Below are 252052 nucleotides of genomic sequence, written 5' to 3' on the forward strand. Positions count from 1 at the left end.
AATAGCTTTGGGAGAGCATGTTACAACTTCCCAGGCCTCTATATAGCTGGGCCCCCGGGGGTGGGAACTGACAGCTTAACGTGCTCCCCGTTCCTGAGAGCTTGCCATCCCAGCCGCCACACTGGAAACCAAAACTGTCCTGAGAACCGAAGGAATTAGCCCAGCCGGGGCACTGCAGGCAGCGTGGCAGGCGGTTCAGCAGATACCAGGGCCTTTGTGGGGGAAGCTCTGTGCATAAGGCTGTCTGCCCACTGATCAGCCCTGACTCTGAATAAACTGAATTCCTTGTGAGAGCAGAGGCGGGTGATGTGACGCCCACCCGCTAGGATGCTTGCAGTTGAACAGAGCTTGGACCAAGTCACCTGAACTCTCTGTGCCTCACTTTCCTCATCTGTCAAATGGGGGTGATGAAAATGGTCCCCAGGTCACACTGTTGCTGTGAGAATTCAATGAATAGGTACCTGCCGGGCACTGGGCTGGTTCGCACTTCACCTCACCCATCACGTCACTAGTCCTCTCGGCTGTTTTAGGAAGAACATAAGAGAAGTAGGCTGGGGAGTTTGTTGCAAGGATGATATGACCTAAGGCATGGAAGTCTCTAAGCTCATTTAAATGGCCACAAGCGCACTCACATTGTGTGTGTGTGTGTGTGTGTGTGTCCACGCCTGAGCATTCACCCTCCCTGCCCCACGGTGATCCCACCTCCCCAGGATTCAGAGTTTAAACTTTTGTTTCTTTGCTGCTGACTCCCACATCATTCATAATCTTCAGTTTAGGTCTCTCTCCTCAGCTCCAGACTTGTATTTCCAGATGCCTCTTGACAACTCCTCTGACTCAATCTGTTTAAACCGAGTTCCTAATTTCCTCCCAAATCTGTCTTCCTCCATCCTTCCAGTTGCTCAGGCTACCCCCTGGATCCTCCCCAACTGCTCTCTTTCTCTCACACTGCACATCTAATCTGTCAGCAAATCCGGTCAGCTCTCCCCCTGGAAAAACAAAGTATTTCCAGAATTTGACCTGTTCTCACCTCCTCCACTGCTACTATCCTGGTCTGACCCACAATCCTCTCTCACCCGGACTTCTGCTGGAACCTCCTCACTGGCCTTCCTGCTTCAGCCCTTGCCCCCCATGGTCCAGTTTCAACAAAGCAACCAGAGAGGTGCTGTTAGATCACAAATCAGATGATGTCGAAGACTTCCAGTGGTTCTATATACTCCTCGCAGCAAAGAAAGGAGTCCTTACACTGTCCCACCAGCCTGGACACCTACCTCTCTGATCTCCTCTCCTCCCAATCTCCCTAGATTTTTGTCTTTTTTGAAAAAAATGAGTGAAATTTTAATTTTAATGGAGGTCAATATCTGATAGGAGCAGCCAAATCACACCGCCACCTGGTGGCAGCATACTAAAGTCACAGGTTTGTTTTATTTTGTTTTGAGATGAACAAAACACTGCAAGCTCAATTTTTGGATATGACCAGAGATATCAAAGCCATTCCCCCCATTCCTCTTCTCCCCACCCCTTTACTAAAACCCAACTTCTATAGTTGATGCTCCCAATTTCCCAGCTTTTTGCCTGAGCCACACCTACTCAGCAGATAAGCAACCAGCTCCTTCTCCCTGTCTCTTGCCCTTCACCAGGCCTGGAGAGCCTCAGGCCCATTTTCTCTCCAGCTCTGCATTTGTGCTAACACATCCCCAAGCCCTTAGCCCAGCCTGAAAAGGGAATGTGAGAATATGGAGAGAACCTAGTCCAAGTGTAAGGGTTGAGTGCAGATGGTACACTTGGACTGATGTGGGTTCAAATCCCTGCTGACCACTTACTGGATGTGGGTCTCGGGACCTAAGGCTTCTCTGAGCCTCAGATTCCCCATCTGAAAAATGGGATGGAGTCTGGATTCAACAAGAGACTTCTTGTTCTTTCTACTATATGTCTTTCTACTTCTCTTTCTGCAAGAGCTGGAGCGGGTGGAGACCAAGCAATGATGGGGAGGAGTGGGATGGAAGGGGAGCACTTCCGCCTCTTGGGGCACCTATCCAGAAATGGCTAAGGCCCAGCCTTGCCTGGAGCTCTTTCACAGTCTCCCTCCCAGGCTCTCCCCATCCTAGTCTACCCAGTCTTCTCTAACAGATTTCTTCAGAGCCTGGCCCTAGCACCTCGCACCCTCTTATAATCAACCTACTTAGCACCCAAGGGGCAATGAATGAGCACAGGTCCATCAGCCCCTCCTTGGGGCCCAGAGAGGGCAACGCTTAACCCTCTAAAATGGCTCACAAAAGGTAGTATTGCAGGCACTTAAGAAGTGGAGAAGTTTTGGAGCTGGGCTTCCCCAACCGTGGCAACTACCAGAGCCCTGTCCTGAAGCACAGGAAACCAGCCTTCTGGCTCGATGCTGAAGCTGCCTGGATCTTGTTGTGTGGCCTTGGTTAAGGCTTAGCTCTGTGGAGCCTCATATTCCCCATCTGTAAAACGGAGCTCCCCAGTCTACTTCAGCCCCAGCAACATGGCTGCTGGGACTGCTGAAGGGGTGGGCAGGGTCGGGGCATCCTCTCCCTTCCCCTGCCTCCCTGGGGAACCGCAGGACCCTGCTCAGAGGAGGAGGCACCGCTTCCCCTGGGGAAGTAGGTCCCAGGGGACTCTGTGATCCTCTCCCACCCTCGCTGTGGGCAGCCAGCGCTAAGTGCTGTATTAATTGTTACCAACTCTCCCTTGGGAAGCAAATTCAAAATGAGGTCACCATGGTAACCCAGACGGCTGCAATGTGACCAAATTTTTAAAGTGCTCAACGTGTTCCAGGCACCTTACCTCTCAGTGGAAAAGAAAAGACTGGGGCCTCAGTCCCACACTTCAGTGGCCTGGGGAGCCCTGGAGCTCTCCTGCACCAAGAAAGGGTGAGGAGGGGGCAGGGCAGAGGAGAGGCCAGAGCAGAGCTGGGAATGACATCCCGGGTCCCGAAAGAGGCCTGACCGGAGAGCCAGAGGCCCTGGGTTTAGTCTCGGCTCTGGCACTATCTTGTCTGCAGCCCCAGGCTGGTGCCTTGTCTTCTCTGGGCCTCCAGTAACGCTTCACCCAGCAGTATCTCTTCAAAGATCAAATAAATGAGCCAGTGGGTTGTTAACCTCACATATGGGGTGGAGGGTGATGGAGAAGGCCAGGGAGTTTTTTGCTAATCAGGCCTCCAAGGCAGAGAGACCACCTGGATTCAAATGCTACCTCTGCTGCCAGCAGCTGTGTGACCTTGGGCCCGGGACTTCACCCCTCTGAGCTTTGGCTTCCGTACCTATAAGAGAGGGGCTAACAGCAGTCCCTTCCCTTTGGGGCGGTTGTGAAGTTTAAGTAAGATAACCCACGGACAGTGCTTAGTGTGGCGCCTGCACACAGTAGGTGCTAACGTCATCCTTGCTGCTGTGCCCGATGTGCCAGGCCCTGAGTTCAGCAAGCCACACATGATCTAGCAGTGAATCCTCACCACGTTCCTCCCATGAGATGCTTGTTATTATCAAGCCCATTTTACAGATGTGGAAACTAAGGTTAGCAAGGTGAGACAACTCACTGAGGTGCACAAACACCCATGGAGTGGGGCCTGGATTCTGACCCAGGTCTGTCTTGAGTCTGAACTCAAACCCCTAATCACTCCCTACACAGCCTGAGGATGAAATGAGACGTGTGTTGAGTACCCAACAGTTGGTGCTTATTAAATAGGGTGTGGCATACAGTTGGTGCTCATTAAATAGTGGGCAGTCACAGGCACATGCAGGTTTCGTGTCATAGCCACTGTATTGCTCCAACCGCTGTCTTCTGGAGCTTGGGTACCGGATCTGGTGGGTTCAGAACTTCCATGGCTCAGGCAGTGATGGGGGAATGGGCAGGCCCCTCTTTAGGCCACTGCATCACAATGGCCCTGCCTGTCCCTGGGGCCCTGGCTGCCCTCACACTGTGGGGACACAGACGGCCAGAAGCTGCCTCTGACCTCATCCCACCCTAGCTACTCTCTGGCCTTCACCGCCCCCACCTAACCCCTTCCTGCTGGGTCAGCCCCCCACCCCACCCTCCCCTCCCAGCCACCCCCAGGCAAAGCTGGCTTTCCCAGGACAGAATGGGGTCAGGCCTGCTGAGTGATAGATGAATTTAAAAACCAGCCATTCCTACTACCAGCCCATTTGCCCTCCACTGTCTCAGGCCCACAAAGAGGCCAGAGTCAGCCTTATCCGTCAGGGGAGAGAAGTCAGAGGGGAGGAAACCATCCTCCCAGCCAGCTCAGGGCACTCCAGGAGCCCAGAGCAGCTCAAAGCTGAAAACTTGGGATATGGATACCCCGGTTTTAGCCCTTCTCCCCGATGGTGGTATGACCTTGAGCAAATCATTGCTATTCTCTAAGCCTCAGCTTCTCCATCCACAAAATGGAGTGGATAATCCCCACTGCCTGCCTCCTGGGGTTGCTGTAGGGCCTGAGCCAGTAGCAGACGTGTTCTCCCTTTGTAAATCCCCGTGCCCACATAAGACATGATTCTGGTTATTGATAATCTTGGCTGCTATCTGGGTTGGGTCCCCCCAGAAGCAGACCCTGAGACAAGGATGAGAGAGGTGCCCTTGGAACTTCTTGGGCAGTATTGCCCTGGTGGGGAAGTGGGGAAGTGAGGCAGAGAAGGAAGAATCCAATTCAGGGATTCTGCAGGCTACAGAGAACAGGCTACAGAGGATCGGCCCGTCTAGAGACTTCTGTGAGATAGGGTAGCATGGGCCTCAGATTTGTCCTACTCAAGAGATGAGAAGCTGGGCTATTATCCACCAGCTCTCATCACCTTTGGTTGAGGACTGCTCCCTAAGACACTTTGCTGCTTCCCAGCGCTCCCAGATGCCCTGTGAGGGGGCCAAGCATGCCCTCTGGGCAGAGGAGGCCTTCAGATAGGTTGCAGGTACTTACATAGGAGGCCGTCATGTGCACAGGAATGGTGATGCTGAGGGGATGCAGACAGGGTTCCACATGCATAATTTCATTTATTGTTATCCTCACATCAGCCTTATGAGGGAGGTACGATTCTTAGCCCCATTTTGCAGATGAGGAATGTGAGGCTCAGAGAGGTAACGTTCACTTGCCCAAGGCCACACAGCTCAGAAGGGGTGAGGCGAAGATTAGAATTGGCTGCAGGGTCTTTGGTCTTTCCACTGCCTCCCAAGTTGGCAGGACTCACTTGCATGTGGGTTGCAGCCAGTAGCGTGCTGATAAATGTTTAGCCACGGGAGAAAAAAAGCCCTGGCTTATAGTGTTTACTGGTTGCCATGGTATAAATACTCCCACCATGGCCAATTTCAAGCTACCAAAGCTATGTCTGTCACTGAACACAGAGCTGGGAAAAGATGCTAACAATTGGCTCTCATGAGCTGGTATGAGCTGGCTCCAGCACACCACTTTTGGAACATTTTTGGTCTCATCTCCTACCAGTGTAGCTCTCAGTACTGAGCAGACTGAATTTCTCTCTAGGGTGAAAACACATCACACCTGTTCTAGCTCCCACCCCTTTGCCCCTACTATTCCTTCCCTCTGGGATGCCCTTTTCTTCTTCTCCACGTTTTCAAATCTTATTTACCTTTTAAGAGCCTGCTCTGGTCCCACTTCCTCTAGGTTGTATTAGTCAGGATAAGTACCACTAGCTGCTATAACAAACAACCCCATAATCTCAGTAATTTAACACAATCTAAATTGATTGCCCCTTCATCCTGTAGTCCAGGGGAGGTTCTTTTCACCCTGGAACCCAGATTCCTTCCATTTTTTTCCTTCCATTTTTAAATGCTACCATCATCAACACTTCACATCCAAATTCACCACAGAATGAGCAGAGATCAGAAAGGATCCCACAAGAGTTATATGGCCAGCCCTGGAACTGACGCCCATCACTTCTACCTATTTTGTTGGCCAGAACTGCCCTTCCTGACTGCAAGGGGGTCAAGAAATATGGCTTAACTGGAAATGTGATTTTCTTACAAGGAGAAAATGAAACCACGAAAATGAAACAAAGCCAGCTTCTGCTTCTACTTCCCCAACTTCCACAGTCCAACCAACTTCTTTCTCTTCCAGATTTTTCCAGAACATACTGTCCAGAAACTGTTTTCTTTGGTCTTTGACTCAGACTGCCAGGCATGGTTACTGGGTTGGTCTTCTCTGCCTCCGTAGACTCACAGAGGCTGAGCTATGGAAAGTCCCAAAAGCAGGGTTCCCAATTCTTGTTTCAGGTGTGAATCACCTGTGGATTCAGGGTTCCTGATAATGCAGGTCTGGGAAAGAGCCCAGCAATCAGTATTTTTAACCAGATCGTTAGGTAGTTGAGATGTGCAGCAAACACTGGAACCAGTGATCTAGTCCAAAGGTCCCATTTCATGGATGTGGACACTGAGGCCCAGAGAGGGGCAGGAGTTTGCCCTAAGCCATGGAGTAAGTTAAAGGTGGATCTGAAACTCAAACCCAGGGCTCCTGACTTTTAACCCTGGGCTCTGTTTATACGCCATGGTGTGTCTCCCCAAGGAGACCTGACCGTAAACTCTAACACAAGACACTGGTCAATGCTGAGTCGGCCATGAGTTATCAAGATGACTTTTGAGTTGAATGTGAGCTCTAGAGGTAAGCAGACCTGGGTTCAAATTCTACCTCTTCCACCTGCTTGTTTTGGGATCTTGGACAAGTCTCTCTACCCCTCTGAGCCTTGGTTTCCTCAGCTGGAAAAGGGGGATGTGAAAAGCACCTATTCCATAGGTTAGGAGGAGAAAATGTATGAAAAGTGCTCAGCACAGCATCTGGTAAATTCTCAATAAATACTTACTGTTGGCTCTGGTTATCTGCCGAGGTGAGCTGTTGCTCTCAAGGAGCACGAGGAGCATCTGGAAACAACCTCTAGGATAAGGCTAATCCAGAAGAGAGCCTCCTCCTCCTCTGGGTAAAGTTTCAGTCACTGCGCAGATCTTTCATGAAAATCAGCTCTCAAAATGTACATGCAGAGCCCTTGGAAACTCAAGCAGCACAGCTTGATCTTGGTTTTTATCCAATTGGGCGCATAGCTAATTGCTTCAAAAATATACCCAAGCTGTGTGTGTGCCTGTGCAAGCCTGGGCCTTGCTTCCGAGCACAGAGACTGTATGGGTCCCAGCCCACAGGAGGGCCATGTCAGTCAGGGCAGGCCAGGCTCTGCTGTAGTAACAAATACGCCCACAGCTTAGAACTACAAAGCTTGCTTTCAGGCACTCTGTGTGTTCCTGATGGCTCGGCTGAGACTCAGCTCCTGGTAGGCACTCAGGCATGGGGGCTGAAGGAGCAGCCGCCAGCTCAACTGTTGCTCTTCCCTGTGGCCAAGAGAAAGAGGGCTCTTCGGGGTTTTCCTCAGGCAATAAAGTGTTCTGCCCTGGAAGGCAGTCACATTACTGTTTGAGTCCAGATGCAGACACCACCTCACTGAGGCAAGTCCCTGAGCCCATCCCCTTCCCAGTCTGCATAAAGGGGATGACAACAGTACCTACCTCATTGGTGTGAGGGGCTACCTGACATGACACTGTGGAATTCTTAGAACAGGATGGAGAAAGAACTTGATAAATGATGGGTTTTAATAGCCAAACAGTGGAAACAACCCACATGTTCATCAACAGATGAATGGATAAGCAAACGTGGTCTATCCACACAATGGAATGCTATTCAGCCATAAACAGGAATGAAGTACTGATGCATGTTACAACATGGATGAACCTTAAAAACACTTAGGCTAAGTGAAAAAGACAGTCGTGAAAGTCTTACAGTATACGATTCTATTTATGTGAAGTATCCAGAATAGGCAAATTCATAGAGACAGAAAGTAGACTAGTGGTTGCCAGGGACTGCGGGTAGGAAGGAATTAGGAGCTAAGGGATACAAGGTTTCATTTTGGGCTGATGGAAGTGTTCTGGAATCAGATAGTGGGGATGGTTGTACGACATTGTGACTGTACTACAACCCACTTGAAAATGGTGAAGTTTATGTCATGTGAATTATATCTCAAAAATATAAAAAAGTAAAATAAATAACTAATGATAATAATTAATAAGGGAAGGATAAGAAATACTCCCCTCCCCCTACAGAGTTGTTTGCACCCACCCCAAACTGTGAGCCTTGCCTTTAAGTTGTCATTTCTGTGGACTGGCCTGTCTCCCCTGGCCCAAGAGCCCTTCAAAGCCATGGTGGAGCCTGGCTATTTCTGTTCTTCTTTGTGGTCCCTGATCCCGGCAGGCAGGGTCAGGTGTGTAAACTGTGCACTCTCACTCACAAAGCTGTGCCCACGCCCTGTGTGTGTGTGCGCTCCTCTGTGTGTGCGCGCGCTGCTGTGTGTGTGTGTGTGTGTGTACGCACGGGCACGCAGCATGGTCGTGGAGCCTGCAGGGAGCTGGTCATACACTGGCACCCGTGGCAGGCGCTGCCTCCCCTCTCTGGTCTCCTCGGGCGCTTCTCCTGCTGCCCCCAGGATCCTGGGGGATGCCTGCCTGGGAGGGAAGAGCCATCAGCGATCCAGCCCCTTCCATTCGGTCATAGGGAAGACGGGCCCAGGGAGGGAGGGCTTGTCCAGTGTCACACAGTGAGGTGAGCAGAGCTGGACAAAGCCCCCAGGTGCCCCACAGCCAGCCCAGTGCCCCTCCTGCAGTGGTGGCGTGTCAGAGGGTAGGCAGCGGGGCTGGGCGAGTGCTGAGAGATTCCTGGGCCTTCTCAGAGCTCCTCCCGCCAGTCAGGTGACCAGCGGTGCGTGAGGATATGGAGGGGACAGAGGGCTGCTGGGGTCAGGGAAAGCTGAAGTCAGGCAGGGAAGGTCCCAGCCGCTCAGTACTTCCTGTTTTTATCATTGCTCTAGTCGTGGGAGACAGTTGTCACCACAAAACCACAGCAGCAAACCCTCTGGCTTCCCTTCGTATGTGCCCCTCCCTCCCAACAGTCTCTCTCTGGGATTATGTCCCTCTCTGTCCCCCTCCAGGACCACAGAAGTGGGCCCCCCATGGCAGGGATAAGGCTGGACCCTGAGACGAACCAGCCCACTGGGAGCCATTGCTGCAGTCACGCCCACAGGCTCACTGAGGTTGGACCCATCTCCTCTTCCAAGGGCTCTATATTCATGCATTTATTGAGCACCTTTTGTGTGCCAGCTCCTCTACCACATGCTGAGGTTAAAGGGCATCAACACCGGCCTGTTCAAGACTCACCTGAGACAGGCTTAACCAGGCTGAGGCTGGGGGTACAGCGCGGGGCCCAGCCCATACCCAGAGCCAGGGGCCCCAGCTCCACCCCGCCCAACTACGAGAGGTCACTCTTGCTGTCTTATGTTCAGGACTCCATGGGACAGTCTTTCACAAGGAGGGGACACATTCATGAGATGGGCTAAGTGGGCACACAGGATACGGACTCACCGAGGGAGAAAGTGATTCCATTTCTGATGAGAGAGGAGAGTCTCGGGTGGGTCCTCTCCGTGTTTAACACCTTTCTGACCTCCGTTGACCTCCCTTCGAACACAGAGACTGGCCCTCAAATCCAGAACCCTGGGGGCACCAGGGTCCAGCTAGAATTTAAGAACACTGCTTGATGAACATCGTACTCATGCCATTGCTTAGCTTCTGTTTATGGCAATCATGCAGTTTTCCATTTACATAGTTTCCTTTGAAAATAAACTATTTAAGTGAAGATGAGTTGATTTTTCAAAAAGCACCAGATAGCTATCAGTACAGGCAAAAATGAAAGTGGTTTTGAATGTTTGCATGGTTTGAGAAACATAGTCCAAGGTTTCAGGATCAGGGAGGTGGGGTGATTTAATCCCGGTGTCCTCCTGCTGGAAGGACCTGGACTGAACGTGTCATAACTGACTCCTGATGGCCTGAATCCTTATCTTCAGAGCATCTGGGTGTCAGGCTCCCTGTCTCCAGAGCAGCTCTGGGGAGGGTGCTGGTGGCCCTGAAGGCGAGCTCCTGGGTGATGGCCACCCTCCCTCAGGTGCTGCATCCTCCCTCCTCGGGTGTGAGCTCAGCCAGCCTGGCCCCGGGCTGCCAGGTCACCTATGGCTCAGGACCTGGAACCGCCGTCCTCCTCTCTTCCCACCCCTTCCCCATAGCTCTTCCTACAACGCCCTCAGATGACAAACGAGGGGTCTGACTACCTGGCCCTCCCGCTCCCTCCCTATCTTCTCAGGTGAATTTGAGGTTCCCAGCACAGAGCCTCTCCCGGCACCTGGCCCTCTGGACCGTGGTCCTCCTGCCCTGTGCCTCTTCTTCCAGGTTCACCCCCTCCGTGACTCCTGGGTGTCGCTCTCTGCTGCTGAGGGAAGCTGCCCTCAAACGGTTTTCTGGCACCTTCCTTTAAAACACCACCACCTATATCTGTGGGAATCCTGTAGGGCAGAGTCAGGACTAAGGTGAGGCTGGTGAGGTACCCAGGGCACAGCATTTACGGAGGCATGCATTCTCAGTGGTCACCCTGGAAGTGAGTGCTTCCTTAACCTATGTGCCCCAGATACCTCACTCGCCCTATACTAGTGCTAGAGAACATGAGGGAAAGAACACCTGCTGGTTAGAAGGATTTCCTGGGGGTCACTGGGGTTCTGAGTCCTTCTCACAGCAGTTGCCCGCCTTGGGATCATACCATATCTCAGGGAGGCTGGTTGGCAAGGCGGCTGCCTAAACACAGTTGTGTGTGGTGTGCACTTCACAAGGGTGTGAAGTCAAGAGGTAAGTGTGGCTGAAATCCAGCCTGTCCCCACTCTGTGTGTCACCCTGTGTGTCGCAGGGCCTGCATCAGCCTGCGGGAGGCGGCAACCTTCTGTATTTTGTCCACTGGTGAGGGTGCCTTTCAGTACTTCCTACGAGGATATCAGATGCGCTTGCAGTGGCCTTGCAGGCAGCCGGAGAGAAGGGGGTTAGAGAGGGGCGGGTACTTGCCCTAGGACACAGAGCAGCAGGGCTAGGACTCAAGTTTCTTGATTCTTTACTTAATCTTCTTCCCTTTCCTTTTTATCACTCTAGTAAAATGCGTTAGAGAGCTATTTCCCACAGGCAGAGGTAAGCCTAGAATATGGGGTCCCTGTTATGCCCTTTCTTGTCTGCCCCTCCCCCACCAGCGGTAATTCCCTCCTTGATGTCTTTTCAGCAGCTTGGATTCGCCTCTCATCCCGCGTCTGTCTGCCCCACTGGCCCGTGAATTCCTGGAGCGCAGAGAACGGATCTCTCTCGTCGCCCAGCCCAGTCTTGGCACAGTGCGCCGCCGAGCATGGTAACCCACGTGTCCTGGGACCCCAGGAGGCCCCGTCTTGGCTCCAGGAGGGCAGAGCACTTCAGAAGACACAGACCATTAACCAAAAGTCATTTAAAAATAACTCCAGCTGTGACTTGCGTCTAATACTCTTCAAAGCTGCTTCCCTCCACGTCCCTGTCCCTTTCCTCTCACTTTCCCCTTGAGGCTCTCTCCACCCATTTTCTTGGTCCTGTGGCACAAAACCTAGAAACCAATTTGTCCCAAACCCAGACTCTCTTTATAGAGAGAAGGTAGGTGTTGTAAATCAGCTGGTCGTCTTCCCAAACCGTCCTCTTCTTCCTCCACGGCAGGTGGCCATGCTGCTGGACAACATTTCCCAGCCTCCCTTGCAGCAGTGGCCATTAGAACGTGAATGGCAGTGATGGAGGCCACGTTCAGGCCTTGGCCTTCGGTCACTGGGTGCCCTCTCTTTCTTCCCTGTTGGCTGAGACCAGACGTGGTGACAGTAAAGCCTGACAAGATGGAAGAGCCATGCCGTGGAAGGAACCTGGGTCTCTGCATGCTTGTGTGCCTTCCAGGCCTGGAACATTCACCGAAGAGGTTTGTGAGAGAGAAATACACTTCTGTGCTCTTTAAGCTGCTTTGTTTGGGGGTTTCTTTGCCTCAGGAAAGAGGAGTTGAGCCTTATCCCTCAACAACAGAGAAGGAAGGGGGAGAAATGGCTGATTATCAAAACCAGAATTCTCTTTAGGAGAAGGGGGAGCAGAGTCTGGACTACTCCCACCCGACGAGCTGTGTCCCATCCGATGGGTGAGGAGTGGCTGAGTGGCCAGGGGGTGGTGGCAGCTGCAGGCTGTTTCTGTGTAACTAAAGAGGGAGGGGAGAGAGTGGGGGCACGCAGCACCGGGTTGCAGGACAGACGGCGACTCAAATGTGAAAGACGTAACCTTCATTGTATCAGCATTGTTCTTCCAAAGGACCCAGGCCTCTGCTGCCCTTCCCTGGGAGGAGGGCAAAGGCAGCCCCCCTCAATTCACAAGGGTCTCCCCAGAAGAAAGTGGCGGGCTTGCCCGAGGTCACCTTGGCCATTAGAGGCAGAAGGGGCCAAGGAAACCCCAAGAGAGGATTTGGAGCCAAAAAGGATTTGAACCTGGCAGCAGATGGGGAAACCAGCAAGGGAACCTTCCCGAGGTGGAAAGACCAACTCAAGAAGCTGCTGCCAAAGACAATGGATGGAAATGACCTAAGGAATTCCAGGAAGGAGAGAAACCTGTGGTCCAGGCATCTGGGGAGCTCTTACTGCGGCTTTCAGGGCAGCTGCCATTCACACCAACAATGCTGGGACTGGCAGGAGGCAGAAAGGCTGAAGCACTGAGGTCTGAGAAGGAAATGCCGGCACCACAAGGTTCTGATGTGAGTTGTCTGAGCCAAAATGGGCAAGGGGAGGGCCTGGAGCCCAGATGGCCAGGGAGTGGAAAGACTGATGTGGGCCCCAGCCTTCCCAAGTCACATCCATTCATTCAACATTTCCCAAACGTTTACTGAGCACCTGCAATGTACTCGGCACCTCTGTACCCGGGGGATACAGCTGCGAACCAAACAGACAAAAGCTCCATCTTCCAGGAGTCCACATTCTAGTGGGAAGAGCAGACCATAAGAGACAACCATAAGAAATAAGTCAATCATGCAGCATCAAGACGCAATGAGAGCTATTTAAAACAACAAGACCAGGAATGATGGAGGCAAGGCCGACTATGTAATTTGCAGTGCAAAATGCAAACGTAGGCTGCTGTTCAAAAAAAAGAGAAAAGGTAAGGTACACAGGAAACTTCCTTCATCAATCTCTCTCTCTCATCACTGTGTTTCTGTTTGCTATTTAATGTCTCTCTGAGTAAAGAAAAATTTAAAATTTAAATTATTAGCATGAGTTTTACTATCCATCTTTATATTGTGCAATGCCAGTTTTAAATGCAAATATCAGAGCATTTCACTCATATGTGGAATCATGGAAATCACACAATTTGTATTTCATGGCTCGTCCCCAAGGGTGCCCCAAGCCCGCCAGACGAGGCCAACAGGAAGACTGGAAGGAGGAAGTAACCATTGACCCAGTCACAGAGCGAGGGCGCGCTGCTGGCCACAGGAATACCCTCAGGGTGAAGATTCTCACAGACACTGAGGGGCCCTGCCCCACCAACGAGGACACACCCTCTCTCTGGAGCCTGACAGCTGCCCAGTTCCCCCTCCCAAATCCTCCCTCCTGCCAGATGCTGGCCTGAGGCAGACACCCCAGATGGGGGTGGGGTGTGGGGAAATCAACCCAGGCATCTCCTTCCCACGGGTCCACGGCTCCAACCCCTGGCAGATGGGAGATGTCCTGGGGTCTTTAAATTTCCATCCCAGGATGTGCTTAGTACCTGGATTGGGTTCTTGAAATTTCCATCCCAGGATGTGCTTAGTACCTGGATTGGGGTCTTGCCCCCACTGAGATGTGGCCTCTGGCCAGTCACCCACAAGGTGTGCAGTGGTGCTGCCAGCCCAGGTTGGGGATGGCTGATGCCATGCCCTGTCCCAAGACTCTGTGGGGCACAGGGTCCTGCCAGGCACCAAAGACAGCTGCAGGGAGCAGAGGGGAGCCTGAGGTACTAACACACGGGGGAGCAGGCAGTGAGAGCTGGGACACATGTGAGCGGAGGCCAAGGCTCTGGTGCTCCGTTGTCCCATCAGACTTCTCCTACCAAACACAAATTCAAAGATAAAATTATTAAGAATTTCAAAACAGCAGTGGTGGAGCATAAAATGCCAAGTGTAGAGCCCTTCTGAGCACCTGGCCTGGTGTGCTCCCAGAAGCCAGCCCTGGAGGGAGGAAAGGTTATCATTTTAAATGGATGTTCAGAGAAAGTTTTGTTCAGAAGGTGATATTTGAGCAAAGACTTGAAGAATGAAAGGGAATGAGGCTCTCAGATTTCAGAGGGAAGAATGTTTACGGCAGAGGGAACAGCAAGTGCAAAGGTCCGGGATTGGGTACATGCCTGGTGTGACCAAGGGACAGCAAGCAGGTCCATAAGACTGGAGTTGCAAGGAGGAGGGGCTGGTTGTGCAAGGCCCTGGGGGACAGTTTAAGGACTTGGGCTTTTAGTCTGAGAGAAGCGGGGAGCCAAGGAAGGGTTTTCAGTAGAGGAGTGACACGATCAGACTTAGGTTTTCCAAGGACTCCTGTTGGGTTGAGAGTAGACTATAGGAGTCAGGAGGGTAAGCAGAGGGCTACTGTCATAATCCAGGAGATGGATGATGGTGACTCGGACCAGCCTGGAGGATGAGTAGTCAGATTCTGGATATTTAATAAGAACAATCTAACGAATATTTATTGGGCCCCCGGTATGTTGCCTATGGTCCAAGCAGGAAAGACAAGGTTCCTGCTATTATGGAGATGACATTCTGGTGACGTACAGGCAGATGATAAGCAAAGAAAGGAAGAACAAGAAAAATATTGGACATGTTAGTGCTCTACATAGAATTAAAATCAGGTGACTGGAATACTTCCTCAGATGGGTGGCCAAGGAGGGCCTCTCTGACATGACATTTAGACCGAAATCTGAGAGACAAAAAGGAGCCACTGGGGCTTCCCTGGTGGCACAGTGGTTGAGAGTCTGCCTGCCAATGCAGGGGACACGGGTTCGAGCCCTGGTCTGGGAGGATCCCACATGCCACGGAGCTACTAGGCCCGTGAGCCACAATTACTGAGCCTGCACGTCTGGAGCCTGTGCTCCGCAATAAGAGAGGCCGCGATAATGAGAGGCCCGCACACCGCGATGAAGAGTGGCCCCCACTTGCCGCAACTAGAGAAAGCCCTCGCACAGAAACGAAGACCCAACACAGCCAAAAATAAATAAATAAATAAACCCAAAGTTAAAAAAAAAAAAAAGTTGTGCCATTTAAAAAAAAAAAAAAAAAAAAAGGAGCCACTGTGAGATCAGGGGAAAATTATTCCAAGCAGAGGGCACAGCATGTGCAAAGGCCCTGTGTATTAGTCGGCTCAGGCTGCCATAACAAAATACTGTAGACTGGGTGGCTTCAACAACAGAAGTTTATTTTTCTCACAGTTTGGGAGGCTGGGAAGTCCAAGATCAAGGTGCCCACCAATTCAGTTCCTGGTGAGAGCTCCATTCCTGGCTTACAGACCTTTTTTGCTACGCCCTCCATAGGCTTTCCCAAGTGTGTGCACACAAAGAGAGAGAGAAATTCCTCTTTCCCATTTTACAAGGCTACCAAACCTATCAGATTAGGACCGCACACTCATGACCTCATTTAACTTTCATTTCCTCCTGAAAGTCCTGTCTCCAAATACAATCACATTGGGGGTTAGGGCTTCAACGTGTGAATTTGAGGGGGACATAATTCAGTCCATAGCACCCTGAGCTGGGAAACAAGCTCAGTCAATCCAAGGCAAGACAAAGAGAAGGCCAGGGGCAGGGGGAGAGTGCTTCAGGCTGAGGTGGGAGAGGCAGGCAGCCTTTGCAAGCCAGGCATTGGGATTCTCCTCTAAGTGCTGACCATTTCTGAGCACCTCCTATGTGTCAAGCATGGTGCTAACAGCCCTGTGGGCATGATCTCATTTAATCATCACAGTGAACCCAGGAGGTAGATATTATCTCTGCCCATTTTACAGGTAAGGAGACTGAAGCTGGAGCAGCAGTGTTCAGAGAATGGAGACGCCTTCCACTTACCTGTCGGTGCTCAGGCCCCCAGGAGGTGAGGACAGAAGGGCCCTTAGCTGAGCCAGGAAGATGGGTCCTCCAGACACGGTGGCCTCAGTAACGGACACTGGATTCAATACAACCGAGGCCTACTGAGCCCTTGGTCCTGATGAGGGTCACTATGAGGCCTCAGTGTAAATCAGGCACAGTCCCAGCAAGTGAGGACAGGGCTTTTCAAGCTCAGGTTCTCAAGTCCTCTAAATCCAAATTTCCTGGGGCACAGATTCTTGGGCCTCACCTGTGGATACAGAAACTCTGAATGTGTTGCCTAGGAATTTGCATTTTTAACAAGCACCCCAGGGGAACCACAGCTGTAGGGGGAGGGAGCAAGGCCTGTGGGCAAGCAGCCGGTAAAGGGGCCCCCAGGGAGACACGCATCCACCACATCCGCTGGCCTGGGAAGTATAGCTCAATGGCTTGGGCTGGGCACTGAATGGGGAGGGCTCTCCCAGGGTGGAGCTGGGGGAGGGAAGGAGAAGGCATTGCAAGAGGAGGGAGCTGCCTGGGCACAGGCTGGCATGACTAAAGGAGAGAAGGGCAGGAGGTGAGAGGAGCTTGTACACAAGCTTTCTTGGATCCCACTGTGACCAAGGGACACTGGGACCGGGCTTGGCTTCATTAGCCTGCAACAGCTGGGGGGACAGGACTATAGTAAATTGGCCCCTGTTGGCTTCAGAGGTAGCCCCCCACCTCACTTAGGTCCCCAAGAGCCACTGATGGATAGGTCAGCTGGGCCCACTACCCCAGCTTCTCTTCTTCCTTCTGAGGGAGGTCGCAGGCTTTTATCCCAGAGAACAAAGGGTCTGGAGGCTTGGGGGAGGGGGATGAGTAAGGACCTCTGTGTGGGGCATGACTGACCTTACAGCCCGTCCCCGGGTGGCCCTCGATGTGCTGGCCTGGCGCAGGCGGCCGGCAGGGGAGGCCACCTGTGATGGCTGCTCTTCTGCTCAGAGCAGTCACACTGGGAGGGGCGCTGGAGCTGGGTGGCTCACAAGAGCAGACTGTTAAATATTCAGGAATTTGGCAATCTGGCTGTTAAACTTTTGGTAACTTGAAGTTGGCCACGGTGGCCGTATTTACACCATGGACATTGGCAGAGCCGATTGATCAGCACTCCACCGACAAGGGAGCCACGGCCATGGGCACCTCAGGGCAGGGAGCCTGTCCCACACACAGCCTCTGCGCAAGCCCTGCGCTGGGCCCGGGAAACATCCAGGTACATCAGACGCGCTCAAGGAGCCCTGCTCTCAGGGAGCAAGCAGTCTAGCAGGGAGACAGAAAAGACAACCTGGGGACTTCTAGACCAGAGGGATGACACTAACAACGGTCTCTCCCATGTGTCATGAGGCTGGGAACTTTTCACACATCACCTCTACTCCTCATCGTACGTCCCACTGTACAGATGGGAAATATGAAGCCCAATAGTATGAAATCATCTGCCCAGGATCACACAGCTGGCAAGGTCAGGTCTAAAATCCTCATTGTTTTGACCCCTGAGCCTGTCAGTAGCCTTAACTGCTGCAACGTCCTGCCTCCACGTTTCACGTTGCACTTGGGGCACAGAGCAGGGAGCATCTAACCCTGCCTAGGGCAGGTGCAGGGGTGGCATGGGAAAAGGTTTCCCAGGAGTGGACATTTGGTCTGGGTCTTGAAGGATGAATAGGAGTTTGCCAGTTTTAGGGCAAAGTAGAGAAAGGCATGCCAGGTGGAAGGAAAAGGCATGGAGTTGTAAGTGGGCATAGGAAGTTTGAGGGAAGAGAGAACAGGGTGCTTTGATGAGAGTGTGTGATGGGGAAGGAAGGTTGGAATTTTAGTGAGAAGGGCCTTGAAAGCCAGGCAAAGAGATTGGGTCTTTATCCTGCAGGCTTTGGGAGCCACAGAATTTGAAAGTTCCTAGAACTATGGAAATATTATGGCGGGGTTGCTATGATGTCTCTTTTTACAAAATCCCCTGAAGCAGTGCTTCTCAAACCATCTGTGGAGAAGGACTGTTCTTTAAAATTTTCTAATCTGTCACAGACCAATACTTTTGTTAAATACAAGGAAAATGAATTACTAGAAAAATAAAATTTAAAAAATACAAGCCTATTTTTCTCATTATGAGATTCAAGACAAAATTACTCTATCAAATTGCTCTACAAGTTCTCAACCTTTAATTTCTGCACCCACTTTGATAGAGATGAGCTTGGCCAGGGATCTTTGTTACAGGCACAGGTTGAGGACAACACAGGCTCTCCCAGTAAGAGTTAAGTACTCTCAAACAAATCCCACTCTGGAGATGAGGAATCTGCTGCTCAGAAAAGGCAAGTGGGTGGCCCAGGATCACACAGCTGGTGAGGGACGGGGCTGGGATTCAAACCTGGGGCTTTCTGCCTTGCTGCACTCGACCCACGTGGCAGGTGCAGCCCAGCCCCTCGGCAGAGCCTTGTCCCAGTCCCTTAGCCTTATCCCTCCCCTTAACACGAGGTCAAGAGCCCTGCAGATGGGGGAATGGAGTCAAGGTAAGAAGGGAACTTCCTTGCCCAGGGTCCACCGTAAGAGGGTGGCAGAGGCGGCCAGCCTCCAGGTCTCCTGACACCAGCCTGTGCTCAGTTTCGCCACTCTGCCTACCTTCGTGTCTGTGCAATGACCTCCAGGCCGGACAGTGCCAAGGAGGGCAGGGGTAGGAGAGGCACGAAGAGGCAGGGAACTCATCAGTTGCTGGCAATTACACGGTGCTTTGTTATTCTTAATTAGCTCAGCAGCTCCATAGCCAGAGGCATCCCTATGGATGCCCAGGCTGAGAAGGAGACAGCTGCTGGTCCCACCCAGCAAGGCGGTCTGGGCCAGTAGGGACCCCTCAGGAGCACCTCCCCCAGCCCCTTTAGGTGCTGCTGCTTCTCCAACTGCAGAGGGTCACCCACTTGCTGGGTGCACTCTAAGAACCAGAGGACAGAACTTAAGTCAAGCCCTTGGATGTGTATTGAGCACCTCCCTTGTGCCAGGCACTGGTCAGCTGCTCTCAAGTACCCTGGGGAGAAGGACGGTTTCCAGCCCCCGTGCTTGAGGCATGCTCAGCTGCTGGGGAAAGCAGTTTCACCAAAAACCATAAAAAATGAATGATAACCAGTGTTACCATTTACTGAGCACTTGTCACATGCCAGGCATGGGGCTAAGCATTTCCCATATATTATCTCACCGCAGCCTTGCAAAGCCCTCTAAAGCAGGTAATATCCTCATTGTCCAGAGGAGGAAACCGAGCCCCAGTTAGCTAAAGTTGCGTGTATATGGATGGAGGCTCTGATTTTAGAGCCCAGGTGTATAGAACTCCAAGGTCAAACAGTTGTCTAGGAGTGTGTGTGTGTGTGTGTGCACGCGCGCGCCTACTGGGGAGGGAAGACAGGTGTGTGGGTAGCTGTGACTGTAGGTGTTGGGGAGGAAGCCAACCAGATGTTCTGGGCAGAGGTGAGGAGGCGACCTGGACCTGGCTGGATGTTTCTGCACGCGGAAGGAGCATGGAAAAGGTCTGAGGAGGGAAGCGTTCCAAGGCAACTGGTTGGGGCTGCTGGGACGGTGGGACACAGCAGGCAGGAGAGGAGGCCCTGTGGGCTGGGTGAAAGGTCAGAGCCAAGTCTAATCAGAAATCCCAGGGCAGTAACCCAGGTTCCCTCAGATTCCCTGGGAAAGGGCTGTCTCCCACCTGGGTCTGAGGGGAGTGGGGGTGGGGGGAGCAATGAGGAGAGGTTGAACTACCCACAGCTCAGACTGGGCCAGGCTGGTTCCAATCCCAAGAGAGCTCCCATCCCTGGGAGCCAGTCGGGAATTATGGTAATAATAACCACTCCATCTTCACTGTTCACCCAGTGAGGAAAGTGATTTTAGTTTTATTAAAATATGTGACATAAATAGCACTTATTATATGCCAAGCATAATTCTAAAGATGTCCCAAATGTTAACTCTTTTAATCCTTACAGCCACCCATTTTTACAGATAAGGAAACTGAGGACTGTGGAATTTAAATGACTTGCCTAAGGTTATAAAGTAGGGAAATGGGGGAGATGGGATCCCAGACTCCAGTGTCCATGGGTTTCACCACTGTGCTTTGCTGGTGGGGGGAGTGGGGGCGGCGGAACACACACTCTGCTGTAAAAACTCCCATTTTACAGATGGAAAAACTGAGACCTAGTCAGGTGAAGAGACTAGCTCAGGAAAACAGATTATTTGAGGAAATCAGGGCTCCTGACCCCAGTCTAAGGCTTTGGTCTTGGTCCCACCACAAGCCCAAGTGATAGCTGGAGAGAAGCTGAGAGCCCTCCCAGCTCCCTGGCACCCACTATCTCACTGGGGTCCCATGAGGGCCCAGTAGGGGAGAAAACAGTAAGATCACAATTCTGATACCATTTTCCTAAAGACAAAAGCCAGTTACTCCCATAGGTAGCTTTTCCCTCACTTTTATTTTTTTTTCCTTTCTGATTATTAAAGAACATATGATCACTGTAAAAATTTTTACAAAGTTAGATCAGATAAACAAAAAAGAAAACAAAAAAGAAAAGCAACCTTAAAACTCTTTCTTGAATACTGGTGTACTGTCAAGATTTCTTTGCTCCCTCTGTTTTCATAAGCATCCAAGCTAGGAGGCAAGAGACTTGGCTTCTGGTCCAGGCTTGCTGTGTGACCCTGGGCAAGTCTCTGCCCTTTTCTGGGCCTCAGGCTCCTCACTTGTGAAATGAGGGTTTGGACATGGTGACCTCAGAGGAGGCCCCTCACAGCTCTGACCTTCTGTTTCTGCTTCTGTTTCTGGGACTGGCAGACGGGGCACAAGCAGGCTGCCCCTCTGTGGGGGATGCATGGCTGACAGCTCCCAGCAGGTCACCTCCGGGAGGATGCGATGGCCCTGGAAACAGCCTTCACTGCAGCACAGAGTGCCCAGGCTTGCCTGCTTACCGGGCCCATATGGTACCCCCTGCCAGCCGGACACCACCAGCTGCCCTTCACCAGCCAGCCCTGGGTGATTACTTTTCCTTCAGGCTCCAGAATGTTCTCTCTGCCCCAGGGCCTAGCTGGCTCAGGGCTGGGGGACTCTGCCCTGCGGACCTCCCTACACATCACCATAGCCCTTTGCAGGAGAAGTTAGCCTGATGTGGTGAAAAGCTCGAGAGAGGATGGAAGGGAGGGAAGAAGGGAGGAAGGAAAGAAACACTGACTGTATTCCAACTCCATTTGGACCCCTTGCTAGGCATTTGGGATTCAGAAATAAATCAGAAAAACTTATTGCCCTTGAAGGACACAAAGTCTGGTGGAAGCAAATAGAGTAGAAACGGGCAGCTGCAACACTGCTGAAAGCTCAGGCCTGTGGCATCCCACAAGGAGAAGCCTGACTGATGGTAGTCGGGAAAGCTTCCTGGAGGAGGCAAGTTTATAGGTGAATTCTTCTTAAGGAGAAGACTCAGACTTTCCAACTCATGTTATTTATTACAGACAGCCCTGTGGAATAGGTATTGTTGCCCCTTATACAGATGAGGCTCAGAAAGGTGAATTCACAACCACCAAAAGGAGGAAAGCTGAGTTCAGACTCCTGGCATTCTACTGTAGCCTAAGGCACTGGGTTTGAGTTCGATCCTGGCCTCTGACTTGCAGAGACCTGCAGTGAGTGCTTCTCTCCCAGGCCTTGGGCTCTTATCTGTAAAGTGGGTCTACTGCTGGCTGCAGTGTTGCTGAAGCAAAGGACATAATGGCCGAAAAAGCACTTAGCTTATAGAGGAATGCCAGCCTCCCTGTCCCGCTGGTGACAGCACAGTCCTGTTTTTCCCCCAACATGGGAACAGGACTCCTGCCTTCTGAGCCAGAAGCAATCCCAGAGACGGAAGTTCACCTTACTGATGCAACATGCCCACCCCCCAGAAGCCAGGCTGTGGCCTGGATATATGTGCTCTCCTTTTGACTCCCTTTGGTAAAGCCTGACAGGAAGGTACAGGATTCTAGAGAGAATTCGAAATCCTGGACTTAGAACATCTGTGCTTGAGGAATTCTAGAATCCAGACTCCTCTTGAAGTGCCTCCTATCAAGCAGGGCAGGCTCTGGGTCAAGGTCTGGTAGATTGGAAGGATCACTAGAGACAGGATCTCATCTCACTTTACAGATAAAGATTAAGACCCAGAGAGGGGAAGGATTTGCCTGAGGTCAGTCACACTGAAAGTCAGTGCTAGAACTAAGACTCCTTTCCCCACACCTCAGAGCATAACACCAAGGCCACACCACCTCTGAGGCTACTTGGGGAGTAGGGTGGGCAGGGGGCAGCCCAGAGTGCCCAGGTGGTTCCAGGGAGCAGGCTGAGTCTGTTGGGTGAGTAAAGTGCCCAACGGGTCTTGCTAAGGCAAACTTTATACTCCGGCCCTGTTCCCAGCAAAGTGCTACCACTGTCAGCTCTCTTTCCAAGCCTCCCACTGCAGTGGGCATCACCTTCCTCTTGGACAAGCCCATTCTCTCCCGTCCTCAGTCTCCCCATCTGTAAAATGGTCTCCAAGTAACTTTCAGCTGTCTAGAAATCCTAGCCCAGCGTCTCCCGCGGCGGGAGCAGCGGCTCTCGGACCCTCAGCCTCCTACCTGGTGGGAAATAAGGGGTTTGGGGAGAGAGAGGAAAAGAGGGGGCGTCTAGGGCTTTCGGCTTGCTGCCTCAGGGGCGCCCTTTGTCTGGACAGCCTTGGGGAAATGGGGCAGAGACCGGGCGGGGCGGGGCCGGGGGCGGGGCCTGGCCGGCCCTCGCCCCGCCCCGGCGGACGTCGGCGCGGAGCTCGCGCCGGGGAGGGGAGGAGCGCGGAGCCCGTGAGACGCCTGGCCCCGGCGGAAAGTTTTCCCTGACGGAGTTTTGGCGGCGGCGGCGGCGGCGGCGGCGGCGGCGGCGGCGGCGGCGGCGGCGGCCCGAGCTGCCATGGACGCGCTCAAGTCCGCCGGGCGGGCGCTGATCAGGAGCCCCAGCCTCGCCAAGCAGAGCTGGGGGGGCGGCGGCCGGCACCGGAGTGAGTGCGTGCGCGACCACCGGGGCCCGGCGGGGGCCGGGCGGGGGTCGGGGCGCACGGACCCTCCTCCTCAGAGCCCCGGGGGGGAGAGGCAGGGCCTGACTCGCGCCCCGTGGCCGGGAGCGACCTTACCCGGCCCTGCGGGATTCGGGGTCGCCGAGGGTCAAGCTGTGTTCCTACTCCCGTCCCCATTCTATGCGGCTGGGGAGGAAGGGCAGAAGCTGGGGGAAGAAACCGGACCTCGGGGTCCCAAGGTGCGAGCTGCAGTCGGAGGGAGGTTGCAGGTCAGAGGAAGAGACCTGCGCGACCCCAGCACGTACCCTCTTTGGACAGCCAGGGGAGGCAGGAGCTCAGCGTCGGTACCCGGGGGAGGGGGCATGGGGCAGGGGCTTGGGAAGATACCCCCATCCCGCACCCCAGCACTCTGGCCCCGAGGTCAGCGGCCGGCGGGAGCCCCCTTGCCCCCTTCCCCTAGTCCAATCCACGAGGTCACCTTTTGACTCCCGGGCGCCCAGAAACCGACTCAGTGTGAGCCCGGGTTTGCAGGTACCTACTTGAAGTTGGGGGCGAGGCTCAACCTGGGGTCTCGGGAGGTACCTGCCACACACCGGCCCATCTAGACCCCGTTGTCCCCTCCTCTGGCTGGATCCAGGTGGTGCCAAGGCCGGCCTCCTGGCTATTTTTGAAACCTGTTTGTTTCTCGCACCTCCCCGCTTGAACTTCCGATGTCCCTGGGCGCCTGGGCGAATGGCAGACTCTGCCGCCACCTCTCCCAGGGGCGTCTGGGAGCCTGGGAGGAACCCCACCCGGCCCCCCCTCCTCTCCCTGTCTCCAGTTACTCTCAGGGAACCCGTCACCTGGCACCCTCCCCTGAGGCCTGAGAAACCCGGCCCTTTCCACGAGGAGAAACGGAGGGGCTTGTCTGGGGTCACTCAAGCCTTCCTGGTAGATATGGAGCCAAAGCCAGGACTCCTGCACACTGCCCCCCATGCCCCAACCGCCTGGGACCCTGGCCTTTCCAGGCACCAGGAAGCCGCTGTCAGTACAGTCACACCCCACCCCCTTCCCTCTTGGCCTTCCAGGGCTCCGCCAGGGGAGCCCTAGTTCGCTAGGCCCAGGAGAGGCCCAGGAGTGCCAGCGTGTCTGGGCCTAGGGAGCCTGCCCTGCCCCGCCTCTTGCCTGGCTCTGTGGTTCCAGCTGTGCCTGCCTCCTAAACCAAGACAAGACTGGCATTGGGAACGTGGGCTGGTGTCTACTGGTAGGGGTGGGGTCAGAGACCATTAGGACTGGACTAGGCCAGGGATGCACCCATCTCCCACATTTATTGACTCCCAAAATAGCTCCTTTAAATATTTGTGGGATTTGATCAGGACTGAGAATGACGGCCTGTTGCAGTGGGGGAACCGTGCAGTTTTCTCTAGGGATGAGGGAGGGGGGCGGGGCTCTGGGCAAGGGAAGGAAACGTAGGAGCCCCCCTTCCCTTGGTATCCCTCACTCAATATGGGGAAGGGTGAGAGTTAGCCACCTTGGATGGTGGAAAAGAGTTTCTCCTGCCTGCTCTGATGTTGGACAAGTCACTTGTCCTTTCTGAACCTCAGTTTCCTCATCCGCAAAATGGGCATAACAATTCTAACCCAGTAGGGATGTTGAGAAGGTTGTTGACAATAACGCTTCCTTCTGGCACCTAACTGGTGGTTTCCTTCTTCCCCATTCCCCTTCTCGCTGCCTGTCATGTGGACCTTCAACCTGATACTTAATGTGGTGGAAAGAGTTTTGGGGGCTCAGAGCCTGTCTACGTCTGTGGAGGAAAGAAAAGGAGAGCCCCCTTCCTATTAGGCAGACCCCAGTAAGCCCAGAGTGCCATCCTGGAGCCTTCTGGACCCAGAATAAGCAAGGGCGAATCCCCACCTGTCCCTGGTTATTAAGTCAGTTTTCTGATCTGTAAATTGTTAATAACAGGAGTACCCACCACAGATTTTTTTTTGGGGGGTGCAGGTTAACTGAAATCATGTTTTGCCTGGCATAGAGAAAAAGTTCAATAAATGGTAACTACTGCTTTTGTCCCTCTACCTTTTACATAGTGTTTTTGCTTCCATTATTGCATTTGCTCCTCTGAGGTGACAGAGCAGGGCTTCTTATTAGATTCATTTCTCAGATAAAGGAGCCTGAGGCTCAGGGAAGTGGAGTCACTGGCCCCGACAGAGTGCTTCCAAGAGCCAGCTGCAAATCTGTAGCCCAGGGGTCTTACCAGTGTGGCCTCATGGACTCTGGCCACGGGAGTGACTGGGGCAGGGCTGGCAGCCCCTGAGGACAGTGGTGGCCACAAGTAGAGAGCGATGCCATGGGGTGTGTCTGGGGTGGAAGTGCTGGGGCAGCCTGGCCTGTGGTGGTGTCCCAGCCAGGCCTTGGAGCCAACCCTCAAGAAGCTCTGAGCCCTGTGCTTGAGTTTTGGGGCCAGACTGAAGCCACTGGAGTTAAGGTTAGAGTTTTTTTTTTTTTATGTTTATTTTTTATTTATTTATTTTTTCTTATCAGTCATCCATTTTATACACATCGGTGTATACAAGGTTAGATTTGATACCCGCTATCGGCTGTGACTCGCTCCTCACCCCTCAAGGTCCTCAGCTGGGATTAGCATGATCATTGTTTAATTTGCAGAGAAACTGAAGCCCAGAGAAGGACTTGCCTGAGGTCCCAGAGCAAAGCCAGCAGCAGACAGCCTTCTTTGCCCTGAACCTCACGGCCCCCTGTCTCCCAGTTAGTGCTGACTTTGAAGGAGGGCTCTCTCCTTCTCCCACACATGGCTTTTCCCCCATCTCTTTGGGAACCATAAATATTCTGTCTCAGTCCTTGGCCTGGGTTTTCCTTTCTTCCAGCTGCCTGGAAGGATGGTTCACCCTGGCCCCTCAGTACCCTTATTTCCAAGAGGAGTCCCTCTGACCCTCGGGCTCCTCCACGGGTAGTCAGAGAACTCCATGAGAATGGGTAAAAAATCTGAGGTGCAGGTTTCAACAAAGCTGGTTCATGGTGGTAGGCGGGGGACAGAAGATCTATTCGTCCTTATTTATAATGTTTATAATGAAAAATATAGATAAACCCCAAACCATAATATGTATTGAGCACTGACTGTGTGTCGGGCACTGATAGAGGTGTTGGGGAGTCTGGGGAATGCGTCCATCTCTCTTCGGATAGCGCCAGCCCTCTGGGGGAGGAGGTAGACAGCATGACCAGGGTGCAGATGAGTGGGGTGCTTGTGGGTGGTGGTGACGCCAAGAGGAGAAAGATAAAGCGGGTGAGGAAATGATGGGTGGTGTCTTTGGGTTCTTCTAGAAGCAGATGCTGAGATAGGGATCTGAGTAAAGTCACTTATTTGGGAAGAGATCCCAGGATATGTTCTTAGGAGAAGCGAGAAGGGAAAGGAGTCCAAAGAGTGGACAACATGAAGCCAGTTTCCACTGTGGGCGGCTGGGACGCCACCTGTGGGGAGCTCTGGAGCAGTTACTCCATTTGCGGGGCAGTTCCCGTCAGTGGTGGGAGTGGGGCTGCTGGGAACAGGAGCTCTTTCTGCCCCAGCCCGCGTGGGCCTCTGAGTCTCCGGCAGCCAGAGAGTGGCGTGTCAGGTGGCGTGTGTGGAAATGGTACCCACCGAGGAGATAAAGGTGGGGCACTGAGAGTGTCAGTGCAGGGGGTCAGGGAAGGCCTCTCGGAGGAGGTGTGAACACACATATGAATACAGTACAAGGAGGGAGGAATCTGGGAACAGCATTCCAGCCAGAGGGAACAGCAAGTGCAAGGGACATTTAACTGGAGGCTGGGACGCTGCTTCTCACAGGTCTGGCGGCTGAGGGAGGGGCGTGTGGCTTGAAGGAGTCAGGTCACCCACTGCCCACTGAAAGTGAGCCAGACGCTCCTTTCAGGCAGCCTCCAGGGCAGGATACCCATTCTTCCTGGGTGATCCCGAGCCTGGCCCTGCTCATGGGAAGGGGCTTGGTGGGCTGCAGGAGAGGGCAACGAGCACAGCTATGGGACTCAAGGCCCAGCACTGTGGATTATGAGTCGTGGCCAGACACCTCTGAGCGTCTTCATCTGTGAAATGGGAGTCCTAATATATCCTTGACTCTTTTCATAAAGTACTGCAAATGGCTATGTACACATTAAAGCTCTTTGCACTTGACCCTTGGTAATGACACAACACTCACACTCGGTATCTACCAGGCACCGTTCTAAGCCCACCTCATGTGTATGCTAGTTTCATCCTCACAACAACCCCATAGGGTGGGTACAGTTGTTGTCCCCATTTTTAAATGAGGAAACCAAGGACCAGGGAGGTAGAGTGACTATGAACCCCACAGCCCGTCTCCAGACCTCATCATTTTAACCCTGACAGCATATTTTTCTCTTACAGTATAAGTAAGTACTTAGGAATGGTAGCTGCTGCTATTATCTTTTTTTTTTTTTTTTGGCCGTGCCCCAGGGCTTGCAGGATCTTACTTCCCCGACCAGGGATTGAACCCGGGCCCCCGCAGTGAAAGTGCAGAGTCCTAAACACTGGACCGCAGGGAATTACCTTTTTTAAATTATCATTTTCTTTTGATAGTCTTAACAACTTCTCAAATTTGCCTAGCACTTCTCACATGCTGAACCTTTTTCTGATGACACTCCTGCAGGCCTGAGCCCATTTGTCAGGTAAGGAGACTGTGGCCTAGAGAAGCAGCCACACTCCAGGTCACAGCAGAGCTTGGGTCCTCTTTTGAGATGTCACTCTGTGGCTCCTGAGGCCATCTCCCCACCAGGCTGGAGGAGGCTGGAGGCCAGGACCCCTGCTGGAGGTTCCCCCCTGGCCCATGGGTTTGGCTGCAGCTCTGATGTTCCAGGCACCAGCCAGGCTGGGTCTCCCAGGGCAGCAGAAGGGGCACAAGGGCACAAGAGCTCTGACTCCTGGGCAGGGGCCCGCTTAATAAGAAAAGAGTACGTGTTTGCAGCTACAAGTTAGACTGGGCATATTGTCCATCCATCCCCAGCTAATTCTGACAGCAGGTCATCTGTAAAATCGTAAAGTTAAAATAGTGCAGTCATTACCCACTACAGGGCCAAAAATAACCAGGACCGGAACAGCACTGTGGACTCAGGCCTGTATTTGCCTGGGGGCCTCCGGGAGCTCTTCCTGAAACCCTGGGCTCCTCCTGGGAAGGAGCATGTGGCCTGCAGCCTATCTGAGGTGGCTGGATGGTGACCGGGCCAGTGTGGCAGTGAACCCTACCTCTGTCTTTATTGAGTGCTATTTGGTTCTGGTTTCTTCAGGGAGGGTGGGGAGTGTGAGAGAACTTACACCTCACTGAAGAGATGAATCATGCCCAGAAGTATAGGCGCGGAGGCAGGGTTCCCTGGAGAGGCAGGAGGATCTCTGCGGGGCCTGGGAGGGGCAGGGAGAAGTAGAATGAGACAGAGCAGCAGCACTGAGAAGGAATGCCCCTTCTCCATACTAGCTCCTGGGGGAGGCAGACGTGCTCAGCTGTCCTTCAAGAGGAAAACACACAGCAGGCAGCTGCTTGGTGGTGGTGATATGGCTGTGGGAGGAAGAGAAGGAGATCCATACTCAGGAGGGGCGGAGAAACCCCTGACAGGAGGAACAGGCCCCAGGAGGCAAAACCATGGGTGGGGCCCTGGGCTAAGCACATTACATTTTATTGTCTCATTATCCTGTGTTACTATCTCATCAAAGGGTCACCACAGCCCTGTGAGCTGGAGACTTTTGCTTCTCCCACTTTATAGAAGAGACAGCTGAGGCTCAGGGAAAGTAATTAACTTGCTCAGGCTCACTCAGTGGATTCTAGGATTCAGGCCCTTGCTCTTAACCACTAGGCTATACTGCCTCAAAGAAGGCTTCCTGGAGGAGGCTGGATGCGAGGGGTTTCAATCAAGCAAAGGGAAGGGCATTTCTGGTAGAGGGAGCTCCTTGAGCAAAGGCACAGAAGTGGGAAAGTAAATGTTACGTCATGGGAAGAAGCTGTGTCTGATTGGAACCTCTGCTGTGTGTGCGCGCCTGCATGTGTGTGCGTGTGCATGTGTGTGCGTGTGCTTGCGTGCAGGGATATTGTGGGGGAGATGAGGCTGGGCAACCTATCACTTCGCAACAGTCCTTGTGGGAGTTGCCAGTAGTGGTTTGGGAGCTGGGGTCCCTTTGATTGCTGTGTGACCTTGCACAAGTCCCATCCTTCTCTGGGCCTCAGTTTTATCATCTGTCAAGTGAGGAGGTTGGGCAGAGGGCCTCTGAGGCTGATGAGTGGCAACCAGTCTACCAGGGCTCTCTTCCAGGAGGCCATAGAAGAGGGGAAGGGTCAGGCCAGGGAAGGAGGATTGCAGAAAAATGCCGAGCATTTCAGAGGTCAGGGGGGGACTGGGGAACGTTTTGACAGCAAAGAGGTCGTCTGTGACCTTGGCAAGCTTTGGCTCTTTCGGAATGGAGGGAGCGGAAGTGGTTTTGGAGAGGGGCCAGGAAAGGGCTGAGCTGGCGGAAATGGGAGAGAGAAGACATGAAAATGGGGAGAGGAAGGATGTTTGCCGTGGGGCAGGGATGGTTAATGAGATGAACAAGGCCACCCCTGATGGATTGGTATTGCCAGCCAGGAGCCTTTTTTTGAGAAACAGTTCAAAGCCTTTAAATCAGAGGGAATAGGGCTGCAGTTGATTAGCAATGTCTGCCAAGGACACAGGCGACAGGCATGGCAGCACATAGTCTGCCATCCTTGCTTAGATGAATATCGGGTTGAAAGTGGTGGTCTAGGCATCTACCTACAGAGAGGAAGCCTCAGGAATTAAGAATTACAGGGGGGAAATACTTCTGCCTCTAGGAACTTGTCCATGACCTTTTGCTAAACTGAGGGTAGTTTGCCTCATGGCAAGATAGCGTTTGCCTAATGGTTAGGAACTTGGGCTTTAAGTGTCAAATAGACAACTAATTTGGCAAATTACTTGTCCTTTGAGCCTCAGTTTCCTCCTCTGTGAAATGGGAATGAAAGAATGCCAGCTTGCAAGGTAGCCGTGAGTGTTAGAGGTAATGGTAAGAGCTGCTGCTTTGTTGTTACTGTAGCTCTGTTTTGCCCTGATGGTGGCAACATTCTTGGTTTCTTTGAGAGCAAGGCCCACGTCTGAGTTGCTCCAGGGTTCCCATCACCAAACCCAGGACTGGGACACCTCGGGGACTTTCTGATTCTCTTTGGAGGATCAAATGAAATAGACTCATGGTTGATGGGACAGAGGATGGGGTCACTTTGGGGTCTTCTCAGTGGGGGCTGGCTTCATGTGGGGTGGAGGCCTAAGGGCAGAGGCTGGAGGGCAGTGGTCCAGGGTCCAGAGCTGAGGATGGGGTTGGAGGCATTGCAGGCCTGAAAGCCTTGGGGTTGTCTGGGTTCCTTCACTCAGGAATGCCAGCTGCATGCCAGGCTCTGGATGACAGGTTAACAAATTCCTGCTCACCTGGGTCTCAATTTGGGGGACGAGGCACTCCTGTGAATTCTTGTGTGACCCCTCCCACGGTGAAGACCACACTTCCCCTCCTGTCCCTCTGCCTGCTCAGGGCCCTCTCTCACGTGGGTGGGGGTGAAATGGAGGCCTCTTTCCAACTCTCCCTGCTGGTCTGTTTCACCACCCAGTAAGCCAGGCTCATCGCCTCATTTCCCAACCTTCCTGACCTCAGTCGTGATCCGAGCTTTCAGAGGATCCTTCCCGTGTGTCCTGCTGTGTGCCATTGCTGTAGCCCAGGCATTAGTCTCAAAGAGGAGAGGGGCCTTCCCTGACCATGCAGGTGGGGGGAAGCAGAGCTGGGATTTGAACCCAGGTCTTCGAGATTCAGTGGCCTTCATATGATGTTTTTTGAGCAGTCACCTCCCCCTTTCCCCACTAAGCCTTACCCCACGCCCACCCTCCTTGGGCTGCTGTCTCTTTCCTGGTCCCACTCCTCCCTACCTTTTGGTCTCTGTGGCTGTGCAGATGGAGGAAAGCAGGCCAGGCTGGGGCCATGGGAACCACCCAGTTTTGAATTCTGACTCCAACCCTTTACTCATTGTATGTGGCCTTTGTCTGACGACTTCACCTCTCTGAGCCTCAGTTTCCTAATCCGTAAAGTGGGAATAATACCCATCTCCCCGGGCTGCGTTGAAGATTCAATAAGAAAATGGCATGGTTTGCCCTCAGCAAGTGTTAACGTTGAAGTTAAGAGTTTGGGCTTTGGACTTGAAAATAAGAGTTTGATCCTTGGCTATTGCACTTGCTGGCTCTGTGGACTTGGTCATGTGATTTCGCCTCCCTGGGCCTCAGTGTCTTTGTCTGTAAATGGGTATGATAAAAGTGTCTGCCTCATAGGTTCTCATGAGGGTCAATGAGAAGATTTTATGTAACGCTTCCTACCGTGGTGCCTGGTACGTACTAGAAAATGTTAGTCCTTTATTAAAGATAAAAGTCATGATAGATGGGGGGACCCCAGTGTCCCTGTTGGGTCTTCCTAGGAGACGGGGGCTGCAGGCGCTGTCGCTGTGGTGGGTCCTGCCCGGCGGGGTCTGAGCGCCTATCCTCCTCTGCCCAGAGCTGCCTGAGAACTGGACAGACACCCGGGAGACACTGCTCGAGGGCATGCTCTTCAGCCTCAAGTACCTGGGCATGACGCTGGTGGAGCAGCCCAAGGGCGAGGAGCTGTCGGCCGCCGCTGTCAAGAGGATCGTGGCCACGGTGAGCCCAGTCAGCGGGGGCCGTGGGGGCACGAGGAGGGGGTAGCTCCTTCTGGGGGTCGGGGGACAGCACTCATCCCCTGCGTATCACCCTGACTGAATGTGTTGCAGCTGCCCTGCCCCTGCGCCCCCCTGCGTCCAGCTTAGAGACTCCAGAGGGCAGCCGTTGGGCTGACAGGGTCCGGTCAGTGCCCTCCTCTCCAGCTGCTGTGGCCATGGCCTCTCTAAGCCTCCCCTCCCTCAGCTCAGGCCACCGGCCTGGGGTGGGTAACTTAGTGCCAGGGAGGGATAGCGGGAGGGTTGCTGGCACCCAGCCACTTGCCCTGTGGCCTGAGGGACTGGATTTCCTCCCCAGCTCTGAGTGAGCGTGTGCCCTATGAGTCCACCTCTCTTGGTGGTCTCGGCCCCCTCTGCTCAGGCCCTGGCAGGTACGGTGGGTGGAGCGTGGAGTCCCCATCCTGCTGGGCTGTGATAGCGCATTCAGCCCTCAAAGTCTGAGGTCCCTCCTAGCTGTGTGTCCTTGGGCAACTCCCTTAACCCCTCTGAGCCCGTTTTCTCCTGAGGCAAAGCCCTGCCGCCTGTGAGGATGACTCGAGGTCCCATGCTTGGCAGACAGCAGGTACTCAGTGAGTGACACTTGTCCCTGTGTTTATTAGAAGAAGGTGTTGGCTGAATTGTCTTCCCCATCATGTCTGCCAGTCACCTAAGGTGAGGCCTCCCGTGGGCCTCGCGTCTGGGGCTTAGAGCAGCTGGGTGTAGCCCACGAGGGTGGGTCCCAAGTGAGGCAGGTAGGCTCCTCTGACCCACGTCTGCCCCAAGGCCAAGGCCAGTGGGAAGAAGCTGCAGAAGGTGACTCTCAAGGTGTCGCCACGGGGGATCATCCTGACCGACAGCATCAGCAGCCAGCTCATTGAGAACGTGTCCATTTACAGGTACGCTCAGCGTTGCGCACATTCACTCTGCTGCTCGGGGCAGTGGATGGAGTGCTTTGTCTGAATCCAGACTCTACCACTTCCTATCTGGGTGACCTTGGGGCCTTAGTTTCCTCCTCTGTGTGTGGGGTTGGAAACAGATCCCGCCCGGTGTGCGGTTATGAAGCCCTGGATGCCCAGCGCCTGGCTCACAGTGAGCATGTGGCTAAATGGCAGTTGCTGCTGCCATTATCACTAGTTGCAGCCGGCCTGGGACACCCCTGCCCCCCACCCCAGCCCTCAAGTGTGCTGCTGAGTCAGGTTTGGAGCAGAGAGCTGCGCAGTCACTGCTTTTTTCGCTGGGAATGCAGCAGCTCAGCTCTGGACATCTGGCCAGGCGGAAATGGGAGAGAGAGGCCAGGGAGGCCTCAGGCAGAGTCTGAGGCCAGAGTGTAGATGATCTCTGTAGGGGGTGGGCGCTGTTCACAGGGCCACAGGCCTGGCCCTTGGAGCCTCGGGCTGTCCCCGCCTCTCTCTTAGCTGGTCAGTTGTAAGATTTCAGAGCTGGAAGAGACAGGCAGCTCAGGTCCATTTTCCAGGTGGGGTAGCTGAGACCCAGAAAGTGAATTGCTCAAGGCCACGTGGTGAGAAGTGGCCAAGCTACGCCCAGGACGCCGAGGCCAGAGTTCTGTCAGGCCTCTCGTCCCTGCACTCTCTTGCCTTGTCTCCAAGCAGGTGGCTCAGCTGGCTGGAGCAAAGCCAGTACTGGGGTTTGTGGTGGGGGGGGGGGGGTGGATGTGTGTTGAGGGGGTGGTTTTAGAGTTTCTAGCTGGTGTCCAAGTACCTGCTCTGATGAGGTCTGTGCCAGGTGAGGAATCAGACCCAGCCCCTGCCTTCAAGGAGCTTCCAGTCTAGGAGGGGATGGAGCAGAGGACATGGGAGATAGAGTATAAGTGTGTCCCAAGAGGGCAGAGAAGGAGAGGCCTGCCTGGGGAAACTTGGGAGGACCTCTCACGGAAGGTGGCGCCTTGCTGGGGCTTGAAAAATAGCAGGATCTAGTTGATTGATACCGAAGACCCAGGGCATTTAGGACAGGAGGCTGGATCCCCTGGGTTGGAGAAGAGGCAGTTGGGAACCTGGCACCCCCGCCCTCTGCCCACCTGGAGGTTTTAAGTGGTGCTGATCCCTTTGTCAATGCCTGTGAGTGAAACTGGGGCCGCATGAGGTGAGGGAGTCTGCTGAGCTCCTGTCCCACCTCTGGGCTGCCAGCTCCTCTCCCGATTGGGATTCCCAGGATGACTGGAGGCAGCGGGGAGGGATCAGACAAGGGGGGAGAGGGTGTTTCAAGAGGAGGGAGCTGCTGTGTCTCCCTCCTAGGCCCCCGCCCTACTCCCAGCTCCTTTTCCCCTGGCCCCAGCTCCAAGAGAAGCTGTCAGTAGTCTCAGTCACCCTGGGAGAGATGGGCCTGTAACCCATCTGACCTGTGCGCAGGGGTGTGATCAAAGGGAGGGCAGGTGGGCGACACTCAGGTGAAGGGCACTGTGGGCAGGGTAGTGTCCTGCCCCCCTTTCCAGCTGGTTAGCACAAACTCTTAAGAGGCAGCATGGCAGTGGTTACGGCCTCCGGAAACTAGCCTGGTGGTCTGAGACTCCTAGCCTTAGTTTTCTCACCTGAAAAGTGGGGATAGTACTAGAACCCATCTCAGAGGGCAGTTGTGAAGATTCAGTGAGGTGATATCTAGAACGTTGCCTGGTGTACAGTGAGGGCTCACCTACTACTATTTTGGGATGTGGCTCAGTACAGGGGGATGTGCCCTTCCTCCAGTCTTTTTTTTTTTTTTATTTTTGGCTGCGTTGGGTCTTCATTGCTGCACGCGGGCCTTCTCTAGTTGCAGTGAGCGGGGGCTACTCTTCGTTGTGGTGCGCGGGTTTCCCATTGCGGTGGCTTCTCTTGTTGCGGAGCACGGGCTCTAGGCACGCGGGCTCAGGAGTTGTGGCTCACGGGCTCTAGAGCGCAGGCTCAGTAGTTGTGGCGCACGGGCTTAGTTGCTCCGCGGCATGTGGGATCTTCCCGGACCAGGGCTCGAACCCTTGTCCCCTGCATTGGCAGGCGGATTCTTAACCACTGTGCCACCAGGGAAGCCCTTCCTCCAGTCTTTACCACCACTCCTTCTTGCCTAGCCTGGGTTTCCCCACTCTCCCGCACCCCATGGATGGCCCAGGATGCTAGGCCCAGAGTCCCACCCTGGTGGAGTGGGATGGCAGGCTTTCTGGAACTCAGGGGAGATGCTCTAAGGGGCTCTCGGGATGTGGTCAGGCCCCTGTGCCGGAGTCTGGTGACACTTGCCACTTGCCTTTCAGAATCTCCTACTGCACAGCAGACAAGATGCATGACAAAGTGTTTGCGTACATCGCACAGAGCCAGCACAACGAGAATCTTGAGTGCCACGCTTTCCTCTGCACCAAGCGGAAGATGGTCAGTGGGGAGAGGCTGGGCTTGGGCAGGCTCTAGCCTCGCCTTGGCAGCCCTGCCTTGTGGGCCCTGACTGGGGGGAAGGCAGGACCCAAAGGTGACATCAGTTAAAGAAAGTATGAAATCCCTGGCAACCTCAAGTGGGTGCTGAGGGCTGAGGGCACCGTGTAGGGCTACAGTCAGGTGGGCCACCTGTCAGGATGGGCTGTCCTCGGCTGGCCTGTGGGCAGCGACAAGCCCTCGTTCCCAGTGAGTGCCCTGAGCCGCTTCCTCTCTATAATGTGATTTGATGGATTTGAGATCTGCGGCGGGGGGTCTCCTGTCACTGTAAGGTGCAGGGCCTTATAGGGATTAGTCTATAGAGACTGGTGATCAGAGGTGCCCAGCGTGAAAGGCAAAGGCGAGGGCCCTCAGAGGACCTGGCTTGCTGTGGCCAGAGAAGGGAGGGAAATGGCCATATTTTGGTACCTACTCTGCGCCTGTTTCAGTGGTCATCTTGAAGGTATCGTCTCATTTACTTCTCGGAACAACTCTGCAAGGTGGGCGCTGTAACTACGTTCATTGTTTTTATTTTTATTTTTAATGAGGAAACAGCCTCACAGAGGTCAGCTCTCTTGCTGAAGATGATGTGGCTAGCTGTCATCTAGCAGAGGGTGCCGTTAGCTAGCAGAGGGTCTAAACCCACGTTTCTCCTCTCCCTGCATGACTGTGAGGAGCCAGGAGTCCCTTACCCCATTTCCAGGCCACCCTGACACATCTAGCTGGGACGAGCTGGACCTCAGTGGTCTCTGGGCTTTTGTCTTGAACTTCGTGGCAAGCAGCTGGAGTGAGTCAGCCTTTGGCATTGAAGTTTTTGTTTCTGAGGCCCCCAAGGTCTGAGCATCCGCCCTGTAAGGAGGTTCCTGACATTTATTGATTTAGTATTGGCCTCTGTTAACCTCTGTGTACGAAGCCCAGAGCCCCAGTTCCTGTGCCCTATGGTCCTTATAGCCAAGGAGGTAGAATCCGTTCCCCTCCCCATGTCATCAAGGACATATCCAGGACATCACAGTCTTAAAGTGACCCCCGCCCCGCCCAGGCTTTCTGCTACCCCTCAGGGCCCTGTTCTCCAACTTCAGAGCCAGTAGTGGAGCATCTTCCAGTCTCCCTCTCTGCTTTGTCATCACATTGCTATTTCTGACTCTCACCCTCCTGCCTCCCTCTCATAAGGCCCTTTGTGATTGGGCCCGCTGGGTAATCCAGGATAATCCCCCATCCCTAAGTCCTTAACTTAATCACATCTGCAAAGTTCCTTTTGACATGTAACATTCACAGGTTCTAGGGATCAGAATGTGGACATCTTACCGGGGGTGGGGTGGGGTGGGGTGGAGGGAGCACGATTCAGCCTACCACAGGTCTTGTGGAAGGAGCACTGTAGGAGGAGACAGACCAGGGGCCTGATCCTCTGTGACCGTGGATAAGACCCTGACCTTCTTTGGGCTGCATGCCATCAACAGAATGAGGAGGTCACCTCAGTGACCTCCAGGATTGTTCTGAAAGGTCTCAGTTTCTTTTTTGCACCTTGTTTCTTTCCTGCAGACTTGGTGTCGCCAGCCACTCACCCGGGGCCTCATGATGCCCTAGGTCCCTGAGCTGCGGTGGCTTCTCCCGTGACAGCCTTGTTCCCACAGAACAAGCTCATTATGTCCCCATTGTTTGTCTCTTCCTCCCCACTGACCAGAGCAGCACTGGGCAGGGGCAGCTGGCCCTCAGCCATTGCTGCAGTGCAGGGGCTCCCAACATGTAGAGACTTCCTCTGGGATGGGGAGGTCGGGGGTAAAAGAAAGTGGATGCTGGCCCAGCGGCTAAGGGAGTCTGGCCTTGGGCCAGAGGACTTTAGACAGGCTTGAACAAAACCAGTCTGCCCCAGGCCAAGAGGTCAGGTACTGGGGAAAACAGCCAGCCACTGCTTGGTGCTGACAGCAGAGCCATTGGGCAGAGGGACGGGCTCCTGCTGGACACCCAGGGCCCAGACTCTTCGCTTTTCTTCGCCCATTCTCATCTGTATCAGGAGCGGCTGGATATTGGCTTGTCCATCTCCAGCCTTTCCCGCCTGGCCTCCCATTTCAGGGAGCCCTGGGGAGGCCCCTTGGAGAGACAGCCCAGCCCAGGGCGATGTCAGTAGACCACCTGATGCGTGTAGTGTCCTTGTGGCTCCCAAGGCCTCAGCTGAGCCCAAGCTGCCAGTGTGTTATGGCCTCGTGGTCTGGCCACGTTGGAGACCCTGAGACTCTCAGGGCGGAGTGGACGTTTCTGAGGAGGAGGCAGGAGGTGAAATGGGCGCCTCAGTCCGCATCCTGCCTGCTGGCAGGTCCCTCCACATGCTTGCTGCTGCCTGTCCCAGGCTGAGCTCTGTGTCGGGCACTGGGGACCCAGGGTGGCCGTGAAGATGCGAACGAGGCAATGGGAGAGAAGAGCCGGGATTCAGTAACAGGCATACAGGGAGCTTGGTTCTCAGGCGGAGGTTATTAAGTCACTCTGGAGGTGGCACATGAAGAGTTCTCAGAGAAGGAGACATTTTGAGGTGGGCTTTGAAGGATGAGTAGTAAGTAGGAGTTTGCCAGGCCAAGAAAAATGGGGCAGGGTGGTGAGGGGGTGGGTGCACTCTAGCACAGGAATCAGCACGTGCAAAGGCACAGAGGTGCAAAATGAAGTGGTATGATTGGGGGTTGGGGATTCAGATGTCACCAGAGCCTGGGTGGATGGCTAGGTAGAGTCAACCTCAGGGGAGCCTTGAATTTGGATGCTGACGTAGCCCTCAGTCGTTTTGGCCAAGGGCCCAGAGTCTCCACATCACCACCCTTCCTTGCTGGGCTGCCTGAATGAGCACGAAGCCTAGGACCCACCCAGATTGAGGGGCAAATGGGTCCCTTTCTGGGTCACCCACCAGTTCAGCTCAGCTCAGGCAGCCCAACCACCTGGCTTCTCTTTCCCTGTGGCTTCTATTGGGCATGGCCAGGATAAGGTTCTGTACAAAGAAATGTTTCCATCTGCCCACCTGGGAGGCCTCAGCCAGCACTTCAGCCAGCACTGACATGGCTCTGAAGTTAAGGTGCCATTGCTGGCATCGGTGGGGAGCCCAGGGTTGCAGTACAGGTGGACTCCCTGATTCTACCTGGGGTCGGGTGCAGCAGGGCCATTCTCCCTCCCAGGCCACTGGCATTCCTCAGGTCATCCTCTTGTGCAGTGATTTATGCTTCTGGGCAGCAGGGCTGTACAGGGCACCTGGCCCGACTTGGTTTGAGAACCTGGCTGGGGTCCTGGATTCCGGGGTCCTGGCCCAGGTCTGCAGCCCTAAGCTAAACCTGGTCTCCGTGAGAAGCTGACAGCCTGGTTACCCAGAACAACACAGGGACGTGAAAAACTGGGCAAGGCAGTACCTGGTCAGGGTAATAAGACAGACCCACAGGCCAGAGGCACTCAGGAGGGGCAGAATCCTGGCCTGTGGAGTCAAGGAGGGCTTTTCGGTGGGCAGGCCTGAGCAGTCCTTCCATCGCTAGTGCCCAGATTCCTGCAGTCGCCCAGGAAAACGGGGCCCACCCCCTCCCAGTCTCTGCCCAGCCTAGGCTTTCAGTCACCTGCATGCATCTGCATCTTGAGTTATATTTGGTTTAACTTGCAGCTCGGGACTTCAGGGTGAAAGGGTGGGGATGTACGCAAATGAACAAGCAGATTTATGCAAAAACAGTGTCAGGCTTGTGCCCTCAGATTTCCTGGAGGCAAAAATAATGGCGTTCCCATCTCCCTGGGTGATGGGCCACACTGGGTGACCAGCCCTTGCTTGGGCGTATAGTGATCTGACTCTGGCTGGTAATTAGCCCATACTTTTATTTCATGGGCAATTCTCAATGGTAACTGGGTCTATTAAACTTGATCCAGACGTGACAGCTTAAATTGTAAACAGCTGTGAAGAGTTTCATACTTAATTACCATATTTAAGTTTTGCCATAAAGCTCCCGTACTTCCATCAAAAATGTAAATGACAGAGACATTCAAATGAGATTTTATACTTCGTGAAATTTAATTGGCATGGCTCAGTCAGCTTGTTTAGGGATTTTAAATTTAAAAAAATTTTTAAAGGCAGTAGCCACAGATTCATTTCTCAATTAAATTGAGTTGTCTGGCGGAGGCGAAGGGAGTGGGGCTGAGGCTGGTTAGGCCTGAACTTGTACACTTGAAAGAGTCTGGCGCTTTCTTCCCCAGGCCGAGCTTGCAGAGGAGGCTACATGTTGCTTCCGGCTACAGTTTCGAGCTCTGGGACTTCCACTCCCAGAAGCTGAGCTGATTAACCCTGAACTGGAATCAGAGAGGAAAGGGCTGAGTTGAAGGTGGGCTAAGGGTAGGTCCTGGCTGGAGTGTAAGGCCTCAGGAGACCTGCCCCCGGGTACATGCAGTTCAGCCACCATCCTAGACACCCCTGGAGGGCTCTGGGAATCAGGGGTGTTCAGAGTCGATGCTTGCCTTCAGGGAGCACCCAGGTGGGGTGACACAGGCATGTGAGCTGGTGACACTTTCATATGCGTGACACCAGAGAGAAGTAGGCAGGGCTGTGGGAGCCCAGTGCCTGCGACGTGACGTGACGTGAGAGAGGTGGTGACATTTGAGTTGGGTTTGAAGGAGTAGATGGGAGTCCCCCAGGGGTTGAGGGACAAGGTGTGGCCCTTCTTTACAGGTGGGTTATGGCACTGGATGGTTTTAGTCTTCTGTCCTGGGCCCTCATGGACATATTGCTCCTGCCAGGAAATGTAGAAGCCTCCTACTACCTTTCTGGCATTCAGTTATAAGCCCCTCTGACCCAGCATAGTAGTAACCAGAGTCTAAGCTTTGCCTCTCCAGCTGTGGCTCATTCAGGCAGTGGCGGGGTCCTTTCCAACTCTGGCTTTTCTGTTCTCTCATTTTAAGGACTAAGTTACTGTGTGCAGTCCTCAGGTAATTAGGGAGGACTTCTCGGAGGAAATAAGCCTCACAGTTAATTGCATTTAGGGGAACTCAAAGGCTAAGGAAAAAAGTAGAGGTGAATAGCCATTGCCAAGGTGGGGATTGGAGTACCCGTGGGAATCTTGGCTGGGCTCCAGGTAGTGAAGATGGGGCCCAGCTGCCTGGGGAAGGTGTGGCCTCATTACATCTGCTTTGGTGATGTGGGAGGGGCCAGGACTCTGCCTCCACCCATCAGGCATTCCAGAGCCTGGGACAGCCAGGGTGGGCCTGGCCTGGAGTCCCTGGGCCTCCAGTTGAGACTTGCTTTTACCTGCCTAACACTGTACCCCTCCCCCGACCCCACTTCCTGTTTTTCAGGCCCAGGCTGTCACCCTCACAGTAGCCCAGGCCTTCAAAGTCGCCTTTGAGTTTTGGCAGGTATCCAAGGAAGGTGAGTCTTGTTTGTGGACATGGTGGGTGGGGTGTACAGGGGCGTTGAAGAAGACCAGCAGAGCAGTAGGGGTGGGGAGGATGGTAAAGGCTCTGGAGTCAGGCCTGGACTGATCGTCAGCTTCATCACCTATCTGGTTTGTGGTTTTGCACAGGCCCCTTCACCTCCGAGTCTCAGTTTCCCCATCTGAAGAATTGGGAACAGTTGTCTCCCTCCCCCAGGGTCCTTGTGAGGATTAAATGAAATATGCAAAGTTTCTTTTCTCCATTCTGGAGACCTAACACCTGCCCCCCGAGATTGGCCACAGCCTACCCCCTGCCCAGTGATGGCTAGGAATGGAGTGCTGGGGTCGGGGGCTCCAACGCGCTCTGCCTTGGTCCCACAGAGAAGGAGAAGAGGGAGAAAACCAGCCAAGACGGAGGGGACATCCTGGGTGGGGGCTGCCGAGACAGCACCCCTTCGCTGAAGAGCCGTGAGTCTTGGACGGGGGAGGGGCTGCATGGCACGGGGCCCTTTATCCAGAGGGTCCCCCTCCCTCCTGGGTTGGGGTAAACTCCTGGGTTTTTATCTTTGTTTTGTTGTTAAATAAATAATGCTTGTTTATTATAGAGAAATTAGCAAATGCAGGTAAAGGGGAAAAATTACTTGTTTTGGTGCATGTTCCTCCAGATATGTCTCTATACAGGTATATAAATCTGTGTATACATCTCTCCCTATACACTTTACATCTTCTTGTGTGATCTCTTAAAAAACTTAATACCTGTTGTGATTATGGGTTTCAGCCTAAACCATGAGTGGGAGAGAGCTTCCCACCCTGTGGGCAGCTGTCCAGCTGCTTCAGGAGGTGCAAGGGTGGGGCTCTGGGTGATAGGCCTGGAAAGGCCATGCCCAAGGAGGGAGTGAGGACCAGGGTAGCCCAGGAGGCTCCAGGATGGGGCCAAGAGATGGGGCTGGGAGACAGGGACCTCCTCTCCTACTGACACACCTGACCCCTCATAGTGGTCGCCACTGGGAACCTGCTGGACTTGGAAGAGACAGCCAAGGCCCCACTGTCCGCGGTCAGCGCTAACACCACTCACGTGGACGAGGCACTGCGACCTCAAGACTTAAACAGCAGCAGCGTTGTCTGGGTGAGTGGTCGTGTGGCCTGAGGACCCCCCAAGGATCCAGTGAGCCTCGGCCTGATCCCTGGATGAGGCCTAAGGCAGCTCCAGGGTGCAGGCCCTGGCACCTGTGACTTGCAGGCCTCTAGGAGGGCCTGACCCAGCCTAGCAACAGCCACACCCAGGGTAGGGGATGAACAATGTCCCCTTTGAACCTAGGGCTGCGTCCCCAACAGGCTTGGCTCCCAGCACAGCTGTCTCCTCACAATGCCTGGCCTCTTGGCCTGTGCATCCATGGCTCTGCCCACTGCAGGACCAGCCAAAGGCCCCCTTGTTCTCGGCATGGGCACTTGGCTCCTGAAGCCTCTCCCCTTCGGCCCTCTGAACGAGGAGCCTGAGACTCAGGCAGGCAGCCTGGCCCTTGACTCACTCTGTGACCCGGGGCAAGCACTCTGACCTCTCTCTGTCTCAGCTTTTTCACTTCTTCATTGATGATGATGACTTCTGCCTGCAGAATCTCCCAGAGGAACATAATTTTTTTATTTAAAAAATTAGAAATTTTTTTCATTTGGAAATAATTTCAGACTTATAAAAAAAATTACAGAAATGGTACAAAGAATTCCTGTTCCTCTTCATACAGATTCCCCAATTGTTAACATCTTACATAACCATGTTACAAAGATCAAAATTGTTAACATTTATGCAACACTTATATAATCTACAGACCTGATTCACATTTCTCCATTTGTTCCTCCGATATCCTTTTTCTAGTCCAGGATCTATTGCAGAATGACATGTTACTTTACTTGTCATGTCTCTTTTTTTTTTACGTTTTTGCAAAATCTTTTTTTTTATCTTTATTGGAGTATAATTGCTTTACACTGTTGTGTTAGTTTCTGCTGTACAACAAAGTGAATCAACCACATGTATACATATATCCCCATATCCCCTCCCTCTTGAGCCTCCCTCCCACCCTCCCTATCCCACCCCTCTAGGTTGTCACAAAGCATCAAGCTGATCTCCCTGTGCTATGCACGTCTCTTTAATTTTAAAAATCTGGAACATTGATGGATTTGAAAACCTATCAAATCCCATTGCCTGTTGGGGGCCACCCAGTGTCCCCCAGGCAGGCACTGTGAGCCTGTTCTCCAGTCTGGGAGCCAGCCTTGCCACCTGCCCGCCCTCCCGGAGGCTGTGGAGGGAGCCTTGCCCATTGTGTTCCCACCTCGGCTGTGGCATTCCTGCCATCAGCTATCCCTTGTGAGCTTGCAATTTGGGCTCAGCTTCTGAAAGTGGATGAAAGCAAGGAAACCTTCCTCCCATCCTCCCTCTTGGAACTTGAAAGCTGTAGAGATCGTCCGGTCCAACCCTCTCATTTTGTGGAAGGAAAAGCTGAGTCTCAAAGAGGAGCAGTGACTTGCCTAAGGTGTTGCTGAGTCGTGGCAGAGCTGGGAATTGAACCCCCAGGTCTTTAGGCACCTAGGTGCCCTTTCTCCTGTCCCACATCCCAGGTTTGGGTCCCTGTGCTGAGATGCTGGTGGCAGTAGCCAGGTGGAAGGCCTGCCTGTGCCTGTTCCTCTAGGCGCCCACCAGACTCCTACGCTTGTGTGCCACGTCCCTATAGCTTACCCAGGGCTGGGACAAGCCCCGGCTCTGAGCACGGGCTCCCCCTCTGAGGGTTCTTATCTCCTGCTTTGTTTTCCCCAAGGAGCTGGATGATGGCCTGGATGAAGCATTTTCAAGGTAACGTTAGCTGGGCTCCTGGTGCTGGGGGAGGAGGCCTGGCACTTGGGGGTTGGTCTCCAGGGCCCTTTGCCATGTCTTAGAATGTGAACTCTGACCTTCCCCAGAGCAAAAATCTCAACTCAGATACCTCCAGGGCTGGGGAGCTCACTATCTGGCTTGGTCTGCCAGAAAGTTCTTGCTGTTGAATCAAAAGCTATTCCTTGTGGCCGCTCTACCACAGGCTGAGCTGAACTGAGCACACCACAGCTCAGGTTGGCTTCCTCTTCCTACACCTGGTGTAGCCTTCAAAAATGGGCTTTTTTGCAGGCTTTGTTCCTTCTAGAGGTTTTGCATTTATGGAAAGGGGCAGGGAGAAGGCAGTGTTTAATTAAACCCATGGAGCATTACGTAGAGGAGGGATGTGAGGCCCATTAGGAGATATTTGGTCTAACCAGAGGCTGGTGGCATTTCCCCTTTTCCCAGGGGCCATCTCTGTCCATGGCTACCTTCAGCTTGGGGACACGCCACCGAGAAGGCTGGCTGAGGAGAGGCCCGGGCAGCTCAGGCTTCCGAGCACTGGGCCCTGGTCAGCCAGGCCTTCCTTTCTCCCTTGGGACCCTCAGCAGCCCCCTACAGCCCTCCCCCGCTTCCCCATCCCCTTCCTGCCAGAGCCACTGGAAACCTCTCGACCCAGCCCAGGTCGGGGGAGCGGCGTGTGTGGCCCCTTCATGATTCTTTTTACCATCTTCCCGGCTTCTCTGGCTGACTACAACCCCCTTGTTTGAAGGAAATCTTTCATTCGCTTTTTCCAGATTACTAAAGTGTCTTGTGCCCTTAATGAACAACTTGGAAAATCAGCAAAGCGTTAAACAGGAAATAACACCATCCCATAATCCCACAGCCCTGACTTTGGGGCTTAATTCACGCTAATCCTATCCATATATATTTTTTTGCATTGATCAGCTCGTCATATTTGCATTTGGGGATCCTGATTTTCACTTACTCCTGGTGTATCAGGAGCATTTCTCCAGGCTGTTAAAATCTCCTTGTAAACACCTCATTCACTGACTGCCTCATGTTCTTTTAAGGACATGGGCCGTAATTTATTTAACTCTCCCTATTCTTGGTACGTGCAGTTGTGCCCCTTTTTGAATTTACTTTGTGAACAGCACTGTGTTGAACGTAGTTAAAGCCAGTGGTCTTCCATGGTTGCCCCAGGCTCTCTCCTACGCATGCCCCTCTCTGCCCTGGCAGCGCTGCCCTTTCTCCTCTTTCCTGGCATTTCCTGATGGAGCTGTGGATGGTGTGGGTGCCCCAGCCTCTCCGTGGTGGGAACGCCACTGCCTGCCCCACAGTTTTCTGAGCCGCTTGACCCTCAAGGGTAGGCTCTCTGGTTAGAGGCGCCACCTCTCCTGACATCCCGGGTCTTGCTTCTTTGGCCATGTGTCCTGCCGTTTTCCCACCCACGTCCTCTCACTTCTGAGCCTGGTGCTGGCTAGGCTGGACCGGCTCCTCGGGGCCCCGACAGCCCCTTGCCTGGGCCCCCGGCTCACACAGCTCTGCCTTCCAGGCTTGCCCAATCTCGGACGAACCCTCAGGTCCTGGACACTGGACTGACAGCACAGGACATTCATTACGCCCAGTGCCTCTCGCCTGTCGACTGGGACAAGCCTGACAGCAGTGGCGCCGAGCCGGACGACCTCTTCAACTTCTGAGGCCTGGGGCTGGCAGGACACGTGACAAACCAAAGCCACCCACGTCGGGGGCGGGGGCCAGCTCCAGGACCCCCAGCCACTGTCCTTCAGTCGGCAGCGCTGTCAGTCTGCAGATCAGAGCTGCAGCCAGTCAAGCAGAGGGAAGTAGAGATTCTTTTTTAACCCCGTTCTTTCTCTAAGAACTGAAAGATGCCTTGAATATTTATTCAGTGACTCCTGGTTCAACTCAGAAGCTGGTTTTGCATCAGGCACCAGCGCAGTGTTATAACCAGCTTTCTGCCCTCTCTTGAGCGAGCTCTGCTCCACCGTGGGTGTCAGGATGGTGACCAAAGCATTTCTCGTCCCTTCTCTTCAAGGGCCCAGATTTCCCTGGAGGTGCCCTTGCTCCTTACTGAAAGTAGTCGGATCGTTCATTTCTGTCATCCTTTGAGCACAGGAGGGCAACACAGCCTCGGGAGAAGACCGTGACATCCAGCCCGCCTTCCGTGGGGGGCCCAGCGGGCCGGGGCTTGGGCTCCTGGCCCTGGGGGCTCTCAGAGACAGAGGGGCAGCCCCTGACCAAAGACAACACGTGGCAGGCACTTTAAAGCACGCACAGCAGGTGTGGCCCCCAGCTCCTCGATGGTACTTTGTTGCGTAGAGCTTTCTTTCTGCCCTTCTTCCGAGAGACGAGGCCCAGAGTCCCCATCAGTGCTTGGAACCGGTGTAACTGGCTGCCCTGGACTCCCAGAGTCTGCCTGTGACCGTGGGGTCATCCGTGTGACCGCCTCCTGCAGAGCTCCCACCCTGCCCTTCCCCCTCCACGGGGATGAAGGTTTTCCCGCGCTGCTGTTCGGTCTGAGCCCCACCTCCCCATACTTCCTGAGATAGTGCGTGAAACCTAACACCTAGATTTGTTTGCGAATGGTTGGTTGCCAGTTTCTAGATGAGGAAACTGAGACCACACGCGTGGAAGGGGTAGAGTCAAGAGTAGAACCCAGATCTGGTGCCAAAGCTGCCTTCTCACCCACACCTGTCACAACTCACACCTCCTTTTTTCTAGCTTTGTTGCCCTCCCAGGAACCAAAAAGCCCCAGCTATTTTCTGACCAAAATGTGTTTCATAACAAACCATCTGGTGCCTTTACTCATATAACTGGCATGAGCCTGTGTGCCCTGCTGGCTATCTCGCTGTTGATTTCTGTGAAAATGGAAGTGTTTGAAGTCTGCTAATTCAGAGGGTGAAACAAAACCAAACTTCATAAGCATCACGCTGTTCCTTCCTGATGCTCCGACCCCAGGTCGGGGACATACCAGCGGCAGCCTGTCTTCAGAGTCTCCCTTCCTCCCCTTTCACCCCCATGGGGCTCCCAGCAAAGCCGCCAGCACATTCTTCATCCTCAGGTGCCTCCCAGGCCTGGCTTTACCAAGCTTAAGTCTCTGGTGATAGTTGGAGCAGGTTTCACCAGCCCAGGAAACACACCGTTTCTTAGAATCTACGTATCTAAGCATCTGAATCAAAACACAGAGACAGGAGTGCCTGGGTGAGAGGTGGGGTGGGATTGCCTTTATCACAATGTGAGGATAATTTCCTTTCCCTGGCCCAGCTCCTGCACCCCCGCTGCCCACCCCAGATCTCCTTGGTATCAGCCCCTGTATTTGTCGTGAGGCAGCAGGGCTTGGGCCTGACACGGGCCACCCTTGGCACAAGGGTCCAGGAGCCCTGAGAAAGGCTGTGCTGTGTTTGTGTGAGTCTCCATGGGACCTTCATCTGATCTCTGGCCAACAGTGGTCAGTGTGCTCCCCTTGTGTCTACAGATAAGTTTTGTTGTGCTTTACTTTGTGTTGCTGTAAAGGAAGTTCTAATGAGGAAAAAAATAAGTAATAAATGTTCTCTTTTTGAAATACAAAGAGCACTTGCATGGAGTGTCCTGGTGGCCACGTAGGAGCGTGGCCTTGGGCAGCCCCTGCCCTGGGTGGTTGGAGCAGTGGTGGCCACAGACCCAGACATGGGGGATAATGGTCTGTGATCCCCTAGATGAAGCCAGAGGGCCCCCTTTCCACCAGGCAGATGGGTTGTGTGATGAGGTCATCTCTGGATAGCTTAGTGAACTCAGCACTGGAGAGGCCTCTGAAAACCTAGGTCAAGGCCTCCTAACCAGGGTCTGTGACCCCTTGAAATGTACATTATGCGTGTGGCCACACGTACATTTTTCTTGGGGATGGTGTCTCTCATTTCCATCACATTCTCAAATGAGTCCATGACATTTATTCATTTGACAGACTTTGTGCTAAACACAAACCAGGCCTGGGATTCAGTGCTGGGGACAGCAGTCCAGACACCCTCCCTGTCCATGTGGACTCAGAACGTGTGGCTTGGGTGTGATTGGGGACTAGGGTGGGGGGGTGGAGGAAAGTGTGTTTTCGTGACTTGGGAGACCCGAGGTCTAGCTCTGGCTCTGCCACCTGGGGCTGTGACACTGGATCAGTCACTTCTTTCCTTGAGCCTCAGTTTCCCCATCTGGGAAAAGGGTACAACAATCACCACCCTTTCTGCCTCCCTGGGTTTTGTGAGATTCGGGTGACAGTTATCATATTGTTGGTGATGTACTTAGATGGCTCAAAGCTTATCTCAAAGCAAACGGCAATTTGGACCAAATACATTTAAGGAAGTCAAAGTAAAATTGATAATAACGCGGGCTTCCGTTAACTGAGCTCTTCGTCTGTGCCCAAGGCCGTGCCAGGCTCTCAACTCTAGCTCATCGCGGCGCTCCTGTTGAGCCCCGTGGTACTGGCTCCCTTTCCTGCTGCAGGAACTGAGGCTGCAGGCACTGCTGCCAGTGCCTGACAGACCACAGCCCAGACTCGGATCTCTGTGGCCCTTGACTCTGCCACGTCCTGATCCCCCGGGAGCCACATCTGCAGTCATGCTGCCTGTGGCCTCCTGTAGAGCCGCACAGAAAGGCCGCTCTCGTCAAGCTCCAGTGGGGGTCTCCTCGGGCATTTATCTCTTTGTCCCTTTCACACAGTGATCATAAAAATATCCGGAACCCAGGGGCGGAGACCTCTGATATCAGCCCTCATCGGGCAGACTGGCTGTGAATTCTGAGTGGATGGTAGATGACTAAGAAATTCTCTCCTTTCTTCTTCTCCCATAATCTGAGAAGACACCCAACAAGTCCGTCTTTCGGTTTAAATTTGGCCAATGCCTTTAGTCTCCGGATGTCTCAAATTATGAATCCTGAGCACTCGCCATCTGCTCTTTCATGCATAACGGATGAAGCTGCAGAGAACAAAGTCGCCTTTCAGATTTGATGTGACCTTCAGCTTCACTGGGTGGATGTTGGGCTCTCCTCTCCCAGGGGGAGAGCCCATCCCAATTAAATCTCTCCAAGGACTTTCTGACAAGCCCGGAGAGGGAATCTGGTCGAATTCTGGGCCCTCGGTGCTTGTCTGGGGTCTGTTCTTCACCTGGCCTTCTTGCCTCTGCCACTCCCTGTGCACGGAGTACAGAGGTGGCCTCTTTGTTATCAAGGAGTGAGCTTTTCCCCAGGGCGTACATGCCAGGCCCCGTTAGTCCTTTATACCTAACATCAGAGATACTAGTCTAACAACCATGCCAGGACGTGGGTGGTCCTAGCACCATTTTCAAGATGGGACAACTGAGGTTCAGGGAGGATAAGTGAATTGACCAGAGTCTCACAGCCAGTAAGGAATGGACCTTGGATTTGAACCCCAGTCTGCCTGACGCCAGAGCTTGTATATTTCCACGGCACTACCTACCCTGTAGAGTGAAGGGCAAACCCAAGCCGAGCTGCCCATGTCCTGTTCTGGGGAGCCTCTACCATGGCACAGATGGGAGCAGCAGGGCCCAGGCCAGGCTAGGTACCTGGGGCAGGGGCCGTCTTCACAGACTGGTGGAAACAGATCTTTCCCACTGCTAGGGGGTGCCCTTGGGGCTGCTTCTCTGGACATGACCAGTTGAGGACTCGGCAGGGCGTGTCTCATCACATCAGGGCCCTGTCTTGCCCCCAGCCAGCATTGCCCAGCCTATGTTTGTGTGGGGTGGGCGGAGGCCCAGAGTGAGCTTTGGTGTCCCTCCGAGGGGGAAGGTGTCCTCTGGGAGCAGACTCAGTGTGTTGGGGTGGTGAATGCCAGCCTCAGAGGGCCCGGGAAGGAGAAGAACACATCTCTGGAACACTGGCAGCATCTGAACCCGTTAACTAGTTTAAGCTGCTGCACAGTGACTGTGCTAGGAGGCATTATTAGCCCATTTTAGAGACGATGACACTGAGGCCCACAGAGTTTATGTGACCTGCCAGCCTCACACAGCTGGGAAGAGGCGGGCCTGGGATGCAGAGCCCCTGTGTTCTCCACTGTCGCAAGGTGACCCTGCCCCTCTGCAGATTACTTGGAACATTTGGACAACACAATGTCCTTGCTTACTTAGGAGCTTCTGAGCCCAACACATGGGTGCTGGGTCAAATTGGTGCCTTTGCTTCCAGCCAGGACAGATGTGGGCTGTGTCATAAGTCCTTGTTGCCAAGCGACAATTCTGACCACAACTCCTGAGCCCCAGCACGGGGTAGGGCTGCCGGGACCTGTCTTGACCTCTTCACAGTCCAGGGTTTGTGGGTCCTGGTGCCCTGGAAAGCTCCTGGGTGTGGGCTAGGTTTGTACCACACCAGGGGGACATTAGAAGTCAGAGCTGGAAGCCAGGGAGAATTCCTGGAAGAGGGGTGTTCCAGCTGGGCCTTGAAGGAGGGGAGAAAGGTTGGGAGCTCTGAGACGCCAGGGCCTGGGTCTGATTCACCTGAACCTCAGTGCCCAGCGTAGCACCTGGCACAGAGTGGCCGTCAGTGACTCGAGTCAGCTCATCAAAAGGGGGACAACCAGCCCAGCTTCCTGTGAGACCCTGCTGAGAGCAGGGGCAGCCTCAGATCGGCAGGCAAGGCTGGAGTCTCTGCAGCCCAAAGATCCACTTTGCAGGTTATCTGTTCTGAAGGCAAAGCCACCCGATGGTCAACTTCCCCATGCACACTGGGCTTTGGCTCTCTGGGTCTCCATCACACAGCCAGCAGCCAAGCACGCCCAGCCCAGCCTGGTTTAGTAAAACGTGTGGTCCACTCCTCTGACCTGACCAAAGATCTTGATTTTCAAAATGTCTTCAAAGCAGGAGTCTAGAATTTTCAGAGCTAGAAGAGCCATAATGGTCCTCCAGCCCACCCTCTTTGCTTACAGTTGGGGACTGGGGCCCACGGAGGGACGGGCCATGTGGGCAGTTGAGAAGCAGAGCTGAGATGGGAGTGTTATTCTTTTCCAGGGACCCCACGCCCTGTCCCCCATCCACCCCATAGAGAAGAGAGAGAGGTCCCTTCCCCACATGTGCTGGGAGGGCCGATGTGCTCAAGGTCTGTGGGGCTTGTGGGGAAGTGGAAATGATTATGATAAGAAGAGGCAGGAGAAAGGGCCTTGGTGAATTCTCAAGCACGTAATAAGCATCAGCTTATCACCCGTCTCTTCACTGCGCCTCCTCGAGGGCCCCAAGGTCTCATCTGCTGCTCGAGCTGCTGGCACAGATGCCTGGAAGAGAGAGCAGAGAGCTGTGATTAGGAGCATGGCCCCTAGAGCCAGACTGGGTTTGAACCGCAGGTTTGCCACTTATTAGGCATGTAAATGACTGAAGAGCAATTGACTTCATAGTCTGGGTCTCAGTTTACTCGTGTATAAAATAGGATGATAACAGCACCATCCACACGGGGACGTTTTGAGGAGCTAATGAATGAATTGGTACTTGCGAGGTGCTGAGAACTCCGCCCACTGTGGCTGTCAATTGCTGTGAGGGCTTCTGGGGGAGGGGGGACATGCAGGACCAGTCTCACCGCAGGGCTGTGGCCCCACCCAAGATGGCAAAGGCGGGCACTTCTCTGGCGGTCCAGTGGTTAAGACTCCACGCTTCCACTGCAGGGGGCACGGGTTCGATCCCTGGCCGGGGAACTAAGATTCCCTCATGCTGCGCGACACAGCCCGAAAAATAAAAAAGATGGCAAAGGGGGAGGAGACATGTCCCACCAGCTTCCACCCTGATGCCACCCAAGTGCACGCCCTGGCCCTTCCCTACCATCAAAGTGTGCCCCAGGAAAAACTCCAGAAACTTCGATATCCAGTCAGGATTCAGGCAAGAATACCTTCCACTCTAGCTGTTTCAAGTAGGAAATAAATCTCTTAATAGATTCGGCTCACAAAACCACTGGGAGGGCTTCCCTGGTGGCGCAGTGGTTGAGAATCTGCCTGCCAATGCAGGGGACACGGGTTCAAGCCCTGGTCTGGGAAGATCCCACGTGCCGCGGAGCAGCTGGGCCCACGAGCCACAATTACTGAGCCTGCACGTCTGGAGCCTGTGCTCCGCGACAAGAGAGGCCGCGATAGTGAGAAGCCCGCGCACCGCGATGAAGAGTGGCCCCCACTTGCCACAACTAGAGAAAGCCCTCGCACAGAAACGAAGACCCAACACAGCCATAAATAAATTAAAAAAAAAAAAAAAAAAAACTTCGGCAGGATGTCACTCCATTTCTGACCTCCTCCGATGTCATTTAAAAAAAAAACAAAAACCACTGGGAGGGTTGGGGGTGTGAAGGAGGCCCCACAAGGGTTCAGGGAATCAGAAAAGGCTGGAGCCAAGGGAGCTGCAGCCAGTGGCCCGGCAGCTCTCTGCTCCTAGGGTTGGTTCTGTGCAATCCGATCTCACTGGCAGAAGCCGATGTGAAGCCTGCTGGCCAAGGGAGGTGTGAAAAGTGGTTCACAGGCGTCCAGCCCCCGAGAGGGCACGTAGAAAGGAAGGAAGAAGGCGCTGAGACCACCGGGCACCCCGTCCTCCCCTGACACTCCTGTGGGAGATGGGGGACAGGGAAACCGGGGTGGCTGGGCCAGAGGAAACCTCACCACCGTGTGGACTGTCAGATGCTGTGTTGAGAGCTGACACGTGTTATCTTCGATCCTCACGACAGCCGTGTGAGAGACAAGACTGTGCAGCGAAGTGACAGGACCAGGGCTGGACCCCAGGTCTGTCTGCACATCAGCTTGGGCCCTGCCTCTGGATGCTCCCTGAGCCAGGCTGGCGGTCAGGGGTGATTCATTCAGCACCCATTGATTGAGCACCAAGCATACACACCAGGCTGGGTGCCGGGTGCTTGGAGCGTGGCAACAAACAAAACAACGAAGATCCCATCCCACGGAGTTGCGTTCCACTGGGGGAGGGGGATACTGACCCTCCCCGCTCCCCAAATATGTAAAAGTAATCTGTGTGGTGCTCAGTACTAGGAAGAAAAAAGAAAGCCAGGGCTGGGGATAGAGGGGGAGGCGGGTGGTGCCGCTTTATACAGGGGTGGGAGGTCAGGGAGGGTTGAGCAAAGGGCCTAACGGAAGTGGGAGGAAAGAGCACTTGAGACAGAAGACACAGCAAGTGTGCCCCCTCCTCGGCCCCGCCGCAGGCAGGTGGGAGAGTGAAATGTGGGAGAACAGAAGGGGCGAGGAGCTCAGTGTGGCCGGAAGGAGAGAGCTGGGAGATGAGGTCAGACAGCAGGTGGGCGCCGTGGACCTGGGGCAGGGGCGGGGGCTTCTGACTTGCTTGAGATGGAGTGGGTGGTCTGTGCAGAGAGAGACAAGATCACAGAGGCTGCAGAGACCCCCGGGGGCCGGGGCAGTCGTCCAGGGTCAGGCCCAAGAGAAAGCGGGCTCAGGGCTAGAAAAGGGGCGGGTGGGAGCTTGACAACAGGACGCACTTCCTCCTCTGTTTCCAACAGAGGCCCGGGTTTGAGGCGTCCCCGAGTCTGGGGGTCTGGGTCCCGGGCTTGTGCCTCCTTGTGTGATATGGAGGGCTGGTGTCTCCAGGTCCCTGCCGGCGTCAGGCTGCAGTGCGAGCGTCCCCAGGCACGTGTGTCATTCCTCTGGGAGTGTGGAGTGAGCATGTGTCAGCTCTGCGGTCTGTGTTGTGCTGCAGGCGTGCGTATCTGAACGTGAGCATGTGGACGTCTGGTCTGGTGGGGAGCAGGCCTGTGTATTTCTTTGCGCATGTGTGGGTGCCTGCTTGTCTGTAGGGGGCAGCAATGGGGAATGTCTTTGATTTGGGCCCCTTCACTACTATCTAGTTCCCCTGCTTTCTTGACGTTCTGCAGAGCTCAGATCTAATTTTTACAGCAAATCAGAACAGATGCCCCTGGCACCCAGGGGGTTTGGCATATGCTTCTTGGGGACTTGGGTTGAAGGTCTGTCCCGTGGGGTTATCTGACAGCTGAAGTAGGGAGGACGCCCAGCCCCTGGTTCCCGCGTCGGCAGTGTTTTAAACCCAGAGGCCCCCCTCCCTCCACAGGGACCGAGTTGGACCAGAGCTTTCACCACCTGGTTAGGAAGACTGTCTGAAGTTTGGGCCCCGCCAGCCCTCAGTAAGAGTCAGATTCCTAAGCCTGGAGGCCTTCAGGAAAAGCCAGGACTTCAGCACTGTGGAAAGAGCACAGAATTAGGAGTCAGAGGGACCTGGGTTCAAATCCCACTTTTGTCACTTACTAGACATAGTAACTAGTTCATAACTGGTCAAATGATGGCTTGGTTTCCTCTCTGTAGAGTGTGATGCCACCTCATGATGTCATTATGAGCATTAAATGAGAACTTACTATGTGCCAGGCCCTGTGCTAAGGGCTTTGTATGAATCACCTCATTAAATCCTCACCATGACCCTCTAGAGTGGATGCTGTCCCCATTTTACTGAAGAAGAAACTGAGGCCCAGAGAGGTGAAGTTACTGGCCTAGTGTCACTCAGCGGGAATGGGAGAGCCTGGGTTTGAAATAGGCAGTGTGACTTCAAAAGTAGCAGCGTGACAACAGTGAATATAAAGCCGAGTGCCTGACTTCTGGTAGGAGTTTGGTCAGTGGTGGTTGTTATTACTGATGCCACACGGCTATCAAATTCTTGACCCCAAAGGATAGCTCTGGACCCTCTTTTCTCCTTTTAAATTTTAAAGAGGGCAGTGGAAAAGCACCAGACTCGGGGGACTGAAGTTCAGACCCTGACTCTGTGACTCATTCACTGTGTGACCTTGTACTAGTCACCTCCCCTCCCTGAGCTCCATTTTTCCTCATCTGTACAGTGAGGACACTCATTTCTGGCCTGCCTATAAGGATCAGGTGTGTGCAAAAGAGCTTGCAGCCTAAGTTGACTGTGTCCTCCCCAAAAGACTTGTCCAAACCCCCAGTACGTCAGAATGTGACCTTATTTGGAAACAGGGTCTTTACAGAGGTGATCAATTAAAACAAGGTTATCAGGGTGGTGTCCTTATAAAAAGGGGAAATTTGGACACAGGGCCAGCCAGGTGCAGAGCGAAGGCTGTGTGAAGAGACACAGGGAGAAGGCCATGTGAAGGCCAGGGTTATGCTGCCACAAGCCAAGGAATATCCGGGGCAATCAGAAGCTGGAAGAGGCGAAGCAGGATCTTCCCCTACAGGTGAAGGGGGGGACACGGCCCTGCTGGCACTTTGATTTTGGTCTTCTGGCCTCCAGAACTGTGAGACAATACATTTCTGTTGTTCTAAGCCACCCACTTTGCGGTATAGGTTTCCCCGTTATCCCAAAGTTCCTATGAAACCTTTTGTAAGCTGAAATGGTGTAAAGCGAAGAAGCAGTTACTTAGGACACATCTTGCTAACAGATGCAGAAAATAAATCCAGTTAAAGCACAGATGCTCTCAGACACAGTTCAAAGCTAAAGTGGCTTGAGATGCTTTGATGCTGAGATGCTGAGGGTAGTTTCCCGGGAAGGAGCTTGGCGGTGCCACTCTCACCCCTCAAGGTGCACGCTGCTTCTATGACGGCTGCTGTAAAACAAACGCTGAACGCTATTCTTGCTTTTTCGTAAATGGTAAAATCCTCTTTATTTATTTTATTCATCTATTTTGGCTGCGTCAGGACTTAGTTGCGGCACACAGGGTCTTCGTTGAGGCATGTGGGATCTTTCGTTGCGGCGCAGGCTCTTTGCTGTGGCACAGGGGCTTCTCTCTTGTTGCGGTGCTTGGGCTTCTCTCTAGTTGTGGCATGCGGGTATTCTCTCTCTAGTTGTGGCACGGGGGCTCCAGGGCGCCTGGGCTCTGTAGTTTGCAGCACGCAGGCTCTCTAGTTGTGGCGCGCGAGCTCAGTAGTTGTAGTGCACAGGTTTAGTTACCCCGCGGCATGTGGGATCTTAGTTCCCTGACCAGGGATCGAACCCGTGTCCCCTGCATTGGAAGGCGGATTCTTTACCACTGGACCACCAGGGAAGTCCCCGAAAATCCTCTTTGGATGTCTTTCAGTTAGTGAAAACAGGAACTAACATAGGTCTTTTGTAAACGCGAAGTGGCATAAAGTATCCTTTTGAAAAGCGGGGGATACATGTTCTTTGTTATAGCAGCCCCAGGAAACTTAAACAGGCCTGTGACATAAGATCCATAATGCCCACCATTTTTTTCTGGGGATACAAGCATGCACCCCATTGACACTGTGAAGAGACCGAGGCTCAGAGAGGTGAGGTCATCAGCCCATCACACAACAGGTGAACGCAGTGCCAGGACCGAACCAGGGTCCTCCTGACCCCAAAGTCAGTGCTACTCTGCCGAGGAGCAGGGCCTGAGGCTGGAGGCCAGGTGACCAGGAAAGCCTGGGGCAGCCCAGGAACGGGGGCCTGGCTCTTCAGCTTTGCTCTGCAGCCTTTCCCCATCCTCCTCTGAACTCTGGGGCAGTTGCCCTGCCCTGCCTGCCTCCAGGGCTATTGGGTCTCATGGCCTGGGTCACTAGGACACACAGAGTATCCCCAGCCACCTGGCACTTGCAGGGGGAGGTGGCAGTTAGTGGCTCCCTGGTGTCAGAGCCAGAGAGCCAGGTTCAAGTCCTGACTCCACCGCTGCCTGATTGACTTGAGTTTGTCACCACCCCCCTCTCTGAGCCTCAGTTTCTCTGTCTGTGAAATGGGACCATGAACCAAACTCTGCCTTCCCTGAAGGGTGGTCTAAAGGTACAGTGAGGTCAGGTGTGGGTAGAAGCTCAGAGACTGCTATGACGGGGCTGTTGCCCAGGCAGGGCTTGTGAGTGGAGGATATAAAGTCCTGCCTGGGGTCCCCAGGGCACTGTGTCCCCAATGCTGGCTGGTGGGTCTGGTCTAAGGCAGAGTGGGAAGGAAGGTGGGCCAGGTTTGGGAAGATTCTAAAAGTTCTGCCTCCCCCCTTCAGCTCCCCTAACCTGGGTCCTCTCTCAGCCCCCTAGGGTTGCTGTGGCAAAGGGGAGATGGATTAGGATGATTCATGGTTATAATTTATCAAGCACTTAGTCTGTGCCTAATTTTTGTTTTAAGGTAATTTTACAACAGCTCTCTGCAGAGTAGGTGATGTTGGTCCCATTTTACAGATGAGGAAACTGAGGCTCAGAGAGACAACGTGACTTGCCTCAGGTAACACAGCCAAGAAGGGGCAGGGCCAGGATTTGAGGCCAGGCCTCACTCAACACACCCTGTCAGCCCGACATTTGGTGGAAACTGGGGTGGGGCCCAGAGAGGGGATGGACCTTGACTAAGGCCACATGGAAGGGCAGGGGTCGGACCTCAGGTCCAGGCCTTTCTTCCTCTTCAGAGAGCAGGGCTGAAGGGAGAGGCGGACACCCACGTGTTTAACAAACCCCAGTTATAGGTCTGGAGGCTTTGCCTGCCCCTCCTGGTGTGGAGGAGGCCATGTGTTGTCAGGCAGAGGCATCAGGCTGGCCTGAGGCACAGACCGGAAGAGGGCCACTGTGGCCAGGCCAGTGTTTGGGCTCTAAGAACAGACTGACTTCTGCCTAAAGCATGGCTGCAGGGTGCCTCAGTCAGGGGAGGCCTAAGCTGGGCCGTGGGTGTCCCGCCAGTGGCTCTGGCCCATGGCGATGTCCTGTGAGCATGGCATTCAGTCCCAGCCCTGCTGAGTCACCCCCAGGCAGAAAAAGCCAAACGCCATCTCAATTCCACTGCCCAGGAAAGATCGGGAGAGGATGTCTTGAATGCTGCAGCTTTACTGCAGTAAGTTTGTCGATTCAGCTCATTACATTTAATTAGAATTATTTAATTAGAATCTTAATAAAAGAGTAAAACAAGAAGGAGGCTGAGAAGCAGAGGTAAGCAAATCTGTGCTGAGCGTATGAAGTAGACCCAGCTGGGCGGCGGAGTGGCGGAGGGGCTGCCAGCACATTTGCCTGGAAGGTTGGGGATAGGGGTCTGCATGTTCCAGAACCACCAGGGCCCAGGGATCTGGCAGTGGGGAGAAGGGAGCTGAGGGCCTGGGGCAGGGCTCTCACCCACCCATTCCGTGTGTCGGCTCCCGGCCTGAGGACACTGGGCCTGTGGAGATGAGTAGGACCCGTTTCTTGCCCTCAAGGGAAACAGACAAGAAGCCAGACAGTTACAGAGCCCAGTGCCCCCGGGGGGGTCAGAGTTCACTGCAGCAGCCATAGACGGGTGTCTGACCTGGGCTAAGGGTGGAAATCTCTCTAGAACATTGATGCCGGCCTGCAGTGACACCTGAACATTGAGTTGCAGTTACGATGAGGAAGAGGAGAGCTTCAAGCAGGCTTGGGGAGAGGCTCCTGTGGGGGGCAGGGAACAGTGGAGGTCAGAGTAAGGACCTGGATCCAGGTGGCTGGTTCCCCATCCCAGCGCCACATCTGTGGCCTCTAGCAAGTTACACCACCCCTCGGAGCCTCATTTTCCTCACCTGTGAATGAGATCCACAGCGGAACCCGTCTCCTAGGGCTCTTGTGTAGTTAGATGAGCTGATACACGGACAGCACTGGACCAGCAGCTGGTACATGGTCAATGCTATGTGCACTAGCTCTTAGGATTCTTCTTCTTCTCCTCCAAGGTGAGATGTCCAGGGGTGGTCAGTTACACATGTCTGGGCGGGGGTCTAGCTCTGGTGGTCATCAGTGAAGCCACTGGTGTGGGTGGGCACCTCAAGAGAGAATGGTGGGCACTGCTGCCACCCATCACCTCCACTTCCTCTTTCCTCATTCCCTGAAGGACCCAGTTTGTTCAGAGATCTGCCCCCAACAGAGCCCTTGCTCTTCGTGGCAGCTGATCCCACGCACCAGCTCCAGAGGGGTTCTGGTGAGACTCAGCCAAGCATGGTCATGGCATTCCCCTGCTGCTGGTTCTCAGTGAGCCTGGAGAGCCGGCCTGGTTCCAGAGTCAGGGGAGATTCTCCCTCTCCCCACCACCCCACCCCCCTGCCTCTCCCATCTCCCCCCCTCCTCCTCCCCTTTCCCTCTCTGTCTCCTCATACTCTCCCTCTTCCTCTCCCTCCTGGGTACCTACACAAGCAGGTGGCTCTATTGCCACCTCTTAGGGAATGAGAGCTAGGATAAAGCCAGTGATGTGCTGGTGTTTTTTCCTCTTCAACTGAAAAAAAAAAAAAAAGCCCTGATTTGTAGCGCTTGCTGATTTCCATGGTGTAAATATCTCCTCCATAGCCAATTTCAAACTGCCAACATGATGCCACTGAACACAGAGTTAGGATACACACAATCACCTCTTGCAAGCCATCATGAACCAGCTCCAGCACCGCTAGATGTAGTCAACCCGGAGGATGGCAGAGCTGAGAGAGAAAAGCATGGGCACCTCTGACAGCACTGGGAGCTGCCGGGAGCTGTGCATTCCAGGAGTCTGCCTTCCCTGGACCTCCACTGTCGCAGTTTTCTGTTGCTTGCAGCCAAATGCATCCCATGTGCTGTGGGGATGCAGAGTAAGAAGAGAAGAGGACCCAGGGTCAGCCTCAAGGAACCACCAGCATGAATGCAGCGGGCAGAGGAAGAAGAGGCTGTGAACTCAACCGCCACTGTAGTTTGACAATGCAAAGGATCATGCTTTGCATTTGGTTTTCCACAAACTTAATCCTACTGCAGTAAAAGATAAGAGAATTTTTAGTCCAGTTATAGAAAGTTCCTAGGCTCCAGTTCATGCCTTGAGTCAAGAATTTAGGTATTGAAGTTTGTTATTGTTTTTCTTTTAATTGTCTAGTGTCATAGAAGCAGCCACCCCATCTTTGAAATCGTGCCATTCTTGTGTTCAATGGCTGCGGCCACTGAGGCCCTCACAGCTTTGCCTTCAATGGCACTTTTTTCCAGATGGCCACAGGCCATAATTTAATTAATTAATTTAATTTAATTAGCTGTTTCACCACTACATACCACAGGCTGCTAGATTCTCATCCTGGACACTAACTGGATTTTCACCACCTTCAGCCCCAACTAGAATAGATTATTATTTCCTTCCTTTCCCTGAGGGTGTCTTGTCTGAAACCTACCCCCTCAGACCAATTTCCAAACCAGTCAAGTTTCTTGGTTGAAAACAATGGAAACTGATGCTCATTAAGCAGAACAGGAACTTATTGGAAGGACACCAAGGAGCTGGCAGAATCGACTGAGAGCGAGGCTCAGGGAAAAGGCGGATGTGAAGGAGGCTGGCCGCTCGGGACACAGGCAAGGGGCCCGTGTAGGCAGCGTCTGGTTCTGGTGGTGCTGCCAGGGCCGCCTTCGCTGGGCATCACGGCCTGGGCACGGCCTCTGGTCCCCAGGAATGACCCCCGCCCCGACTGTCCTCTGTAGCACCGTAGTGGTCCCTGAATTCAGGTGGGGCTCCTGATTGACGGACGGAGTCTGGTCACTTGCCTGCTCCTACTGACCCGTGGGCATGTCAGCCTCTGCAATGGGAGGGCAGAGCTGCCTTCCTCTAAGATTCACCCCACAGGGGAGTTCCCCAAACAAGAAAGGGGTTTGAATGCTGAGCAGGAGAAAAAACAAAATCATAAAACAGCAAATATTCATCTTGGCTAGGCACCGTGCTAACATTTTGCCTGAATTATCTCTTAATCTTCACAATTATTTTCTGAGCGGTATTACTTCTATCAACCTCATTTTACAGTTAGGGAAACAAGCTCCGAGTTTCTTTATCAGTAATAACCCCAGACTTTTGGGGTACTGTGAAGACCAGGCTGGACGCCTCAGAGCCAGGCTTCTGGAGGGGTTGCCCTAAATGGGGCGTCACAGAGGTGGGAGGAACCCATCCAGTCTGAGCGCTGCCTAATTCTAGATGCTACTGCTGTTGGCCTGCCTGGAACAGGTCCTGGACCAAGGGGGCACCATCCTGGGGACGGTGGCAGACACAGCTGAGCCACCAAAAGCAAACGGTGCGTCAGGAACGTGTGTTTTCTGGTGGGCCTCAGCACATGGACCATCTGTCACGAAGCTGGCTGCAGCCAACAGCCTGAGGTGGTGCCCACTGCTATGTAAACAGAGATGCTGGGTTCTGAGAAACAGAGGTGTGAGCCCCCTCGCCCCACAACTAGGAAGAGGAGAAGGCATCTGAAAGGGAGGGAGAAGCCAGCCAAAGCCCAAGCATTGACCCAGGAGCCTCCTGCTGGCGGCCCAGGTCTCCCCCATCCGACCAGGAGTTTCTGAACCTGAGTCGGGGCGGGGAGTCTCCCTCCTTAGACGAGGCTTCTGCGAGTGGAGTGTTATCTCTTCCAACATATCAGGACGCCCTGTGTGCAGGGCTATGGCCCCCATCTCCGACTGGGGCTTCTAAGGGAGGAGTGTCTCTCCCTTCAGACCAGGGGCACCTGAAGGCAGGGCTGAGTGTTCTGAGAAGTCTGTGTCAGCAAGGACCATGCAGTTTGCAGGAGCAGGACCAGCAGAGCTGGATGGAACCTGATCACACTGAAGGGGAATTGAGACCCAGAGAGGGGCAGGCGCCTGCGGAGTTCATCCCCCAGCGGGTAGCTGTCCAAGACAATATCCTCGGACTCTTGCCTCCCAGCCAGGAGGAACTGGGGTGACAGGGGAGGTGTGGCCTTAGGAATGCAGCTCCCAGAGCCAGGCAGGAGGGGGCAGCCCTGTGGGGACCAAGGCTTGGCCCTGGGCTGCCGACCCCACCCCTTGGAAACGCCTCCGGTTGTTCTGTCCTGGATGTTTGCATCCTTGGCCAGGTTCCTGGGCAATTGCCTCATCCCGCGGAGGCCGACAGATGTGCACAGCTGGAGGAGGGGCTCTGGGTGGAATCCAGTCCTGCCCGGTGCCGGCCTGGGCCAGGGAGCTGGGAATCTGGGTCCTGATCCCCGTCTCCACCTCTACCTGGTTGTGTGGCCCTGGGTAGGGCTGTGGCCTCCCGGGGCCTCAGTTTCTTCTCTGTCTCATGGGGGAGACTCTTCCTTCTTTCATCATATGTTGACTGAGGACCCACGATGTGCCCGGCTCTGTGTGGAGCCCCGAGCACAAGCCAGACCCAGTGGTCCCTGCCTTCAAGTAGTTTATGCTCCTTGGAGAGCTGACATGGAGCATCTGTAGCAGTTTGTGGAGCTCTCGGCATACAGGGGGCTTCACAGGAAACGGTTTCATTTTTCTCCAATCTCTGGCCCCAGCTGTGCGGTGGCAGATCCCAGGGTGCTGTGGTCACTTTGTTATTACAAGGCCATCTGTTTGAAATCCCAGTCCCAGAGGCAATTCAAAGCTTTTCCTTCCTTTGTCCCCAGCCACCAGGCTTATGGGACTTGGAGAGTAGTGTGTATGTGTGTGCGTGCCTGCACGCACGTGCGTGTGTGTGTGTGTGTTACGCCACATGGGGGGCTGGCAGCAGGGATGCTGGTTCTTTCCTGGTGTCCTGACTCTAGTATCTTAGAGTATTTGGGGTTCCATGGTCTTCTTCTGGGATACTTCCCCCCTCCATCTTTTTAAAAAGAAATTTTTTATTTTTAAGAAATTGTGGTAAAGTATACATAACATAAAATTTACCATCTTACCCATTTTTAAGTGTACAGCTCAGTGGCATTAAGTACGTTCACACTGTTGTGCAACCACCACTAGTGTCCATCTCCAGAACTTCTGTATCATCCCAGGCTAAATCCCCCTCATTTTAAAATGATAGCTGTATTGAGACATGATTCACATAACATAGAATTCACCCATTTAAAGTGTACACGTTAGTGGTTTTGAGTCCAGTCACAGGGTTGTACAACCAGTATTACAATCAAATTGAAAACATTCCATCATCCAAAAGGACATTCCCTTCCATTAAACACCTCAACCCCATCTTCCACAACCAGCCCCGCACCTTACCAACCACTGATCTATGTTCTGTCTCTATGGATTTGCCTGTTCTGGACGTTCCCTATAAATGGAATCACACACCATGTGGCCTTCTGTGTCTGGCTTTTTTCACTTAGCATAATGGCTTCAGTGTCCGTCCATGTGGTAGCAGGTGTCAGTGCTTCATTCCTCCCTCTCCATTCTGAAGGTGTAGCCTCTCTGGTGTAGGGGCTGCGGGAATCAGGGCTCAGCAGGCAACAGCTCCGTGTTACCACCCATGCCCGGGCTCCTCTCTGTGGATTGATGCTGCTGGCAGCCAGTGCCCTCAGCGTGGCAGGTGTCTGAATGCTGGCTCACTGCCTTGCACGTGTGTGCATTCTTCATGGGTCCTGAGGGGTCAGTCCCTCCCCTCTCTGATTGTCAGTTTCCTCATTTGTCAAATACCTTTCTTACTTTATTTTATTCCCATTTTACGATGGCCCAGAGAGGGGAGGCAAGGCAGTGGCGCCCAGGACCCCAACACCCAGCCCAGGGCTCTTTCCTCTACCCCTGGCCATTGTCCTCTCATGAGTCTGGGCCGGGCCACTCCCAGGGGACTCACTGTGGGCAGTTGATGCGGAGGCCCAGCTTTCTGAAGATGAGTGGCACTGGGGTTCCCATGATAGTCGTGCTGGGGGGACCGCAGCCTGAGCTACCTCCCCTCTCTGCACCCATCTCTGGGCCTGCCTGGGAGCTGACTCTGATTGCCCTGGGGCCCCATCGATGTGTGCAGACCGTTCCCCACAGACACCAGGCTCCAGCAGTGCCACAGCGTTCCCAAGGGTCTCATACCCAGATCCCTGCATCCCATACACCAGGTGGCGGGATCTGGGGCCCAGCATGGCAGTGGCGGTGCAGTTTGGGCTGTGTCTGGGCTCGCTGGGCCTCTCGTGCCCACTCCTGGGCAGGGCTCTGCCTCCAGGCCTCAGGGGCTGGGAAGACAGAGACCTGAAGGTCCTTAATCCAGTCTCAGACGCAGATTCACATCCCTGAGCCCCAGCCCAAGGCTTTACCTTGACTCAGGTTCCAGGCTAAGATCCCAAACTTTCCCTAGACTGAGACTTGCCCCCAGCTCCATTCCAAGGCCTGATCACAGCTCCAGACTGAGCCCTGCCCCTGGTCCCAGGCTGAGCCCTTACCAAAGATTAAGCTCTAAACCTAGCCCCCAATCAACTTGACTCTGGTCAGAAATTCAATCATGAGCCAGCTCTAATTTCAGTCCTGACCTCAGTCCTTGGCTGAACCATGGCCACAGACTGATCTCTACTTTCCAAACAATAAACTAACCCTTGACCTGAAATGTAACCCAAGTGGGAGCCCAGGAGCCCTTCATAGGGCAGAATTTGTGTTGGACCTAGAAGGAACGTTAGTGCTTCACTGGGCAGAGCTGTGGGGCCTATGTGCACAGAGGCTCGGAGGGGGAGAGTGGAGAAGGAAGTGGCATCTCAAAGAGGAGAAGGAAGTGGCCAGGGGAGTACTGCTGTCCAAATGCGGAGAGGGTGGAAGGACTCCGGACTCAGAATCCATAGCTGTGGATCTAAGCTAGGCTCCCTCATTTATTGTAACCTTATTTGGGAGGAAGCCACTGGCCTCTCTGTTGTTGCTTCTTCATCTTAAAATGGATCCACCTGGGCTTCCCTGGTGGCGCAGTGGTTAAGAATCCGCCTGCCAATGCAGGGGACACGGGTTCGAGCCCTGGTCCGGGAAGGTCCCACATGCCACGGAGCAACTAAGCCCATGAGCCACAACTACTGAGCCTGCGCTCTAGGGCCCGCAAGCCACAACTACTGAAGCCTGCGTGCCTAGAGCCCGTGCTCCACAACAAGAGAAGCCACCACAATGAGAAGCCCACACACCGCAAAGAAGAGTAGCCCCTGCTCACCGCAACTAGAGAAAGCCCGTGCACAGCAACCGACCCAATGCAACCAAATATAATTAATTAATTAATTAATTAATTATTTAAAAAATCATTTAAAAAAATAAAAAAAGGATCCACCTGCTTTCCTCTTGGGTCATGTACCTCCCTGATAATGTAGTCTCTATCTTGCCTTTAGGTCTTCTTACATACTGACCCTTTGCCTGGACCACTCTTCTTTCCTTGCCCACTCCTGCATCCCCAAAGCGAAATGCCCCTTCCTCTAGGCAGCCTTCCTGAAGTGCTTTGTGGTGGACATAACATGAGCCCTGATCACCCTTCAGTGAAAGATTTGGTGCCCTGGGTCTGGAGCGCTGTCTGCAGGCAGCCTTCACATTTCAGCGGTCACCCGCTTCAGGGCTGCCCACATCCAGTGACTGATGAGGGACTGATGGCAGGAGAGGAATCAAAGACCTCCTTGCAGCCATCTCCGACCAACTCCAGACAACTCCCTTCCTGCCCCTCCCTTCCTGCCCCTCCCTTCCTCAGGTGTTGATCTCAGAACACTCCCTGCTAAGCACCTACAATGCTGACCTCCATCTCAGATTTTGCCTCCAGAGAACCCAGCCTCTGACACCCGCAGGCCAAGCCCTAAATTACACCCATGGCACTTGGTCATCTCCTCTAGAACACTTATGAGAATGTAGAGTCCTTCCTTTTTCCTGTCTCCTTGTACTGGAATTGTCATGCAGAGGGCATGCACACAGCGCTAGCAGCACATGGTGCATATGGAGATCGCAGGGGGAAAACTCAGAGGCAGAGACATAGTAGGGTCTGCAGTGCCCTGAGCTCTCATCATCCCCCTCATGGGTTCTCAGCATGGCAGGCATGTCCTCCACAGGGCCAGTGCTCCTGCAGAGGGGCGTGCCCCAGCCAGCCAGCTGGACGTGCAACCGTCGCCAAGAGAAAGGACCCACTCCGGACTGTTGGCCAAAGAGGTAAGAGGGAACGTGTAATTTCTCTAAGTAACAAGAAATATAACAAGGGATGTCTGGGTGTTAGTGACACTAGGGAGTACGCTTGCCAAGGCCCAGGGCTGCACCCCAAGGATGCAGTAGAGTCTTGAAGAGTATCAGCAGGCAGGAACACGGATACCCACCAAAGCTGGGGTTGGCTGTTGCCCGCAGACTAGTCTGGTGCAGCCAAGCCAGCTCTCTGCTAAGCTACCAAAGGTGGGAAGAAAATGAGCCTCCAAGCCTCTTCAGACTTGTCTCTCATCAAAAATATATGCTTCGTGAGGGTAGGAGCTGAGTCTGTCTTGTTCCCTGCTCAATAAATTGGACGTGTGTTATGGATGAATAAACAAATAGATCAAGAGATAAGGGATGGAAAAGCAATTTACACTTCTGAAGTATTATGCGAGGCAGGGGATAACTGGGGAGAAAGGCTTCTTCTAGAAGTTATTCCTTAGGAGAGGCCAAAAAAAAAAAAGTCTATTAATAGATTCAATTAATAAACATCAGCCAAGGTAAATGTTAACAGGAAGCACCCCTGCAAATGTTGGCGGTCTCTCAGGCAGGGCTCGGGGTTGGCTGGCACTCAGGCAAAGAAGGCATCCTCCCTCCTGTTTGCTCAGAGCATGGTCTCAGCCCTGGGGGAGCCTCGTCCCTACATCCTGAGTGGGGGCCACAGCCCAGCTGCTTCCTGGAAGCTTACCCCACTCCAGCCCCTCCGGCCCCTTCTGTGTTCCGTAAACACACCGAGCCTGTTTGTACCTCGGGGTCTTCCCCCTTGCTGTCCCTATTGTCCCTCTTCCCCTCACTTCCTTCAGGTTTCTGTGCAAACATCACCTCCTCAGAGAGGCATTTTCTGACCCCACTCTAAGATAGCAGCCACTGTCCCCATCACTGCCCATCTTTAAAAAAAAAATTCCCTAACTCTGTTTTAATTTATTGAGAGGACTTGTTACAACCTGAAATTGTGTATAGAATATATGTGCCTTTTAAAACATTACTTGTTTTGTATTTTTGTCCAACTCCCCCCTCTAGAATGAAGACAGGGAATTTTTCTGTCCTGTTTACTGCTGTATCTCCTAGAACAGCGCCTGGCCCTTAAGTAGGCACTCAGCAAACTGCTGAATGAATAAGTGGGGGGTGAACTGGACAGAGTCCCTGTCCTCAAGGGGCTCCCCTTCTAATAGGCAGCGCTGCCAGCTAACTGGGCAGTTTCTTTGTCATGCGCTGAGTGATGTGATGAAGGCGTGGGGGATGCTGGGGGGGAGGGACAGCGAGGAAAGCATAGGACCGTGCTGGGAGGATGAGGGATGGCTTCTTGGATGAGGCCACATCTAAACCAAGACCTGAGTCCTGAGTCAGAATTCTCCAACTAGGAGGGAGGAGGAGAGCATTCTAGGCAGAGGGAAGTAAAGGTTTAAAGTCCTGAAGGCAAGAGAGAGCCTGGAAAGTTGATAGAATGTAAAAAAGTTCTGTGTGCCTGGATCAGAGTGGGGAGGGGGAAGAGGCACAGAAGAGACTGGATGGTGGGCAGGGGTCCGCTCACAAAGCATCTAGAGCAGACGATAAGGCAGGAAGTAACATGACCAGATCATATTTCTGCTTACCAGTGTTTTCTAAACATTCATAATCTTCGGGAACTTTGCCATATCTGGCATCTCTTAACCCAGTGATAAATACTATTCACTTAATACTTTACATGTAACCGACTCATTTTACTTAAATACATTCATTTAAAAGTGAAACCCTTTGTAAACTATCCTAACAACTTGTGTCATATACACAAACTAACAGTAAAACTAAACCTAATGAAAATGAAATAATGTTCCATTTCACCATCTGCTAAGGTTCTGATTCCAAAGTCTACCTTCTCTTGTCAAAAAAAGAGATTAACATGTTGGCAAGTTGTTAAAGATGAGATAGCACCAAACGGGACTTGCTCCTTGACAAGATCATCAGAAAGATTCAAAGAGGATTCAAAGGAAATATTAATATCTTTCTTACTATGTGAGGCAGTGTTACTTCAGCTGTATCTGGATTTCTTCTAAGATTATTTCATAATGACATAAAATAATCTTATACATGACCAGTGGTACGATTTCCACAGAGACTCACTATAAACCTTTCAGATGTCTGTGACTGAACAGAAGTAGGGTATGGAAGAGAAAATGGGGTAGATGGCCAAGAGAACTGAACAAGCCAATCAATCAAACTGTATTCCCTCACTCCTCTTACATTGTAAAACCTATCCATCCATCCATCCCACCACCTGGACATCCATCAGCCTGCCCATATGCCCACCCACCTTTTTGTTTATCTGCTTGCCCACCCACAAATCCATTTACTTACCCACTTGTTCACCTGTTTGCCCATATACCTGAGTATCTTCTCACCTGCCAAATACATGCACCCATTCCCTCCATACAACTGCTCTCCTGAACGTTGCCCATCCATTCCGCTGTCTACCTATTTACCTATTATCCATCCATCCATCCATCCATCCATCCACCTAACCATCCATCCAACATCCATCCATCCTTCCATCCATCCATCCATCCATCCATCCTTCCATCCATCCCATACATTACATTCCACACTTAGTGTCTTGACCCCTAGTTCTCCTGTTCCTTCTAAAATAGAAACTGTGGCTATGACCCCTTTAGCTGAGTTCTGATTTGGGTGTTCATTGCCTCTTACAAGCTTCAGTCCTCCCTGAGCTTCCCTTTGGGTTGTCCCCAAATGGAATCTCTGAAAATCACCTTATTCTTGCTGCCCTTGACCTCTTCCCCTCATACACTCCTCCTCACCAGGGGTCTTACTTTCCTATAACCTTACCAGGGTAGAGTCCTAGATTGTCAAAGATGAAAGGGACGGCAGAGACCACTGAGCCCAAAGCTTTCAGTTTCTAGATGGGAAAGTAGAGTGGGCAGGTCACAGGATGAGCCAGTCACAGTATTAGGAGCCTTTTTATTTCTCAAGATAAATCCTCCAGTGCCCATAAACTACTCCTGCATTTCTAAAATGTCAGGCCTCAAAGCAACCTTAGACATGATCTCTGCGTGGTTTTCCAGATGGGCCTCGCTGGGTGGGTGTTGTGAGTGGTCTAGTCTCCGATTCCCTACAGCCCTACTTAACTAGAGGATGGGAGTATGTGGGATTTTTTTTTTTTTTTTGAACAAAGGGTTTTGTTGCTAAGAGGAAAAAAATGTTTAAACCCTTTGTTCTCATCCAGTGCCCTCATTTCATGGACAAGGAAGTAGGTTCAGAGGGGAGAAGCTTCCTGCTCAAGGTCACACAGCAGGTAAGTTGCAGAGCAAGTGTGCTAACCCAGGTTTCCTGGCCTTGTCTTTTTCCTTTGCTGAGCATCTGCTGGCTTTAGAGGGACCTGAGTTATGGCAGCCAGGGAAGAGGGAATGCTATTCTTCTAGCCCAGGAATTCCTAGGGAGGGCAAATGATCCCAATCACTACTTACGGACTGAGGACATATTATATTAAAAAAATTAACTGTGGTCCTCTGGATTCCTTGGCTCCCTTCACTGGGAACTGGCTGCCAAGAGGAGGCAAGCAGGGGCACCAATTTTACCCCCAGCCTCTCTTTTATGATGACCCCCTCTCCTCAGCAGTATCTCTTTGCTCTACAAAATTCTGCCTGTTAAGGTTATGGGCACAGAGCACACTTTGTCCACTGGGACTGTGGACTTTGCCACTGAAACTGATAATCCCTCTTGGGAGAGGCACGAGATGTTTTCCTCCCCTGACACAGTGTGTGCTGCTCTCCGCTCCCTAGCGGATGGCGGCAGCGTCAGGGCTCTGTGGACTCTAGCTCAGCGGTATTTGAAATGCCGCCTATCGACGTTCTCTAGGAGCGGGGCCAAGCTCCACAGCACCGACCTTGTCCTGAGACCTTCCACCTGCGCCTCCTGTCACTCTCAGAGTTTTCTGGGCTCGTCAACATTTGCTGAAGTGTCATCCTTGCTTGTTTGCAGGTCAGCTTTATGCCCTGCCCCTGGCCTTTTAACGCAGGTAAACTCTCTTTGCATAACATAATCATCTGTTAAGGGCAGGCTCTGGAATCAGGCCACCTGAGTGCAAATTCCAGCTGCATTGCTTACCGGTTATGTGCTCTTTGGCAAATTGCTTAATCTCTCTGGGCCTCAGTTTCCTCATCTGTAAAAATGGAGAGAGAAAATAATAGGAAGATACTTGGGCTGGGCTCTGAGGAAGAGGGGGAGAAGAGGAGAGGGAAAAGAATTGTGGGCAGAAGGGAACAGCATGTACAAAGGCCCTGTGGCAAGAGGAAACAGAGCACTTTACCTGGGACTGAAAGAAGGCCCAGGACTGTGGAGATGCCCCAGCTTGGCTTACTCAGCATCTTTCATAGTGTGCCTTCCTGTACTAGACAGACCTAGAAGCTAGACTTCTGAAGCCAAGCATACAGATGCGATTTAGGTTCTATCAACCATGGACGTTAAGACTGGAAGGCTGAGGCCATACGTCTCTGATTTTCAGTCAAGCGGAGTACTGGGTTTTTTTTTTTCTGCGGCTGCTGTTGCAGACGGTTCAGTGTCTAGCCCCTTGTTTGTGATTGCAGAAGAAGAGCTGGGGGCACCCCTCCTGCTGGCAGGGATCAGGGCAGAATATAGTCCTGCAGCCAGCAGTGGTGGTGGCAGCATCCAGATTCCCGGCTTCCCAGTCATGACAGAGGCTGCAGTGTTACTCTGGGGATCATTTCTGGCAGCTCAGCCTAGGACCAACCTCTCCAGCCCTCCCAATAGTGTGTGAGCACTGTTTCCCTGTATTACATTCCTTTCTGCTTAAATGAACTGCGGTGGTTTCTGTGATCTGAAGCTTAGCTGGACTGTGGTGGACAAAAGAGGGCCACACATTCTTCCCATCAAGAAATGGAGCTTGTTTCCCCTCCCCTTCAGCGTGGGCTGGCTTGTGACTTCTTCACCAAAAGAAAGTGGTGGAAGTGATACTCTATCAATTCCAGGCCGAGCCTTGACGTTAAGAGGGGGAAGTTTTTGCTTTTTTACCTTGTGGAAAGTTCACTCTTGAGACACTCTCTCCGAATCCAGCTGGCACGCAGTGAGAATCCCAAGCCGCATGGCGAGGCCCTATGTGGCCTCTATTTGACAGTTCTAGTTGACCTCCCAGGCAACAGCCAGCATCACCCACCAGACATGTGAGTGATCACCTTGGAAGCCCAGCCCGGTCATGCCTCCAGATGGTTCCAGACCCAGAAGAACCACACAGCTGAGCCTAGTCAAACCCAAGAATCAAGAGAGCACTAAGATTTGGGGTGATTTTTTGGGCAGCAATAGATAACCCAAATACTGACTTGTACAGGCAGATGGAGTAAGAGGAAGAGGGATGAAGCTGGAGAAGATTATGTGGAGCCTGGTAAGCCATGGTTAGGAGTTTTGTTATTATTCTAAAAGCAGCAGGAAACTGTGGAAAGATTTTAGGTAGAAAGGTGACACTATGGCGTTTACCTTTCACATGGATCACCTTGCCTGCTGCGTGGGGAACAGACTGGAGGGGGATCCAGAGAGGTGAGCCAGCCTGGAGATGAATGCAGGTGCTGAGGCAAGAGCTGAAGGTGGTTTGGACGGGGGAGTTGGGTGGGGCTGGGGGTTAATGATTGAAAGGGAGCAAAGTGGATGATCAGTGATATTTAGGAGATAAAATTATAATGACTTGGGGACTGCTGGTAATCTATGTGGGCTTTACCTAACTAGTTCCTTCTATTCTCTGTGCCCCATACCTCTACAGAGTCGACAGTGGAGAGAGCAAGGACTCAGGTATCAGACACATTAATCCCAGTTTACTACTTAGCTGCTGTGTTACCTTGGGCAAGTCACCTAACTTCTCTGGACTGCAGTTTTCCTCAAACAGGTGCAATACGAAGCATGATCATAGTAGGTCCACTTGTTTACTGAACAGTGCCTGGCACATAGCAGGCACACAATAAATCTTTGTTGAATGAATGAATTTAGTGGGTTGGAATTAATGAGCTACAAAGAAGAAATGACCTTATTTTTCTCCTCCTCCTGAAAACTTCTGTCAAGGAGGGGTTTCCCTTCCTGCATGTCTCCGAGCAAAGGCTGAAAAGAAAGCTCCTGGAGCAGGACCTGGAGGAGGCCACTGTCTGGCTGGGTGGAGAAAGGGGAGGCACAGAGAGAGCGGGGTCCGGGAAGGTGACAGGAACAGGCTAAAGGGTAGGGGTTTGGGGCCAGGTCCCGTCCTCTCGGGCCTCAGGGCCCCCATCTTGGCCTGGGTGGTTGAAGCAAATGTTCTGCCCACCAGCCCTTCCTGCTCCAGGCCCCTTGCTCATTCTTTCTAACTCTCCATGGCAGCCTGGCCTTTCTGCTGCCCCCTGCAGAGTCCCCCTCCTGGGAGAGACCGCTTCTGCTGGGCTTCTGTGTCCGCCACCCTCCCCCAACACGGACACCTGGGGCCTGGCACCAAGAGGGCTGTGCCTGCCCATGCGAGGGACGGCCTCTCTCCCACCCATCCTCAGGCCCTCAGGAGCAGTAACTGGGTGTAGGGGAAGACAAGGCAGAGAAGGGGCCCACTCTCCTGTTTTGAGCCCCTCCCGCCCTTGGCCCCTGTAGGTAATCACTGAGCCTTTTGGGGGTTCTGTAGTATAAGTTGGGTTACCTCTAGCTTTCTCTGTTGGCAGTTCAGGGTTCAGGGTTCTTGGTTGCCCTAAGTTACAACCCACTGATCTGCTTTTCTGCCTTCCAAATTTTGTTAATGTTATCTCCTCTTCTGGGCTAATTATCCTTGTGGTTTTATGCCTTCCTTAAAAAAAAAAAAATCCCTTTTGCCTTCATGTTAGCAGAGGGTCAGGAGGGAGCGGAGTTATGTGTGTGTGCTCGATCTGTCTTATTTAGCCAGAATTCATAGTCAGTCTAATTTAATCTTCACAACAATACCAAGGGGCCGTATTATTATTCTCATTCTCAGAGGCTCGGAGAAGAGGTCCACAGAACTAATAAGTGGTGGAACCTGCTACCACCCACAGCCCTTGGTCTCCAACACTCTTTCACCTCACACAGCTCTCCTGGCAGTGCTCAGAGAAGGCTGTGTCCTCCTCACTTCCACAGAAGTTGGCATCGTATGTGGTAAAATCCCAGTTTGCCGGAAGGACGCCGTGGGGTGATCATACCTTCCTCCATCTAAACGTGTCCTCTGACCATGCCTTCTGTAGGAGCCGAGGCATTGTAAGAGTGGTAAATGCAATTAAGAATGAGAATGACCTTAATGTCCAACAGCAGCGGATTGGGTAAACAAATTTTGGGCTACCCGTTTAAAATATCCTATCTGGCTGTCAGAATGATGAGGCAAAAGAATATTTAACTTCATGGAAAAATGCTCCTGATGTATTGGGAAATTGAAGAAATACATTTTCTAAGCAGTGGGTGCTGTATAGCAACAATAACACACACATAATAACAAATTAATAGAAGAGGAACTAACATTTACCTGAAACCCTTGATCCTTGAGTATAGGTCCCAAGCCAACATCCAAAGTCAGAAGGGATCCTGTCTACCCCAGGGTATGAAATCAAATTCACCCTCCTCCCACCCTTACCTCTTACTCTGCCCCCAGCGTCTCATAATTCCTCATGACCTTGAAGCCTGCAGTTCATATCCTGTGGAGGGAAAGTGCATCGGCTGTTCCTCTACCCTCACCTCCACCTGGGGTTTTGTGAATCTACTCTTGGAATACCGTGGGTATTGAGAACATTCTAAATAATCATAGTTTTTCTCTTTACTTTTAACCTGGGCCACTGGAAAGCACCCCCCCACCTTTATTTCTTGGAGGAAGAGTAGGGGTGAGTGAATTAGCTGAAGGGTGGGAAATGGCAGCCATTTGTTATCCTGGAAGAAGAAGTCCCCCCCACTGCAGACGAAATGAGGAAAAATAGAACTAAAATCTAGCCACAACCTGTGTTACGAGACACTGGACTTCCTTTTCTAAAGATCCTCCGAAATGGGATAAAGATTTATGTATTCAGCCACCTTAGAATAGTGTGCTTCAAAATGAGGGTCATTAGCCATTATAGCTGTGCTGTCCAGTCCAGTAGCTGCTAGCCACACGGGGCTTGTGGCACACTTGAAATGTGGCTAGTCTGGATTGAGATGTGCTATAAATGTAAAATACACACTGGATCATGAAGACCTGGCATGTAAAAAAAAAAAAAATGTAGCCAATCTCATTACTGATTTTTAAAATAATAATCGAAATGATAATATTTTGTATATATTAGATTAAATAAAATATATTATTAAATTTAATTTAACCTCAAACATTTCCTTAAGTTAAAAACTTTTTTAAAGCCCCGTGGTCTCAGTGCCTCAACACAACACCTATTAATTTCTCGTGTAAGCTCCGTGCCAGTGCAGCCAATGCAGATGTGCAGAAGGCCCTGCTCGTCATAGTCACACAGGGACTCTGGCTGATGGAGCAGCTGCCATCTAGATGACTGTCAGTCACCTTGCTAGAGGGAAAGCCAGAGCTCTGGAGGATATGGCACTGGCAAGTAAATGTTCTGGCCTAGAAGTGACACCCGTTGTTTCTGCTCACAGCTCATTGGCTGGAACTAGTCACGTGGCTCTGCTTAACCACAAGGGGGCAGGGCGATCCTACCCTGTGCCCCAAAGGCAGAGATCCAGAAATACTTGGTGGACATGACTAGCTTGGTTTCTATCGGCTTTTTTTATTTCTTTAGAATATATAGAATTGAATAATAGTAAAAAGTAGAATGGAATAAAACAGGAAATATCAGAGGGCATCACAAAATTTTAAAGTTATGATTGAGGCTCAATAAATATTTGTGAGATGGTGAAAATTCTTTCTGAAAAGGGATCATAGCCACAACGAACATGTCTTTTGCTTTATCACTAACAAAGTGTTTGCCCACTGGTTATCTCATGTGGGGTATTATGGGTCCCCTTTATGGATGACGAAACTGGTCAGAGAGGTGAGTGATCTGCCCAGGTCACGCAGTCAAATGGCAGAGCTGGGACTTGGGACTAGTAAGATAACGAATGGAACTCCCTCATCAAACCCCAATCTTTTTTCTCTTCATTTATCAACCCCGATAACTTGCTATTCTTTACTTCTTTCAATAATACTAACATTTAACATATACTGAGTTTAATACTATTATCATTGCTATTTTATAGCCAAGGAAACTGAGGCTCAAACAGATGAGATGACCACCCAAGGTTACATAGCCCCTGGTAACCTCGGCAGGACTTGGGTTCATATGCAGGTCTATGAGAGTCAAGGCTGTAGTTGTAATGCTCTTTTGCCACTCTGGCTTTTTGAGCTGGATCTGGAAATCACTTGAATGGCATAATGGATAAGTTTTGAGGGAACTTCCCATGATTGTTTGGTTCATGTGGTCCCAGCAACTCTTGCCTATTACCTTGGGCCCTTCTTACATTCCTAATCCCAGAGGGGCAGATAGTTTGAGATCCTGCATAGAATCTGGAGCCTCAATAACCCATGGACATTAAGAAACACACACGCGCGCGCACACTAAACAAAAGATAAAGACTCCCTGATATTAGTAAGTGGAACCAGATGACTAAATTATGCCAGGGTTACATTTTAAAGATCCTGTTTCATTTCTAGCTGTATGGGGCTTGATGTAAGCTTTTGGAAATGTACTTTTATGAGATTCAAAGATATTTATTTTACATGTCCTTTAAAAGTGCCTGTACCATAAATAATAATAACTAACATTTAGTTCCTGCTATATGCCAGGCACTGTGCTAAGACATTAACGTGGATTATTTCATTTAACCCTCAATGACATCAGTGAGGTAAATGTAACCCAGGGCTGTGGAAGTGAGAAGAACCCTTATTATACGTGTGGAAGTGGCCTTAGCTGGGATTCTCAAGTACTGATGAGATCCAGCCTCTGCTCTGCCTCTAACTGCAAGTTACTTACGGGCACTTTGATCCTTAGATTTCACATCTGCAACATTCTACCTCTGAGCTGGATGATCTAGAAACTCCTGGAGAGGAGGGGCTTATCTGAGCAGTGCTTAGCACAGTGATTAGCGCAAGAGGACTGCATAAACAGCACTATTATTTCTTTTTAATCTTTTTAATTTATTATTATTTATTTATTATTTATTATTGGCTGTGTTGGGTCTTCGTTTCTGTGCGAGGGCTTTTTCTAGTTGCGGTGAGCGGGGGCCGCTCTTCATCGCGATGCGCGGGCCTCTCACTATCGCAGCCTCTCTTATTGCGGAGCACAGGCTCCAGACACGCAGACTTAGTAGTTGTGGCTCACGGGCCTAGTTGCTCCACAGCATGTGGGATCTTCCCAGACCAGGGCTCGAACCCGTGTCCCCTGCACTGGCAGGCGGATTCTCAACCACTGCGCCACCAGGGAAGCCCAGCACTATTATTATAATCCAGATAGAGACCATATTTTCTGAAATGAAAATCGGTGTGTACAGTCTGGCAAATCAAAGCCCTCATAGGGACCATGAACAGAGTATTTGAAATTGGAACTTCCCTGGAAACCCTGAGTTACAAAGTTTCAGTTTGGTTGCTAGCTTGTTTGCCACTGGGAAATGAGGCAGCACTAATTCTTATCTTTTATAACATTGGTTCACACTTATCCACTGCTCACTATGCACCAGACTCTGTGCTAAGACATTTACAACGTTAGCTCCTTTAGTCCTCACAACCACCCTATGTGATCATCTCCATTTCATAGATGAGGAAGCTGGGGCTTCAAGAGATGAGCAATTTTCCCAGGGTCTCGCTACTGGTAGGAGATGGAGTCCAGACTGGCGCTCTGACTCCAGGGTCCTCATTCTTACCACCCTGCTTTCCCTTCTCCCGCATACTGAGGACTTAGCTTTGGGAGGTAGATCAAGAACAAGTCCAGCCCAGGCCCTGCTCACATGGAAGATGAGCAGAACATTTGCTTCAGGCTCTTTGTAGCCAGTTATCTCATGTATTCCTCACGTCATCTTTCTGAGGTATGCATTACTATTGACCCCATTTGACAGATGGAGAACTTGAGGCTCAGAGAGTTCAGACAAGTTGCCCAAGATGAACTAGCCAATGTGTGGCAAAGCCAAGATTCAAACCCAGGCCTCTCTGACTTCAAAGCCTTGGCTTTAAGCCAGGGTTTCTCACCCTTGGCACAGCTGACATTTGGGGCTGGACAGTTGCGAAGGGGGGCCTATCCTGTGCATTGGAAAATGTCTGATAGCATCCTGGACTTCTATCTACTAGATGCCAGTAGAACACTCCTCCCCCAATTGTGACAACCACAATTATCTCCAGACATTGTCAAATGTTCCCTGGGTGCAAAATTGCTCCCCTCTGAGAACTCTTGCTTCTGGCTGGCTGACTGGGCCACCTCAGGACTGGGGACTCAGGCAAAGTGTTGAAAAGAAACTTTCATGATCTTCTTTTAAGAGACTGAGAGCAGTTGTTTTGGCTCTGTGACCCTGAAATTGGCCACCCCCTGCACAGCAAGGTACCTACCGGGACCTGCAGCCTGCTGGAGAGAGTCAGGGACACCTGCGGGAACTTCTGTCTCTAGACCAACCTGGTGTGCTCTCACCCAGCAGGCCCCGTCATCAGTGCCTCTCTTGCCCAGGTTGAATTTGTTTGGAGGCCATTAAGGAAGCTGCCCGATGATTGTCTCTTGGCTCAGTTTAGCTTTATCTCTAGTTTTTTATTTTAAATGGGACTAATGACCATTTGAGATTCAGATTCCGCACCAACTGCCCAGAACCCTCTCAATGAGCAGACTGGAAGCCCCGAACAGCCTAATTCACTGCTCCCACCTCAACAAATGCCCCTGCCTCTGGCAAGTTAGACACCTGGAATCCTTGCAGGCATCTCCCTTACTATCAACGTCAAATCTCAAGCCATCACCAAGTCCTCTCAGTTTGGGATTCTAAGTATGATTTGGATCCTGTGGTCTTGTGCATCTCCCATTTCCCCGATCCAAGCCACCATAGGCTACTGCAATATCCTCTGGAAGGCACCCCCATCATTCACTCCTGCTTTCCGTTCTGTTTTCACACTGTAGCTAGAGTAGCCTTTTAAAAATGTTAATCTGAATCCACCCACCCACCTACCCCTTCACACACATTCCTACTCCTGTCCTAAATCATTCAGTGATGCTTCCTGTCTTTCCCCTTCACTCTCTCTACTCCAGACATACTGGCTTGTCTGTTCTCAAAAGTATCATATTCTCTCCACTACAGGGTTTTTGCTTATGCTGTCCCCTCAACCTAGGTGTTCTCACAATCCCTCTTTGCTTAGGTAACTGCACTCATCCTTAGAGGACGTCTTACCTGACCACTTCTCACTCAACCCGAGTCTAGGTCCATATCCATCATTACATGTTCTTAGAGCAGCATCTCTCTCTTTCTGCACTTTTATCTCAGCTTGCAGGGTTGTTTATTTGTTTAGACTCCTCTTCCCATAAGACTGTAAGCTCCACAATGGCAACAATGTGTCTATTTTTGCTCATCGTTGTATCACCAAAGCATAGTATATTGCCTGGAATATAGCAGGTGCTCTTTACATACTTATTGAATGGCTGAATGAGCTCATATAATCCTCCCAACAAGCCTGTGAAAATTCTGCCTGAGTCCAGTGCTCTTTCCCTGCTCTGACTTCCTACAGCACCTGCTCTCTTGGCATTATATGATGGGGAGCAATAGACTCTGAAAGACATAAAGGGCTCTGGAGCCTGACCAACTGGATTCAAATCCCCCCTCTGCCACTTCCCAGGTGTGTGACATTGGGTAAGATCCTTAACATCTCTGTGCTTTAGTTTCCTCTTCTATAAAATGCCAGTAATAATAGTACCTGTCTCATGGGATGGTTGTAAGGATTAAATAAGTGAGCTTCTACAAAATTCTGTTATAAGGGTTTGGCACATAGTGTGTGCCCCATTAATCTTAGTTACTATTTGTATTATTAACAGAAAGAGCATTGATTCTGGGATTAGATGAGTCTGGTTTTCTCTCATATTTGCAAATTATTCCCTGGGTGGACAAGTCACGTCACACCCCTGAGCCTGAGTTTCCCCACCTGTTAAGTTGGGATCTCCAAGCCTACTTCAGAGAAGGCCATTGTGAGAGTAGATAGGATGAGAGCAAAGCACTCAGCACAGTGCCCAGTGCATGGTAGTTCCCTTCCTGATGGGTTGAATTGGTCCCCGTTGCCTCTTAGACAAGAAGCTCCCTGAAGTTAGGCTTCATATCTGCCTTATTCAGGGCTGTTTTCCCCAGCCCCTCTGTACCTGGCACATAGTAGGTGTTCAACAAGTAGTTCTTTACTGAGTGAGTGAATCAATAATGACAGGGACCATGCTTTGCTCATCTTTGACCAACCCGAGACTAGTGCAATACCTAGTATCTAATTTCAATAAATGTCTGTTGACAGAATAGATTTTTAAAATGCTATTCATTTCTGTTCCCAGTCCCACTTAAGTTTCTGAACTGAACTGAGAAAGATACTTGTTAACTTATCCTGAATCTCTCTAGCCTTAGTATTTTTATTTGTAAAATGAGGCTATTAATAATATCTACCTCATAAGAGTGTTCTGAAAAGTAAATGAAGCAATATGTGTTCAGCACATTGAAAATGTTGGTTCATTATTATTCCCTTCCCTGAGCCTTGGTTTCCTCATCTGTGAAATGGGCATCCACTCCCACATTTATTCATTCATTATTCAACAAACACAGCGCCCATATGTGAGGCACTGTAGTTAAGACCTAGGGCAGTTAGAGAAATGAACGAGCCATGCCCTGCCGTGAGGATCTAAGTTTGCTGTGGGACAGTATATGAATAATAAAAATCCAGTGAGAGAAGAGCCATAATGTGTGTGAAGTCTATGGGGGTTAGGGGTATGGGGGTGGGATGGGAGCTCCAGAGTTCCAGCGAGCTTGCTAGGGAGATTATAAAAGGTTATGGTATCACCAACTTGGTGTAATCACCAACATGACATCAGTTTGAAATGGAGTTGTCCCCTCTGGGCTCTGGTTTTTGTAGGCTGAATCTGTGGAATCCTGATGCAGCCTCACTTTCTACCCTGGCTCACCAGCAATCCAGAGATGGTCTAGGTGTCACAATCACAGTGAGGATCCAGTTCAAACAGATACAGCCTTCTGAGACTCTGCCTTGCCTTCCTCCCCTTCTCCTGGGTCCTCCCTTCTCAGGGGACTGAACAGTGATTCCCCTACACTCTCCATGTGGAATGATGTGCGGTGCCTCCAATGCCTGCTGGGTTCCTGCCTAGTTCTCCAAAGACAAGCCTCCCCCTTCCCAAGGTGGGTTCCGGTAGGGAGATTCTTGGGCGTTGGAGATTGGAAGAAGCCAGACCAGATCTCTGGGCTCCTGCACTCAAGTGGACTACATGCTTGTCTCTGATGTTCACAGCTGGTTTCAGGGAACTGAGTGCTGCCAATCAAACTCGGGAGAGACTGAAACATCTAAATTAGAATTTTACATTTAAGCCAGGTGTGTTTGTGGGGTTGGGAGGGACTAGTCATCTCCAGTGACCAAAATATTTGCACCTGTTACCCAGAGCTATATTTTATTCTCAATTGAAAGAAATTTACATGCCAAGGGTATTTAAACATCAGGGGAGGGTATGCTGTCAGTGGCCTGGCCAGAGGCAGAAGGATGTCTGAGTTCCAACGGCCAAGGGTAACAGGCCTCAGGGAATAAGCAAGATTTACGAGAGCCCGCCTGGGCCGCTTCTTCTCTCGGAAAGGCCTCCCTGCAGTATTTTCTGTCTCATCAACGCTGCATTTCATTTTAAATTGCAGCTGAAAGCAGATATTTTCCCTCTTGCCTATTACACCTCTTAATTTGTCTCTCCCTCTGCTGTTATTTGTCTCTATAAAGTGTTTTGCGTGAAAGACCCACACAACACAATGTTTCTTTGCCTTGGGTTTAATAGGAGGGGAAGGCACAGAGAGACTTGAGTCCAAGGAGGAAAGTGTGAGGGCCTTGAGGTCGAGACACATCTGTGCCTGGGAATATACGCCTGGCAGTGTGTACGTGTGTGTTTGGACCTATCTGTTGTGTGTCTGTGGGTATGTGTGTACATGTCAATATTTGTACTAATATGCATTACACGTGCTTTGGTATAATCACTTATACCTAAATTAAGTGCTTTGGTATAATCACATACCTAAATTAAGTGTATGTTTGTGTGCAGGTACACACCCACATGCAGTCTCTGAGTGCATCTGGATCTACGCATAGAAGCACACATGTGCACATAAACACGCAGGCATCTGGGTACGCATGTCACATGCTGTGTGTGGTCTTCTACGCACACGACCAAGGTTCCTTCTCCTTCCTTGCACTCGCACCGCTGTGCTTAGCATCCCTCCCTGCCCCACCCAGGGGCCCCGGCCTGGTTTGGGGTAGGCAAAGGAAGGCAGAGCTGTGGGCTGCGGGGGGTGCAGTGGAAACACTGCCTTAGCCAGGCCCAGCCCGTCGTCACAGCGTGCCACAGCAGCACCACCGCGGCTCCCGCGGAAGCTCTCGGGACCCCTGGGCAGGCCCCCGCCCCCTGCCAATCCTGGACTGGCACTGAGGGGTGAGTGAGGTTACCGAACGACCGCCAGAGCCCTCCAGACCAGCTGGATCTCCTGCCCCCTCCAGGGGACCAACAACCGGAGCGGCGAGGGTTGGGGGTACAGGGGGTGTTTCAGTCGCTCCCAGTCCAGCGAATGCTGGGCACTAACCAATGGGCGACTGCAGCCCAACGGGGATCCCTCCGAGGCAGCCAATGACCTCGCTCCTCTCTCCACCCCCACCAACCCCGCGCAGCTGGACCATTGGTGCTGGTGGGATGGGGGGGAGTGAGCGCGGCGCTGGCCCTTCGAGGGACGGGGCGTGGCTTGGAGTCCCAGCTCCTCTCCCCACCCGGGCTTAGGCCCCCGCACTCCCTACCCCAGCCGTGAGGCCATTGGCCTGGCTGCGGCGCCGCGGCGGAGGTGGACCGCGGGGCGCGCAGTGGGCGTGGCCCGAGGGCGTGGCCCGGCGGGAGGCGGGGCCGCGGGTGCTGTCTCAGTGAAAATCCGAGCTGCCGCGGCAGCGGCGGGGGCGTCCGGGTGGTGTGCGCGCCTGTGGGGCGCAGGCTCGGCAGCGGCGGCGGCGCGGCGGCTCAGTCTACGGCGGCAGCGGCCCGTCTGGAGCGGCCGCGGTGAGGACGCCAGCTGCGGCGGGGGAGGCGCAGCCGGGACTGCGCGCTCCGCGGAGCCGGCGGGGACCGGGAACAGGTGATCCTAGCAGGAACCCGGAGCCCTACCGAGTTGGCTGGGCGGGAGCCCGCACTCCCGGGCGCAGCTGCAGCCGCCCCCCCGCGGCTGGTCGCGAAAGGCGCCGGGCTCCAGACAGGCGGCCTGACATCCCTCGGCTCCCGGGGTCCCAGGAAGCCCCCTGCTCCGCAGGCTCAGAAGTGCCTGCCCTCTCTCCCTGGCGCCCGCTCTGCGGCGGAGCAAAGTTGTAGACGTGTCCCGATAGCCAAGCCCCGCCACTGTCGCGACCCGGCCGGGTCGGCGCGCTCTCGGAGCGCAGCTGACACGCCGGCCCCGCCGCCGCCTCTTCCCCGGAGCCGACCCCCTCTGGAAACTGCTTCTGAGGCTAAAACTTTGGGCCGAGGGGCTGAGGGCGGCTCGGCGCGGGGACGAGGCCTGCGTGCGCCCCTCCGCGCCGACAGCCTGGGCGCCGCGGACGGCATGTGACGGCCCCGGCGGCCGCCGCAGCGCGGGAAGGCGCGGGCCCTGCGGGCTCCGGCCGCTGCGAGGAGGGGCCGCGCGGCGGCCGGAGGGAAGGCTGCGGCGCGCGGTCGACCCTTGCGGGCCCGGGCCCCGAGCCGTGCCGCCTCGCTCGCCCGGGCCCCGCCGAGGCTGCTGCTCCCCCGTCCCGGCGCGGGAGGACTCGCTCCAAACTCCCTGAACTTCAGGAGCAGCCCCCGCAGGGCGAAACTCTCAGGGACCCCCGCCCCGGGCGGCGCCCCTCGACGACCTCCCCTCGCCGAGCCCCCTGCTGACAAGTGCCTGGACTCCCAGGGCCTCAGGGGCCCGGCCGGTCTGACTGTCCCCAGCCCCGTGCCCAGCAACGATGCTCATGAGGAAAGTGCCCGGCTTCGTCCCGGCCTCCCCGTGGGGGCTGCGGCTGCCGCAGAAGTTCCTCTTCCTTCTCTTCCTCTCCGGCCTCGTCACCCTGTGCTTCGGGGCCCTGTTCCTGCTGCCCAACTCCTCTCGCCTCAAGCGCCTCTTCCTGGCCCCCCGGACCCAGCAGCCCGGCCTGGAGGCAGTGGCCCAAGTCGCCGGCCACCCCCTGACCCGCGAGCAGGAGTCGCCTCCCAACCCGGCCCCCGCGGCTCCAGCCCCGGGTGAGGACGACCCCAGGAGCCAAGCCAGTCCCCGCCGCAGGAAAGGGTGGCTGCGGCGCACCCGCCCCACCGGGCCGCGGGAGGAGGCCACGGCGGCCCGGGGCAGCGGCGCCACGGCCCTCAGACCGCAGGAGGGGAGCATCCCCTCTACCTTTGACTTCAACGCGTTCCGGAGCCGCCTCCGCCACCCGGTCCTGGGCACTAGGGCCGACAAGAGTAAGGAGCCCCAGAGCCTAGTTCAAAGCCAGCGGGAGAAAATCAAGGAGGTAAGGACTCTTCTCCCCGCACAAAGGGAAAGACCCTCTTGTGCTTCCATCCATTTCCCCTGGGCCCAGTCACTCCCGGGCTCCCTGGTCTACTCTAGGTCCTCCAGGCACACTCTATACCCTCCTCCCTCCTTCCAAACTTCCCACCTTCACTCCTGCTTGCACACTTTTCCACTACCGGGTTCAGTTAATCATCCCCACCCCTGATGGTAGCTGAACCACTGGACCAACTTTCCCCCACCCCCAGACTCTGGTCTTTCCAGTCCAGTCCTCAGCCCAGATGGGCCCTGCTCCCTCCCTTTGTGGAGATGCTAATAAGATTTTTGTGGAGTTGCTAGTTAGGCTCATTAATGGACACCCTTTCTGTTTGAAGGGGCCAAGAGCCATGTTCTTTCTCACTGTGTGTCTTTAAATCATGACATCTCCCAACCCCCTTTAGGATCTGCTACCTGGAAAGCCAGTATTTGAGGGGTATTTGGTGACCTGCAAGTATTTTGTAGTCTAGCCAGCAACCTACAAGCCAGAGGATGTTGTGCATTCTTGATAACTGTTTCTATTGAGCTTTGGAACAGCTGTACGTAATTGCATGTGATGCAAGGAGCAATGATCACTAAGGCGGTGGTAATGTTACAGAAGCTCTGAGGTTATTGGCTTAATGTAGCAGGTCTTGGACTTGTTCCCTGTAGGGATTGTACCAGAGAGGGGTTAGAAGGATCACTTTGAGTCTGAATCTTAGTCTTAATTTAAGAAACCAAAAGCAAACGCAGCCTCACCGTGGCTTGAAGACAGTTGCCAAGCCACCACTGATAACTAAATGTTCTGCTCAACCCGTTAGAGCTGCCTACTGTTGGAGCCGCCTGCGCGAGTTTTTTGCCCAGCACTGCAGAGGGGGCTGCAGTGACACCCCCGGGCCACGAGGGGGCTGTGGGCAAGCAGTGGGCCAGGGTCTCCTCCCTAGAAAGGAGAGGATGCTCTCCCGATCCCCATGGACCCAGAATGAAAGGACTGCTTCTGTCTGGACTTCTTGGTTTGCTGCAGAGCAGTCAGCAAGTCTGCCCTGATTTCCAGGGAGAGCAGGCAGCAAGAGTCAGGACCTGCCCTGTCAAGACCTGCTGAGAGCCAGTGGAGAACTTAGCTGTCCTCCTCTCCTTGTCCAGTGTATCCTGTCTCCCAACGCCCACCTCTCCCTACCTATCTCTGCTGTTGTTACTCAGCCTTCTATGCTAAGCCCTGTGGAGACTCTATCTTAACTAGCAATCACTGGACATTTTGTGATGTCAATATAGGAAACCACAAAGACAAGTCCTTATTTCCCGTGTGCAAGCGCACACTCTCAGTTTCCAAATTCTTGTTGAAATCCCAAAGGTTAATTGAAGCCTGGAACTTGCAGTAGCTAAGAAAGGGGCATCATTTCTCCCCCACTGGTTAAGGAGCTGTGTTGTTGAATACTCACCTGAACCACCCCAGCTCCCTTTCCTAAAGCTGCCTCTGAAAACATTAACCCTTTCAGACCTCCTTGGAGGGCAGTAACCCGCAGTGAAATTACATATAAACTATATGCATGCAGTTTTTCACGGGGTGTAGAGCTGCCATCAGATTTTTAAAAGGATGCCCCAAAGGATTAAGAGTTACCTACTGTCCTCTTCAAAAGGTGCTTTCTGCATTTGCATCTAGATATGGGACCCATTTCTGAAAGCCTGCGGTTGGGAGCCATGATGGGAAGGGTGGTGGGCTGGCTAGCGGGGAACCAGGTTCTGCCCCTCTATACAAAGAGAACCTCCCTTGTGGGCAGAGGCTGCGGGCAGTGACTTGCTGCAGCGGCTGGGGGTGGTGGGAGGTGTGGAGACTCTGCTTTGCAGGTGGATGTAAAGTAACACAATGGGTGGAGGTCTGTGTTGGTTGCCAGATGTCTGAATCTTTCTATCTGGCATCGCTGTACACCCCTGATAGTAGCTGGAAGCCTGCTTGTCTATACCTGCAGTTGTTCAGTGAGCCCCCTCTTACTATCTTGAAGACCTTAAGCTCCTCAGAATGGAGGGGACGGGACTATATATACACTATTATATTTTGAAGCCCATTTTCTCTTCAGGCTTCTTGAGTTTGGACCTCCCCCGGTCCCCAAACAACCTGAAAAAATGTGGGACAGAGTGTTTGTTTTAGCTGTTAACACAGAGTTAAGTTCCCTGGTGTCCCACCTGATGAGGAATGCATTTGACAATTGCTGGAGGATGTCTTTATCTCCTTCTCATCTAAATTTCTATCTGTGCCATGCCCATGGGTAGATCATTTTAGAAAGGCGCCTGTTTTCATAAAAAGGGACTGTTGCTTTCCTCTCTGGCTTGTTTTTTCCAGACATGGATTGATTAGACCCCAGGAGCAGAGGGACAGCTAGCATCAGATAAAAAGGGCTCTGTTCTTATAAGATGAGGTTTTTAAAGCGAAAGTAAACTTCAAGAGAGATTCAGAGAAGGTGATAAATGAGGGTGAATGAAGACTGGACACTTGGGCTCTAGATCAATGAAGTATACTTATGAACATTCTAGTTTGAGAGATGGACATGGGCTCAAGGTCTCTGCTGATAAGATGGGTTGAAGCTGCATGTTCTGGGTGTAGACACTTCAGGAAACAATCTGTCACTAGAACCAACATTTTCTCCTCAGTTCGCAATTTTGGAACCTTGGAGGAGGCAGTGTGATGGAAAGGGGAACCCAGAGAACATTGATTTGAGTCTCAGCTCAACTGTCTGACTTTGGACAAGCCACCTCCTCTCCTTCCTGGACCTTATTTTTCCTTCTGTAAAATGGGATGAGAGAGGGAAGAAGAGGCTGGTCACATAAACTCTTGCTTCCAGACCTGGCCCCTAAGTAGACTGCCAGTCTGGCCAGGGACTCCTTAGCAGCTGGGCTTTTCCCAGCTCTGTTTTCGGCATGTCTTAGTTCCATGAAGTCAGGGAAAGTGTTGTGTTGTTGTTGATGATGGTGATGGTGTTCACTGTTGTATCCCTAGCACCTAGTCAAGAGTAGATACTCACATAGTTGATTAAGTTAAGTATTTCTCTCACCCATGTTGAACTTTAGAGATGGGGTTGAACAGTGACAGATCCTCATCTTGGGATCATGGAGAGTAAAGGGGTTGGTGAGAATGAGAACTGGCTTGCCAGCAGCCTTTCCTTTCAGATCTGATGATAATATAGGAAATTATTGTTATTATTTTAGGGGACCTTGGTCATAGGTGGGTTTCTCTTCAAGTTCAATAGACTTTTCTCACACATGACAAGAGTTGGGAGTGAATAGCTGGTCAGGGTTACATCCCAGTAAAAGGTTTCAAACTATGTTGTGTCCTACTAATGATGGTTGGTTGCTGATCTGGAGCACCTCAGTTGTCCCTTCAGTGAAGGGAGCTTTTGTTAAAGGGAATTGGGCAGAGTAGGACTGTGAGAACGTAGCACTGGAGTGGGGCTGCCCCTAGCCCATAGGAAGAATGTGGATTGAATTTTACCCCCATCCCCGTCCCCTCTGCCCAGTGCCCTTGTGCACCACTGTATGTGGCAGTCGCCCTGAGTGTCCAACCTGGGTTCAAGTCCTAGCCATGCTATCAACCTTGGCCTCAGGGGAAAATTCCTGTTTATCACTGGGCCTCAGTTTTCTTGGTAAAATGAAGAGACTGGCATTTAGGGGAGCCTTTTCTCTCCCTCGCTCTCACCTGTTTACTGTTTTGTTTATGGATCTGCCCAAGCACCTAGAATAGGATATGACACTTAGTTGGAGCCCAGATACTTAGTTGGAGCCCAGAGTGGCTACAGTAAAGATCTATAAACTAACAGTTAAGGTGACTGGTGGCAGAAGCTGGGTCTTCTTCCTGTGGGTACATGGAATTCTAAGAGTCATAGAGTAGGGGCCACAGCAAGGTTTGGGGGCTTGGCTCTGTGACCCAAGAAGCCTTTTAGAAGTTGCAGTAATCTTCCAAGTGCAAGTCTAACTTAAAGGGACTGGAGAGGTGGCAGCCGTGAGTAAAATCTTTCATGCCTGGATAGCAGGCATCTGGAGGATGCCCGAATCACCCTGGAGTCTCTGAGACTTGGCAGGGAGTGCCCCAGCTCTTGCCTTCCATGTCTGCTGTGTTAAGCCTCCAGGATATTGCTCGTTGTGATATGTGACTATGTCTGAATAAGTCATCTTGGCAAATGATCTTTGCTCCCCATTAATGGGCTGGTTCGTTAGTCATGTGTGGTTTCTCTGTATATCTGATTTATCACTGCTAGTCCCAGGGACAGGCAGAAAAATTAAAAGGCTTTGTATTCTTTGTAGCATGTGAATCTGAGGCTGTGAGATGTTCAGGATAATTAATATTAGGAACACCTCAGATTTAAATAGCTTTCCTTCGAAGAGCTCTGTTTCAGTTGAAAATCCACTGAAGATTTTTCTCCCTTGTCCTTCAGTTTCTCTCTTGTCCTGCTCTATGATACATTTAATATAGACAGGAAGATTGCCCTATATTAACCAGACAGGTCCCTTGGGAGACCCTTACATCATAAGCCCAGCTATATACTTCATTCTTCTTCCTTAGAACTGAGCACTGCAAGTAGACCAAAGCTCAGACTTTGTCCCCACCAGGTGTATGACTTAACACCCACAGGTTGGGTGGATCTCTGCTTTCACTGTGAGCTGCACCATTATTTTAGGGACTTGGTGCAGGCATTCCAAGAGCAATTGCTTCTCAGGCCTCACATCCTTAACTCTGTCTTTAGTGTTAGCTTTAGAAACAAATAGTACAATGACTTTTAAAAGTCAGCTGCTTATTTCACACTGTAGTTAGCAGGGGGGTAAGAACATAGACTCCCCTGCAGTTTTCAGAGTGACTGATTTACATCCGAGCTCAAGAAATGCCTTTTCTCTAGCTTTTCCCGAAGACTGATCCATTACTCCACCAAAAAATAAATATTGTGATATATATCAGGCATACTTTGCTCAAAGGGACTTACATCTTTTCTCTTACTGAAGAAAATCAATCAGGCTCGCAGATTGGAAAGCCCCATGCAGGGAAGCTGTTTGGTAATCTAGGTGGGCAACGAGCCTGTGGGTACTGTCTCTGGCGTGGGGAAGGTGCCTGACTCTGCATCCTAAGTCAAGTCTGCACTAAGGGAGGTGGTGGGGACTTCAGGAAATTCTCTCGCTGCCTTGCTTTCTTTAGCCAGGTCAGGAAAGACTTAACAAGGGCATTATGGACAGGATTCAGGAGAGCATAATGGGCATTTATTACATTAACTTTAAAAGAGGGGCCATACTTGGAGCAAGGATGAGTGTCATGAACCAAGGATTATTATTATTCCAGTTCTGTGCATCTGCAGTCCAAAAAGACCAGGCTCATTCAAATAAGCTCTGGTTCTTGATTTCCCACTAACCTGGGGCCAAGGCCTTGTGCACAAGTATTTGCATAATTTGGGGAAAACAACAGACTTTTTAAGCTCTGTATTCTCATGGCAGATGATGGTAAGAAAAAAACTGGAGATTCCTTAAGGACTTCTGAGGACTCAAGGACCTCAGTCCCACTCCCCTTCCCTCTTTCACCCCCACTAGGCTCTGGGGGCTAGTTAATAGCCAAGGCAGTATGGTTTTGGTTCTCTTAAATGCAGGGTGTGGCTGAGATTGCTGTCAGACCTGCTTTTTGGTGTCTCCATCCCCAAAGAGAACTGAAGCCACGGAGACCATAGCTGCAGGCTGTGGCCTCAGTGTGGTGGTCCAGTTGTAGGTATTTCTTCCCTTGAGAAGGCTGTTTTCTAAGATTTGGGTTGAGGGCTCTCCAAACTCAATAGGCAGGTGGTCAGAACAGCTCTTACTCAACAAGGGGGTCTGAGTATGTCTCTTAACTCTGAATTTTCATTAATTAAAGGCTAAGACTAGGGCAGTTGTCCATCTGTTTTAGTGCAGTACCAGAGTGGTAACTTTTACAGAAGAAACTTGGGCGTACTGATTAGTGTCCTAAATAGATAAGCAGTAATTATGCTTTTACCTGGCATGCTCTGGGAGTCAGCTGCTCTACAGGCAAAACTTCTAGGCAAATACCTTTCACTAAATAACAACCATTTTCAGTGGCTGAATAATAATAGATTCTTCTCCCCTCGTTCCACCTCTGCAATGACTTGGGGTCACCATAAAATCCACTGTGCAATACAGCATGTCCCATAGGGCCTGATGAGTCATTTAGGTAAGACTGCCGGCCTCTAAACACCTGTGTTTTGTGTTCTCATCTTATTTTTTTACAACAACCCTGTGATTCAGGTGCTACCTATTTATTTCAGTATAAATTACATATAGGGAAATGCACAGATCTTAAATACACAGTTTGCTCAATTTTAGCAATTGCAGAAAACCATATAAACGACACCCCTATGAAGATACAGAACATTCCCATCACCTCAGAAAGTTCCCTCTGCTCCTTCCCAAGCAGTCTCCCATCATCCACCCCCAACCACTGTTTTGATTTGTTGCCAGAGATTAGTTTCACCTGTTCTAGAACTTCAACTAAATGGAGTAGTGCAATATATGCCATTCTGCGCAAGGCTTCTTTCACTGAGGCTAATGTTTTTGAAATTCATTCATGTTGTGTGTATCAGCGTTTCATTCCTTTTCATTGTTGAGATGTATTCTGTTGTATGAATATCCCACAATTTGTTTATCCACTCACCTGTGGTTGGACTTTTTGGTTGTTTCCAGTGTTTGGCTCTCAAGCTGTTCTGAACATTTTATGCACAAGTCTTTATGTAGGTATATTTTCATTTCTTTTGTGTCAATATCTAGGAGTATAATTGCTGGCTCATAGAGTAAATGTATGTTTAACTTTATAAGAAACTGGAAACACTTTTCCCAAGTAGTTAGACCCACCAGCAAAGTGTTGAGAGTTCTGCATTTCCACCAGCACTTGGTATTGTCCACCTTTTTAGGTTTAGCCGTGCTATTTGATGTGTAGTGATATTTAATTGTGTTTTTAAAAAAATATTTATTTATTTATTCATTCATTCATTTATTTTGGCTGGGCTGGGTCTTAGTTGCGGCATGCCGGATCTTCGTTGCGGCGTGCAGGATCTTTAGTTGTGGCACGAGGACTTCTTAGTTGCGGCATGCAGACTCTTAGTTGCGACATGCATGCGGGATCTAGTTCCCTGACCAGGGATCAAACCCAGGACCCCTGCATTGGGAACACAGAGTCTTACCCACTGGACCACCAGGGAAGTCCCTTAATTGTGTGTGTGTGGTTTTTTAAAATAATTAATTAATTTTTATTTTTGGCTGTGTTGGGTCTTCGTTGCTGCGTGCAGGCTTTCTCTAGTTGTGGCCAGCAGGGGCTACTCTTCGTCATGGTTCATGGGCTTCTCTTGTTGCGGAGCATGGGCTCTAGGTGCGTGTGCTTCAGTAGTTGTGGCACACAGGCTCAGTAGTTGTGGCGTGCAGGCTCAGTAGTTGTGGTGCACAGGCTTAGTTGCTCCGCAGCATGTGGGATCTTCCTGGACCAGGGCTTGAACCCGTGTCCCCTGCATTGGCAGGCAGCCTCTTAACCACTGTGCCACCAGGGAAGTCCCCTTAATTGTGGTTTTAATTTTTGTTTCCCTTTTAAATATTGATATTGAACATCTTTTCATATGTTTATCTGCCATTTTTTATCTTCCTTTTAAGTCTGTGTTCAGATCTTTTGCCCGCCTTTTTTAAATTAAAAAAAATTGAGTGTTTATTATCTTATTGAATTTTAGAAATCCTTTGCTCATTTTGGATATGTCCTTTGTCAGATGTATATACTCATACTCTATGGTTTGTCTTTTCATTTTCTTAATAGTGTCAGTCAAAGAGCAGAAGTTTTAAATTTTGATGAAGTCCAGTGTATCAATGTTTTCTTTTATGGTTAGTGCTTTTGTGTGTACTTTAAAAAAAAAATTCTTTGTCTACCCCAAGGTCATGAAGATAGTCTCCTTTTAATTCCAGAAGCTTGATCATTTTAGTTTTTACATTTAGGTCTCTCATCTGCTTCAAATTAGTTTTTGTATATGGTGTGAGGTAGGGGTTGAGGTTCTTTATTTTCATTTAAATGTCCAGTTGTTTAGCACCGTTTGTGGAAAAAGCTTTCTTTTCCCCATTGAATTGCTTTGATAAATTGTTAGCTTAATTTACTATGTGTATGTAGCTGTATTTCTGGACTCTGTTCTATTGATTTGTCTTTATGCCAATTCATACTATCTTTTTTTTTTTTTGGGGATTTTTTATTTTTTTTAATTCAGACAGCAAGTCACAAAAATTATACTCATCCTCATCAGTTCACTCAGTCCCATGTAATTAATTTTTTTTTTTCATCTTGATCTTTTGTTAGCACTTTTATGAGTTCATCAGTTTTTCATTAGAGTTCTGAAAATGCTTATTCATTCAGTTCAGCAGTACAGTCAGTTACCAGAAACCTGTACTTGTCAGAGTCTTTTCCATGAATTTCTTGAAGATGAAACCCTTTTATAGGAACATATTTGCAAAATCATCAGAGTACACCCAGAACTATCTGTAAATGACAAAAGACTTAAAAATGACCATGGATAAAGATTTGATGAAAGTTCATAATAATGCAGTTGACAAGAAAATTAGTTATTTCTGAGATATACATTTTAAAGTAATAACTAGGATTATTACTTATAACATTATACCAGAACATATAAGATTTTTAGAAGTTTCCTGTAATGTCTGAAACATTTATATTAACATATTTCCATACATATTTCCATACAAATACAAATATAAGATTTTTAGAAATTTCATGTAATGTCTGAAACATTTATATTAACATATTTCCATACAAATAACCCAATGAAAGTTTAGTATTAGTTGTTTTGTTTGTTTTTTTTATACTGCAGGTTCTTATTAGGCATCAGTTTTATACACATCAGTGTATACATGTCAATCCCAATCGCCCAATTCAGCACACCACCATCCCCACCTCACCACAGTTTTCCCCCCTTGGTGTCCATATGTCCATTCTCTACATCTGTGTCTCAACTTCTGCCCTGCAAACTGGCTCATCTGTACCATTTTTCTAGGTTCCACATACATGCATTAATATACGATATTTGTTTTTCTCTTTCTGACTTACTTCACTCTGTATGACAGTCTCTAGATCCATCCACGTCTCAACAAATGACTCAATTTCGTTCCTTTTTATGGCTGAGTAATATTCCATTGTATATATGTACCACAACTTCTTTATCCATTCGTCTGTTGATGGGCATTTAGGTTGCTTCCATGACCTGGCTATTGTAAATAGTGCTGCAATGAACATTCGGGTGCATGTGTCTTTTTGAATTACGGTTTTCTCTGGGTATATGCCCAGTAGTGGGATTGCTGGGTCATATGGTAATTCTATTTTTAGTTTTTTAAGGAACCTCCATATTGTTCTCCATAGTGGCTGTATCAATTTACATTCCCACCAACAGTGCAAGAGGGTTCCCTTTTCTCCACACCCTCTCCAGCATTTGTTGTTTGTAGATTTTCTGATGATGCCCATTCTAACAGGAGTGAGGTGATACCTCATTGTAGTTTTGATTTGCATTTCTCTAATAATTAGTGACGTTGAGCATCTTTTCATGTGCTTCGTGGCCGTCTGTATGTCTTCTTTGGAGAAATGTCTATTTAGGTCTTCTGCCCATTTTTGGATTGGGATGTTTGTTTCTTTGATACTGAGCTGAATGAGCTGTTTATATATTTTGGAGATTAATCCTTTGTCCGTTGATTCATTTGCGAATATTTTCTCCCATTCTGAGGGTTGTCTTTTGGTCTTGTTTATGGTTTCCTTTGCTGTGCAAAAGCTTTGAAGTTTCATTAGGTCCCACTTGTTTATTTTTGTTTTTATTTCCATTACTCTAGGAGGTGGATCAAAAAAGATCTTGCTGTGATTTATGTCAAAGAGTGTTCTTCCTATGTTTTCCTCTAAGAGTTTTATAGTGTCCAGTCTTATATTTAGGTCTCTAATCCATTTTGAGTTTATTTTTGTGTATGGTGTTAGGGAGTATTCTAATTTCATTCTTTTACATGTAGCTGTCCAGTTTTCCCAGCACCACCTATTGAAGAGACTGTCTTTTCTCCATTGTATATCTTTGCCTCCTTTGTCATAGATTAGTTGACCATAGGTGCGTGGGTTAATCTCTGGGCTTTCTATCTTGTTCCATTGATCTATGTTTCTGTTTTTGTGCCAGTACCATATTGTCTTGATTACTGTAGCTTTGTAGTATAGTCTGAAGTCAGGGAGTCTGATTCCTCCAGCTCCATTTTTTTGCCTCAAGACTGCTTTGGCTATTCGGGGTCTTTTGTGTCTCCATACAAATTTTAAGATGATTTGTTCTAGCTCTGTAAAAAATGCCATTGGTAATTTGATAGGGATTGCATTGAACCTGTAGATTGCTTTGGGTAGTATACTCATTTTCACAATGTTGATTCTTCCAATCCAAGAACATGGTATATCTCTCCATCTGTTGGTATCATCTTTAATTTCTTTCATCAGTGTCTTATAGTTTTCTGCATACAGGTCTTTTGTCTCCCTAGGTAGGTTTATTCCTAGGTATTTTATTCTTTTTGTTGCAATGGTAAATGGGAGTGTTTCCATAATTTCTCTCTCAGATTTTTCATCATTAGTGTATAGGAATGCAAGAGATTTCTGTGCATTAATTTTGTAACCTGCAACTTTACCATATTCATTAATTAGCTCTAGCAGTTTTCTGGTGGCAGTTTTAGGATTCTCTATGTATAGTATCATGTCATCCGCAAACAGTGACAGTTTTACTTCTTCTTTTCCAATTTGTATTCCTTTTATTTCTTTTTCTTCTCTGATTGCCGTGGCTAGGACTTCCAGAACTATGTTGAATAATAGTGGTGAGAGTGGACATCCTTGTCTCGTTCCTGATCTTAGAGGAAATGCTTTCAGTTTTTCACCATTGAGAATGATGTTTGCTGTGGGTTTGTCATATATGGCCTTTATTATGTTGAGGTAGGTTCCCTCTATGCCCACTTTCTGGAGAGTTTTTATCATAAATGGGTGTTGAATTTTGTCAAAAGCTTTTTCTGCATCTATTGAGATGATCATATGGTTTTTCTTCTTCAATTTGTTAATATGGTGTATCACATTGATTGATTTGCGTATATTGAAGAATCCTTGCATCCCTGGGATAAATCCCACTTGATCGTGGTGTATGATCCTTTTAATGTGTTGTTGGATTCTGTTTGCTAGTATTTTGTTGAGGATTTTTGCATCTATATTCATCAGTGATATTGGTCTGTAATTTTCTTTTTTTGTAGTGTCTTTGTCTCGTTTTGGTATCAGGGTGATGGTGGCCTCATAGAATGAGTTTGGGAGAGTTCCTTCCTCTGCAATTTTTTGGAAGAGTTTGAGAAGGATGGGTGTTAGCTCTTCTCTAAATGTTTGATAGAATTCACCTGTGAAGCCATCTGGTCCTGGACTTTTGTTTGTTGGAAGATTTTTAATCACAGTTTCAATTTCATTACTTGTGATTGGTCTGTTCATATTTTCTGTTTCTTCCTGATTCAGTCTTGGAAGGTTATACCTTTCTAAGAATTTGTCCATTTCTTCCAGGTTGTCCATTTTATTGGCATAAAGTTGCTTGTAGTAGTCTCTTAGGATGTTTTGTATTTCTGCGGTGTCTGTTGTAACTTCTCCTTTTTCATTTCTGATTTTATTGATTTGAGTCCTCTCCCTCTTTTTCTTGATGAGTCTGGCTAATGGCTTATCAATTTTGTTTATCTTCTCAAAGAACCAACTTTTAGTTTTATTGATCTTTGCTATTGTTTTCTTTGTTTCTATTTCATTTATTTCTGCTCTGATCTTTATGATTTCTTTCCTTCTGCTAACTTTGGGTTTTGTTTGTTCTTCTTTCTCTAGTTTCTTTAGGTGTAAGGTTAGATTGTTTACTTGAGATTTTTCTTGTTTCTTTAGGTAGGCCTGTATAGCTATAAACTTCCCTCTTAGAACCGCTTTTGCTGCATCCCATAGGTTTTGGGTCATCGTGTTTTCATTGTCATTTGTCTCTAGGTATTTTTTTATTTCCTGTTTGATTTCTTCAGTGATCTCTTGGTTATTTAGTAACGTATTGTTTAGCCTACATGTGTTTGTCTTTTTTACGTTTTTTTCCCTGTAATTCATTTCTAATCTCATAGCGTTGTGGTCAGAAAAGATGCTTGATATGATTTCAATTTTCTTAAATTTACTGAGGCTTGATTTGTGACCCAAGATGTGATCTATCCTGGAGAATGTTCCGTGCGCACTTGAGAAGAACGTGTAATCTGCCGTTTTTGGATGGAATGTCCTATATATATCAATTAAATCTATCTGGTCTATTGTGTCATTTAAAGCTTCTGTTTCCTTATTTATTTTCATTTTGGATGATCTGTCCATTGGTGTAAGTGAGGTGTTAAAGTCCCCCACTATTATTGTGTTACTGTCGATTTCCTCTTTTATAGCTGTTAGCAGTTGCCTTATGTATTGAGGTGCTCCGATGTTGGGTGCATATATATTTATAATTGTTATATCTTCTTCTTGGATTGATCCCTGGATCATTATGTAGTGTCCTTCCTTGTCTCTTGTAACATTCTTTATTTTAAAGTCTATTTTATCTGATATGAGTATAGCTACTCCAGCTTTCTTTTGATTTCCATTTGCATGGAATATCTTTTTCCATCCCCTCACTTTCAGTCTGTATGTGTCCCTAGGTCTGAAGTGGGTCTCTTGTAGACAGCATGCATATGGGTCTTGTTTTTGTATCCATTCAGCCAGTCTATGTCTTTTGGTTGGGGCATTTAATCCATTCACGTTTAAGGTAATTATCAATATGTATGTTCCTATGACCATTTTCTTAATTGTTTTGGGTTTGCTTTTGTAGGTCCTTTTCTTCTCTTGTGTTTCCCACTTAGAGAAGTTCCTTTAGCATTTGTTGTAGAGCTGGTTTGGTGGTGCTGAATTCTCTTAGCTTTTGCTTGTCTGTAAAGCTTTTGATTTCTCCATCAAATCTAAATGAGATCCTTGCCGGGTAGAGTAATCTTGGTTGTAGGTTCTTCCCTTTCATCACTTTAAGTATATCATGCCACTCCCTTCTGGCTTGCAGAGTTTCTGCTGAGAAATCAGCTGTTAACCTTATGGGAGTTCCCTTGTATGTTATTTGTCGTTTTTCCCTTGCTGCTTTCAGTAATTTTTCTCTGTCTTTAATTTTTGCCACTTTGATAACTATGTGTCTCGGCGTGTTTCTCCTTGGGTTTATTCTGTATGGGACTCTCTGCGCTTCCTGGACTTGGGTGGCTATTTCCTTTCCCATGTTAGGGAAGTTTTCGACTATAATCTCTTCAAATATTTTCTCTGGTCCTTTCTCTCTCTCTTCTCCTTCTGGGACCCCTATAATGCGAATGTTGTTGCGTTTAATGTTGTCCCAGAGGTCTCTTAGGCTGTCTTCATTTCTTTTCATTCTTTTTTCTTTAGTCTGTTCTGCAGCAGTGAATTCCACCATTCTGTCTTCCAGGTCACTTATCCGTTCTTCTGCCTCAGTTATTCTGCTATTGATTCCTTCTAGTGTAGTTTTCATTTCAGTTATTGTATTGGTCATCTCTGTTTGTTTGTTCTTTAATTCTTCTAGGTCTTTGTTAATCATTTCTTGCATCTTCTCAATCTTTGCCTCCATTCTTATTCCGAGGTCCTGGATCATCTTCACTATCATTATTCTGAATTCTTTTTCTGGAAGGTTGCCTATCTCCACTTCATTTAGTTGTTTTTCTGGGGTTTTTCCTTGTTCCTTCATCTGGTACATAGCCCTCTGCCTTTTCATCTTCTCTGTCTTTCTGTAACTGTGGTTTTTGGTCCACAGGCTGCAGGATTGTAGTTTTTCTTGCTTCTGTTGTCTGCCCTCTGGTGGTTGAGGCTATCTAAGTGGCTTGATGGGAGGCTCTGGTGGTGGGTAGAGCTGACTGTTGCTGTCCATACTATCTTTTTTTAAGTGTAATTATTAATATAAGTGGGTTTAAGCTAACTTTTTTTTTAGAGTTCTCGTTCATTTTTTTGTATCATTAATTTTTTATTTTTATTTTTTTAATTAAATTTTTTTATTGGAGTATAGTTGATTTACAATGTTGTGTTACTTTCAGGTGTACAGCAAAGTGAATCAGTTATACATATACATATTTCCACTCTTTTTTTAGATTCTTTTCCCATATAGGCCATTATAGAGTATTGAGTAGAGTTCCCTGTGCTGTACAGTAGGTTCTTATTAGTTATCTATTTTGTATATAGTAGTGTGTATATGTCAATCCCAATCTCCCAATTTATCCGCCCCGCTGCCTTATCCCCTGATAAGCATAAGTTTGTTTTCTAGATCTGTGACTCTACTCCTGTTTTGTAAATAAGTTCATTTGTACCCTCTTTTTAGATTCCACATAAAAGTGATATCATATGATATTTGTCTTTCTGTGTCTGACTTACTTCACTCAGTATGACAATCTCTAGGTCCATCCATGTTGCTGCAAATGGCATTATTTTGTTCTTTTTTATGGCTGAGTAATAAGCCAACCATCTTGCTATTTGTTTCCTGGGGTTTTTTGGTTTGTTTGTTTTTTTTTAAGTTTTTTATTGAAGTATAGTTGATTTACAATGTTGTGTTAGTTACAGGTGTACAACGAAGTGATTCAGATATATATATATATATATGTAACCTTTTTCAGATTCTTTTCCATTATAGGTTATTATAAGATATTGAATATAGTTCCCTGTGCTATACAGTAGGTCCTTGTTTCAATTCATACTGTCTTGATGCTGGTGCTTTATAGTAAGTCTTAAAAACAGGTAGCATGATTTCTCCATCTTTGAACTTCTTTTTCAAAATGGCTTTAGTTATTGTAAGTCCTTTGCATTTCTGCCTACATTTGAGAACAAGCATGTCAGTTTCTGTGAAAAATCCTGCTGGGATTCTGATTGGATTTGCCTTGAATCTATAAATTGAATTCCTCTGAACATTTCTTTTAATGTAGGTCTACTGGTGACAAATGCTTGCAGCTTTTGTTTTCTGAAAGTGTCTCTATTTTGCCCTCCTTTTAAAAGGATATTTTTGCTTGATATAGAACTTTAAGTTGACTTTTCCTCCCTTTCTTTACATGAAAGACCCATTGTCTTGTAACTTGCATTGTTTCTGATAAGAGATTAGAGTATATTCCCCTGCATGTAATGTCTTTCCCTTCCCGTTGGATGCTATTAAGATTTTCTCTTTATTTTTAAGTCATTTGACTATGCTGCGCCTAAAGGTGGATGTGATTGTTTATCCTTCTTGGGGCTTGTTGAGCTTCTTGTGTCTATAGGTTGATATTTTTCTTCAAGTTTGGAAAAATTTTGAGCCATATTTTTTCAATATTTTTCCTACCCTAATCTGTCTTTCTTTTAGAACTCAACTTACATATTAGTTAATTTGCTTGATATTTTCCTAGAAGTCACTGAGTCTGTGTTCATTTTCTTTTCAGTCTTTATCTCTGTGCTTTGGTGTGGATAATTTATATTAACCCATCTTCAATTTCACTGAACTTTTCTTCTGTAGTATTTAATCTGTTGTTAAGCCCACCCAGTGAATTTTTAATTTTCAGGTATTTTTTTACTTCTAGAATTTCCATTTGGACCTTTTTCATTGTTTTGGGCTCTCCAATGTTTCACATCTGTTCACTCATTGTTTCCAGATTTTCTTTTAAGTCCTAAGGCGTATTTGTAATAGCTTTTCAAAAAGTCTTTTTTTGCCAACATCTTTGTCATCATTGGGTCTGTCCCTGTTGACTGTTTTCTCTCGTGGTAATGGGTCACATTTTCCTACATCTTCATGTAACACTAGTCATTTGTAAAAATGTTATGCCAAACATTGTGAATGCTACTTTTTTGAGATTCTAGATTCATCTGCTTTTAAGCAGTTTTTCTCCCCTCTTTCTGTTAGGCTGTCAGCTGTCACTTCTTTTGGCTGTCAGGATACCTGCCTCTGGCTGCTTTATTCGCTACTCTTCCTATTTTGCTATTTTCTAACCTGCAGATGGCTAGGAAACCATTCAGTCTAGCTTGTTAGCATTATATATAAAGTACAAATAAGTAGACCTTGAGTAAGTCTCTGAAGACTCCTGAATCAAGTGCACAAACTTTAATGTGTATATTTTGGTATAGGTTAGATATTTAAAGATTCCTATTTATTTTGGTAATTGGTATTGGATGCATGAAATATAATTTTTTGTTGAAATTATGTCCTGAATAGATACAGTAATTCTCAAAGGGTATCTAATTTCTGGTTGATGTCATCTTAAACTATTTGTGCATTTTTTGCTCATCTGCTTTTAGGTGTTAGAAGAAATATTTGCTGATATCTGTGATGTTCCAGTAGTCTCCATTAGTGTGGCTTTCCTCTCAGGATTTTTTAATCTGTCAAATATTTTCTCTGGCCTCCCTACCTTAAGTGTAATGATTACTTTTTAAAACTTTGTTTGTAAATCCCCACATTAAAAAAAAAACTATTCGTATAGTCCAAATTGCTGATTACTGGTCAGACGGAAGCTAAATATATATGGCTGAAGGATTTCCAAGGACTATTCTGTGGGATCTGATCTCCTATCTTCCCTCACTCAAGAAAGTTCAATACGAAGTAAATGTAGTGTTTCATTGCAAAGGCTACCTTTAATTTCACTTGTCTCATTTGGGGTGGGTGGGAGTGTTGAATTAAAGTTACAAATCTCTTATTTAAGATCCCTCTCCCCCATTTTCATTCCTGGAATGAGCTTTTAAGAGGTTAAACCTAAACTTTGCCAAGTAAATGCTGATCTCCTGAGAAGACATTTTGGCACCTTTTTTGTTTTCTGTACTTGTGTTCTTGACGTAAATCAGCAAATCTTCCTCCTTTCCAACTCTCCCAGAAGCCATTCTCCATGTCTGTCACATACCTTACAGAGCTCTGGAGTAGCCTTGGTTTTTAATTATTAGGATCAGTGGGAAAAGAAGACTTAAGTTTCTTGCTTTCAGAACTGGACCTTTTAGAGAACAACCGATAAATATAATCAATTTTGCTACTTTAGAGTATAAGGAAACCCTTTATAGAGAAAGGTTCATGTTTTGACAGAAAAATAGCAGCTCAGTCTAGAGACTTCTCTAGCAGTTTCAGATACAGGCCTTTTGGGGTGTATAACTACGTAAAGGGCAGAGACTCCACACTGATGTAGTCTCAGAGGTGGTCTTGTGTAATAGCCATCCTATAAGCATGGTAGGAGCTCTGTGTCTGATTATTGATCCTTGAGTAACTAAGAATGGTAGCAGAGTGGTGTCCATCCAGATGGGACTGAGGGAGACAAACAACATTAGACATTTTCTGTGATTAGGCCCTGGATTAGATTAAGGCATAATTAGATTCTCTGTGCTCTGAGTAAAGGGCTCTTAAACTTGGCACCAGTGGGAGCAGAATTCTGGTTTGTCAGCCCTGGAATTGAAGTTTTCTTGCATGTTAGAAAAGAGGTTTCTGACTCTCTGGCCCCTGTACCATCCATTGTCTTTTAAATTCTCCCGGGGAGAATTTCCAGGGGGCCTGCTTGGAGGGGAGTGGGGCCTGGACTGGGCTAATACCTACCCCCTCGTGGACAGATCAGATCAGAGATTCCTTGTGTGTATTCTTAGTAGAGCCCTAGCATCCCGTTAAGAGTTTAGCTGATCCCCACAACAGTCTTGTGGCATACACGGCATGGACCATAATCCCATTTTATAGCTCAGAGAATGCACACCCTGCAAAGGCAGTGACCAACTCCAGGCCTCGCCAATTTAAATTGTGATGCACTGACTCAGACCTCCTCTCCTGACTCTTTGGTTGACGTTCTTTCTATTATGTTATCTGAGGGCTCAAGGGTGACAATTTAGAAGAAGAGTTTTCACTTTGGGATGAAATAACCGAGATAATTGTCATAGTCTTGGTAGACATTCAAAAGAACTGGTCTCATGAATCTTTAGAACAGGGATTCTAACCTTGAGTGCAGTCTGGAATCACCTGGGGGAACTTAGTAAATACTGATGCCTGAGTTCCTATCCCAGAGGTTCTGATTTAATTAGTCCGGAGTACAGCCTGAGCGTTGGGATTTTTAAACACTTCCCAGATGATTCTAATGTACAGCTATGCTTTAGAACTCGCCTATTGTAGTTTTGTCTTCACCGAAGCTGTATCTCCTTTCTGGCTATATTTCCCTTTTACCCACTCATGGAAGAGGTTGGAAATTTTCTATATTTATTAAGACCTAGACCAGGATCAGGTAAGAAAAAAAAATGAGCTAGAGAAAAAACTCAATTAAAACAGTTTTCCAGTGTTAAGAACATATACCGTTAACATCAAGAGAAGTCATACATTTATTAAAATTTTAAGAAAAAAATCTTGGAAACACTATCTATTGAGCCTCAGTTATATACTGAAAGCTATGCGAGCTAAAGGAAAAGTAGAGATGAGTCTCTGGCTTTAAGAAATGTTATAGCCTTTTTTTTTTTTAATTTTTTTCTTTCTTAATTAATTAATTTATTTATGGCTGTGTTGGGTCTTCGTTTCTGTGTGAGGGCTTTCTCCAGTTGCGGCAAGCGGGGGCCACTCTTCATCGTGGTGCGTGGTCCTCTCACTATCGCGGCCTCTCTTGTTGTGGAGCACAGGCTCCAGACGCGCAGGCTCAGTAGTTGTGGCTCACGGGCCTAGTTGCTCCGCGGCATGTGGGATCTTCCCAGACCAGGGCTCGAACCCTTGTCCCCTGCATTGGCAGGCAGATTCTCAACCACTGCGCCACCAGGGTAGCCCAGAAATTTTATAGCTTGATAGTGTCATGCGTCGGAATCACTTCCCACTACATACGGATGCATAGAGGAAGGGAAGCATTGGTTAGCTGCATAAGTATTTGCCTGTCCCACCTAGATTTTTTGGGGGGAAACAAGCAGAACATAAACATCTGGAATGAAAATATTTGCTTGTCCAGAAGTTGATTTCCCAAAAGCCCATCAACCTCCCTCCTATGGCTGCCTCTGCCCCTTTCCAGTTAACAGAGGAGCCTTTCACATTGCTGCTTGGGCCCTAAAATCAAGTAACAGATGCTCAGGCAACAGATATTGAAGAAGTGAAAGAACTGAACCCAGTCCCAGGTGTTCAGACTCAGGGCAGCAATGCTGCAATTTCATATCATCACTGCCTTGCCAGGTGCTGGATGTTACTGAACCTGAGAATTGCTGTTCTGGGTGGATCAGATCAAATCTACCCAGGCCACCTCCGCGTGGAAGCTGCAGGAGGTGAGACTATGCCATAGATGAGTGTGAGCATCCTTCCCACGGCTTAGTGACGGTCCCCCCCGAGAGCTCTGTTTCCATGCAAGAAACCTTTGAATTCTCAACCTGTGCCAAGTTGCAATCTTTCGTCAGTCTGCCCCAACTATTTCTAGCAAATTGTTTGGCTGACATGGCATATAGAACAAGTCCTATTCATGCCAAACTTATTTCATTCCAGCTTCAAGCAGTGGACATTTAGTGTAGGAGCATTAATGGAGAGGCAGACTTCAGAGACGAAATTTCCTTCTGTTGCTAAATCTTATGTTAAACCATGCTTACTCATAGGCCTCTGGCTGCAGGAAGCAGTGACGAGGGTGGAACTTGGCAGATGGCTGTAGCTGTGGCTTCCTGGAGGCCTGTGCGGGGAGACAATTGTTTGTATATTGGTTTTCATTTATGTATTGGTCTTATTTTCATCTTCCTGAGGTGCCCAGATGCCATGGTGATAGATTGGTTGGAAACGACTCATTTATCAGGGTTCCGTGGGGGATGTAGTTTTCTTTCTCGTGTGCAGTGGAGTCTAAATGTTTAATTAGATGCTGAGGCATTTCTGCATGGGTCCCTCTCTGCCGGCCCTCCCAGGTGGATGCCATTCCTTAGTTTGGAGAGGGTCTGGGGCTTTCCTGGCCCCGACTTCCTCTCCCTTCATTTTCTCTTGATGCAATCCTCAGTCCTTCCTCCTTTTAGCTGCTGTTTTTTTCCCCCTGTCATTTTTGTTCTAGAAACCGCCTTCATGTGACTGCTGGAATTTGCAGAGCAGATTCGTGTTGGAAATCTAGTTGTCAAACAGGTCCAAACCAGACCTTATGAAATAGTGTAGTTGAGCTGATACACAGTGAGGGGAATATTAACTACTTGCTGCTTGTGTGTTTTATTCCAGCTCAACTTTTCCAGAGAACTCACCTTGTTCTTACCGCCTGCCAGGCAATGCCCTAGATGCTGAGGATGCAAAGATGAGGCTTCTGTCTCCTGAGTACCACATCTAGGCAGGGTGCGAGAGGTGTGTGTGTGTACACAATTGTAACACCATGGAGGTGCCCAAATCAAGGGGTGAACAAAGGGCTGGGAGTCACATCAACTTGAGGTGAGCTTGGGGGAAAGGTTGGTGTTTCAGGCAAATGTGGAGAATACCAGGCGTAGTGGGCTCGTCGGAGAGCAAGAGGCTCCATGTGCTGGATCTGGGGGGGGGGTTCCAGGTGTGGATGTGGAAGGCGAAGTTTGGAATGGCCAAGGTTTCTACCTGGGGTCAATGGGGACATCAGGAAGTGGGGACAGTGAGAAATCCTAGGAGGGGGAGATGAGTTGAATTCCAGACACAGTAAAAATGATATGCCTGTGAAATCCAGGTGGTTGGAAATACTGGTTTGGGACTGTTTGGGGTGATGGAACAGGAGATGCGGATTTAGAAGGATGGAGTGCTGGGGGCTGAAGACTTGAGCGCAAAGCCATTCGAGGAAAGCCTGGGCAGAGAGGCACAGGAGTCAGAGCCTTCAGGAGCATAAGTGTTTTAGAGAAGGAACAGAGATTTGGGGAGCAGATAGAGGCAGGTGGCCGAGGGACCAAGAGAGCTTCCTTTTTCCTTTCACCAATGGTTCTGCCACGCCTGGCTGCCCGCAGAGCCCTGTACGCAGCTCCTGGGCTGATGTGGGCTTGCAGCCCGGTGCCCTCTCCTGAGCGGCCTGCCTTTAGTTTCCTCTCTTCCTCAACCACCTTCTGGTTTCAGAGCACTGTCTTCACTGGCCGCAGACCCCTCGGCTTTCCTTCCTTGCTGGCATCAAAGATTAGAGAGTCTGTATCTCCCCTTTGTTTTCTGATTGTATATCAGGACCTCTGCTAAAAAGAGCTGGTGTTCTGAGCTGTCTGCTCTTTAATTTCCAACTGAGAGCCCAAGAGCCAACCTGAGGATGGTGTGTGACTCTTTCCCGGCCTGATGCTGAGTGAGCTCAGCCTTGTAGCAGAACATGGGGAGCCCTTCCTTCATCTCCTTTCTAGAAATAGGGTGTGTGCATCCTCCGGCCTGACCACACACTAAAGATTCACAGGCCAGCTCCTTCCTCAGCGAAGGAGGAGGCCACGTGTTGGGGGAGAAGGCACGGTTTGATCTTCTCTGCTGTGGAGGAAAGGAAGACATGTGGAGTGGTGACAATGCATTTTGTCTTTTCCCTGTGACCATAAGCGGTGACCAGATCCCACCACGTTCTTCTCAGCTTGTGGCCAGCATCTCTGCTCCAATGGGAGTGTTCTCTTGAAACGAAGCCCCTGACCACTAAAGGGAGGGTCATTTGGCAAAGTCCCTGCTGAATCTGCCATCTAAGGCATGTCTAAGTGGCATTCTCACCCAGGCCACCCTTCCAGACTTTCTCCTGAGAGCTGAGCCCCACCAGTGCTGCATAAGGTGCCCTGTGTCCTGGCCTCAGCCTGGGATTGAAAATAGGCTGGACCGTACCTCTAGAAGAAATCCTGAAAGCTCTGGTTCAAAGTAGTCCCTGTCTGGTTGCAGCCTGGTAGTCCTGGCTTTTTCCGCCTTGCCCAAATCATTCTGACTTTTCCTGTGGTGGTTTGAGCATCTTACAGTCTGAATATTCAGGTCTGCTCATCCTCCTGGGATAACAGGTGCGACGCGGCCAGTGCTGGTCAATGCAGGTTTATCGTCATCGTCACAGGACTGAAAGGTGTGTGATGTCTTTCTCCCTCATGGTCACCGTGTTTTCAACAGCAGCCTGGGTTGGGTTGTTCAGCCTCCTCAGAGAGGCGCTGAAAGCTGAAGAGAGTTCCTGTTCCTTCGTCCGTGCCTGTCCTCATAGAGTGTTTATGTTGGTTGTAGCAGCCCCACCAGCTAAGGTGAAAGTGTCCAACTCCCTGACTCTGTGCACATTTGCAGTGCTGCCCCCTGGGGGGCCCAAGCCAGCACCCCCCTCTCCAGTGCTGGAGCTCTGGAGACCCCAAAGTCTTAGCAAGGCTTCAGAGGCTGCTGGGGGCACCAAGGAACTGCATGCACTGCTTTGTGAGGTGGTGACTTTTTTTTTTAATTACAGGTAGAATACACATAACATTTATTATTTTAACCGTTTTAAAGCCTACAATTCCGAAGCATTACGTACATTCACGGTGTTGTGTGATCATCACCACTATCTCATTCCGGAACTTTTTCATCCCTCCAAGTGGAAACCCTGTACCCACTGAACAGCCACTTCCCATCTCCCACCCCCACCTCAGCCCCTGGCAACCACCCATCTGCTTTCTGTTTCTATGCATTTTTCTGTTCTGGATCTTTTACATAAATGGAATCATACAATATGTGGCCTTTATGATGTTTTCAAGGCTCTTCCATGTTGTAGCATGTGTCAATTTGATTACTTTTTCTGTCTGAATAATATTCCACTGAATGGATATACCGCATTTTGTTTATCCATTCACCTGTTGATGGCCGTTTGGGATACTTCTACCTTTTGGCTATTATGAATAATGCTGCTATGAACATTCATGTACTCTTTTTTGGGTGGACATATGTTTTCAGTCCTTTTAAGAGTGGAATACTGGGTATATGATAATTCTGTGTGTAACTTATTGAGGAATCGCCGGTTTTCCACAGAAAACTGTGGAAATGTTTATGCTCTCATCAGCAGTATGAGGGGAGGTGGTGACTTTTGGAGCCAAGTGTGCCAGCCCCTCTGGTATAAACCAAAGTCGTTATCTGGGGTGAGCCTCAGTGTAGGGGAGCTGGGACCACGGGCGTCAGAAGTGAGTTCCTGGGGAACTCGGACAGAGTTCACAAGTGCAGCTGGGCAGGCCAGGGCCTGGCCCTCAGGGGTGGTTGAGCCTCTCCAGTGTGGTGGGCGTGTGTGATGGGAAGTGTATGGGGCAGTGCTGTGGGCAGTGGAAGGGCCACGTGGTGGGCTCAGGAGGGCTGATCCAGGTGGTGTCTGTGAGTGGAAAGTGTTAGACCCTGAGCCTGGGATGGTGGCAGAGTGTGTCCTCACCTCAGGGAGGACAGGTTACAAGTAGAACAAGGAGGCAGGCCCAAGCCCAGCTCATAGATTAGGCTGATGTGGGGGAGGTGAGGGTGGCAGGAAAGGAGTGCTGTGATGGGGGAAAGGGGCACTTCACTGGGCTCCAGTATGGAGGTGCTATCTCTTACCCTGAAGCAATGCTGCTCTCCTAAGGCAGAGGCGTCTGGGGTTGAGTTCTGAATCAAGCATGTGAAGTGAATCACATGCAGTCAAAACTATTCTTGAAAACTTCTCATTGCCAGGACCCAGGCCCTTGGAAACTCAAAAGGCAAAATTTAGCTTCTCTTGTTTGCTTTCCAGTGGTGGCTTCTCTTTCCTTGAAACATGGAGGCCAAGGTCTAGTTTGAGTGGGAAGGAGTAATGGGGAGAATAAGGAGGTTGGGGGAGGGGTGGCAGGTAGGTAGAATTGAATATTTGAGGCCTTCTGGCTGCTGTACTGACTGGCTTAGGACCTAGGGTAGGTGTGGGGCCTGGGAGGACTAGAAAGGCCAACATCAGAGCCTCTGGGGCTGGGGAGGTGTTGCAGGGCTGTACTCTCACCCTTGCTGTACCAGCTCCTGGAGAGACTTGGAGTCAGGCCACCATAAACCCACAGCAGCCCCAATGGGCACAAACAGAGTTGGGGTGGCCCCTTCTACATAGCCACGCTCTGGGAGCCCAGGCTGCATCTGGCAGAGGTCCCCTTAGGGGTACATGGGCCAAGCCAGTGCCACCTTATGAACAGTGTTATAGTTTATCAGCATTACAGTTTAATAGTGATGCTTCTACATCCGCTGCCTCCTTGAAGCATCTGGTAATCAGGAAGCATATTCCCCATTTACAAATTGAGGTTTAGAAAAAGAATGGTTTTCGAATTTCCATGATTAGGAAGAGGCAGAACTAGGACACCCACCTGGGACTTCTGGCTCTAGATTCAGCATTCTTTTTATTTTGTTCTTCTTAGGGAAGCTGTCTGATACTGGTGCTAATCTTTTCCTATACTCTCTTTGGTAGAATAGATGATAGTCTAGGGGTCATGAGGTGCTGGGGAAGGATCAGGGTGGTGTCTGATTCTCATGCAGGCAGCTCTCCCTCTCTTCAGGCTCTCGTCAAATGTGAGATGGATCTGTTTTCCCTGCCTCTGCCAAGGCCATCCTGGCCCCCCAGCTCTGTGCCCCATCTGTCTAGGCCCCTTTCTGGGCAGCAGCCTCTCAAAGAGACAGCCCTCATCTAAAGCTGGGATTTTTGGGTCAAGCCTCAATTCTGACGAGGCAGAGTTAGCGTCTCCGGCTGCAGCCTCAGCTTTCAGCAAATGGTAAACTCTACTTGAGGGCAACATTCAATTATGAAAATCTATTTCTCTTGCCACATTCAAAAAGTCTCCTAATGTGCCTTTGTGCACTCACAAATTTAGTGACACATCACTAAATGTGTATGTGGTTGCCATGGAAATGTCTCTCTTCTAACATGGCATTCCAAGAGCAAAGAGAAGGGAAGTTTTCTTTGTAAAGAGAAGCAGAGCAGAACTTGGCTAATTGTCATCATACGAATCCCCAAACTGTCATTCTTCCCTGACTACGTCTCCTGCTTCCTGTCAATGACATAATGGTGGAAACCAAATCAGCCTGCTGCGTTTCGTGAGGAATTTCACGAGCACTGTTCTTAACCTTTATGCCAAGCATGCACCAGGAAGGACCCCAGGACTCTTGATTTGAGTTTTCACCTAGCTTAGAAATGGTACCTTCCTGCACCGCCTAGCACTCGCCACTCGTAAGCACTTGAGTCTCAGAAGGACTCTTGGCACCAGTTTCTTTGCAGAACGTGCAGGCTGAGCAGGTCTTCTGAAGATGCTTTGTGTTTTCCACCAGAGACTCTGAGCTTCAGTTTTTGTTGTTGTGACCAATGCACCATACAATGACATACAGAGCACGCTAATACTAAGGCGCCTTTTGAATGTCAGAAATCCCAGGTATTTTCCTAGCAGCGGTGTGAATCCACAGAGTGTGGGGAGAAATGGAGAAGGAGACCTAAGAGAGACCTAAGTCTGGCTGATGCCTTCCTGTCTCTCTGGCTCCCCCTGACCCTGTTTTCACCTCTGTCCTGTAGACTTTACCTTGACCGAGCCTCTCTGTGGCCAAAGAAGTCCTCGTATTTCTGGACTTTAGCAGCAACTTCTGAGGGGATCCTTGGTCCATATTGGCTGAGCCTTTGATTGCACCTGCTTTCCCAGTCTTGGGGCTGGGTGCTGTTCTTAATGGTTTTGAAGTTCAAGCTGTTGGCCTTTTTGCTGTTACGGTTTGCCAGTGGTGAGCTCTGAGATGGGAACCTCTGCCTCTTGCCCTGAATACCTGCCTAGGAACCTAGCTGTTCTTTCCATTCTCAACTGCTCCGTATTTCTCTGCAGGACCCCTTGTCCTGTGAGGCTCTGCTGTCATTTCCCAAAAGCAGGAGATGCTTTCAGGGCTTCAGAGGCCATCTGCCCATACACGTGTTTCTGTTCCTGGCGTCAAGTACACATGTGGCTTATGGGCTGGAGGGACCAAGAGTGCTGGAATCCCTGCCTCCAAGGGGACCTCAGGGTTCCTGGGGTTCTGAGAGCTTGCCTGATGCTCTTCTCCAGCTGCCCTGCCTCTGATGGAAGGATCTGGCTCCTGTCCAACGTCACAGGGTGAACCAAGAGGTTGAGCATATTCCAGCCTTGTTGCTTTTCATGTTGAAAATGCCAGGGTGCTCCATCTTGCCCATAACTGTACTGGCTCCTAAGAAGACCTTTAGCCACTGGCCATGCTGAATTGACAAAGTGATGGGACAGAACCAGCTTCTGACTCAAAAAGCAGAGGGTATAAATGCTGGCAGCCCCCGTGTACGCAGATCTGCATCCCCAATGCAATCGGGGTCCTGTGGGTCTCCAATTACCCTGGGCATGAGGCAGGTCTTTTCTGCCACAAGACAGATTGTCCTTTCTGCTTTTATAAATCAGGTCCTCAGCATTGTTTCTTACCCAACATTTATTTCTCCTACCCTCAAGGGATGGATGAGGAGGTATCTGGTTCATTGCTGGGCTGTGACCTTGGTGAACATGTGTAAGTTTGACCAAGAGCTGAAGGATCTAATGAGAAACTCTGTAGGAGTTTGGAGCCTTTCGTTGACAAATCAGTGCCTGGTACTTACCATGCCAAGGCCTCTAAGAGACTGGTCAACCTCTGCTTCCGTGTAGTTGCTTCTGAGCTTGTTTGGGGGCCTGTATTGGGAGTTCCTGAGAGAGACCAGGTCAGCCATTGTCCACTTGACTCTGTGGACTCTCTATGGCTTAACCAAGTCTCCCCTCCAGCAAGGGACAGGGGCTTCTAACCATAGGACACTCTCTTTGGGACAACACAGAACTTATCTCTGACATATCACATCCTGAGTTCTCTTCCTGCCATTTTAGACTCTGATAAATCTTCCACATTTGGATGTATAAATGGCTGTTAGGAGAGCTGGCTGCCCTTTTTTGCTCTTGGCTTGTGCAAGTAAATATCAATTTAGTCCTTACAGAATAAAAATAAAGGAGGCTTGGTTGTCTCCCTGATCCACAAACCCTGTAATTCTCACCTGGAAAACCTGGCTCTCCTATTTCAGATCATTTTTAGGACAAAGGCTAAAGGAAAGCTTTATTGCTCTTATGTGAGCTTATTTTTTCATTTGTCCATTTAGTAAATAAGCACCCCTCCAAGGACAACTGGAGGGGATTGGCTTGGGAGAAAGGGAGTAAATGACCACAGCCAGAGTCAGGGAGGGAAGCTTGGTTCTGGAGAGATTTCCACCTGCTGGACACTCGGAATGGGGTCCACCGACTAACAAGCAAACATTCTAGAAATCAATGGATGCCAAGACTCAGGTTCTCACCGCTGAGTTCTGGAGTGCCAACTGGAAACCCTCTCCCACCCTTTCTTCTGTCCCAGAGGGGATGTGCAGACCCACCCTTGCTGAGACTCCTGTTGTAACCAGGCCCAGCTGGGCAGAAAGACAAACTGCCCAGCTTGAGAGACGAGTGGGTTCTTGGTTGCTCTGGCCCGGGGCCCTGAGCTTGCTTGGCTCTTCAGCTGTACTTTAAGCCTCTGTCCCAGCTCACAGTCTTGTTCTGGGGCTGGGAGGGTTGCTCCTGGCTGCTTGTTGCCCTGCAAGTAGTAGGAGTGGGACAGATTCCTGTCCCCACTCTGCCCTTGTCATCTGTGAGCAGCTTCCCAGCAGGTAGGAAGAGTACCCCATGCCCAGCCCTGTGGCCAAGACTCCTCAGCGTCGGGCAGTGTCTGTCTTTTCTGTGTCTGCGGGGCCGTGACCCAAGCTGAGAGAAACACCATTTCTTCAAGGCAGATGCTCTCTGCAGGGAGAGGCTAATGTGTGCTCCTCTGACTCTTGTCACTGAACAGGTCACACAGAATTAACCTGCTCGCCCTTTAACCACAGACAGGTCCTTCTGGCCTGTTAGAGGGCATTCTAATTGCTACCCTGGCCGGGGCCTGAGGTCAGCTGTCAGAAAGAAGGAAGGATGCTCCCCATGGGGAAAATCTGTACTTTGGGGGGAATAGGAGGCTTATCTCAGGTGTCCTCGCACTCCTGGGTTGTGGGATTTAGAAAAGCAATTAAGTCTTGTTCCATCTGAGGCATGTTAGCACCAGGACCCACGTCAGGGCTGCGGTGGGTCCCGAGGGGGCAGGGCGACCCTGCTACCTGCCGGCAGTGGCAGAGGCCGGCCTGGGCAGGGATTGCTGAGTGCTCTGGGGACCCAGAGGGCCTGTCCTACTTCCCAGCAATGACCACCCAAAGCCAAGTGCTTTATCCTTCCGATGAGCCCCTTCATAGCAGCTCCTGACTCCTAAGAGTCTGCCCGGCTGACCCTGAGGCCTCCAGTCCCTTCCCGAGGACACGGGAGATGCTCTGCTCCCGGCTCAGCGCTGAGGAGCCTGCGCTCCGTGTGGGGGCTGGAAGGCCTGTGTGGTTTCCATCGAGGCCCCCTGACTCCTGCCTCAGGACCGCTGCTGCCTTCTGGGTTGCTGTTGGGAAACAGAGGGCTTCTCTGAGTGGCCCTGGGACTCTTGCGAGGAGTCCTTGCTGCCAAAGAAGTTTGCTCAGTGCGGCGGAGTGGCATTCTCCTGGAAAGTGAGACTCCGCTAATGTGTTCTCAAGTTCTGTTCCAGCTGGCATCCGCCATTCCCGCTCCATGGGCTGGAAAGCCCCCAGCACCCCGCTCAGACATGGGGCTGAGCCACTGGCAGCACTTGGCACGAGGCTGTTTAGCAAAGACCAAAGCCTGCTGCCGGCCTCAAGTCAGGCCATCTTTTCCTCTGGCTCGATGGGTCTTGCGAGCTGGGACCAGAGCCTCACAAGGCACTATCCTGAGGGTGCTTCGTCCTGAAGAGAGCTTGGGTGCCCTCCTGCCGACATGCAGGATGAACAGGGGGCCTTAAACAAGGTACTTAACCACTGCCCCAGTTTCCTTTTCCGGACAGTGGGACCATCCTCAGGGTTGGAGTCTGCATCAAGTGCTTGGCCGAGTTCCTGGCACAAAGTAGGTGTTTAATCAATATTAGCTTCTATTGTAATGTCTCTGCTGAGACCCCTGAAAATTCCCCATCGCTGCTGGTCATAAGCCCCAGCTCTGCAAGGGGCTTATAGGAAACCATCTTTTTGTGCTGTGATGTGGTTACTCTGCGTGGCTCATTCAGATGCCTTCTTGTTAGATGTCCTGTCACCCTGCCCTGGATGAGGTCCTCTGGCTTCTCAGGTGAGGAGCTCCACAGACTCCCTGATTTTCCTGAACCCTCTTGGATCCAGTAGGGGTCAGTGTCCTGAGCTGAGGGGCCGTGTCAGAGTGGGTATTGGTCTTCAGCTGCTTTCCCCAGAACTGGGCTGCTGCGGCTGCCCTCAGCTTCCCTCTAGTCTGGCTCCTGGCGGAAATTTGCTGAGTGGCCCGGCTCTTTTCTAGGGGACAGGGGGTGAGGCATGTTTGGGAGGACAGTACTGGGGGACTGCTCTGTCTCTGAAACTTGCTATCTATCTATTCCAGTGCTTTTCAACTAGGGTAACATTTGGCAATGTCTGGAGACATTTTTAGTTGTCACAACTGGGGATGCTGTTAGCATCCAGTGGGTAGAGGCCAGGGATGCTGATAAACATTGACATTGTACAAGACAGCCTCCCACGACAAAGAATTATCCAGCCCAAAATGTTAGTAGTGCCAAGGTGGAAAAACTGATCTATTTCCGGCTGGACAGAGAGAGGACGTTGGCAACTCTAAGGACTGTAGAGCAGCAGCATCCAGATAGATCAGCCTGGGTCCTTCATCCCTTCCTATCCCCCAGTCCAAGAACCTAGAATCACTTTTCTCTTAACTGATGTGCTGTGCAACTGTGGGCAAATTGAACCCTCTGAGCCTTAGTTTTTATTCCTGAACGCAGGGATACTGGGGGTTGCCTTTCCAGATGAAGATCTGTCAAAGACTTCAAATCTGGAGTAGAGATTGTTGTCTTAGGGGACCCCAGGCTGCTATACTGATTCATGAGGCACCTGACTCCTTCCAGAGGGCAAGGCTTTGTAAAAGGAAAGCTGTTCTGACCTATATTTTGAGGGGACTGCTAAGCCTGATCCAGGCTCTGAGTTAAGGAAGCGCCGTCCCAGGGGGTGGGTGGGTACTCACCGCCGAGCTCTACCAGTTCCCAGGACTGTGCCATTGCCAAAGCAGTTTTTCTCTCCTCCAAATAATTGTCCTTTTTTTATGCTTAGCGAGCTTCTACTTTAATCTGTGTGTGGCCGCATTGGGAAACCTGACTTGACGGCAGATGCCATGGGATGTAATCTTCTCACGTGTAGGCTGTAAATTTTCCGTGGTTCCAGAGTGCTGTGGAGTTCACCCGAACACATGCTGTCCTCTGATAATTGAAGTGGCTTAAAACAAAGCAAGGCCTATTGGTTTGAAATAAACCATCTTGTGAGCTAGGCTATTTTAAAGCGAAAAGAAAGCTTAGAGCATATCTCTGATTGAGGGCTCCAACCTATTTCATCCCCAAAGGTCATGGATTAAGGAATTGATTTACTCTGTGATCTTGAGCAAGCCTTTTAACTTCTCCAGGTCCGAGTTTCATCTCTGAAAGGTGGGGCCCAAACTAGGTCTCTGAGTCTCCTTCCTGCCGCAGCCTCTCTCTCAGGTCCTGGATTTCGTGGCACTTAGGGCGGGAACGTGTGGTTGATTACTCCTTCTCCAGGGCTAAAATTGCCCCTTCTGAAAGGTGACGCCAAGCTGTAGAAATGACCCTCTGTCCTTGCCTCATAGTTACGATTCTCAGACACTCTCAAAATACTGGATGACAGGTTTAGTTACACAGAACTGGCCGACACTCGTAGTTTAAATCTCTCTTCTTGGCTCCAAGGGAGTGAGCGGAGTTTGGTGAATAACGAGTGGAAAACTCTCTGGTCTGTCCCCGGCCCTTGGGGCAGGAGATGATGGACGTGTGGGGCAGAGTGAGGCTGGTTAGAAGGCAGCGGCTTCCCCCCCACGTTGCTCTTCAACTCCTGGTTTCTTGCCTCGGCTCTGTTGTCAGCCTCCCATCAAGGGTGCTGACTTCCATGTCTATTGGTTGAAATCTCTTACTTTTTAAAACCCCCTGGAAAATGCCAGTTGTCCCTCAGGGACTTGTGCCAGGAGTTACTAGGACAACATAAAGAAATTCACTCTTACCAAAACCTCAATTCTTCTGTTGCAGTTTGACCTAAAGAAAAACATCTTATCCTTGAACCTCTTCCTCTTCTGGGGGCGGGAGGTGGGGTGGGGTGGGGTGTCTCCAGTGGGCTACAAAGCCGATGTGGGTCATAGGTTGGGATGATTGTGTCCTTTTATTTTATTTGTTTATTTTTTAAAGATTTAATTTTATTTATTTTTGGCTGCGTCGGGTCTTTGTTCCTGCGCGTGGGCTTTCTTCAGTTGTGGAGAGCGGGGGCTACTCTTCGTTGCGGTGTGGTGGCTTCTTTTGTTGCGGAGCACGGGCTCTAGGCGCACGGGCTTCAGTAGTTGTGCTACGCAGGCTCAGTAATTGTGGCTCGCAGGCTCAGTAATTGTGGCTTGCGGGCTCTAGAGCGCAGGCTCAGTAGTTGTGGCACACAGGCTTAGTTGCTCCACGGCATGTGGGATCTTCCCGGACCAGGGCTCGAACCCGTGTCCCCTGCATTGGTGGGCGGATTCTTATCCACTGCGCCACCAGGGAAGTGCCAATCATGTCCTTTTAAAAGACATCATTTCTACAAATAGAACTACCATACGACCCAGCAATCCCACTACTGGGCATATACCCTGAGAAAACCATAGTTCAAAAAGAGTCATGTACCAAAATGTTCATTGCAGCTCTATTTACAATAGCCAGGACATGGAAGCAACCTAAGTGTCCATCGACAGATGAATGGATAAAGAAGATGTGGCACATATACACAAAGGAATATTACTCAGCCATAAAAAGAAATGAAATGTAGGTATTTGTAATGAGGTGGATGGAGTTAGAGTCTGTCATACAGAGTGAAGTAAGTCAGAAAGAGAAAAACAAATACAGTATGCTAACACATATATACGGAATCTAAGGAAAAAAAAAAAAAAAGGCCATGAAGAACCTAGTGGCAAGACGGGAATAAAGACACAGACCTACTAGAGAATGGACTTGAGGATATGGGGAGGGGGTGGGGTGAGATGTGACAGGGTGAGAGAGTGTCATGGACATATATACACTACCAAATGTAAAATAGATAACTAGTGGGAAGCAGCCGCATAGCACAGGGAGATCAGCTCGGTGCTTTGTGACCACCTAGAGGGGTGGGATGGGGAGGGTGGGAGGGAGGGAGATGCAAGAGGGAAGAGATATGGGAACATATTGTATATGTATAACTGATTCACTTTGTTATAAAGCAGAAGCTAACACACCATTGTAAGGCAATTATACTTCAATAAAGCTGTTTAAAAAAAAAAAAGACATCATTTCATCCTACAGCTACAGGTACATCTGGCACCTCCTCCAGGACGAGCTATTTGCAGGTTTTAGTAGTGCTTTGCCAAAGTGTTAGCTGAAACACTTTCCTCAGTTCTATAGGTCAACTTCATATTTGGAATAAATAAGCCTGTGTGTTAAATTTCTTCTGGGTCTCTACCTCATGCAGGTAATTCCATGTGTGTTTCTCTGCTGTATGTCAGGCTGTGCTTATGTTTGCTTAATTGCAGTGGTTCATCTGAAAGGTGCTGTTAGAAGTGGAAAATGAAAGAAGACACTTGTTTGGTCATGACCTCACTGGCATCGTGCTGTTTAGGTTCATTGATCAGGGAGAAGTCAAAGAGGAGAGAGACAGGGATAGATAGACCAACCTGGGTCATAACCAGGTAGAGGAAAGGTCTCATGTGTGGGATCCAGTCAGTAAATGGGTCCCAGGGCCTTCAGCCCTCAAAACACGAGTCTGTCATGGCCACGCTCACCATTACCCAGTGGAGAGTTCTGTGTCCTGAAACCCTTTCCTAGGAGTGAAGGAACTTTCAGACGGAGAAAGCCGCTCTCAACGTGTACCTTTTTCCAGAGGTTGGGGAGAAGGAGGGGCAAGGGTTATGAGGCAGAGGTGGAGGTAGGTGGGGTGCTTGAAGTGGAGGAACAAAGCCATGAAGCAGGGCCCTGAGGCTTGAAGTGGTGGCACCTTTCTTTTTCAGTGGGAGATGCTTACCTTCTAGTGAAGCATCCTTATACACAGCAATTATGGTCTTCATTATTCTTTAGCAAGAAGTAATTTCCTGGTCATCTGTCACTTTAAGACTAAGGGCCTTCCACTCCCTCTGCTGAGAATATAGTAGCTTGTTGTACATCAGTTCTATTTATGTCCCATTTAGGAGCTCTGGGCCCTGCCCTTTGACAAACACACAAAAAAGAGATTGATACAGCAAGAGCCATAGAAAAATGAGAAGGCAGGACTGGGGAGCTCAGTAACCTTGTGTTAAGCCCTGTTACCCACGGGGGCCTTGGCCCCAGTAAGTAATCAGCGGCTACCACTGCCTTCCTTTCATATGTCATCCTTACTATAGAATAAAAACACCCGTGTAACTTGCACTGCGCATCACCCGTCCTGTAGTGTGGTTGGGGGAATTGAACTCTAGGCTGCAGCCTGCCTCTGGATGGAAGGGCCTGGCCCACCACCTGGACACCTGCCCACTTTGAGGGCTCACCCACTTAAGAAGCATTTACAGCCGGGCCCCTGTTGTGCTCCTCCCTGTTCCCCATGCCCACTTCCCTGCCTCCCAGGCCTTGAATGGTCTAAACAAGACCACATCCCCTGTTCTACAAGAACACCTGGTCTCGCTCTGGATGGCCTAGCAGATGTCAGTCATTCAAAGCCAAAACTCAGTAACCACTACCAGGGAGTAGGCCTTTCCCATAGGTTATTAATCTTCACCATGGTTCTAGCCAACAGAGATGGCTCTCCTTGAGTTTCAGTTGAGGCAGCTGAGGCTCAGAGATGTTAAGCAACCTGTGCAGAGTCACACGGCTAGAAAGTGGCAGAGCCAGAGCGGGAGCCTTGGTTATCCCATTCTGCCCGTGACCATAAGATGCACAAACTGTAGACTCTAAGAGCTGGTGTGAGTGCGGAGGGGGCTGGAGGCTTCCTGGGAATGAAGGGCAGTGGCCCAGAGATCGGAATGAGCCTGGTAAGGAGACAGCCTGCTCTTCCCCCAACCTGCCTCCCGATGTTCTTTATCTTCTCTGAGATCCCTCCCATTTGCGTAGCCCATTACCTCTTACATAGCCTTTCTTCTTTCTCTCTTGTGGTCTTTAAAATAGTCCTCAAAAGTGACCTTTTCTTTCCAGATGAGGAAACTGAGGCTCATGAGGAGGGCCTTGTCCAAGACGGTGTAGCGAACCATAGCGTTAGCAGGACTTTGGGGTCCTGAGTCGTGTTTTCTCCATTTTCTGGTCCCCACCCCACCCCTACCCCAGTCCCCCAGCTCCACCCCCGCCATGGCTGGTGTTTTCCTGTGTCTCCTAAATCTCAGCTTGACTGTTGTTTGAGAGGGACCCTGGGCTGGGTCCTGGGATAACCAAGACTCACTCAGCCCATTCCCTCCCCCTCCCACCCCCAGGCCCTCTGAGGCCCTCCCCGAAGCACCTCTCATTTCCCTGGGTCTCCTCGATCCATCAAACTGAATCTGCACACACTGTGAAGATGCCAAGAGAGGTGGGCCTCTTCCTGGTGTTACCTGCACGTTCAGTCCTGGCAGCGGCGGCAGCAGCAACAGCAACGCTGGCCCTGCCTGCCTCTGCCCCAGGTGACCTCCCTCATTCCTGAGCCCGTGGCTCAGGGGAGAAGCATTAGGAAGGGCGAGGGCCATCACAGGGCTGAGGGCGCTCATTCATTCCCAGCACCTGACAGAGGACTTAGGTGTAGAGTCACTGCTTCTCTGGATGTTCTTGGTGTCACACAACTGCACCCAGCTGGGTCTCGGGAGTGACTTGATGAGCCTCTGAACCTGCAGGGTTTGGGGGTTTGTCTTGCTGCTGAGATGGCACCTGGGCAGCCTGCAAAGGCAGGGCCACTTTGTTCTAGATCATTGTCTCCTGGGCCATTTTCCCACTCCCCACGCCCCATGGAGTCAGCCCGGCTTGTGGTTCTACCTCTGTAGTTCCCCTGGCTCTGTCCTCCCACCACCACCTCAGACCTCTTACCTGGCTGACTTGGGGAAGCTTCTGATATGGCCCTCAGGCCATAGTTTTCTACAATATGTGCTTCATGACCTAGAAAGCACAGTGCTGGCTATGTCCTTCTCAAGCCCTCCAAGAGGCAGTGCCGGTCCCTCCGGGGAATAGCCTGGCCTACCCTTCCTCCAGTGAACTGAGCAGGCCTGGGGGCGGGGGTACTGGGGCACGGCTTTTAGAAACCCTAAATCCCAAAATGTAGTTCATAAGAAATCCTTTTCTTTAATCACAAAAGTTATATGTTGTACAAACACTGATATAGCAGCTTTCCAGCTTTTCTGATTGCACAGTCCTGGGTGAGTCCATTGACGCTGCATCTCCTGTGATCCCAAAGCAGGGCTGGGTCTGCCTGTGGAATGCGCCCAGTGATGTGCTAGAGCTGAGTCGTGAGAGCCATTGTTAAATTTTCAGAAATTTGGTGAGCTGATTGTTAAAACAGCCATATTTTTAAATTAATTATATAAATTTACAATTAAATAAATTATACTAAAAGCAATGGTAGCAAATACTCAAATCTCATTACTTCCTAATTAATTTACTACACTTTATTATTTATCTATGCTCCTTTTTTTGGGGGGGGTGGTCAGCCGGGCATGCTCTGTGGCTTGTGGGATCTTAGTTCCCTGAACAGGGATCGAACCTGGGCCCTCAGCAGTAAAAGCACAGAGTCCTAACCACAGAACCACCAGGGAATTCCATACCTATGCTCTTGAGGTTATATACATCTACTGTATCTGTACTTAATGGTGTGCTACTGTGTGTCTCTACCCAACATCATTTTGGTATGGGAATATTTACACCACAAGAAATTGGCCAACACTATAAATCAGGATTTTATTTATTGTTTTGATAATTATCTAGACTTAGGAAAGTGGTGGAGAAAATCTTAATAGTGCAGAGTAAACTTTAAAATGTATCATTGTAAATAAAAAGCGCAAAAAATTGAAAATAACATTTTTCTGGTTTTCAAAAACTACCATCCAATTCAGCAAAGATTCCACTCACATCGCCAACAAACAAATGAAATCTGGTGTGTTTTCATTATTTCATTTTTGTCTTACTATTTAAGGTCAACAAAAATATTGACCAGTGCTTGTGTGGGAACTACACATCTGTCAGCACATCACAGGGTTTGCTGCAGGTCCCACGTATTTGACCACCTCCATGCCTTTGACTGGCGTGCCCAAGTCCCCTTTCATTCACTGACATTTATTTAACAAATACATATTGAGGGTATACTATGTGCCAGGCACCAGAGACACAGGAACGATCAAAACAGACAATAACAGAATAAACATGTCGACTCCATTTTCAGGCCCTTCCCTCCTTAAAGGCACAAGTGCTCCCTCTCTTCATCTTGATCTCCCCCACCCAGGGTGAGCTCTGCCTCCATCCTGGTCCCGTCTTTCAGCTTTTCACTGCTGGGGATGGGCCTCAGCTCGAGGAGGACAGAGTCTGAGCAGAGTCATGCGTGAAGGGCTTGGAACTTGAATGAAGGCCCAGGATTGAATATTGAAGCAGCTTTTGGGACAAAGCCAGTAAGAGAAATCAGTTTCTTTAGAGTTTGTGAAAATGGGATGCATCCTTCCAACCTAAAGAATGGTTAGCTGTTCTCTGTACTGCGGGCGGAAGGAGATCTAAAATGAGACCTTTGCACTTGAAAGGGCTTCAAAATATTTAATATAAGAAATATCACAGGATAACCTGCTGATTCACTCATCTGTTTGTTCAGCAAATACAAGTGCCTACCCAGCCAGGTGCTTGCAAGCTCTATGAACTGCGAAGCCTGATGATCCGCGGTCTCTCCTTGAGGGATTTTCAAACTTGTGGGGCAGTTGATAATCCAGATTGCTGGCCAGGGAGCACAGCGGTCAGCATGCCCCCAGCCCCCCGGAAGCCTTCCTCCTCTCTGTGGAATCAGGCCCCCACGGGCATCCAGTCTCCTCTTTCTCTGTTCTCCCCCTACTTAGCATCGATCTCAGTTTGTAGTAATTATATACCTGAGTGCGTGTTTGATGGATGTCTGTCTCTCTTACAAGAATGTCAGCCCCAGGAGGGCAGGCAGGGATCCATATCTGTCTTGCTCACAGGGCCCGGCATCAGTAGGCAATCAGGAAAAACTTGTTGAATGAGTGAATGAAGGACGGAGCAAGCTTGGAGGAGGGAGATTGTTGCGGGTGAGAGGCCCAGAGGGCATCTGGAGGGAGAGCCTTGAGCTGGAAGAATGAAGCCTTCATTCTTCCACTTCCGGCAGGTGAAGCCAAACTCTTGCATTTGTCAAGGTCCCGCCCAAACCTTACCTCCGTTGCATAGCTTTTTCTTACCCCTTCTCTCTGGAGAAGTATCTATGACAGAACACAGCACTTTGCATTATAGCTTTTATGTGATTCTCAACCTTTCTTAGGTCACAGAATCTATGCTAATCTGATAAAAACTATAAACCTTCCTCCCCAGAATAATGCTTATGGCATGCAAATGCACACACACAAACATGCAGTTTTAAGTTCAGTTTCCAGGGGTTCGCAGGCTCCCATTCCATCCATAAACCCCACATTAAGAACCCTGCTTTAAAAAATGTGATTCCCCACAGCAGGCATATCCTGTCCCTCTGTAGCCCCCATATCTAGCACAGTTCTTGGCATATAGACCTTAATGTGGAATATTGGGTGGATAAATAGAAGGATTGAACGGGTAGGTGCTCATGTTAAAAAGTGTCCTGATTTGCCACGACCTGTGTAGAGTCAAGCTAAAAATTCCATTGACATCATCAGGGGAGAGGGTCAGCTTGAGCAGAGAATGGTAGCATTCCTTATACCACCAATCTGTCCTGGCCCTAGGAGTGTGGTTCTGCCCATACCTGGGAAGCCCACCAACTCCATAAGACCATTTTCCAAATAAAAACTTAGAACATGGTGTCTGACACGTTGTCTGATAATGGCGTAGAATATTTGAAATTGGGCGCATCTCAGAAAATTAAGGGTTGTGTGATTTCAAGGGAACATAACTTAGTCCTGAGGCTGATTGGGTTGCTCTTAGAGTTTCTGTAAATCCCAGAAGGGGATGATCGGGGTCTAGGCTGCGTTCCCCATGGAGACTAGGTTAGTCCTCCCATCTTAGGTAGTGGGACCCAGCACGGCAGCCCATTTGTCCTCCGCATTCTTCTCTATGGTCAGCTGTGTCACTAATTCCTAGTGTGGTACCGCTAAATGCTGCCCATCTTCTGCTCATTACCACCCCTTCCCCCGCAAAATGGTGGTGTATATGAATCCCTACCTTTTAAACTGTTTAACTCTAGAATCTTAAAAAAAAATTTTTTTTTTTGCTTCTATTTAAATCCCTATTTTTCACATTGGGGTGTTTGACAGTGTTGATTTTTAGACACCAGAATAGTTCAAAACCATGGGGGAAAAAACCCTACAGTACTAGCTTTTGCTTGGAAAACAGTTGTCAAGGAAATAGATTTTGCAAAACATTTCCTCCCAGGAGAGCTCTCTCTTTCCATGTATCCCCACACTGAACATTATTCTCCTGTGCGATGTGGTAGGCAAAGGTACCATTGGCAGGTAATTTGTCTAGCCAACATCTAATTATGAATTAAAGCCCTTGCTGGCACGTTCTCAGGTCGGCAGCCGATGGTGGACCAAGTTCCAGTTCAGTTTATAGTGCATCTGAAGCGTTCTTGGAAGATTTTTTGGCCCTGGCTATAGACCGGGGAATAGAATTCTGTAAACGCTATTAGCAGACAGTGGAAGTGCCTGATAGATGGAGCTGAAATTGCAGAACGTTGTTCGATTAAAAGAAAAGGTGAAGGCTCATGGGGCAGAGGCTGTGACTCAAGGCATTCACATAAGGAGATACTTATCTCATGATTAGAGTGCTGGTGGCCCAGACACCAGCCAGTGGTACTTGGAAAATCTGTCACTGTTAGACATGCCAACACATGTATGAACTGCTCAGTTGTGAGCAGACCTCATAAGTGAGGCTGGTGGATTTAATTATCACTTGTGAGAACTTAGTCAAGAAAGTGCTGGCCCGGTTAGAGTTATGGCCAGCGACACTGGCAGGTGGTTAATTACAGACTTCTCCAGTCCATGGAAGTGCAGGTCCATGTGTAGACAGGAGGAGAGTTGGTGACAAAGAAGCAAAGAAATGATCGTGTCTCCATTATTCTCATTTGTGTTGGGATCTGTTGTACTTGCAGTAATCTTTAATTATAAAAACTAATACTATGGGATGGTTATCAATGTTATCATTTTTTATGTTGCCTGGTAATGTCCGTTTGTGCCCAAGAAAGACATGCATGTTTCTATAGTTACAGGGTAAAGAAGTGAAACCTTCCTTGCTCTTAGCCATTTTGTCATCACAATATTCTAAAAGGCTATTTTGAGAGATGATCGAGCCCAGTCTGTGGGGTGAAAAATGGAGCCATTGTGACAAGAGCCTGAGTCTTTGAAAAGACTTTATTTTAACCAGAGTAGTTCACGATGTAGCGTTCCCCCGTAGCAAGACAGAAAAACGCTCCTAAACAGCTAACTGCATTCTCCTCTCCTCTTTCAGGTAACAATCTGTCCCATTACAGGGCAATCTCTAGTGCAGGACCATTTCGCATGTCCCTATGGGCTGCATGAGAAGCCAGAAGTTGTGAATCTTTAGGTTTTTGACAATTTCCATCCTAAGTAATGATCACTAATGGAGAAAATGGTGCATCAGGTATTGCAGGTAGAGTCTATTTGCACCTCCGTGAAGTCAGGTTATCTCCATCACCCTGCTGCTTTTGAAAATGCCCCAGGGCTTCCCTGGTGGCACAGTGGTTAAGAATCCGCCCGCCAATGCAGGTGACATGGGTTCAAGCCCTGGTCCGGGAAGATCCCACATGCCACGGAGCACCTAAGCCCATGAGCCACAACTACTGAGCCTGCGCTCTAGAGCCCACAAGGCACAACTACTGAGGCCTGCACGCCTAGAGCCCGTGCTCCACCACAAGAGAAGCCACCGCGATGAGAAGCCTGCGCACCGCAACAAAGAGTAGCCCCCGCTCACCGCAACTAAAGAAAGCCAACGCAGCCATAAATAAATAAATAAATAATTTATTTAAAAAAAAAGAAAATGCCCCATTAGTGGAAGAAATGGTGGCAGAATTATCATCAGAAGTACTCAAAATCATTCTATTTAAAGGTCACACTGGTAGAATTTTCAGATAACACTTGGCATTGCTTTTTTTTAAGTGGGAAAGCGGCTGCTCTGGGCGTGGGGAGAGGACATCTTTTGGGTTTCAGATCTCTGGTTAAGGCTGTAACCCCACCAAAGTGGTGATCGCTTAAAGATAATTATTACCTTCCACATTGTTCATGCTAAACTCTTGAGATGGACTGATTGGCATATTTAAATCTCATCTCCCACGCATTTGCTAATTATCATAGCCTAGTTGGAGAAAAACCTAATCAAATAGCTGTTTAGAGATGCTTTGCATTTTAAAATTGTTCTGGGTTTATCCTAGAGAGGAAATGTGCCTCTGATTTTCCACTGGTTCTTTCCCTGACCGGAAGAGGGTTTAAACTTTTAATGGCTTAAATAGCCACAGCTAATCACTCAGGAAACTTTGTGCATTTACATTTTCTCTTTTGCATCATTTCCATCCTTGACCCCCTTTCATCACCTTGAACGAAGCTTTCTCACGTGGTGACTTCTCATCCATGAGGGGGGGCCATTGAATTCCAGCTAATGAGGCTCATCTCTTTTATTCATTTTAAGTGGTACCAACCAGGCCTGGAGTCAGATCTGAGCGTGAATGGTTATCACATGTTTCTCAGGTCCATAAATGGAATACCAAGTCCATGGTGAAAGTAAGAAGAATTTCTTCCTCTTCTTGCTCAGAAAAAGAAAGACAAAAAGAGCATCTTCTTGGTCAGCAGGTTGAGTAGAAGCCACCCTCCTTAGAAAAGGCACCCAAGACTGGGTGTTATTTTCTTAACAGCAGCTGGAGAAGACCCTCACCCTGCCCCCACCCCAGCCAGCTGAACTGAGATCCTTTTATGCAATGTTTTTTTCCAGCCACTGTGCTCAAAATTGGGAAAACACGATGGTTTTCTCCTTTATACAGCATATACGGCTGTCGGTGACAGAAATCTCACCAAGGCCTTTCTTTTGTAGGCAGTGTCTAAAACGGCCTGTCTTTGAGATTTATGTCTTTCAAGACCCTGTGAGCCACTGTCACCTGTAGTTGTACCTCAAAAGCAAATAAAGAGAAGAGGAATTTTGTGAAGGTTTTCTCAAATCACTGTCACTGGCCGTCAGTCCATTTGTCTCCCTTCTGTGAAAGGGTCTGTTTTGCGGGCTTGGCAGGAGCTGCCACCTTCCTGCAGCAGGTTTACAGGCCCCAGCAGGAAGCCAGATCTGGAGGCAGCTGAGAAAGAGAAAAGTCTGCTCTTTCTTATCAGAAGCCAGAGCGGCGGAGCTGGGGCAGGTGCATCCGGTTACTTGGGAGTGGGGAGTGGGGATTCGAGGAAGGTTCTGAGAGGTGGGAGCACCTCAGAATCAAGCCAGCCGAAGCCCTGTGTGAGCTTTGATTTTGATCATTCAAACAATTCAAAACTCTGTGAAACTTGAAGATCTGAGTTTTCTCTCTCTCTTTCCTAGTCTGTCCCATTAGCTCATCAAGATTAGAGCCTTTTGGTTTTCATAGTTAATTATTCTTTGGTATTCTATTTCAGGGTTTTGAAATCAAATTGCTTGATGTTTTACCCTCTCCTGTGTGATTAAGTTATCTTTTATAATAAGACTGCAATAATCCTTTCAAGAACAGAGCACTTTAGCTCAGCACTCTCAAGGAAGATGTCCTAAATGTCCCATGAAGTTTAGTCTTGTAGGAGTGAGAAAACACCACCGGTTCCCGTTATTATGAATCCAGAAGTGCCACTGCACGTCATCCATCATCACAGACCTAGAAAAATGAAAAGAAAACCTATGTTGAGCTGTCTGATTAATGCAAACTGAAGGAGTGCTTATGGGGTGGCAGCTCTTTGGCTTCGTAGGATGAATGAGCTCCAGGACCTGAGTCTTTTATATGGTGTTTGTAAGGCTGAGCAGGTCAGTTTACTGCTTTGAAATTCTTTCTCCTGTTGTGAACGGGTAACCTTATCAGTGGGTTGTACAAGGCTTTCTAGCCAAAAAAAGAAAATATGTACTTTGGAATCTCCGCTGATGGGGCCCCAGGGGGAATAAAGAGAAAAGTCAAATGCATGTCTCAGGCTACACGTGGGAAACAGGAGGAGTTTTTTTTCAGATACTCATTAAGATCTCAGCTCAGTTATCAACTTGGAGGCCTTCCTTGGCCACCTCCACCCACTCAGTCATCCTCTCCCCCTCTTGCTTGATTTTTCTTCAAAGTGCTTATCACTATTCAAAATTACCCTGCTTATTTCTTATTGTCCGTCTCCCCACACTATACGAGCCATGAAGGCAGGAATCTTGCCTGTCTTGTTTACTGCTGCATGTACCAGAACATGGGGTACCTAGTAGATGCTCAACACACTCTTTTAAAATGGATGTCAGGTGAGGGGAAGTTGAGAAAAGAACAGGAAGAGGCAAAGGTTGGAATCAGACCTAGGTTTGAATCCAAATCCTTCACTTATTGGCTGTGTGCCCTTGGAATAATTATTGAACCTCTCTGAGGCTCAGTTTTGTTATCTATAAAATGGGCTACTTCCCAGAGGAGCAATGGAGGATTAAATGAGATAAAGTAACGGTAACATCTGGCACAGGGGCTGGTACATGGAGGTGCTCAATAAATACTAGTTCATTCTCCAAGCCTTAACGGAAACAATTGTACAGGGCAAGAAACAGGGCCCTTCACTGCCCATGCGTGTCCAGAGGTTTTCAGGCCTCCTTCTTGGGTCCAGGAATGGTACCTCTGAGGAAAGTAGTACTAATCCTTTTTCGGCTCCAAGGAGAATATAGACAGTTTCACGTGGTTCTACACGCGTGAGTTAAAGATGGGGTCCCAAGGATTCTGTACCCAGAGCTGGCTCTTCAAGAGATGGCGACACTGCCTAGAAGACAAGACTCCTGCCCTCCTGAAGCCTTTTGTTCTCATCCTCAGCTGAGGGCCTCCATGAAACCCCAAAGGCCTTGAGACAGGTCACCTAGGCCCCTTGCTGTCACAGATGCCACTAACAGCCTTTAGAAAGTGTTAATCAAGGCTGATCTTCCAGATTTCCAATGGTGTTACCTCTCTAGGCAACCTGGCAACAGAGATTACTTCTCTCCAGGCCCCAGTTAATGTCTCCCTGCCACTCACTTTGGTATTTTCCTTGTTTTCACGTAAACCTGGTTTTTTTTTTTCCTTTCTTTTTAAAAAATTCTTAACATTTAGGCGAAAGAACTGGTTCTGCCTCTTTTGCGTTTCCAGAGACCCCAGGCTCTGCTGGGACAGCTTTAAAGCAGGTCATCCCTCCCTTCTAGCGTACTGAGCCTTCGCGAACTGGAAATTTGGACAGTTCTTGTTTTCAAAAAGAAGCAGGCCTCAGGATGGGCCGCATGGCATTTGGCAGCAGCCAGCCCTCGTTTTGATTCTGTGTGCCACGTGCCGTCCAGAGGTGCTGGGTTGATGTTTTGTTCATTCATTCAGTGGACAGTGGAGCAGCCTGGTGAGATGGAAGGGACACAGCCTTTTGAATCAGTCAGACCCCAGCTTCAAACACTGGCTCTGCCACTTGCCAGCTGCCTGGCCCCAAATGTTGGGAAAAGGAGACACTAATCTTACCTCGGAGGGCTGTAGAGTGGGAAACAGTGTGCTGTCATGGTTAAGCATTCAGGCCCCCAAGTTGTCCTCTTGCATCCATTGCCTGGCTCTGCCACTATTTGTTCTGCATCCTTGGAAAAGTTACTTAACCCTCCAGGAATCAACTGCTTCATCCTGTAAAATAGGGATAACAACGGTAACCCATCCTAACAGGGTTGTGGTGCAGGATGAAGTGCTTCTTAAAGGCTTAGCCCCAGTGCTCAGCACATGCTAGGTGTGCAGTACGTGTCCACTACTGGATAATAGAGGTAACACATGTAGCCATTCTTATTACTAATGTGCTATGTTGACTTCCTCTGTTGGGCCAGCCTCATGCTAGGGGTTGGGGATGCATTGGGTCACAGAGCTCAAGGGCAGGGGAAGAGACATGAAAGAAATTATTATCCTGCAGAAGTCTTAAGTACTGTCATTGATGGATAGCAAGGGGCTGTGGAACAGTGCATTCCAGAATGCTGGTACCTCTGCTCCCGAATATCAGAATTCCTTATGTAGAAAAAGGGCTGTGGTGGAGTGAAAGTGCATTGGAAATTTGGTGGGTTTTGTTCATTCAGTTTTTCACTGGGAAGTGCTAAGGCCCTGAAGTAGTATATTAGTTTCCTATTGCTGTAGTCACAAATCACACAAACTTAGTGACTTAAAACAACACAGATTTATTCTTTTACAGTTCTGGAGATCAGAAGTCTAAAACGAGTCTTCCTGGGCTAAAATCAAGATGTTAGCTAGGCTGCCTTCCTTTCTGGAGGCTCTAGGGGAAAATCCATTCCCTTGCCTTTTCCAGCTTCTGGAGTCCCCCTGGATTCCTTAGTTTATGGCCCCTTCCTCCATCTTCAAAGCCAACAATGGCCAGTGGAGTCTTTTTCACATCTCACCACTTTGACTCTCCTGCCTCTTCCCTCTCTCACTTCTAAGGACCCTTGTGATTACATTGGGCCCACCTGGATAATCCAGGCTAATCTCCCCACCTCAAGATCAGCTGATTAGTAATCTTAATTCCATCTGAAACCGTAATTCCATTTTACCATACATACTCACAAGTTCCAGGGATTAGGACATGGGCACCTTTGGGGGCCGTTATTCTGCCGACCCTAGGTGGGGAGGTGCCGTGTGAGTTTGAGGTATTGTCCAGAGGCCCCTGTGGCTGAAGCGTGGAGAGTGGGAAGGGGCCTGGGAAGAGGTCAGAGGCAGGCCTTTCAGGCATGGTGCCTTGGGGAGTTCTTGGATGCTCTTACACAGAGGAATGACATTTGATGGCTTGCATTTTTAAAGGGCTTAGTCTGTTGGTTGTATAGAGAAAGGATGTGGCGGGAGGTGCCTGAGAGGAAGCGGGGAGCCCATACTGAGGTCCAGGGACAGTGCTGGACTGGGAGGGGGATGGGAAAGGGGTGAATCAGAGGTGTTGTCGACAGGATTGCTGGAGAGTGAACGTGAGGTATGGAGTAGAAGGAGACTCCAGAGGGCTCTGAGGTTTTAGGTGGATGGTGCTGATGTTTCTGGACATGGGAAGATGATGTGGATCCCAGGGCCACAGACCACAAGTGCTAATACTTACGACAGAGTTTTCTGTGTGCCGAATGCCGTGCCGAATGCCTTGCATTGTAATTACAAACAGCCCTCCGTATCCATGCGTTCTACATCCATGGACTCAACCAACCGAAGTTCAATCTGAGGTTGGTGAATCCACAGATGCAGAACCCAAGGATAAGGAGGACCAACTGTACCAAGCCATTTTACATAAGGGACTTGAGCATCTGTGGATTTTGATATCTGTGGGGGATCCTGGATACCAAGGGATGACTGCAATCCTTGCAGCCCCATTGGAGGCAGGCATGGTAATTACTCCATTCTATGAGAAGCATAGAGTATTCTGACAAGAGCGTAGACTGCCTGGGTTCGAATCCTGGCTCTGCCACTTGCTTGCTGTGACACTTGGGCATGTGCCTCAGTTTCCTCATATGAGAATGGGAGCAATGATAGACTAATCTTATAAAATTAGTGTGACGATTAAAGAGTTAACATATATGTAAAACACTGATGACTCATGGAAAACACTGGTTAAGCATAATATAACAGTATCCTTGTCTTTAAACAAATGAGATAATCAAGGCACAGAGAGGTTAAGTATCTTGTCTAAGGACACACAGCTGCGGAAAGCTGGGATCCAAAGCCAGGCGCTTAACTACCATGGCTTACCTCCTCCTTGAGAGGACCTCTCAGAGCTGTGGTGAAAACTGCACGTGCTAATACATATAAAAGCCCTCTTCATGGTGTTTGGCACATGCTATATATTCCATAAGTGTATGTATGTGGAAGTGCAGTTTCTTTTTCTGTAAAATGGGGGTGATGATGACACCCACCCTGCCTCACTCACAGGACCATAAGGCTCAAATCAGGAAGGTAAAGCACTTTGGAAATAGTAGAGCTACCTACACATAGGCCATTTTTATACTCAGTTTCTTCAAAATGGCCTTGTTGAACCATTTCCCCTTGGAATTTCACTCACAGATGTGCTGAGGTCTTTCATACTGTCATTCATCTTTGTCCACAACTCCCCATCTCCCTGCCTCCACCCCGATGCCCAGGCTTTGACAGAAGAGAGTGGGGAGGACCCTTCACTTTGCAGTCAGGGAACCAATCTCAGTGCAGTGGCAGAGCTCGATTTGCTTGTGACCTTCTCCATCAGCTCCCTTTGTTCATCTGCAGACTCTGTACCAAGATCATAAAGGTGTCCCATGGGAATGTGTCTCACCCATTCTTGCTATCCCTGTGGCCTCACAGTTGGAGCTGTTCCCTTATTGGGCCTTCTAAAACCCTTGTTGAGGCAAAGCCACCAGGCAGTAGGTGTTTCTGTACCAGGCATCCCCCTTTCCCCTTGATTCTCACAACACTAGCAGCCCCGGGGAGCTCCCCCTCTGTCGTCACCATCCTTAGATATTTATTCAATGTACTTTTATGGAGGACCTGTATGTGCTGGGCAATCTGTTAGGTGCTGGGGAGCAGTAGCGAGCAAATGGAGCCTGTGTTCTGGTGTGTGTGGGAGGAATAGATACTAATTAACCAATCACGCAATGAATGTAAAATTCTGACTTTAATAATCCTCTATAATAGGAAGATTCAACACAGTCCAGGAGGTCAGGCTTCTCTAGGACGTGGAAACTAAGCTGAGATCTGAAAGATGAGTGGAATTTACCAGGAAAAAAGTAGAGCGAGGAGTGGTCCAAGGAGAGGGACTATCGTGTGCAAAGGCCCCGTGGTAGGAGGAGGCATGGCTCTTTGAGGAACTGAGAAAGAAAGCTAGTACGGCTGGGCAGAGACGGGGAGGATAAGCTGAGGCTGGAGGCATGAATGGGTGGACTCTACAAGGCTTGATGGGCTTTACTGAGTTTGATCTTTCTATCTGATGGAACTGTTTAAGTGTGTGTTGGGGGTGGGGTAGAGATATGAATAAATTTGTCCTTCGAATAATCACCATGGCCGCAGTGTGGAGAACCATGTAGGAGGCCAGAGAGGACTCCTCTTGGCCAGTTAGGAGGCTGCTGCAGGAGTCCCATGAAGAGATGGGAGTGGTATGGATTAGAGTGGTGGTGCAGAGAGAAATGGATGAAGAGATAGTTAGTAGATAAATTAATAGTGTAGCAGTCATCCTATGGCTGCTTTTTACTGAGCACATATTATGTTCCAGCTGCTGTGCTAAGCACTTGGCAAGTGTTATCTTATTTACTCTCAGGGTTATTATAAGGATTAAATATTCCTGTCCTTTTACAGATGAGGAAACTGAGACTCAGAGAGGCTAAGTCACTCACTCAAGGCTGCACAGCCAGTAGGTAGCAGAGCCCTAGAGCAGCTTCTCAAACTTTAATGTGCATTTGGATAACTTGAGGATCTTGTTAAAATGCTGGCTTTGATTCAGCAGGTCTGGGGTGGGGCCCGGGATGCTGCATTCCTACTATGCTCCCTGGGTATGCCCAGCTGCTGGTCCCTGGACCACACTGAATAGCAAGGGTCTGTCTGCCTCCAGGTTCCACACTCTCAGCCATGGTGCCTTAGAACAGCTACAGATGGGGTGAGATTTCTGAGACTGCTCAAAACTGAATCCCATCCTGGGCAGGATGTGGGTGTGCTCTCTGGACCTCAGATAGGTCAGAAGTCATATCACATTTTCACTTCCTACATTTGTCCTTCAGTAGCTCAAGCAAACCCAGAAGTGAGAGGGTTAGAGGTAGCACCTCCCTGTCTACTCCCCACCCACCCCTCCACCCCTCAGCACAACCAAACCCCATCCTGCATCCGCTTCTGAGCTATAGGCCAGGGGTTATGTTCATTCACAGATGTCTCATCAGCAGTTGTCAATCAGATCATTTTGTGATAGAAGGGGGTGGACTGAGAAATCTAATGTGGATGGTTTTAGGTACCAAGCTGTCAGCTGTTTCCCTGGGCTGTGCTGAAAGTGAAGGAGAAAAAAATCACCCTAACATTCTAATCTCTTCATCTGTGTGGTCATTAGATCCTGGGATCATCAGAGACCAAGCCGTTTCCCACTCAGCCCCTGCAGATGGGCCAGGTGTCACCGCTGGGAGACACCAGTAAGGCTACAAGTCACTGTGTGAGCACTTGTCTTTAATGACTGGGAAAATCCATTTCCCTTCCTGGCAGCTTTGAGATGTTGCAACTGTGCTTCTGGGTCATTGCCAGACCTGATCCTGTCTGTGTGCGTGTTTTATTTTTAAAAGGGGAGAATGTCTCACTGCTTCAGTGATCGCTCCTTTCTCCCTAGCTGCCGCCAAAGAACTTTCCAATGCAAACTTTCTATTCAGTTTCCCACTCTCAAGGCGGTCCGCCAGTATTCCTATTTCTTCCTCTCCCCAAACGCATCATTTCTTGGCTCCATCATTCTGGGGCCCCTCAGGCTGGGGTGGGTGTCTTTGTCTGGGCAATGCATTGGATTCTAGTCACTTTTCTGCAGGAGAGGATTCTAGAGCTCTGAGACAGGTAGAAAGAACATCTTAAACAAAATAGTAATGTCTGCCTCAAATTAGTAAATATTTTTCATTTTTTTTTTTTTTTTTTTTTTTTTTTTTTAAGGATTTTTCTTATTTATTGATTTATTTATTTATTTATTCATTTTTGGCTGTGTTGGGTCTTCGGTTCGTGCGAGGGCTTTCTCCAGCTGCGGCAAGCGGGGGCCACTCTTCATCGCGGTGCGGGGACCGCTCTTCATCGCGGTGCGCGGGCCTTTCTCTATCGCGGCCCCTCCCGTCGCGGGGCACAGGCTCCAGACGCGCAGGCTCAGCAATTGTGGCTCACGGGCCCAGCTGCTCCGTGGCATGTGGGATCTTCCCAGACCAGGGCTCGAACCCGTGTCCCCTGCATTAGCAGGCAGACTCTCAACCACTGCGCCACCAGGGAAGCCCAATATTTTTCATTTTAAGAGTTCATGTCATTGCAATTTGTTCAGGTGGACAAGAACAGCTTTTGTTTGAGAAAGAACTGAAGAGGTGTCTTAGGATTCTGCTCTGATTGCTCTGCCTCTCACTGAAGCTTTGTTTCCTGCCTCTGCAGAGCTCGGTGAAGGGAAGGCTTTGTGATCTATTGTTAGGTGTTCTTTGAATCTATAAAGCATAGACTGCTGGAAGGGAGGGGCTTCCAGACCATCCAGAGCTCCTGTCTCTAGCATGGACACGCATGCATGCACACACACACGTGCACACACACAAAAATGATGACTGCCTGGTGTGTATTTCTAGAACCCAGTGCGGGCAGAGGTGTTTAGTTCTCGTGTCTCTTGATTCTTACAGCCACGTTCTTGGTTTCTCTTTCTGTAGCTCAGGCTGCCCCTACCCCCATCAGCTGCTTCACTTCTCTTGCTGGTTGGCCCCCTCTCTGACTCCTGGCTGGAAAGGCCTTCTCCTCTATCAAAACCCGCTCCCTCCCATCTACCCCAAGGCCAACCACCTACACAATCCCTTTAGGCTTTAGGAGTAGCACTATAACATTTCTTCCTTATGTTTTTCATTTTAACAATCTTTCATTTTCACCTTACAAACATTTCTAGATATTCATTATAGAAAATCCAGAAAATATAGGTCAATAAGAAGAAAAAAATAACCACTAAACCTCTCACTATCTGACATAACCACTGTCAGCATTTTTGTGCATTTCCTTCCAGTATTTTTTTTTCCTTTAAAACACTCATACATAGTCCAGTGATCTTCACACCATATAACTTGGTATTCTGCTTTTCCAACTAATATTATATAATGAACATCTTTGTGTGTCTCTCCCTATGTAGTGATATTTAGTTTGTATCACTAAACATTTGGAAACACAATTTTTTTTTTTTTTTAAATAATTTGGACAGGCCATGAGAATAATTCCTTTTATTTATTTATTTATTTTTGGCTGTGTTGGGTCTTCGGTTCGTGCGAGGGCTTTCTCTAGTTGCGGCAAGCGGGGGCCACTCTTCATCGCGGTGCGCGGGCCTTTCACTATCGCGGCCCCTCCTGTTGCGGGGCACAGGCTCCAGACGCGCAGGCTCAGTAGTTGTGGCTCACGGGCCCAGCTGCTCCGTGGCATGTGGGATCTTCCCAGACCAGGGCTCGAACCCGTGTGCCCTGCATTAGCAAGCAGATTCTCAACCACTGCGCCACCAGGGAAGCCCTGGAAACACAATTTTTAATACCCGTTTCATACTTTACATCTCATACTTTAGCCCTTGCATGATTATTTTTAATTGGGAACAATACCTATCCTGTCAAGCCCACTGAACTGCCTGATCAAATGAGAGGAAGTGTGCAGAGAGCTGCACAAATATGCTCAATGATCATTCATGATGTTAGTTTTATCTTCCCAAGTGAACTACTTTATGTGTTGTCACAAAATTGTTGTGTACTTTCCTATTCAAGTTTTGCACAGCAGTGGGCAAAACTAGCTGTCTGGGTTTAATCTTTAAAAGGGAACGTACTTATTAATAACTTTTAATTTTTTTCCTAGCAATTTCTTAGAGGCTCTGGCCTAAGGAACTTACCTGAAATATAGAAAAGGGAGTGTGCACAAAGATGTCCATTATGGCATTATTTACAATAGCCCCAAAATAGAAATCACTGACATGTACAATTATATGGGAGGAAGGTTAAGTAAATGATGCTGGACCTACTTGCGAAGCTATTATATAGCTATCTAAAATGATGTTTACAAAGCCTTTGTAATAAAATGGAAGATGTTTATGTCATCATCACTGGAAGAAGCAAAGATAAATGAAAAAGAGTGGAAAGAAAGACACCAAAGTGGCAACAGTGGTTATAATATTTAAATGGTAGATGATTATTTTCTTTCTGTTTTTCTGCAATGAGCTTGTATACCTTGAATGTATTAAAAGATAGGTAGGTAGGTAGATGGATGGATAGATAGATAGACAGATCAACCTTATTTTTTAAACTATGGGAAAGGATGTAAGCAGAAGAGGCAAGTACGGGGCACAGAACTGAGTTCAAGTGAAAGTAGTGACCCAGAGGTGGGAGAAAAGGGCATGGAGGGCTGAGCCCAGACTGGGCTGGAACTTCTGGAAAACGCTTAGAGCCACGAAAGGTGCCTTTTAGTTTATTTTTGGAACAGGAAGAACAGAGTGAGGATGGGCACCTCATTTGAACATGGTAATATAATTATAAAAGGAGAAACCAAAATTGCTAGTTCCTCATTTGCTCCATCTTCTGACCAGCGTGGGTGGGACAGGCTTGGTGAGGGGAATGTGAAAGCCCAGTAGGGCTTTTGAGGAACTGAGGGGTAAGAGGAGCCACAAGGAGACTGGCAACAAGCACATTCTATCATAATTTATACAAGTGGGGGAAAACAGAATTGTCATGTATAAATCTGGGTGAAAAGGACATCAACATCCTGCAACGTTCCCTACTATTTTTTTAAAAAGAATTCAGACTTTTAGAAAAGTTGCAAAAAATACTACAAAGATTTACATTTACCCTTCACCCAGATTCCTCAAATGTTAGTGTTTCACCCTGTTTGCTTTGTGTACACTCTCTCTCTCTTTCTACACACACACACACACACACACACACACACAGAGGTTTCTGAACTATTTGGGAGTAAGTTGCAAGCATAATGCCTCTTACCCCTAAATACTTCATTATGTATTTCCAAAAGGTTGGTTCTACTTTTCTATATAACCATAGTAAAACCAGAAAATTAACATTGACACAAGACTATCTGATCCCTATACCCCATTCACATTTTGTCAATTATCTTGACGATTGTCCTTTATAGTAATAATAATAATAGTAGTTGTTATTATTTCTGCTCCAGGATCGCATCCAAGATCATGTATTACATTTAGTTCATGTCTCTTTAGTCTCCTTCAGGCTGGAACAGTTCCTCAGTCTTTCCTTTTCTTTCACGACCTTGATGTTTTTGAAAAGTAAAGGCCATTTATGTTGTAGGTTGTCTCTCAATTTGGGTTTGTCTGATTTTTCCTCATGACTCTGTTCAGGTTTGCATTTTTGGCAGGATTACCACTGAAATGACGTGTGTTCTTCTTAGTGTGTCATATCAAATGGCATGTGATATCTATTTGTCCCCATTAATAGTCTTTAAAAATATCAATTAATAACAGCTTTACTGAGTTATAATTCACATATGATAAAATTCACCATTTTAAAGTGTAAAATCCAGTGGATTTTAGTATATTCCCAGAGTTGTACAGTCATTATCACAATCAATTTAGAACATTTTCATCATCCCAAAAGGCCCCATACCCATTAGCCGTCATTCTCCGTGTCTTTTTCCCTCACCCCTGGTGACTACTAATCTACTTTCTGTCTATAGGTGTGCCTATTCTGGACATTTCATATACATGGAATCATATGCTGTGTGGCCTTTTGTGTCTGGCTTCTTTCACTAAGCACAGTGTTTTCAAGGTTCATCCACATTGGAGCATGTCTCAGCACTGCATTCCTTTCTATGGCCAAATAATATTCCATTGTATCTATTTACACATTTTGTTGGTTCATTCATCAGTCAATGGACATTTGGGTTGCTTCCACTTTTGGGCTATTACAAATAGTGCTGCTATGCACATTCGTGTACAACTTTCTGTATGGACATATGTTTTTAATTTTCTAGGGTGTATGTCAGGGTCCCCAATACCACTGCTAGGTTCAGTGATTCACCAGGAGGGCACATAGTCCTACTCCTGGCTGATTTACTACATACAGTGAAAGGACACAAAGCAAAATCATCAAAGGGGAGATGTGCATACAGAGAAGCCCTGGGGAAACCAGACCCAGCATGCAAGAGTCCTCTCTGGGTGGAGTCACTCAGAACACACTTCGTTCATTCAGCACTGAGTTGTGATGACACGTGTGAGATGCCATCCACCAGGAAGTTCATTAGAGACTCAGTGCCCAGGGTTTTTACTGGGGGCTGGTCATGTAAGTACCCTCGGCCTAACGTGTACCAAAATTCCAGACTCCCAGAAGGAAGGCAGGTGTTCAGCATACACCACATTGTTTGTACAGTCTCGGTGCAGTAAACCACCCTTACCCATCAGACAATGGTGAGAACACTCACTAAATCCAAGTTCCCAGGCGCCAGCCAAGGGCCAAATTTGCAAGCAGAGCCTTTCTAGGGATAGAAGTCTCAGGCCTACTGTGTTAACTCTGTTCTGCACAAGTCTACACCCAGGAGTGGAATTGCTGGGTCACATCATAACTCCATATTTAATTTTTTATGCCAAACTGTTTTCGAAAGCAACTGCACCATTTTCATTTCCACCGGCAGTTGATGAGGGTTTCCACTTCTCCACAGCCTGGCCCACACTTGTTATCGTCCATCGTGTTTATTGTAGCCATCCTAGTGTGGCTGATAGGTTTTTACGTTAGTGATTTGCAGGCATTTAGAACCAAAAATGAGGATCCATAGGAGCCAAAATGCGTTCTCTAAGAACAAATCATACCAGTCTAACCCCTGATTTTTCTTAAAAGAAAAAAAAGCCATCTATTTTCTCTGTACTAACTGTACTGGGGCAGAGTGCGTTTGTATTTCAGTCCTGTCCTTCATAATATCTTCGTATACAAAAATGGAGACACAGGGCTTGGACTGATTATCCTCACTTGTTGACAGATGACACTCAAAGAGCAGTGCTGGAGCCAGGTGAGGGGCCCTGCTGCTGTTTCCCCAACTCTGTCCTCAGCCCAGCCATTTAATGTTTCTCTCCAAAACTTGGGGGAGACACAGATGGCGGTCCCATGAAAGCAGGCAGAATACCCAAAACATGCAGACACACACACAATGAATGATAAGATCTGGTTCCAGAAAGATCCTGACAGCACGGAATGAGTATGGAGAGTCCAGCGAGATGCAATTGTTAGGGACAAATGGCAAGTCCACACCCACAGGGTCTGGTCCAGATGTAACCAGAGAGAGTTTGCACTTCGGTTTCTGCTCGTTACCAAAAGCCAACGATAACAAATGGGTGACAAAGTCTGGGCACCCTGGAAAAATGTTGTGATGGGTATCTGCAGTTTCAGGGGATTTAGAGCTCTGCCATCAGGCGATCTGTTGAAGGAGCCGGGCTGTTCAGCCGGCCAACAGGCAGCCTAAGGTGACTTGAGAGTTGGCTCCCCCTGGATGAAGATCTGTGGTGGGAGCATATGAGCTGTCTTCCCCATGGCCTGTAGGGAAAAGCAGGTTTGGCTTTATTAAGAAAGAACTTTGTGAAACTCTGCAATTGAAGAGCTGCCTGGTAAAGAGGTAAGCACCCCGTCACTGGGGGTGTTCAAAGAGAGATTACTTAGTCTTCTTAAGGAACTTGCATGGGGCAGGAGGTGGCCTCGGTAATCTTTGAAGCCTTAGAACTGCCTAAACATGAAGCCAGGGACTGTCCGTCTCTAAAGCCAAGTCCAGGGGTTGCCCAAGGCACATATCACCAGTTCCAGAGTGAGATTAGCCTTTCTGTAGGTCATCCTCTTCTTGTGCCCCTCACAATCCTACTTGTCCATCAGAACACTTGGGTGCCCGTGAAACTCCCCTTGAGACACACGCTTGCCTTCTTCTGAGCACCTCTGTTACTCAGAAGCACCTCGCCCCGGTCCCCCCAACCCATTACCTATTTTACCCGTGACTTGTGTGGTCCACACGTCGTCTCCCAGCCATATGTTAAGCTCCAGAGCCAATTTTCTTGTTTGTTCTTACTTTCATTGAGCACATATTTAATGAGCACCTATTATGTGTCAGTCTCTTGGTGAGTTGCCAGGCACGCAGCAGTGACTAGGGGATGGGGGCACTGACCAAATAGTTGCGAGTATAAAAGCTTAACTGCAGGCTGCTGTGGGACCTGACATCAAGAATGTGGGGAGGTCGTGGGGGCCTGGCTGAGGAGGAGGACTCCCTGCAAAAGTGCCCTTTCAGCTGAGAGTTGAAGGAAGATAAGCAGTTGGCAGGAAAGTGGAGGGGGAGGGGTCCAGGGGAGCAGTCCCACCATGGCTGCAGCCCAAACTGCGGCCGAGCACAGGCTAGGACACCTGGTAGATTGGGGCGCATTAGGAAGAGAAGTAAGGACCACCTGGCTGGGGACTTTCCCCGTCATCCCTGCTTATCCAGCGCCTGGGCTTGCGACCCGAGGTGGGAGACACAAGGATTAGCGTTCGAGGGTCTGTGTGTTCTTGTGCATGTGTGTGTGTGAGAGCAGCTCTGATTGCCTCCTGAATCCTGTCCCAAGTGACACAGGGATTATTTGTGCCTTCCTTCCCCTCCGTTGACGTGGATGACTGTGAGAACGGGCCACGTTCCAACATCCCCACGTCCCTGCAGTGACAGCTCCTTTGAGAACATGTAGATACCTATGGTTCTCTTAATTACTCCTGCACACCCACTTCTCTCTCTCTCTCTCTCAAGCAGGTGGGCTTTGGGGGTAGGGTGCAGTCCTCCCCCTCCAGACCTCTGCTCCTGCTTTCCTGCTACCATTTCTGTTTTAACAGCCTCCTGCTGCTCCCCTACCCATCCCCCACCCCTCCCTCCCCTCACACTGACTTAATCGAGGGCCCCCCCCCCCAGAATAAGAGAGACTGAGGGAGGAGGCCAGTCTCCCTTAAGCGCTCATACCCAGCAATTACTTTCCCTTATTGCCAATTCAAGATAAGTAGAAAATAACCGAGGAATGGAACCAGGGCTCAAAGCCTGTGCTGAGTGCTTGGCATGCAGTACCGTGACATTTGCATGTGTGTCTCCTGGGAAGCCACACATCAGGCCAAGCATGGGGGTGGGGTCTGCTGGCCTGGGAGTTGAAAGAGCTGTATTCCAGCCCTGCTGGCTGTGCCACCCTGACCACCTTCCATCTCTGAGCCTCAGTTTCATCATCTATGAAGTGGAGAGATGGTACTAGATTATTCTGCCATTTCACGGAGAACCCAGGCCACAGACCTGTCAGGTCTGCCCTCCTGGTCTGTGTGTTTTGGCCCCAGTGGTGAGCATGGCAATGGGTACTGTCCAGGTGTGCCTGGAAGAGATGGCTGCTAGACCTTGGCACCAGGGGTGGCAAGGCATGGAGAACGCAGGTGGCGATGTCCAGAAAGACAGTGCTGAGGCAGGAAGGTGGGCTGGGAGATGGAAGGAGAAAAGCAGACGGGTGCCAGACAGTGTCTGGAAGTGAGCTGAGAAATAGAAATAAACACATATAGTAGACTGCTGGTTCTCAGATGTGGCCCATGGACCACGTGGGAATGTGTTAGAAAGACAGAATCTCAGGCCCCACCCCAGACCTGCTGGATCACAAACTCAAGGATGGGGCCCAACAGCCTGTTTTAACAAGCTCTCCAGGTGATTCTGATGCACGCCAAAGTCTGAGAACTAATAAGGTGGATGAAAGGAGGGGTGGATGGATGAGGCTTGGAGAACCAGATGGGTATTTTAAAGGCTGAGCAGGAAAGAGGACTCGTGTTTGTCGATCACTTGCTGTGTGAAGTCGAAAACTGGGCATTTCCAGCTACTTGCTTTCATTTAAACCTTTCAGGATTGTGGCAAAGCAGCCCTTGTTATTCCCATCTCAAAGATGAGGCAGCTGAGGCTTGGAGACATTTAGTTGCTTGCCAAAGTCAAAGAGATAGTGGCAGAGGTAGGATTAGAACCCGGGCCTCCCGGCCCCAAAGCCTGAGTTCTTTCCACGACACCAGGCTGCCTCCCACCTGCCTGTCCTTCAGCTGTGTCTCCGCTGCCTGGGCTGGCTCCCTTCTCAGCCCTTTGGTCACCGCAGAGGCCTGCTCTGCTGTCCTTCTTCTGCAGCCATCAAAGGCAAAAGGGAGACCCTGGGGAGGGGCGGGGGAGCAGGGCTGGGGACAGATTGTCGCCTTGCGTTCCTCCAGCCTCCAGTGCTAAGTGCAGTTAGGGGACAAAGGTGCTTGTGTGCTTGTGATGCTGCCAAGGGGCTAACATAGTTGCCTTAATGTAGTAAGAACTCATGCATGCACTGGGTGACAAAGCTGACAGATACTCATTGCCAAGCCCTGTGCAGGGTGCTTTGGGGGAACTGAGGCAAAGAAAATGTAGTTTCTGGCTTCAAAGAGTTTGTGGTCCAGATCCAGTAAAACAAAAACTAACAGTGACCAGCTGGGGTGCTAGGAGGCCTGGGAAAGCCAGCATGGGTCACGCCAAGGGCAGGAGGAGTTCAAAGAGACTCAAGCAGTGACTTTAGGGGACAGACCTAAGGCTTCGGAGCCAGAGGGCATGGGTTCAATTCCCAGCATGCTCACTCACTCACTGGGTAATCCTGGGCGAGTTACCTCATGTCTCGACCTGTCTCCTTATCTACAAAATGGAGTTAACAACCCCTAGCTCAAGGGACGGTTCTATTAGATTCTAACAGGCATCCCTTGGTGAGTTTTGTTTCCTTCCCTTCAGAGGGTCACTTTAGGTCCGGGAAGTCTTCACGGAAGAGGTGGCTTTTCACTTTGGCACTGACGGATGGCTAGAATGTATTTAGTGCCTTTTGTGCCTTCTCTGAGGAAACTATGGGTAGACACAGGACGCGTGGGGTTGTCTGAGGAGAACAGCCTTCCAGGCATAACTATGAATAAAACAGTGGTGAGAGGAAGTCGTCTTTCTCAATGTGGAAGATTGTTTTTATAATGTGGTTTCAAATCCTGTTGCAAAGGGCAAGGCCAGGTGGCCAGCCCGCGCTGTTGGGAATCTCCACGCTCAGGGTCTGTTTCTGCTCTTTCTTACAGATGATGCAGTTCGCCTGGCAGAGCTACAAGCGCTATGCGATGGGGAAAAACGAGCTCCGGCCCCTCACAAGAGACGGCTACGAGGGCAACATGTTCGGTGAGCTGACGTCGGAGACCCCCTGCCCCTGGGGGCCGAGCAGCATTTCATTTTTGACTTTTTGCCTCCTGAGCTATGTCCCTGTTTCTCCAGAGCTGGGGGCTCCCAAGTCTGACTTCCTCCAGGGTTGTCTAGGCTTGTGAGCCTTCTAGGTTTGGGGGAAACCCACATGCTTCCCCCTCACCTCACACACTTCTTTATATGCACCTGTTGTTAATTTTCAGAGCAAACAAACTTGGAAATGTGAGTGGGGGCAGTGAGTGACGGACATTAGTTGCCATGGAGAAGGTGGGCAGATCTGAAGGACACAGAGGATTGGGTTTAAATCCGCTCCTCCAAGTGGCTGTAAAATGATGTAGGGTGTTTTCCTAGAGAAACCAAACATGTATCTGATAAGCTGGGAACATGCACTGCCTTTAGGGTCTTGGGTGTGTGTCTCTCGCCGGGTGGCTTGGTGGACAAACAGTCACATGTTAGGGAGCAGCGTGGGCGCTGCTGTGTGTTGGCAGCTTGAGTTTGACCTGCAGCCACACTTGCCAACATCTCTATCCTTTGCAGCCATGAGATCCTCCTCACCCAGAGCCTTGAAAGCCCTTCTCACCTAGAGAGACTGCAAAGTGCCTCACTGTGGGCACGGCTTTAGATTTCAAATGTAATTCCTGGACAAATCACCAGCGCCCCTCTCTGCAGGCCTTTCACAGGAAAAGATGCTGGAGGCACCTGGCTTCCTTCTTCCCTGCGAGATAGGAGCTATCTGGGGAGCTGGAAACAGAAATTCATCACCTGTATTCCCCACCCCTTAGAGACACAGGCTCCTGACATCAAGAACCAAAGAGCTAAGTCAGATGAAAATCCCCAGAAAAATTTCAAAAGCAGGTTTACAAGGCCCCCCATGCGTATGGCAGAGTATTTGTGTTACGGGAAAAGGGACACAGGACCTACCTTCCTCCATGTCACCAGGCAGCAGCCCAACCCTTCTGGCTGTTCGGACAGTTCACTCCCCTTGGGTAGGGGGGTGTGATTTGGGGTAGCTGCTGCTGCTGCGTTTTTCCCCCTGATTATCGTAGGCATGTAGGGGAAAAGAGAAAGTATCAAAAAGTGTAAAGCAGGCCAGAAATAACTCGTTCTACCATGTGGATGCAGCCTCTGTGGACATCTTGTCTTATTTCCTTTCAGTCTTTTCTTCAGTACGCTTCCCCCACCCATATACAATATTATGTTCTTCCTTTTCTTTTTTTTTTTTAACTGAATGTTACATCATATGTTTCCATAACTCGTGTAAATTTTTCCGTAAAGAATATTTTTAATGGTTGCAGTTATTGCATGCATGTGCCATAATTCATTTAACCATCCCGCTAATGTTGGACAAAGGTCCTTTCCAACTTTTCGCCATTAAAAATAACACGGCAGTTATCATCTTTGTGCATAAAACGTTGTCTTAGGATAGGTTCTGAGAGAGGACTCCTGAGTCGTGGGGAGGAAGACAGGTGTTTCCTTAACCTCAAATATGAAATGTGTGGATTCTGGTTTCAGAGGCTCGCTGCCTGACCTGTCCAGATCATAGACCTTCCCCAACACCCACATCAGCCCTGGGGAAAGATGGCTGGTGTGGCTCTCATCAAAGTTGTTGGAGCTTTGGCTACTAGTATAAATGAGGGACATAATCCTCTCTTCTCTACACAGTGTGCAAATATTCAGGGAATTGGTGGAGGCTGGGGGGAGGCTGTTGATCGCTGAAACTGCAGAGCATGGGCTTAGCTATGGCTGCGACCATCCACGGGGATAGAGGGAGCACCATCGGGAGCACTGCTGGGAGGAACTGGGCTAAACCAAGTCCCATTTTCTGAAATTCCTCAGGGCCTGTGATTTAAATCTCAACCCTTTGGCCCCTTTCCCATCACTGAGCCTCAGGAAGAGTGGGCAGCTTGGAAGGATGCAAAGAAACCTGGACCTTGAACCAGAAGACCTGGGAGCAAGTCCTCACTCTGCCCTGAACTATCTGTGTGGCTAAGTCACTTGACCTCTCTGGGCCCCTGTTCGTTCATCTTGTACACTCAGGTTGCTATGAGAGCGTGCAGGAACGTGCAAAGGGCCAAGTATATATGAGTGATATAGGAGTTCCACAGTAATAAGTGTGGTTGGCAGTTGCCCAGGTGAGCCCATGGAGGGTTCTGAGGTCCCCTGTCTCCCAAGAGCGGCCTTGGCTAAGGCCCTGGGTACCCGATCATCCTGTGCCTGCAGCAGTCCTGGCAGTGAGACAGGGCCTTCCTTCTGCAGCTAGCCACTGAGCTGCAGTGGGAGACTGGCTCCTGGGAAAAGAGGACATGTAGGGCCCCAGGCACTGGGCAGGGAGAAGCTAGTCTTGATTTTCTTACACTTTCATTCAGCAGCTGCTTGTTTACTGCCATGCCCGGTGCTGACTGCTGGGGATGCAGGGATAAATGACAGTGAAAACTCCACCAGCTCTGCAGAGAGGTACACTGGCAACCCTTCCTCGGAGCCTCTCTGGGGTCTGTCTAGGTGCTCTCAGAATGAGGGGCACGTAGAAGGCATCATGATCAATGATGTGACCAGTCCTTCACTGGCTTGTGGTTCTAGGTCCCTGGAGCCCAAGTTCAAAATGACTTCACTACTTCCTGGTTGAGTGACCTCGAGTGTTCTCTGAGCCTGAGTTTTCTGTAAAGTGGAACTAATGAAAACATCACACCCCCAGCCCAAGGCCTGCCTGACACACAGAACCATCTTTTTTTTTTTTTTTTTTTTTTTTTATTTATTTATTTTTTGGCTGTGTTGGGTCTTCGTTTCTGTGCAAGGGCTTTCTCTAGTTGCGGCGAGCGGGGGCCGCTCTTCATCGCGGTGCGCGGGCCTCTCACTGTCGTGGCCTCTCTTGTTGCGGAGCACAGGCTCCAGACGCGCAGGCTCAGTAATTGTGGCTCACGGGCCCAGTTGCTCCGCGGCATGTGGGATCTTCCCAGACCAGGGCTCGAACCCGTGTCCCCTGCATTGGCAGGCGGATTCTCAACCACTGCGCCACCAGGGAAGCCCACACAGAACCATCTTAATAGCTGGTAGTTATGCTTATTGTTGCCACAAATGGGTCTGATGATACAGAGGCTTATGGGAACACACCCAGAGGAGGAGAGTTTAGGGGCATTCGAGGAACCTGGAGGAGGTTCTAGTTTGGGTTGGACCCCATGAGGGGCTTGGAAGCCAGACTATTCTGGATGATAGGAGATGAACTGACCTGAATGAAGCTGCTTCGCATGCCACTGGCTTCTTTTGCTGCACTCGTACGGGCTTGTGGGTGGCCTCGTGCCTGGGCTCTGGCAGCCGCCGTCATCAGTCACCTCACTGTATGCTGGGCCCCGCAGGGCATGGTCAGATGGCAGCTGTCCCCACCCTGCCCTGCCTGGCTGAGTGGGTCCCTGAGCAGCCTCCTGCATCCTGGTGCATATCAGTCTGCCACGGGCTCTTGCGGGCTCCTCGCTGGGCCTGCGGGGCCAAGAGAGCTGCATACGGGGTAGAGTAACGAGCTCACACTGCTGCCTGGCTTTGCAGGATTTACACGGGCTGCAGCAAAGACATCGGCTGCAGAGCCTGGTCTCCCCATGTGGCAGTTCACCAAATTGAATTTACCCTCCCCACCACCCGTGCGCCCCTCCCTGAATCTGTTCTCACTTTGAAAGTAAGACCTCTGGGTGAGGCACCTCTCAAGCCAGTTTTTGTGTCCTGAGCAATTTAAAGTGTCTTCCTATTTACCGCAATCTGGCTCAGCAGGTCCTGCCAGAAAATGCCCCCAAGACCCTAGCAGCTGCCAGCAAAGTGGACACGGCCTGTTCCTCACGGGCACAGGGCCGGCACTCAATGGTGATTCTCTCATCACTGTGAAGTCACAGAGGTGAGCCTGCCACTTGAAGCACACATTTGAGGAGGGGAGTGTAGAGGAGCCAGCCATAAAGCAGCAGCTGGTGATGCCGTAAAGCACAGTGGCTCAGTACACAGAGGCCCAGCTTCCTTACCTGTAAAAGGGGCTGCTCCTAGGACCTGGGGGAAGCCAGCTGAAGAGCATGGACTCTGAGGCCAGATGGCTTGGATTTGCATGCTGCTCTGCCGCTTCCCATCGGTGTGACCTTAGGCAAGTTTCTTAACCTTTCTGGGCCTCAGTTTCCAGCCTTAAATTGGGGACAACAGTAATACCTACTCAGAGGATTGTTTTGAGAACTAAATGAGTTCATATGTGAGAAGTGCTTATATTCATGCCTGGCTCATAGGAAGCATTCTTCAAGTTCAGCTGCTATGAGGATGACATAAGGGCCTTAGGACAGTGTGTGCTTCTCCCATTTTGACTGGGCTATGACCGAGTCTCCTGGACCCAGGGCCCCACGTGAGGACTCCAGGGCTTTCCCAGCCCTGACCCCTCCTGCCCTATTCCCCTCAGCCCTCAAGCGCCCATGGCAGAGATCATGGATGGGCAGCCCACTGGTAGTCAGTGTACCTCTCACCCTTTCATTTAAGCAGCTTACAATGGAATTTTTAAGAGGGAAGAGTCAGGGGAAAGTTAAGATTCAAGGCTGTGGAATAAATCGGCCTCCTGACAGCAGAAAGGTTTCCAGGAGAATAGTGGGACCTCATACTCAATGCCAGCTGCCAGCCTTAAAGCACTTAATGAGCATTAATCCTCCCAAGAACTCAGAGCGATCATAAGAACTCCAGTCTCCCTTGGCAGTGGGGGAAATCGGTACTGGGCACAGAGTCTTGAGAGGTCCCCAGCAGAGAGGCCCTTTGGTGGCAAGTCCGACTCCCTCATCTTAGAGTTGGGGAAACCAAGCTCAGAGAGGGGAAGGGACTCGACTGGGGTGACAGCATGTTAATTGTAGGTCTGGAATTTGAATCCTGGTGGCCTAGTCCCAGCCCAGTGCTCTTTGCACCACCCACTCTGAGATTAGCCAAATTGTCCAAGGCCAGATTGTCAAAGCACAGGCCTCTAGTCCTGGCCAGATCACCATCAGGAACTAGACATTCTCAGAACTCTAGCAAGAGCAAATTCTCTTTCAGGAGGTGTATGATTTGGGAGCCAAGAGCCCACCTGCTTCGTGTACATGCATCATACCAGGCACCGTAGCTGTATTCTCTCGTGTCCTCCTCACAGCCCTGCTAAGGTATAAATTACCCCCTTATCCCCATTTCACAGATGAGGAGACTGAGACTTGGCAAGGTTTAGGACTTGCTTAGTCACACAGTTATCAAGCAGAGACTTAATCACAGGTCTGCTGGACTCCAAAGCCCAGTCCACAAACCACCATGCTGCCCTGTCCTCCAGTGACCACATGCGTGGCTGTAGAGAAGGGAGCAGGGGCGGAGGGATGGTCTCAGGGTTGGTGGTATTGCATCTTCTACTCCAGTGCCCTCACAGAAACCCAGAAAGACATGTATTTCAGGTCAGGGTCTGCGGCCACCCATCTGAAGGCATCATGATTTATTGGACATCAGCTGACTATTCAGGGCCTGGGAAAAAGATTCAGATTTCCCTCTTTTCTCCCACCATAGGAAAATATTTAATCTCTGCCATTAACCTAAAAGCAGCTACTTACAAGACATGCCATTGGCTGTCAGCATAATGAGCTGAGAAGAAGCATGGATTTGAGAATCAGACCAGCCTGAGTCTGAATCCCGGCTCTGCCACTTACTAGTCATGTGACCTTGGGCGAGTTTCTTAAACTCTCTGCACCTCAGTTTCTCCATCTGTACAATGAGGACAGTGGTGAGGAGTAGATAAAGTTGATGTTTGTAAAACCTGCCCAGATGCTTAAGTATACTTGCCCATATGCACTCATTAACTATAAGCTGCCGCTTTTATTATTATATCAGTTATAAAATAATTGTGAGAATAATTGTATCCCGAGACAAAAAAAAAACAGTGTGTGGCACACAGTAGGCTCTGGATAAATATTGTCAGATGAATGAATTGCCCCCTGCAGTCTCTGCCTGCCCTGTTTTCCCTTAAGCCCTTCCTCCTGGTCCTGCTGTGCTTGGTTCCTCTCATCCTCTGCAGCTGCTTTGACCTCCTCCATCACAAAGTGCATTAGGAATCAGCAAACTGACCCTGAAAGCGCAGCAGTCCTGCTTAGTCAGCGGCTCTGATCTTGGGCATCTTCTCTGTGGAGGATAGAGGTGCTTGTGTAGCCAGAAGCGACGTCCCTCTGCTCCATGCTGGCCCAGGGTGACCGTGAGAGCCCCAAATTGGATTCTGCCTCTGCCTGGTGAATCCCTGATAGAACTGCCCAACCAAATCCCCGTTTCAAGGGATGATTATGGCCTTGGGTGAGTTAAGAGGGAAAACGAACACAGCACGATTTTCAGATCACAGGCTGGGAATGTTCGGGCTTGGAAGAGAAAAAAATCATCTTTGCCTTGTAAACGGAGCAAATATGATGTTGAAGAGGGAATAAATCCAGGCCCCAAGATGTCATTTTTACAATTGCATTTTGGCATGTGACTTAGTGCCTTCTGCAAAACGTTCACAGTCTCCTACACAGACACACACACACCAGTCTTCCCGGGTCTTTCTGTGGGCGGAGAGCTGCACTGCAGTGTGGCTGCCGGGATAACTGCACACTTTGCAGATAGACAGTTTGTGAAAACCACTTGCTTCCCAGTTTCCACAGGTCTCCATGCTGTTTCCACGGTTCTCTGTGTTTGTTTCTGGGTGGCAGCGGTTTTGACTTTGGAGTTGTGCCTGGGTTCAGATCCCTGGCGTTTACCAGCTGAATTAAATTGGGCAAGTCACAGAGTTCTCTGAACCCCAGTTTACTCACCTGTAAAAGGAGGCAGACGGGGCTAGGTAGCCCCGGTACAGTGCCTGGCACCCAGTAAGTCCTCATAAAACATTAGGTTTTTCTTCCCCGAGTGCAGATACACCCTTCCCAGTCCCTTTCCTATCTCCTCTCTTATCAGGTAACAGGGCACTTGGACTTATCTGGCTGAAAATACTATATCTGCTCTTATAAGTTTTGATTTTCGGAGGTTTTTCTTTTTTTTCTTTTCTGAAAAACAAAAACAAAACACCAAATATCCATAGTTCTTAGAAAATCGATGTCAGGCTGTGTCGTTCCCTGATTTTGGCAGGCCGTGGTGCACATCCCTGACCCAGGCTCTGAGTTTGATTTGAGAAAGAGCTGTCATCAGCCTCCTCGGAGGTGGCGATGTTGCAGTTCCTTGGGTAGAATGGGTCAGGCTTAAGGGCAAGGAGCAGACCTTCCCGGCAGTCACATGTCTTGGGAGCCCGGGGCTGCTCCATCTGGAGGCCAGAGGCTGTCAAAGCACAGGGGAAATGGATTAGAAGCACCAGTCACTGGCAAATGGCCTTTAGCACAAGGAGGGAAATAGCATAAAAATATTGACCCCACACATGTGAAGGACAGACAGGACTGGCAGTTGCTGGTCAGATGCTGCAGCTCCGTGGGGGCCTCCCTGTGGCCTTGAATGACACATCCACGGCTCCTCAGCCACCTTCGAAAGACCAGGATGTCCCTCGGGTCACACTGGGTGACTAGCAAAGCAGAGCGCTCACCTCTAAATTAGCCTGCTGGACTTTCACGCTCTCAGGCTGCTGACCATTCAGGGTGCGCTGCTCTGCACCCTCCTCCCGAAAAGATGTGTTTTTTTTCCCCAAGCAGTTTCTAATTAAGATGCATCTTAGCTGTTTTCTTTTTCTTTTTGTTTAAAAGGCTTCCCACCAGCACAGAGCATAATTTATTTCTCTAGAAGATATAGCAGCAGGTTGTTGTAAAAAGAAAACTCGAGGCTCGGAGCCTCAGGTCCCCATCCCAGCCCTGGCGCCAGCAGCCATGGGAGCCGGCGACCTCCACTGGGCCCCGTCTCGGCTTCAGTACAAAGAGGTTTGCACCCTGTCCCCTCACTGTCCTCTCTGTGATTCTCGGTTGGTTACTAAGCTGATTTCTTTCTTTCTCTTTTTTTTTTTTTTTTTTTCCGCCTCTGAGCGGCTATTTGGGCTATGCCGATTCTCTTGAAATCTGAAATTTTAGTAGCAAGTTTTGCTTCTGTTGGGGAGGAGTGAGTCAGGGTATCTATTCCCAGAGCAAGTTGCTAGGGATGCATAAGATGATTCATATTGAAACTGACATTCCCTCCTGGGGGTGACGTGTTCCTGCCCAATTTACAAAGACCTTTCCTTCCTTAGAAACAAGGCAGAGCCCACAGCAGACAGCCAGCCCTCTTTTCTTCACACCGCACTGATGGCAAGCACTTGCCAAATTTCCCAGCAAACTCAGTGACAAATAGGTATGTGAATTCGCAAAATCTCAGACTGTCTGTGCCAGTTGGATTCTTTGAAACCATCTGATCCAGTGTCTAAGGCTGGGGAAAGAGGCACAAGGGAGACAGGGACTCAGGAAGGCCTAATAACCAGGACTTGAACTCTGGTACTTTGACTTGAGCCTCTTTTTCTTTTTAATTACTTTTTTAAAATTGAGATGTAACTTATAACTTACATATAGTAAAATGCACAAATCTTAAGTGCACAGCTCAATGAGTTTTACATGTGGATGCACCCCTTGATCTGCACCCACAGATCAAGATAGAGAGCACTTCTGTTACCCTCCAGAAGGTTCCCCCAGACCCTTCCTGGTCCCCAAGGGCCATTGCTGTTCTGACTTCTATCACCTTAGATTCGTGTTGTCTGCCTTAAAATTTCATATCATACTGTATGTACTTTTATGGTTTACTTTTCTTTCACTCATAATTATGTCTTGAAGGGTTCATTCTTTTTCAAGTGTATCCATTCTACTGTTCCTGGACATTTTTGTTCCCAGCATTTGGTAATTATGAGTAAAGCTGCTATAAGCAGTTTTTGTTTGTCTCTTTGTTTAACATTTAGTGACTGCTTCAGCCCTGCTCTGGAGAGGGCCCCTGCTCTTCCTGCCTTGACTTACGGGTGAATCGGGGCTCTCAGGCCAGCTGCCTCAAGTGCCCCTTGCAGCAGAAGGAACAGTCAGCCGAGGCTTCCTTCACTACCCCCTCCCCACACTGTCTCACCAGCCCACCCAGCTGTGACACGTGGGCACAGATGGCATGAACTGGAGCTTCTTTAGTTCAGCTACTAGGCTAGGAAAGGGGTCTTAATAGAGAAAATGTTGACCTTGGAGTCAGAAGACTTGAGTTGTCCAAACCCTGGCTCCACCACTAACCCGCTGGGTAGGTGTCCCGTTTCCTTTTCTGAGCCTCAGTTTTCTCTCCTGTGGAATGGGGATGATGACACCTCCTCACAGATTGTCATTGGGATCACAGGAGACCATTTCTTTATCTGCCAGTGATCATTCAGTGCCTACTGTGTGCCACTAGACCCTGCTCAAGACACAGGGGAAACAGCGGGGACCAAGATGGACACGCATGTGGATGTCCCAGGCTAGTGAGGAGACGTAGGCATGAACTTGTAGTTTCAATTAAGGCAGTATGAGTGCCATGAGGTACAAGCTCACACCAAGGGCTCCTTAACTCATCCTTGGAGGGATGGGCTTCAAAAAGATTTCCTGGGGGAGATGGCCTTAACTGAGGCCTGAAGCATGAATGAAGAAGCGTAAGAGAGGGATCACGGGCACAGAAAGACATGTGCAAAGGCCTCGAAGGGGAGATTGAGCACGACTGTGGCTCCTTGGGGTCCAGAAGGTGTTCAGTGTGACTAGAGAGGATGAGGGCATAGTGAGAGACCATCTGTGAGCAGCTAGCGTATTAAGGGGATCCATGAATGCTCCCCGGTGTTTTCTCCCCACCCCAGACCCCAAGAGCCAGGAGACCTGGCTTCTAATGGCTTCTGCTCTGTGACCCAGGCAAGGCCCGTTCCCTCTGTGAGCTCATTTCCCCACCATCCAGCACGGGCGTCTGGCATATGGGCTCTCATGTTACTTCTAGGCTCTAAAGAGTAGGTGATTGGGCCACTTTGGGGTGTGTTTCACCCTGGCTGATGAAAGCCTGGTGCAGCCGAGTGGGCCACTGGCTCAGCGATGGAGGCAGAGGTGCTGCACTGGCTGTGGTGGCCACTCCTCTGGAAGGTGGGGGCCAGGACTTCACATCCCCCCGCCAGGGGCTTCTGAGGCAGGCAGCTCGGTTCTCTGCTCCACAGATGGCTGCTCTCCCAAGCATAAATGGTCGGCATGAGAACCACGCAGCGATCAATAGGAATTGTTGAAAAATTCTGAAGAGAGCCTGGAGGAAGACAAAGAGACCCGGAAGTGTGTTGTCAGTACAATTTGGGGCTAATACTCATGTCTGTTTTTTCATCAAGTCTGAAAGGAGGTTTAAAATCCGCTGCTCTTGTTTTGTTTTGTTTTGTTTTGTTTTAATGGCTGGATAAAGCACAATTGCATTTTCTCCCCCAATAACTTTGAATTCTGGGAATAGACCATGTGGGGATAATTGCTGTTGTCTAATCCCACCAAAGGCCAAGCAAATGATTAGGACAGGGAGGAAGGGAGCTGCCGTGCCGGAGGCCCTCTGCCGGCTTCTTACTTCCAGCAGCCAGGGCTCGACTCCCCAGATGACCCTGTTCCCGAAATAGCAGTTGCCCAGAAATGCATCTGCATGTTGTTTTGCAACAAGTAACTGATAGCACATGGGGACATGGAGAGTTTTCATTCAATCCTGCAACTTCGCCTTGAGTACTTACTATGTGGCAGGCTCTGAGCTGGATCTGGAGCAGGGAAAGAGGGTGCAGAAAAGAACAAGACGCGGTGAGCTCATTGGAGAAAAGACGAATGAAGTCTGCCTGTGGGTCAGACGGAACGTATGCCTGAGCGGCACGGCTGCAAGAGAGAGCGTCAGCATCTACCGAGAGGTGCTGAGCAAGAAAAGTTTTCGTAAAGTTCCCCACGTTTCATTGCTGGGGAATCACAAAGATGGTCGCATTGGAGAGTCATATGGGAGGGGCTGGATCCTACCCCAGAGTTGCTCAGGGGGTAGGTTTTGACAGACACCCATGAAATCTCTGTTACAGACAGGGGAACAGCTCAGACCAAGCTTAGGCGGTCCTGCTGGGTAGAGGGCTGGTGCTCAGAGAGAGGAGGGTGGTTGGTGGCAGGTGGCGGGGGAGGGGAGATGAGGGCTGCAGGCTTGAAGGGAAGAAACCTCGTCTGAGCAGCCAGCAGCCAGCCAGGCATTCCCTGCACAGGGCTGAATCTCTCCCTTACACACAGTGCCTAGGGCTCACAAAAGTATTTTATTTATTTATTTTGGGCCTCACCGCGCGGCATGCAGGATCTTAGTTCCCCAACCAGGGATTGAACCCAGACCCCCCACCCCCGGCAGTGAAAGCGCCGAGTCCTAACCACTGGATGGCCAGGGAATTCCCTCACAGAAGTATTTTAATTTTAATTTCTTTTAAAATCAGAAGAAAAATATGAATATAATAACGAATATAAAATAATGAATCCAGCTTCTTTATACCAATGCAATTGTAAAAGAGCGTTTTTAATATTTTTTACAAAGGTAGGGCCCATGAAAGTCATAAGCAGCCCTGCATCCTTGTCTTCCTCACCAGGTGAGGGTTCCGAAAGCCTGCAACTGCTGACTCGATGGGAAGGATCCCCTTCCTTCTCATTGTTGTCAAGAAAGCTGGCAGTAACCCTACCAACAACTTGGGTTTTCTGTCTCTTGTTACAGCTGGGCCGGCAGGGCCTTGCTACAGGTGCCCACCTGCAGCACAGGCACCTTCTTGGGAGTTTCGGTTTTCCTTACGGTGCCTCTTTGAAGTGGTGTTGGTGTGATGAGGAAACTGAGGCTGTGAGAGGAGTAACTAACCCAAGCCTGCAAAGAGGCAGAGCGGCGGTTCCAACGCAGGCTTGTCTGCCTCCGAAGACCCCACATCCTGTTTCCTCTGCCCCAGGGACTGTGAACCCTCCACGGGCCAGGAGTCCCTGCATCACCTGCCTTGTGTGACACCAGCGTGTCATCAGGCCCAGATGGCCCTTTGGGGTGTCCAGAGGTAACAGGGAAGGGCAAAGAAGGGTTTGTGTGTGTTTATTGATTAAAAGGAGGTTGTGACGTTCTGTTGACACAGCTTGGCCCTGGTCCATTGCATCCCTCTTCCCTGCACTTGGCTGTAAAAATGCAGCCAAAGTAGTTACTTGTCTTCCCCAAACCAAGGAGGACAAAATCCCGAACACCTCGGACGAGGCTATTGCACGACACTCGCCACCGTCTGAGATGTCACACAGGGGCTGCACTGGGGAAAGCGCCTCTCCCGCTCTTGCCCAAATCCACAGCGGTGTCCTTCTTTCCACTGGTTATGTGGCTTCATCTGAAGGACCTTGAATTCCTGGGACATGAGGCACACCCAGCCCCAGATGTAAGTGCAGAAGCAAGTCCCTTGGCGAGCGAGACAGCCTCTCTGGGCTCCCACACATTCCCAGGGTCTGGGATGTGACTCTGCCTGGCTGGGGAGGAAGCAAAACCTGAGAAAGGATCCTGGTGATTTAAGGCAGTTACACCAACTGGTTAGGAGCACAGGTTTGGCACCAGGCTGCCTGGTCACCATTTTCTGGCTCTGTGACCTTGGGTGATTAAATTAACCTCTCTGTGCCGCAGTTTTCTCTCCTAGAAAAAACAAGAATAATAGCGTGTACCTCATAGAGTAGTGGTTGTGAGCATTCCGTTAGTTAATATGTGTGAAGGGCTCAGAGCAGGACCAATAAACAGTAGCTGCTGTTACCATCATCATCATCTTTACCATTAATATGGTCAGAGCTGCCCAGGGAAGCAGGAGGGTTGGGTCCTCTCCCTGCTCTGCCAGTGATTGTCTGTGTGACCTTGGACAACACACTTTCTCCCCTCTCCCTGGCAGTCTTGCTATCTATGAAATGAGTAGTGTGGGCCAATTTGTAGCTCTTAACCAGGGAAAAACATCAGAATTACCCATAGGCTTTTGCAAACGTGGACTTCTGGGCTCTATCCCCAGAAATTCTGATTCAGTGGGTCTGGAGCTGGCCCAGGGACCTGTGTTAAGAGTAGAATCTCCACTGGTGGTTCTGATACACGAGCCGGGTTAGGAACCACAAGACCTTCCTGGGCCTAAAGGACATTGTTCCTGAAGTGATCAGTCCCCGTCCTGCGGACCCATTAGCCCAGGTGGCACCATTGGCAAGGGCGAGCCCCCTGCGCCACTGTGAATGCTGAGTCTGTCACCTGGGTGGGGCGTCCCGCTTTATTGGATGTGGCAGGCCAGCCCCCAGTTCAGCAGGAAGGCTGTGGTGGCCTGGAGAGCAGCCATATGGTGTGAGTGGGTCCAGCACATCTAGGGGTTTCATCCAGCAGATGTTCGGTGAGCATGGCATTTGCAAATGGTAGGCAGAGCAATTGTGAAAAGGGGGTGCCTTCTGGCCACATGATACTTGGGGACTAATCCTACCCCCAGGTAACAGGATATTCTCAGTGTAACTTTGAACTGTTTCTGAAGTGTGGTTGAGAAGGGGTGGGGGGTGTGGATGTACATCAGCCCCACATTCCTGTGGAGCCAAGGAGAGGATCTTGGCCGCTTTTTATAAGAAAAGCCTCAAAGGAGCTTTATCATCACCAAGAGTCCACCTCCTTGGGCACTGGTGGGGCCCCATCTTCCCCCGCTGGAGTTCATCCCACTGCCCAGCCCCCCGCAGACCCCTGCCTGGCACACTGACCCGGCTCCTTGCCCCTTCAGCACATCTCCACTCCCTTCTCCGATGGTAGGAACCAGCCAGGACACTAGGAGACCTTGGCCCCTGTCTCTCTCCCAGGGCTGAGTAGCAGGACAGCCTCTCTCCATCCATCCCCTTTATCTTCCTTCTTGCCTCCAACCCCAGATGTTCCCTTTGTGAAATAAATTGGATTTGTGTTTTTCTCTTTGAAGAACACGCTCTGTAGTATAACCTGCTTCCTCAAGGTAGGCACAGCTTCTGACTGACCCTTACATCCAGTGCCAGCAGCGGTCTGCAATCCAGATGCTGGAAATGGGCAGGTGAGCAAACCAGTTGCTCCTGTCGTGAGACCCAATCGTGGGCAGTGGCACTGTGCAGCCCCGCAGTGTGGAGAGCAGAGGCAGGCAGGCTGCTGGGCACGGGCTTGCTAAAGAATCTCAGTGGTTATTATAGCTTACGCATTTAACCACTTCAATTTGGCGTATGACTTGAGGTGCTGGGTAAGCATCTTGTCAACTTCAACACAGCTGACAAAGTTATGACACGAATGTTTAGACTTTGCAGTTTTCCCCGACCTCCAGCTGATCCTGTGAAAATGTCTCCTCCTTCCAGAGAGCTGATTTGTGCCCCAGATTTTCCCATCTCAGCGGGAAGCGTCTCTTTGCAAGGTAAAATAGAAATTCGTTGTCATTCTGATACTCTGATTTTGTGTTCCTGGCGAGGGAGGCATATTCTGTGTCTGGTTTGTTGCTGACTTTCAAGGTTGGTGTCCCAAGGGACGGAGTGATGGGGAAGGACGTATAAGGATGGCCGGAGACACTCTCATTTTTAAGCTACTCTTCTCAGACACTAAACCTTGAAACGTGGGATTTTCTCTCTTAAGGCTGCCATTCTTCATGCCTCTTCTCAGTTGGAGAGTGATGAAGTTTGAACAAATCCTTTTATCTGTGTTGGAATTATCTGAGTGTGAAAATCCTTTTCTACTCTTAAAATTACTCCATCTCTTTTTTCCTTTAAAAAAAAAAAAAGATAAATGTAGTATATGCCCATTGTAGGGAAATTAGAAATTCCAAATAAGAACCAGAAAGAAAGGCTCCTGAAGTTCCATCACTCAGAGGTGACCCATAGTTTTGTGTGTCTCTCCAGTTATGTCCCCATATAAATGAATGGAGATAAATATGTATTTTTATTTTTTTTATTTTTTTATTTTTTTAATTTTATTTTGCCATATAACATACAGTAAGATATATATTTTTTTAATGCTTTTCTTTTGTTTTTAATTTATCTTATTTATTTATTTTTGGCTGCATTGGCTCTTTTTTGCTGCACCAGGGCTTTCTCTAGTTGCAGAGAGCGGGGGCTACTCTTCCTTGTGGTGGGCGGGCTTCTCATTGTGGTGGCTTCTCTTGTTGTGGAGCACAGGCTCTAGGCATGTGGGCTTCAGTAGTTGTGTCACGCAGGCTCAGTAGTTGCGGCGCACGGGCTTAGTTGCCCCGCGGCATGTGGGATCTTCCCGGACCAGGGCTCAAACCCGTGTGCCCTGCATTAGCAGGCGGATTCTTAACCACTGCGCCACCAGGGAAGCCCCTGTATTTTTAAATAAATGGAATCATATGATAAATACTGTCTTGTGACCTGCTTTTTCACTTAACAACATTTTGTGATCACCTTTTCAAGCTGTTAAACACTGAACGACTATATTGTCATATTTAATGGCTATGTGGTAGTCTATTGTATGGACAGACTATATGTGTATATATATACATATACACATGTATATATATATGTATATAATGTGTATGTTCACACACATTTTATATATACACATTTTGTATATTTTTTTCTTATCCTATTACTTTACATTTAGGTTATTTCTGATTTTTTTTTTTCCATTCTACAATCTTTCTAATTCAGTTCACTAATCTTTGCATACTTGTCCTAATGTTTTCTTAGGATAAGTTTTTAGAACAGGACTAGCTAACATGTTCAAGCATTTACCACATGCCACTCTACTGAGTGCTTTAAATATGTTATTTATTGAATCCTACAAATAATTCTATACAGAAATATCTACATTTTACAGATGAGGACACTGAGGCCCAGAGAGGTTATGTACTTTGGCCAGGGTCACACAGCTGGCAAACTGCAGAGCCAGGATTGGAACCCAAGTTCTTTGATCCTTTTCCTTTTTTTTTTATTTTTAAAAAAAATTATTTATTTATTTATTTATTTATTTTTGGCTGTGTTGGGTCTTCGCTTCTGTGCGAGGGCCTTCTCCAGTTGCAGCAAGCGGGGGCCACTCTTCATCGTGGTGCACGGGCCTCTCACTATCGTGGCCTCTCTTGTTGTGGAGCACAGGCTCCAGACGCGCAGGCTCAGTAGTTGTGGCTCACGGGCCTAGTTGCTCCGCGGCACATGGGATCCTCCCAGACCAGGGCTCGAACCCATGTCCCCTGCATTAGCAGGCAGATTCTCAACCACTGCGCCACCAGGGAAGCCCAGATCCTTTTCCTTTTGATGGAAAAGTTTAAGTCTGCATAGCCTCCCACTGAATGGTTTAAAGGTACCTGTTCCCTACTTTGTCTTCTCCAGCTCTTTACTCTGTGACTGCCATACTTGAGTCCTGGCCTCTCGGAGTCCTGTCACACCCACAATTGCATAATAGGAACAGGAAAGGAAGAATTGGTGGTATCTGTGTCATGCCACTATGATGTAGATGTGGTTCTCAGTCCCTGGGAGGTACCTTCTTGGGAACCATCCAGAGCAAGGAAGATAAGGTGACTGGAGGCCCACTTTAGGGAAGCTGTGAGGTCTCTGCACAACTCAGCAGGGTTGGCCGGCCTGCAGGCTGGGCTGAGGTATGGCCGGGCTGAGCATGCGCTGTGCTTAGAGGCTCTGTGCTCCTCCTGGAGCAGGGTTCCATGTGGGACCCGGGCTCTGGCTGGGGGAACCTTGGAGGCCACTCTGGGAGAGTCAGGCATGCACAAGGGATATGGAGATTTGCTTGATGAGAATGCTGCTGGACTGGGCAAATCCAAGGCCAGAGCCTAGAAGGTAAGGCCTGTTTTGCAGGAACTCACCAGTGAGCACTAGGAGGACAAGCTTCTGGGCCCGGGGTGAGGCCAGGGCCCTCTTCTCATGTCCCTCACTGGGGCTGGCTCATCGTCAGTGGATCTGCCCTTTGGGAATAATCAGAGGTCCAGCTGCCTCGGAACTTGAAGCTCTGCCTTGGAGCTGGGGCTTGGGGTGTGGCTGGGCCTGGTACATAAGCAGAACAAGGCAGAGCATCTCTTAGGAGCAGAGGCCCAAGGATTCCCACCTTGGCCACCTTGCAGGGAAAGTGTGTCTTGGCCCAGCAGAAGAGACTGATGGGGAGGGCTTGCCCTCCACTGGGCCCAGTTATCTCTTCCTGATTTATCCATAGATTGAGCTTGATGATCTGACTCATATTCATTCAACTAATCACGCGAGTTATTTCTGCAATTTAGGTCTTCGAATAAGTGCATTTGGTTGCTGAATATGTGATCAGCCACAGATTTCTCATTCTTTAAAACCCAGGGAGCGGAAATGCCAACGTAGAAAGCCATCACACGCAGCAGAGATTTCTGAAGCGCTGAAATCAGCCCATTCAAAGCTCTGGCCTCTGGACCTCCCATCACATAGCCACTTGGCCTATCAGTGCTCCATGCAGAGTCCAGGTAGGGGGTCTTTATCCGTAAAACCTGGGAGGATGACAATCAATAGATAATCTGCTCACATTCATTTTACTTAACCAGAGAATTGGTTTGCCTCTGCAGTAACTTGATCTGGGGAAGAAAATGCATTTGGGGGCTTCAAAAGGGTGTAGGCCAACTGGGAAAAGCTACTGCAGTCTTTGAGGTTGGGAAGGTCAGCGTCTGTTCTCCCTGCCCAGAACTTTGCTATAACCTTGAACGACAACTTCGCCTCTTCCTCCCTATCATTATCATCACAGTCGTCACCACCAGCCAGGCCCCTGGTACAGGGAAGCAGTCACAGGACAGGACTTATCATTCATTCATTCGTTGGTTTGTTCAACGAGCCATTGTGGAACTCCTACAGAGCTCCAAGTATTGGATTAGATGCTGGAGATTTCAGAGAAAAACCAGCCCTGGGTCCTGGTCTGACATGGCTCGTATCTCACAAGGAAGACAGCTATAAACTGTTAAGAGGCAGATGTTGGGAAACAAGCGCTGGGAGCAGAAAGAAAGAGGCCTCCAGCCCCTGCCCCGGTGCAGGCTCTCAGCTTCCGCTTCCTATCTGCGGGTGACTGGGATGGACCACGTCAGAAGTCTCAGACCAACTATTGAGAAGAAGCTGTTTTTGTTCATTTCTCTGTGAAGCATTAGATGCTGTAAACAGGTGGGTCAGAGCTTGGTTGATGGAAAAGGTGTCCCAGGGGTTGGTGACAGCTGTGCTGCAGGCCTCAGATTCTTCCTGTTTCCCAAAACAAGTAACACGAATTTTCCCCAGAGCACAGAAGAGGTGAAGGTCTCCAGTCGAAATAAGTATTTTGGGGCAGAACCCAAAGACCATGGCCTGAGATAACAAGACATTCTGGAGCCGTAATTCTGGACAGCCTTTCATCCCTTCAGACTGACAGTCTCATTTTATTTGACCTCAAAACGTATATGTTTTTCAAAAAACAAACCTACTGGAATAGCATAAGTGGTTCATTTCTTTCCAGGTGGTTCCTTTGAGAGGCTAGCTCACATTCCCCGATGCTGCCCAGCCTCAAGCAGCTCTAGCCTCCCATCTGAGAGCTGCTTTTAGGAGTCAGAGCCTGAACCATGCATTATCACATCCTGCTAATTTGTCACTCACCAGACTGGGACCCCAATAAACTCTGTATCTAGAAAGTAGGTCTCTGCCTACTGCTGTGGAGATTCAAAACCTGGGTTTGAATTTTGCTTTGCCATTTGTTATTATCATTCACATTGGGCAAATCATTCAGCTTCCCTGAATTTGTTTCCTCATCTGTAACATGGGCATAATACCATCTCACCTGGTTGTGGTGATAGCACATAAAAGCATCTAACTTAGTGCCAGGAGCACTGTAGTAATAACCCCCTCTCTCCCCATCTCTCTGTTCCCCACCCCACCTTACTTATAAGACATATAGTAGAAAGAAAACTGGATTGAGTCAGGCAGGAGGACTGTGTGATCCTAGGTCAGAAATTTACCTCTCAGACCTCAGTGTCCTCATCTGTAAAATGGGGAGACTATTTCCTAACTCTGGCCAGCCTCAAAGGGTTAGGGTTAGAAGGATTAAACAAGAAGAATCATATGACAGTATTTTTTAAATATAAAATGTTGGACAACTGCATATGTGATCTTAGAACTGGGGTGGTGGGGAGTTCAATCCCCAGACAGTACCAAAGAGCCACTGTCTTGGAAAGTATCTAAGAAAGTCCCTGGTGAATTTCTTACTCATTCAGCATCACCTGGGTCTTGGACACTTACATGTTCCTGAGCCCAGGAACATGGGAATCTGAAGCCCATGCACTTCACCAGGGCTCTGTAAGCCTCTTTAGTTGTGTCAGTCAATCAGACATGGTTGCTGCCCTGCCCTCTTGGTTACAGTAAATGTCCTTTCAAGTACAAGAGCCTGGGATTGGGGGTGCGAGGGACAGTGCATGAGAGTTCCAGTTGTTCCACATCCTCACCAGTGCTTAATATTGTCAGATTGTCAGTCTTTTTAATTTCAGCCCTTCTTGGGGTGGGGCAGGGAGACACTATCTTCTTTGAATTCTTGAAATGTATTTATTCACTCTGTACTTTTGTTCAGTCCTCACTCTAGGCTAAGCACGAGAGAGAACAGAGATGAATAATCATGGTGTGTGCTGCCCCAGGCTTGCATCAGACAGCTGGGGTATGAGTCTAGCCACTTCCCAGCTTTACTAACCTTGGACAAATTCATCTCACTGAGCCTTGGTTTTCTCATCTGTAAGATGGGGTTGGTACCTCAAAGAAATGTGACGGTTAACTTCAATGACTTATATAGAAGGCCTGGCCTGCACAGGTGCTCAGTGAATGTTAGCTGTGACTTGTTATCCATATGTTTTGCCTGCTGACTGACACATGGTACGAGGCGCCAAAGGTTTAAGAAAAAAGTGTGAGAGGAGAATTTAACAATAATAGTAACTTATATTTATTGAACACTTACTGTGTGCCAAGTGCTGTTCTAAGTGCCTTTTATAAATTACTATTAATATTAAAAGTCCTATTGATTTCCATAATTTTTTACAAATTGGGAAAAGACCACTGTGGTTTGATTCTCATGGCAGAACAGATGGTTACAATGTGTGGGAACCCAATGGCTTCCTAGGAGCATGATTCTAGAACCTCAGAGGTAGTGAGCTGGAAAGTAATGATATGTACTTTGCCTCTTTATGGTTGCTCGGTGACCATCACGTACCTGCCCCTGCCCTTTGTTCAGATGCTGAGCGCTGATGACTTAGAAAGATGGAAAGAAATGGATACTTAAAGAAAGATCAGTGTTTGGTATAGTTGGAAGGGCCCTGAGTGAGTGGTTCCCATATGTGGATTCTTGTCACTGGCAGATGTGGTTTTAGGAAAGTTCTCTCCCCCTCTGGGCTTCAGGGTGCCCACTTGTTTGGAATGCTGAGCTCTATGTATCAGTTAGCTATTGCTGTGTAACAAACCATTCTGAAACTTAGTGACTTAAAACAAAACCATTTATTATTTCTCATGAGTCTGTGGGTCTTGGCTAGGCTAACTCATGCATCTGTAGTCAGCTGATAAGTCACCTGGGAGCCCTTAGGTCTAGGATGGCCTTGGTTGGATGACCTAGCTTTGCTACATGTGGACCTGGACTTCTTCTCATGGCAGAGACAAGGGTCCAAAAGAACAAGTGGAAGCATGCATATCCTCTTAAGACCCAGGCTCAGAAGGCACACCGTTACTTCCTTCACATTCTGTTGGCCAAGCAAGTTAAAAGGCCAGCCAGGATACAAGGGGTGAGGAGAAGGACTCCATCTCCTGATGAAAGCAGCTGCTGAGTCACATTGCCAAAGGCATGGATTCAGGGAAGGGTGGAGAATCAAGATGTTTTTTCAGTCCACCACGCTCAGATTCCTCCCTGCTGTAAAATCTCTAAAATCAAATAGTTCATGGATCAGAGTGAAAGAAGGGAGTTGAATTCCCATCGTCTCAGGCCAAGGCTAGATATGCCTTCCCTGGATTTGGGATAAATTGCCCAGGTACCCAGTCAGTGTTGGTGCTGAGCTCAGCTCCAAACGGATAGAACTAAAGGACATGTTTTTACTCACTCTGCATTTATTGAGCACCACTGTATGCCAGATACTGAGCTAAGCTCTGAGGAGGTAGACTAGCCTGTGCTCTCAAAGCACCCTCAGTCCTTCAGGATAACAGACGCATGAGGCATTATAACACAGCACACCGGTGTTCGTGGGGTCATGGAGAAGGCACCCCTGGGCTTGTTTTATCACCAGTGACCTCCCTACGGTTTGGGCTTCCTTCAGCAGATCCATGGGCCTCTTTTCAGACCACATATGAATCAGGAAGCCTTAGGGCCTGACAGTTCCATTTAAACTCCGTGGCTCCAGAGTTAGACAGCCCCATCCAAACCCCTCCGGCACTGGGCAGCCAGGAAATGGAAAAATAGAACTAGGTGTCCAGAGCCAGCGGCGTGTGAATTTGATTAGTCTCCTCCTGTGCTCTAGGATTATCTCTGTCTGCTATTTGTAGCCACAAAACAAAACTACAGGTTACCCATGCACTTGCAAGCAACCGGGGCTTCAGAAGGAGTTATATAAACCTTCTCGTTTCCTGCAGCCCCTCCTCAAATAGACACCCAGCTGACATTTTTTCTTAAACATCACTCATTTTTTAAAGGGGAAAAATGTTGGTGGCATTGAAATAGATCACACTTTAAAATGCAGAGTAGCAGAGAGACCGTTCAAATTATTCCCTTAATAGAGTTCTTCAGAGTGAGGAAGTGACGAGGGAACATAATCACTTCTTTTGTCATCTGAGCAAAATCTAAGGACTGCAATCCATTTGTCTGCAAATGTGTGTCTTCGGTACAAATTGCAGCAAGCAATCCATTCCCAGGGTAAATGGTCTTTAATTAAAATCAGTCTCGGTGGTGGAGGGAAGATGAGGGTTGTTTGAAGCCCAAACTAATATAAATCTCCTCCCCTTGAAAAATAAAAAACTATATTTATATATATATTTTTTAAATTACATATTTTCCTTGATTTGATAATTAGGGAAAAGCTTTGTTTATAAGTGAGATTATTCTGGCTCTTATTCATGAATAAAAATTTTGGTAACAAGGCCTCTGAAAAGCAATGGGAAAAATTTCTGTAGCAGTCCTGGTAAAAACACATCCTCAAGCACTGATTTTTGTAGCTGAAGTGCATTATGTGTTTTGCATGAGCTTTTGAAAGCTTAGATAAATGAGGTGGCTCCAAAAGCAGATAAAAAACCTGGGAGGAAATTATACCGATCCAAAAGAAGATAAATGTCCACTAATTCCCAGATTAACATTTTAGACTCCTGTGTTTTTATAGGGGAATTTTTGCAATGCTGATAACATGAGATTGGTTTACAATGTCACATACCAGGAAGAATCAACAAGACCTTGTGTGAGTTCTCAGAGTCAGCTACAGTTGAAAGGAAGTGGAGTTAATGCAGTAACCCGATAGTGCCCTGGTCCCTGTATTAGATGGCAGCACTGCTCCCAAGATGACATATTTTAAGGGTGACATTGACCTTAAGGTCAATTGTGTTAGTGTGTACTCTCTGGGTTGCAAGAGACAAAGACTCAAGCCCATTTGGTTTAACCCAAAAAAAACATTAATTAGATTACTTAGTTGAAATCACTAGGACTGGACTTCAGGCACAGCTTGATCCAGGCATCAAATTGAAGTCACCAAGACTCAATTCCTCCTTCTCTGTCTCTGTGCTATACTCTCTGTCAGTGGGCTTCATTCTCAGATCGGCTGTTCCTTGATGATAGCAGTTTGGCTACAGCTACTTTATCTTCCATCCACTCAATTTGTGTGTGGTATAAAAGAGCTAGTGCCACTTTCTTGATTGTTTCTAGATTGTTCACTTGAAGTCCCAAGATTAGCTCTGACAATCTTTAATTGGGCCTGTGGCTCTGTCTGTCCCTAACATATCCTTATGTCCAGAGGGATGAAAGGTATGGATTGGCTGAGGTCTAGATCACTCATCCCCACTGCAGGGCATCTAGACAGTCCCACCCCAAGAAGAACATAGACTAGAAGTGAGGGAGGAGGGGAGGTACCCCAGAAAGCAGTTTGGGGACCTGTTAACCAAAAGGATAGGCAAATGCTCCCTGTGAAACCTTGGACTTCTGTTACATCAGTCTTTCATTCTTTCCTTCAGCAAATACCTGAGACCCCACAACAAGCCTTCTGGAGCTAGGTGCAAGGATTATGGGGGTGAACAGGAGGGCTCAGGCCTTGCCCTCAGAGAGCAAACACATAGTCTATCTTGTGTGTATTAGTCTGCTCAAGGGCCATAATAAAATGCCACAGGCCAGGTGGCTTAAACAACAGAAATTTATTTCTCACAGCTCTGGAGGCTGGGAAGTCCTAGATCAAGGTGCTGGCAAGGTGGGTTTCATTCTGAGGCCTCTTCTCTTGGTTTGTAGGCAGTCACTATCTTGCTGTGTGCTCACATCTCGAGCGACTTCTTTGTGTACTTGTGGAGCGAGAGTGAGGGAGTGGAGGAGGAGGAGAGAGAGAGAGAATGCACCAGCTCTCTGATGTCTCTTCATATAAGGGCACTAATCCCATCAGAGGGCCCCACCCTCATGACCTCATCTAACTCTAATTATTTCCTAAAAGCCCCGTCTCCAAATACTATTGCATTGGGGGGTTAGGGTTTCAACATATGAAATTTGGGGACACACAAACATTCATTCCGTAACATCATGCTGGGGCTTCAGCCATGCCGTGGTCTTCCAGCCAACTCAGTGTTTTTCCTGAGCACCTGCTGAGTTCCAAGCCCTGGAAACAGAAAAACGAGGAACACCAGGGCCCTGCCCTCAAGCAGTACAGTCAAATCATGACGGTGGTGTCCAGGAGTCTGTGACACTGGGGACATGTTCATGTCACCTCTCTTTGCCTTTGCCCAATTTACTACTTAGGATTGGATTCTACTGGAACTAATAGAAAATCCAAAATAGCAATAGCTTAAGCAAAAGAGAAGTTTATTCCTTTCTCACTTACAAGTCCAGGTAGTTAGTCTAGGATTGGTGTGGTGACTCCACTTCATTGGGGACTCAGGGTCCATCCTTCATTCTCAGTAGTGGCTTCTACCTTGTGGTCCAACGTGGCTGCTCTGGCTCCGGTCATCATGTCCACATTTCAGCCAGCAGAAAGGGAAAAGGGGGAAGAGAAGGAATGTCCCTTCACTTTAAACATACTCTCCAGAAGTTGCACACCCCACTTCCAGTTACATCCCCTTGGCCAGTACTTGTGCACATGCCTACTCCTAGCTGCAAGAGAGGCTGGGAAATGTAGTGTTTATTCTCATGGCCATGTGCTCGGATAGAATTATGGCTTCTGTTTCTATAGCTATCAAGAGAGAATGGATATTAGGGGGCAACTAGCAGTCTCAACCATACTTATACTGTTTGCTCTGCTTGACAGGTCCCTGCCTTTTCTTCCATATGTCTCTCAAGTTCATTTTTAAAAACCAAGCTTACACACTGCCTCCGCCATGAAACCTCCTTGATTTTAACCCCAATTGAATCAATAGCGCTATCTTTTTTTTTTCACTTTCAAATCAACTATATTGATGTATAATTTCTTACAATAAAAGGCACCCAGTTTTAAGTGTACCTTTCAATGCATTTTGAGAAATTAACCACCAAAGTCAAGATACAGAATATTTTTACCTCTGAAAGTTCCCTCATGCCCCTTGACAGTTCATCCTTCTTCAACTTCTGGCCCAGACCATCACTGATCTGCCTCCTGTCACTCTAGATTAGTTTGAACCTTCTAGAGTCTCTTATAAATAAAATCATACAGTGTGTAGTCTTGTGTCGGGTTCTTTCACTTAACATAATGTTTTTAAAGTTCATCCACATTGTCGTATGTATAATAGATTGTGCCTTTTTATTGCTGAGTAGTATTCCATTGTATAGCTATTCCACAGTTGGTTTTTTTCCATTTACCAGTTGATGGACATTTAGGTTGTTTCCAGTTTGGGGCTATTACAAATAATGCTGTTTTGTATATCATGTACAAGTTTTTATGTGGATGTATGTTTTCATTTCTCTTGTGTGTACAGCCAGGAGTGAAACTGTTGGGTCATGTGTTAAATGTATGGTTAACTTTGTAAGAAACTGCCAAACTGTCTTTTTCAAAGTGGATATACCATTCTCCATCCCCACCAGCAGTGTCTGAGAGTTCCAGTTGCTCCACATCCTCATCTCTGTCTCTTTGGTTCTACTCTGGGAAATTTCCTCAAATTTATCATTCAGCTCTTCTGTAGGGTTTTTTTTTTTTTTTCTTCTGTCAGACTGTGTATTAATTAACAAGAGTTCTGTTTTACTTTGTGAATGTTCTTTTTTGAGCATCCTGATCTTATCTCATGGGTGCAACATTTTCTTTTGTCTCTCTGAGGATACTTTTTTGTAGTTTCCTTCTTCCTGCAGAGCCTCTGTGTCCTCTAAATATACTTTTCCTGATTGTTTGGGTATATGTATGCCTATCGCACATGTGAGTTTTCCCTCAAATGTTTGGGGATCCTTGGCTGTGTGCATGTTAAATGGGGGCCAGAAAAGAAGATGGTTGGGGCTCCAGTATGCCCCACACCCACTCACCCCACCCCCCAATGCGGTGAGTGGGTTTTGTTGTCTGATGCCTCACTGCAGGGTGATGCAACAGGGAACTCTGGATATAGGTTTTTGCTTTCTACGGCTGGTCGGAGTCTGCACTGAAGATGTTTCCATTCTCCTATCTGAAAGTGAATTCCTGGCTTCTGCTTGCTGAGAGCCAGGTGGGCAGAGGGCTGGAGGACAATGTGGGGCAGTCCAGAAACCTTCCCCTAACCCCCATGCTCTTGGAATGGTGCCCATGCCTCTGCCAGGTCTCCCACAGTCCAGAGGCCTTCTGTCTTACTCCCTCCCAAGTCTCAACCCCTAGTTTTCCACTGGGATGAGAGGGAGACATTTTCGTGGCTGGGTAGACATAAAAGAAAAGGGGTCTTACTGCCTTTAAGGCTGACTTTCAATAAATCCTTCCAGAGATGCCTGGTGTTGCCACCAATTCCAGACCCTGTGAGGTTCTCTGGTGTAGACCTGAATGCATGTGCTTTCAGCATCTTGGCTTAGATTCTGCTTTCCTGGCTTTGCTAGGTCAGTGCTACATGTCTCTCTCCTTAATAGAGGCCAAGACTGTTGCTCTTGCCTCTCCTCTGTTTGTTTTGTCCTTCTGAATTGATGCCTTTAAAAAAAAATCTCATACTGTTGTTTCAGTGGAGTTTCGGGGTTGGGGGTAGAAATAGAGGCTACTGCTTTCATCTGACTCACTCTCCTTAACCATCACCTCTTGCTCTTCTAATTGCTTGGCTCCCTGAGCCTTAGCATAATCATCTATAAAGTGGGGCAAGTGCTCCCTTTCCTGACAGCTGCCCGGGAGCCTTTGTGAGGATGAGATGAGTTTTTTCACTCATCTAATATTTACTGTTCAAATACCAGGGTTCTAAGTGACGCTTGGCTGAGGGTAGAGGGTACCTTCTAGAGGCTGGGGCTGGAGAATAGGCCAACCCAAGCTGAGGGATACTTTATCAGTTATCTATTGCCACAGTGATACTGCATAACACATACCCACAAACCTCAATGGCATGTAACACTAAGTTTTTCTTTAGCCTGGGAGTCTTCAGGGTTTAGCAGCTCCAGGCTGGGTTGGCTAAGTGACTCTGCTGATCTTGAATGGGGGCGGCTGACTGTGAGCTGACCTAGGAGACCCTTGGACAACTGGGACAACTGGCCAGTTCAGCTCTGCTCCACATGTCTCTCGTTTTCAGTGGTCTAGTCCCAGGATGTTCTCATGTTGATGGCAAAGGGGCAAGAAAGCCAGCCTCTGCTTACATCGCATTTGCTGTCATTGGCTAAAGTTAGGCACATAGCTGAGCCCAGAGTAAGCAGACAGGGCAGGAAACCCTGATCAGAGGGGCAGAGGGCATGGACACAGGGAGAAGTGAGAAACCAGGGCCGTCAATGCAACCTCTGTGCCATGGGTGTGCAGGTATGGCTCTGGAACAGAGCACGCCCCACCTTCAAGCTTTCTTCTACTAAACCCACAAAACTTTGCCTAAACCAGGAAGCTGGGGTCCTGCTACCCTGATTTGTATTCAGTTGAAAGAGTCAGTCCTTTACTTACTACTCAGAGGAAATGCTTTCCATCTTTAAAACAATCAGAAATGATCTCTCCAATAGAGAAATGCACTCCCCAGGCTTGGGCTGGGCTGTAGATCACAGGCAACTGATTTAATCTGCTTAATTATTTGATTCAATCAAGAGTTAGCTTAATTATTTTCTTGCTTCTCACCTCTTTTGAATCCATTCTGGAAACTGATTATGTCTTTAACACCAGCCCAGAGATAAGCATTTCAATTGGGAAATGTAATAGCCAAGGAAAATGAATGTGGGTGCCACCTTTTGTCAAAGCACCATTAAAATCCAACTCTGGTCAATACCAACGTGGTGGAAGACAAAGGGTGCAGTTTGCTTCTCTCGGGACTGGAGAGGAACGCCCAGCAGGAAGTGGGGAATTAGGCGTCTTGGCATCTTAGAGACAGAGGCTCATTCATTCATTTATGAGGCATTTCTAGGGCAGTTCTGGGCTGATGCCAGAGATGCAAAGGTGAATTGGCCATGTCCCTTGGCCCAAAGAGTTCTCCTCCTAGAGGAAAGTATCCACATGTAATTGTGAGATACGCAGTGCTGGAAATACAAAGGAAGGAGCAGCTGACTCTACCTCTGGAGCTTCACAGAGCAGGTAGTATCCAACTGGGCCTTGAAGGATGAGCTGGAGCTGCCCAGGCAGAGAAGAGTAGAACTGCCTTCTAGGCTAGGTGGAGGGCACAGCATGTGCAAGGGCACGGTGGAGTGAGAGCCCGGGAACTGTTGTAGAGGCAGATTAGGCAGATTAGAGCAAAGCCGCCCAGGGCCTCCTAGGCCCTCCTGCGGCCCCCCCAGAGCACAGGTGTGCAGTGTGTCCTCAGGCCATCCCACCTCACCTTTCAGTGCCCCTCTCCCCCTCCTGATCCTCCTTCGCCACCCCGCTCTGCCTTTCAGAAGGAGTTCTAGAAGAATTCTCCTGAAGTGTTTGTTTTAACAGAAGTTTAAGATATATGACTTTTGTGGGAGACTCTGAACAGTCTGAAAGCTGGGGGGTGGATTCAGGACAACTAAGAAGAACAGACTTGGGTTCTAGAGCTGAAGAATAGGCAGGCGGAACGGGAGGGCCGACAGCCTGGGCAGAGGTATGGCGGTAGAGTATGCTGAACTGAGTGTGACTATAGCATGAAAGGAGACGTGGGTAATGAGCTGCCCAGGAGGGCAGGGGCTACATCACAAAGGGCCTTTTAGAGGGTAGTTGGAGACCAGCTCCTTGGCCTTGGCCTTGGCCTCTGTGGTGGGAGGACTGCAGGCATGGGGGCCTCTCTAACACTGCCTGAGCTGTAGCTGCTGCTGCAGTACCTCTCCTGCAAGTCCTCACTATTTCAAAAGCTGTACGTGCTCAAGGCAGTGGTCGCTGGTTTGCTTGGATCTCTGCCTGAGACTGAAGGCTGTCTGGAATGCGGTGGGGTGGAGAGGTTACCTGGCCAGGTGGCTCCTGCACCTGGGAGAGGGAGGGAGGATTCCCCTGCTGCCAGGGCCAAGGAAACGATGAGCCACCACACCTGTGCCCACCTGGCTCCTAAACACCTTTACCCTCAGCCATCGTTACAAGGAAAAATACAGCCAAGGAAGACCATGAGCTAACAGAAGTTGCCAGGCCCCGCCTCACTCTGAGACGCCCACCCAACTGTCTACCAGATCCCATCCCATCTGATCCATGCACACTTGAGTTTTTAATGGAGTGGTGACCAGCATGTGTGCAATTTTATCTGCTTCTTTTTCACTTGATAGGATCTGGTAGCCTCTTTCCCTGCCCTCCCTAAGTGGGACCCTTCTCGCTGGTGAGGCAACTGGTATAGGGAGAGAGCACCAACACTGTAGGCATTAAGGCTATGGTTACTGCTTACTTGCTGTGTGACCTTGGGCAAGTTGCTTAACCTCTCTGAGCCTCTGGACGTCATCTGAAAATGGAAATACTATAACCTCTGCTGGAGAGTTGACAAAATGCTCGGTTTGGTGCTTGGTGTGTAGGACCTACTAAACAAGTGACCATGATTATTATGGGACATTTATAGGGTGCAGCTCAGATTACTGCCTAGTGCACTAGCTGGGTTACCTTGAGCACCAGTGGTTTAACCTCCATGAGCTTCAGTTTCCTCCTCAGTGGAATAAGGGTAATGGCACCCCTCAGGGTGGGTGTAAGGCTCAGACAAGTTAATTATTGTGTGAAAGACTGTGGAAATTGATGCTTTTTGTCCTTGTTGTTTTTGATTCTTCTCTGTCTCTCCATAGAGCCTGGCCCAGGGTGTTGATGGTTTTTACTGTCAGGTGATTTGAGAGCCCCTCTCATGTCTCCAGCTAGCGCTGGCAAGTGGACATTGGGCAAAGGTGAGAGCACAGGAGACAGAGGAGGTCGGTGTCTGCAAACACCTGCCTGAGAACGGGGCCGTGGGACCATGTGTAGAGGATGAGGTGGCCCTGCCCCTGAATCCAGGCTCCAGAGGCTGAGGGTGGGGCATTCTCCATCCCTACCTCTAAGCTATGGGTGAGGAAACCCTCTCAGCAGAAGGACATGTAATGACCAGGATCCTGTTAAAGTTGTCGTTGCTCAGATCCAGCTCAGCACTTCACATACCACTCAGGCCTTCCTCCTGTCTTCTTACGGGGTCTCAGCACCAGTCCTGGGCTGGGAGTGCAGGACTGCTTAGGGGTGGGGTGCAGGGTGAGCCTCAGCTACCAATGCGGGCTTCCATCCTGAACCCCTGCTCCCTGCCAGACTGGCTGGCGGAACTCTGAACCGCACGAGGTTCTCAAATCTCCAGAGAGAACAAGCGTGTGCCCCAAGCACAGAACCTGGCAGGAGAACCCCAGAGCAGGAGGACGTGGGGCTATGCAGAGAAATGACAAGGTTTTGATAATAGTGTCTACCTGACATGTCTGAAAAATCAGATGTGCATCTTCCTGGCAGGGCATGCAATTTCCTGTTAATGAGTTGTGAGAGGCTGGAACAAGTTATCAGGGAGGCAGGGCCAACTCCTTCCCAGGGGAGCCACCAGGAGACAGAAGCCAGGTCCCAGCCCCTCCCCCAGGGGGCTCAGCCCTTTGGGGAGCATCTCTGCCAAGGGGCCTAACTAAAGTCTGGAGTGAGGGTCTCCAGTCTGGGTCAGGATCTGCTGATAGATCTGGACCCCTTGCCTGGAGCTTCTCCAAGACCTTGGCTGCACTCCCCTGCCTCAGCAGGGGCTGTACAAAGTCCCCTCCCCTTCGGGCTCTCGGAGAGACCAAAGCCACAACACCAGCAGTGAATGGCATCTCTGTAGCCTTCCCTGTTTGCAAAGCACCACTCATATTTGTCATCTTATTATCCCTTCACAAAAATCTGCATTAGAGAAACTGAGGCCCAGAGAGGCGAAATAACATGCCCGAGGTCATTCTGTATAATGGGTGTATTTATTTAAGGTAATGCTAGATGCTATAACAGATAAACCCAGAGACCTTTTATGGATTGAGAACAGACATTTACTTCTTGCTCATGAAAAGTAAATTGATGGGAGGAGGAGGGAGCTCTCATCACAGTCACTCAGGGACCCAGGGTGATGGAGCTTCCATCATCTTCAGATTGTGACTCCCAAGGTCACCTTAGCCTTGGAGGGTCCCACAGAGGGTTTCATGGACCAGGCCTCAATATGTATGTAACTTATACCCATATTCCATTGGCCAGAACTTGGTCATAGGGCCCCACCTAAATGCAGGGAGGGTGGGAAATGCAGTTCCTGACTAGGTATAGTAGTTTCCCCACAACGGCTCTGCCTTCCTTAGAAGGGGAACATGATCTTTGCTGGACCTAATAGAGGGTGTTTTCCTTAAACAAAGGCTGGGGACCCTGGATCAGAGTTTGATGGGAGGTGGTCACTTAGAAGTCAACAAGTGACCAACATGGACTAAGACCTGGAAGAAGACACAGGATGTTCCTGACCCTTTGAGGTCACAAACACTGCCCCAGCCTTCAATAAAGTCCAAACTCCTCAGCCTGGCATTCACTGACCTTCACAGGAGGACTCCAGCTTAGCTTGCAGCATTCCCTCCCTCATCCCCCTCCCCATGTACCCTGTGCTCCTCCCTGACCAACCCCTCACCTCAGGGCCTTTGCACGTGCTGTGCCCTCTGCCTGGAATGTCCTTCCTCCAACTCTCCACCCTGCAGACTCTTGCTTGTCCTTCTTGATCCCAATCAGAGGTCATCTGTGAGGCCTCCTTCAGCAGAATTAGCTGCTTAGCCAGCATTGACTGAGAGCTCAATGTGTACCAGGCACTACGTGAAAGGCTTTTTAGGAATGAACTCATACATAACCCCCCAAGCCTATGAGCTGGCCATCCCACTTTATAGATGATGAACCCAAGTCTCTGAGAGGTTCAGAAACCTGCGTGAGGTCACACAGTGGGTGGCAAAGACAAATTCCAAACTCAGGTCTGTATGTTCACAGCTGAGACTTAATCACTGGGTAAACTTCCACATTTTATTAGCACCTGTCACAATACATCACAATTATTTGCTTACTTAATAGTGTGCTCTGAATTTGCGGTCATTCTGAGAAAGCAGCTGCAGACTCCCTGAGGGCAGAAGTCACAGCTGATCCATCCTGGAATTTCCCTCACCATTGCCACCATGCCGAGGTCTGGGCGGCAGTTTTCTGTCAGATAAACTCCTTACCCTCCGAGAACCAGAACCAGAAATTCCTCAGATTATCATCTGTCATAATCCCCTCCCTGCTTGCCTGTCAGTTTTTGAAAGTTAACCTGAAACCATTTGAAAATGATCTGAGAGGCATAGCCCAGCCTTCTCCATGCATGATTAAGTACAATGGCTTTTTAATGATTTGAGCTGTGCCTTCCGTGGATTGACAAAAGTGGATTACCATATATTTCTGAAAACTGTGCTGCTGAAATCAGATTTTTTTTTCATTTTCTCAGTCATCCTCACAAACCTTTGCTGAGAATGACAAATACTTGGGCTTTAATTGTTTAGTCTCATGAGGGTGGCACCTCCCAAGTTCTGAGAACTGCTCTCGCTGGGAAAGCAGTGAAAGGCTTCCTGGGGTTCGATCTTTAGGAAAATGAACGGTGTGTTTTCTCTGAAGCAGAGGGTGCTGTCTTCTGGGCCGCAGCACGTTTGCTACATTTGTGAATTGCATAGGCCCCCAGATCTAAAACAGAGGCAGTTCTCCACCCAGGAAACATGCTCAGGGCTGTCATGCTAGGGATGAGGAGTGGGTGGATGTGGGAAGGTGGGTGAGGGGCCTCTCCCTGTTCAGCCCATGCACAGACCCTTCCCTTCCTGCTCCCTCTTTCTGCCAGCCTCTGTGCCACATCCAAGCCACCCACACCTTCACGGGGGGTGTTATTAGTCCCTTTTGACAGATGCAGACTCATGGCTCAGAGAGCTTAAGCAACGTGGTTGTGACTACACAACTGGTAATATCTAGAGCCAACGGTCAAACATTTTGACTAGAAGCCTGTGCTTTTTCCACTATCACGTCTGCCTATAAAAAAAATCAAATAAACTTAAATAAAAGGTGACTCAGAGGCACCTCCTGTGACCGATTTACATTTAAAGAAAAAAAAAACACCTTCCCTGTCCACCTATTAGTGCAGTCTCTCTAATAATATGCATTATCTGACATTATCCCTATTTCACAGATGAGGATGTTGAGGCTTATGTGGGTAAAGTAGCTAACCAGAGATCACACAGCTAGGAATAGTAAGGTAGGATTTTGTTCTACGTCTCCCTGACTCCAAAATAAATTCCTCACCTCATCCTTTATAGGAAATAAAAATCTGCCCAGAGATCCCCCATCTAAGTTAGGTGGTCAACACAGGTAGGTCTGCCAATGGGAAGCCTGTGTTAGTTTCTGTGTAAAATGCACGCACGTGTCCTTTCAGTTAAGGGGAGGGTCGGGGTGGCTTCTATCAGTTTCTGGAAGGGGACTATGGCTTAAGGAAAGGGGAGGTCCCTGGTCTGTAGAGGAGGGCAAGTCACCCTCCTGCTCTTCCCTGCATTCTGAGGGTGAATCAGGTGGGCCATTGTGGGCCTGATGGGGAGAGGGCCAGAGCTGGTCTGGCCTCTGCTCATGCTTGCTCGGGCTCCTTCTCAGTTCTCTCTCCAGATTAATTCCATATACGTTTACTCAGACCCTACTGAGCGCCCAGCATCATAGATGATCCCAAGATGAATATGACAAGATCTCTGCCTTCCAGGCTCCTGCCTGTGAGAGAGACAGAGCAACACAGACCCTCCTGTGAGTTGGCCTGGCCAAGTGATCAGCAGTGGGACCCAGAATGGTGCAGGGAGGAAGCGACACTCCCTTGAGGGGATCTGGGAAGGCTTCCTGGAGGCTGAGCATCACGGGCGGGGCTCCTGTGGGGAGAGGCACCAGCTCCTCTCACATAGGTAGTACCTGCTATAGAGGGGCACTGCTCCAGCCCACAGGTGGGAGGTGCTGCCAGGCCCTGAGGAGATGGCCTGGGGGTCTTGTGGATGTGGGCACCTCCCTGGGGCCCTCTCAGACCCTCTGAACCTGGCCAAGTTCCCAGAAATTGCACAGGAGCAGGATGGCACCGCAGTGAAATGCGGAGCCTCGGAGGCAGCCGGCCGGAGTTGAATCCTGGCTCCCCCGTTCATCACCTTGGGAAATTTGCATGACCTCTCTCAGCCTCAGTCTCCCCATCTGGAAAAGAGCAACACAAATTGCACCTTCCTCATAGGGTTGTTGGGAAGCTTTTTAAAGAGGTGCCTCCATCTGCCTCCACACAGGCTCAATTGAGGCTGGCCATGGACCGGCTGCTGCATCCACTGTGTGACCTCTAACCCTCAGGACGGGGTATGGTTGTCCCCATTGTACAGATAAGGAAACTGAGGCAGCTAGTAAGTGTGGCTCCAGGGCTCTGCCCTTTCTGCTGGCCCATTCCCTGCAGCTCAGCCATCCCAGCGACTAGAAGGACCCTCCGCTGGGGCGCAGCTCCGTACCAGGCTCTCCCGGCACTGCCTCTGCCATCTCTTTATGTTTCTTGGGGTGAATAGGGCCTCTTTGATTTCCTTGCTTTTCCCCTTTCCGGTAATCATCAGTCATCTTGTTATCACAGCCATGCATCTGTGCCTCTTGGCTCTGGTCCACAGGCTGTGTTTGCCATGATCAATGCATAGCTCTGTGTGGCCACCATGTATATCCAAGATGACATTGTGACCTTGCATCCGTGGGCCTGGGAGGCCCTGGTGCTTCCAGAGGGCAGCTGGAGGCTCCCCCAACGGGGCTGAAGTGAGGTGACTGGCTGATGGTGTCCTGTGCTCTTGGTTAATTCTTCTTGCCCCTGGACTGGTAACCAGCTCCCCACCAGCTGGGGGCACCTCCAGCCACCTTCAGGGGATCCCAAAGCACAGGCCCAGGTGCTCCCTGCCTCCCTCCTACCCATCCTAAGTGACTAGTGGGCGCTCACCAACCCAGATGGGTAGCTCCTTGAATTACTCTACATGGGGTCTCCCTCCAGGACACTTCACACAGCAGCTTGAGTATCACTTTAAAACACCAGGCAGATGGGGGGCTCCCTAAGCCATCCACACAAGCCTCCCCAAGCCACCAAGCCCCTGTGTGGTCTGTTCCCTCTTTCTCACCACCCCACTCCACCTCTGTGCTCCACAAACAGGCCAAGACTTCCCCACTCCATTCTATTTGCTGTGCATCTGCCTGGCCTGCCCCGACCCCCTCTTTCCTCCTGTGCTTCCTTCAGGCCTCAGCTCAAATGCCGCCCTCTCCTGACCGTACACCCGCTCTCTTTCCCTTTATCACATTTGGTCCTTTGTAACTCGGTGTCATCCATGTGACACCTGGTTGGTGTCTTTCTCCCCCACCAGACCTTCAGCTCCTTGAGGGTGGGGACCAGGACTGTCCATTCTCCAGCATCAGGCACGTCCTGAGCACTCCGAAGTATGTTTGTGGGTACATGAATAAATATTGAGCAAGTGACTTAATTCCTTGAAATTTCAATCTTCATCTGTAAAAGAGGGACAATGATAGCGTTTTCAGGAGGTTTAAAAAAGATGTGTAGAAGACTGTGCCTGGCACAAAGCGCGATCTGCAGTTGTTCTTATTAACCTCTGTGGTTGGCATTTAGGAGAATCTCACATTCCACAAGTGAACTTCGGTTGGGTGTCTGCCCTGGGCCAGGATTTCAGAGCACCATGGAGTTGGTCTCTGCCCCCCGACACTCCCCCCCACACCTCACACCACATTAGGAACAGGCTCTGGTGAGGTCACTGGCTCCCTGGAGGCTTCCTCATCTAGGTGTGAGGCAGTGGGCGGAGGGCATCGTTCAGTAGATCTCAACGATGCCTTTGCTCTTCAGGCTTCGATTAAACAGGCTTAGATTCAGCCCTGAAGACACTCACTGCCTGGGATGGACTTGAGAAAAGGACACAGATGACACAGATTACTATAATGAAAGTTGAAAGCAATTCTTTCAATAAAAGTTCAGAGGAGGACAACCTCAGGTCCAGGTGGGGCGATCAGGGATGTCTTCATGGAGGAAGCAACATTTTCTCCAAGACTTAAAGTAGACATTGGGTTTGGACATTTGTGGAGACATTTTGGGTTAGAGGAGGGCCTTCCAAGCAGAAGGAACAGCTTGAATAAAGGGCTGGAAGGTGAGAAAGCGTGGACCTCATAGAATCTGTAGTCCAGCTAGAGTATGGAAAACGTGACAAGACCATTAAGAAACAGGGCTAGGGGGCTTCCCTGGCAGTCCAGTGGTTAAGACTCCATGCTTCCACTGCAGGGGGCACAGGTTCAATCCCTGGTCGGGGAACTAAGATCCCACATGCCACACGGCCAGTGAATGAGTGAATAAATAAATAAACAAATAAATAAGTGCTTTTGGATAAAAAAAGAAATAGGGCTAGAAGGGCATTATATCAGTCAGCTATTTCCAAAAATAATGCCATGTAACAAATTACTCCACAGTGAGTGGCAGGCAACCGTGAGCATTTATTTCTCGTTCATGTAGCTGCAGATAGGCTGGGGTTTGGTTTATCTAGGCTGTGCTCAGCTGGTCCAGGTCTGCTCCACCTATCTCTCATCCTTCATGGACCTTCATGGCTATTTTAGACTTGCTCTTCTCCAGGTGAAAGGTGGACACACAGGAGGGCAAACCGCACCCCCCCATGCAAGCTTATTTCAAACCTCTGTTCAAGTCACATCCACTAATCCCATTGGCAAGTCTCATGGCTAAGCCTAAAGCCAGAGCCAGTTTTAATTCCCTACCCAGCATGAGGCCAAAGCAGGTTACATGGACAAGACCAACGTTGATGGGACAGGGATGTTTACCCTTCCCCTGGAAGTGGAGGGGTAGTACTGGGCAATTATCTAATTTGCAGGTAGAAGCCAGAGTATGGAGGGACTCTGGGTCTGCCCTCAGGAGCTTCCCATAGCAGCAGTTGGATTTAGTGTCTCTTGGGGCGAGCAGCCAGGGCTCCGGCTTTTGCTCTTCTTCCCACTGAGGCAAGAAGTGTGTTAAAAATATCACAGTGCCTGCCCAGCTTGGTCCCGACTTCCTGAGAGCCCATACCTCCTGCCCGCCTAATCTGCAAGGGATCCTAGCTTTGCTTTCCTCTGCTGGAACTGAGACTTATGGTAACAGCCCCGTGCATTGAGCACCTACTGTGTGCTGGGTGTATCCAATTCTCTTGTACTGAGTGCCTGCTGAGTGCTCTTTGTATACATTCATCTGAACTGGCCACACCATTCTGAAAAGGAGACCCCATTGTCCAATTTTTCTGAGGCCCAGAGATGTCAAGTTAGTTGCCCAAGATCACACAGCTGGGAAGAGACAAAGCTGGGATAACCAAACCCATAAAGTCAAATGGTCTGGAAGGTGGTGTCTGGTTACAGCTCTGCCCTGAGCTGCTGTGTGACTTTGGAGGATCCTGGGTTCTAATTTCTCCATCTGCCTTTTCTTCTCTCAGAGATGCTCTGAGATAAAAGCACTTCAGAGCTTGCTACACAGCGCTGTCGCAGGGAATTTTTTTGAATACCAGTTTCAGGTCAGACTGCACCCTCAGCTCTTATTTAAAAACAAACAAAACGTTAACATTTTAAAATATACCTGGTTTTCCAACGAGGAACCCTGTCCAGTAGACTGCTTCAATGAACCGTGTCTGGCCATTCGTCACAGTGAACCTCACCCAGCGGTCGGCCACAGCAAACATTCTCCATCCGGCTGTGGCAGCAAAGCATGGCATCTGTTTGGGAAGAGTGGAGGAAGCCATTAGTTCCACCAGGGCCCTGACGTCTGCAGCTGTCCATCTTATTCCACTGACAGTGTTTTCCTTGGATAGCTGGCCACTTCTCTGAGTGGTATGTTTTCTCCAAGGCCAAGAGGCCTTGTAAAGTGTTTGGAAATCCCTAAGAAAGGGCTGTGGGCATTTCCACCAGCCGTTTATTCATTCAACAGCCATTTGTTCTTGCCTTCTCAGTGCCTGGCCTGGGGATGGATGCTACGGCTCCTGGGAAGAGTCCGAGCCGCCACTGCCCTTTGGGATTCACAGGCAAAGATGTACGGCGTAGTGCGAACAGTGCTATGACGGAGCACCTGCAGCAGAGCAGGGCAGGCTTGCAAAGGAGGGAGTGGTCAGCTCTGCCTGTGGCTCTGGAACATTTGAGAGAAGACACAATGCTCTTGCATCAGCAGATACTGCAGGGTGTTAAGCTGCTAGTGGTCTGCTCTGGGTAGAGCATTGCATGCAAAGAGAGCAGGAGGGAGGTGAGACTAGAGAGGTTGCCAAGGCCTGGACCACAGGCACCCTGCATACTGTGCCCAGGACTTTGAACTTGGAGAACAGGAGGCTTTGAGGGCTTTTTTTTTTTTTAATATAAATTTATTTATTTATTTATTTATTTATTTATTTATTTTTGGCTGTGTTGGGTCTTCGTTTCTGTGCGAGGGCTTTCTCTAGTTGCGGTGAGTGGGGGCCACTCTTCATCGCGGTGCGCGGGCCTCTCACTGTCACGGCCTCTCTTGTTGCGGAGCACAGGCTCCAGACGCGCAGGCTCAGTAGTTGTGGCTCACGGGCCCAGCCGCTCCGCGGCATGTGGGATCCTCCCAGACCAGGGCTCGAACCCGTGTCCCCTGCATTAGCAGGCAGACTCTCAACCACTGCGCCACCAGGGAAGCCCATGAGGGCTTTTTTAAAGGGCAGTGACATGGTCAGACTTGATCACCTTTTATTAATCAGCCTCTAGTAAGAGCATTCTGTTAGTTTCCAAGAATAGTTTGTAAAAAATATCTTTAGTCCTTCTGGAGGCACCAAGAAACCTTTTCCCAGAAACACTCAGCCCCTGAACACAACTTTATGTGATCCAGGAAATAACCATCATGGAAAGATTCAAGGAAAATATTCCTATTGGAGGAAAACAAACAAACAGATAACCCAGACCTGATAAAAATGGAGAGGTCCTAATCCCTAAAAAGATTTTATGCAGCCAGAAGACCTGATGTGGTTTTAAACAATGTACTTTGGGGTAGTGGGGATATCGCTTTAATTCATCTTCATAGAAACCCATGTGGCAGAACATTCCAGCTGCTACTGCTGCATAACAAATTACTCCAAAACTTACTGGCTTAAAACAATTATTTTATTATGCTCACAGATCCAGTGGGCTAGGAATTCAGAAAGGTCACAATGGGGACAGCTTCTCTCTCTGCCAGGATATATGGGCCCTGACCTGGGAAGACTTGAAGGCTGAGGGTGACTTGACAGCTGGAATTTTCTGGAAGCTTTTTCATTCACATGTCTGGAATCGTTGCAGACTGTTGGCTGGAACCTCAGATGGGCTGTCAGTCAGAAAACATATGTATGGCTTCTCCATCTATTCTCTCCTTGTGGGCTACCTTGGGCTTCCTCACAGTATGGTGGCTGGTCCCAAGAGCCAGCATTCCAAGAGACAGGAAGTAGAAACTGCCTGTTTCTTAAGGTCTGGGCCTGGGAACTAGCAAATCATCCATTTTGCTTTATTTTGTTATTCCAGGTAGTCACAAATTTCCACCCAGGTTCAAGGAGAGGAGCGTGGGAAGAGGTCCTCTTGTGGGATGGGATATCCTGCGGCATCCGTCTTTGGGAACTATGACCTGCCCCACAGCCATATTGGTTTCTTTGGAAGCTGAGAAAAACATTTGTGTTGTTTTCTTTACAGATTAAGAAAAGTCTCTGTGGACTATATCATCAAATTAAATGCAACCATTAGTATTTGGCTCTGGGGATACTGTGGTAATAGGCTACGCCTTGGGTGATTTTTGTTTCTATCTAAATGTTCTTCCTGGAGCCTGTGTCTTCCAGCCTTACCCATTTCTCTTTGCTAATATAATGTCACATAAAAACCTCATCATCATTAATATGGCAGAGTCAGGAGAGGGGATACAAACCACAGTCCTGCAGGGCAGGGTGGTTCCTGGCCAGGCAGCCCCCAGGGGAGGAGGTTATGGGAGCCCGGGGTCCATTCCCTTGTAGAGCCCGACTTGCGTGACAGATAGCTCTGTGCAGGGCACTGGTGTGGACATACTCAGCCACCCTGGCCGACGTGGCCGCAGCCTGCTGGGAGGGTCTCCTCTGTCTATTGGCACCAGCCCCTAGAGCAGACAGTTAAGCTGCCCTGGTGACCCGGGTGGTCACGGAAGATGCCCGGGCAGTAGGTTCAGTCTGTTCAACCGACACATTTACCTTTAATGCCTCTGGGTGCCAGACTATAGCCAGGCACTGAGAGATATGAATGAGCCACGGTCCCCTCGAAGCCTTCCCTGCCCAGGAGGAGGTAGCCCTTTATTCCCAAATACTTGTCGGGCACCTGTGATGGGCAGGGAAGTGTTCTAGGCAGTGGAGGGCAGCAGTGCACAAAGCAGAGCTCTCCCCCCCAGGAGTTTTACGCTCCATCAGGGAAGACAGTAAATAGGGAAGCAGACCCACGTGTAACGTTGCTAGGGATAAAGGCACTGGGAAAAAATAAAGAGGGAACAGGAAGAGCGATGGGGGTGGTATTTCAGCAGAGCGATCGCAATTGCCAAGGCCAAGACTCTAAGGCTTGGAGGGCTCCAGGAGCAGCAAGGAACTGGAGTGGAGGGAGAGGAGCCAGGCAGGGAGAGGAGGCCAGGGCCAGATCACAGCCTCCGAGGCAGGGGGGAGCCCTGGGAGGGTTTTGAGCAGAGGAACGGCATGATAGGACTTGCATTTCTGAAGGCGGTAGCCCAGAGGAGGTGAGGAGTGAGCGGAGGCTGGAACCCTTGTGAAGACAGAGCCACCAGGAATTGCTGTGGGGCCAGATGTGGGGGCGAGAGACACAAAGTCAAGGGCTTGGGCCCACAGCTCTTGGGAGGAGGGGGCTGGCATTCACCGAGGTGGGAAGACTGTGGGAGGGACACGTTTGGAGGGAGGTGCAGGATTTGCTTTCAGACGAGTTAAAGGTGAGATGTGTGTGGACCTCCGAAATATGAGTAAGGAGTTATTGGATAGTGAGTCTGGGCTCCGAGGTCAAGGTCCTGGCTGGAAACTTAAATCTGGGAATCATCAGCATGTGGATGGTATTTAAGCTGTGAGACCAGATTGAATCACTAAAGGAAGGAAAGTGGACAGAGAAGAAGCCCAAGGATGGAGCCCCAGGCGCCCCGGTCTTTAGAGGCCTGGTGATGAGGAAGAACCAGCAAAGGAAACTGGGAAGAAGCAACCACAGGGTGAAAAGGAGAAGCAAGAGGAAGAGCGGCATCCTGAAGGCCAAGATCCAGCACAGAGTGAGCGTGGTGCCAAGGTGTCGGTGCAGGTGCCAGAGACGGGCCAGCCTGGTCTCCTGCCCTCCAGCCTGCCCACCCCCACTGGCAGCTGCCTCTTGAGTGTGGAGACAACTCTACTGCAGACTGCGCCCCTGCTATTTCGGAGGACGGGGCAGTAAATGGACGAACCCTTTAGAGTGATGAGAAAGCACTTGTCATGGCGATGGGGGTACATAGAGTAGGGGCATGGAGGGTGGGCCCTGAAGGGCTGGGAAAGACTTCTTGGGGAGGGTGAGACTTCATGCAGACTGTGGGGTGAGGATCACAGTGGCTTCCTGGGTGAGGAGGCACTGGGCAGGCTCTGGACCCCTCAGGAGCAGGTGGAATGGGGAAGGCAACTCCTAGCAAAGTTTGTAGAAGAGTCACAGAAGTCGGGGTATGTGCTGAAGCTGCAGGGAATAAGGAGGGGCCCATTAGGGTTGGGCGCTGTGGCCTTTCGGGCTGCTTGGAGACAAGGCAGGGAAGGGGTGTGAGAGAAGCATGAGCCTCAAAGATCTCATGGTCTAGTTAGGGGGCGAAACAGAGCCCCACAGTGCAGGGCGGGAATGGAGGGTGCCTGAGTGGGAAGCCCAAGAAAGTGCTACGGGAGCTCTCTGGGCGGGAGGAGGTTGTCTGGGTGCAATCAGGGAAGGCTGCCAGTGGGAGGTGACCTTGAAGAAGGTGTAGGCTTTGCATATGCCCAGAGGCACAGAAAAGCTTTCTTGTCAGAGGAAACCACACATGCAAAGGTAGGAAGGCCAGAGGATGCAGCCTGTGTCCAAGAAGCAGAGCTTGATGCAAGATATTAGCCAGATCCTTTGGATTCAGACCCAAAAGACTTTACGTGCACGTGCGAGCGCACACACACACACACACACAACTCTTTATTGTATGGTTGTACTGTGAAGCCACTGCAGGTTTCTGAGCTGGGGATGGACACAACGGATCTGGTTTTCGGGAGACAGATCAGGCGACAATATACAGGGTGAATCAGAGGGGAAGGAAGGGGTCCAGGAGGTAGGTAGACCCTTTTGGAGGCAGGTGCACACCCAGGTCAGGGGTGGGAAGCAGCAGACACAGGTGGGACCCATATGACACTTTTCCTTTAAGTGGGGTCAAGGCTTTTGCAAGCCACATGTTGTGCCTACACTGCCCAACAGGGTGGTGAGAGGCCAGTAATGCAGGAGCGTCACAAGGCCTCAGTGACCCCAGAAGACTTTGTGGAGGGGCTGCCCAGGGCCAGCTGGGGACAAGGAGGGCCACACTTAATGTTTGTGGGGACAAGCTCAAGTGTACCCAACATCACGCCAACTCCTTTCCATCCACCCCCCCACTTAACCCTCCCAGCAGCCTCACGAGGTTGGTCCTACTGTAATCTCCATTTTTTCAGATGAGAAAAATGAGGTTCAGTGAGGTACGGTGACTTGCCCTGCACACAGCTAGTACATAGTGGAGCCAGGATTTGAACCCACATCTCCCTGGCCAGGCCAGTGTTTCAAGGTGAGCTAAGGGACCCCAGAAATAAGAACAATGAACTGATTTGTCAAGCACTTACACTGTGCCAGGCATGTACAGATGTCTTTATCAGGTGTATTTAGGCTGGGCATTATACGATACCTTTGTCCCAGTTCAGGAACCTTCAGTGGCTCCTCAGTGCCCCAGCCCAGTGGTCTTCACCTCATTTGACAGATGAGAACTTTGACACTTAGAGCAGATGTGTTGCTGGCCCAGGCTGGGATGTGAACCCAGAGCTGTGTTCTTTTAACAGAAGAACACAGGAAGGGGAGCCAGCGGGGGCCTTTGTGAACAGCAACAGTTCAGAGCTAGAGCCGGGAGGGTGGGCCACCCAGGAGAGTGGGCCGCCCAGGCCCAGGGAAGCTTCCAAGCTGGCCACCTGACTCTTCGTGCCCCGCTGGCTCTTTACATACAAGTTGTGGGCCTGTTGACTGAATAGGCGGCTGTCTTTTTCCTTGGGGAGCTGCCCCAGGTCAGCTGCAGGTGCAGATAGAGTTGAATTCGGGATAGGGCCTTCTCTCCTGCCCGGCCTGGCCGCCAGGTAACCTCTGGCCTGAAACGGAAAGCTTTCCAATAAGTGCCTTGCTGGCCTGCAGCCCAGCTGTGTGGTAGGTGGGAGCGGAGGGGGAGGAGGGCTCAGACACCCGAGAGCAGGGGCAGAACCTTGCCAACAAATCTCTTAGTGAGTCGCCTCCTCAGCTGGCTGCCTCGGGAGTGTTTGGGAGGGACAGCTGGTCACGAGGAGCCCTGGCTGCCCTCCCGGCCCAGCCAAGGCCCTGGGGCCTCGGGACTCAGGGTTGGCCCAGGAGATGGAGGGCCTGTGGGGTGAAAACACCAGGCAGCCCGGGGCAGGATCCAGAAATCGGGTACTCTGGGCCGCCTCTCCCTTGACCTTGAAGGACACACAGCTTGGGCTTCTCTTCTCTTCACACGTCAGAGCAGCCTCCTGCCCCCGCAGGGGAGGGGGACTTAGCAAGCAGATCCGAAACTGTTTTCCCAGGGAATTGAGAGGCCCTCTTGTGGAAAACACACTACACGTGGCCCGGCCTGGGGCTCCATTCCTCCCTTGGGCTAATCTTGGGCGGGACGTCTCCGGGGTCCTCATCTATGAAATCTAGGGGTGAGGCAGCCGCATCTCAAAAATCCCTCCAGGCCCTTAAGAAGTCAGGTTTGTTTGTAAGGCAATTATACTTCAATAAAGATGTTTAAAAAAAAAAAAAAAAAAAAGTCAGGTTTGAGGCCCTGTGGTTAACAGGAAGGGACCCTGGCATCAGAGCCAGAAGTGTGGACCCCAGGCCTGTGCCCTTTGGCCTGGGCATGTCTCGGTCCCTCTCTGTCCATGTGTGTGGCCCATCTGTGTCCCAAGGCCTGAGCACCTCAGGAGGGTAAAGAGTTCCCACGAACCGTGCTCAGCCTTGGACACCTACAGGGGAAGCAGCCAGGATAAACCAGAAAAAGATCAACTTTGTTTGGCTTTGAGTATGTTTTCCTACTAATCCTTAAGTGTAGGAGGGGTTGACATTCTGGAAATTCACTTCAACCCAAACGCCGAAGCCGTCCCAGGACACGTGTCTCTGGATTGGGAAACGCCTGCATCCCCCAGCCCTCCCCTCCCTCCACTCTTCCTTGCAAACCCTCCCTTCTGGAAATGTGTCTTTAACCTCCAGACTTAACTTTCTCCCAACTTCTCTCGGATCTCCCTCCCATCCTTTTCCAAGCCGTGCCCTTTATCTGACCTTGCCCAGCCTAGAGAAGTAGTTAAGTGTTTGAGTTTCACAAGGATTCTCTGCCTGCGAAGTCAACACAAGTGAGCAGTTAAGGAAGCACTAATTAAGGAGATTAGACGCTAGCTCTGAATGCAGGCGTGCCCGCAAAGCCGTGCTTCAGACTCAAGTGGGGCTCAGCACCTGTCAGCGAGCTCTAGTGTCCGCTGGGGGAAGGTGGAGGCTGTGAGTCGCAGTGCTTTGAGCCTCTGCAAGGAGGACATTAAAGGAACAATTACTCCTCTTAAGTTACCCTCTAGTCCCTAAAGGAAACTGCTGCTGCCTGCGATGACTAAAGTTGTAAGGAGTTGATGGGAGGCCATCATCTCTTCCAGGAAGCCCTCCAGGTGGACCCAGGCACATCTCTTTCTCCCTCCTTTCCTCCTTTACCGTCCTCTAGAAGGCACGCTCTGGTTGTCCCATGTGGGGAGTTCTTCCTCATCGCCCTGCTGTCCAGTCTGTGATGTGGAAAACTGCACAATTTTCTCAGCCTTTACTCCCAGGACAAGAGTCTAAGGCCCAGTGGCAGGGGCCAGGCCTCAAAGCTCACTCTTTGTGTACCCACTGGCCTAGAGCAAGAGTGGCCATGGAATCTTTGGTTTGTGCATTTGTTTAGTTTCTTTGTCCAAACTGTCTTTCTGTTTTTTTTTTTTAAACAGAAATAAATTTCTGGTTATAAAAATAATCCATGAGCTGAAGAAATCAAAAAGCACCTGTAATCCCAGCACTCAGCAATAACCACTGAATCACTTCCTGCCAGACTTAATTCTGTTCAGGCTCATCCACATTGGCAAACAGTAAAGAAATTATATTGTGCTTTTTTTTTTTTTTTGCAATCTACATTTTTTTTAGCTTAACAGATCCCATGTGTATCTCCCCAACTAACATAGGTCTTTCTCAGTTGTGTGAATGTCTGCATAGTGTCCTATTTTATACATAAGCCACAATTTGTATAACTAATCTCCTATTATTGGAGGTGGAGGTTTTTTTCCCAACCTTTACCCATTATATATGATACGGCAATAAATACCTTCCTGGATAAATATTTATGAACATCTTTTTTTTCTTAGAATAAAATAAAGAATGGCATTGAAGAGTCAGCGGACTGGCACATTTGTTAAGATTTTGTGGACCAAATGCCAGTTCACCTGCCCACCCGCCACCCCCAGCCATGACAGAGAAGTGGTGGGCACCCAACTGACCTTGATGGTTGACTTGCTGGCAGACGTAAGAGTGGACCAAGGTCTGGGAAGCCGCTCATCCCTTGAACTCAGTCTCTCCAACCCCCCACCCACTCTCTGCTGCCCTGAGGAAGAAGCAGCCCATGGGGGGACTCTGGGTCCTAGATGTGCCTTCAAAGGCTGGTGGCCCTGGAGTCTCCCTGGATCGTGCCTGGGAGCCTGCCCAGGCATTTAGAGGAGGCCCGGGGAATGGTGGCTCGTGTGATTGGGGTGGAAAGGACGACATTGACCCATCCTCTGTGCCTGCAGGAGGCCTCAGCGGGGCAACGGTCATTGATTCCCTCGACACCCTCTACCTCATGGAGCTGAAGGAGGAGTTCCAGGAGGCCAAGGCCTGGGTGGAAGAGAGCTTCCACCTGAACGTGGTGAGTCGAAGACCTCCGGGGTATTAGAGCCAGAAGTGGCCCGAGAGGTCAGTGACCCGCTCCTCCCAGGCTGCCCAGCAGAGCATTCTTGGAAGCAGGGTTCCATGCACGCTGTGCCAAGGCCCCTCTCCTCAGACCAGCCTTAAGGTGTGGGATGTCCCCCCAGCCCTGGCCGGCCCATGAGTATTTACCAGCCGGAACTCCCCAGGGTGGAAGACAGCCATTCTTGCCCTCCCTAGGGTGCCAGGCACATTGCTCCCACCCAGGAAGCCCCTTCTGGGACTGAATCTGTCAGACAGAACAGCAGCAACAGGGGAAGCAACTCTGGGAAGGGAGAAGTGGTTATCTGCTCGGAGCTCCCCTAACCTAGAGGTCCCCATCCACCCCCGTGCTGCCCTCTTGAGAGTGAGAGGGGCAGGGGGAGCTGTCTGGTTTGAGGCCATGGCCAGGTTTGGGGCCCTCTTGGTTTCCAGCCTTGCAGGCATCCCTGGTCAGGGACCAGGGCCTTGGGGAGGGGATGCTCATGTATATGGATGGTACAAAAGCCTTAAATACCAGATGTCTCTCCCACTGATCTCCCAGCCCAGACTAAAGTAACAGATCCTTCCTGGAGGTCTCAGCTCCCCACAGGGAGAGGCTGTTTAGGTGGTTTGGGGCAGCAAGACATGGAGACAGATGGGTAGGGGGAAGGGTCACATCAAAACACACTGTCGGGCTCCATCTGGGGCTCCACAAGTGACAGATCCTGCTATGAACCGGGACAGCTCCTGGCAGAATGGAGGCCTCTGCTCCTGGAGAGGCCCACGTCAGAGCAGAGCAGGGCAGAGAGACAAAGTGCGGAAAGGCCGGGAAGGCAACGCTACGGGAGAGCCTCTGGCTCAGCTCGCAGCCTGGGAAGAGTCATTTAACCCTCCTGGGCCTTACTTTCCCAACCAAAAGATGGTACAATTATAGTGCCTAATTCACAGGCTTGTGAGGACTGACCACCACGGAGGGTTGTAAAAAGCATTTGATGACACTATAAAGTCCAGTACAGATGAAGTGGTGCCATCAGCACTGTGACGGTTTTGAGGCTGGTCATGACCTCTGCCAGTCTGTGCGAGGCGAGGAGGTTCACAGTCCTCCCATTTCCTACAGTATCGGAGGCAGGAGAAGGAAGGAGTGTCTCCATAGCCCACCTTGACCCCTGTGCAGATGGTGGGTAGAGAGCGGGCCTCAGGCAGCTGCCTGAGGAGCCAGGTGGTGGCAGGGCTGGGCAAGCCTAGGGACATTCAGACAGGCTGGGACAGATTGGGAGTGTCCCTGGAAGAAAGCAAGATGGAGTCTCTCTACCTCTCTGAGCCTGGGCTTTCTCATCTGAAAAGTGGGAATGGTGACTTCACCAAGGACTGTAAGGCAAAAGAGAGTAGCTTTGCATGTGCTCTGTTAATGGACAATCTCTCCCAGATAAAAAGATGACCATTGTTGTCATCAATAACAAAAGACCGCGATGTGGCAAGTATGCCAAGGGGAGCCCTTGGGGGGCTATAACAGGCACCTTTATGAAGCCATGCCCAGCACTGGGAAGGCACTGGGCAGGCATCTCACCTGCCCCACTCAGGATCTCATATCCACCCTGCTCGGGATGAAGAAACTCAGGCAGAGAAAAGCTAAATATCTTGCCCAAAGTTCAAAAGCCAAGTGAGTGACGCAGGTGGGATTTTAACCCAGATCTGGTCCTTGGCATGATGCCTCAACACCCCTGCTTTGCAGTCCACACTTCAGAAAGAAAACAACAATGATTAAGGCAAGTGTGGGTGTGCCCTGAGGGCTACAGAGCTGAGGCTGAGAAACTGCTGGTTGCCTACTAGGATCTGCCTGGCACCCCTCCTTTCCGCCTCAGAACCTCCTGTGAGAACCTTCCACTTGCCCTGTCACCCCAAAGAAGGACCACACCTTCCTCCTGCTAAGCCAGGGGGCTCTCTCGGGGAGGAGCGGGGCCAGACAGGAGGAGGATTTGCCCCTCCTCAGGCTAAGCTTCAGCCAGCAGCTCCCCACACAAGTTCCTGAGCTCCTTGGAGAGCAGCCAGGAATAACTTTGCTCCGATGGCCTCCAGCAAAGGCTGGGGAAGGAAGCCAAACCCAGTGTTTATTTGGAACTCTGTAAATGTTCAGTAGCTGCCCGCCAGGCAGGTGCTGATCCCTCTCACCTTTTGCTCTGAAAACCACCACCAAAGGTAGCCTGGCCCGCTGGGCAAGGGCTTGGAGCCTGGCGCAGGTGTGGCCAGGTCAGTGGCGCAGGGGCAGTGGCAGGTGTGACCTGTCTCAAGGGCCTGCCTGCCTCAGGAAGCCCTGTGGGCATCTCACGAATGTCCCCACTGCCCTCCCTGTCTTTCTGCCCCGCAGAGTGGAGAAGCATCCTTGTTCGAAGTGAACATCCGGTACATCGGAGGACTTCTCTCGGCCTTCTACCTGACAGGAGAGGAGGTAAGTTGGCCTTTCAAAGCCCCTGGACCATCCAGGCTGGAAAGGGCTTAGGAGAACATCCAATCCCACCCCCTCATTTTACCAGTGAGGAAACAGGGATTCGAGGGGATCTGAATCCCATCTCCATGGTGCCACCCACAGATTCTTCCTCCTCTTCTGTCCGGTGCTTCGATTTTGCTGCCCAGGCGAGCCCAGGTGGCTTCCACAGTTGCTAGTAAATTCTCCAAGGGCAGCAGTTGGGTCTGCCCACCATCCACACAGCTCCCCATAGGGCACCTGCGATATCTGTGCTCCGTCCAGGCTTGTGCTGCTGCTGGACTGATTTTCGCACATGCTGGTTCTCAGGACTGATAAAGCCAAGACCGGTGTTTCACCATTTCCTCCTCGGGCCCCTTGGCCTTGGCCTGCTCCACAGCCATCCCCTTGCCCTCTCCCGGGCCAGACACCAGCCAAACCCCAGCTCCAGGTCTCAAGGGGGCGACCGGGGAGGTGGGCAGCCACTGCCGGCCACTCAGCCCAGGCGAACTGCGTTGGCTTCCAGAAGGAGGGCCGTGAAGGGCGGCGAGAATGCAGAGCCCTGGGCACAGAGTCAGAAAACCTGCGTCTCATCCCTACGCGGCACCTGCCTGTGGCCTTGAGCAAGTCCCTTCTCCCGCCCCTAGACCTCATGCCTTCCCCACCGTGGGGTGGTCCTAACACCCTGGGGTCAGAGAGCTCTTGTGAAATGGGACAAGTGGGAAAGGGTTTGGCCCCAGGGCTGAAGGGCTCCAAAGCCCATGTTCTCTGCACTGCAAGGAATCCTGAGAACCGCAGAAATGGGAGATTTCATCCCTCTTGAGCGCCTGGGAAAGCACAGCCTGAGGATCTGGGGGGAGGCTGGCAGAATCCCCAGCGCATGGGGCACCCGTCAGTTGTGCGGCCCCTACGCAGAGCGGCGGCTGCACTGCTCAGCACAGCCGCTGCTCTGTCCGCTTGGAGACATAATTATCCTGCCCCCTGCTGGTGGGGAGCCTCTGCCGCTGCTGTCAGAGAAAGCCCTGCCGCTTCCCTTCCAGCAAGTGGCGCGGACAGGCGGAGGCCACGCGGGCGGAGGCAGCAGGCGGCGAGCACTTGATCTTTCCGGTCGCTCGGGGCCCCTCTCCATCAAGCCTAATCTCCTCAGCAGAGATTACCGCTTGTACCAGTTTGTCCCCAAATGATTGTCCATGGGAACCCTGCGAGCCACCCAAGGCCTGAATTTCATTTGAAAACCCCAGGACAGGAAAATGATGTGGAGCAGAAAAAGGCGCCGTGCTCTGCACGGGCACCGGCCAGCCTCCCGTCCAGTATGGGGGTGGAGCCATGCAGCTCAGGGCTCACAGGGGTGGGTGTGGGGCCAGCGATTTCTGGGGGGCAGACCAGGCCGTGGGGTGTGGTAGGAGTACCTGTGTCCAGAAAGCCCAAGGGGAGCCCGAGTGGCTCAGAACCCCTGGGCAGGCAGGCTTCCGGGTTATGGGCGCAGCCCCGTCCTCCAGCCACGCCCCCCTTACCCCTCCGTGCCCAGCACCTCCCCGCGCAGAGACCGGCGTACACGCAGCTGCGGAGACTGAGATTTAGGAAAAGGAGCCGGTGCGGGTCGCACTGGCTCCTGTGTCTTTCCACCGTGGGCCTGGGTTCTAGCCCTTGTTCAGCCTGGCCCAGCATCACTGCTTGTCACCAGGACTCGGCCACACCAGACTGAGGCCTCCCTCCTCTCTCCATCCTCCATCTCGCATACAGGGGGTGCCTGTGGAGTGGGTCTTTCCCACGGTGTTTGTGGAATGAACGGTGAAGGAGATCCCACACCCCTTCCTGGGCTGAGGCCTTTCTTGCTTCAGAGGGAACCTGCAGGAGGTGGACCCCCTGCTGGTTAGGGCGGGCGGGGGGGGGGGGGGGGCACAGAGACTCCGCTTCCACGAGAATAACAGGAACAACCACAGCTGCACCAGGTGACATTTGCAAAGCACTTTACAGTTTTTATAGCATATTCATTTATGAACATCCTCTCATCTGATTTCTAGAAGACCCCTTTGAAGAAGCCAGGGCACACGTCACTGTTCCTTTGTGAAGATGAGGCTCAGAGACAGTACCTGGCTCACGTGGGGTCACGCAGCTGCTAAGTGGGGATATCTGAACCTGGCCTCTGACTCCCAGTCAAGAGCCCTTTCCACTCTACAGGATGTAATTTTTGCTGGTCTCTCTCACCTCTGTTCTGGAACCACTAGGCCACCGCCCATTGCGTGCCTTGGCTGTCTGAGGCCATGTCTCTCTGTGTTGGTGAGGCGGCTTGGTGTCCTGGAAAAGAGCCACTTAATAGCTCCATAACCTTGGACAACTTGCTTCTCTGAGACTCAGTTTTGTTTTCCTCAAAGTGGGTCAACACCTTCCCCACAAGCCTGTTGCAAGGATCAAAGGTCACGTAGATAAGACACATCATTTCCAAATGATAAGGAGGACAGGTGTTCCGTTCCGCATGGTACCACTCCTGTCCAGTCACACCTGCAGCATCCTCCCTGGGATGGTTGAGGCTCTGCCGTGCCAGCCTGCATCAGGGCCTTCCAAAGGAGGAGACGTGGTTTGCTGGCAGAGAGGAGCATTTCAGAGGAGTTAGCTTGGCGTCCTCAGGCGGAGGGCAGCCTGGAGCCCCAGCCTTGGGTCAGGTTCCCGTGGGTTCCTTCGTTCCTTCGTGCCTCTGTGCTCAGCCTCCCCGGGGGGCAAATGAAGAGATCAGGACCTTCCAACGAGAGCCCCTTGTTGTTGCTAAACCAGTGGCTTCTGGGGTGACTCGAGGCTTTGGAATTTGAATTCTAGACAAGCTCCCTCAGGGTTCTGCTGTGGTTGCCCCAGTGCCCACTTCTAGGACCCACTGTCTGGCGCTGGACGTTGTCATCTTCTGTCACCCATCACTACCAGGCCCCAGGTGCAATTCTTCCCTCTCCCTCCCACCCTCCCTCCTTCCTAAACAAGAACTACAGCCGCCCCACAGAGGCCTCTAATCCACAGCCCAGGTAGTGTTCACGAACTCCTCCCACTGCGGTCCCCAAACAGCTGCCTCAGAACCTTTAAACTGCACATGTTAGAAGGAGAGACCTCAAGAAGACTTCATTTTGCAAGAAGACGCAGGCGGTCAGCACACTGAGTCTCCCTGGAGCCCCAGAAGTGAAAGGAAACGCTTGTTGTCCCACCAGGAGTGGTTGCTTAGGGACTTGCTTCTCAGCTTTTCAAAAATAAATAATGTTATTGTGGGTTTGCTTTTATTGTAAAAATAGCACAGAAAATAGAGTTAAGCCAAAAGAAGAAAATAAAAATCCTCCATGAGCCTAGTCCTCCGAGAAGACCATGGTTAATAGTTCAGTGTATTCCCAACCTTTCCTCATGCATCCATTTGTATATAATTTTTACAAAAGTTGAATTACACCATTGTGAAATATTTTCTCTTAATAGATTATAAACCATTTTTTGCTATGAAATAATCTTCTCCAACATCACTTCAGTGGCTGCATGGTATTCCATTGCATGGATAAGCCATAATTTCACCACTTCCCGGTGGCTTGATATTTAGAGTATTTCCAGTTTTTCTATACTATTCTAAACAACACTGGAATAAATAGCCATAAAGTTAAGTCTTTGCAACATCCTTGATGATTTTTTCCCTTAGAATAAATTCCTAGGAGCCAGAAGGTCACAGGTGCTTTTGAATTCACCAGAAGAACAGTTTGAGGGGCTTAGAGCCTCGTGCAAGGGCCCTGACACCTGGGACCTCCCTCTGGCTTCCCGACCGTCACATCACCGGTTTAGCCATTCACCTTTGCCGCTGTAAAATAGGAACAATGGGCAGAATCAGAATGTCAGAGGGGAAAGGCCCTTCCCCTGGGTTTACAGGTGGGAAGGCAGAGGTTTGCTGAGAAGCAAATGGAAGGCAGGTTGGGAAGCAAGGCCGGGAGCTCCCCATCCCGTGCTCCTTACACTCTATCCGAATGTGTTTCTCACGCACTCAGCTTGGGGTGCACTGGTCCCGCCGTGCAGGCAGGCACTGACCATTGGTGACCCGCTGCCCTGACCGTTCCGTCTTCCCAGCACAGCATAATCACTGAGCCTTCGTCCTAGTCCTGACCCTGCAGTAAGGGCTTTACAACTATTATCTAATTTTCATTCCTCCAGCAACCCTCTGAGGAAGGCAATATTGCCCTGGATTTATAAACAAGGGAGGAAGTTGAGCCAGGAATTCATGAACTCAGGTTCACGTCCAGGCCTGTCTGACCCCAGAGCCTAATGCACCTCCCACTCTGGGCCCAGCAGCCTTGGCAGGTTTATCCGCCAGGATTCACAGTGCCCTTTGACCCTTCCTTGCAGGTGTTCCGAATAAAGGCCATCAAGCTGGGAGAGAAACTCTTGCCGGCCTTCGATACCCCCACGGGAATCCCAAAAGGCGTGGTGAACTTCAAAAGGTAGGATGCCGTCTGGTTTCCCACTTGTGGCTTCGGCTGCATCTGCGTGGAAACTGAGACACAGGGTGGGATGATGCCGCTGCAGGAATCACGGGGGTCAGTGGCACAGTGACAACTAGCCTCAGCCAGGGGCTCTCCTGAGCTGGCGTTGGTCACTAAACCTGGTTCTCGGGTTTAGGCCACGCAAGGCCTGATCTTTCTGGCATGGAGAAGAGGCTGCCGTTCCTCTGTGATCATCTCGTAACACTGCCGTTGACTCACAGCCCCACCGCTGTGCCCCATCTGCCCCCCATTCCCAGCTGGGATCCCGGGCCGGGAGGCACACCACACCTCCCACCACGAGCAGGAACCCAAAGCTGCTGGGCAGTCAGGACCCTGGGCAGAGGGACCCTGGTTTGCTGACCCCTCAGCCCTCATCAGGGCTGGGTCTCAGGAGCCCAGAGGGGCTGTCAGAACCCAGAGGGGCTTCTGGGAGCATCAAGCCCATGGAGGCTCAGACTCCGAGGAGGAAAGACCCTGGCCTAGGTCATATAAGCCAGTAACGGACCATCCAGGACATGATCCCAGGACTTCCAACTCCATTTTCAATAATATTTATTGTGATTCCTCCCTATAAAAATAAATCCTCATTGCAAAAAAAAATGTGGATTATACCAGAAATGTTGGATAAGACCCAAAAAATCACCTCTGACTCCACTAATCAAGAAACCACTGGCATGTTTCTTTCTACCGACTGTTTTAAAACATTGGTTTTTATTGGCCATTTGCATCGTTTCCCCTCCTGATAGTTTGCGTAATTCAGCGTGTGAACTAGAGTCTTTCTGGACGTTCACCAAGTCACAGAGCCAGAGTAGAAGGGACCCAGGGTGACACAGCTAGAGCAGGTGGGGCCAGGGCCGCAGCTCTGTCCCGCTCCAAAGCCCCCGGGAACTTCCCTCTGTGAGGGTGGGAGCCAGATGTGGCACTGAGACCCAGAGGGGAAAGGAAGGGCTCAAAGTCAGGGGAATAGTGGCCAGCCAGCTTTAGGATCCACTGAGGAGCATGAATCTTGCTCCTGGAGACCCCAGTGCACCCCACTGTCTTGCCTTCCCTCGCTCTCTTCCTCCCCTGGGCTGCCATCTCTCACCATTTCCCTGGCTATCAGAGCCCAGCTCAGATGCCACCTTCTCCAGAAGCCAGAAGTGTCCTTGCCTCTCCTGGCCTCCAGGCACTTTATCTGCTTCCTGTGGCCCTTGTCACACTCAGTCTTTGCGTTCCCCCACCGGCCCCGGAGCTTCTTGAGGGCAGGACCCATGTCCCTGTCTTTCTTTGTTCATTCCTTCAACAAATGTTCACGTGAGGCAGTGTGTGCAGCATGAGAGACCGACTCTGATGACTGCTGGCCTTACCGTTTATTGAGCGATCACCCTGCGCCTGGCATTACACTAAGGGTTTCGCTCAACGCCTCCCGGGCACACTCCTCACAGCAGTCCTTTTGGGTGGGTGTTTATATTATGCCCGTTGCCCAAGGTCTTCTAGCTCACAGGCAACGGGGCCAAGTTTTAACCCATTTTGTTACAGATCAAAAGCTCTGCTCCCAACACCCACCTGGCCCTCCCTCAGGCAGGAACCCTGCCACCCTCACGATGCACGGAGCGGACCTGGAGACCTGGTAGAAGGCACGTGCCGGTCCTCAGGCACCCAGGGAGCCCTCTGGGGCCATTCCTGAGACCATCCTACAACCTGAGCCTGGGGGGAGGGCTGTAATATGTCCATCACACTGGACTTTCTGTTCCACCTCCTGAAGCGATTTCTTATCTCAGGGATCTCAGCCCAACAGGGGAGGGGAGGCAGGGGCCCTGGGCTCGGGTGGAGTGCCCAAGGCCCCCTTTCTTCCTGGGGAGGTCACACCCTCTAGGGCCTTGCAAAGAAGGGAGGACTCGGCCTGCTCAGCAGCTTCACCTTCTTCATCTTCATCTCTGTGGTCAGAAAGGATTCCTGGGGTGTGATGTCACTTAAATCTCACTGCAGGCCAGGGAGGGGCCCTCAGGGCCCATCAAACCCCCATCTCGGTGCCAGGGCTGACTCCTCAGACCCTGACACTTTGATCCCTGCTCAGATTCCTTTCCCACCAACACTGATCTTGGAGCAACACGGCCAGACGTCTTGGAGCCAAGACACAAACACCCCGTCTTTCTGGATCCCTGCCCCAGGTCCAGCTTCTCAGGCCTCACTGCCTGGGGTCTGGGATAAGACCTTAGCTCAGGCACCCCTCCCTCCTCCATGCGTGGCACCCCCCTGACTCCAAGCAAGCCCCACAACCTGCAGCCCTGGTTGCCTGCCTTACCCGTGTCCTGCAGAGCCCGGACCTGATCCCCCGCAGATCCTGACATTTCTGATTAAGGAAGCGCATTTATTTTTAGGCTGTTTGCATGCTGCCAGTGCTGTATACATATGTATGTGTATGCATATTTCCTGGCAACACCTCCCTCTCATTTTCTGGGGAGGGTGTGTGTTGCTAAAAATGCCTCCCCATTCCACCAGGGAAAACGTCAGGGATGTATACAGCCCGCGTGGCGCTGAGTGTTCCCTTTGGAGAGGGCCTGCTGGTGGGAGCTGGGTCCACACTGCTGCCCCTGCTCAGAGCAGGGCTGGCTGTGAGCAGCTCGGACCTGGGCCCTAGTAGGAGGGGCAGTAACTAGGCCCTGTCCCCAAACTGCCCTGTGAGGAGGACCCTGAAGGGAGGTGGTCCCCAAGTGAGTGTGACCGCTCCCCCTCCCTGGTGGCAGGCCTGGGAGGCGGAGGCAGGGGCGGCTATGACCTGTGACCTGCAGGACCACTGGACTCTGGGGGAGGGGAGGTGACCAGTCCAAGGGCCTCTGCAGCTGAATCAATCTCACTGGCTCTCTCACACACCCAGCCTCACACACACATATGCACCCCACTGCCACTCACCCAACTCATGAGGACTCAGATATGCAAGCTCACCTTTGTCACACGCACTCTCCCACCTCTATGTATGTGCACAGATTCACACACAAAGATGCGTTTACATGTGCACGTTTCTGCTACACACATACATACACATTGTAATAATTGTGCACATTTTTGAATGTTCACTGTGTCCCAGGCACAATGACGTGGATTCTCTCTTTTCAGCACACAACAACCACATGGACCCCATTTTAACAGTGAAGAAGCAGGCTCAGAGAGGTGAGGAGGTAACTTACCCAGGTCACACAGCAGCAAAACAAAGTTAGAATCCTGGTCTGTCTGGCTCCAGAGTTAACGATTTCACCATACACACACAGGCACACACATGTAGAAGCTTCCACCAGGTTGGGGAGGGGCATTGTGGAGCAGCCCCTCCCACCAGGGGAGAGTCCGCTTGGAGACTTAAAAGGCAAGGAGGGGAGCAGAGGGCAGAGCTTCCATCAGCCTGTTGCCTCATGAGGCTGATCCGAAGACCTCCTGGTCTCTGGATGCTGCCCAGAACAGATGCATTTGGGGCACAAAGTACCTAGGATTTGGATTTGATATCAGCTCTACCAGCACTGTCACTTACTGTGTGACCTTGGAAAAGTGTCTCCCCCTCTCTGAGTCTGAGTATCCTAACCTATGAAATAAGAATCTTGGTATCTACCTCTGAAGTTGGATGTGAAGGTAAAATAAGATACCGCTGCTACCTGGCACATATTAGGAACTTGACTCTAACAAACAACACATAATGTAGATGTGCGTAATTACATAATGGTAGCAATGGCAGTCATCACGTGCATAATTTATACCTCACAATGGCTCTATGAGGTGTGGGTACTGTCATTTAACAGATGAGGAGACTGGGGTCTAGAAGAATTCACTGACCCTTCACTGACCCGCCTGAGGTCTCCTAAGCTGGGAACTGGGGGAGCCAGCATTTGAAGCCAGGCAGGAGAGAAGAAGGTGCCTGGCCTACCACCCGCCTCTGCCCAGGGCGGCTCGACCACAGGAGGCCCACTTGGGAGAGTGAGCATTGAGAGGGAGGGGAGAGGAGGGAGAGGCTCCTGTGGGGGAAAATGAGAACAAAAGATGGCTGGCGGCTGGGGGGGTGTTTTTTTACCTTGAATTTCTCTGCGAGGGCAGGAAGCATCAATTATTCAGGAAGCCCTCTGTGGGTACCTGCAGCTCCCACTGAGATCACAGGCTGGAGAGAGAGGTCTCTTGGCGTGGGGGGAAGAGGGACAGAGAGGGGTCAGCTTCCCCCTCCCTCGAGGTGGATATGGGGCCGTCTGGGGGACCCCTTAGGGAAGTGCCCTCTGAGGTTTGAATCCTGCCTCCACCACTTACCAGCTCTGAGCTTCTGAAGGCAACTCACTTCCCTTTCTGAGCCTATTTCCTCAAGGTTTAATGATGCTTTGCCTTGTGGGCTGTAAATGAAGTCATGATGCAAACGCCTGCCCCAGTGCCTGCATCTGGAAGCTGTTTTATTTACTATCTAGGAGCCAAGTTTCCCCTCTCTGTGCAACCCATCCCTCCCCACCTGCCCCCAAGTCAGGAAAATACCTAAGGAAGCAGGTATGTTTACTGAGATCGCCTGCTCCAGGAGATCCTAAAACTCAATTCCGTCTGTTTCTGGAAGCTGGAAGAGTTTCCTGACTTTCCTGAAACCACATCAGAGAGGAGAAGAGCAGCCTTAGGGGAGCCCCAGCCCACCCCAGATAAAGAAAGCGGTGCCCCTCAGCTGGCAAACTGTGACCTCCCAGACCCACGCCTGCCTTCCTAGGTCCTGTCCCTGGGAGACAGAGGGATGACAGAGGCCAGTTCCCAGGGAGCCAGAGCTACCACAGCAAGGAGGCAGAGGGGCTTCCAGAGGCCCCGGCAGAGCCAGCCCCCCAGCCTGCCACACACTGACTGCACCTTGGAGGCCCTACAGATAGGGGGCACTCACTCCACCCTGCTCTGTGCCCACCCACTGTCCCCCGCAACCTCCCTGCAGAGGGAGGTTGACCCTTGTCTCCCTGGTTGTCCTAAATGTCCCACAGGAAAGAGCATCGTGATACACATGAGGACTCAGATCAGGGAGAGGAAGCAGCTTACCCAGGGCCACCCCCATTCTGCACCTTCCTCTTCTCTCTCCATCCCCGCAAAGCCCTAGGAACGGAGACTGGGACGCATTATCCTTACTCAGTCTGACGGATGCAGAAACTAAGGTACATGGGAAGAAATGGTTTGCCCAAGACCTCGCTGCTAACAGACTTGAACCTGTGCCTCCTGGCTGCAGGTCCAGGGAGATTTTAAGGGACAGCTCCTGGAAAGGCAGCGTCCTGGCCTCTTATCATGTAATGAGACGACAGGCCGGCAGCTACACAGTGATTGGGGCAAGCTCTGGCGTCAGACCAGCCTTGGGTCCCCACTGTTCCATTTACTGTGTGATCTCGGGCAGTGATTTCACTGTCCTGTGCCTTGTTTTCCTCATCTGTGAAAGGGGCAGATGGGAGGATTACCCGAGGCGCTGCCCCTGCACTCTTCCTCCCTGAAAGCACCCAGTACTTTCAAGGAAAGGGAGGAAGCGGTTAGTTGACAGCCTTCTCTGGCGGGGTCGCAGGGTCATGCTGGTGACCCATCTAAGGTGTTCGTGAGACATGTACGTGCCCGGCGAGTGAGGAGACATTTGCTCTGAGAGCCCCTGCTGCTTTCATTCCTAACCTCAGACTTCCCAGGGTCCAGCAGCCCCAGGTGTGTGGTCTTAGCAGGGCCACCCACCCTTCAGGTGTGGGTTCCACGGAGTTCCAGGCGGGGGCCATTGTGTGTCCATGAGCAGTACTGGCTGAGGGGGGAGGTAAGGGGCCAGGTGGGATCCCTGCTCTTCCTCTGCGCCCTTCGGACCCCAGCCACGCACCGTTTACCCTCCACAAGCAGCAACAATGATTATGAGCCATTGACAAGTGGGTAGAAATAGAGTGTTCTGTGTGTAGGTTGGGGGGGTCTTTGTGGCCCCTGACAGCATTATCGGTATCACCTGTAAATTTAGCATCACGTGTGTGCCAGGTCTTGGCCACCAAGGCAGCTCTGCTAATATTCTTCTGGAGCCTACACGTCTTGCAGAAGCTGCTTGACCACAGAAACAAAGAATATTGCCTGTCAGACAGGCCTGGGTGACCTTCGGCAAGTTTCTCACCAACCTCAGTGTCCTCATCAGCTAAATGGGGCTGTGAATAGTACCGACCCGCAGGGAGGATTAACTGGGATTGCATGGCGACACTCCTAGTCCAGTGCCTGGCACACAGTAGGTGCTCCCCAGCGGAGCAGAGGAGCCAGCCCTGCTGGCAGCGGGTGACCGAGGCTGCTTCTGTCTTTCAGCGGCTCCAACAGGAGCTGGGGCTGGGCCATGGCAGGGAGTAGCAGCATCCTGGCGGAGTTTGGGTCCCTGCACTTGGAGTTCCTACACCTCACCCAGCTCTCTGGCAACCAGGTCTTCGCAGAAAAGGCAAGTCTTCTCCCCTGCTCCCTCTTCTCTACACGGAGAGCGAAGGGTGGGCACTCGGCCTGTGACAGGGAAATGGACCACGGGCCAGCTGGAGGGTGTGTGGGGAGCCCGAAGGCCTCCAGCCACTGCCAGCATAGCAAATAGTTGCCTAATCGTACCCAATGCCAGGCACCAGGGAAGGTGAGTGCAGGGAGTCAGCAGCATTCTACAGAGGGCACGGCAGAGACATAGCTGCCAGCGAGAAGGTTTTCCCTGGTACATGTGCGCTTGCTGGCAACCACACACGTGTGAAATCTGGAGAAAGTGCAACAACGGAAATCCAGGCACCAGTTTGCGTTGGCAGGAATTGGCCACCCGGCACAAAAGTCCCCTTTCCAGAGACATTTAACTTCTTCGTGTGAGATCTGCCTGCCTTTCCCCTTCCAGATGCCCATCTAGCTCATGCTGTCAGCAGGCTGGCAAAGCAATTTCGCTCTACAGCAGAGGCTCACGTCTGTTCCTTCTCATTGTTACCAGGCTGGCGAAGGCCACAAGGGGTTCAGAGCGCTAGCACCCAGGCCTTCATCCATCCTGACAGCTGCCCATCCCTGCCCCCCTGTGAAGCCCTCCAGAAGGAGCAGTTCCTCAGTGTCAGAGCCCTTGGCAGTCCTACTGTCTGGAAGTGTCTCCGTAGGTCTAACCCTCAACCCAAGGAAGGGAAGTGGACATACCCCACCCTCAGATGGTGCTTGTCCCTTCCTGAGTCCTGCCCCTGTAGGGAGATGAAGCCCTGCCCTCCAGGAAGAAGGAGACCCCCACTCCCAAAGCCTTCTCTTCCCCCCAGATGTGAGTCTCTTGGAATGCCAAGGGAGCTGGGAGGTCACAGAGTCACACCTCTACCCAGTGGCTCTCAGTCTTTTGTCAGCCAACCAGCCCCAAAGCATCATATAGCATGCTGGTGAAGAAGTGGATTTCTGAGTGTCGCCCCAGGCCCAGGAGTCTGCATTTTAAATAAGCACCCATGTGCTTTTTGATGCCAGGTTTAGGACCACTGCTTGCTCAGTGTGGGAATCCACCCAAACTTTCTTGAGAAGCTCAAAGAAGAGCTTTCAACCCCTTGATTGCTTCTTCTGCACTAGGGCTCACTACCAGCCTCAAACAGCCCCTCATGTTGTTAGACCTCCCTTCAGAAGCTTTTTCTTATATTAAGAGGACTCTGCCTCCCTGGGATACCCCACCTCAAGAGCTCATGGAATAAATTCAATCCTACTTCCGACGGGTCTTCTCCTCTGGTCTTTTTTCCTGCCTCCAGGCCCTCCCTGCCCCCAGCCTCCCTATTTCCACTGCTCTTGAGCCAGACCCCTCTAGGAACACCATGGCCGGCTCAGAACGGAGTGAGACGAGCAGCTTGCTCTCGTTCCTGCTAGTCTGGAGATACCACTGCCTGAGCACCTACGATGTGCTGGGTACCGTATAGTAGCTCTGATTTTCCCACCAACCCTATGAGGTGTGTCTTCTGTCATCCCCATTTTACAGAGGAGGAAACTGAGACTCAGAGAGGTTAAATCACTTGTCCTGGGTCATCCAGGTGGTAAGTGATAAAGCCGAGACTCAAACCCAGGACATTCTGGCTCTGAAACCCATGCTCTTCAAGACCAGATCAGTTCAGCAGGCTTCTGGATTTTTCTCAAGGGTCCATCCACCTCATTGTCTCTCTGCGTCTCTTTACATTTACATTCTCCAGCTACTTTCATCCGCCAGTCATGCCTCCCACAGAGGCGATTATAGGCAGTCAACAAATTGGCCCAAATTCTAGAAGCGCCCGCACCCTCCGGGGGAGCTAATTTAGCCCGTTTCACTGCTCACCACCAGGACAGTCGAGAATACCTCTGTTACAAGCACATTCCCGTCCCCCATAATGGGCTCCGTTAACATAAATGGATATGAGATCTGATGTGGCAAAGCAAAGTGCCGTCCCCCGGAAAGAAAGGTCTGACAGCTAAAAGGCTGCTTTCCCTGCTCCTTACCTTGTAGATAAATCTGCGCGCATGCTACAGCTCCATCCCGGAGGGCCTTTCTGTCCTGCAGAGTCTGTACTGGGAGGATTTCATGTACCGCCAGACAGCAGACCCTGATGGATCAGGCCTTCCTGAATCCCGCATTGTGCCCTTTGTAGCCCCAAAGGTTGCAGATCCAGCCTCCTGATCCAGCGGGTGTGGCCTCCGCTACACGTTGCTGCATGGTCCCTGCCCTGATCCATGTTGGAGCCGGGGCTGCTCCCTGTGGTCAGAGAGGCCTGACTCACGTCCTGGCTCTGCCACTTACAAACCCCGTGACCATGGGCAAGTGACTGACGCTCTCTGAGATCCGGGTTTCTCGTCTGTTAGACTGAGATAATAATACTGTGTAGGTTGTTATGAGGGTTGGAGATAATGTATCTAATGGGTCTGGCTCGCAGCAACTGAGAAACATTGACAGCGTTGTAGCGTTGTAGTTGTTGTTACTAAAACCCCGAGATGCCTATTAGGGCACAGGGATGTTGAGGGGCCCAGGCCTCCCCTCTGGAACGGTTCCCACAGTATCTGATAACATATTACCAGGCTGAACCGTATGAAATTGCCAATATAACCGTTTCTGACCTATTAAAAAGACAGTTTTGTCTAGCACTTACAAATGAGCTACTGTCACTTATATGAACGCCCTCCTATAAAGACCCGTCCCCAAAATCCACATGCAATGAGGAAGGGGTGAGGTGGGGGAGGGGAAACTGGCAGGGCCCCGGGCAGAGCAGTCAGTGCAGAGGTGGAGGGTCAGGCCCCACTGTGGCCGCACCCCACTCTTGAACACAGGGGCAGGACCGACTCACACCTCCGGGTTGGAGCCGGCTACTAGTTACGCAGCTCTCCCTTCCTGCCTCGTCGGAATGGTTTCCTCTCTGGACCCGAACCAGCTGCCTCAGTCCTCAGTGGGCTGGGACTCAGCTGGCTTCTTGGAGAAAATGAAGACGTGCCTGGTGTCCATCTCTTGGCAGGTCAGGAACATCCGAAAGGTCCTTAGGGATATTGACAAGCCCTTCGGCCTCTACCCCAACTTCCTCAGCCCGGTGAGCGGGAACTGGATGCAACGTGAGTACAGAGGCATCGCTGCCCCTCCTCCAGCGGATTCCTGCCCAGCTTCCCGGCCTGGCGGGGCGAGGCACCCGGCCGAGTGAGGAGCAATGCACTTATTGGAGCCACGTACCAGCAAGGCATTGGTTCGGGGCTCCTGGATACCACCCTCCTGCCACCCTCCTCCACCCTCGGGGCATCGTGGGGAGTGTTCATTTCTGTTGCCATCGCCGTAGTGACGGATGTGATGGCTGCTGGCTCCTGAGGCCCTGCCCTGTGCATCCCCCGCATGCTAGCTGTCTCCAGCCTTCCGTCTCTTACAGTGCCCACCGAAGCCCCCTTCATCCTCCCCCAAACTTGCAGGGGTACTCCCGTTAGAAGTTTACTCTAAAACGGCTCTAAGAAAGGCCATGCATCCTCTCCCAGCCCCTTTCATCTGGTTCCCTACCTCCAACTTTAATTTCTTAAAAAATGTTTAAGCAGATCCTAACTATACAGCAATATAAAAATCATGAGTTCATCACTGGTATCTTAAACCTGTTAGAATTGGCCCTAGGATTTCCTGCTGTTCATGTTCAGAGGCTTTTTTTTTTTCTGGCCAGACAGTTGTGGGTCACCTGTGGAGCCTCATTCACAGCCCCCAGCTCCACCCACTGAAACAATGGGATTTGAAGATCTCTCAGGCAGGGGAGTGTTAAAGTCTTCCAGCTCCCGGGATTGCACCCCTATCGCGAAGCACCGCTCTGCCTTGCCCTTCTGACCAAGGCCCTGGTCCTGTGATCACAGTCAGCACAAATTGGGGGCAGCAGGTTCCATGGGCCCTGCCTCTAGCGGCTTCCCAAGACTTGCCCAGAGCCCCTACCTCCACTGCCTCTACCCAAACAAGGACCCCTCTCCCTTTCCCTGCCTCCAGCCCCAATTGTTATGGCATTAGCAAGGGCTCAGCGACAAAGTAGACCTGAGTCTAATTACTGCATGCCTGCGGGGAATTCACTTCATCCCTTTGAGCTTTGGTTTCCTCTCCTGCAAAGTGGGAGAAGAGCCGGAGGTGTGTTCTTTGTGCACCGTGGAGGGGCGTGGGAGCAATGGTCAGAAGCTGCAGGAAACAGACTTCAGTTCATCTTCCAAAGATGACGTGGGTTGTCCCAAAAGGTCATGAGCGCCCATCACCAAAAGTATGCAAGCAGGGCCTGGAAGGCCAGCTGGCCAGCCGGCAGGGATACTGTGAGGAAACTGCAGAGGCCTGTCCTTCCATCCCAGAGCCTCCATGACCCACATCCAGGAGACCCAGAAAATTCGACCCCGGAATTTTCCTTGGTGATGACCTCACTCCCAAGGAGCCTCCTGCAAAAACCACTTGTAGAAATGCAAAGTATTTTTAACCAAAACACACTGCCAAATTCAAAAGTGCCGGGAGAAAATGAAGGTTTGAATTACAGATTATGGCCATGGAAAGAGAGAGTTCAATAACCGTTACTGCCTTTAATTGCAAGGCCTGACTGGGTAAAGAGATAAACTAAGCATCTGCCCACCTTAGCTGCTCCAGGACAATGCAGCAAAACCCATAAAAAGAAGGAGAGGGGTGTGGCTTCCCAGCCTGAACAGCTACCTTGGCAAATTGCAGGGGAGCCGCCCGCCTCTTCCCCTGCCCCGCTGAGAAGCATAATTTTCTTTTCAGGCTGCACCTGGGGTCGCAAGGCCGGGCAGAGTCAGTCACATATGGAAAATTGTCTCATATTAATAAAATATGAATCCAAGGCCTGCCACATTTCAGAGGGAAGGTTATAAAGAAAGCCCTGATCATCGGGGTGCCTGCTTTCCTCTTCCCCTGGCTTTGGCGCCTGGGGTCATCCCAGGTTTCCTGTGGTTTTCGTTGGGTGTTTTGGTCTGTTTTTGTCTTTTTAGTTTTTTTTGTTTTTGTTCTTGTTTTTTGATGATTGTGTAATTTTCCAGCAAATGATAACATTCCAACTTGCATAAGCTAAGTTCACATTCTTTTCTCTCCTTGAATCCTCTGCATAGCCCATTTGCAACCAGAGAAATTGCAGCTTCAAGAGACAAAGAGCTAATTAGGGCTGCATCCCAGTCCCAGACCTCTGCTCTTGCCTGCTCCCCACTCCTGCCTGAAGCTGAGCTTCAGGGTAGCAGGGGAGGCTGAGACCCTCCTGCTGCTAGGACTTCACAGCCAGGATAGGTCCAGCAGGCTCCTGCTGGCACCAAGCACAGAAGAGACCAGTCCTAGCAGAGCCGCTGAGAGCTCGAAGAGCTGCCAGCCCTTTGGCCTGGCCCCTGGGGTGGCTTGTCCTCCTTGTGCACTGCCTGAATCCCACACTTTCCTCAGTGGGAGGGAAGTGGCAGGTCCAGGTTCTCTCCCGTGGCTGTGGGAGTGTGAGCTGCCCGCCAGCTCCAGCCCGGCCACCTACCCCAGCTTCATGCTACTTTCCCGCTGGCAATTCCCAGGCGTATAGGGTGGCTGCCTCCTGCTGCCAAGTGTGATGGGAGCGTTGTTGACACGATCAGGAAGCAGCAGAACCCATCTCTGCTCACGCACACCAACTCTCCCTTCTACAGTTTACAGATCAGGAGACAGGCCCAGGGGCGTCTGCCTTGCCCTGAGCTAATGGTGGATCCACGTCTCTAATTCCCACTCCTGCACTTCTCCCCACGCGCCCCTCGGTGCGGGGAAGACACCCCACCTGTGCACTGCAGCTGAGGCCCTGGGAGACTATACACATATCCCCAAGAGGGTGTCCTATCTCAAACACCTGTGGAACTCCTGCTGACCTGGCTCCCCTCTCCCGCGCACACCTGCCAGGTGAAGCCCTTGACCTTGTCCCTCACACACACTCTGCAATCACATGGTGAAGTCCAGTCTCTTTGGCTTTGACATTCAAGGCTCTTCCGAGCACAGCCCCCACCTGCCTGCCTTTCTCTCATTCAGGACTTACTGGGCATCTGGAGTGTGCCACACAGGTATTGGGCATAGATGCGAGTCATACAGGGTCCCTCCCCACACAGCCCACAGCCTAGCAGGGGAGGTAGACCCACAAACAGGTACCGATGACACAGCGCTGGGAGCAGCCGAGGGCAAGGCTCGCACCTAGCGACGGTGGGACGACTGCACCAAGCACTTCCTGCAGGAGGGCGCTGGGCCAGAGGGTGCAGGTGCCTTATTTCCCTCACTCCTCACAGTCACCCTGCGGGGACCTCAGTGTTATGGGGACATGGAGGGAAGCCCTTCCGAGCTGAGATGAAGCAGTGAGGGGGCGTCTGCCCCACAAGGTGGGGAAGGGTATTCCTGGCAGAGGGGTCATCACAAGTGAGACAGAGTGGGCAGGGGGCTAGCAGTGTTTGGGGTGGCGGAGGAACCGTGAGAGGAGGCAAGCCCAGGAGACGAGCGTGGAGGTGCCCGTGCCCCCGGCTGAGGGCAGTGAGCGGGGGCCCCTTCTGTGCAGGCTGACCCGGTCTGACTTCCGGCCTCCCCACCCCTGCCTTGCACAGACCTCGTGCCCCGGCCGTGGACACGCCATCCACATGCTGGGCCTGGCACAGCCCTGCCCTCCCTCTGGGCTTGCCCAGCTGTGTCCTCCCCCTGGGAACAGGGGCAAGGGGGACGCCGTGCTGGTTCCGTCTTTTCAGGTAACAAAGTCCAGTCCACGCTGGCCCCCTCCCATGCCTCCCTAAGCCTCAGGCTTTACCTGGTCTGTTCCCATTTTCACAAGTGCTTCTTCCGTCCCTGAACCCTTGTTGGGCCAGGGTTTGTTTACGGAGGGGGCTGGAGGGGGCCCCTGTTTACTGTGGGGGCCTCCTGTCAGCCCCCTTTCCTGGTTCCCAGTTGTCTGATCCTCCGATTTTTGATCTGACCCTCCCTCTTCACACTTGCCCTTTCTTTCTCTCTGCGTCTTTGTTTTCATTCTCCGGTTGACTGTGTAAAGCTGCAGAAAGTGAGAGCTCTACCAGGTCGGTGGCTTTGGCCGAGCTATTTAGGCTCACTCTCAGTTTTCCCATTTGGGAAATGGGGTTCGTAGTGCTTACCTTACAGGGTTCTTGGGAAGATTGTTATAAATGATACAGTAAAGCTCCCGGCCCACAGTAGACCCTCGATAAAGGGTAGCTGTTGCTGTATTCTCTATTTCTTTCTCTCTCCCCCCACCCACTTTCCCTCCCCTCTCTTCTTCTAACCCCTCTTTCTCCAGGAGCTGAAAATCCTCTTCCCATTCCCCCCCACCCCGCCTTCATCCACCCCCTTCCCTTCTTCACTGTCTTGCTGCTTAACAGGGAACCTCAGTTTTCTCCTTGTTTTATCTGTTAAATGCCTTTATGTTTCCCTGTTGTTAATTGTGAGTGAAGCATTGCCGTGTCTTGCTTCTGTAATTAAGTGCTCCTCTGTCAGCCATCCCTCTCCTGGGGTAGCCCTGGGTGGAGACACCTGCCTGTTCAGCCACACCTGGAGTTCCTGCTCCACCAGGGCGGACGGAGGGGTCCTCAAACCCGGTTTTCCTTCTCTCTGCTCCTTGGAACCCCATTTATCCCAATTTGTTAAATTTAAACTTGGCTTTCCCAGAACAGCTTTGTGCTCTGACCAACTAAATTAAGCCTCTCATTGCTCCTTTCCGTGGCCTTTTATGAACCTGCCCAGCATTAATTACCATGTTTGTCACCGGGTAATAAAAATCTCTGAACTCCCTGCCACCAGATTATCTCTTTAAAGAAATGCAACTCATTTACAGTTAATAACCAGAGGCCCTGCCCCATCCTCTACCTGCAAAAGCAACATGATGACATGATTTATAGCAGCCGAAGGAGCCCCTGCATTTCCATGAGGGACGATGATGCTCAAGCTGGCCCTGGTTCCCCCGGTTGCAGGCCATGCCTTCCTCCCAGCCCCTGTTCTGTTGGGGGCTCCGAGGCAGCGGATTAAATGCTCGCTCCCCACCGAGTCGCGGCGTTCTCGGCAGGTGGAGATAATGCTCCTGTCCTCTCTCCCCTCACAGACCATGTCTCGGTTGGAGGACTCGGGGACAGTTTTTACGAATATTTGATCAAATCCTGGCTGATGTCGGCCAAGACAGATATGGAGGCTAAAGATATGTACTACGAAGCCTTGGAGGTAAGACAGGCGCCTGATTCTTCATGGGTGGTCAGTCACTCGCCACCAGTTCCCACGCGGGTCCCTGAGAGCCGGGGGGCTTGCTCCCCACCCCACCCCTCCGGTGAGCTGGCCAGAGGGAGGACAAGACAGTCCCCTCCCCAGCCTGTTGCTTGACTCTCAAACACCTTGACATCAGGGCCGTGTGAGCATCCTCATGTCACAAATGCAAAACCCAAGCTCAAGGAGGTGAAGTCATTTGTCCGAGGTCTCACAGGAAGCAGCAGGCAGTTTGATTCAGAAACCACAGCGTCTGTGTTTGTGTTGATGTGTCAGAGCCCAGAACACAGCCAGACTAGGAGCCCCCAAGTGAGGCTGCCAAAGCAAGACCCTCGGCCATCTTCCTGTGGAACCAGAGGTGACATACTTAGCACATCCCAGCTGGGAGGGGCCTCCCTCAGTGGAGTATCCGCTTCTCTTCCTTCTCTTTATGTGGATGGAAACCAAGGCCCAGAGAGGGGAAGGCACTTGCTCAAAGCCACACAGCTCAGAACTGGCAGAGCTGGAGCTAGAGCCAGGTCTCCAAAGCCAGCCGCCAGGTTCTCCCCACTGTCCCTCAGCTCTGCTGGTCTGTCCGCAGGGCATGGAGTGAACAGGGATGCTAAGCTCAGATGGGTCCCTCCAAAGAGACGGAGACTGTAGGACAGAGGGGGAGTTGGTTAGCCTGGGCTCTTGGGAAGGGGGTTAAGGAATCCCAGCAGCCCCATCAATAGATACCTTTGAGCCCAACTAAAGAAAAGGCACTGGGCAGGCTCCGGGCCTCAGTTTCCTCATCAAGTACATTGAGCAGGTTGGATCTATTCTGCTGCCACCGTGGTCTAAGCTAACTGGATTCCTTGCTCCACCCCTCCCCACTCTAAGTCAGTTCTTCCGCAGCAGCCAGAATAGCTGTAAACGCATGTCCCTCCGCTTGTGACTCCCTTAGCGCTCCGCTCGAATAAACCAGACTCCTCACCTTTGCCCACAGTCCCTGATCTGGGACTGCCAGTCACTCTGAACTCTCTCCCCTTTGCCCTCTGAGCTCTCGTCCCCAACCTTCCTCAGATACACCAGACTCGTTCCCACCTCAGGGCTTTTGTACCTGCTGTCCCTTCTACCTGGAATATCGTCCAGGTGGCTGGGTCCTGCTTATTGGTCAACTCAAATGCCACTGAATTAGCCTTCCCCAGCTTCTCTCTCTCTCACATACCTGAGGCTTATTATTATTAGTCATCTTCACCTTTATCAGCATCTAAAATGATCACATGTGTGTATTTGTTTACTTGTTATATTGTCTATCTTCCTGAGCTGTCTAGAGCAAGGATCTTGTCTACTCATTCGCTGTATACTTCACTCCCAAAACAGTGCTTGGTACCTGGGAGGCATACAATCACAATTTTGTGAACAAATAAATGGATGAGGGGAAGGCAGGAAGGAAGGGAGGGAGGGAGGGAGAGGGGAGGGAAAGATGAGTGGGTGGGTGGACAGATGGATGATTGAATGGATGGCTGGGTGGGTGGAAGGATGGATGGGTAGGTGGATATGGGTGGATAGGTGGGTAGATATGAGTGGATGGATGGGTGTGGGCAGCAGACTGGATGGATGAATGATATCTAGCTACACTCTGATCACATGAATCCGGCCAGGAATGGTAGTCCTTAAAGGAAGCACATTGGAACAGGCCTCCAGAGTCGTGGATCCTTTAAACTGTGGGCTCAGTGATGAGTTTTCCCTGCCCAGCTCTCTGGCACCAAGACCTGAGTCATGAAGCAGGTCCCAGGACTCCAGTCCCAGCTCAGTCTGGCTCAGCCCCATCCACTCCAGGCTTCTGAGCCGAGCTTCCACTGCAGCCTGCGGCTCCTGTCAAGGATTAGGGGTCAGGTTCAGCGGTGGCCAGGTGTGCTGCCTGGAGAGGCCCTTTCTGCCCTTTCTGCCTTCCTTGCAGAGTAAACATAAAGTTCACGAGCAGCCCAGATCCCAGCCCTCAGGGCACACTGTAGTTGAGGCTTCAAGGAAAGAAATGGCCATAAATTATTTAAGCAAACGGGGAGTTTTATAGAAGTACTTGATTGAACAGGCTAGAACTCAGCTTTGCTCCCACATTTGATCTCCCCAGTGAAGAGCCTGCAGTGTCTCTGACCCCGGATAAAGGCTGGGCCTCTGGCAAGTTTGGAGCTTTGAAGAATGTTCTGGTGGTTGTCAGCCTTGTTGGCATGTTAAAAATCACCTGGGGAGCTGTAAAACCCCAATGCCCAGGCTGCACCCCAACAAGGTGACATCAGAACCTCTGGGCTGGGGCCCAGGCAATAGCCTTGAAAGCTGCCCTGGGGGCTCCAGTATGTGGGTTAGACCAGTATCCAGCTAGGGTGGGTGTGAGGGCTTCAGACAGATCAGCTGGGCACACCCCGGGGTCACGGAGGAGGGGCAGCAAGAAGAACAGGGAGATTCTGTCCCTGCAGCCTCCTCCAGGCAGGTGCGCTGGGTGCCTGGCCTTATTTAGCCCCTTCTTGCAGATGATGAAACTGAGGCTCAGAAAGGCCCAAGGTCACCCAGCAACATGGCAGAGCCAGGACGCAAACACGGGTCTCGCTGACTCCGGATCCAGGGCCCCAGCCTTTACTCACCAGCTGCCGAATGGCAGGGGAGCCTGGCTGGCCTGAAGGCCCTCTCAGAAGTGTGCAGATGGGGTGCCCTCCAGGAGGTAGAGGAAGGAACCGTCAGTGCCAGGCGCTTAGCCAGCGTCTTTGAGTAGCTTCATAACCATCCCAGGAATTATTATTCCCATTTTACAGATGAGGAAAGGGAGTCTTCAGCAAAGGGAAGTAACTTGCCCAAAGTCACCCAACTTTCAAATTGCAGAGCTGGGATTCAAACTCAGCTCTTTACTATGTCTCTTGCTATGATTTTAGCCTTTTTACCAGTCGGTTGCCCGACTGTGCTGTCTTGTGTTTTGCTGAGGGTTGTGGAAAGCCTTGGGGTTTTTATTTTTTACCTTTGCATTTGCTTGTCTAAATTATATCCTCAAAGAGAGACTGGCCTATCATTTTCTCTTTAGCACAACTACTTAGCTTGGGGTTAACCCCAAATAGAAATAACCAGTGGGAGACAGTCTTGAAGGTACAGATTTCCAGCTACAGTGTGAAGCTTCCTGGGATCTCCCCGGATGTCTGTGTCCTCTCCCCAGTGCTGGCAGTGATAACTGAACCAGGTTTCTGTGCCCGGGACTAGCCCTGCCACCCCTCCCTCACCAGCACCCTTAGCGACGCAGAGCAGCTGCTGTGGACCCAGCTCTGCCCAGGAGCCAGGGCCCAGCCCGGACGCGGCAGCTCTCCAGGCTGCCTCAGTGCTCCTCCCCACGGGGAGCAGGTGCCCTGGCGCTCCAGTCGCTTCATCAGAGCTTCCCCATCTGCTGCTCAGTGAGGGTCCTGCAGGCAGCCCACCGGCCTGGGCCTTACAGCAGAGGGCAAAGGACAAGACAGATCAAGGAACGAATGTTGTTTGAGCACCTGCCACATGCCAGGCGCTGGCTGGAGGATGGTAGTGGTGGCTTCTGCCGTCACCTGGCACTCAGAGTCCTGGGAGAAAGGCAGACGTTCCACAGAAATGTATACAAATAGGCGCACACACGTGGGAATAGCACCTCGTAGAAAGATAACAGGGTAGTAGCACAATGGGGCCACAGTGGTTTAGACTCTGGGGTATTCTCACTAAGGAAGAGGCATCCTGGAGGGGCCCAAACGCAGAGCTAGAGGTAGCAGAGCTGGAATGGGAGCTTGGGGGAGAAGCAGTCGTTGCAACAAAGCCCCGAGGCAGGAAGAAAAGGTCTTCGTGGAGGTCACCAGCGCAGAGACCTTCTCTGACCTCACTCCGCAAAGTAGGACCCCTTCCCCGAGCTTTTTTCTGCCTCATCCCCTTAATTTGTTTCATTCAGAATGTTGATCACAAATTGGGATTCTCGGGTGTATTTGCTTTTGTTGGGACGTCTCTGTGCCCATGGGTGAGCTCCCTGAGTCCAGGTCCAGACCCGTCTTCAGGGCTGTATTCCCTGCACGGGGCACAGTGCTGGCACCGAGAGGCGCTCGCGAAATGTTCACTGGGGGAGGGGGGCACAGGAATGAAATGAGGCCCGCCGGCGTGGCTGGAGCGGGGACGGGGTCTGGGGGGCAGACTGGAGAGGAATCATAATAGCCAGCACTTACTGAGGCCTCTCTGTGCGAAGAAACATGCTAAGCTCTGCAGACACATCCTGTTGAATCCTCACAACCCTGTGAAGTGGTTCATGCTCTCATCCCCATATTATACATGAGGAAATTGAGGCACAGAGAGGACATAGAACCTGCGCAATGTCACACAGCTCGGAACTGGTGGAGGTGGGGTTAGAACCAGAGTCTACACCCGGGAGCCATGTCCGTGGCATCAGGTTAAACCTCAGGGTGTAGATCAGGGAGTCTCGGAGTCCCTGCTGGACTTGCGTCTGAGGGCACTTGGAAACCATGGGAGGGCATTAAACAGGCCCAAGACACAGTCAGGTCCACTACATACAGAGTGCACCCCACCGCCCGCCCCAGAGAATAGACGGGAGGGCAAGAGTGGAGGCAGAGGCCTGGCCAGGGCCCCAGAGGCTCCGCCCTGGACTAGGACCCATCGAGTCCAGCCTTGCAGCTGTGTGGGTGGCTGCCGCCATCACCTCAGTCTCCAGGGCTCCCAAGGGACTAACGGCAGGCAGTCAGGGGCACGATGGCCTGACACCTACACCCCCCAACATCCTGGGAGTCTTTCCCAACAACATCACCTCTTGGGGGACCAGGGGAGGGCTCTGAAAGCCCCTTGCCACCTAAAGGAGCAGCCATTGGGTAATGGAAGGAGCCGGGCTTGGGCATCTGGGGGTCCTTGTCCTGATCGTGGTGTGGTGGGTGACCTGGGACACGCCACTCAACCCCTGTGTCTAGAGAGGGCACTACAGCCCATGTGCCTGCCTTTTGTGAGCATTAAATGAGGAAACCTGTGATAAGGGCCTGTAGAGGGCAGCTGTTATTGTCTGTGGTCCTTTTTGAGAATCTGATCAAATATTACTGACCCTCTTCCCATGAAAATGCCATAAAGTGTCACATACAATTTTAGGGGCATTCTGGACCCCCTCCAGCCCATCCACAGGCCAACTGGGCTTCAGGTTAAGATTCCCTAACAGAGGATATAATGGAGATTGATAATAATTTTTTTTTTTATTGATAATAATTTTTAAAGATTTTTTTTTCCAAAAATTTTTTGAATGTAGAAGTTTTAAAAGTCTGTGTAAGAGACTGGCCCTGGGGAGCTGCCTTGTGTCCAAGCCCCCCAGCAAGCACCAGGCCTCAGCTGGGTGAGTGGCAGAACCTCCCACCAGCCCCATCAGGGACCGCCCCCAGCCAAGGTCAGCAGGCCTCCTTTGTCTGGGATGGAGGGCTCGACAGAGCTGCACTTGCTGCCGTCTCCAAAATGTTCATTTTCCGTCCTCTCCCTTCCCTTCTCTGTACCCTCCCATGCCCTTCCTCCCTGCCCAATTCCCACCTTGCTCCCAGGCAATAGAGACCCACTTGCTGAATGTCTCTCCCGGGGGGCTGACCTACATTGCTGAGTGGCGAGGGGGGATTCTGGACCACAAGATGGGGCACCTGGCCTGTTTCTCCGGGGGCATGATCGCCCTCGGCGCTGAGGATGCCAAGGAAGAAAAGAGGGCCCACTACCGAGAGCTCGCAGCCCAGATCACCAAGACGTGCCACGAATCGTACGCCCGCTCAGGTAACCCCGCAAGGGGAAGGGGCAGCAGGAAAGCCTGAGGCTAGACACCGGGAAGAACTGGAAAGACCAGGAGAGGGGCAGTGAGTGAAGGGAACACATGGACTTAGGGAAGCCTCACCTTGGAGGTTACCCGGAATCTGAATGAGGGGTGTGCTATCCACGCACAGAGATTGTGCCCTCAGTTAAAGGGAACACGGTGCTGTGTTATAGCACTTTGTGTGTGCCGGGTGTCATTCAGCACCTGACATACATCATCGCTGACCCTCACAACACAGATGAGGAAACTGAGGCTCAGAGATGACCCGGCCAAGTTCCCATGTGAGGGGCTCAGAGCAGAGGGTCCTCCAGCCCCTGAGGCAGAAACATTGGCTTCCTGAGCCTTTAGCAAATTCCTTCTCCCTGAGCCCCTACCCGTAAACGTACCTCTGCCTTTCCTCCCTGGAACCCTCCCATTCAGAGGGTCTCACCACCTCCTGGCACCACCCCATAATCACCCTCTGATCCAAGACCCCCGGAAAGCTTGAGAGCTTCTGCACCATCCCTGCCAGCACTCACCGCAGAACTGTCAAACACTAGACTCAGAAACCACATGAGAGAATGTGAACCCAGCTCCTCATTTTACACGCGGGGAAACTGAGTCAGCCCAGAGCGGGGAACTGGCTTAGCCAAAGCCACATGGTGTATGAGTAGCTAAGCCGGGGCTAGAACCCAGGTCTCCCGATGCCCAGCCCCACCTTGTGTGCTGCCTTTCTAAACAACACCCCTCAGAAAAAGCCCCGGGCCCCCCATGCCCCCAGAAGGGGCCCACCACTCTGAGTTGTAAACCCAGCCTTGGTTGGAGGAGAGGACCTAAGATCTGCAGTAAAAGATCCTGGCTCAAGTGCCACTCTGCCGCTCAGCAGCTGGTGGCCTCTGTTTTCTCATCTGTTCAATGGGAACAATAACACAGGTCTCCTGGGCCCCACAGGAAGTACTTGACCCACGCCTTCAGCCAGCAGCATGGGAGACATGTGTTAACAGTCCACCAAAAACATGTCTGTGAGTGCGCCAGTGGAATCCAGAGCTCCTGGAGCTGTTTTCAGGAAGCCAGCAATTCGCAGTGGGTCCTTAAAACTGGTCTTCAATTCCCTTCAAAGAGCTATCTCTGCCAGCACCATAAACAAATAGGAAATCTCAGGAATAATAAAAAGCTTGCTATTGGTCGGGAACAATCAGCCCAGACCATAAAAGACAGTCCGCTTAATAGAGCACGTTGTTACAACCAGCCCGGCTCGTCCATGGATGGCTGCAGCAGTCGCTCTTGCCCTCACCCCATTAGCAGCTTGGCGAAACGGCTGTGCTCTGATGGCCAAGAGCAGCTGTGCCATCTGAGAGGCTCAGAGGAGCCAGGATCTGCCTAATTCCTCTTCCATGAAGCCCTCCATGAATGAGTAGCATGTCCTGCAAAGCTCCAATCTGTCTCTGAGAAAAAGCAACCCAGGGCCTCTTGGGGTCCTGAGCCCTAATGGGAGGTGGGGGGCCCACATTAGGACCAGAGCTGGGCCCTCCGCTGACCTGACAGGATATGCAGGCATTAAAGGGAGGATGATCTGACCCACGTACCCTAAATTTTGGACCTAGAGAGTCAGACCCAGGGGAGAAAGAGAGAGAGGACAGCCTGGGGAAAGGGCATCAGACAGATCCAGGGTCACATCCCAGCTCGGCCACAACTTGCTGTGTTAACCTTGGACAAATTACATAGCCTCTCTGATCCTCAGTTTCCACATGCACGAGAGGCAGATAATTGTATCTGCCTTACCAAAACAGCATTTTTTAAGGATTGAAATAAATGTATGTAAAGCACCCAGCACAGCCCTTGAACTCATAAATGGTGGTTGCAGTGGTGGTTATAATGGTGGTCATCCAGAAAACAGGAACAGCAACAAACTGACCAAAGCCAAACAATGACAACAAAACCCAGACCTCATCAGGCCTTCTTTATTCAGCTCCCTCTGCCTGAATATGTGCCTTCTGGGCAAATCTTCCCTCATCTCCACCTCAGCAGTCGCCCAAACTGTCAGCTCTGGAAGGCTGGTTCTAGGAAGTGTCAAAAGCAGTTCCCAGAGAAAGGGGGTCTGTGGAGAAGCATCATTGCATATTAGCAAATTAAAAGGTCTGGTAAGTCCTGTAGACAGAAGGCTTTCACTTTGTTTAACCCACTGTTGCCCAAATGTGCTTAAACCTACAACCCTTTCTTGGCTGAGCACTGGGTAACATCCTTCAGGCTAATGTCTCAAAATACACAGTTGAGGAGCACCACCCAAACTTTTGTCTCCCCGGACTACTGGGAAGTTCATTTGGATTCTCAGGGTCTAAACTGCAAAAGTTTCGAGGCCTAAGGGTGTTGCTTTGGCCAGCCCATGCCAGCCCATCACCAGCCGGCCCCGGCCAGGGCTACCACGCCACTTCCGTCTCTCCTGGGGCACTGGGATCCTGAAGAGCAGGAGGTGGGAGGTCTGACCCAGGCCCCCTGGTTGGTCATTCCTGCAGATACCAAACTGGGGCCCGAAGCCTTCTGGTTTAACTCAGGCAGAGAGGCCGTGGCCACGCAGACGAGCGAGAGCTACTACATCCTGCGGCCCGAGGTGGTGGAGAGTTACATGTACCTGTGGCGGCAGACCCACGACCCCATCTACAGGGAGTGGGGCTGGGAAGTGGTGATGGTGAGTGGCGGGGCGCAGGGGGAGGGTGGTGAACTGGTGGCAGGTGCCCTTGAGAATTCACAGTCAGGGTCCAAACCCAAGAGGAGGGGCAAGCCAGGCTGGCATCTGGCTAAAGTTGAGAGTGCAAAAAGGGTCAGGGTTTGGTTGCAGAGCCAAGAGTCCCCGGCCGGGCAGGAGCAGGCCAGGAACTTGTGAAGAGTGTTCTGAGTGCCCAATAATGTCAGCAAACTGAGAGGGGCGAACGCAGGGCAGCAGTCAGAGGTGGCCCAGCACACGCGTGGTCACTGCTCTCTGACACTGAAGCCTGGACAGGTGACTTTAGATTTCTCCTCTCAAACAGGAACGGGCTGCCAGCTCACCTACCTCCCTCCTCTCCCCGAAGCTGGCCCATCCCTGGGCAGCCCCCTCTCTGGGCTCTGCTCCCCCAATCCCCTTCCTCCTTTGGGGCAGGTATCAAAGGCAGGGGTGGGGATTCCAGAAGGTTCTTGGATGGATGCCAAGCCTTCTCTGCTGTTCTCTCCTGGGCCCACTGCTCTTGGAGGCGCAGACTTGGTGGGGAGAGCCACACTCCCAGAGCACATGCTCAGCTGGGGCGTGGGCCCTGCTCAGGCTCCCTGACATGCTTCATTGGCCAGAGTCCCCCTGCTTTCCTGAAGACCCTGGTTCTTGACCTTTGAAAGCCAAGTGTTTTGTGCTCCTGGGCCCCACCCACAGACCCTCAGTGGGTAAAACTTGCATTTCTGTACAAAAGGCAGGCACAGCCTCTGGCCCAGGGACTACATCTCTACAGGGAATCCCTGGGGCGTGCCGAGTCCAGTCCCCAAATCCCAGCCCCTTCCCTGACCTCTGTCCACCACTGTGGGTGGGTCTGTCAGGTCAGTCTAGTTCCCCGAGAGGCAGAGAAGCTTCCTCTAAGTTCACACCAGGTGAAGCGCTCCGGCCGGGCAGGGACTAAGTTCTCCGCGTGGGCCCAGGGAGCGTGGTGACGGCAGGAATTCGGCCTGCTGCTCCCACCAATGCTGAGGTCCCCAGCCAAGGGGTGGGAGGGCCTGCCTGTTCGAGAGCTGGGCAGGCGTGAATCTTGGGGGGGGCCTCTCCTCTCCCCACACCAAGGCTGCCTTCCTTTCCTTCAGGCCTTGGAGAAATACTGTCGGACGGAAGCCGGGTTCTCTGGGATCCAAGACGTATACAGTAAGGTTCCCGACCACGACAACAAGCAGCAGACTTTCTTTCTAGCGGAGACACTGAAGTGAGTTGGGGGCTCGGCCGGCCGGTGTTCTTCCCAGAGGGCAGCTCGGGCTTTTCTTGGGGAAGGGGGAGGGGGCAGAGGGGAGGGGGAGGGGGCAGCAGTCCCTTCCTTCACCGTCAGTCAAGTTCTGCTGTCCCAGGAGGGGGGCCCAAGAGGGATGGAGGCTTGGGATCCAGGGGCGGGCCTTGGGCCAGGCCAGTTTCTCCACGCAGAGTGAGGCTGGGCTGGACTCCACCCCCCTAAGCATTAGCTATGTGAGAAGTTAACTTCTTTAACCTGTCTCCTCAAGTTACTTAAGTTCTCTGAAACTGTGCCCTTCTGTGAAATGGGCAGAGTAATAACCATGATGGTGTCAATCCCGGTCACTGCTGCAGTTCTGCTGCTGCGCTGTTCCCCTCCTTTCTTGGGGCGAAAGTTGGCCTCCTCGTTTCCTCGCTGTTCCCTAAAGCAGTCCCCTTGTGCTTTAGCTCTTTAGGATGGATTGGATGGTCTGTTCCTTCCATTAAAAATCCCCATGGCTTGGAAACCTGCAGTTCTGGAGTCACGACTCCCTGTGCGTTTTAGCGCCCGGACATCTACTTGAGTGTCGAGTCCCCTGGTACATAAGGAAGCAGCCCGAGTCCTGGGGTATCCCTCAGGCCTCCCTGCAAAAAAAAAGAGAATCTAGGCCATACGGGGTCCTAAGAGGGCCAGGTGGGGAAAGCACCTGAGGGAAGCTGGCTGGGGGGGAGGTACAGAGCAGGGGCTGGGACAGAGCCGGGATTAACCGGCTCTGTGTGACCTAAAGCTCAGTGCTCCCCTCCGCGTCCACAGCTCCTCCTGGGGACGAGCCCTCCGGGCAGATTTGGGGTCTCCGACCTCCCTGCGCCCTTGGGCACAGGCCTGTCACAGAGGCCCCTGAGAGTCCTTCCCAGTGGGTGCCCCCTTCCCCAGAGCGCTGACAGCCTGTGTCTGGCCCCCCTCCCTGCCGGGGCACAGGTACCTCTATCTTCTGTTCTCTGAAGATGACATGCTCTCCCTGGAAGACTGGGTGTTCAACACGGAGGCCCACCCGCTCCCCGTGAGCCGCTCGGACAGCTCCGGCAGGGGCGGGGCCTGACTCCCACCCGTCGCCCTGCCGCTCCGGGCCCACCTCTGCGGGATCTGGGGCTGTTCTCGAACGGATTGGAGATGTGGGCCCCTGCCTGGCGGGCCCGGCAGATGTGTTGGACGAGCAACTTCTTTTCCTCTGTGAGGAGACAGGACTCGGAGACACAGCGATGGCACACGGGGCCCAGACGTTCCTTTCCACGGAGAATTTCTGTGAAACCTGCTCACTTGCCATTCCAGGGCCAAAGCACCGGAGGTTTGCATTGCAGCCTCGTGTATTTGATTCACTTCCTTTCGTTTTGGAGGTTTCTTTGGTTTTTGCTTGATTTTGCCTTTTCTCTACAGTTGTGTTTTCTCACAGATTTTAAATATAGTTTTCAAAATCATGTGCTTTCAAAAATGGTGTCATCCCAATAAACTAAACCTTAAAGTGTTTGCACACACACACACAAAATCTTGACCCCATTTTCTATATTTTGAATTCCTTTTGCCCAACGTATACTATATGTTCAATGATGAGTCACTTACCTTATAATTTGAGGAGGGGCTCCCCTTTGATTTGGGCCTAAGTGTTACGAATCACTAGTGCTATTTTCATTATTGTAATGGAAAAATCTGCAAAGTTACAATAAAGGAGTTTATTGAATAAGAAATACAGTTGGGTTCATCGCACATCAGTGACTCCTGGGGAAACCATTGCAATGCTATCATCAGAAAGAGTAATCAACCAGCAGTTGATTTAAGGTATAAAGATGTCAACTTCTATTACCTTCCCTTGAATTGGTCCTAATATATTCAGGAAGGGTGAGGGCAACCCTTTAAATGAAGTTGGATATTTATACTTACATCAAGGCTTGGAAGAGGCCCAGAGAGGAGCAGCAACTTGCCTGAGGTCCCACAGCCAGTAAAGGCAGAGGTGAAACCCCTAGGGTTTGCTCACCACCCCAGTCCAGGGTTCATCTATTCCATCATTCAGCAGATACTTGGTGAGTGCCTGCAGGGGACCAGACATGGGGACGCAGCTGTGAGCGGGACGGTCATAAGCCCCGCCCTCAGGGAGCATACAGCCAAGCAGGGACACACAGACCGTGAAGGAGAATGACTGCAAGTTACATGAAGTGCTCCAAAGGAGACAAGCAGGCTGAGACACTAATGTCTGCACCTACCTTAGAGGGTCAAGGAGAGCCTCTCTGAGCAGATGACCTTCAAGCTGAGACCTGGAAGGTAAGACTATCCCACAGATCCACTCTGCTCCTGACCGTCACCCCTGGGAGGAGGCCATTCTGCAGGGCAAGGAGGTCAGGCCCCAACACTGAGGAGAGAGCTTCCCCTCCCTCACCCTCACCCCTTTGCAGTGTGTCCACACAGCTGAGTTCACAGGACGATCCCGAGTCCTTCCCCAGGCTCAGCCACTTCATTTTGGCTGTTAGTGAACTTGAGTAGCCCCTGGGGTGCTGGGGCCCTGGGCCAGGTGACCTGGCTTTAAACCCTCACTGTGGGAACCTGGGCAGGTCACCTGTCTCTCTGAGCCGCTCTTTTCCATCAGGCAGAGAGCAGACCCTCCACCTTGCTAGGTTCTCATAAGTGGGATGCCGCTGGCGCCCTGGAGCTGTGGGAAGTGCTGCTTCCTTGTTCTGGAGACTCAGATGCTTCCGGCATGTTCTTAAGCAGTGGTTAGAGCTACAGGGAAGCTGTGGCTATAGCAGGAGCCCGGGCATTTGGTAAATAAGTTGCTGCCTGAACCCAGAAAATCACTTCACTCTTGACGGGCACCAAGATAGTGTGTCTCCAGTGAGCTGCTTGGGCCCATTTTTTAAAAACAAAACAAAAACTTGATTACACAGATATTATAGGAAGTTTAGAAAGCTTATCTTTATGATAAGCTGAAAGAAAAATCATTCACCTTCCTACCCTCCAGAATAAATACTGTTGCATTTTCTTCTAGATCTTTTTCTATGAAGGTACAGAGTATATTTTGCAAACATGGTGTCACACTGTGGCATCCTGTTTTGCTATAATCTGCTCTGCACCAAATGCTATATTATGAACATCTTTCCACGTCAACATACATTTATCTCATTGCTGTACCTGGTTGTGTAGTATTCCATCATGGGCTGTATCACACTTTCTGGATCTGAGCCCCAGTTGTTGGGCATTTGGGTTTGGGTCAGTTTGGATTCTTAGGTACAAATAATAGAAACCAACTCTAACTTAAGCAAAAAAACAAACAAACAAACAAAGAATTAAAATGCCTTGGAGTGGCTCATGGAATCTCAGGAGAGTGAACAGCTAGACATCAAGAAGGACTAGGAAGAGGATTTGATCTGGCCACGGATCCAGTTTGCAAGAACCAGGAGGCAGCCTCCCCAGGCACCACCACCAGGACGGGTGAATCCAGATGTTAGCTCCAGATGCTACTGTGTCTCTTTTCAAGGACGTGCGCTTCCAAATGGTCTGGCCTGGATCACGTGCCTCCAGCCAAAGGGAGGGCGAGGCATCTTGACTGACAGGCCCACCGAGACCCCATGTAATGGACAAAAGGCTGTTCCCTGGAGAAAAAAATGAGGCTTGCTACCAAAATAACAGACCTGCCTGCTGGCAGAGCAAAAACAGCAGGACTGTTCTCAGGCGTGACTTTAATTTTTTTCAGCATTATAAGAGAGTTATGAAAGCATACTGGACCCGTCCCATTTTCCCCGGTCCAACTCCTTGGAGTCAGTTCCTGGAATGTCTCTCCAGGGCAGAGCCACTTAGCAGTTCCCCAAGACCCCAGGCTTCCCCGCTGGGCCTATGTCGCTGTCCCCGCTCCTCCCCACAGCATTCTTGTCTTCTGCGTTATCGCTGGGAGCAAGCTGTAAAAATGAATATTTTAAAATTCATCCCCCAGGAAAGCCCTTGCAGGTGGAGAAATATCATCCTTTTGGTAACTTAACTCCATTCCAGGGATAAAAATAAGTAAGACCCAAGGTAGACTGAGAGGAGAGAGGAATTAAGGGATGAGTCATCCTCACTGAAGGAGGAATCGAAACTCAGGAACCATTCCCAAAGCAGACCCCTCCAGCCCCAGCCGGGGTGGGGTGGGGAGGCCAGCGTGCTGCCAGTCTCATTTTAAGCCTCGTCTTTGCCCTTGCTGCACAGGGAACCACCTTTTTCACCTGTTTTCTTCATGGATGGGCTTGATGCTGGCTCCTACCCAGAAAGCTTCACTAGCACCTGGCTTTAGGCACTGGGGCCTGCGGGGCATCACGTCCCTGGGAAGGGGGGACACAGCCCTTTGCAAGATGCCTCTCTTTAAAGGACTGTGTGTTTGTTCAGACTGGCTTTATACACTGCATTGTGTCTTTGGCAATTTGCAAAGTTCAAAAGCCAAACGCGTTGGTAAGGCAAAAATAGAAAATCTGATTTAAAGGCAGCATCCCTGAGATCCAGGATGTGAGTCTTAGTTCTGTTCTCTTTACTTTGGAGAGGTGACCCCATCATGGTTTAAGAAGGTGCTAGCTGTGGGGAATGGATCAGCTGCGCCATAGGGAGCTAACCTTGGAAGTATGCTGATTGATCACGTGGCACAGAGATGCTCAGCCCTCTGTGACTCATGCTTAGTCACACACTACTGGGGGGACAGGTTGCGGATGCTATTTTTTGTATCTAAAAATATCTGATTGGTTTCCTATATTTGGGACAATATTTTGATCCCGCTCAGCCTGTCTCTTAAGTCAGAGCTTCTCAAATTTGAATGTGCACCTGAATCACCTGGGGGTCTTATTAAAATGCAGGTTCTTATTCAGTGGGTCTGGCATGGAGTGTATCTAACAAGCTCCCAGGAGATGCTGCCGCTGCCGGTCCTTGAACCACACTTTGAGTAGCACGGCCTCAGTGAATGGCCACTCCTTTAGTTTCTGCCCTTTATGTGCATCCCTGGAGTTGGTGCTGGGATGGCATCTATCGGTACCTTGGCTACAGAGGGACCTACCTCAGAACAGGTGTCTGTCACCTACGCCGGTGGCTCCTGCTCCTCCAGGACAGTCAAGATAAGACAGGAGCAGGCTCACTGGGGGCTTAGAACAATGCTGTCCAGTAGAACTTTCTGTGATGATGGAAATGTTCAAAAGGGTGAATATTTGAACTGCTGTCCAAAAGGGTGGCCACAGGTGGATATTGAGCATTTAAAATGTGGCAAATGCAACTGAAGAACTAAATTTTTAATTTTATTTCATTTTAGTTAAATTTAAATAGCCACGTGCGGTTACCGGCCGCCATTTGGACAGTGCAGCCTTAGAGCTCAGAGAGCCAGTCCTCCGCTCGCTGACTCCCTGCCCCACTGGAGCCTCCACCACCTGCATCGTTACAGAAAGAATCTTAGCACAAAACATATTGTTTGGGGACTGGACGATTCCTTTGAACGTACATGGTTTTTTGTGGTTTTTTTTAATAAATTTATTTATTTATTTATTTATTTATGGCTGTGTTGGGTCTTCGTTTCTGTGCGAGGGCCCTCTCTAGTTGTGGCAAGTGGGGGCCCCTCTTCATCGCAGTGCACGGGCCTCTCACTATCGCAGACTCTCTTGTTGCAGAGCATAGGCTCCAGACGCGCAGGCTCAGCAATTGTGGCTCACGGGCCTAGTCGCTCCGCGGCATGTGGGATCTTCCCAGACCAGGGCTCGAACCTGTGTCCCCTGCATTGGCAGGCAGATTCTCAACCACTGTGCCACCAGGGAAGCCCCACATGGTTATTTTTATATGCATTCCAGCCTCTGTTTTCTGCAAAAGCCCCTGGTTTTTGCTTTGTTTTGTGTTTCTTCTCACTCACTGTTTATCTGCAGATTGGCCTGCATTCGGTCAGGTTGAAGTTAAGAAAGGCAGAATGGCAGGCCAGGAGAGGAGGAACACAGGCCAAAACCGAGTGGACCTGGGTTCAGCTCCACCCTGCCCTTTCTCTGGGCTGTGTGACCTTGGGCAAGCCCCTTAACCTCCCTGAGCCTCTGCTTTTCCATCTGTGGAAAGGGAGGGTGGTTTCAAGGGTGAATTGAGCTCCTTAGTGTAGGAACTCAATACATATAGTGATGATTGTTATTGTTATTATGTGAACACTCTTCTTAAACTATAAACCTTGCGTAAATGTGAGGCAAAACACTGCTGTCAAAAATTATTATTTTTTTTAACAAAATGCTATGAAACTTGGAGGAAACCACATCAACCAGGCCCAAGAGACAGACCAAACTCTCAAAGCAATAAATCTGAACATTTTCTGTTTTTCGCATAGAACAAGCACATTGCCATTAGCCCTGAATCTGGAAAATTGGGAAGTTGGGATGAAGATTTGTAGGCTGTCCAAGGGCTTCCAGGGGCCAGCCTGCTTGTGAAGGATGCTCAGGCAGGGGTGGAGGGCTGGAGGAAGATGCTGAGAGCTTGCCCAGGACGCTGGCAGAGTGGTGTCTCTGCTTTGGAGGGTGTTTGAGGTCCTTTTCGTCTTTCCTCTTCATGGAGACCCTGAATCCTTCCTACAACTTTGGAAGGGAGGCGAGGCCTGCAGCTATTTATGGAGGAGGAAACTGATTTGATTAGTTCACCTCTCGTCCCATGGAGACAGTGGGGAGACAGGCCAGAGCTGCTTATCACTCTCCATGTGGGGATGTCCCCAATCTGGGGGCTGAGATGAGAGCATGCCGAGTAGAGGGAAAGGTTTCACACACACACACTCACATACACACATACGTACGCATGCATTCGCATGCATACACACTCACACACATGTACACCCTCACATGCACACACACAAACACCCAAACACTCACACATTCACACATATACACATGCACAAACACACAATCACACCCACTCACGTGCACACACATACACACACACACAAACACACCCCTTGACTTCCCTCTCCTAAGCCTTAGGATTTATTGGCCAACCTGGCAGTCATCAGGGGTTGGCTGTCTCCCGGTAGGGGGGGGCGGGTGTGGGGAGTTGACCCAGATCGTCCCAGCTCCATCAGGAGCCCCTCACCACCAGTCCCCTGAGACCTGGAAGGCGCGGGGTGGGGGGGGTGGCCAGGGGGGTTGCGGATTCTGCGCTGGGCCGCAGAATGATTCAGAACTGGACAGTCATTAGATCCGTGGCTCCCAGAGTGTGGAACTGGGTCGCAGCACCAGCAGCACCTGGTAGCTTGTTAGAAATGCAAATTCTCAGGCCCCGCCCCAGACCCACTGAATCAGCAGCTCTGGGGGCGCCCAGCAGCCTGTTTGTAACAAGCCCTCTGGTGACTCTCACTCAGGCAGAAGTGGGAGAACCAATGCTGGCTGACCTCCAAGGCCACCCAATGCCTCAGAGCGAAACCTATGCCTGGTCAGTCTCCATCCCATATCGCTCCCGCCTCAATTCTGCATGTGTGGCTTATCAGAGGTTCTGCCATAAACCAAAGAAGAAGAAGTCTGCCCTCCCTTTGAACAACAGAAACACCCTCTGATCACTTAATTCTCTCCTCAAAAAAATAAATAAAATTCACAATGAAATCTCTTTGTCACGGAAACTGAAATCCAAGGAAATTGAAGTCCAAACTCCTCCTTCTCCAATTTTTATTCTGCACAGTTTTGACCAGAATAAAAATTCTGCTCTCAGTTTTTTTCCTTAGATGTCAGGCCCTCTCAGATGTTGGGGTTCCTACAGCTGCAGCTGAGGAACCATCTCCTACATCACTGGAGGTGGCCCTGTCACCTCCTCCAATGCTGAATTAACCTGACCCTGAGTTTCTGGAGCATCTTGCTTTTCTGGGGTCAGGCTCAGTAGGACGTGAAGAATCCCAGCAACAGCCAGAGGTTAGAATCTACAAGCAAACTCCACTTTCTCTGGCTGTCATCCCTGCAAAATAATGCTCCAGAGCCCTGCTAATCCAGACCCATGATGCCCTCATCATGCAGGGGCTGGAACAGTGACAGAGAGTCCCAGGTGGAGAAAAGCCTCAGCCCTTCCAGGGGCCAGGTGGTGTAGCCTCGGGGGCCACTTCCTCTAACCTGGAGGAGAAACCCTGTACATGCTTGGCCTCCTCCCAAGGACGGAGGCATTAGGGATACTTCCATCTTCTGCAATTCTTTAGAGAATTTCAACTGTGGCAGTCCTAGGCCTTAGGACCTGCCTGGGACCCTCTCCAGGCACGATTCTGCATATTTTTAATGACTAGGTACCTTTGCTCCTGGTTGCTGGCGCCCAGTGCTGATTGGAGCGTGGGCTCTGCCCGGGTCACATTCTCCACCCCTCCTATGTGCAGGAGACCCCACGTTTGTAACAGGTCCATTCCCTACCAGGCCATCTGTGCTTTTCTCTCTGCATTTCTCTATCCATTAAGTTCTTGAGATTGGGTTATGGGGCTTATTGCTGCTGCCCTGGGCACTGTTCTGGAATCCTCCAGGCTTTGTAATTCAACAAGTAACCGTTAACCATCTCTGCTGCGCAATGAGCAAGGTGCTAAAACTGCAGCTGAGAACAAGACAGACAAGGTGGCTCTTCCCACGGGGCTTCCAGGCTAGTGACCGAGATGTAAACATATCTGTAAGGTGAGAGCAGGCGGAGGCCACGGACAGGGGACATGTGAGAGTAACAGGGGGGACACAGATGGGGAGGTCAGGGACGTCCCGGGGAGCTGACACGTGTGACAGAGCATCCCAGGCAGAGGTAACAGCGAGTGCAAAGGCTCAGGGGTGGGAAGTTCTAGTGTGTCTGAGGAGCGGGAAGCCAGCAAGCCAGGGGGAGGCGCTGTCCTACCGGCTGGAAGAAGTCGGACAGACGGGGCTCCACCCTGCAGGCCTCTAGAACTGGGCGGAGTTTGATTTTAACCTGAGAGCAGCAAGAAGCTAGGAAGGGTTTGAAGCTGGGGCGTGAGATGACCTACTTTCCATTTTTGAAAGTTTCCTCTCACTTCTGAGTGGAGAGGCCTAAGAATTCTTTTTTTCCTCTTACATCTGTCTCAGTGGAAAACCATTCTTGGGTTCCTAAGTAGAAGCTTCTGGAACCAGTGCCCCCAGGAGCGCAGAGAGAGGCCAGTGCCCTCTGCCATGTGTTCCTGCGGCCCGTCCTCAGCCTCTGGACTCTTCCGGTCTCGGGCCTGGGAGGCTTCAAGCCACCGGAGCCGCCCTTTGACCTTCGTTCCTGCGGCTTCCACTCCACTCCACTCCGTTCCCCCCGCTCCTTTCAAGCAAGCCCAGCTGCGTTTCTTAAAAATAGAAGCCTCTTCCTAAGATGGCTCTTCTCCTTCCCTTGTGCATGCGGAACCAAGGCTGTTTGTGGGGTCCAGGGCCTTCCTCTCTTTTCTCTTTGGAACCTTCTGGATTTGTGGCAGGTACGAAGTCAAATTGGGTTCTGGGTCTCAAACATAATACTCTCTCCGCCTTCACCCCCCTCCCCGTGGGGAATGCCGGCCAGGAGACGGCCTGCCATGGGCGTCCCCCACAGGCCTGGATTCCACCCACCTGCCCACGCCATCCCCCCACCCTGCTCTGTCTTAGAGCCCTCCCAGCACTTCCCGGAGGGTCCTGACTCCGCACATTTCCAGGGCTTTCCCTCTGGCATGTGGTTCCCCACCTACAATCACCATGTGGCCTCCACACCTTCTCTGCCCAACGCTCACCTGCTGGCCAAGGGGTCCACCCTGACTGCTGCCACCCACCGTGGCTTTAAGGGCCCCCAGAGGGGTGCCCTGCCCCCGGCTCTCCGGGGAACATCTGACAGTGCTCTCTGAGATCCTGCCTCTGTCTCTGTTAAATCTCTCCAGGATCCCTCCCATTGAGGAACACTTCCAATGCCTCCAACCCCTTGCTCCCATCTTGCGAGACTGTCAGCCTCCTCTTCCCTTTGCATCTTTGTCTCTGCGCTCACCCTGCCCTTAAGGAAATCCCCCCCTTGCTCCACCTCAATCACCATGTCTTCCTTCATTTTACTTTCATTTTTCTGCTTTAAATCAGTCCTGTTTCTCCTTGAGTTTTTAAATGAAACTTTTTTTAAAAAAACTTTTTTTTGGGGGGGTGGTAATTTCTTATTTTTTATTTAGCCCCCCCAAACTGAAAATAGAGTGAAAAACAGTTGAAAATTGAAAATTGCCTAATGTCATAGGAATGTTTACAAAAAAAAAAATAATAAAACCTTTTCGACTGAGGTTTAATGTAATCCAGTAACACGTGTAAAGGACAGTAATTTTAAATTCACAGCTCAGGAAATGTTGACCCCTGTACAGCCCTTATGACCACCTCCCTGATCAAGACAGAACATTCCCAGCCCCCCGGAAAACTCCCTCCTGCTGCTTCCTGTCAATACCTGCCATCCCCAGAGTGAATCCTATGCTGACCTCGTCCACCACTAATTTCAGCACAAAATCTTTTAATTCCCTTCTTGGTCTTTGAATTATAAAAATTCCACTGAGTTTTCCTCTGTCTCAATTTGTAAGAGACAATGTATAACGATTTATCTCCTATATAATAAGGGCCCTCACAATTTTTGTCTGGACGTCATAAAGCCCTTTTCTATCCTTTGTGGTTAAAACCTCTGAAGTACACAACTAAGATCAGAGCTTATGAAATAAAGCATCCTGGAGGCACCTAAGATATGTCCGTCCCTTGTAGGGCGGCCGGCTCATCCCAGCTGGCCTGGGACTTTGCAGCTGTTCATAGTGAGCGGCCCTCAGTCCTGGGCAAACCGGGAGGTTGACTCCCACCCCTGTTCTCTCTGTGGCCACAGTTCAAAACGGACACGAGGAGCAGAGCGTGGGGCTGTTAATTCCGCACCATCTTCCTGTGCCTGACACTGTTTAAAGGCCCCCAGGGCTTCCCTGGTGGCGCAGTGGTTGAGAATCTGCCTGCTAATGCAGGGGACACGGGTTCGAGCCCTGGTCTGGGAAGATCCCACATGCCGCGGAGCAACTAGGCCCGTGAGCCACAATTACTGAGCCTGCGCGTCTGGAGCCTGTGCTCCGCAACAAGAGAGGCCACGATAGTGAGAGGCCCGCGCACCGCGATGAAGAGTGGCCCCCACTTGCCGCAACTAGAGAAAGCCCTCGCACAGAAACGAAGACCCCACACAGCCAAAAATAAAAAAAAAAAAAAAAAAAAAGGCCCCCAAATGTCAGATTCATTTTCTGTAGCTTGTGTGGAACTTGGCTATCTTTGCATTTGAAACTCTCAGCTTCCAGTCCTGAATGAGCAACAGGATCGCGGGGAGGGTGGTTTTATAAAAAGGAAAAATTCTTCCAGATTTGGCATTCGATGCTTAGCACTCCAAAAATCCCACAGAGGAAAAATCAGCTAGTGCTCGCTGCAGCCCAGTGATTCTCAACCCTGACTGTGCATCAGAATCGCTGGCGCACTTGAGAAAACGCTCCCCACTTCTCCAAACCAACTGGGGTGGGGGTCGGGCTGGGGCTCTGGTCTCTATTCAAAGGCCCCAGGCAACGCCGGTGGCAGCCAGGCTAGTGATGCTGAGAATAAAGCAGTGCACGTGGGCAGAGTCCCAGGGGCCGGCCCGACCCCAGGAAACAAATCTCTCTCCACCTGGACAGCATGAGAGTCTAGCCAGAGGCTGTCGTGACCCCTACAATCAATCTATTTTCTGGCTAATCACAGCCCCAGCCCCGCGCCTGTGAGTCCAGCCAAAGCCACTCAGCATTCCGAGGCTCGGCCACATTTGTGGCCACATACAGCTGCTGTGACCGCACAGGCCAAAGGCCTCTTCCCTCTCCTTCGAGATCTCATTGAATCTGGTGGCTTTAGATGTCATCCAGAGGCTGAGGACTCCCAAGTCTCTAGCCCAGGCACTGCCCCCCTGCAGCTCCGGACTCCCACACACTGCCTCCCTGACAGCTTCAGGCTTTGCTCCACACGGGCAGCTCAGGCATCTCCACACTGCAGCCCCGACCCAGCTCCCCCCGCCGCCCGGGCCTCTCAGCTTCCCCGCCTCGGGAATGGCACCACATCTACCCGAGCTCAAGCCCAAACCGATGCTTGTCTGTGCTCTCACCGCCCTCCTCTGACCCATCAGCAAGCCCTGTCTCTCACCAGCCGCCGCATCGCTGGCTGCATCCTCCCGCCTCTCTCCAGGAGCCCAGCCCCTGACATCTAAGGGCTGGGAGCTGAACGAGCCTCCCGTCTCCCTCTTTCCACTCTTGCGCCCCTCAGTCTATCCTTTACCCAGAAACCAGAAAGGTCTTTTTAAAAATGCTTTACAGGGGACTTCCCTGGTGGCGCAGTGGTTAAGAATCCGCCTGCCAATGCAGGGGACACGGGTTCGAGCCCTGTTCCGGGAAGATCCCACATGCCGTGGAGCAACTAAGCCCGTGCACCACAAATAGTGAGCCTGCACTCTAGAGCCCGTGAGCCACAACTACTGAGCCCGCGCACCACAACTACTGAAGCCCACGTGCCTAGAGCCCGTGCTCCGCAACAAGAGAAGCCACCGCAGTGAGAAGCACGGGCACCGCAACAAAGGGTAGCCCCCGCTCGCCGCAACTAGAGAAAGCCCACACGCAGCAACGAAGACCCAACGCAGCCAAAAATAAATAAATAAAATAAATTTTTTTAAAATGCTCTATTGGTTTATAATTTATATGCCATAAAATTCACCCATTTAGAGCAGACAATTCTTGTTTTTTAGTATATTCACAGAGTTGTACAACCATCACCATAATCTAATTTTAGAACATTTCATACCCCCGAAAGAAGCCTTGTAGCTATCAGCTGACACTCCCCATCCTCTCTCCTCCCCTTCCCCACTCCAGCCCCAGGCAACCACTAATGTACTTACTGTCTCTGTAGATCTACCCATTCCAGACATTTCACATAAATGGAATCATACAGTATGTGGTCTCTGTGTCTGGCTTCTTTCATTCAGTTCTCTCATTCAGTATAATGTTTTTGAGGTTTGTTCACACTGTAACACACCTCAGAGTTTCAATTCTTTTAATTGAATAATACCCATTGTATGGCTATACCACATTTTGTTTATCCACTCATGAATCGAAATCTGGGTTGTTTCTCTTTTTTGGCTACTAGAAAGGTCTTTTTAAAAACAAATCACATGTCACTCCCCTGCTTAAAACCTTATGATGGTCTCCCATCATATCTAAGTGAAACTTGTTGCCATGGCCTGCAATCTCCTTGATGACATGGCCCCAGCCTCTGTCACCAAGCTTTTCTCCTGTCACTCTCCCAATAACTCACTCTGCCTTCTTCATGTTTCTTGAACACACCAAGCTTGTTTCTACCCCTGGGCTTTTGCCCAGAAGAGGAAGGGCATCCCAGGCAGGAAGAGGAAACTTGTTTCCTCTTCCCTCTGCTTGGGATGCCCTTTCCTCCGTTCTCCACAGAGCTGGCCTCTTCTTTTCACTCAGGTTGCAGTGTAAGTGTTACCTCCTAGCTGAAGTCACCTACCCCCGCCTGTGTCACTCTGTAGCACCTTGTTTTACCCCTTCGTGCTCACCATTATCCGAAATTATCTTCTCTGTATGTTCATCACCTCTCTCCTCCTGCTAGAATATTTAGCTCCAAGGGAGGAAGTACCTGTCTGTCTTCTTCGCTACTGTGCTCCTGGGATGTAGCATAGCTGCCGGCACAGAGTAGGTACTAAGTTTGTTGAGAGGCCCACGGGGTCCAGACAGGTAAAGCCACTCCTGCAATGGCACCAGAAGCCTCAGTTTTCCCAAGTGACATTTTGCTCCCATTTGGAATGCCGGTCCTATTACTGGCTGCCAAGATGTTAGTGTTGGGTCTGAGGCGAATCACCCCTCTGACTCTCCAAGGTCTCAGACAATAGGGGAGAAACACAGAGCCACATGGCTCTCGCTACCCCCCAACCTCACTCCCACCCCCACCGGTTTATTATCTCAGTAGAGCTAGTGTAGAAAATCCTAATTTCATCTTACTGCCTGGAGAGTGGCAGAGCCTCCTGCCGGAGGGAGACCCGTTCCTGGCGAGCTAACCCCGGGAGACGGAAGCAGAAGAAAAGAGGATGCTTCCAGAAGGCAGGCAGGTGTGGATGTGTGTGTGAGAGAGAAAGAACCACGGCCAGGGTTTGAGGCAGTGACCCTGCCACCAAGGCTACAGCAAGGCCCGGCCCTCCCTCCTCTTCCAGTGGGCGGGTGGAGTTTGGGGAGTATTTACACCGACCCCCGGCTCGTGGAAGCGGAGCTCCTGTGCCTCGAGGCAGAAGCAGGGACACCGTGGGCAGGGAGCCGCCTTCAGCAGTCTGAAGGTGCCTGGTGGCGCAACGTTCCTCCCTTCTGGTGACTGCGTTGTCTCCAGGATGAAGTCCAAGATTTCCACATGCTGGGTGGAGCCCAGCCTGTCTTTCCTGCATCCTCTCCCTTCACACCACCCTCAGTCCCTCTGCCCAGAACCACTGGACTACGTCCTCACAGTCCCATGGACATGCCCCCAGGCCTTTGCCTCTGTTCTTCCAGTCCCTGCAATGCTCTTCCCAGTGCTCCGCTGGTGACTTCCTGAACGCAGGCCCGCCTGGACTCCTGCTCCGTGAAGCCTCTCCTGACCCCTCCTGACAGTCAGGGGGACCCTCCCCTGCATACATCCCTCTTGTCGAGCACTCACCTCCAGGGAGTCAGCGTATCCCTGGAGGATACTTGTCTAGAAGACCAGACTCCACTTTCTTCTCCGATGGATCCCCAATGCCCAGAACAGAGCACAGAAGACCCTCAACAACTATGTGTTGAATGGGTGAATGAGTGATGCCCCTGCTAACCGGTGAGCTCCTCAAGGACATGGTCAACGTGCCACTTACCTTGGTGCAGTTTCCAATTGCTGCTACTACCAAATACCACCCTTGCCCTCTCGGGGGCCAGAGACAAGGTGCCAAAGAGCTCCTGTAGGGCGCTGGCCACAACTGCCCCACTGGCCCAATCTTTCAAGGCTCTGCCCTGCTCTGCCCTGGCCCTTGGTTTGGAGGCAAGCCCTCCTGGGAACAGAAGGACACCCAGCCCTGCTCCAGTGCCAAGGCCCAGAGCTGACGTCTCCCCAGAGCTGGGTCCCAAGATTGACCCTTTTGCCAGAGGCTCACTGACCTGATTCAAATCCTGCAAGCCCACCCCTCCCCTCCAGAAACCCCTTGAGCTTTGAGAGACACGCCCCTCCCAATCTCAGCCACATCTCTCCAGCCCTGGGCCACCGAGGCCAGTGGGGTGTCTGTGTCTTTAACAAAAAGCAAGTGTAACAAGTAAAAGTAACCCGGCAAAGAAAACTTCCCTCATTTATTTTCCAGGGGCCTTGGCTCATCAATCTTCCCACCTAACCTGCTCTGTGCTCTGTTAGCTTTGCTTCTTGATAGAATGGAATTTGGTTTTCTAATAGCATTTGTCGTATGCAAGGTGTCCCTAAACATTAGCGGTAATGAGTTGGAAGTGGCACAGTTGGACGCCTTCGGAAGCCAACACTAGATGTCAGGCCCTCAATGGGTCCCTTCGAGGATATGGGCTGAGAGCTGGGCCCAGGGCCCACAACTCTTGGTCCCTGGCAGGCAAATCACCCAAAAGACATGGGAGTGCCCATGATGTGCTGGGTCACACATGGGCACTGGGAAGGCAGGACCCTGCCCACATGGCACTGTCATGGCTGGTTACCCATGAAGGACAGAAGTGGTGGTAGAGACCAGCCCCTCCCCCACTCAGTCGTTTGGACCATCCCCTGAGAGGCCGCATGGCAAGAGATTTGGACTCAGATAGACCTGAGTGAAAGGGCTAAGGCTCCTCAATTTTATTTTATTATGATGATGATGATGGTGATGATGATGATGTCCTTGCCTCACAGCTTGCGGGATCTTAGTTCCCCGACCAGGGATTGAACCTGGGCCCCAGCAGTGAAAACGCGGAGTCCTAACCACTGGACCGCCAGAGAATTCCTAGGCTCCTCAATTTTAAAATGAGACAAACAAACCTCACGTCACCGTGTGGCTTGAGGACAAAATGAGATGGCATGAATCTCCCAGCACCAAGTCCAGCACATAGTGGGTGCTCAGTACCTGTTAAATCCCCCCTGACATCCCAGACCTGGGAGGTGCACGTGCAGCACCGCTGCTCCCCTGGGCTCGGGTTCTTGTCTAGAGGCTTTGGCAGCTGCTGCCCTCTCGTGGGAATTGCAGGCAAAGCCATCCCCGGCCTCCTGGGGCCTTGATATAACGGAAGAGAGGCCCAGTGGAACCAAGGTTTCTGGGGACTTGAAAGAACTTCCTCAGACTCCACTCGCTCTATTCCCAAGGCCCTCCTCCAAGTGTTGTTCTCCGGAAAAAGCACTCCTGTGGCCAGGGCAGGTCCAGCAGGGGAGAGCGGGTAACTCACAGCCGGTCTTGCCTTGAGCCTGGGAACTACCACCCCTGCCAACCCGGGTATTTCGTCTTCACCACAACCCACAGAAGGGCCTCTGTTGAATCCTCCTTATAGGCGAGGAAACTTCGGCCCCGCGGGTGAGGGTTCAGGGCTGCACCACCTGTGTTGGCCTTAAACAGGTAGTTCCCATCCCTGAGGAACTGGCAGAGGTGGCCTTCCAGCCGGACCATGAAAGGAATAGGAAGGGTTGAACTTCGTAGCTTTTCTGTTTCTAGATGACTGAAGACCTTTTAGCAAGCAGGTGGGATAAGGGTGGAGAGTGGGGTGCCCGGCGGCCGCTGGAGGACGGCAGTGCCCTTCTCTGGCCTCCCTCACATCTGCCAAGAAAGGTGGACACAGGCCTGGCGGCCCCTGAGCCCCCTCCCAGGGAAAGCTTCGGCTGTGCGGGTCCTCCCCACCCCCGCCCAGCCCCTCCTCCCAGTCCTCGGCCTGGAAGTGCTCCCGGCTCCGCCAGGCAAGATGAGACGCGGAGGCCCGGTTTCGTTTTGGGAGACCAAGTACAAGAAGGAGGCACCGACTGGCAGGAAGGGGCCTGTGGAGCAGGAGCCCCGGCGCCCCCTTACGGACTCGTGCGCCCACTGAACCCGCTGTGCGCCGGACCCCGCGCCCCAGCCGGCCCCGCCCCGGCGCCCAGGCCCGCCCCAGGCCCCGCCCGCGCCCGCGCCGCCGCGGGTCAGCGTCCCCTGCCGCCCGTCCGGAGCCGCCGCGAGCCGCCGCCATGGGCCGGGCCCGGCCGGGCGAGCGCGAGCCGTCCAGTCCCGGCCCCGCCGCGCCGCCCGCGTCCCCGCCGCGCCGCGCCCGCGCCCTGGCGCTGCTCGGAGCGCTCCTCGCCGCCGCCGCCGCGGCCGCCGCCGCCCGGGCCTTCGCTCGCCACGCCGAGGCCCAGGCAGCCGCGCGGCAGGTCCGAGCCGGCGGGGAGGGCGCGGCGGCCGGGAGACTCGGGTGGGCCCGGGCAGCGGTGGGGCTCGCAGAGGGACCGGGCTCCGAGGGGCGGGTGGGGGCCGGAGGGCCGGGAGGGCGTCAGGGAAGGGATAGGACGGGGCTCCAGGGGTCGGGCAGACTTGGAAGGACTGATGGGGGAGGTGAGAGGACTGGCCCAGTGTGAGGCAGGAGCTGGGACAGGCTGCAGGGGGACAGTGCAGATGGGTGACTAGGACAGTGCAGACAAAGCAGAGAGCAAAGGTGGGACCCGAGCATCTGGACGGGCCGGGAGCGCTGGGACGGTGGGGAGGGGAAACCAGAGAGGACAATGGGTGGACCAAGAGGGTGACACGAGATGGGCGGGATGGGCCCAGATAGAAAGGGGGCACTTAGAGAGTGGACAGTGGATGAAGGCTCAGAGTGAAGCAGGGACCAGGAGGGATGGGAAGGGGGACTGGGGCTCTGGGGCGTGCAGAGGTGGCATTTGGACAGATGGGCTGGGAGATGGGCTGAGAGAACCAGGAAGATGTGGCGGGAGCAGCTCCCTCCACCCGTTTGGGATGCCAGTCAGGTGCACAGCTGCTCAGCCCAGCCACCTCCTCCCGAGCAGGACTCGGCGCTGAAAGCCCTGGGGACAGAAGGCCTCTTCCTCTTTTCCTCTCTGGACACTGACGGGGACATGTACCTCAGCCCCGAGGAGTTCAAGCCCATTGCTGAGAAGCTGACAGGTACCGGGAGAGGCTGGGGACTAGGCAGGAGGGAGCCGGGGCACCGCCCTCTACTTCTTGCTCTGTGTCTTCTGTGTCTGCTCTGAACAGAAGGGCTGCCTGGAGTAGGGGGAGGACGGTGCGTCCTGGCAGCCCTGGGGTCCTCCCAGCTCTGACATTTTCCGGCTGGTGGTTTGGGCAAGCTGCTTCAATATGGGCACCCACACATACTCGCACACCCAAGCCTGTTCTCCTCACGTGTGACTAAAACTAGTTAACATTCCCTGACCACCTTCTCAGGACCAGACATCACTTTAAGCACCTCCTGTGAGTCATCTCTTTAATCTTCACAGTGCCTGTGAGATGGACCTGTCCTGATCCTCTTGTGTATAGTTTAGGAGACGGAGGCGCAGGAAGGCTCTCCAGCTTGCCCAGGCTGGAAAGGTGCAGAGCCAGGATTAGGGGCCTCCTGCCTTCAGGTCCTGCGCCAGCTCATTTGAAGCTTAGAGAAAAATGTCTGCAAAGTGCCCACCATGCAGTAGATAGTCAGTAGACAGGAGCTATTACCATTACTGCTAAATATTAAACTCTGCTCGGGAGCTGTCAGATTCCTATCCCACCTTGTTACCCATTTTTGCCTGGTTGTAATCAGTGATTTTTATTGTAAAGATGAGGGGCTGAAGCATTCTAATGAATTATAAAATGCCTCTCTCACTGCTCCATCACCACCCTAACCTCTGTGTCCATATCTTGTGACGTTTCTTGAACTTATAATCTTGGGCATTTACTTGTTACCCAAGTTGCCTGGTGTAAGTAGGTCAATAGATGGGAAAGACTAGAAAGAGACACCAGCTGCTCTCAGGCCGGTAAGCGCCAAAGGACCGTGATGGGCTTTCTGTGTCTCAGGATGGGTCAGGTAGGTCAGCCACGTGCTGACCCGGTGGCCTTTGGTCACTGCCAGAGGAGGAGGGTCAGATGAATAATGCTAATTTGCTGGAGCGGATGTGTCAGTGCCTCCCAGGGGCAGTCAGTACTGTCATGAAAGCAGATGGGCAGATACACAGGTCAGCCCTGTGTGGATTTGCTTTGACTTCTTATTTTGCACATACTTCTCCGAGCAGCCACACAGCCACCTCCTTGTCCTTTTTTATGGCCAGAGAGCAAGAGTTCCCTCATAATGACATGTTGGCCAAGCTTGCTGGGCTTGGGGGTGCTTTTAATTTTTTCACACAAATCTTTTTCTCCATCAGGGGAAAAGAGTCTCTCCCTCAATTACCTCCTAGGCCACTGTGAGTGCAAAACTGGACCAAGTTTTTGGGAGGACAAAAAACAAAACAAAACCAGAAAAACACCAAATCTAAGCAGGAAATGGAGGCAAACAGTCCTCTCTAGTTGGTACAGTTATGTGTGTTTAATTTTCTGCTTTATACCTTAAAAGTTTTACAAGTTGTCAGTAGTGAGCAAATTTTACTTGTAAGTCAGGAAATAAAACTTTTTATTAAAAAACCAAAGAGCCATAAAATGCTGGGTATTATTATTCATAATTATCTATGATAACAGTTAAGTAATTGGATAAGCAAGCCAACCAGTAACGCTGCACATTCCCATTGTTCCCTTCCTCTGAGGTTTCCAGATTGCTGTTTTGAAATTTTGTTGCCCTGACTTACAAATGCAGAAGTAACCATGATTCTTTAGAACAGGGGTTTGCATCAGGAGCCACTGGGGAGCATTAATCGGGAGCACATTTTCCAGATTCTAGCCCCTGAAGACTCTGACTCAGTAGGTCTGAGGGGGGTTCTGGGCATCAGTAGTTTAAAAAGGCATCCTGGTGATTCTGATGATTCCTGGTTAAGAATGCACCCATTTTAATGCACCCATTCAGTCTGTCAGTCCGTCTGTCAACAAATGCCAGGTGTGGTCTCTACCAGCAAGAGAGCAGTCGTAACAGGACCCACCTGTGCTTCATTCCGTTATCTGTGTCGTGGGACCCCACCCTGCTGTTAGTCACTCCTTCTGCAGTAGCCGTCATGCCTCCCTTAAGCCTTCATCGTGACTCCCTCCACCCTTGAAAGACTATAGACTTGGCAGGTCTCTGAGCAGGAAGAGATCTGACGAATCAAGTTCAGCCACTAGCCAGTCCAGCCCCTCATACTGATGGGGAAATGGGCCACCCAGGAAACAGGGAGAAGCAGGTGTCCTCACTTCTGGACCAGTGCTCCTTCTGTGACACCAAAGATGACCTGATTCCACGTCCCCTGACCTCTCTGAGCAGCCTTTGCTTCTCCATGAGACCCTCATGACGGGACAGGCACAGTAGCATGGGCTCCATCTCTCATGTGGGAAAACCAGAGAGGATGAGTGATTTGCCCCAAATTGTCCAGGAAATGGAGCCAGCCTCACCCCGGAGCTGGGCTCAGGGAAGGGGGACAGTGAGAATGGCCTTTCTGCAGCCAGCCTGGCCTGGTGGAAAGAGCACACGTTAGAGTCAGAATTAGGTTTGAGCCCTAGCCCCGTGGATCCCCAACCATGAAACCACCGGTAATAGCAATACAGCTGACATTTATTACGGGTTTACTCTGTACCAGGTCTGGATTATCTCATTTAATCCTCATAACAAGCCACTGGGCCAACTGTCACACAAGCTGGTGAGGAGTGGGGCTAGGATTTGAACCCAGGTCGTCTGGTTCCTAAGCCTTTGAGGAAACTTTTGAGGTCTTAATGCCCCCGGAAGAGGGTTGTGGTTGATTATAGGTTTAGAGTAAAACAGGCCTGGGTTTGAATCCTGATTCACACACTACCTAGCTGTGTGTCCTTGGGGAAGTGACTTCACCTCTCTGAGCCCCCAGTTTCTCATTTGTAAAATGGAATTGATAATACTGCCTTCACAGGTTACTGTGAAACTAAAATGTGATATACATTGAAGAAAATGTGTGTGTGTGATATACCATGTGGTATACATCATATGTACGCATTATATATCATACATATACAATTTGTGTATGTTTCATAAACGATGTGATCTATATTGTTACTTTGTTGTTACCTGTTACAGCCCCACCCCCACCCCCATCCCTGCCAGGCCTGGCTCCCTTAATCACTGGCCAATGTGGACATCCTGAGAGAAGTGAGGCCCTGCCATCTAAGGCAGGACCCCTCTCCAGCGACCTGTATCTCACAGGGTCAACTCCTTCGGCCAGCTATGAGGAGGAGGATCTGCCCCCTGACCCCAGCGAGGAGACACTCACCATAGAAGCCCGATTCCAGCCTCTGCTGCCAGAGTCCATGACCAAGAGCAAAGATGGGTTCCTAGGGGTAAGTTGGGGCAGGAGTGGCAGGGGGTCCCCCACAGGCGGGACCAGAGACAGAGGGACCATCTGTGTGCACTCACCTCCTGAGAATGGGTCTGTGGTCTGCTCACCTTCCCTTCTTTCTGGCTTTCCTTCCTTCTTTTATCAGCACCCTCTGTGCACCCAGTGCGCCAGGCCCTGGCGGTCCAGAAGTGGGTGCGATGCTGTCCCTGCTGTCCGGGCACAGTCTGGTAGGGGAGGTAGGAGGGATAAGCATGAGCCTCTGACCCAGAGTGGGGGTCTGGATGGCTTCCTGGAGGGAATGACATTTGACAGTGACTGCAGGGGACGAGGGCTCAGCCCATTGTCAGTAGGGGTAGGAAAAGGATCCGGCTGGAGGAAACAGCAAGTGCACTAGAGACCGTGCTGATGCAGTCGCCTGGCTTGTAATCATTACTTTCTGGAAGTCAGTCTTTCCCCCCAGGCTGTGAGTTTCCTCAGGGCAAGGCCGGTGACTCACACATTTGTGCCTCCCCAGGCCCCTAGCACAGTGCCTGGAGCCTGACAGGTGCTCTGCTGAGGTTCAGCCCTGGCAACGGCTGTAGGGTGGGGATGACCCTGACAAGTGCCATCCTAACCAGCCCTGTGGTTAGGACCCGAGGCCCTGTGGACAGGGTCTCAATCCCTCCCAGGACCTAGGCATCCCCAGGCCCTGCCCGCCTTTCCCACTCTCTCCCCTGCGCTCTCCTCTCAGCTTTCCACTACTCCAGATGTCCGGGCTTTCTTCCAGCTGAGAGCCTTCTCATATGCTGGTCCCTCAGCCAGGAACAACTTTTTCTCTTTGCCTCACTCACAGCTACTCAGCTTTTACAGCTCAGCTGAACTGTCATTTCAGCAGGAGATGCCAGGCAGGCCACTGAGGGCAGAGAGAGGGGGTGGCTGGACCCAGGGCATGGGGGACACACGCAGGGGCATCCTGGTCCGTGGGACTGGAAGAGAAGTTGCCAGATGGCAAAGGGCCTCAGCTGCCTAACTTTGGCCTTCGTTCTGCAGCAGCAAAATACCATAGCAGATTTTGAAAGAGGAGAATTCTCTCATCAGATCTAGGCTCTCCAAACTGGCAGTTGGGGAGAAAAGGGAGGCAAGAAGACCAGTTCCCAGGAGGGAGGGGGAGACAGGTGGGGGGAGGCCATGGTGATGGAGAGGAAAGGCAGCCCGGGGGATGCTGGGAAAGGGAGAAAGGCAGGGTGTGGCTACTGATGGAAAGGGAGGGGGGGCAGTTGAGGTGACTCAGGCTTCTGGCTGGTGGCCAGGTGCATGGGGGCCCATTGCCCGATGGGGGTTGGAGGAGGGAAGCAGGTCTGGTAGGGAGGCTATGAGGTCAGTTTGGACTGTTGAAGTTGAGTTCCCTGAGAGATGTCCAGGGGGAGAGTCCAGTAAGATCTGGGTGGAGAAAGGTCTGGCATTGATGGACTGAAGTGATGTCTGAGCAGATGAGTCCCTCCTACAGGGCAGAGAGAACAGGGTGGGGCAGGTGCAGGGGGCCCACCTGCACTTACAGGGGAGATGGGTCCGGAGCAGCACCGCAGCCCTGTGTCCCTAGCTCAACCCCCTTTCACAGGCCGCTCCGCTAAGAGCTCGCCAGCCTGTGAGCAGGACCCAGCAGATGGGCAGGCTCTGCCTGGCCCTGCAAGCCAGCCCCGCTTTGAGAACTTGCCTGTGAAAGCCCTCTCCTCCCACCTCAGCTTCCCACTGAGCCCGGGTCCCATCACCAGGGAGGTCGAAGGTGGGGCAGCTTCCTGGTGGCTGAGCACCCTGAGGGGGGCCAGGCACTCACTGTCCTGGTGGCCACTGATGGTGGCCCAGAAGGGCAGGGAGGAGCTACTGAAGGTGGAGCTTTGACCAGGGGACTTGCATGCTCCAAGGTCCCGCCTCTGCTCCAGGCAGATGTGCAGAGAGGCCTGCAGAGCGTCTGACCCTCATTCTGTCCCGCCCTTCAGCTCATCAGACAGCAGTGGGGTGGGTTACTGATGAGGAAATGGTTCAGGGAAGGCCTTTGCCAGGGGTGCGCAGCCAGCGTGGCCCAGGCTCTGCAGAAAGCAAGGCCGGTGGACGGGGAGAGGAAGCCCAGGGCAGGGCGGGCCACCCGGGGTTGGTCTGCTGGCTTATGTACAAGAGGCAGGCAGGCCTGTGTGAGGCCCGGGACCTGGGCTTGGAGAGGGAGGGAAGAGGCCGTGAGAACCCCCCTCACAGAGCCCCCCGTTCCAGTCCTGGGTGGCCCCTCCAGCTGCCTCTGCTCCCCTGCCCTCGAGCGAGCTGTTCCGGCCTGGGCTGGACCCGAGGGGCCACAGGGGCACCACTTCTCTGGGCAAGGGGCCGGGGAAAGTGAGATGAGCCTCAGCTCTGGCAGGAGAGTGCCAGGCTCGTGGCCGTGAGCAGGCAGGAGCCTCCTGGGTCCCTCTGCTTCCTGGGCTTGTGGGTTGGCTCAGGGCTCGAGGAGACCTCTGCACACACCTGGGACGTTCTCAGTGCCCCATAGCTTCGACTTTCCTCTGCCCCAGGTCTCCCGCCTGGCCCTGTCCGGCCTCCGCAACTGGACGACCGCAGCCTCGCCAAGCGCGGTGTTTGCCGCCCGCCACTTCCGGCCCTTCCTTCCCCCTCGGGGCCACGCGGAGCTGGGCGAGCCCTGGTGGATCATCCCCAGTGAGCTGAACGTCTTCACCGGCTATCTGTCCAACAACCGCTTCTACCCACCACCCCCCAAGGGCAAGGAGGTGAGGGTAGTCCACGGCAAGCCCCGGGGCCCTGCCCCCCAGCCCCAGCACGGCCCCTCCCCATCGGCAACTGGACCCCCAGGGCCACGCCTACCCCACCTGCTCTCTGGCCTGCCTCTGGCCCCACCCCCACCTGGGCCCCAGGTCCAGAGCTGACCCTCACCCAGGGGAGCTGGGCCCAGCAAGCCAGCCCAGGTCCCACTGCCCTCCCCCCAGGTCATCATCCACCGGCTCCTGAGCATGTTCCACCCTCGGCCCTTCGTGAAGACCCGCTTTGCCCCTCAGGGGGCCGTCGCCTGCCTGACCGCCACCAGCGACTTCTACTACACCGTGATGTTCCGGTGAGGGGTCCTGGCAGCCCCATCCTTGCCTCCCACCTGGGCCTGGGACTCCAGGGAAGCACAGATGGGTTGAGCACCAGGAGGCGGGGCCTGACTCAAAGCCCCCAGCTCCACCACTTACCAGCCTGTGGTCCCGGGCAAGCAGCTTTGGCTCTCTGAGCCTCACTTTCCTCATTGTGCATCAGGGCGGTGGTGACTTCCTCCAGGAGGAAGAGAAAAGGTGTTGAATGTGCTTAGCATGGGGCTGTTGGCCGTGATTGTCATCCACACAGAAGGGGGTGCGTAAGAGCTGTGACACCAGGTCACACACACCGTGGAGGGCTCAGAGGAGGCTCGGGCAAGGCTTCCGGGGAAGGCAGCACATGAACTGGGCCCTGAAGGATGGGCAGCGCTTGGAGGGCGTCCCTTCTCCCTGCCCCACACACTTCTTCCTCCTGCGCCCAGCCCTCTGCCCCACACAACAGTCTGGCCAAGGGTTCCAGGCTTTGGGGCAGAAGTGAGAGGGGAGGTGGGCAGGCTCTACTCAGCAGGGAACCTGCTCCCAGCCGGACCCTTTCCCTCCAGCATCCACGCCGAGTTCCAGCTCAGCGAGCCGCCCGACTTCCCCTTCTGGTTCTCACCCGGCCAGTTCACGGGCCACATCATCCTCTCCAAAGACGCCACCCACGTCCGTGACTTCCGGCTCTTCGTGCCCAACCACAGGTGAGAGCCTTGGCCCCGGCCCCGTCATCCTGCTTCCGTTTGCCCCCCACCAGCTCCAGGAGCTCAGATGCAGGGGCCCGGAGGCCCCCTCAGTCTCTCCCCAGAGCTACTTCTCTTGGGAGGGGCCTAGAGCTGACCCAGGAGGAGGTAGCTTGAGGTGGGCTGAGGGAGGTCATTCCATCATCTGATAGGCGTGTCCCAGGCTCTGTGTGGGCCTGGCCTGCCAGCTCTGTGCTGGGACCCAACGCAGTGGCCAACAGCCCCTCCCTGAAGATGGAACTGCCCCCCCCCCACGCCATACTGCTGACAGACCTCCAACAGACCCGTAACCACAGCCTGCTCATGCCATCCTAGGCAAAGGCCAGCAGGTGGGGAGGGACCCGGCTGGTCAGGGTCCAGGAAGGCCTCCCAAAGGAAGGGACGTCTGTGCAGCGACCTGGGGGCTGAGGAGAGTTTAGCCAGGCAGAGGGAAGGGCACATACAAAGGCCTAAGAAGCAGGCCCTCCACGCCTGCAGTTGCTACCACAGACCCTGGGGGGCCAGGGGGCGGCTTCTGGGAGGGCTCAATGCCAGTCACCTGCCTGCTTGCCTGCCTGACCTGCTCAGGGGCAGCCTCTTGTCAGGGAGGCAGGGGACGCAGAAAGTCTTTACAGATTCCTGACCCCCAGCCCCAGCACGGCCCCTCCCCATCGGCAACTGAACCCCCAGGGCCACGCCTACCCCACCTGCTCTCTGGCCTGCCTCTGGCCCCACGCCCTCCTGGGCCCGTGATAGCACGCAGCCGCTTAGTGAGCCTGCGTGACTCTGTGCAGGGACAAGACCTGGGCTGAGAGATGAGGGGCCCAGAGCGAAGTCTCAGCCGTGGCACCCGTGGGCTCCGTGGCTGTGGGCAAGGCCCTGGACCCCTCCAGGCCTCAGTTTCCTCATCTGCTAGATGGGAGGCTGGCTCCTGGGCAGGAGTGAGGGGGTCATTAGGACAGCCCGGGAAGAGACAGTTGCCCCCAGGACCAGGAGCGGTTTCCTCTCAGTCCCCCGAGGGAGGGAGCATCCTGGGCCACGGGGAAAACGAGGAGGAAGGACGAGCTCTCCTCCTCCTTCCTCGCTCATCAGGCAAACACCTGTGCTGCAGGGGCTCAGCCCAGGGTTGGAGGTGGGGTCCTGGACTGAATGAAACAGAAGGAGGGGGCAAGTGCTCCTGGGCCTGTGTCTCAGGCCTAGACCACGGGACCGCTGACCGGCTCTGAGGGCACCCAGCTCACCCTGACTGCTTCATCTGCCCAAGGTGGTTGGTTGTCTGTCCTGGGGCTCCCCCATGTGGCAGATCTGCAGGTTGCACATGCTCAGGCCAGACTTCCCGGTGGGGCGGGGGGGAGGCACTGATGAGCGCTGCCTCAAAGAGTCATGGATCGTGGACAGTGCATGACCCATGGGTATGGAAGCCCTTCATGAACTGTAAAGGGCTGGGCCAGTGGAGGGTGGCATGGTCGCAGTGCCTTCCGAAGAGGCACCCTGGGGAAAGGAAAGGGCCCAGGCTCTGCCGTCAGAACTCTAGTGGCTCTGAGACCTTGGGTCCACCCTGCCAAGTCTCAGCATCCTCATCTATAAAATAGGGTCAGCTGCATGCTTTCATTTAGATAATGTCTGATGTCTGGTTAATGGGCCTTGATGACGGTGGTGTTCTGCCCTGGCCACCCTCTCACCTGTCCCCAGGTCTCTGAATGTGGACATGGAGTGGCTGTACGGGGCCAGCGAGAGCAGCAACATGGAGGTGGACATCGGCTACATACCCCAGGTGAGCGCACCTGGGTAGGGTGGTCCCTACCCAGGTAGGAAGGTGGGGCTCGGCCGCAGGGCCCTGCCACAGGGCCTCTCAGCCTGGCTGCAAGGAGGCCCAGCTGGCTAGGAGCCTTGGGGCAGTGAAGGACAGAGCTCCTGCAGGCTGAAGCCACTGTCCCCAAAGCAGGATCCTAGGAAACCACCTGTTCTTCCTAGCCAGCGTCTGCCATGGGCCCTCAGATGGCTTCACACTGGCTGGACACTGGCTCTGTCCTGCACTCACTGCACAGCCTTGCTTGACCAGGCCCTGCCCTTCCCTGGGCCTGTCTCCCCTCCTCTGCAGTGAGGGGCAGATCTGCAGAGGTGCACCTCTGCAAATCTTTGAGGGTCTCTCGGGGCCCCTGGAGGACTCGGGCCCCTCGCTGAGACGTCCCTCAGTGACCATCCCTCACTGACCTCCGGCCCAGATGGAGCTGGAGGCCACGGGCCCCTCAGTGCCCTCTGTGATCCTGGACGAGGATGGCAACATGATCGACAGCCGCCTGCCCTCGGGGGAGCCCCTCCAGTTTGTGTTTGAGGAGATCACGTGGCAGCAGGAGCTGAGCTGGGAGGAGGCCGCCCGGCGCCTGGAGGTGGCCATGTACCCCTTCAAGAAGGTGAGGCCAGACGGGGGTAAGGGGCGGGGTTGGGATCCCTGGGGCTGGGTCCGGAGCTGTGGGAGCAGCAGGTGGGCACTGGGCGTGGGATGCCATGCAGGGCTTGCTGCTGAGGCTGCCTCCCTGTGGGGCCCAGCCTGGGCCAGGGAGCCTCCCCTTTGCCCTTTAGAACTTGGAGGAGGTACCCCCTGGCTCAGCATCACCCCTTCACACAGACACACAGACACACGCACACAAACACACACACTGCAAACATACGTGCATATGTACACACACACGTATATACACTACAGACACACACTACATGCACATCACACACTCAGCCCCTGAATGGGACCCTGGCAGCACACAGTAGCTTCTCTCTGTTTCGACTTGGCCCCAGGTCACCTACCTGCCGTTCACCGAGGCCTTTGAGCAAGCCAAGGCCGAGAACAAGCTGGTGCACTCAGTCCTGCTGTGGGGGGCCCTGGACGACCAGTCCTGCTGAGGTGAGGGAGACCCTTGCAGTCTGAGGGGAGAAAGGGGGGCAGACTTCATACCTTGTGGGTACAGGAGGCCCTGAGACCAATGGGACTCTCCTGTCGCAGTATGAGGGACTCAGGGATGACATGGGGCAGGGTGTGGGGTGACGGCTCGCAGGGTTCTGTGCTAAGCCCAGAGGAAGCTGCTGGACACAATAGAAAGAGCCCAGCTCAGCCATTTTCAGCCTGGAGACCTTGGCCAAGTGACTCCTTCCCTGAGCCTCAGTTTTCTCAGCAGTAAGAGGGTAACATACTTACCTCCCAGAGTTGTGAAAACAGACGTGAAAGTGCCTGTGCTTGCACACGAGTGAGAGAAGGTAGTGCCAGAGCCTGGGCTGCATTCACTTATTCAGAAAATTCAACGAAGACCCGCTGGTGCAAAGTTCTTTGGGTGCCTGACACTGGGTACAAAGATGAGCAAACAATGGCCCTGCCCACATCCAGCCAATCGACAAACATCCTGGGCACCTCCTGTGCCAAGCCATAGGCTAGGCGTTGGGCATCTTGCACTGAGGAAGTCAGAATCAGCCCCAGTCCTCAGGGAGCACACAGTGTGTGCAGAAGGCAGACAGTGAATGAACAAGTACAAGCGTGGTGAATTTACACAAGGCATGGTCCAGAGTGGCACGAGAGTGTGTAACGGGGTGGCAGGGTCAGGGAAGGCTTCTTTAGAGAAAGTGACATATAAGCTGAGACTTTGAAGGATGAGGAGGATGAGTTTGCCAAGAGACAGGGGAAGTGTTTTAGGTAGAAGAATTGTCTGTGCAAAGGCCCTGGGACAGAGTTTAGTGAATTTAAGAAGCTGTCACTGTCTAGAAGCCCCTGGGCCAGGTAGGCCCCCAGCCAAGTCTCAGCCCAGGATGCCAGTATGTTATTGATGTTAGTTACAGCTGCCATTTATTCCGCACCTCCTCTGTGGTAGATTCTTTGAATCTGTTATTTCACCTGGGTGCACTGACCGTTCTACAGTTTATGAGGTTTACTGCTGATAGAAAACCCAGTGAGACATGCAGGGTGCCTCACCGACCTGGCCTTGCCTCTCCCGGAACAGGTTCAGGGCGGACTCTCCGGGAAACTGTCCTGGAAAGTTCGCCCATCCTCGCCCTCCTCAACGAGAGCTTCATCAGCACCTGGTCCCTAGTGAAGGAGCTGGAGGACCTGCAGGTGAGTGGCAGGTGGGCGGGAAGAGCCCCATGGGCGCCCCTGGGACAGTGCTGGGAGCCGAGGTGTCAGGAGCGTGCCCAACTGTCCCCATAGAACAACCAGGAGAACCCATCCCACAAGAAGCTGGCCAGCCTGCACCTGGAGAAGTACAGCTTCCCCGTGGAGATGATGATCTGCCTGCCCAATGGTACCGTGGTAGGTCCCCCACCACTCATCCCCAGCCCCGGGCCAGGCACCATGGGGCAGGGGAAGCGGCAAACAAGGGGCACGGCTTACAGACCTCATCAGGCTCCAGGTCTGGCTCTACCACTTCCTGGCTGGTGTCTTAGCCAGTCCGAGCCTCAGTTATCCCCTGATGTCCCCTCAGCCTGCCTCGTGCAGGTGTCGGGACACTCCCTCAGAAAGGGAACCTCAGCAGCACTTTGGGGACCTGGCAGCAGTGGGCATGGTCTAGCAGCAGAGTGGACAGGAACGTGACCTGAAAGAGAAGGCTCAGACCATTGTGGCCAGTCCTGGGATGGAAGGGAGGGAGGGACAGGCCTCACGACAGGCAGAGAGGACCTGGGGACGCCCCAGGCTGAGCCAGTCTTCAAGACCCTATCTCTCCCTAAGGGCCCCTTACACAGCACTCTCATCGTCACGTTGGGTTCTCACGGGAGCTTTGGGGATAGATGAGCACGAATGCCGATCTCACAAACAAGGAAACTGAGGCTCAGAAAGGTTCAGAGACTTGGCAAAAGCTGCATAATTAAGAAGTATAGCTGCCGGGAATTCCCTGCAGTCCAGTGGTTAAGACTTGGCGCTTTCACTGCTGTGGGCCTGGGTTCAGTCCCTGGTGGGGGAATTAAGATTCCACAAGCCGTGCAGCGCAGCCAGAAAAAAAAAAGAAATACAGCTGACTTTCAAAACAGGCGCCTGCCTGTGAGCCTCAGCGTCACCTGCTCTTCTGAGCAGAGCTGCCCCTTATCCTTTAAGTCCCAGGGGATGGTTAGTGTGGGACTGAGGGATGGAAGCAGGTGGGGAGCAGCACAGGAGCAAGAGCTGGGACTGGCCTGGAATGGGGGCGTCCAGTGAGGGCTTGGTGGCGAGGAGGAGGGTGCCAGGCAAGGGCCTTCTGTCTGGAGTTCAGAAGAGGAAAGGCCCGGGGGAGCCAGCCAGCTCGCACCCGTCCACAGGCGCCCACTGTGGTGGACTCGGCCCAGCCAGGGCCCGGGCTGGCGAAGCTGGGCGGACAGGACTCTGCCTGGGCTGCGGGTGGCCCGTGCTCTCCCGCTCGCTCGATTTGTTTGTTCGTTTACCGGACACCTGCCCTTAAGGTGCCCACTACCTGGAGCGGGAGGCAGATGGGGACACAGGCGTGTGGGCATTTCGACAGAAGTGAGTGCGGAGTTCAGGGCTTCTGGGAACAGAGGAGAGAGGTCATGGGTCGCGGAGGCAGGGGAGGGAAAGGTGATGCCGGAAGGTGTTAGGTTTCACCTGGTGGGCGAGGTGTGGAGCCCTGGAGTCAGAGGGCCCTGTGAGCAGAGGAGGAGGGGGAACGGGTTGCCCCTGCTGTCCGCCATCTGCCTCAGCGAGAACAGTTGAGGCTGCGGGGGCACTGAGCCCGGCTGGGCCCCCGCCCTCCTCACCCCACCCTTCTCCCAGGTCCACCACATCAACGCCAACTACTTCTTGGACATCACCTCTGTGAAGCCTGAGGACATCGAGAACAATGTCTTCAGCTTCTCATCCACCTTTGAAGACCCGTCCACAGCCACCTACCTGCAGTTCCTGAAGGAGGGCCTCCGGCGCGGCCTGCCCCTCCTCCAGGCCTAGTGCGCCTGCTGGGCAGCGAGAAGCCCGCTGGACGGGGAGCTGGACAGGCCCCTCTGCCCCGGAGCCAGAGCAGCCCTCGCACATTTCACCTTCCACCTCTCAGGCTGCCCGTGGGGTCTGCGGCCATCCGAGCTTTGCCTCAGTGAAGGGGGGGACAGGGGGTCCTTGGCTGACCAGGTGGATGAACCTCGAGCTCCAGCTGCCACCATCAACCTTTTACTACCTACCTGGCTCCGGAAGCTGCTTGGGACCCCAGAAGAGGGCCCGGGGTCATCTCCCTGGACCTCACTCACTCAGGCACATAGTCCCGGCCCTTGCAGGGCAAGTAGTAGGGAAGAGTGGGTGCTAGGAAGACAGGGCCACCCCTCTCTCCTTACCTTCACCCCCTCCCAAAAGAAACATCAAGAAGCCCTGGCCTGAGGGTGTGGGCAGGCTGCCAGGGAAGCACTCCTGTTTGTCCGGAGCCTTCTTCCTCGCATAGCCCTGGCTGCCCTCCTGTGCTTGGTGTCCCCAGTGGAGTCAGTCTCAGCTGGAGACAGCCTTCTGGAAGCTCTGGGTAGAACCCTCCTTCAGAAGCGGAAATCGTACTGTACCCCTGCTGCTCCCCAGACCACTCAATCCAACCTAACGATAGGACCCCGCAACCTATTTCAGGATTTACTGGAAGCCAGCTCTCTAGGGAGGTTTACTACGAAGTAAGCTTCTGCCCTTGGCAAGGAGTCCGCTGAGGCCCAGGGCCATGGCACCCCTACCGCCTGCCCCAGCACAGGCCACAGCGGGGCTGCTGGAGCCAGTGTCCCTGTAACACCTCCTGCCCCTCAGACCTCAGCTCCACAGAAGTGTAACCCAGTCAAAGAACACAGCGTCCCCCAGTGCTGGCACTGTCCCAGCCATCAGGCAGCCCCACCAGCCTGTCCACCGCTGGGTGGCCACTGACTCTCCTTGGCCACTCTCAGGGCCTTGGTCCACATCCTGAGCCACTGACCACGGCCAGTCTCTTTTTTATACACGCAAGAAAAGTGTTTTTATGTGAACTTTCTCACAGTTTATATGTATTTTTGATAGCCCCGGCACTGAGGAGAAAGGAGGGGGCAGTGGTACCCCCCAGCAGCTGCCCCGTGATGGCTGGATCTGAAAGCCTAGGTGGATCCAGCTTGATGTCTTAGCAGTTGCTCCTGTGGGAAGAAACACCCCTCTCTTCCTTCTCCTCTTCCAACTGTTTAAAAATAGTCCTCAGAGGGTCAGTATACCCCCTACTCTATCCTTGTCCTCCGCTCAGGCCCATGAGGGGCCCTTGGGCTTTCATAAAGCCCCCTCCACCGCCCATCCCTGCCCTCATTTATGCCCCCTCCGCCACCCCACAGGGGGGCTCCCTTGTGACCTGGAAGAGGAAGGAAGGCAAACATTTCCTCAGATGCACTCCCAGCCCTCCCACCTGCCACTGGAGTTTCCACACTGAGTCTTCCTCACAGACTGTCGTGTTCTCAGTGTTGTATCAAGTATCGTAATAATGACCAGTTACCAAGAGCTTTCTCTACCTAAGGCACTTTGTTAAAATCACATGCATTTCCTCATTTAATCCTCACAGCAGGTGTGAGGCGGATAGTAATCATTCCCATTTTGCAGATGAAGGAATTGGGTCTCAGGAAAGTGAAGTGACTTGCCCAAGGTCACTCAGTGGTAGGGTTGAGATTCAGCCTGTGTCTTGATGTTGGAGTGTTTTGTCTTGCACTACACACGCCACCCCGCAGCCCACCCCCTCTCTCCCCTGCCTGTTTTCAGTGAGGTGAGAAAGCCTTTCAAACCAAAATGTCTTATTCCCCTCCGTTCTCCAGAGCAAATGAGGTGTGAGCCAACAAGCTCAGCCCAGTTCTTTGTGTCCCTTCTGCAAGGCAGTGCTTCCATGCCGCTTACAGGGAGGGAGGGCGGGCCCCGAGCCTGTCTCAGTGCTTCCAGGCATGGGTGGCAGTAGCCTGTCCCATGAGCCACCCAGTGTCAGCAGAGGCTCAGCCTTCCCACCCAGCCGGGTCTTCCCCTCACGCTGGTCTGGGAAGGCCGGCGCCGTGATGAGCGACCCGTACCCCGTGAAAGGTAAAGCTTGCTTGGGCTTTCTGCATCCTCACCTGATGCCTCTGCCTGACCCCCCACCATGAGCCTTGAGGCTCATGGTGGGGGAGGGCCCCAGCTGCCCTCTTTTGTCACCCCTCTGCCTCTTCCCTGCCCTGTCCCCAATGTGTCCTATAATAAAATTGGAGATTAGGGTAGTTCTAAGTGCCTTTCCTTTGAGCTGGATGTTGTTCAGTTCTGTTCTCGGTCTCATTCCTCTGCCGAGATTGGCTTGGCAGATGGGCAAGGGAGCATGGCTGGAATGCCTTTGGGGACTATCTTATTTGTCACCAGAAGGCTTGAGTGACTTGCTTAAAATAAATTTGTGATAGACCTAGAGGAAGAACTTATATTTTTAGAATCTGGTGCTCTGTGTTGAGAAAGATTCTGAAGTTAAGCCCATCATCTTAGAAGCAGAGCCTGAGACAGGCATTAGGTAAATTTTTTTGAGGGTGTGGACTTAAGGAAAAACCTGTAAAAGAAGGATTGAAGCAGAAGGGGGAAAGGAAGAACCTTGAGCAGGGATAGAGTCTCAAAGCCAAGCCTTGGCCAGATCGCAGGAGCAGGGCTCTAGAGCACAAACCACACTGCCAAGTTGAACTGGCCTCTTGTACCCTGTATCAGTCAGTCAGTGGTTTAGGGGGTAGAGTAACTACCAGGTTAGGGCTTCCATTCTGAGAATGGGGCAGCTGTGAGTAGCCAACACAGCTGCTGGGGGATGGATTCACGGGTTGGGTAAAAGGGATCTTTGGG

At 51.1% G+C, this 252052-nt stretch overlaps 3 protein-coding genes and 2 long non-coding RNA genes across 9 annotated transcripts; 3 read left to right on the forward strand and 2 right to left on the reverse strand.

Moving 5' to 3' along the window:
* The first annotated feature begins 22863 nt into the window (after positions 1-22863).
* On the forward strand, positions 22864-70983 carry LDLRAP1 (low density lipoprotein receptor adaptor protein 1). Of its 5 annotated transcripts, none has more exons than XR_009009194.1 (11): positions 22864-22988; positions 31570-31712; positions 32531-32643; positions 34983-35097; positions 40429-40501; positions 40887-40973; positions 41501-41631; positions 43313-43347; positions 68280-68348; positions 68912-69071; positions 70824-70983. XR_009009194.1 is itself a non-coding variant. In XM_057552390.1 (10 exons), exons 1-9 carry the CDS (start codon positions 22901-22903, stop codon positions 68305-68307), a joined length of 813 nt encoding a protein of 270 aa, XP_057408373.1. In that variant the 5' UTR covers positions 22864-22900; the 3' UTR covers positions 68308-68348; positions 68912-70624. The 5 variants fall into 5 exon arrangements, 3 of the variants coding, with proteins under 3 accessions (XP_057408373.1, XP_057408358.1, XP_057408363.1); XR_009009195.1 differs by having other exon boundaries at positions 68912-69034; XM_057552390.1 differs by lacking the exon at positions 70824-70983 and having other exon boundaries at positions 68912-70624.
* On the reverse strand, positions 48833-70608 carry LOC114237252 (uncharacterized). The gene is made up of 4 exons (XR_003622947.2): positions 70544-70608; positions 69161-69215; positions 53420-53518; positions 48833-50605 (listed from the first exon to the last, which is right to left on the reverse strand). It is a non-coding gene; the product is annotated as an uncharacterized LOC114237252 (long non-coding RNA).
* Positions 70984-81154: 10171 nt separating the features above from the next.
* Positions 81155-219547, forward strand: MAN1C1 (mannosidase alpha class 1C member 1). The gene is made up of 12 exons (XM_057527437.1): positions 81155-82739; positions 140860-140956; positions 186635-186750; positions 189136-189216; positions 193588-193682; positions 200001-200127; positions 203138-203231; positions 208208-208323; positions 213900-214119; positions 216649-216821; positions 217955-218070; positions 219049-219547. The coding sequence occupies exons 1-12, from the start codon at positions 82200-82202 to the stop codon at positions 219167-219169; spliced, it is 1896 nt and encodes a 631-aa protein (XP_057383420.1). The 5' UTR covers positions 81155-82199; the 3' UTR covers positions 219170-219547.
* Positions 176022-202411, reverse strand: LOC130704679 (uncharacterized). The gene is made up of 3 exons (XR_009005135.1): positions 202134-202411; positions 178177-178312; positions 176022-176070 (listed from the first exon to the last, which is right to left on the reverse strand). It is a non-coding gene; the product is annotated as an uncharacterized LOC130704679 (long non-coding RNA).
* Positions 219548-235213: 15666 nt separating the features above from the next.
* Positions 235214-251479, forward strand: SELENON (selenoprotein N). The gene is made up of 12 exons (XM_057530877.1): positions 235214-235430; positions 236061-236178; positions 239336-239469; positions 242006-242218; positions 242435-242559; positions 243124-243261; positions 244972-245053; positions 245505-245693; positions 246076-246181; positions 247266-247378; positions 247472-247573; positions 249023-251479. Exons 1-12 carry the CDS (start codon positions 235248-235250, stop codon positions 249191-249193), a joined length of 1674 nt encoding a protein of 557 aa, XP_057386860.1. The 5' UTR covers positions 235214-235247; the 3' UTR covers positions 249194-251479.
* Positions 251480-252052: the final 573 nt, after the last annotated feature.

This window comes from Balaenoptera acutorostrata, chromosome 1 (assembly GCF_949987535.1).
Source record: "Balaenoptera acutorostrata chromosome 1, mBalAcu1.1, whole genome shotgun sequence".
In the NCBI taxonomy this organism is placed as follows: Eukaryota; Metazoa; Chordata; class Mammalia; order Artiodactyla; family Balaenopteridae; genus Balaenoptera; species Balaenoptera acutorostrata.

What these genes read in the sequence shown, in the direction of transcription:
- LDLRAP1 (XM_057552375.1), top strand. Translation starts at nt 22,901, where the DNA reads ATGGACGCGCTCAAGTCCGCCGGGCGGGCGCTGATCAGGAGCCCCAGC. An exon ending in GAGAACGTGTCCATTTACAG is followed by an intron (nt 32,644 to 34,982) that starts GTACGCTCAGCG and finishes CTTGCCTTTCAG; the next exon opens with AATCTCCTACTGCACAGCAG. An exon ending in ACAGCAGCAGCGTTGTCTGG is followed by an intron (nt 41,632 to 43,312) that starts GTGAGTGGTCGT and finishes GTTTTCCCCAAG; the next exon opens with GAGCTGGATGATGGCCTGGA.
- MAN1C1 (XM_057527437.1), top strand. Translation starts at nt 82,200, where the DNA reads ATGCTCATGAGGAAAGTGCCCGGCTTCGTCCCGGCCTCCCCGTGGGGG. An exon ending in ACCAGGTCTTCGCAGAAAAG is followed by an intron (nt 200,128 to 203,137) that starts GCAAGTCTTCTC and finishes ATCTCTTGGCAG; the next exon opens with GTCAGGAACATCCGAAAGGT. An exon ending in CGAATCGTACGCCCGCTCAG is followed by an intron (nt 214,120 to 216,648) that starts GTAACCCCGCAA and finishes TCATTCCTGCAG; the next exon opens with ATACCAAACTGGGGCCCGAA.